Genomic DNA, 241,912 nt, shown 5'->3' with positions numbered 1-241,912 from the left:
GTTTTCTTTGTTCCAGTAAACATGATTTTGGGAATCTTAACTTTCATGTTAGAGAAACGTTTATCCTCACATAATCGACTAAACACTATTAGAATTTTTTTCGCGTCTCCGTTCCAAATATACAATATTGATAAATTTTTGCGGAAAGGTCGAAGGTCCGTGTCAAAATTTAAAAAGCTCCGCTTAATTTATTACGAATGAACGGTGAAAGCCGACGCCTTCAGAAGATTTATTAATACGTCCACGCCTGAATGGTCCTCTTCAACTTCCAGGTTAGCGTATGTGAAAATCGAACCGGTTGAGTTTATCAACTCTTATGCAGACCCGGTTTCTACCCCCTCATCATATTGTGTGCCTCTTTCACTTCATTTTCGCACCAGTTTTACAGGGCAACGTGTGACCTGCTTGACCTGAATATTTGTCTTGGTATATTTTTGTGTTTGTTCCCAAGATTATGAGTTTTTTTAATTGGCTACGAATATCTCCGAAGATGGCAATTCTATAATAATTTATTACTGGTACAAATAATAATAAACAATGTTTGTTATTCCAATTAGAGAAAGTCGTAAACGCCTTAATTTAATTAATTTCAGTGTGAAAGGTTTTATTTGTTATTTTCTTAAATCGATTATAAAATACTGTCAAAACACTTACAGAATCCAGGCTTAAATTAAAGCATCTCCCATCATCCACTTTAAAATTAGGACAATCTCCCGGTTTCTGAACGGAAGTGGATTTGAAATCCCCAATAGGAATAACCATCTATCTGGGCATTATCTTATGTGCGGTATAGAAAGTCAATTAGAAATTTCAATTTGCAATAAACGCAGATCTGAAATGAAGTAAAAGAAAATACGATTCGTTTTTTTTTTTTTTTTTTAATTTGAGTAAAGTGGAATGAATTGGATAAATGTACTTCATTAAATTAATCAACAAATTTATTTATTATATTTAAATTAGATTCTGCGATTCCACGAGGTATTATATTAACTTAGTTTATTTTGGTGTACACTATGAAACTAAAAATTGTGGATTTTGTAGAGATTAGTGACATTTAGTAAAAAGTTGCTGTACTTTTTTCCAGCCGAATATTTAGTTTTTTGATTTGTATCTAACAGAATTATTTTTAATACAAGAAATATTCACCGAAATATTTGTATACAGTGTGTTCATAATTGGTATAAATTATATTAGATTTGCTTATACAGGTAGGTAGCAATTTATGTATATTTAAAGTTGCTCTACTTTCTGCCAATACTGTAAATATAAAAATTCTCATTTCATCATATTCTAAAGTTTAATAATAATTTTTTTTTTAATAAAAAATAAAAACATGTTTTTATATTGCATCCACTGAGTGAAATGAAGCACAACGTGAAAATTGACACTTTTTGAATCAGATGTTTTACTGCAATAAAAATAATTGCACTTATAATTAGTTTTCAAGTTATATAAGAATATGAACACTGCCTAGCTTAAGTTTCTCCTGAATATCACAATTTATTTCTATCGCGATACTTGTGGTATGTACTTGCGCAATTGATTTGGAGACGGTACATTTTATGTAATAATAAGATAAAATAATTAATTTTCACCATTTCAGCTTCCTTGTCACGTTTCATTTCTCGAATATATTGAATTTCACTCCAAGACCTCAATAATTGAATTTATAGACAGTGTACCGTAAAGAGAGACGTGCATGTCACAACACTCTAAAAATACATTACACAGACTTATTTTAACTTTAATTAAATAGACCATCATTTTCTTATAGATTGAATAATGGAGTTAGTAAATCACAGATTTACGATCAAAAGGCTGAGTGAAAAATATATGTGTTGTCTAACACGCAATTCATCCATATTTAACGGATTTTATGCGGGCTGGGTGCAAAGTACGTTTATTGATTATTCCACCCCCATGATTGTTTTGATTATAAATTATTTATAGTTTATTTTCAATTAACAAATGATTTAAATTTCCCATTAGTAAATATTGTATATGTTGAGCTCACTGAACGAAAAGAGGTAAATAATTTTTGATGCACGTTTAAAAAATTATTATCAATTAATGAGGGAAAATTAACAAATCAATCTTGATTTGTTGTTTGGTAGTTTGGAGTCTTTTGAATATTTTTAATTAAATTTAAAAGTATTTTATTTGAAAGTTTGCACTATAATATGCATCTTAAGAAAAATAAAATTGTTAGTTATCTGAAATCCCCTTAATGTATATTATAACAAAATACATCATTTTTTTTAAGAACTATATACAACAAATATACAAATACAAATATAACAAAACTTAACCCATTGATATTAGAAGAATTTAAAGTACTTTAGAAAGGAATATCATAATGTAAATTAATTGAATGACTGTCATAGTGATCAACTGATCTATTGGAATTGTGAAAGTGATTACTTAGCAGAAGGGAATTCAATTTTTTCAACAAAATAATTGAGTGAATTATAATATTCTGATTAGAAATAGAAGCACTCGATTTAGAAATAGAGGAAAGACTACAAAAGTTAACCTACTAACATAATCTTCAACAGTGGAAAAGAGGGATTATAATGGAACTGTTTTGGTTTAACATTATGAATTTTTCTTGTTATAAAGAAATCTGATGGAAATGTCAGACATTAAATGTTTTTATAGAAGGATTACAAACTGAACGCCATACTAAATTTAATTTAAATCAGAAGGTGGCTTAAAAAAATTATTTTTAAAATTAGGATTGTGAACATCGCTATAGTATGTATGGAAACATAAAGGATTGCTACAAATTTTGACACAATAACCTGATAGAGGCTGAGGCTGAGAACTCTTGGTTGAATTTTATGAAATTATAAAATAAAATCACAGAAAAAATATTATAAATAATAAATCTACCTTACTCCCATTGATCATATGTTTTGAATTGTAGTTAGTTGGAATCTAAAATGTCTACCTTTAATAATATATTTATAATAAGACATACCTAAAAAGTAGTTTATTTTGGTTAAATAAATGGTCCGGGAGCCTGTTTAACCTACAAAATAACTTTAATTTACTCCACAGTTAAGATAAATATTAATTATGAACAATCTTTTTCAAATTTTAGATTATTTTATATCTTATATGTTTGTAATTTAAAATAAACATATATGAACTGAATCATTAAATTACAAAGCATAAAATTCATCTACGATTTTAGTTAGTAAATTATTATAAGAAATAACTTACCTAAAACTAAAAGTTCAAACCATTTTAATTGGTCAAAAAATGCACCAACCGATCTAGTTAAATAACTATTACCAACAACGAGTATAGCTTCGGGAACATTCTGGTGTTTTCATTTGGTCCCATTCACTTGCACCCCCCCTGGGTTTGGTCGCTTACGGTATGACCACGATTCACAAAATAGAAGACAAAAAAGATCGTTTTGTGTATCGAAACATATAAGAAGATATCATGTTACACTATTATGAATGGAAAATGTGGCTAAAATTTATATTTCAGCATGACAGTGACTTCAAACACTGCTAATCTTTTTAAAGAATGGTTTGTTCAACAAAAAATCAAAGTTTTAAAGTGGCCAGCTCAATCTCCCGATCTTAATCCAGTAGAAAACTTTTGGGTGATGTATTTAAGAAGATTAGAGCAAATTGCATCACAAATAAAGCAAATTTGTTTGATCAAATCAAAAATGTTTGGACAATATAGACGAGGAAATAATTTCTAATCTAATCTTGTCTATGCCAAAAAGAATTTGGGGTGATAACACCATAGCCAATAAGGGATACTGGCCGAAACCTTAAATATTAGGCTATTTACATTGGATTTACTTTTTTTTCAACAGACGCTCTAATTTTGCCCCGATACTGTATGTTTAAAAAATTAGACCAAATTATTATGAAATAATCAGAACAAATTAATACTTCATTACCTGTGGTTGGTAATTTTCAGAACAATATTTTAAAATTAAATGTAAAAGAACATTATATGAAAGTTTGTAATTGTATATTCATCTCAAACAGATATGCAAATGAAAAAATAAAATTGTCTCAGATTACGTAGTCTGAAAATCCCTACCTGTCTGTCTTCGTTATTAGCACATGACATCCTTAATAAATAATGTTCTTTTAGTTTTCGTAATTTTCTACTTGGTATATTTAGAATAGGATAAAATTATTATATATATCAGAGTAATTTAACATCTCAATCTCCATTTAATGCTTGTATTTTTTGGAGTTTTATGAACATTTTAAAATGAAATTCAAAAGCATTTCATTCAACAATTCCCAGTAATATTCTCGTGTTGTGCATCTCACACTGATTGGTTGACGAAATGATAAAATTGTCACAGGTTCAGTCGTTCGAAATGCCCCACCTGTCTGTCTTCGTTATTAGCACGTGACACGCTTAAATGTTTTAATTAAATTTTTTTACGCCGACAAATCAATCAATATGTTGAAAATCCGCCTGACAAGATTTGATCAATAAGCGCCATACCGAACGGCAGAGAAAAAAAAAATTGAAACGAGCTAATATGATCCGGTATTGTCGTTACGGGCGCAGAAATGATAAATCTAATAATGGCTAAAAAAGTAGCAAATCCGATTTGATCGCAGCCCGTCTGTTTGATATATTAAAAAGAAATACCGCGCGACACTCGGCTCCGCTGTCCCATCTCCCCTGCGATGCGAAATGTCGCGTTTTCCAACCGATCCGAAATAATATGTATGTAAAAAAACAAACCTCCGAGAAGGATTACTTTTATACAACTGGATTTAATTAAATTTTATTTTGTAATTTACCACAAAGTTTTTTTTAATATACTTATTAGTATATAGTAGTAAATATATTACATATTCTATTACAATTAATTACTCAATTATTAGATAAAAAACATGTTCTTTTTTATGTACTAGATCTCTTAAATTGTTTGATATTGGTAGTCACGAGTATATCCAGAATAGATGAACTGATCTAAGTGACAATGAAACGCCTAATGAAATAAGGATACCAATGGAGTTCTTCAGGGATCGGTCCTTGGACCGCTACTATTTTTAATTTTCAATAACTTATGTTCTTAAATGAGTTGAACGTTCATCAATCACCATCACTTAGGGATGTGATATGTTCTAGCCATCATTAATATGAATAAACTGTATTTACATGATAGTATGTTAAATCGGTGAACGTGCTGTTTACTCTTAACACTGAGAAACTGATCCAGGTCTAACACATTTCTGGATGTTACTTTGGACTCCTCACTGCTTTGGGATAAGCATGTGGAATCGGTTGCTGGTAAACTCTGTAGGAATATATACCTGGTGAGATATTTGGCCCGCTCGCTGTCTCAGTCGGTTTTGAGGTCTGTCTATAACGTACTGGTCAGTTCATTGTTTTTTTGGCTTGCATATTCTTACTTTGCCAAGTCTGTATATTTTTAGGTGTCTTTGATTTGTACACAAGCGCAGGCAAGTTATCACACCACCACATTAGGTCAACTGAGAATCTTGACTTATCGAGACTAAGACTGTCTTGGTCACGATTAAGTAACAATTTTTTTGGAAAAAAGTTAATAATAAATTACCTTCTCCAGTTAAATGCCTGACTGTTGAGAAATTTGCTAGTGTAGGATTATTTGTTGAATAAGTGTTCTTACTCAATAGAGGAATATTTTTGTAGTAATTTTAATGATTCGATTGTAACCTAGTTTTAAGATAATTAGTTTTATACATTGTAATCTGAATTTTAACTGTATCCAACTGTCTGATGTGTGTAAACTATTTGTATCTAACACTAATAAATTTACTTACTTACTTACATACTTGAACTCAAATTTTTGTAAAACTAGGCATTGTTTACAAATAGACATAGTAGATAGTATTTTCCTCAATGACAATATATCTCCTTAAAATTACAAAATTTCAACATATTGCACACAACATCAAAACTCGTTATAAATATAACGTTTCTATAGAGATGGGCACATGCAAATTGCAGTTTTTATGGATGATAATGCACAGGAAATATAGAAAATGCGTTAGAAGAACGAAATGTGTAAAGATTGAATTGGCCAGCGAAATTGCCAGATATGAATCCGATCGAGCACGTGCGGGATATGGTAGGTAAAGCAATTTTAAGGAGACTAAATCCATCCACATCTCCTTAGGAGCTAATTGTAGTAATTCAAGACCAATGGGCCAACATTTCGCAACAGGACATCAATAATTTAATTCTTTGAATGCTTCAGAATATAGGAAGACATACAGAATACTAGAGTATCTATTTATTTATTTAAAGTACATTATTTTGCAATTTATTTTTTTTTTTTGAAGATTAATTTTAGTAAACTAGTTGTTTGGTTCTAGTCTCTTTTTAATTTTCTTTCTATCAGTGTTAGATCAAATTAGACAAATAAATATGCTAAAAATCTTTGTAACAAAACAACAAATTGTATTTTTCACAGATACAATTAAGAGTTTAGTGAATGTAAAATTTGATTTCTAAATTGAAACTTACCTTTGTAGCTTTGTAGTATTGGATACTAACCTTAAAAAACTTGTGTACTTAAAGTTTGGAGGTAATATATGTTAATTTATATGAAAAAAAATCTTGTTCTACAAAAAAATACAATTTGTGACATATTATCTCTAGCAAAGACACAATAATGTTTCTTATAAATTTCTAGTATTTATATAAAGTTAATGACTGATGATTTATTTTATTTATGTATTTGGAAACTAAATTTTTTATTCTCTAAAGAGACAAATACTGCTGAAATAATTTCTAACAAATTGTTAATAGTTAATATTATTTTTTTTTGGAAATGATATTTGGTATTTTCAATATAGTAGAAAAATACAATTTTCCATCTGTTTCATAAACGGCAATATTAAATATTTATGTATTATTATATTTTATCCAAATATAATAATACATAATATAATATAAAAATAAAATAACAAGTGACTGTACTTTTTTAAATTTACTAAATGTTACGTGGTTTATGAAAATATTTCAAATATAGTTTGTGCAATCAACATAAGAAAGTGAACTTTGGTTGTCTGGAAATTCTAGTAAAATAAACTAATTTGGGACAGCCTCTATATTAATTTAATTCTTGATTAATAAATAATAAATAATTCTTGATAAATAAACTGTAATAAGTGGTTTAGTGGATTATTTACTAGACAAAAGAATGAAAAACTGTGAAACATACAAAATTTTTAAAGTAATTCCAAATATTTGTACCAAATCTATTTTTTAAGATGCATTATTAGACATGATTAACGGTCCAGGACACGTAAATTTCCTTATTTTTAACTGGTCTTCAAATACTTATAATAATCAAAATTAACTATTGGGTACACTCTGTATTTTTGATAGTAAAATTAATTTAAAAAAAGGCAAAAGTTGTATATTTTTATCATTTTTTAATAATACTAGTGAATATTAAGTAATAAATATTTATTCTTTAGAATCTTATTAAATTTGATATTACAGATGATTTTTCAAATGGAAACTATTGCCTTTTTTCGTAGCTGTAATAATACTATTTATATTATCGTGTTGGCAGTTTTTATGACGTGCGACATTATTGTCATTATTGAAGGCCAGATTGTCCTTTGTAGGGAATGTCGTGCGTTATGGCGATGGTCTGCAGTGTCACCTTTCAGTGGAACATAGAAAATTGTGACACGCGATGCGTCTAATAGAGTCGTTTAATAATAGATATAAAACACACGTAAATGTATAATAAATATAAAAAAATATTTATATTATGTGGTATTCAAAATTTGTTTATAAACGTGTAAATTTCCGATTATTAAATGTTATGTGCACGTTTTAATAATTATTATTATACAATTTGGAAATAAAATTGAGGCTTAATTTTATATGCAATGGTGTGTTAAATTTTAACAGGTTGTTAATTTAAATGATAATTAAAGCAATAAAAATATTTATTATTTAATCACGTATTTTATGTTAATAAACGTTGAAACAATAAATAATATAGATATTTAATCAATATTATGACTAATCTGCTATAATTTATTTTATTTAAAAGGAATAAGTTTTAACTACCTTTCAGCTTACTTAATGCTACCATGCTTTGACAATTGGTTAATAATATAATTGCAAGTCTGTGTGCATGTAAACAATTTCACCGCCGGCTCAACCTCAAATTTTTGTTGAATTTACTTCGTTTTCCTATCAGCCTTTTTTGTTATGCAGTATTTTGAAAAAGAAAATATTCGAATAATGCGTTTCAGACTGTTTTCATTGCAGAACAATTTTAATGCCTTGGGTTTGGTCATGTGAAAACTGCATTGGTAATGGAGTGATAAGGGGATACGTTAAAACGAGGATTAACGGCGTTACTAGACAAATTGGAACGGTGCTTTTGAACTCATCAATCGAACGCCGCCGAAAAAATGTATTGCAACGTTACCATTTTCCTAGTTTAATTCGGATTTTGATGAATAGTAGTTTTGTCAGATTCTTTCGTTGATTAAAACTTAATTCATTCTGAATTAATCAATTAAACCTGATTATTTTTGTAGCCCTAAAAATTAAGCAAGACTTTTTTATTGTCATAATTGAAATTTATATCACGTCCGTGTCAGAAATGGAACATCATCTACAGAAAGTTTCGGTTCCCATTCTACAATCCATCCCGACAAAGCTTTATATTTGTAATCCATCCTGTTAATTTCAATTCGCGTCTGGCTTTGCTGTTAGTTTAATCAAGAAGTGTTGAGGGAGGCGAATCATAATGCTGGAAGCGAACCTTTTATTACGTCCAAAATGAGGATACAATGAGGTTCGATTACTTCGCCAAGAATTATGTTGGTTGTGGAGGGGAATTCCAAGTTTTACTCTTGCTAGTTTTCGGTCTCGGTTGTTGGTCACATTGATTTCTGGCATTGTGCTGGCTGAACATTTCAGTTTGTGCTCCTTTCTGATGCTGTTTCAACAGACAACGTCGAAAGTACCTATTTTATGTTAAAAGCTGTACATAACATTGGAAAAGATGTAAAAATGCCACAATGATAAATAACATGTGTCTTGTAATTAAGCTTGGTCGCATATTTCAGTTTTAGACTTTTTAGAATTCTTTGACGAATATTATCAGTATAAAAAAATGTATATATACCAGAAAAACAAATATAAATATTTGTTTTTCTGGTATTAATCATGAAATAGTAACTGTAATATTATATGTAAATATGTAAAGTATATGTATTATTGTTTGAACATTTTCATCCTAATTTTACAATCCAATATATAATCCGATTTTTCAATATTCAATTGAATTGGAAATTGGGCCGTGTAATAATGAGAATTGTAAGAAACCTTGTTGAATTGTATTTGATGAGATCTTGTTTCATAAAGGAGAAACTGCGGATGAATTATTTGTCACAGGATCGGCAGACAATGAATAAGATCTTTTACAATTCAAAAGAGAATTTTGTTTTAAAAATAATACTTTTTTAATTATTTTTAATTAGAAACAATAATGAAGAAAATCTACATAATTTTTTTTGTAAAGATCTTCTGTAGAAAATACAGTTCCTCAAATTTAAATTTCAAAAATTATTTTCTTCCCATGTTTCGGATCCTTTAATTTTGTATCATACTAAAATAAAACACAGTCAAAGTGTGTCACCTACATATTTTTAAATGTTAAAATAAAACCAAAAAACTAATGTGAAAATATAGGAAAAAAATATTTACAATTTCTTCATTATTAAACGTATTCTAATTCCCAAATTTTGACCACACATTTGAGAAAACCCTTCGCATAATATATAAATAAAATTTAATAAGATTTAGACTGCAATATTAAAATAAAATTGTTCTTTTGATTGTTATTCATTAAAAGAAAACGTGATCGTAACGTGATGTAATATTTTAAATAAAATATATGTGTAAAATAACAAGTTAAAATTAAATACCAAAAATCAACTAAAAAATTTATTATATTTTTAAAAACATTAAAATAAATTTAACCGATGAAATAAATAATACATTGTGTTAATTTATCGTTAAAATAATATGGGAGCTGGAACTGAAAAATAAAAAGGTATTTTAATATTTATTTATTTACACCACACAAAACAATAAAATTAATCGTCTCTCATAAAACACTACAAACAAGACTGGTACGTTTCGTCGTGTGAACATAAATATTAAAGTTTTGGTTCCGTTAATTAAAATTAACCGAAATAATTGTTTTGTCATTTACCGCAAATTGCCCAGAGGAACACTCCGAGTAAAATATCGTCGCAATTAGACGAAACGAAATTTATGACGTTAAGCCTCAGTTTTATAGTCCTGTAATTAAGCGGCATTTAGAAAAAAAAAATCTTTGAAGCGGTTCACCACAAATTGCATTATAAAACGCGTTTCCTAACAATAAGAGAAAAGACCGATGCGTCGTTCAGTTTGACGGAGTTTGACGGAACGGGTATATTAATCTTGGCAGTTAATTACGGGGATTTTCTCTCAATTTCCAATAATTTGAATTGAGCTGGCGTTTACTCCGCATTAAGGATTCCATAAGGATAAGGAGTCGCAGTTTCGCCTTTTGACGGCTCCATGTACTTAATCGCAATAATAAATCATTTTGGGGGTAATATTAACTAGACAGTCGGCTTCAGGGGAGATGTTAATGTAGAAGTTTCGAATAAGTTATTGTTTCTTTTTCGTAACTATTAAAATATTATAATAAAGTAAATATTTTTTAATTAAAAATGAAAGAAACTAGGTAGGTTTGTGTTCCCCTCGGGAAATAAAGTTTACAACCAAAAAATAATTATATCTAAGGCGAAATTGTATGTATTTTCTGTTTCGAAGCGTGCCCTTTCGTGCACCGGAATATAAACAAGGATCCGGAGCAGCAGAGCAGCGTCTTGAAGTGGGGATGGTGGGGTCGAAACGGCGAATGACTGGCATTCAGGCCAATTCGAATCGAAAGCGATTTAACTTATTGATGAAATAAGTTTGGTGAAAGTTTAAATGTAATTTATTTCGCGGTAATATGTAAACTAATCGAAACAACCAAATTGCTTTTAGTGGGTAAATCTGAAACTTAGTTAGACGTAAGGACCAGAATAAGTTAGTGCGGTTCATTAAGATTTTGCACAACTTCATTTCAGTTCGTATCATAAAACAGCTCATCTGTAAAGACAGTCCCGTCTTAGATACTGATACAATAGAACTGAGATGGACTTTGGGGAAGTTTTCAGCAACACTTTTTTCGAGCAATTTATTTTGGACAGTTCAGTTGATTTAGGTCCGGTTCTCGGTCAAGTTGTACATATTAGAATAAGCTGTTCTGGCAGATGTTGGCAAATATTAATCGGCTTTGTAGAAAATTAACTACTATAAGGATTTTAATACCAATTTCTGACGAATGTGTATACATATACACTAAAGAATATTCTAACCTGTCGAAAAGTTTACAGTTCCTTTGTAAGTTGATTTAATATAAAAAATATTAAATATTTAAAATATTAAATATTTTAAATTTCTTTAAAAATAATAAATTTAAAATCTCGTTAAAGGAACGGAATTAAAAATATGATCACTGAAAATTTTTGTGAAATAATCCTGAGAAAAATGTCCTTGAATCATGGAAATGTTCAATGGTTGATAAAACAACGATAACCTTCATACATATTAAAGCTTTACTGCCAATTAACATCAAAATACCATATAGTAATTTCAAAGAGAAAATTAAAAAAATAGATGTTTATTTTTCATTTAGAATTTACTTCAATAATCATTTATAAATGTAAAATATTAACATTTTCAGTCACTTTCGCCATTTGAGTAATTTATATGCAGTAGTGGTCATAATTTTAGCAATTTATTAAAATATGATGAAAATATGAGCTGTACAATGACCATGTAATTGCTATTTTTGGATTTAAATTTAATCTTTATTGCCGACGTTTTGCTTATTATAATTATTTAATCATTAGCCGAAGTGACACTTTAAGAAGAGGATGATTCAGCGTTGCCAAGAAACAGGAAGGGAGGCTAAGAGTTTAATGAATAAATCGTTTCCTGTATTATTTAAAAATTAAAAAAATAAACCAAAAATGTGAAAGTCCAATTTTTATACCAAATTTTAGAGTTTTGTCTTACCCGTCCCAATCTTGAGACACTAGTTCTATAGAAAATATGGAAGATCACGTTTATAACCAAATTCAAAATAAAAGTTTTGCAAATTTAAATGGATTCAAAACAACACTTGAAGGAATATAGACTAGATGGGCCAAAATTATAAATCAAAAGGGATATTATACAAAGTGTTAATGTTAAATTAAATAACACAGATTACAACATCTCTTTCAACTACAAGAATTTTGGGTTTTCTAGGTCAAGAAAATGAAAATGTTATGATAGGGGGAAACATTTAAATTTAACACTATATTTCTATGTTTCGACTTGACTTGACTTTTTTTCCATTTATCGGATGTTCTCGTATAAGAGGATGTTTATCATAATGAAAATATAGTTTAAAAATACGTACAGTTGAAATTACAGGTGATTTCAAATATCTTTTTCCATTGGTTTATACAGTTTATGTGAATGAAAAATATCGAGATTTCGCAGCAAACTATTAAAATTTCTTAACCAGTGTAATGTTCACTTTCAGTCGTTTTTTGATATAAATACAACACTAATGTCTAAATATGACAGAATAATAATCTAAATAAAAAATCGTCTGTAAAATATAATGTTCAAATTTAAAAAATGATAAATGATACATAGTTAGACTTAATTTCTTCCAAAATAGGTGGTGACTTAAGACCTTTAAGTAACATAATGTGAAGTTTTCCTTCAATAAACATTATTCAATTTCTGATATTATTAACATTTGCATAAGAAAAAAACATTGTACTTAGAAATACTCTTCAACTCGCTTAAAAATCAATTCATTAATTCAAGTTTACTAATATTGAAAACCATAAATAAATAGAATAGAGTTACAATTCTCTAAAATTCTAAGTAGTGCTAATTTAATCTTTTAACTAATTAATTTACGAATATTTTATTAATTATGGTAATATTCGTAAAACATGCAGAATCCCAACTATTTAAACTTCGAATCCACTGTGCGACCACATTCTGACACTTGATAAGGATTCGAAAAGAAATCACATGTGTTAAAAATCGACTTAACCTAAAGATTACGTTAAGTATATTTCGAAATAAATGTTGAACGATTTTACGACTATTTTACAATTAACATATGCGAGAACTAATTTAAGAAAACCCATAAAAAATCAGAAAAAAGTCACGGGAACATGAAATGGTGGTCTAAAAATTTATCCCACAAAGAATAACCGTTTTCTAGCTCTGTTACCCAATACACTTAATTTTATTTCTTTGTTTGATGTCGTTTGCTAAAAATACCTAGAGGTATCCATTTATCAATATATATTATATCCATTTAAATTTAAACAAATCAAACATTTCTAGATCAATTTCCAATTTTAACAGAAGGAATACACTGGAAGGATATTTTTCTGGGTTTGGCATGAGCCTACTGGTTAACACAGATGGTATAATGGATCATTTCGTTTATCGTGACATTTTGGAGAATTATATGCTTTGATTTGTCGAAGAAAACATGAATTTAAAGTCTACTTTCCAGCACGATGACGATCGAAAACACATGTCTAAGTTTGTTAAAGAATAGGTCGATTCTCAAAGAGTACGTATAATGTCTTGGCCACCACTAAGCCTAGACCTAAATATAATTGAAACCTATTGGGATGAAATTTATCTGAAAATCCATGGAAAAAGTCAAATTTGAATAAACTCTACGAAGAAGTTCAAAATCAGTGGACAGAAATATCGAACGATTAACGAAGTTACTACTAATAATGGTTATGCTACTAGACATTAAATAAAGGAAGTCTAAATGTACTTATGTACTCTAATCAACGCAGTAAGTAAAAAGTAAATAATTTTAGTTTCCATACAATTTAAATAAAAAATATAATATTATTAATACTTTGTTGAAACATTGTGGAGAAAACAAAGAAGGAATTTTATAGATAAAAATATAGTGGAACATCAGAAATTCGACACTAAAATCTGAACACAACAGGGAAAAATGTTTTGTTCCATCTTCATAAGGCTAAACAAACAGATTGTTGATGTTATATGATTCGTTAATAAAACTGGCAAATCGGAAAACAGAACCGAAGCCCGAAGATATAATCGAATAATTTCGGGGTCAGACGCTGTAGAAAATTGATACCGTAACAGTTTTATTAGACCCGACATCGGTTAAATCGTTTATTTATGCCGTAAACATATGCCCGGACGAAGCGGGGCGCTAAGGAACAACCGGGTAACACGACGGAGGCGCGGAAAGAATCAAGCGAGAGAGATGCCGGCAAGGAAGTAAATTTTATAATGCAAATTGTAAATTGGTAGGAGGTTGTCGGTCCGGACGGCCGTATCGTTGAATTATTTATGCGGCGAAACACATTTTTCCGTTCGGGTCTCACATGCTATTGTCTCCGGGGAACATTTCGAATACGGTTGATTCTAGTCTACTGCTTGCCCATGCAATTGAACTCCTAGATCGCCCCGGCTCCACCCCTGCCTCGTCGGCCGCCCCACCGAAACCTGTACAACCGAAACTACCACCACTATGCCCGCCATGTTGATGAACATTATTATTGTGATTCCGGTTACGGTTGTTGAATCAATATTTATGGGCCCTCGAATGGATAATTTGTTTGGAGTAGGCTTCACCGCAAGCCTGGAGATGTTTGGGTAAACACTGATGTATTGTTTGAAAAAGTTACACGTATTATTTATAGCAAAACAAGTAACAAGTAGAGAGGTTAATGATGTTGTTAAACACAATGACCACATTGTTAGGCATTTATATGTTGTAGTTAATCTCCATTTCATGATATGTCTGGATCAGGGTTGAAGACTATATTATTAAATAAATACATTCCTACAAAATGAGTGTCAAACAATTGTTTTTATTTATCTTTGTGCATAAAAACTCTACAGTAATTGTTTAAAAGGACGATCTTGACGTTGAATGTAGTCCAGTTTCTTGGCTTTCTACATCACCATTAATATTAAGTCTCTGGATGTCAATTACCAGTGGAAACAGCAAAATCTGATTTCACGAATAACCATAGATGATGTCCCTACAGAAAATATCTAAAGGCATTAGATGAGATGAACTAAGGAGTTACAAAATTGGACCACCTCTGGATGCAACATCATCTGAACAAATACTACAGAGATTTACCCGGTATACGTTTTATACGCAGTATACGTACGATAAAATTAATTTTTAAGCTTACAAAACCCTTCGATGTAACGTCGAAGTTATGTAAACCAATTCGCCTATGAGATTCCATTCATCTACATTCAAACTAGACTGATTCGAATAGTTTCAAGTGCATTCCTGGCGGTTAATGTGACAGCCCCTTTTACTGTGCCCGCAAGCCAATTATTCATATTGCGATAAGCCAGTCACCGTTGCAATTAAGTGACTAAATGAGGCCCGTCAAAGGCTCAATACACAATTCGCTTGGCCGTCTGTCCCTATCAGTTGGGAAAACGAACCGCTTAACGAAGCCATCCAACGATGTACACCCTCTTGGACCATACTTAATTAGTCGGACACTCGAAAGCGACAATTTGAGTGTCTTCAATAGTGTTTGTGTTGTTTGATGTGCGATGAATTTGAAACTGCAGCATTCGTGATCAATGAAGTTGGGTACTTGTGTGTGAAACATCAAACTTGCATCAACTACACATAATGCTGTAATATTTATAATATTTTTTCTGTGATTTTGTTTTATAATTTTATAAAATTCAACCAACAGTTCTTAGCCTCAGCCTCTATCAGGTCATTATGTCAAAATTTGTAGCTATCCCTCATGTTTCAATGTGATGTTCACAATCCTAATTTTAAAAATAATATTTTAAACCATTTTCTGATTCTAAATTAAATTTAATATGGTGTTCAGTTTGTAATATTAATCCTTCTATCAAAACATTTAATGTCTGGGAAAATCACTTTTCTGCTGTGCTTCTATTTCTAATCAGAATATTATAATTCACTCAAATATTAGTAATCACTCTCATATTTCCAATAGTTCATTCAGTTTTGTATTTGTATTTGTATTTATTTTTGTTGTATAATGTTCTCAACAAAAATGATGAATTTTGTTATAATGTTCAATAAATAATTTATAATACTGTACAAAACAACAATAATAAATTAATATTATTTTAACAGGTCACATCAAATAAAAGTTATACACTACCTCTGCACTACCACTATTATTATTATTATTATTATTATTATTATTATTATTATTATTATTATTATTAATATTAATATTATTTTGCTAGAAATTAATAATTGTTTTATAATAATGACAATTTTTTAAATTATCATATAAGGTTTTCAATATTCCAAAAACTTTGGTATAGGTGAGACTGATATGCAGCATATTTGTCTATTTGTGTATAATTCTAATCATAATTTTAACAGTATTTAAAATCCCTTTCGAAATTATTTGTTACTATATTTATGTCCAACTCAATTCAGAGAAATATACAGTGCTAAAAATGCTCTCCGTGTCTGGATATTGTAAGAGATGGATGCACGACAAAGAGAGTAAAATTATGCCCGGTAATAGGAATCCCCACTCTCAGAGAAAATGCGCAGTGCTAATGCGCGTTAGCGCACAATATAAATTAATCTTTGCGAATACATTTAGTAGCTCCCATATGCGTAGGGGTGTAGTTCGTGTTCTTCGGATGTTTCATTTAATTTCCGTAACTTTGTATAAATTTCAATCTGTAAAAAGAAATATTTTTTGAGGGTACATCAAAAATTAAAATAAGTATTCTAAAAATAAACTTCTTTTTTCAAAATAAAAATGTATTCCAAAAATTAAATAAAATAAATAAATGCATAAATAAAAAAAACTAAAAACAATTAAATAAGGTGTTCAAAAACTCAATATACCGACTCGTCTGCGGAGACGAACCGCATGCTAAACGCAGCAAAACCGAATGATCCCCTCCAGTCAGTCCGGCCCGCCCACATAATTGCATCTTTCTTTTTTGATTACAAAGGGGTATTGATGTTCCGCCTCAATACGCGAGTAGATACGTTCGTCATTTTTGACACTGTATATTAATTTTATACAAATTTGAAATTAGTCCCGCCAATGTTGTCAAATGTAAAATACAGGAGACTATAAAACTGACATCTATTGAATAAATTAAACACTACAAATCAAATTTTTAATCCAGTGTTGTTACCCATTATTAGTAGGAGGTTGACATTTCTTGGTTGTTCCGTGCATCACACTTAAATAAATATGTTTCAATAAGTGACTCATTTATTTTATTTATTGATTATGTATTTAATTAAGATCGATAGCCTTTATCTTAGGTAGTATAAACCATTGTTATGTTACTAATTAACGTTGTCACGAGATTAAAAAACTAATTGATTGATGTTCCATTCGGCAATCCCCATTGGAAAATAAACTACAGATACAAAGTATCGGCCACGTGGCCGGTGAGACGTTACCCGCCCACGATAACCATGTTTTCCCATTAAAACTCGATCCGACCGGCGGGAAAGAAAAATCGAGCAGTGAAATCGGTTAATTAAAAATAAATGTGTTTCCGGATATCCGAGGAAGAGAGCGGGCCGCACTCGAGCCGGCGTCAACTTTATGTAGCCAAGATCTCACCTAAATTGCTTTTATAGTTTTAAAACCCCACCGCTAATTTATAGACTGGTATTTCCGCGTAATTTAGACCGAGATGATGCACTGAGTCAGCAGCTCGTCTTCGCCCTGACTGACTAACGGCGTTAACAAATTGGGGATCAGCTCGAAAGAAAATTGTGTTGTTGATTAATCAGCTTCGTATAATATGGAGCAACTATTTTGGGATTTTCAGTTCATTTTAACATGTTTTATTTCTGACTTATATACTGCTTTAAATAAAAAATGTATCTCTTAGAAATTGTTGAGAAATTTTTATTTATACATTTTCTGACAAGTACAACTTAGTAAGATATACTAACGATTACGTTTTTTTGTTAGCTTAACAGATTGTAATCATTTGTATATTTTACTAAGTTCTACTTATTTTGAAAAAAAAAACACATTCTAAGTGTCTCATTTTTTATTAAAACCAGTATATTTAAATTAGTATTAGTATAATTGAAATTTAGTACGTGTTTATAATTGGATATTAATAATCCTATCATTAATATTTAACACAATAATAATCTATCCGGAACTGATTTAAATTAGTCAATTGTTATTAATATTTAACGTCCATTACTCTATATTAATTAATACTTGATTATTATCAATCTAGGTTTTAATGGATAAAATATATTTGTGTAAAATGTGTCAAGAGTAATTATGTTGCGCAATCAAACGAATAAAACATACATACATACAAGATGGACTATATAAAAAATAATTAATTTGGGGTAAGTATTGAATAAAACTGGTACCTAGTTCTTGTTAGAATTTATAGATGGTTCATTACAATTAAATTTTTAATATTATATAGGAAATATTTTTAGAAAGTTGTAATTAATAATTTGCTTAAGTATCAATAATTATTTATTTTTACGTAGACTGATTTTATTTAGTATATTAAATTGCTTAAAACACAAAACAGTGAAGTAAATAATGCTTCACATATTCTATTACCATAATAGGTAATAAACAATTGAAACTGACACTGCTAAAGGACATGTTCCGGAAGTTATGGCAGACGTGTTCCACGAGAAACGTTTCCGCATTTGGATAACAACCGAAAATCAAATTGACGAAGGTTCTATCAAACATTGTTTATGCCCACTTGTGATTAATAGGATTCATTTGATTTAATTTTTTGACATTGTAACACTGTAATGTTAAATAAAATTTTACATAGTTTAGGTAGATATTATAGACGAAGCGAAAAACAGCAAATTTCCATATTTTCTTTCCCGTAATTTTTCGACAATTTACTTCATAAGCGGATACGAATGTCCGTATTTCACTTATCTGGCGATGAATGCGATAATTTCCGGGTGGAGAATCCACCCGAGTTTTAATGGAAAAAATTCAGTGCACCTGTCCACATCCATCACTTGATAATTCTGCTTTTCACTTGCCTCCGCACGTTTCTGTCTCAGTGACCCTCTTATCGGAATCCGCGTCTGCATGATTCGTTCCGGCCGGAAGCTGTACGTTTATCCGGTTTTATTTTTCAGACATATCTAATTTGCATATGTAAAAATGAAAGAAATATAAAAAATAACATCCTGGTTATTATATTTTTAACTAGTTATTGATTGATGTGATAAATATAATAGTATATTATTTGTATTAATTAAAAAAAAATTAATAATTCCTCTACAAATAATCATTTTTTAATTTAAATTATGGTGGATGCAACAATATGCACATTATACAAAATAAATAAATTTTTGTTATGAAAAAGGAATAACGCAAATAACAATATTTAACATACCAACAAAAATATTTTAGATTTTTTTAGAATAATATTTCCCTATTTTTTTCATATTTAATGAAATTTAAATAATGTTGTTCTTGAAATTTAAATAATGGTGGAGGAGCCTCACAACGATTAAAATTATAAAATGAATATTTAATAAATATATCTTAAAAAAACTCAAAAATGTTTAAATTAATATTTCTGAACAATATATTATATTTTAATTTTATTCCTTCATTTGTTTTATCATATTCATTTATCATCATTTTAAATAATGATAGATGCGACTAAATTTATAAACGGTTAGTTATAAAATGAGAGTTCAATAAATAGATGTTACTAAAAGGTAATAATATAAGAACAATCTTTGATGTAAATATGTAAAAATTATTCATGCTCATTGTAAAAGTTTTAAATTTTTATAAACATTCTATATTTTTATTATAAAATAAAAGAATTTTATTAAAAATAAATTTAAAATATTTGTTTTTTGTATTTATAAATTCCTATAGTAGAGAAATATTTGACATTTTTGACTTATATATTAAAAATTTGGCGAATGCGTGGAAATATATACCGATACATAAATATACTAAATATACTGATTTTAATAAAAAATGCAACAGTTAGAATTTATTGAGCAATTTTTATGAAATTTTCAAAATAACTACAATTTAGTAAGATATATCGTTAGAACGTTAATGTAAAGGTTAAGGCTTTCGTGACCATAGGTATGGTTAGAACGTTAACAAAAAACTTACATTAATTTGGTTTTTTCTATCAATACCAATGTCTATCTGTAAACTGATGGACATTAAGTAGGCAACACGTTAAAAATGCCCAAAATTCGTCGGCATGAGCATTTTCGTTAGTTAAGTAACTTTGAACGAGGCCGCATTATTTGTATGCGGTATGCCTGACTATGAGGCGATATAGCTCGTCGCATAGGCCATGGTAGATCAACGGTGTTCAGATGTTGTTCCAGACGGTCAGATCCAGAAGAACGTCATTTTCGAATGTTTCCTCTCAGAGACACATTTCGTTCTGTAGGAAACGCTTTGATGGAAGCTGTAGGTCGAAGAATGTCAATGATGTCAATATATTGGCGTATCGGGCGTCTTGGTTGCAGTTCATACCGACCATTTTTGAGTCCACCTCTAAACCGTCTTCATTGACCTTGCAGGTTGTGATGGTGTAATGGATGAGTTAACTGGGTACAAGAATGGTATCAGGTGGTGCTTAGCGATGAATATTACTTTTGTCTATGAGACCATGATGGCTGTATGCGAATTACATCGAAATTTAAATGTGGGAATTGAAAGCCATACTGCATTATAGTTTGGGAGTTATAGTTTGGGTGCAACAGTTGTTTGGAGTAAATTATCTCTAGTTTTTCTCCCAGACAATATGAATGTTGCTGGTTACATTAACAATATGCTAGAACCATCACAGTACCATACCTTCAACGTCTGAATGATACAATATTCCAAAAAGATAATGTCCGCCTCCACACGATGAGGATTACAAAAAGCTAATGTAGTGGTACTCCCATATCCTGTAATATTATGAGATTTAAATCCCACCGAATGTTATCGGTATACGACTTGGTTCCTTGTCCCATCCTCCGGACAATTTAGCCGACTTTCAGAAAGCTAATCAGAAAGCTTGGGATGAGATAACGCAGGCGAAAATTGATCTCCTCATTCAAAACATGCCTAATTCAATACAAGAGTGTGTTTGAAATGATGGTGGAACTACACGTTATTAAATCTGACGAACAGTTTTCATTTTAATGTAATCAAATTCTAATTATTTGTATGGATACTAAGTTCCACTTATTCTAAAAATTTCTTTGAAATTGCTAAAAAAATTGGAAATGTCGAATTTTTTATTAAAACTAGCATATATTGTATTATATTGTATCTGCACGTCAATTTACATAAATATACACATCATTTCAGTTTTCTGTTAGTTACAAATGTTCAAAGACACGCAGTAAATTTGATTTCATTGAAATTGATGCAACCTGATTCTTCCTTGTGGATTTGTAAAGGTATTTCATTACCGACACGTAGCGATAAGCGATGCAAAATGATAATGCAATTTGGATGATGGGACGAACGGGGGAAGTTCGCGACATAAACACCGGGACCGTCACCTTCTCTTCCACTTGCAGTGATTGATTTGGCCGTATTGTTAACCGGAATTGGATGCTGCACGGAATTGCGTCCCATCTTTCCAACTCAATACCTACATACTTTAATGCCGTAAATAGAACGTCCCTTTCTTGACAAAATGAAGCTCATATATATTTTGCCGTCTGCGGAACGGGTCGGTGCAGTTTATTTTTTTTTCTAGGATGAATGCCGCACGTAATTCTCACTGTATAAATATCCAAACGCTCGTTTCTAGTTTCTTTTTTTATTTATTTTATCTAGTGATGCCGTTAGGTATTTTTTGAAAAAGCCGGTTGCCAGAACCAAATGCAGAGTTGTTGGTCGGACGCCGGATAGGAACCGGATTCTCAACAGAAAAAAAAAATATATATTTTTTTCTTTCCCAGTAGTCAACTGATTTATTCATATCGATAAAATATTAATAATTACCTTCACTTCATTAAAATATTAATAATTGCATTCACATTTTAAGCTTAATATTGACTTCAATTGACAAAATTATAGTAACTTATACAAAAAAATATCCTAGAATAAATTTTCTTAATTATAAAACATCTCTTTCTCTTGACATCAAACATTCATGTAAAGAAGTAAAACTACAAATTGGGGTCCAAGAACAGCTGCAAATGAGGAGAATATCTTGAATTTAGTTGACGTAAATCCAACTATTAGAACAAGACATTTGGTACAACAAACTATTGTAATGTATCACTTTCGGTAGTTTGAAGAACTATAAAATCAAATTTGAGAATTGAGTGAGAGTCTTTTAGAGGACATGGCTGAATAATAATAATAAATTTAATTTATGTTCACCTGATTTAACTCAATCAAATCACAAGTCATTGATGAATAAAAGGAATAATAGGGGTCCCAAGTTAGACCTCTGTGGTACGCCTGAGGATGTAGTGTAAGTGTGAGACCTAAATCTATTGTTGACGTAACAAGTTCTATTTTGTACATAACTCTCAATTAAATTAATCTATCACTAAGACTAAAAGTATCAAGTTTGTTCAACAACATAGCATGATCACTTGTAATTAAATTACCTATCTCTAGGTCAGTAACAGATAAGTCTAATATTAATAATTACTTATTCTATTATAAAGTTTTTAGTTGTGGGTATTTTAAACTTAAAAATATAAATAATAATAAACTAAACACAAATAGAGAACTATTAAAACGATTATTTAAACAAAACTAGATAATAATAAAATAATTCTAGATAACTATACTCTATTTAAACTAGCTACGGGTAACAGTAACAAGTAAGGACAATATTCCAAAAACAATATATTAGTGATTATTTGTTCTGGTCGAATTTGGTAGAAAATCCAGCCAAAACTGGATACCGGATTCAGTTGCGGTTCCGGCGGTAACCCCAATTATACCCTTTGATGTGTATTAATGTATAAAAATTTATGACTGCGCAACGTGAATAATATTTTTCAGGAAACCGGTCCTATAAATTATAAATTATTGCTGGCAGATTGTTTACATTAACTTATATACGTTCCCGGTTCTCCCCGGCGAACCCCATAACACACGGCAAATAAATATTGCATATAAATAATTTAGTTGAAGCCATTTTCGTTACCCACGAACGTACAAACGCAATGCGAATCGGAAAACGAATGTCAAACGGGCGACACAGACTGGCAAATTCGGAATGCACAATAAATTACGGCCAGTAAGTATTTTATAAAGTAGACCGTATTTCCATTAAATGTCACGCCATTTCGAGCTTCGCCTCAATCCAGTCGCTCCAAATAATGTTAACGCAAATATTTAATTTGTTAAATAATAGATTTTAAAATCCATTTGGCAGGCCCGAACATCTTTCCGATGCGGGGTGGGGGTTTAATTACGAAATAATTCGATTATAAATTAATTCCCGAAATTGCTTTACATCGTGGAAACTTACGGTATTGCCGTTTCGCATAAACGGAAGAATGACCTCTCAGACAATATACAGCGCAAATGCTCAGATGAATAACCACGTTTTTAATATTTTTTAAGATTTATGGTCTCAATAAACAAGCAGAGGAATGCTGACTATTAAGCGTTTCCTAGACCATTACGCCGCCGCATTGTTATTTTATCTGGATGCACGACTTGGTGCAATCGTTCAGACGGTGGCTGGTTTTAAGAATGAACTATAAAAATTACAAGGCGAATTTGTTGTTTTTGTTCTGGAACGTTTCGGGATGCGAGATGAATATGTGTCAACTGAACCGGATTTATTCCAAAGTCGCATCGATGCACCCTCATATAATCACATGGTTCAAATCTGATATGTACATAAATATAGGATGTATACTTCGATGGACTCGCAGAACATTTTATAAAGTAAGTTACGTTTATCAGTGCGTGTATATTCGCATCGATTTGACAATAGTTGTTTATTTGCTATCAACTGCAACAAATGCAATCAACTGGAATTGTAGTTTATTGTATCTCTTTATCTTGAGCAACGGTCATAATTTTATTTTAAATTTTGCTAAGCCCCTAATAACTATTTGAACTCGGTATTTGGAAGCTGTATTAATTGGAATATTAACAGAATAGTCAGTGAGACGGTAAATGAGTCGATGCGTACTTGATACAATATTCAGCCGGTATTAGAATAGGTGTCGGTGATGTTATTGTCAGCTTAGCAGGCATTTCCATTTCGACGAATTATTTACGATGACTTGAACTACTATGTTTATTAACTGTCCATGATGATAATATGCATTTGGTATATGTGCACACTATAATTATAAATAAGTCAACCTAATAACTTAATAACAATTAACAATTAGTTAAATTCAACAAAACGTATAAGTTCAATTTTGAGTGTTACATACATTTATCAAATAATTTGAGCAAGCAAATTAATGCGTTAAGTCAGTAGTTGATATTTTCAACTATTTTGGTATTATACTATAATTTACTTCACTATTTATTTATTTCAGTTGATTAAAAACCATTAGAAAAATGAAATTCTTATTTCTGTTATATGTTTATTAATGTGTAATAATATTTAATGAGCTTTCATTTACTCCCATATTAAAAAATATCAAATCTAATGATTTACTAATTTTATACTACAATTAACCAATAATAAAAAGCAAAATGGAAGTAATTCATTAATTTAGTTTCATCTAGAATAATAGTTGTAATCCTCAAATTTTTAGTAAGGACAAACCACTCATAATTCTCTATTAAAAATAGTAATTACGAAAAATGGTGTTAAATTGAGAAAAAAGTATTTTTAAAATTAAAAGCCGTTTATCCAAACTAATTTTAATATAATACAAAACTATAGACAAAATCATTAAAACAAATTTTATATAGAGTAAATAACAAAAATGTGAATTTCTCAAAAAATAAATTTTACTTAATTATATTTAATTTTATTTAAAAATTTATACATAAATAATTATAGGGTATTATAATATATTATAAGCTTTGTTTGATTAATAAATATTTAAATATCATATTAATAAAAATATCCAAATATTTAATATAATTTATATAACAGTCCATAATCGATTTACGGTTTAATTTTTATTAAATTAATTCAAATATTTATAAATTATTGTTCAAAAATAATTATTTTTTTATACGAATTAAACTTTTAAACAAAGTTTTTCATATTAGAATTAAAAATTCGTGGTAAAAGTGGCAAAATTCATAATTAAGTTAATTGTTTCAAAATACTTTTAATAATTTAAGGCAACACTTGATTAATCACCATTAGAAAAGTTTATTACTTGTTTTATGTTATTAAAAACAAATATTAGTAAAAGATGTCTGACTCGAACATCTCACAACTAGTTTTACATGATTTCATAACGTATATTTATTGGATTTTAAGAAAAAATAAAATGTTTTTACTAATTTAATATTCAGTGTTGCTGCTCCTAGCAGCAATGCAAGTACGAATTCCATTAACTTATTAATGTCTTCTTGAAGAACATTTTCCCATTCTACTAAAGCTGCCGGTATAAATTGTTTAGTGTTGCCAGTGATATTTTGACCTTCTTTTAACATTATCCCATCCAGTACTCAATAGAATTAAGATTTGACGAAAAAGAAGGCTACTCTAGTTTGGTCACACCATCCATTTTCGAACAATTTTTGACAACTCTGGGATGTGGAGAAGCATTATCATGCATAAATAGCAAAGAATTCCCGAAAGCACCTCTGCAGAAGATTACTACAGGTTGTTGTACTTAATCCACACATCTTTGACTAGTTAGTGATTGTCTAATTGCCTAAAGATTATAGATTGGGGACAAATCAGACAGGACGGAGCATAGTTTGTCTCCCACGATTTCTTTTAAAATCAATTTTGGTCTCATTCGAAAATAACACATTTTTCACATCTTCTATTGTCTAGTTTTGATGCTGCAAACACCAACTTAAAGGACCAACTCTATTTTGCTTTGACAGTTGTGGAACCCTTAACTGTCTTCTGCTAAATAATTTTCGAGCGTGAAATCTTTTCCTAACAGTTTCGACTGACACCTGTAACTTGCACAAGTAGCCTTTGAAACTCTGAATGGGATATTCATTTACTTTTTCAATTTGAGCTAAAAACTGTATTGTTTTTTTTTGTGGTGGGTCTTCGATGACTTCTTCTGGGCTTATTTTTTAGGGTTTCCAACTTCAGACACCTTGAATTAACACGCCTTGTACTGACAGAGCAATAATCCTTCCCCTCTGGACTTCTGATAATCCCACATAAGGCATTTTAAATAAAATTTGCGGAAATAATTAAGTTCAGTTGACTATTACTATACATTTTTTTATCAAAAAAATATTCGTTTTTTAATGATAACTATTTTTTTTTTATTGAAAAATAATCCTTTTTTGTGAATACCAGGTGATTCCATATAAGCTTGGTTGTGTGTATATTAAAAATGCTACTAGGTATAGTACCTTAATTGGCTGCCAATACCTACAATGTTTATTGTTTTTTCTGCTATTACAACTGATCAATCTAATTTTATTCTTTAAAAATTTGCCTATTTTTTTATTTTTTAATGAACAAAATTAAAGCAACTATTTTACAAATTTAAACTCATCACAGCAATTCAAGACACTTGATGGAATGTAGACTTGTCCCCCTCGCTATTTATAATTATTTTTTTAGTGAATTTTTGTAAAAAAGAATATTTCAAAAAAGTCTGAATAGTAGTAGGTTACAGTAAAAAGTTAGAACTTTCCATATTGAAGATTTATGCTTATTTTACGTAGTTAAAAAGCATTTGCGTGCATTTTTATCTTTTTTACACATCGTAAAAATGAGTTTCAACAGAAAATTGTAATTGCAATAAACAGAGATCCCACTTGAAATGTGCGCCTGAACAAAAATGAATCGAATGAACAAATAAACATAAGGAAATAGATGTTTTCTTTGTGTTCCACCATTCATATTTACAATAGATCCCTATCATCAGGAGTTTTATAAAACAAACAAAACCGTACCCATTCAGTTTACCTCGCTAGTTTTCTGGTATGAGTTTTATCGACGCCCAACTAGGCGCATTAATTTTTCAGAGATCAAACGCCACAGCGCGGTGGCGTATACATACATACGTTGTATATTGCACATTACGCGACGCAGTAAACTTTTATTTTAATGTCTGGGATTCGTATTAGAAACGGCGTAATGTTGGGTGCGGCGTCCCAATACCTGGGTGACATGTGCGGATTTATTGCCGCATAAAACAAACAAAATTTTTTAGCCCAACTCCGCATCCGCATCCGATTCAAATGAATCGGAAAATATTGTGTAAGTTTATAGATTGACTCTATCGGAAATCTGTCTTTCGACATAATAAACGGCGGCGCATTATTACGATCGGAAAAACATTTATTCAATTCGTGCGTTGTCACGGATTATTTCGACTAACTTGTGTCATCAAAATTAAATGTTGACAACGCAAATACCGCCAGTTCAATTTAAAAAATAGTGGGAATTATTCCTGTACCTCATATGACAACGTTTGGTTATATAATGAAGATAAAATCATCAATGATGGTGCATCATGATTAAGTCAAAATCCTTCTAATTTTTCGGCAATAATCCGATACGTCAACATGTGTTACATCCAGCTTAAGGTATTAACATATTTAATATTCATCTGGGAGAATTTCAAATTGTTTGTGACAAACTAATGGATGCCATCTCGTAACTTTGGGGTCGTAATATAAATTATTCAGTTTTCGTAGAACGATGGTGGACCAAAGTGCTGGACGTAACAATTATAACTGGCGTTTACTAACTTTGTTTCATTGAAAATCACGGAAATCATAAATTTAAGAAAGATGTGGTTTCATAAATTGATCCAGTTGAGCTGAGGTAAGTCTTTAGTAAAAAGCCTAATAATATATTTGAAGTAGAAGAATGAACAAACGAAAGCTGGGCTATAAAAGAACTTAGCTAGGTAGGGAAAGTATTAAAGATAAGACGAAGAAACGGAATTTCATTTATTTGAGATACTTGTGGAATTCAACATGAATGATTACGGATGAATTTTTTGCCGATGAAGGTAGGTCAATTGATATTCGATCTGTTTATCTCCGTATAAGGTCTTTTGGCATACAGATTTGTCGTCGTTGTTACTGGTACCAGCAAACTATAGGCGTCAACGTAGTGACTGGTGTATGGTACGTCAATGGTGGGATGAGAAATGGAATCACAATGTGTTTAATGATGAATCATGCTTTTGTTTGGAGAATGCACGATGGTCATGTGTTAGTAAGATGGCGACGTGGAGAAAGACGTGATCCTCCCTTTGCTGTGGTGAGTCATATTAATAACACTATGGGTTTAATGGTATGGGGTTCTATTGCTGATGGCAGTAGATACCTTTAGTTTTTATTAGTAGTAATATGACCTCCCAGCGATATGTGTATGACTTTTAGAGCCTTATTTTCATCCCCACATAAAAAAAAATCCTGGACTAATTTTTCATCAAGATAATGCCCGTCCACGTATTGCCAAGAATACATTACAACTTTCTAGAATCCTCCCATGTAAATTACTGCCTTGGCTAGCCACATATTCAAACCTTTTCCTAATTGAACATATTGGGATATGATGGGGCGACGCTTAAAGAATTTACTGCGCCATCCACGGACTCTTAATGAATTAAGACTTCAGATACAGTTCGTGTGGGATGAGATAACACAAGAAAATGTCGATAATCTCACGACGCGTCAATGAGTGTCTTAATCAAAGAGGGGGTCCTATTATTAGCATCTGACAATTTATACTTTAAGATTTTTGTTTAATTTTTTATTTACAGTATTATAAAGACATGTAACTTAAAAACTGAAGAAAATAATACGTTATGTCTAATGGAAAAATTTTATGAACATTATTTTAAACTGGTGAATTATTTTCATGGATATATTGTACTAGCACTTCCCACTGGCCGATTGTAAATTTATCTCTTAGGTAGCGGCTTCATGCAACATTAAAACCTAATCTAATTTACTATCTCAAACAGAACAGGGTAAATTCTATTTCCAAAGACCTGCCCAACTTTGTCCCCGTTAATATTAACAAATTTGATTTAACCATAAAATCTATGTTAAAGTTAGAAGTAACCAGTACTCTATAATAGCCACTGTATAATTTACGGTCAAGTATCCGTTTTCAATTGCCGGCTGATGTTTTACAAGGGGTTTTTACGAGAACTTCCATTATGCCCTCTTTTCATTTGTAATTCAGGAGGTGTTATGTCAAGCTCGAGTATTACGAATTATGGGACCAATAAAAGTTTTACACCTATCTCGATACATCTAGGTGTCGGTACACATTCGGGGTGTAAAACTTTTACGTTCCATAATTTCATTCTTATTTGTTTCTATTAATACATAGTACAAATATGTATGTTTGATATGGAATGATTAATTTACATTGTAACTTATTTTATATTCCACGCTTTTATCATCGATTATATTATTAAAACTGCTCAAATTTATTTTATTATATATTTTAAATGTTTCACTGTTGCCAAATCTAATAATTACTTGTATACAAAATAATTGACTTAGTATTTTATTTTATGTTTCATATTTTTGCCTTTGGGTATATTATTATCCTTTATTTTATTATATGTCATTTATATTTTAAATAGAAAATATTTTGTATGTTTAAACGCTTGTGAAAATAATATTTATTCAGTTATAAATTATATGAACCATTTTAATTTTATGTTGATTTGTCATCAATTTTTATATTTTATATAGTACATGCAACTTTATATTTAATTCAAAAGAAACAAGAAAATTAGGTTAGGTCATATGGTAATCAACAACAATGGTATTTATACCGAAAATATATATAAATTCAAATAATCTTGTTATTAATAATATTTACATAATATAATTGAATAGAAATTAAATTATCATCGAATAAGTAAATTTAATTTCAATTCACAATTCTGACATGTTTATATTAATTAATAAATGCACCTCATAATGCTTTGCCCACACTTAAAAATGAAAACCAAATAAACTTTGGACATTATTAATTGTTCACTATTGTCTCCTTAAATGATAAATAATTGTTCCCCTATTAATTCCAAAACTACTTCTAAAAAATGTACAATATGAATGAGTGCAGCCGGAGACTAAAATTCACAACGAATGACATTTTAATAATCGTCGCAATCGAATATTCATCTAGAAATGTTCAGTCATGTTCCGCCAAAGCGACACGTACAATGGATATGTATTCATTTCTAGTCGATTGAAAGCAATTCTCACATGAAAAATAGTTTAATCTCAGAGACATTTACATATACGGGTAGGTAGTGTTGGGTTAACGTATACTTGGCGCACGGGAGGAAATTGTGTTGTCAACATTAAATCCCGTCCGTGAACGGTTTTGCGGCAACGTGGATGATATGTGACCGAAATAAACACAAAAGTGTGTCTTCGTGCTGTGTAGTGATGGTGGTGACGCGCTTTCTCATCCCGTCGCGGATCCCGATGGCCGGGGATGTGGTGATTGTTGATTCCATTTTACGTGTGATAAATCACCGATCCGACGAATAATCTCGAGGACCGACTGCGAAGCTATTCGAATCGGAGGTAATTGATGATGTGAAAAGGAAATTTGACTTTGAGGCATCTTAAGTGTTTAGTTATCTGCTCATATAACCCAGCAATTTCAATATTCGCATATAAACTGATTGAAAAAAGTTAAGCATATTAACATGTTTCGACCTAAATATAAATTAAACCGTATATTTTTATACGCCCTGTGTACGTTGATTATTTGTGAATAAAAAAGAGGTCGAACAATCAGTCCATATTTACATATTCAGTTTGATTTTTAATAATTATTAACCAATTTCTTCTGTTTTTTCTTAAAATCATGTAGAGACGTCATTTATCAGAAGCTGAATTGGTCGATGCATTTAATGTTGACCAATCTGTAATGTGCAGACTCTATCTACGTTTTCTAGAGACTGGACAATTGCGAATTCAGCTTAGAGAAAGTCGACCAAGAGTTAAATCTGGCCGGAAAGATTTAATCAGAGGAGCACGAGCAGATCCAGTAAGAAACTGCATACTTCTCAGACAAGACCTGATTTTGGCTACTGAATGTTATATAGGACCAAGGACAGTTTTAAATCGGTTAAATGATGCAGGACTCCACTGCAGGAGACCCATAAGGTGACTACCCCACCAGCCTGCCCATCGTGCAACGAGATTAGCTTGATGTCAGGAAAGAGACTTGTGACATGAGGAGTAGAATATTGTGATGTCTACAGATGAAAGCAGACTTCCAGAATTTACTGATAGAAGGCCAATACGAGTCTGAAGACCTTCATGTCAAAGAATCAATTGACGTTATGTACAGGATGTTCATGCATATCAAGGTGGGTTCATTATGGTATGGGGTGGTATTTTTCTAAGAAGTACCACAGGACTCTACATCTGCAACGGTAGTATGACCGATAAAATTTATGCAACAGACATTATCAATTATATTGTTGAATATTATCAAGGGAATTACTTACCTGGGAAATGCTTGGAAGGCCAGATCTGTGCTCATACTGCCAGAGAATTATAACTTCTTCCAGAATTATGAAACCCTTTGTATCAAAATAATCTGGATGATCTGATAAAAAGTGTGCCACATTGGGTACAAGCTGTGATAGGAAACAGAGGCAGATATTATATATGATTTATATATTATATATTATATATTCTTCCACATAGTCGGTTCTAGAACCAAGGTCACCCATAATATGACCTTGAAGTCTGGGTGATCTCATATTCTTTTTAACCTTAAGATTCTTTATTTTTTTACTTATAACTTTTATTAGAACTAAAGGCCATGGGACGATAAGAATTTCAAATTGACCGCAGAAAGGTATCGGGCGTGATGTGACGTATCGTTTTAAAAAATTCTCGAAGCTCATAATTTCATCGAAAAATGAAGAAGGAATTCAATCTCATATTTTTATCGTTATCGTAACATGGTTAAAAATCAAAATTAAGAAAATAACCTCATTTTGCGTTCTTATGAACAGCTATAGCTCTTACTTTTTTTCCTAGAAGCTACTATCATTCACCAAAACGGATCCGGTATTTAGATCAATCGATTCACGAGGTGCTGATATATCAATTTTTTCTGATTTTCAGTATTTTTGGATTTATTCAGAAACAGTAACAGATAAAGATGTGAAACTTGCAGCATTGAGGTATTTTATGAGTACCAACTTTTTTTGAAATTATGAGCCCGATACCTTTCTGTGGCCAATTCGGTATTCTTATCGAGCCATGACCTTTAATTAACAGAAAAATTCAAGCTGAATCGAATCTAAATTAAAATTAAAAAAGTAATAAACCATTTATTTTATGAACTTATATTAAGGAGTTTAATTAAATTTATTTTCAACTAATGCTTATTTTGATAAAGAATACTGCATAGTTTAAATTATGTATAAATTTAAATAATATTATGTTTAATACCGACACGTAATATTTTATTAAACACAAATAAATATACTTTAACCGCATAACATGAATTACTCGTGTACCTAGTTCTTTTTATAAAAATACACTTCACATAAATTCGCATTATCCAATGGCATTTTTCAACAATTACACGCCGAGTCAACATATTTATGAATAATAAATAGCTTATTTATTATATATTATATATTATATATTATATATTATATATTATATATTATATATTATATATTATATATTATATATTATATATTATATATTATATATTATATATTATATATTATATATTATATATTATATATTATATATTATATATTATATATTATATATTATATATTATATATTATATATTATATATTATATATTATATATTATATATTATATATTATATATTATATATTATATATTATATATTATATATTATATATTATATATTATATATTATATATTATATATTATATATTATATATTATATATTATATATTATATATTATATATTATATATTATATATTATATATTATATATTATATATTATATATTATATATTATATATTATATATTATATATTATATATTATATATTATATATTATATATTATATATTATATATTATATATTATATATTATATATTATATATTATATATTATATATTATATATTATATATTATATATTATATATTATATATTATATATTATATATTATATATTATATATTATATATTATATATTATATATTATATATTATATATTATATATTATATATTATATATTATATATTATATATTATATATTATATATTATATATTATATATTATATATTATATATTATATATTATATATTATATATTATATATTATATATTATATATTATATATTATATATTATATATTATATATTATATATTATATATTATATATTATATATTATATATTATATATTATATATTATATATTATATATTATATATTATATATTATATATTATATATTATATATTATATATTATATATTATATATTATATATTATATATTATATATTATATATTATATATTATATATTATATATTATATATTATATATTATATATTATATATTATATATTATATATATGTTCCTATTTTCTCTGTAAATTTAATGTTTTGTTGTTTTTTCTTATAGCATTGTTTACGATTCTGGAGTGCTGTGGTATTCAAAATTACGATTTTGATTCGTAGAGGTCAGTGGCTATTGTTTCTAAAACATTTTTTATAACAAAGGTTCCCGCTGAAAATATGTTTAAGTTTGTATTTGGGGGAAATTATTTTCTGTTGTTTAATATTGAAAATTGAATTATTTTACAACTGAATTTCTATTTGTATACGTTGAAGCTGGTGGAACCACCTCCACATTTATATAAAAAACAATAAAATAAATACACGAAACGTAACGTCAAAAAGGCGTCGCCTAATTAAAACATAATTTGAACTAACAATTATTACATCGTTTTTGCCGCTCCCTCGAAAAATTCCCTTTTCCCTGAAGGGACACGTGAAAGCGTGTCGCAATCGTGGTCGGCCCACCGCGGCGATATTTATTCTCTCAAGTGCACTCTGCGGGATATCCGATATCGCACATAAAGAAAACCGTGGCAAAAATTACAAACATTTGTTACGTTGATGGCACACTTATGTGTCGGTTTACGCAACGCGTCTACCCGCAAATGATGAAATATCGCGCCCTGGACGGGGCTTCGCCACCCCGTCCCACTAAATAAAGCCATGATGTTTGTTTAATGACTGATAAAACTTACACACTGACGCGGGGAACCAATTATTTTCTTTGTGTGGACCACAACGTCTTTGTTACCGTTTTGTTGTTTGGTTATTTGCTGATATTGGACGCATTTCTAGAAATTTTGACGTAGAATTCAATAAAATAATTTTAAATTTTTGTAATCAAAATTTATTATGTTGAATTATTGAAAAGCAAGCTTGTGTTAAATTAAAATCCCAACGTTCCTAAGGAATAATCAAAGGCCCGGATACAAAGAACTATTGGGAATAGTTTATTCGTCCCCATTCACAGCATCTTTGTATTTTACAATTTCTGTGCTCTCAAAAGCAACTACTTCCCGAGGTAATAGTTTTCCGCACTCCTTTAAGGATTTGTTTTTATGATTATTTTCTTTTGCATCATTTCGTAGTTCATTCATGGAGCAAAGCTTTTTCATGAATTTTAAACTAGTCAACAAATGAACTCGTTAATCTGTAAACATGTAACGATTTCCTTACTCAGAAGAATAAAATTGTTGAAATTGAATTTTTGAATGATTTTATAAAAATATGTTTGTTAATAATATACAAACTATAAAGGATAATAATGTAGAATATATATTAAAAAGATTAAAATATCAACACTGGACACATATCTTCCACATGAAGTCGAAAGGGAGGATAAAACTAATTTTTTACTCTATAAAAACTGACTTCAATAATAATATTAGGACTTTGAAAGTCATCATTAAAAAGCAGTTTAGTTATAGAAAGTATAAGCTCAGGACAATATTCAGGCGACGTTTGCATCGTTGATAAATTTATTCATAGTTCTAGAAACTGATTCTCTATCTGGAAATACAATCTCCCTGACAGTGCACAAAACAAAGGGTAATTTCATTTCGGACAACCAGCTACACAAGCTCTATTTGTTTACCGTAACCCACATACAACTGAAGGACATTTCATCCACCAAAAGGAACTTGCTTCGATTCGATACGAGAAAAAAAAAACGTAATTTTCAATCAAGGAGTTGAACTTTTTCAAGAATATAGGAATTAATGATATTATTATTGATTTTTAAACGATTTATTTGGCTGAAAATGGCGCATGGAGACTTACCAAATCCTCTATAGAGGAAAATGATTGGTTAAGGAATAATTCAAAATATTTTTCTGTATGTAAAAATAATTTTAAACATACATTCCATTAAATTAAATGTTCACAATTGTTTATGATTCATTTCAGTCAGTCCCTTAATTTCACTTAAATCCGAATTAGATTCGCTTACGAAATCCTAAGATCGATCCGAAGAATCAGACAGATTATTTGAAAACACATTAGTTTTTGTCAGTGGCAAAAATAATATCCAACCGGCAAAAGAATATAAATCGTTTGGCAGAGAACGTAGAACATGATCAATTATTCAACAACCGACACAGAAAACACAGAAATCGCTCCGCTTCCACAAACGGGATTTTCGGGAAGACACTTCCGTGCTAACCTCGTCCGGATCGTCGGGCGAAATCATAATAATGCTTCACATCCGGAACTTTCCTAATAACATAGAGATCAAAGAGATGTGTTCGGAGTGTTGATCACTTTAAAAAGTACGTCGCGCGTCTCCTGTTTTCTTGCACCCCTTCCATTTTCCCTTCTGCTATAACCATCGACTTTTACGATCTCTTCGTCGTATATTTGTGGCGGTTGTTATCCCTGCACTTTTTCGATGGGGATGACTTAAAAGGTTATGTCAGTGTGTTTCAGTAATTCTCCACTGATAATTATTTAAATATTTAATTTAATAACTAAAACTTTAAATTCTACAATATTGTGAAATTATCAGAGGACTTCATAATAATATTTTCTCATTATAAAAAATAATAAATTTCCAATATTGTTAGATTATTTCAATGAATTTTTTCACTTAAATAATTTCTGTTATTTGAAGACTTCTCTTGATTCTTCTCTTAAATTTATATATTTTACATATTTTTTTTTTGTATGTAGATATATAACAAAAAATGTTGAATGAATCACCCAAAATATGACTTTGAAATCTAGGTTATCTTGTTATTATTATTATTATTATTATTATTATTATTATTATTATTATATACCCAGTTCTAGAACCAAGGTCTCTTAGAATATGACCTTGAATTCAGAGGTGCTTTATCTCTTCCACATAGTCGGTTCTAGAACCAAGGTCACCCATAATATGACCTTGAAGTCTGGGTGATCTTATATTCTTTTTAACCTTAAGATTCTTTATTTTTTTACTTATAACTTTTATTAGAACTAAAGGCCATGCGACGATAAGAATTCCAAATTGACCGCAGAAAGGTATCGGGCGTGATGTGACGTATCGTTTTAAAAAATTCTCGAAGCTCATAATTTCATCGAAAAATGAAGAAGAAATTCAATCTCATATTTTTATCGTTATCGTAACATGGTTAAAAATCAAAATTAAGAAAATAACCTCATTTTGCGTTCTTATGAACAGCTATAGCTCTTACTTTTTTTCCTAGAAGCTACTATCATTCACCAAAACGGATCCGGTATCTAGATCAATCGATTCACGAGGTGCTGATATATCAATTTTTTCTGATTTTCAATATTTTTAGATTTATTCAGAAACAGTAACAGATAAAGATGTGAAACTTGCAGCATTGAGGTATTTTATGAGTACCAACTTTTTTTGAAATTATGAGCCCGGTACCTTTCTGGGGCCAATTCGGTATTCTTATCGACCCGTGACCTTTAGTCGAATCTAAATTAAAATTAAAAAAGTAATAAACCATTTATTTTATGAACTTATATTAAGGAGTTTAATTAAATTTATTTTCAACTAATGCTTATTTTGATAAAGAATACTGCATAGTTTAAATTATGTATAAATTTAAATAATATTATGTTTAATACCGACACGTAATATTTTGTTAAACACAAATAAATATACTTTAACCGCATAACATGAATTACTCGTGTACCTAGTTCTTTTTATAAAAATACACTTCACATAAATTCGCATTATCCAATGGCATTTTTCAACAATTACACGCCGAGTCAACATATTTATGAATAATAAATAGCTTATTTCAGTGTGCAATATTGTACGTATATTCGAAGAATTTTCTGCGCACATACGTTATACTAATTTGTTTTTCAAGCAAATTTACATACTTTATTATTATGACAGTCTGGAGAGAAAAATTAAATTAACTACTGGGGCAAGGGATTTAATTACGCAATATATTTTACAAATGCGACTTTTAAATGTTAGTTACGTTACAAAGTGGTTTGTATTTATGTATAAATCAATTTAAACTTTATGTTTTATAAGTGAAGATAAGGTTTGTGTGAATGGTAGAAATTTTTATTTATATTAATTTAGATTAAGCTTTTAATTCACATAATTATACATAATTATGTCATTATCATATTTATATATTTTAATAAAAAGTATATTTTATAATAATTGCTAATATATTGTTTATTATATAACAAAATGGATTGTACTAATTTGATATTTCATTATTAATAAATTTTATTGAAAACAAATTAATATTGAATTAAATTTTAGAAAAACTATTAAAATGAATAACTAATTAATATAAATGATATAAATTGTATTATATTAACAATGGCCAAATCAGTAAGAGATGTAAAATCAATATAAACTTACAATATATTATAGAATATACGTTCTTATTATTTTATAATTTGGCATAGCTTTGTCCTATTCACAAACATTTGATGAGATCGTAAGTCGAGATGGAGAATATGGGAATGTCGGTCGCATTGATCCCGTCAGCCTGTTGACAATCATCCCCGTGCTTCGTCTTATTTCACCCCTCCGAACTTGCTGCACGCAAACAATGTCGCAACTACTCGTAATGACTTTGGAAATTTAGATTAGTTTCGTTGAACAATCCGAACAACAGAACGACAACATTTTAAAGTAAATATCAACGAAATACCATCAAAATAAATAGGAAGTTTCCGTTTTGGGGATGCCACCGAAATATCTTCAGTCGAGTTATGGCCTGTCAGAAGTTTACAAGCGTATACAGATTAGATTTTGCGATTGATGTTTTTGGAAATACGCTTAGGATGAGTATTCTTTGACAACAGAATCATTAATGCACATTTTAGTTATATTTATCATATAAATACACATAATTTTTAAATGCGCATTCGCCATTTTTTAAAGTGGATATTCGCATTCACCAATTTTTAAAGATGAATAAGCGCATCCGCCAATTTTAAGTGTTTATATGCGCATTCACCAATTTTTTAAATGTGTATGTGCGCATTCACCAATTCTGTATCATAAACTGACATACATACCAAAACATACATTTAACCATACATTTTTATAAGTTAATTATGTGTGAATAAAAACGTGAAAATGAAAACAATAATACCTTAGACAAAAGAAAACACACAAGGTTAAATTGCCATCCATAGGTATAAACAATCATACAAGCATACAATTTAAAAGTGACAAATTTTTATTTTAAATTAAAGACACGTTAACCCCAAAAGTAATGAAGGAAGTCACATCTGCTTAGGAAATTGAATATACGGAGCGTGGCACAATAATTAAGAATGATGTACAGAATAATGCATCGAACGGTACCAATTTGGCGGTGGTAATCAATTATTCAACTCGCATAATTTCTCAGATACGACACGCAATAATTTAGACAAATCTACACGCCCAATAATCAATTACAATTAGCAAATATGCGAAGGGATTTGAAAATTAATGTGCAGTTCTAAATAGAAATTGGGTAACGGCAATCTGTCAAGACAATCAGGAACGTATCACTATTAATAACTGCTGGAAATGGAACAATGGCAATTTATTAATTTATCCTGATGCAATTCAAATTATCCTGTTGTCGGTGTAACGTGAGACCTGTTGTTTTTTATTCTGTGTACTAGTTAATTTTGTAATTACATTCTTGACACGTGTAAGAAGTGACTTTGTGATTAATTGGGGGATTTACACTAAAATTAATTTTGACATTTCTCATTTTGGATGGTTTATTGTCGTTTTAATTCTAATCTGGAAATTAAGCTTTGCAGCAAAATAGTATTTTCAAAGGTGGTGTAGGGCACGATGTGTTGTTCAAAAATATTATACCAGTCTTTTAAATATATATTTGAATATGGGATAATTTAATTAATATTGTTTCGAGAAAAGGATACCAGTCACATACGAGGGAAAGAAATTAGTTTTTGTAATTTCTTCTCCAATTGAAATATGGAAGAGGCATACAACTCAAAAAGATATTCAGAAGCGGAAAAGCTCTGTTTGTCTGAACCAAAACCGATTAAGAATCAGAATGAAAGCACAGAAGAAATTATAAATATTAAATGAAGAAACCATACATAAGTACTCGATTCGAAGTAAATTATTCAGTGGAAAAGAATACGAGGATCAAATTTGGTAATGTTTTATATGAAATATAAAAAGATCAATACAAATTAGAGAAGGCAGACACTGAAATAGAATCCCAGCAATTAGTGCTAACTTATAAGTTAGTTCAGAAATTTCAGCAGCATAAAATAAAATAAATTTATAAATGTTATTGTACTAAATTAAAGTTAAAAATGCTAAATTTAACATTAATTAAAATAATTTGAATACTGTAATTTTAGTACAAATTTATACACATTAACATATGAAACAGTCATATTTTTAATTAATTTTTAGAATGTTTAAATTAGAATTGTGAATGAGTGAAAGTTTATATTAATATTTTCATAAAATATAATAGTAGTAGGTTTAAGTTTTGAATGAAAAGTTTCTAAAGTATTTTCTTTGTAACACAAAACATTATTACGACTTCAATATTTATGGTAAAATAATTAAACATTTACGAGTATATTTCGAGTTAAAATTTTACGTTAATAATTTTACAAATAGATAGTACATTAATTTCCATAAAAAATGTAATTAAATTATTTTTTATAAATGTTTATGAAATGTTTTAAATATTTATTTAATTTATTTATAACTGAAGTAAAATATAGCAATTTTTCCACTATACTGTTCAATACACGACGTCCTAATCAGATTTAAAATCATTTAAAAACAATAATCCCCTAATTCCCTGCATTTACGTGTACATTTCCAAAACCAGTAACAATCATCCCCGACTTAATGGCTAACAATGCATTTTTGGACGTGCGCTCCGAAAAACTGCAATCAACTCGTTCAATTAACAAATAAATAGCACTTGCATCCAGCACATATTTTCCCCCCTACAACCGTTACGTGACTGAAAACGCAGAATTTACATCGAGGAAAATCGGACCACCGACCACAAACAACTTTTGTTTGTCAGCAGTTCCGATTATTGTGTTTGACCGTGCCCGATCTTTTCGATTAATCTGGCCCCGGATAACGACGTGATGACTGTCCTGCCACCCCGGAGGCATTAAATTCCGGCACGGTTCCGCGGTGCACCGCGATAATTCGTAGGAAGTGATTTGCATTTCGTTTTGCTTTCGGTACGATATAAATTTATCCTTTAATTCCATTGTTTCCTTAAAAGCTTTCGAACTAAATTAAACGATGTTTTCGTGCGGGGTTGAGGAACGTGTCAATTTAGAAATACTACAACTGTTTTAGTGGTACAACGTCCGGAAGTGCGCCACAAAGGGAATATTATATTTGATAGGGATTGGTTTGGAAATCAAATAGGTACGTATTGCATTGGTTGACCGGAAATAAAACAAAAATACGGCTATATATTTCAACATGTATGAGACTAATATAGCTCTTCTATTTTATTTTGAAATTGGAATTGATCACTGAAATTGTACGTACATATGAAAAGCTAATTTAATATGTAGATAGGTAGGTACCATAAAAAAATAATTTATCTTTTTGTTTCTGATACATTTGATTAATTTTAACATTTTTTATTTTTAATCCATATAAATAAACTTATATTCAAAAGCTGGGGATATCGAAAATAGTATGTAAAAATAGCCTATAAGTCAATCCATAAAAGATAAAAAAGCTTATTTATAGTGGTGGAATAAAACTTTGGGGTTCTACAAGCGACGATGTCGATGAAGGCGTTTTGTGCGTCACTGTTAATTTTTATGCATTTCTAGGAAATTATAGAAATATTTGTAAAATTGTTAATCAGTTGATGAAACGTTTGGTGAATATGGCGGATGAGACGGACTTTCGTACTCCACTTCGATCAACTTTTGCAGTGAAGAATTTGTCCCTTTCTGTTGACCAATGCTGGACACATACGCTACAATTTCTGGTGTATTTCGTCGATTTGTTCACTGCCAAAATTGTTTCAGGAAGCAGTAATAATAATGTAATACCAAGCAGGAATCATAGCCTTCTTTTAGTGCAATTTTGATTTTTGGAAGCATGGTTACAGTCCAATCATTGTACTGAACATCCCCGTATTCACCTTTCGTCACCAGTAACAATTCAATCGACAAACAACTTGTTCACTGTGTTTAAAAGAAGACTAAACGACACTTCATAACGTCGGTTTTTCTTTCGTTCAGTTCGTGCGGCATCCATTTATTGGGTTTTTGTTCTTTCTAAATTGTTTTAGATGGTTGGGAATAGTATACGTTACGTTTAATTTAGCAGTTAGTTCTCGAACAGCGGAGAGTGAATTGCTGAATTTTTGGAACCATCATTGTGTTTTACGATTGTCAGTTGTTCCTGGACCAAACGCATCGTTAATATCACTAGCAGATTTGGTCGCTTTTTGGCTTTGCTTAAAATGGAAGAAGAAAATTGTATGAATTTCATTCTTAACCATACTTTATTTAAAGTACATTAAATATTTGACTGAGTATTCATTTCCAAGAAGTCATTGTTATTTGAATACATACATAAAATTTAGTATATTCTCCACACAGAACCTTCTTACTAAAAATGGTAAACAATACTGGATGATAACTTGATTTGTAGTGTTTAATTTATTCAATAGACGTCAGCTTTACAGTTTCCTGTATTTGAAATTTGACAAAAATGGCGGGAATAAATTCAAATTCAAATTAACTTGTATATAATTACTAGATGTTCTGAGTACTACCAGAAATAAAACAAACTATTAAATTGAAACATTTTTATTATAAATTATTTATTATACATTATAACAAAATACATCATTTTTCTTAAGAACAATATACAACATAAATACAAAATTTATCCCCAGTTGGTTAAATAACAGTTTATTATTAGAAGATTTTAAACCACTTTAGAAAGGAAGATCATAATGTAAATTGTGATTAACTGAACCATTGGAATTGTGAGAGTGATTATTTAGTAGAACGGAATTCAAACTTTTCAACAATATATTTTAGTGAATTATAATATTCTGATTAGAAATAGATAAAACTATCTACAAACTACAAAATTTAACGTACTAATATAATCTTCAACAGTGGAATTATTAGAAGATGGATTATAATGGAACCGTTTTGGTTTAACATTATGAATTTTTCTTTTTATAAAGAAATCTGATGGAAAAAAATGGTCTTCGCAGACATTAAATAATTTGATAGAAGGATTAATATTACAAACTGAACGCTATACTAAATTTAATTTAGAATAAAAAGGTGGCTTAAAAAATACTTTTAAAATTTGAATTGTGAACATCACTATAGTATATATTGAAACATGAAGGATAGCTATAAATTTTGATACAATAACCTGATAGAGCCTGAGGCTGAGAACTCTTGGTTGAATTTTATAAAAAAAAAAAAATAAAATCACAGAAAAATTATTAAAAATATTACAGAAAAAAATTGTCTTTTATAATAAAACTACATTACTCTCATTGATCAAATATTTTGAATTGTAATTAGTTGGAATCTAAAATGTGTATTTTTAACAATATGTATGTAATAAGATTAATATACCTAAAATGTACCGTGTTTATTCTGGTTAAATAAATGGTTCGAGAGCCTGTTTAACCTACAAAATAACTTTAATTTACTCAACAGTTAAGGTAAAGCATATTAATATATAAACAATCTTATTCAAATTTTAGGTTATTGTATTTCTAATATGATTGTAATATAAAATAAACATATATAAACGGAATTAATAAATTACAAAGCATAAAATACATATACGGTTTTAGTTAGTAAAGCAGAAAATAAACGTTCAATATTTAAAATATTCTTCATATCCATCAACTGATGGACAACTTCTCCGATCTAATCAATTATAGGGTAAATGCATATTGTATGATTTATACATAAAATCTTTTTGAAAAAAATTCAAGGGTCAAAAGTAGAGCTACTATAAAAATAAAAATAAATAAAACAATCTTAAAACGTACATTTAGCATTTCATTATTTAGTATCCATTAGTTTTAATAATTTCTAGATACATTTTTTTAATGATTTCAGCTTTTCATATAATCGTCTGTTATTTCTTTTCTCTAGTTTTGAACTTCTTCGTAGAGTTCATTCAAGTATCGCTCGATTGTAACGTGTGTTTTACAAGATTTGGTAATGTGGAAGGAAGAAATAAAACTGGAAGAAAAATCAATATGTTTCAGGATATAGAAATTTTCTCCTATTCCAAAAAAGATCTTTTCTTGACTTATAAAATAAAAATAAAAGGTGCACTTTTTTCTTCAAGAACCCTAAGAGATAGATTTCTACAAGGGAGTCTTCATGCGAGAAGGCCAGACAAAAAAAACAATCTTTTTGGTTTTTTCGATCAGTTTCATCCCAAAACTTTTCAATTGGATTGAGGTCTGGGTTTTGTGCTGGCCAAGACATTACAAGTGCTCCTTGAAAAGCTAACCCTTTTTTAAATAACTTAGGCTCCTTAAATTCATGTTATCTTGTCTTAGACGTATGTACGAAATAATTATTAAAATAATTTAAATTAAAAAGAATCGTTTGTTTTTTTAATAAAATTATTATGTTTTTTAATTTGGTGCTCTACATTTTATTTCATAAAAGTTAGTTTTGGAGGTACTCATTTGAAATTTAATAAGCTAGAAAAATATTTTAATAAGTTTCCTCTAAATCTAGTCATCAAGGCTTTAATAAAAATGCAATGGGAATTGGCAATAGAAACAGAGCGTTGCCATACGAGACGGAGAAAATTGTTAATAGACCGCATCTGTCTAATAGCGTTCTCCGGAACGAAATTGTCCGTAAAATTAAGTTCTCCGTCATCAGTCGCATATTGCAGTTATGCCGTGTTCTAAATCAAACAGTCGCGAATTTAGAAATGGAAAATTGAAATAGTAAATCAGGGATAAAAGATAAAGTCGTCGGAGATTCGGGGATGAGTGCGGACCGAGATTGCGGGACCCCGTCGAACCTTATCTCCTAGCCAGATGTACTTAATCGAAGTGTAATTTTCAATATTCCGGCGTGCCGAAGACGACGCCGTTACCGTGATTTTGGCCCACGCGCGACCTGATTGGAAAATTGCGAATGCAGTCTACGGCGGACATTCTGCCAATTATTCACGCCGACTGACGGCAATATGCAAATATTCAATTAAAACATCCGTTGCCTTTCGACGGCCGAGCTCTGCGATTAACCGGTTTTACTTAATTAAGTTTGCTCTATCGCAGTTTTTGCCACTCCATCCAGAAAATTATAGATTGTCGGATGTGAAAATTGTACGATGGAGTTAAGCGAATTTCAAGTAATGATACGCTCACTGTTTGATTATGCCCTTAATTGGTATTTACCTAGCAATATTCTAGTTCGAATAAAAATTATAGGAATTTCATGTTACCTAAATAATAAATTAATTAATAAATAATAATCTCATATTTATTTAAAATAAAACACCGATATACAGTCGTGGCCATTATTACAGCAACTTGTTATTTAATGTTACATGTTTACAATTATGTGCATTACTATATACATTTCCTATAAAATGTTACATATTTTTCTCAATTGAGTTGAACATAGATTATTGGGCATAAATTAAAAATATATAAATTGCTACCGCCCTGTATACGCAAATCTAATATAATTTATTCGACTGGCAAAAGGTAGACCAACTTTTTAATAAATGTTACTAATCTCTACAAAATCCAAATTTTTTTTTTTAGTTTTACAGAATGCATCAAGGTAAACAGAGTTAATATAGTACCTCGTGGAAAAAAATTAGTTCCTAATTAAAATCATGGATTGTATCGTTCTTTCAAGACGATGAGAGAAAAATCAATATCGCTCGATTGTAACGTGTGGTTTACAACACTTTTCAAAATTTGGTGATGTGAAAAAAAAAAAAAAATAAAACTGGAAGATCAAGAAAAACCAATATGTTTCAGGATAAAAAAATTTTCTCCTACTCCAAAAAGGATCCTTTCCTGAGTACCAGCAAATTAAGAGGTCTACTTAAGACACAAGTTAGAATTAATGCTTCTTCAAGATCTGTAAGAGATATATACAACATGGGGGACTTCATGCGAGAACGCCTGACTAAAAAACCACTACTATCAGAGAAGAACTGGTCAGCCAGAGTTGAGTTTACCAGGTATCTTTTACACTGGACTTGATTGGAAACGAGCGATCTGGTGTGATGAAATCAAGTTTAATCTGGTTAGCAGTGATGGGATTTTATATGTAAGGCGACCTACTCATGAAAAATTTAACCCCATATCCACTGTTAAACAAGGTGACAGGTCGGTAATGGTATGGGGCTGCTTTTCGGGATTTGGAATGGGTCCTCTCTTTTGAATAAAGGGTATCATGGATTGTTTTATGAATAAAGAAATATTGTGGAATAACACGGTGTTATTTTCATCACTCGAAGCACAAGAACTGGCCATGTCAATTTCCAAATCTAAACACCATTATAAACTTATGGGAGATAGTGAACAACAAAATAAGACACAAAGAGTATAGTAATCAGTAAGATTTATTTACGGTTCTGCAAGAGTTCTGGCAAAATATGGATCCAAATATTATTGAACATCTGTTGCTTTCCATGAAAAAAAAGGTGTTTAGAAGTGCATAAGAATGGGAATTTTACAATATATGTATAATTAATTAAAATACTAATTACAAATTATTTGTAGTAATATAACTTTAAACAGTATAAGTTGCTCTACTTTTTGCCAACCAAAAAAAAAAAAATAATATTCAGTAAAATAAAACACTTTATTTTTTTTATTATTTAATTACGTAATTGTTAAATTTATAACCAGGACAGAATTATTTGAATTTTAAAAAAGTTGCTCTACTTTCTGCCAATACTGTAAATACACTATTTAAAGAAATTAATGTACTACTGCTATAATGTGCACAATTGACATAACAGTATCAGAAAAAACAATAAACTGGCATTCAATTCAAATAGTAGTTCATATTTTTAATATATTTTATTACATTGCTATAATTATGGCCACTATTGTATATTTGAAATCTTGTTAGAAAAGCAATAAGATAACCCATCCCTTAAAATTTAATAAAAATAAACCTGAAAATTTTAACCAATATTTTGCTATTGTCAAAACATCTTATAATGAGAGAAAATGTAGAAAAATTTCCTGTTTTACAAAATAAAAATAATAGAAATATTGTAATGTAATAGTATGCATATTTAGGTACTTTTTAACTACCAAAGTTTTAGATTTAAATAAAATATCCATATTAATTATAATATGTTTCCGTTCATGAATCTCAATTAAATATTTATAAAATTTTTATCAAGCAAAATATTTTATATGGAAATAACCAATCAAACTTAAGGTGGACTGGATTAAAATCGACATAAATATTGTAAAGTTTATTTTAAACAGATATATTTTCTATCTAATTTACTAAATCCTAATAAACTTTGTCTTTTTATTAAAGTCATAGTTTAGTCTTTAAGTTGCTTTAATTTGGATTAAAAATATGTTCTGAAACATAACATTTTCTTAATAAATTAAAAACAGTGCAACCTGTTTAAAAATTACTGAATCCTATTTCCTTATTTTATGGGACAAAAGCGGGATTATTAGTAATAAAATAACATAAAAATAAAAATTTAAAATTTTACTCGATCATTATCAAAACATCTTTCTCATTCATATTATCTTTTTCTTGATCCTTTGTTGCAGTTTCTTCAAACCCAGTTCATGCAATTAATGGACAGGATCCAAGCTTTTTTATTGGTATAATAACGAAAATTACATTTACAAATGCTACATAAATTTTCATTTACTTTAGAAGAAGAAATAGTTATTTCTTGGTGCTTTTATCAGGAAACAATCGCAACTTAGTTTCTTCTGAAGTTGTAACTTTCGCTGCTTTTGCAACTGTTTTCTTCTTTTTAACAATTTTCATGAAATTACAAAACCATATTTTCACAATCCAAAATCCATATTTTTCCAAGGATAACAATCCCCTGAAAGACGTAAATTCACTTTTCTCTCCACTTTTTCCTCGAATTCGGTCATCAGCTTGAATTTAAGCCAATGCTTCAGCCAACATTTCCCTTGTATAGTGTGGTGTTGTTTTCTTTAGATAATTTCTGACCGTCGTGGGATTCAAAAAGCCTACCAAGAAAGGAATTTAATGAGACAGTTGAGAAAGTAAAAATTAAAATTTAACATGGTATAAATTCGTACTATATTGTAGTGTAGCCCTGATGGACAGTCCGGATTTGCCCCCTTCTCAAATATTTACTATTTGAGGTTAGATAATTATTTTATCAAAAACTATAAAAAATGATACTAATTTATTACAGCAAACTAAACTTGCTTTACTATACGTACATAGGTGGAGTACGTTACTAGAGTACATAGATTTGTAAACTATTGTTTAAATTATCGTTTTATAATGTTCACCTCGACTTGGACACACAATGCAATTGGTCGAACGAGTTAAACGAGTAATTTGCAGATTACATGACAGACATCTATTTTGATCATTGAATACCAACTAAAGGAATATTTCTACCTTATTGTTGTAGCAATGGAACGTTTATTCGAATAGATAACGGCCTGGTGCGGATTTGTCCCGTGTACGGATTTACCCCAATCCATCTTATAATCGTTTGAATATGTTTTTATAATATGGTATTATAATTTAAACGAAATTGCCAATAACATGTCATACATCAGCTCCACTACCGACGTTTGTGTCGTACGACGGGTATAGTGAAAACCAACTTTAACACCCCGACCCTCGACGTATCGAAACATCGTGCTCGCGTACCACTAAATCTAAATGTAAATCCCAATGCCAGACTTTATTTACACCGACAGTAATGCTGAAGAGATGTGTAAAATGCAAGTTGGCTTAATTGCGCAACGAGCTGTCAGATTTGCGGAACGGAGTTTGCGGGCAATGCATTTCAGTCGTCGGCCGCGACGTACATGCAAATGTGTAATGAGACCGCCGCCCGTTTATACAAACTGCACGTGGCTAGTTGCCGCCGACAACTTGTCGGTGGCCGCGTCCATTTTAAATGATCACGCAGTTAGCTAGATAGTTCGTCAGCGGCGTATCGCAACCCATGTGATTCGTTTACGGCTACGGTCTGTCATCCGTCTCTGAATCGCGTTATCTTTAATGCAAACATGTCAACCACTTAATTGCTTGAACATTTACTGTTCACCTATTTTCTAGCTTTATTATTTAATCGGATTTTAGTATTATCATTCTCAAAAATAAGTTCAGATTTATCTGTTTTCTAGAGTAAATAATTAAATACATTTTTAGTCTTGCCACATACTTGGACATCTACTTTTTTCTCTTATTCACGATTTAGGTTTTAGACCAGTTTTGATAATGGGCTTGGTAAGTTATCAGCATCCAAAATAAGTTTTGTCTTAACAGCTTATTACGCCAAAATAAATAAATCCTATTTTAATTCGATATCATTTTTGCACATTTTTATTTTTAGCATTTTTCTAATTTAGTTCAGTTTTTATAAAAATACTAATTCTGATTTTTTTTACCCTCATAAGTATCAAAAATAAGTTATCGGTTTACTATGCCAAAATAACTAAAAGTCATTTTAATCTGGTACCATTTTTGAACATTTGATATTTTTCTACTTTATTTTTGTACTCATTATTTAAGTTTTGACAAAAATATTTACTACTTCTGATTTTAGCATTATAAGTATCAAAAATAAGTTCTGTCTTATCGGTTTACTACACAAAAATAGAATACCTTTTCAATCTGATAACATTTTTTAACATTTGATATTTTCCTACTTCATTCTTGTACTCAAGATTAAGGTTTAGTTCAGTTTTCATTTTAGCATCTTAATTATAAAAAATAAGTTTTGTCTTATCGGTTTACAACGCCAAAATAACTAAAAACCATTTTAATGTGGTACCATTTTTGAACATTTGGTATTTTCCTACTTCATTTTTGTACTCACGATATAGGATTTAGTTAAGTTTTGATAAAATGATATGATGATACCTTTCAGCCTGATAACATTTTTGAATATTCAATATTTTCCTACCTCATTCTTGTACTCAAGGTTTAGGTTTAGTTCAGTTTTCATAAAAATACTCAGTAATTCTCACTTTAGTATCATAAATATCAAAAATAAATTCTGTCTTACAGTTTACTACGAAAAAAAAAAACTAAAAACTATTTTATTCTGTTATCATTTTTGAACTTTTGACATAAAAATACTTCCTAAATCTGATTTTAGCATCATAAGTATCTTGTTTTTCATAAAAATACTCAATACTTCTCATTTTAGTACCATATGTATCAAAAATAGGTTCTGTCTTCTCAGTTTACTATGCCAAAATAACTAAAAACTATTTTATTCTGATATCATTTTTGAACTTTTGACATTTTCCTACTTCATTTTTGTATTTACGATTTAAGGTTTAGTTAAGTTTTGATAAAAATACTTACTAATTCTAATTTTAGCCTTATAAGTATCAAAAATAAGTTATGTTTTATCGGTTTACTAAGCCAAAATAAGTAAACACAATTTTTATATGGTACCATTTTTGAACAGTTGATGTTTCGCTACTCCAATTTTTATACTCATGATTTAGGATTTAGTTAAGTTTTGATAAAAATACTTTCTAATTCTGATTTTAGCATTAAACATAAGTTCTGTCTTATCGGTTTACTATGCCAAAATAAGTAAATACAATTTTTATATGGTACCATTTTTGAACATTTGATGTTTCGCTACTCCATTTTTTATACTCATGATTTAGGATTTAGTTAAGTTTTGATAAAAATACTTTCTAATTCTGATTTTAGCATCAAAAATAAGTTCTGTCTTATCGGTTTACTATGCCAAAATAAATAAATACCTTTTTAATTTTATGACACTTATGAACACCATTTCAGATTTAATCCAATAAATCTATGTAGTATTATTAGTTTCACAAATTAATTTTAATTTTAACATCATCAGTCTTATTATGTCAAAATAAATAAATATGTTAAACTAACTACATATTTGGACATTTCTATTTTATTTATTTCGGTACAATTTTTTTTTGAATATTGTAGCAAACATTAGAATATTATATATGGATAATTCAACACTAAAATATGCTTTAAAAATGGTGCATGTTAACAAGCATGTGTAACGCCAGATGTTCGAAACGCCTCCCATTTAATCTTAACGTTGTGCTTCACGCGATGATGAATGGCCCACAGGATAAGGGTTTCCACGCGATTTTTTTTTAAACCGGATTATAAAACCAAACATTAAATATTTATAGTGCGAGTTCCGAGCCAATACGTTTTCGCTTTCGGGTTAGATTGAGTTCGACGCGTCGAAAAGTAAGTGTGTAAGTGGTGTGCATATAAAAAGCAATCAATCAACACGGCGAGTCTGACCTCGGGGATAAACGCACACAAAGGACTGATCAGAAATTGAGTCGCACATTCACCGGAGCCCGGTGATTAATCGTTGTTATTGAATTAAACACATCTCGGGGGGATGGTTTTCATTTTTTTTCCAAGCCTGAAGTGCCACTCTCCGGACCCAACACGTTCTCATCCCGTATTGTCAACAAAAAAATGAAGATTCTCGAAATAATTATTTTTGGCTGTATAATAAGAGAAATGTCCGCTCGGATAAACAACGCGTCTGACGATTTTTTCCGATTAGGCTTCCTCTTTATTTTCTTGGGTATTATTAGAATGTGTCTTCTGGCGTTGAACCGAAACGACAACAGTCTGGCACTGAAATTAAATAATGTCGATTATATAAAAATCGCCGGACCGATCGTTTTCAGTTCCCTTGCGGAGTTAGAAGCAGCAGTGAAATTACAAGGCTGGTCTGAAAAGTTACCGACCTCTACCAAAGAAGCCGCCACTCGTCAATAAAAGCTAGTGAACGTAGTTGTGCATCTTTTGACAGTTACTCACCAAAGTTTCAGCTATTTTGTACGTACAGTTTTATGTTGAAAATCGTTGTAGTGAGTGTTTTAGTGAAAATGGAAAAAATTGAGTATCGGGCTGTTTTTAAATTGTTTTTGAAAGGCAATACGCCTACACAAATCAAAGATGAGTTGGACTCTGTGTATGGGGAATGAATTTTGGGCAGCTGTATTTAAACGAGCTTGGTAGACGATGAATGTTCGGGATGTCCAAAAAACTGCAACTACTGACGATAACATTGCTAAAGTTTACCAAATAGTGTTAAACGACCGCTGAATTAAAGTGAGAGAAATGGCAAAGGTAGACGTTAGACTAAAAACGTGTCTAAAGTTTGGCATAGTTTAGGCGCAATAAATCCGAGTTTTGGCGTGATTAATTACTGTAGATGAAACTTGAATACACCAAGCCTTACTCACCAGATGTAGCCCCAAGCGACTTCTTTTTATTTTCTCATCTAAAAACTGCACTCGAAGGATAGTGATTTTTGTCAAAGCAGGAGGCAATGATCTTTGTGAAGAATTATTTAGCAAAGAAAAACGCCAAGTACTATTTGAACGGGTTAGAGAGCTGGGATCACCGCTGGGAGTACCGTGTAGAGTTATAAGAAGACTATGTAAATAAAAAATTTAAGAAAAAAATTATTGTTTCATTCTTAGGTTGGAAACTTTTCAGACAACCCTCGTATATAATAATTTTTTTATTTTAGTTTTTTGTTTATTAAATATTGTTATTTACATTTTTTGGTTAGTTTTTTGCGGGTTTTTTGACCTAATTTATTTTGAATTTTTTGATTATTCAAATGTTTCGGTCATTTTGTGCGGCAATTTTAATTTAGTAATTGTTTACATCGAACAAACGTCTAGAGTTTATTCCAAATTCAGGGAGAACCAATTGGATTGAATAATGTGCATTTACCATCACTACACGACAACGTTTTCAATCACAGTTGAACAATATTGAATCCTGCAAATAAGAAGCAAACACTGGAAAATCTTACTTTAAAACTCAGTGAAGTGAAGGGAGTTTTCTTGTCCACTAAATTTCTATTCACCATTTTCCCAGCTATAATATTATATAATATATAAGAAAATTATTATTTAACATATGATTGTCTAATTTTACCAAGAAAGAATAAATTTTTAGTTGCAAAAGAGCATTTAATAATAATGTATGTAATATGATATCTTATCCCTCATGTAATACTGGAAAAACTAATTTATGTTATTAACGTTTAACTTTTATTCAACTGATTAATCACCATTATGATGTAGAGTAACAAATTAAAAAGCATACATTTTTTTATTAAAAGAGCGATTTTTTTTAATTTAATTAAGTGTTTAAATATTGAGGCTCTGTAATTGCCTCTGATCCCAAGTCTTTCTGGAATTTCGTTCACCAAAAGCAATGCATTACTAGAATACCTCCAGTAATGAGGGATGTTAGCGTTACTTATCTAGTCCTCAAGATATCGAGGATCAATTTGCTCATGAATTTGGTAGGGTATTTATTGACTCGTCTGACCGTCGCGCTGAATCAGCGTTTTATAATCATCAATGTGTTCAGCTTAAAGAAATGAATGAGTCTGACTTACTAAATAGTATGGCCAACAAAAAAACTGCAGGGGATGATCAGATACCAGCATTTTTGATCAAGGATTGTACATTTAAATTTTTGAAACCATCCTCATAATCAGCACGGTTTTATGTTAGGCAGATCCACCACTAATTTAATATATATGACTTGATACTTTTGGTCTTAGTGACAGTCTTATTAATTTAATTACGTGCGAAACAGAACTTGTTGCGTCAACTACAATGGATTTAGATCTTGGGACCCCTATTATTCCTTTTATTCATCAAAGACTTTATTTATGCTTTATTTTTTTGTTATAGTCTAACCTATGCTAATGATCTGAAGTTCTATTATCAAGTCGACAGTATTGTATAAGCCTTTACTCTATAAAATGATTTATATATTCTATATTATATTCATTTCAATCAAGTATGTATTTTAAGTTATGGTATTCCTAAGTATTATAAACATTCCCATATAGTTGATACATAATTTTATTGTGAGAGGACATACACCGATTGACTTATTTCAAAATGTTATCAAATATTACTTAAGTAACCAATCGAAGAGTTTTACTATTAATTTAATTGTTTTAATAATTTGTGAACAATCATAAAATGAAAAATACAAATTACCCAGATAAATATTCAATATGTCAATCAATAATCATTTGGGTTTGATTATGTTGTGTTCAATGGACACTGTCCATCCTATTTAAAATAATTGAATTGAATTAAACATTAGAATATTACAATGATTTAATTAAATTAAGTTTAAATAAAACCCACTTCGTTATAAAACAATGAAGTTAAATAATTTCGATTGGTGGAATCATCCAAACCAATTTATTAATTAAATTTGCTTTCCTCACATTTATTTATTAAATTCGTTTATACATTGTAATTAAAACAGTTCATTTTTTTATTTCTCGTTTTGCATATTTGTTGTTTGAATAAATTGGTGTATTTTATAATTAAACTGTTATTTGAATAAAGAACGCAGGAAAAATAGTTTTGGTACGCTCACAACCGAAATAAATTCCGTGCCGGCGAACATTAAAAGCAGATAACTCCGAAAAACATCCGACCAAAAACGAGGAAAAGTTGCAAGCGCACCCGACATTTTTATCAAAACGACCGAACAATTATCCGCGGCCGTTCCAAAAACAATCGGAATTATGAAAAAGCGAAGGAAGTGAGTCCCGGTCGTCGGGCGTCCCCGAAGAATAATAATTTACAAACAATTACATTACATGTAAATGCAAAACGGCCCCGTTTCTGCGGCAGATTTCGCAACGACAAAAGGAACGAGCAGACAGTGACAATGCCCCAAAGTCCCAGAGTGTTAACCGAACTTTTTGCTCGTGGCCGCGTATAATAAAAGGGCGTAAATGCATGTGATCCTTTCCGCTGCGCCGCGGCGCCACCAATTCGGACTCTTCGGTGGGTTTCCCCAATTTTGCCCGTAATACGGTGCCTTCGGTGGATTTTTATTTGGCGTTGAGGGACGCAGTTTCATTAATGCAGTTAAATTCTTTCTGCGTAATTGTTGTTTGTGGCGATGAATTCGGTTTATGTCGTTGTTTTCCTCTCCTATTTCTTTTGTTTTACGTTTTGAATAAAACAATTGTTATCACATACGATATGTTTCGTCCGTCCAATAATGAAGAAAAGTTCCATTTTAAAAGTTTTTCCTGAAAAAAAATATGGCCCTCAAATATAATTTCAAAAATTATTCTTTTCTCATATATCCATGACGTTTGGTCTAATCTTGTTCAAATTTAATATATATTATCTATTCAATGTAGTAATTTTTTTTTCCATAATGACTGTAACGTAGATTCTGGGAGGTGCTTCCCTTTTTTAGCCTATTTTCTGTGCCACTGAATATATCCATGAAGTTTGGTATATTTTTTGCATTTAGGCATTTTTTTTTAGGAAAAAAAAAATGCCTTTGATTAACTTTGATTATTACAGTTGTTTTTGAGATATTTCAATTTTAGTGACTGATAAAATTTAAAAAGAAACTAACACATATTTTGCCCCACAAAATTAGTTTTGTTGGATTTAGGTAAATCCAGATCTGTTAAAAATTGTTACAAAAGTTAATTAAAACAATAATTTTGTTATTACATAATAATAAATGGTTAATAATTTGTCCAATAATAAAGAAAATCTAATAAATATATAGTTTCTCTTCAAGATTATAATAATAAATTGATTTTTTTTCCATGTTTCCATAACCTTTCTTCCAATCGTGTTTAATTTCGGTATATTTTACTCTAATAAACTTTCTACAATTCAGTATTATAAACTATTTTCATAACAATTCAGTAGCATAGACTATGGGGGTTTTCGTTTTTTTACCCTATTTTCTACGTCACTGAATATATCTTAAATCTAATTAGTTTTACATCATAGTCTTTGCACAATTTGATTAATTTTGATTAATATATTTCAATTTTGATAAATTAAATTTATTCCATTATTAGTCTCAAATTTTTACCTTATTGATTATTTTTGTTAGATTTAGGTAATATCTGTTAAAAATTGTTACAAAAGTTAATTAAAGTAACAATTCAATTTTGATTTTACATAATAATTAATCATAAACAAATTAGGTTCAATAATAAAGAAAATCTAAAAAAGAATAAAGTTTCTCTTTGCCTTTGATTAATTTTGATTAACAGTGGTTTTTGAGATATTTCAATTCTAATGTTGGATGATAATTAAAGAGAATCTAGAAAAAAAATTTTAATTTATTAGTATTTGTCCCAGATTTTGACCAACTATCTTAGAATCACCTTATTGATTATTTTTCATAATAATTTAACATATTTTGTCCCACAGTGTAAAATTAATCTTGTTTTATTTAAGCAACATCTGTTAAAAATTATTACAAAAGTTAATTAAAATAACAATTCAATTTTGCTCTTACATAGTAATTAATGATGAACAATTTATGTCCAATAAAAAAGAAAATTAAAAAAAAATAAATTTTTTCTAAAAGATTATAAAAATAATTTATTTTTTTTCTCTCCTATTTACGTACTCTTTTTTCCAATCTTGTTTAAATTTGGTATACCGTACGAAAAATACTCTTCGTGTCTGGATGTTGTAAGAGATGGATGCACGACAAAGAGAGAAAAGTTTTGCCCGGTAGTAAGAATCCCTACTCTCAGAGACAATGCGCCGTGCTGGTGCGCGCCGGCGCACAATGTAAATTAATCTTTGCGAATGCATTTAGTAACTCTCCGTATGCGTAGGGATGTAGTTCGAGTTCTTCGGATGCTCCATTTAAATTCAGTAACTTTGTATAATTTTCAATCTGTAAAATGAAATATTTTTTGAGGGTATATCAAAAACAAAAATAAGTATTCTAAAAATAAACTACTTTTTTCAAAATAAAAATGTATCCCAAAAATTAAATAAAATATACTAAAAACAACGTCTGCGGAGACGAACCGCATGCTAAACGCAGCAAAACCAAATGATCCCCTCCAGTCAGTTCGGCCCGCCCACATAATTGCATGTATATCTTTCCTTTTTGTTTACAAAGGGGTATTGATGTTCCGTCTCAATATGCGAGTAGACACGCTCATCATTTTTGATACGGTATATTATCCTAATATATAGTCGGCGTCAGATCTGCAGTTACACTTCGAATTCAGAATCGCTTGCGGTGCATTGTTGGCCCCCCACCACATACTCCCCGCTCACTCCGTGTGTTTATGATAACAGATTAAAAACAATTAATCTACCTTGTACTGTCGAAAGGTAAAGATGCCTTGCAACATTTCTGATGAAACGCGAATGCGAATTATCTTTTTACACGAACAAGAGATCAATAATACAGAGATATGTCTAAATTTAAAACTGTTATTAAATTTAAAATTCTAATTATCACTAATAATTACTATTTTGTTTTTCATTTTTTGAGAATCTTGTATATGAGAAACTGCTCATAATTATTTGATCGAATTCAATTTAAGTTTTAATATGGATCATAATATTTATAACATGAATTTTTGGGTGGTATTTAAACTTTTAAACAATAGTATATTTGAATTATTTATTAAATTAATTAATTTACAATATATTTCGTGTATCTTGATGAACAAAAATAAAAACGATATAAAATAAAAAATATAACTAAACCAATAATGAAAAATCAACATTACTTATTTCAAAATATTTTCAAAACTTCTATGGCTTTTAAGACTGTAGTTTTTTAATTCAAAATAGCTTATCCTAATGGGACATTTTATTTAGTATATCCAACATCCAACGTCACTAAAATGTAAGATTCCCCCTTTTAATATTATACAATACCAATTATAATTTATAATTTTGTATTTATATATCTTGTTTCATTTTAGTTGTTATTTAAAGAATTATTTTATATTCTGTTACATTTAAGTTGTTATTTATAGAATTATTATACAATATATTTTGTTCAAATAGACATTTAATACTAATATTTTATTTTGTTTAATATATTCTTATTTATCTGTTTACTTTAATTATACATTTAACTTTTAATACGAATACGATATGTAAAAACTTTCGTATGATGTATAATTCTCAATTACCAACATATTATATGATAATTGAGTAAAATACTTTTAGAATAAATATATTTCAATTAGGACAATAATTATTATACGAATTAAACAATAAGAACTGTAACTATAAAAAAGTTGTAGATATTAATATTCGACTTTTTTCATAATGATGCAGTAGCGTAGGTTCTGGGCTTTTTTTTTAACCTATTTTCTACGCCACTGAATATTTCTTAAATCTATTAAGCTTTATATATTCATTACAATTTAGGAAACAAGGTACCTTAGATTAATTTTGATTAGCACAGTCGTTTTTGAGATATTTCAATTTTAATGTTAGATAAAAGTGAAAAATATAATAAACTCTTTTTTTTCATATTTGTGTAACCTTTCTTCGTGTTTAAATTTGGTATGTATTATCCTAATATCTACAATTTTTTACCCTTTTGTCTACGTCACTGGATATTACGTAAATCAGTCTAAAATATATAAAATTTGATTTATTTTCGTAAACTGTTTTTTTTTTTTTTTTATATTATAGATAGATAGATATAAAAATATATCAGCCAGTTTCTCTTTCTGGTCTGAAAATAATCTTAACAGCCAAGACACCTTTCATTTTAAAATTCCAGATTTCAATTTATTTTCATGTTCCAACGAAATCGGTTCCTTTTACAAAAAACATGTATTTTTGCTCAAAGCCCGAGAAGTTTTAAATACTAATCACGAAAACATCGCAAGTAAAAAAAGCAATTTATATGAACCTTATGCTGTTGTCAGTTGTCATCGTTTCATAAACTTTCTTTGTATACCGACGCGACAAAATTTTAATACGCGAAACATCATAAACATTGAAACGGAAACATGTTACCATGTTTAACAACATGGGCATTATCGTTATCCCTTTGCACGAAAGTTGTTTTCTCGTTACGTTATGTTTATCTGTGTCGTATTTTCTCAATAATTTAAATCGCATTTGATAGCATCTACTGCGCGATGCAACTTTATTGCGACTGCATGTGCTGTTTTCCCAGCATTGACAAGGGATGCGGGTCCTTTTGTTTCTACGTAACCAAGCTTTCCGAAGTTTCCGCCGTAAATTTTGTTATTTCAGTTATTTTAGTAAAAGGTCATGCGGTGCAGTATGGATACATATTGTCGACGAATACCAACTAGTCCTAGCCAACGATACGTAAATTAAACAACGCTCGATCAAAAATTCTTCGGCGCAAAGTCGACAATGTTGGCAACATGAAGGCGGTGGTTCGTTTTGCACCGACCTGGATAATTTAGCCGTTATCATATGCAGGCGTTAAAACAGTCCGTCCCGAGATAAAAGCTGCTGTTAACAAGGTGCGCTGGTCGTTCCCTCTAATCCGCCGATCCTGTTTCACGATAATTCTTGCTTCTGCATCCCAGATAAACCGCTAATTAAGGGAACTACACTCAATAACAAGTGATTGAGTGTTCGATAATGTTCAAAATCCTTCCCTTGTTGTCGCCCCGGAACTGAGTGTCTGGACCTTAAATAACGGTGACTAATAATTACTTTGGAAACTGCAAATTTCTAAATATAAAGAGGGTGGTTCGTGGTTCTTCCTTTATAAAACTAACTATAATTTATTTCGAATTATTAAAAATAATTTGATAATGAAAAACCTTTCGATTAACATAAGAATTCTCACATAAAATGAATATTAAAAGAGATATTTATTCAGCAGAACATTTTTTTAAAATGATATTGAATAATATTTTAGAACTTTAATTAATTTAATCATTTTTATTCATCAATATAATCTCCTTTTAGAGTGATACAATCGTTCCAACGTTTCTATACCATGTTTATAAAAGGATTTATCCTATGCTTCAAAATAGGATTCAGTTTCGGCAATGACCTCCTGATTCGAGCCAAATTTTTTTCCCTGGAGTATTTTTTTGAAATCAGTAAAGAGCCAGTAGTCGGTGGGGGCTAAATCTGGCGAATACGGGGGGTGGGGATGCAAATCAAAGCCCAACTCGTTCAATTTTGCCTTTGTTTTCATGGACTTGTGGCTTGCTGTTTTGTTCCACTGAAAGCAATCGCGGCACCTACTTGGAAAAAACCTTTTTTATGCTCAATATTTCATGAAGGATTGTAAATACGCTTCCAGAAGATATCTGTGTCATTTCTGCAATCTCACTGACCTTCACTTTGCGATTTTTCATTATGATTTTTAACATTTCATTCACATTTTCCGGTGTAAGTACGTACGACCACGTTTAAACTCAGCATACCACCGACAAATCGTTGGTTTGAATGGAGAGGAGTCCAGGTAATGTTTTTCAAGCCATTGCTGGGCTTCTACGGTGTTATTACCCATTAAAAATCAATGTTTTATCAACACGCGAGACTCACTTTTCTCCATTTTTCAAATAAATTACAAAGTGAGGGAAAACGTGGCCAGTTTGGTACTACTAGGACCATTTCTGGATTAGTCTCGGGACTTATTGAACGATGTGTTAGTAACCTTAATTTTGAAGGAAATTTTTAATGATTAAATCTGTGTTATTTAATTTATAATAACCCTTTGTTTAATATCCATTTTATTTTATTATACGACAAGTCCATATTGCTTCAAGCTTATTAAATTGTTGTTATTAGTTCATTTAAAGTTGTACAATTTTTATATCGAATTTAATTATAAACTTAAACCATCACGTCAAGATATTCGAAAGCGAACCGATGCTTTGGTCTTTAATCATTCCCTCTTAATTTTGGATTTATGTTTGGGATCGTTTTCATATTGAAACACAATATTAAGAACATCATTTTACCATCATTATCATCAAATCATTTATTTCCTCCAGATTAATTTTAATTAACGATAAGATGGAATTGTTTTTGACACTCATTTATTGATTTTGTTTTTCGAATTCAAACAAATTTGAAGTTGCTACTTGGCCAGTTTCACTAAATTTTTATTAATAAAGGAAACGATTGACATTTAATCGTACACTTCTTATTTTCCTCGGTCTTGGTAACGCTGAATTATATTTTTTCTTACAGTTTTACTTAACACTTGTTTCATCAGTAATTAATTATTTTATATTGAGGAAATATTATGAAGTTTATCTATAGAAACTAAATCTATCTAAAATTTCATGTAATACTTCAAATTTTTATGAACTTTTTTGGTCCAGGTTATGTTAAGTCTTGGTTATGTAGAAGTCTGCAAATTTGCTTTCTAGTGTTTTATTGTCTCTGACATGCATGATGTCTCTCAAAATTCAGTAGCGTTAAAGGCTTTCCAATCGGTTTATAATAAATAATAATAAATGCAATACTAAATTGTACTTATTCTGAAAATTTTATTTAACAAAGTTTAAAATCAGTATATACAGGGTATTTAATAAATTTTCCGAATTTTTTTTCCCAGTTATGCATTTCTAAATTACAAGTCGATTTCTTAAAACAAAAACTCTAATAAATGTTTTACAGAAAAGAAGATAAAAATTGTTAATGTTTGTAACAAACTTTGTTTTTGAACTTTTTTATGCACTATCTGCTTTTTAATATATTCAATTATTGTAACCTAAACAATTTTTATCTGGTTTTTTCTTGTTCCAACCGAAGTATACCATACGGAAGTACAAAATGTCGGTGAATTGGATGAAGAGATCACAACGGCTGTCTATAATCTGCGTCTCCAGGAACAGCAGCAAGGAGGAACGTTGGAACTAGTATGAAGAAATTGGATAAGACGGGCCCAAGTTTGCTTGAAGGTCAGTAGACAAAATTTTGAACAGATTTTGTAGACTAATTTTGTTCAATAATCATTTTTTAACTCGTTTCCTGTTGGACTTTTATTAGAGTTTTTTAATGCAAAATCAAAAAATTTTGGATAAGTTATGAACCACCCTGTATATCACTTTTTAAAATAATATAAATATGCACATGAGGTGCACAAACTACATTTGTTTACAGTTTTAAAGTCAACAAGAATAAAGTTAACTTAGTTGTCATCCGTAAGGCTAGATCAATAAGAATGGAAAATTGCGTTGTTCCTTGTTATGAGAAACTTCCTTGTTAACTAATAAGGGAACAAAGCATTCAAGTGTAAGGTTCTTAACCACCTTTCGTATCTAATACGATGTGAACACTACGCTAAGACAAGCAATTTAATACCTTTACATCAAAGCAAATATAACTTCACATCATATCTCATTATAAATTTTAATTGTCGCTAACTTTGCCATGGATAATAGTGAACCAACTGTTATCCGATATGTCGTAGTTTTGCAATTTGTAACGTAAAGTTTAAAACAAAAATATTTTAACAACGTCTGCATCAATTTAACAATAAGTGCCTCTAAGTTGGAAGTGTAAAAGACAGATCTAGGGTTCGAACATATTTAACACTTGTTTTACTGCGGGTCTCGGTTTTATTGTCCGGACCACCGGTATGCACTTGAAAATAGAAGAGATTTTATTTCAAATTTTATCATCTACATTACTAAATTCGTTTAATATCCTCCTAGATTCTCATTTTGAAGCGTTATTAATACTATGGAAAAAGTTGAGCTAAGTGTTTTTTGAAGTAATTTTCTGCGGTTAAAATGAATAAAAGTTTGCTAAGATAATTTAAGGCAATAAAAGATATATTTGATGTAAAGGTTGAGGCTTTTATGATCATTGTTTTCATATCTACGGTGCTCAAAAACATCAGAATCTCTATGTAGATAAGAACGGCCAACTAACAGAACGAAATTTCTAAGTTGCCATTTAGTTTTCAATCAGATGACACGTGACACGAACCAAAAAAGAAAAATTTATTTATTATAAATAAATTATTTTTTATATAAAGGGTGAAAACTTACTTCTTTCAGAATTTATAATATTTACATAATAAATATTAGATCTCCTTAAAATTTCGAGATATTTAATATTGACATTATAAAATATGGAAAATAGTATTTTTGTAGGTCATGTTAAAGCTATCAATATGATATAATATTATATTATTAAAAGGAAAAGAACTAGTACAATAAAAATTTACGGTTTCACTATGATAAATAAGATATTTAAAGTGATAATTATTTTAAAGAAAACACCGTATTTGCCAGTTTAGATGTATAAATACTGTTATATTACCCCATTTTATTTTTATAGGTTTTCTCTGCATTAATCTGCTAATAGAACTTTTTAAACGCCAAATCCCTCCATTAGTGCATCCATTAGCGAGTATCATCACAAAACGTGAATCCTATCAAGATAAAAACAGAATAATTTTACGTAGCAAATCAATAAATACCGGGTGTGTATTATTTTACTTTCGTGAGGTAACTTATTAGTGGATGGCTTTGAGTGTTTCCCCAATCATTAACATCCTTACCCGGTTCAATTTAATTTAAAATCAGGTTGACGCCTACAAACAAAAAAAAAAAACAATCGCCACAGTAGTTTGAATAAATTTTTTTCTGATACTAGCTATTATTTTTTTTTTTAAATAATGTACCTCAGTTTAGTTAATTAATGTAAGTAAAACGATGTTATTCAAATGTGAATGGTTCCTCAAATATTTTGTTTACGTCATTTTGAGAACTGTGAATGGACCAATTTTGGAAGCAATCGTGCAGTGGCCATTTTTATGCAAATCCAAATTCAAACGACAGTCTAACTAAATGTCTACAAAAGTCGCAAACAAATTTGTTTGCATGCAGGCGCTAGCGACAATTTTCTTCCTGTGTTTTCGTTATTTACTTCTGTGTGACTCGTGATTCCCGGTCTTATGTGAATGGCTCAGATCTGGTTCTGACATGGGACTATGTAGTTTAATTTGCCCGTAGTTTGTGTATCAATGGTAATTTATTCGAGTTTTCTGTTTGGATGGATGTAAATTATGTATTTTAATAAGCACTCAATTTACTGAGAGCGTTTGGATAATGTGTTGAAGTTTGATTGGTTGTTATAAAATGCATGGAAATTTATTCACAATTTTAGTATTTGAATTAGTGACTGTTCTAAACAAAATGGAGAAAACAAACTGAAGTGAATAATTTCAATTTCCTACATTAAATAGTTTTAAAAATATTCTAGGTATGTTTCATTTTATTTGAATATGTTCAAATTTCAGTATTTTAAATTTATTTTACTATATATATATATATAGTAAAATAATAATCTTTATCGACAAAAACAGGTAATGTTAATATTCGACATTCTGTGACCGTTTTCTGATTATTTCTGCTAGACTAAATCCCACATTCTTTACATCTAAGTTTCGTGCTGATGTTGGAATCAGGGAGCATTGTTTCCTCATAGATGTGTCATATGGAGTGACATTTCTGTACTGATTGGTAAAATGTATCGGTTAATATTCTGTTCATTTATTTTATTATTTTCCCAATGAATTTGGTCATATTAGTTTGATTGCAGTTTAAAAGTGTGTATTATTAAAACTTATTGTGATAAAATATTTGCACTAGAATGCAACGTAATAAAACAAACTATGAAATTGACATTTTTATTATAATTAATTATTGTGGATTATAACAAAATACTTAATTTTTCTTAAGAACTATATACAATAAAAATAAATACAAATACAACAAAATAAATACAAATGCAAATATAACAAAATTTAACCCATTGTTATTATTCGAAGATTTAAACTACTTTAGAAAAGAGAATCATAATGTAAATTAACTGAATGAATTGTAATAGTGATTAACTGAACCATTGGAATTGTGAGAGTGATTATTTAGTAGAACGGAATTCAAACTTTTCAACAATATATTTTAGTGAATTATAATATTCTGATTAGAAATAGATAAAACTATCTACAAACTACAAAATTTAACGTACTAACATAATCTTCAACAGTGGAATTATTAGAAGATGGATTATAACGGAACAGTTTTGGTTTAACATTATGAATTTTTCTTGTTATAAAGAAATCTGATGGAGAAAATGGTCTTCGCAGACATTAAATGTTTTGATAGAAGGATTAATATTATAAACCGAACACTAAATTTAATTTAGAATCAGAAGGTGGCATAAAAAAATTATTTTTAAAATTAGGATTGTGAACATCATTATAAAATATATTGAAACATGAAGGATAGCTATACTATTTGACACAATAACCTGATAGAGGTTGAGGCTGAGAACTATTGGTTCAGTTTTATAAAATGATAAAATAAAATAACAGAAAAATTATTGAAAATATTACAGAAAAAAATTGTCTATTCTAATAAAACTACCTTAGTCGCATTGATCAAATGTTTTGGATTGTAATTAATTGGAATCTAAAATGTCTACTTTCAATAATGTATATGTAATAAGATTAACGTACCTAAGAAGTACCGAGTTTATTCTGGTTAAATAAATGGTCCGGGAGCTTGTTTAACCTACAAAATAATTTACTTAATAGTTATTATTAATATACAGTACCAAAAGTTCTCCAACTACGAGGATGACTTCTGCTGTCTCTGTCGAGGATGATGTTTCTTTCTAGATTCAGATGGGTCAAACGCCTTTCCTACTGTATGATCTTATTCAAATTTTAGGTTATTTTATTTCTAATATGATAGTAATTTAAAATAAGCATATATGAACTGAAATTATAATTTTAATTCGCGCAATATTTAAAATACTGCGCTGCGATTGGTCAAAAAATGCACCAACAGATTTTACAATTTTACAAAACGAGTGTATATTTAAATTGATACATGAAATTGAAAACAATTTTACGAATTAGCAATTAGTTGTTTAAATTCCTAAAAAGCAGTGATTGTGTGTTTTACATTAAACAAATATATTATATTAATTTAATTTATTTTTTAATTAAGGAGAAAAGTTTAATCACTGAAAATTATAATGAGTTTCGAAAATTAATTTATTTGAATATACAGAAATTAATTTAGTTGCTAAAAGTGAAATAAATAATACAAGGTTAAACTTTTTTTTACATAACTTTGACCTATACGGAGAATTTATAAGCTTATTTAATTTAATTAAAATTATTTTCGAGAATAACCTCTACGTAAACAGCAAATGTTGAATAAAATCGTATCAAATTATTCAGCCACTCCTAAAAAATAGATTCATTCACGTCAATTACAGAGGACCGATTTAGTGAAAAATCACCCCGAAACAGTGTATCTACAAACCTGCGTACATTGTACAATGTGGGAAGGGCCATTCTGTTGATCAAACCGAGGTCGGGGTAACAAAGACCAAACACAGCAACAATGAAACATTTATGCGGCCGTATTTCACGCAGAAGTAAGCCGTAATTTACACGGAATTAATTCCTCCTAATGTAACCGTAATTATTATGTACACGGTGGCTTGTGGTGTGGTGTGTGTGCGCCCTGGGTGCGAACCCATTTTCTTGGAGTCGTCGACTTCGTCGGCCGAAAGAAAACTAATTACCATAAATTCATCAAAACAATTGCGTGCACGGGATCTTCGTGTTGCATTATATGGACAAGCCACACTGGTCTGGAAATAAAACTTTCCCGGAACATGTTGAAAATTCTTACCTCAGTTACAACTTCTGTTAGTTATCCGTTTTATATCAGCGCCGCTTTAAGATTTTTTAATCCCTTTTCTTCATTAATGGATCGAGTATAATGCGAATCTGATTCGTATGAGACAAAATATGCAACCGCTCCCCGTTGAAAGGCACAGTCAGGAAACGAACCGACACGCAAGCCTTATCGTCTAAACATTTATACCGTTTTAATTCGTCCGCCTCCCGCTTAATTCACCACCGGCAATTCCGATCGTCCTGAAAGAGAGATCGTCATTTGAAAATATAAATAGTTCTGGCGGCGGTAAACTGTAACTAACCGACTGAATATTTATTTAAACCGGATTCGTATTCTTTTAGTATCCATCTGTAAAAAATCCGGAGTCTCTCTTTATTTTTAGGAGTTTAAGCTTAAATATAAATGAGTGGCTAAAATAAACGAAATAAACTGGACGAAAGTGATGAGCAATTAATTTAATTTTGAACCAAAATGTAACTTGCGAAACACAATTTTAATACTAAGTTTGAACGAATAAAATAAACCATGACAATGTGAATAGACCGACGCACAAATTAATATCGAACACATAAACATAAAAACCGATAATGACGGTGCTAAATCAATCAAGACAAATTGTATCGTAATAATTTAGTGGAGGCACGCCAGCAAATCGTGGCAAGTATTATGGCGGTAATCGGCTTTTCCTATCGCGACACTTTGCAGCTTTTAAAGACGCTCAGCCGATAAATCTTTTTAGAAGAACGAATTGATCTACGATGATTTAAACTTTTACAAATTATTGTCATTGAATATTGAATCATTTAAAAAACAACATAAGAAATTACGGAATCTCACTCTCCGGCTTAAATTAAAATTAAAAAAAAAATAAAATTAAATTAAATAAAAAAATAATAAATCTTTGTTGAGATAGAAGAAAAATAATAAATAACTGTGTTCATAATCATCAGTTTCATTACATCCTCATTATTTTATACTTTATTCAAATAGAGCTGGGTAATTTGTGTAACAGTTATCCCAAATATTTTATTTAGATGTTTCTCCTGATTAAAATTATGTTTATTAATTATTATTAATAAAATATTCCTTTTGTTTACCAAATGGGGTATGTTCAGTTTTAAGTTTATTACAGTATAATTTTGATATAAATGGAGAAATTTAATTTAAATTAATTAGTTTTTTAGTAATGTATGTACCTATGTGCATGAAGTTTCAAGTTATTACTTTTGCTTTCATTTAATAATTGTATAATATTATAAATATTAAATTAAATTTTTTCGAAAATATGTTATTTAAGCATTCTGTCAGCGTATTAAATATAATCGGATTTTGTGAACAAGCTTTATAAATTTACTATATTTAAAATTTAATTAATTAACATTCTATAATTAAATTACATAATAATACATTTAATCCTTTATATGGATAATAAAATTTAAAAAAATATTTAATCTTCAATATTAACATCACATTTATTAATTTTAAATAATAAATAAGCTTTATTATTATATTTTTCATTAATAAACTTGATTTCAATGATGTGAATGTAAATTAAATTAATTAAGCTACTTTTTATGTTTTACTAATACCTGCCTATATAATTTATTACACAGGGAGAATGATGTATCTGATTCATTAGAAATTTATCGAGAGTTTAATGATATTAATCTGATAATTAGGTTGCAGTTATCTTATTTATTTTTCCAAAATTATTTCTATTCAATAAATGAAACACTGTAAACATTCTTGTACTGTTTATTTCCACAAAAACATTCTCAACTTATTGCAATTTTAATGTTTCTTCCACTCATCTGTATTTAAGATTTGATTCTAAAATAATTTGCATACAGTTGCATTACATACCAACTTAACAAAAATGTCCGAAGCCTTTAAACGCATTACAAAATATTAAATATTATATGGAAATACCATTAATATTCACAATATTGGACTTATATTGCTAAAAATATGAAAAATCGAATATAAGTCGTAGTTTAGACTGGTTTCAAATATCATATTTGACAAATAAAAAGAATATCACAAAAATTAACATTGAACGAACGTATTACATTTTTTACATTTAACTCAAAAATTTTATTTATTTATTTATTTTTAAATTTTGTAAATTTAAATTATTAATTACGACTTATTAATTTCACTTATGTAATAATAATATTTTAAACGTTTAATTTATTAATTTAAAGTTAAAGTAAAATAATTATATTTTTTTATATATCAATTAATAAATTTACTCTTAAAAATTTCAATTTGTTAATTTTAATTTTATAGATTTAAAAATTTAAATTATTAATTTTATTTTTTTGTATATTTAACTGAATATTATTATTTAAATTATTTAAATTATTATGAACTAGCTTTAAATTTTTGAATTTAAATTACTAATTTTAATTTTTTATATTTAATTTAATAAATTTATTTCCTTAAATTTTTATTTTTTAATTTTAATTTCATACATTTTGTAAATTTAAATTATAAATTTTATTTTTTTTTATTTAACTTCTTGATATTATTATTTTAATTTTGTAAATAATTTAAATCAAATTTATTAATTATAGGAATTTAATCGTTACGGCAAAATTGTATTTAATTGTGCTGCACCGACAATGCTCATTACATTTTAGTCAGTAATCCAATAGCTTACATAATTTGTAACCGGACACTACTTACGTGAGACCAGCAGGTTGCGAACGGATATAATGTGCTCACTAGCAAACCGGGTTTCGATGACTTGAAATGCATGAGAAATAATTAAGCCACTATTGGATATTGACCACAAATAAACAAACATACATATGTACATATGTATATGTGTATTTACGTACGCACATAAACAGTTGTCGTAGACAAACAGTTATTCGGGTCCTACAAGATCTAAATTAAGTTTGTGCGCAAACACGCACATGTCGAAATATTTGCCTATACCTTTAATATAAATGTGACCCAATATTTTCTTGGTATGGTCATTGTAGGCTTGATAAAAAGAAAGTCATGTTTTCATAAAATGCTCAATCACGAATTATATTATTATTCACTTAAACAATGTCACGATTATTCGAAATTGTGTGTCATAAATAGGATTCAGTTTCTAATTTATTAAGTTTAGTAGCAATAAAATGTTGTAATTTATTTAGAAATCTCATTAAAACTTTTTTATGAAATGTTAATTCCTGTATTGTTATTTGTTTATAAATACGAATCAAATTTATTGTAGTTTTATATTTTTCATTATTGCAAATTTGCGTATATATTACAGATATTGTTATGTAAATTATTATTATTGTTTGTTTAATAATGAATTAATGTTTATATTAAAATACAGAAAAACTTTATTTTATTAAAAATAAATATACAAACATTTATATATATTTATTATCCAATGAATACAAATTAATAAGAGAATTTAATAAAGTTAAAACTATCCGCATTTAAAAATGGGAACGAATGTGTGAAACAAACTGTCACGTAAAATGTTAATTTCACACGCGCCCGAAATTTGTGTTAATTTAAATCCAGATGTGGAGCCAAAGCTTTTTAAAATATTGACCAAAATATTCAAATTCCGCGCGGCTCATTTTAATTCGCAAAAAAAAAGAAAAAAATGAGTGTAGTGCGTGACAAAATCCAATTTTATCCATTGTGTGTTATATTTTGAACAGGTGTAAATAACAACTGGGTTTGTTTTTTAATTTGCTGTTTTCACGACTATAATTATCTGGATATTTTTGATCTAGTCATTGCTTTCAAATTTTTGCTTTGCAAAATGAAACGGAATTTGCTATCATGCATTTTGTTGTTGAGGTGTAGTTAGAATTGCACATTCATAAATTTTTGGATTTTTTTAAATAATTTTATACACAGTACATTTAATTAATATATATATATATATATATATATATATATATATATATATATATATATATATATATATATATATTAATTAATATAATTAATTAATTTTATAAATTTAAATTACTTAAATTTAATTAATTTATTTTAATTTTTATTATTATTTTAATTTGACGTATTAATTTTAATATTTTTAATTTTTATTTTATAAATCTTATAAATTTAGACTACTAATTTTATTTTTTATTTTATATTTAGCTTATTCATTTTCTTTTTTTTAAATATTTAAAATTATTTAAATTTAATTCGTTGATAATAATTTTTTTTAAACAATAATTAGACCCTTCAATTAATTGACTATGAATATTTTTTTGGTAAATTTGGCTTATTAATCGAAGTCACCATAAACAAACAAAAAATGTAGCCTCAAATACAAAAGAGCTACGGAATAAAGAAATTAGACAAGTAAACTTCGCTTTCAAATCTGAGATTTTTTGATATTCTATAATTTATCAGTACAAATTTCTATTCTATTAAATAACTATCAATGATGATAATTTTGTTGACAGATCAAGAGTTTAAAAGTCTCTAGCTCTTCTGTAGGACCACTGTATTTATTAAAATTTATTAAGTTATAATAAAACAATACTATTTTTTAAATTTTCTACATTTGATATTAAAATTAATTTGAAATAAAATGATCGAAACAAGTTAAGTATATTAACATATTTCGACCAAAATACATGGTGTTTCATGTTTCAACTGAATTTTTTGACCAGATATGCACTTCTAAATAATAAGTCGATTTCTAGTTTCTAATTCTAGAAAAATTAATAGATTTTTTTAAAGAAATTGACTTATTATTTAGAAGTGCATATCTGGTTAAAAAATTTCGGATAGGGATGTGAAATATACCAATCGACTAACTGTCTGCAAATTTGTTTTATAGTGAGAATATTTTACTGTCTTTGTCATGCTTGCATGATGTTTCTCTCAAAATTCAGTAGGATCAAAGGCTTTCCAATCGGCATAAGTAAACTAAATATAAAATGTCCAAATTATAATACTGATAAAATTAAAATATTTTTAAATCCGAGGAAGATTTCAAAAGAAACACGGCGTATATAAAAACTCGCAAAATTCTCAGTTTTAGAAAATATCATGTATTTTATTTAATATTATTATTTATTTATAAGTACTCTTAAAAGTAGGATTTCCTAATAAGTATAATTTGATTATTTCAGAAGCAATCCACGATCGGCAACTCGACGTCGGAAATTCGATGCAGTCTCGCAATTAGCTCGCTTCGGATTTTGCTTCATTTTAAATTTTTTTCGTGTGGTCTCAAGCCCTCATACTTGGAAAATCATTAATTACTCACCAGCCCCGTGGTCATACTGTCAGAAAATTAAGACAATTTCTTCCAGAATAATGGTATGCTTTGGATCAAAATTAAAATACTTGTACCCTATAGGTCATCCAGATACCTATAGGGTACAAATATGCCATATAGGGTACAAGATGTAATTTATCAATATTTCTTATTTATTTTGTAAAATAAATAAAGTTTTTATTACAATATTACAAAATAATTATTTAGTTCTAAAATAAGTTTAATTTATTTTATGAAAGCATTTTATTTAAATTTTAATATAATTAGAATGGTTAGGAAAAACAATGGTATTACTGTGGTGTACAAGCGGATGGAATGTTACTATACATACGTGTAGTATTATACTATATATTATGTCCACAAAAGCCGATAGTAATTCTGATAATTCATCTGCTATACATTAATCAATTACTCAATTATGTAAACAATTGCATAATTAATATCAGTCCTCTATTCATGAACATTTTGTTGACAGATATATTAAATTTTTAGTAAAATATTGTTTTATTGTTTATTATTGAAATTTACTGGTATATTATTGAAAATTAAGCTTTTAAATAACAGCGTAGCAAAGCAAACTTTAGTTTAAAAAATGTACTTTGGAGTTGCAAATACAAACAAAACTCTTGAATATTAATCAGCATGCGTTCGTACGCCAGTAACTTTATTTAAGAGCTAATCGAGTAAGCAAAGTTGCGAAAGCGTTTTACTCCCTGGTACAGTGTATCCTTCCTGACTTCCTTCCGAGGAAAGCCCGGTTTTGCTCCCCTATTTTGTAGTAATACACCCATTTTAATAATCGGATCCGACGTTCGCATTTGTTTCGTTCCACTCGACATATGCCTAGATGGGTAAAGCAGGTACATTTTGTTGGAGTAAAATTTCAATTTCATTCTTCGAATTGGGACGTGCATTTAGTAATAAAGGGTTTGACGTTTGAGAGTGTGATAAATTTTATGTTAAATACACTGGGTGTTTAGATATTCATTGACCAACTTGAAGAGTCGGTCATATTTCTGATGTAAACGTATACTCCATTCAAAGAAGGTACGACACATAACATCAACAAATTTGTTTGTGTGATATCACGTGACATTTCAAGGTATCGTGTTCAATATTAATCCCGTCGACGTCCTTAAAAATGAACACTAACTTTATGACAATAAATCTCTCGTATTAAAAGTATCACACTGTTTTCATTTTTTTAGTTTAAATTTATCTCAACATGTTCTAAAATTTTATATCAATTAAAAACCATTTTTAAACATGTCCTGTATTTGAATATCCCGTTCAGTGTTTTTGAAAGCTTGAATCGCATACACAGATAGCACATGTATCCGCGGTCTTTAATTAAAGCGAATTTCAAACGAACGTCAAATTTACATTTTTTGCAAAAATTTATTTTGCACCAGCATTGATATTTTTTAATGTGCCATGTTCTGGCACAGGCTCAAATATTGTTCTAGCTTTGCGTTCGTTTCCATTAACGAATGTATTTTACAATGTGAGGTGACTAAAGAACCTTTTTCTTTTGTCTTTTATATCACTCGTTTGATAGAAATTCATTTTTCGTTTCAACTAGTATAAAAACTAAATAAAAGTATCTTTACTTTAGACGTTTTAAAAATATATTTCGAACATAAAATAATAAATATTATATAAAAAATATTTAGTTTAGTTTTATTTGAACAACAAAAAGTTTCTAATTAAAATTACGAAGTACATAAATATTTCGCAGTTGATTAGTCTATCAACACATTGTTGCAATTCATGAAACACATTCGTAAACTGTAATGTTACATTAAATGCATGCCGTTTAATGTTAATAGTTGCGTTGACATTTCCATATAATGCTTATCAATTAATATTGTTAATAAATGTCTGAAATTAATAATTTTAATTGTTAACGGCAGTTTGATACGTCGAGAGGCATTAGTCAAAATAGAGAAACTGATCCATTCACAACAAAGTCACGCCTTTATCACCTAGAGTTTGTTAACTTTTTAATTAATTATTTGAACTTCCACATTATTAATAATTATGTGACCGAACCATGTTAATATACCTGCGACCACAAAACATACAGAAACACGGATTAATGTTGCGTAAAACCAACTGCTTAATTAAATAGACAAAACTTACTGAACAACCAAAACTTACCGGGACATCCTCCACAGATCTTCCCAGTTCTCAACGATAACTTTTTGCCTTCGTTCATGTTTGTGTGTGTGTATGTGTATTATCACCGGATTTATGAGATGAAAACTTTTCGTCGGATTTATAAACGGCAAACCAAATTCAATTACGAAATTGGATCCGTGGATGTTGACCAAAAATTACGTATTACCCTTATTTATAGACCCGCGGTTGTAATTTAAGTTTCCGGGTCGACAACAAATATTCATTTCTATTGTAATTAGCGCCCCTAATTGGATACTGATTTGCAAATAGATAATATAAATGTGTAGCTGAAATTTCAGGGTCCCACTAATTTATTGCGTCCAGTCATAGGAAAATCTAAATGCCTACAATGTTTTTTCTGGTTCATGGAATATGTTATGTTAGTCTGAAGTTCTTACTTTTAAGAATAAGCATTAACATTTAAATTATTATTATATTATTTACTAATAATTAATTGTATATACAGTAATGGCCATAATTATAGCAAGGGCAAGTTAATACGACCAAATGGACAAAGTACATTCGTTTTCTAAAATTGATATGTTGTTTATAACGTTGGTATGACAGTTAGTTATTAGAAATAAAATAACCTAAAATTTGAATAAGATTGTTTATATATTAATATGATTAATCTTAACTGATGAGTAAATTAAAGTTATTTTGTAGGTTAAACAGGCTCCCGGACCATTTATTTAATCAGAATAAACTCGGTACTTTTTACGTATTTTAATCTATTTTTTAATTTTAAACAATTTTTTTCTGTATATTTATAATAATTTTTCTGTGATTTTATTTTATAATTTTATAAAATTCAACCAAGAGTTCTCAGCTTCACTCTTTATCAGGTTATTGTGTCAAAATTTGTAGCTGTCCTTCATGTTTTGAATTCATACTATAGTGATGATCACAATCCTATTTTTAAAAATAATTTTTTTAAGTCACCTTCTGATTTCAATTCAAATTTAGTATGGTGTTCAGTCTGCGAAGACCTTTTTGCTCCGTCATCTTTACAACAAAAAAAAAAAAAAATTCATAATGTTAAACCAAAACAGTTCCATTATAATCCCTCTTCCTCTAATAATTCCACTGTTGAAGATTAAGTTAGTAGGTTAAATTTTGTATCTTTTCCCTATCTCCAAATCGAGTGCTTCTATTTCTATTCAGGATATTATAATTCACTCAAATATTTTGTTGAAAAGTTTGAATTCCCTTCTACTAAATAACCACTCTCAATAGTTCAGATAATCAATATTACAGTCATTCAGTTAATTTACATTATGATAATATGTCATCAATACAAGTACAATATTGTTTCATATCAGAAATTAGCATTATTAACCGAAAAACAGACAATGAATACAGGAAATTGTATTCCGATTTGCTTATCTTATATATCTAAAATGTCCTGTTTACCGTTAATAAATCTCTGCAAGTTTACAACTTCCTTCAAACGTGACATCGTAACAGGCGACAGGAATTACTCCTGAATTATCCGACTTAATTTATCAGGAACTTTTAAAATTTACCGCACCCTAAAGGGGCACACATAATGGCATATCTCGTTCTTGTGTACACTCCAAATGAGGAAGTCTTGTTAAAAGCGGCGAACATGTCTGTTGTTAATTGCGATTCCACGTACATGACTCCATTAGAAACCATCAAGATCCTATAAAGGGAAGCCTTGGGACGTGCATGGGATTTTTAACATGCAGAAAGAATCACTTTTTCGCGCCCCCTTTTTCTTTGCTTCTTTTTTTTCTTTTTCTCCCACTCTAAGTGCATACGCTGCATCTTAATTTGGGAGAACAAGAAATTTTGTTTTATGTCCAAGTGAAAATTGTAAATAATGTATTATCTTTTAGTTTTGTTTAAGAGCTCAACGTTCGACTCTTTCGGCGCGACGGCGGTTGGAGAGATCAAACGATAATGGGATCGTTATGTTTCTCTCCAGGCAATAGAAATTCAAATTATGTCTGTTATATAATATATTACACAATCTACTTGCTGCTAAAACAGTACCGACGTTATTCATAATGCATAAGTTGAAGCACCTTTGCATCTATAATGGAAGTTATTAGATGTGCGTTGGAATTTTTAACAAGGTCTTTTTTCTCCCGTTTCTTGTATTTGAGCAAAATTACTTAATTTGAATTTCTTTTGAATATTTTGGGTAAATAAATTTATGATATTTAAGCCAATTATTTGTTCATATACCTTGTGTAGGTGTATGTCCAAATTGATTATTTAAATATTTAAATAACAACTCATTTACATTTTAAAATAAAAAATAACGTTAATAACGAATCTACCAATTAATATAATATTTAATTAAATTATGGTATGCTGATATAATTAATATAAAACTACAAAACTAAAATTGTGTTAAATTAAATAAGAACATAAAATCAAGTTTTTTTTATTTTATATATTTATTTATTTAAATTAAAATTAATTTTGAACATTTTATAGTTAATTTTAGATGCCCTTCTTAAATACTACCATATTGTTGATTCCTAAAACAATTTCCTGCAAAACGCCCAAATTCCCCGCAAAACTAATCCCCCTAATTACGGGCAATTAACGTTGCATCATCAGGGATTAGGTGGAAGCATCAAGAGCCGAGTCTTATTTTTACGAAAGCTCACCGCAACCACGGGACCCTCCACGTAACCAGGTAAAGGGAATAAATAATTCGAAAGCAGAACTGATGCAGTTCGTAGCGAAGTGCCTGAACTAATGGTTAACCACTTAATTCGGCCGCATGAAGTCAAATAGGGCCTAACGTCGGGAAGGTAAACGGGACTAGTTTGAACGTATTTAAAAGGATAATCAAGGAGAATGTAAATTTATAAAAATTTGAAATAAAAAAATAAGGTTGCGAAGAGAAACGAACGTTTTTTATCCTGTTTATTTTCCCCTGCACTGGCGTATTTGGAGAAGATTGTGTAAGTGATGAAGTTGTGGCCAGATATTTTGCAATGCGACTACTATTTATTTTTCACATTGTCTAAGTGTACGTATACGTCTACGTGTACGTAAATGAAGAGTAGGTCAATAATGAGATTGATATTTTTTCTTTACTTTCAAGGACTCAATTTTTTTCTTCGTGGCATGAATATTTTCCAAGAAGGTTGTCAAAAAAGAGTATAATGACAACTATTTTTTTTGTAATTCTTTTCTAAACTGTGAACATAACAATATCAAATTCACAATGGAATTGGAAAAGGAGAACCAAGTACCTTTTTGGATGTCCTAGTAAAAAGGGTGGGTGAACATTTAGACCATACAGTATATCGATAGCGATCGGTATCTACATAAACTATCTAAGCATCATCCTAGACAAATATATTGGGTTGTTCGGAAAGTAATTTCGTTTTTTTTTTGTGGAAATGAAAGACAGTTTTCGTATAATAAAAACAAATACTTTATTAAATTATATATTGGCCGTTCTGGTCCAACACCTTTTGCCACCTTTCTGGTAGTAGCATAATTCCACGCTCATAAAATTTTTGGTATTTGCTGGCAAAAAACTGATCGAGGTGGTTTTTGACCTCCTCATTTGAAGTGAAGGTTTTACTGTCTAAAAAATTTTGAAGTGACCGGAACAAATAATAATCCGATGGTGCCAGGTCTGGAGAATATGGTGGGTGTGGCATTGTATCCCGTTCAAGCTGTAAAAACTTTTGGCGAGTGGCCAAACTTGTGTGAAGCCTCGCGTTGTCTTGGTGAAACACTACACCTTTCCTGTTTATTACTTCTGGCCTTTTCTGTTGAAGTGCATCATTCAGTTTGTCCAGCTGATGACTTCCGAATTAATCGTTGTGCTATCCGGTAAGAGATCAAAAAAAAAAAAAAAAAACGATTCCTTTAAAATCCCACCAAACAGACAGAATGACCTATTTTGGTGAATACAGGCTTTGGAAATGGTTTGAGCCGGTTCATCTTTTTTGCTCCATGGCCTTTTGCAACCCATATTTCGTCCCCAGTGATGATGCGCTTCAAAAATGGATCATTTTCGTGACGTTTGAGAAGCGAATCGCAGACGACAATGTGGCGACATAAATTTCTCTCTGTAAGAACATGGGGAACTCATACATCGAGCTTCGAGGATAATCCCAGGACTTTCAAGTGGTCATGAACTGTTGAATTTGATAAATTTAACCTCAGTCCGATCTCACGTGTTGTTATTCGCCGCTTCGCATCAACTAATGTCTTTATCACGACTTTATTAGCCTCAACCGGCCTTCCCGAACGTGGTGCTTTTTCGACATCAAAATTGCCGGATCGAAATTTAGCGAACCAGTTCTGGCACTGGAGTACTGCCAACACACCTTCTCCATATACATCGGTCAATTTCTTTCTAGCTTGAATAGCATTTTTACCCTCTCTGTAGCAAAACAGTAAGATACGTCGAAAATGCTGTTTATCGCTCTCCATATTTAAAAGGGTACCAACCAAAATCTACTGCGTAGATTTAATTGGAATTTTTCTTACATAAGCCTTGCTATATGAGCTCTCAATGCATATAAAAATTATACGGCTTATGTGTGAAGTTGGGTGCAAAAAAATACAATTAAATCCTCTGTCGGGAAAAAACGAAATTACTTTCCGAACAACCCAATAAGAGTTCATCAAAATACTAACCGAACAAGCCAAAAGGATATGTACCACATATTACCTCGCTGAAGAACAAGAACACTTGGAGAAAACACTACAGGCCAACGGATACAAACGCTCAGAAATAAGACGTACAATGAGACCTCATACTGATAATATTCACCTAGTGTGCCCACGATTGGTAAAGCTTTTCTCCCATATATATGTAAAGTTACCGATAGAATTGGAAAAATCTTATTAAAACATAACATCGATACTGTTTTTATACCAACAAGGAAGATTCAACACAGCGTCAGACCTGCCAAAATAAGAGTGATCATCAAACAACTGGGATATAACACAAAATGTTCAATAGGGACTAGGATTAAGGAACACAAACGAAACTATATCCTAGGACAATTAGACAAGTCTGCTGTAACTGAACATGCACTGTTAGATGGAAATCATAAGATAAAATTCCAGGATTCCCAATTGCTTGCCTTGACAACAGGATATCACAAGAGAATGATTAAGGAAGCAACTGAAATTTATAAACACGGAAACAACTTCAACAGAAAAGAAGAAGTATTGAAGCTGGATATAATATGGACACCAGTGCTCAAAAATACCAAAATCTCTAAGCAGATAAGAACGGCCAATCAATTGTCTAAGTTTCCATTTAGTTGTCAATCAGATGTTAAAGTGGCACGAACCAAACCAGACCTCTGAAGATGCTAGCCATTCATGCTAGCGAAACGTTAGAAAATAATTCCAACAAACGTCAACCCTTAAACCCGACCGACTATAGATATGAACTTTCTTTATATTTGAAATTCCCCTGGAATGTAATGATGGCTTACTAAAATATTCAGTTTACTTTTGAGCCGTCTCTTTAATTCCATCCCAATAGTCTCCGAAGGTGGGACTGTCATATCCAAGAGGAATCTCTTCTCGGTACATTTATTTACTCTTCTGTAGCGGCGCATACATCAGACTAGACACACACTTAGACTTTTAAATCGCCATTTATTATAAAAGGTACATTTACCTCACGGAGTGCACTCGCGTCCGCATTTCCGCGTGTTACGTTGGCGCGCGGCCAATCCATGATTAATGGCGTTTCGTCAAGATTGCGGATTGTTGATGGCGGTTTATTGGCTGTGCGGTGTTTTAAATCATCGCTTGCCGCCTCAAAAATCTATAATCGTTTCTTCATTTATCTCTATTATCGGTAAGGAGAACGGTTTATCATCCGCAGCTGACCTTCAGCCACTTTCCTGAACTGATTTATGACGTATGGTAACTGGCCAATGTGACTTCAGGCTCCGCTCTACCTTTGCAACGACGACTTTTGTAGTTATTGATTTGCGAGCATTGTCGGTGAATTTTATTATAGATATCTGGGATACTTAATTCATTTCAATGAATTAAATATACCCGTACAATTCATGGAGAAGTAATCGTATGCATGAAGGGCACATTAAACGTTAACGCCAGAGATTTTAATTTGCATCAATTAAACGCAAAGTATTATATGCAATCAGTTAATTCACTTTTATTGTAAAACCGTTAAAGTGTATCCGAGTTGCCGGGAAAAACTTTACCACATACAAATAAATGTGTGTGCGAGTACACTCGAGCCGGGAAATGTGATACTTCAAAGGGCTTGAAACCACACGAAGAAATTTTTGAAATGAAGCAAAATCCGAAGCGAGCTAATTGCGAGCCTGCATCAAATTTCCGGCGTCGAGTTGCCGATCGTGGATTGCTCCTGAAATAACTAAATTATACTTATTAGGGAATCCTATTTTTGAGAGTATTTAATAATAAATAAAAATATTATATAAAAAACTAAGAATTTTGCTGCTCGTTTTTATATACGTGTTTCTTTTGAAATGTTTCCCAGATAATATTTTAATTTGATCAGTAAGTAGTATGTTCAAGTAATAACATTGATGACTGACTCTAGACGTTCAGAATTTTGTATTTAGTTTACTTATACCGATTGGAAAGGCTTTGATCCTCCTGAATTTTGAGAGAGACATCATGCATGACAGAGACAGTAAAATATTGCCACTACGAAACATATTTGCAGACTTTAACTGTCTCTGTCGTGCATGATGTCTCTTTCAAAATTCAGTCTAATCAGACAGTTTTCGATTGGTATATATACCTATACAGGGTGTTTTATCCGGAATTTTTTAACAAGATATGCACCTCTAAATGATAAGTCAATTTCTTAAAAAAAATTAATAAAAGTCTTACAGAAAACGAGATAAAAAATGTTAAATGGGCACGTCTTATCCAATTTTGTCGCACTAGTTCCAACGTCCCTCTTGCTGATGTTCCCGGAGATGCAGATTATAGGCAAACGTTGTGATACGTTTACAAAATTCCCCGACATTTTATACTTCCGCATGGTATACTTCGGTTGAAACAACAAAAAAAAACAGATAAAAATTATTTGGGTTACAGTAATTAAAAATATTGAGAAGTAAACACTACATAAAAAAATACAAAAGTAAGATACACTGTCAACATAATTATCATCATTGACAGTTATTTAATAGAAATATTAGAAATTTGTATTGATAAATTACAGAATACCAAAAGTCTCAGAATTGGAAACGATGTCTACTTTACCTCCGTCCACTTGTCTATTTCTATATTGTAGTTGAGGTTACATTTTTTTGTTTGTTTGATTTGACACAGGGTGATTTCTTAAGCTGAAACTGAAATACCTTGGGTAAGAATCATTTTATGAAAAAATATCCATAGTCAATTTATTGAAGGGTCTAACTAATGTTTCAAACACAAAATTAATATTAATGAATTAAATTTAAATAATTTAAAATATTTAAAAAAAGAAAATGAATAAGCTAAATATAAAATAAAAAATAATAATATATAAAATAAAATAATAATAGTAATTTAAATTTACAAGATTTATAAAATAAAAATTTGAAATAATAAAATTAATACGTTATATTGAAAGAATAATAATAAAAATTAATATAAATTAGAAAAATTTAAAAATAAAAATGAATAAATTAAACTTAAATAATTTAAGTATTTAAAAAATAATTAAAGTTATTTAAATTTATAAAATTTAAAGATATTGAAATTAATATAATAGAATTAAAAAAAAAAAATAATTTTAATAAATACAGTGGTCCTAGTTACAAATGAACTAGAGACTTTTAAACTGCTGACAGTACACTATCGACATAATGATCATCACTGATAGTTATTTAATAAAAATATTAGAAATTTGTACTGATAAATCATAAAGTATCAAAAAATCTCAGATTTGAAAACGAAGCCTACTTTACCTATGTATACTTGTCTAATTTCTATATTCTATAGATCTTTTGTAATTGAGGCTACATTTTTTGTTTGTTGCGATACAGGGTTATTTCTTAAGCTGAAACTGAAATACCTTGAGTAAAAAGCATTTTATGAAAAAATATCTATAGTCAATTTATTGAAGTGTCTAACTAATGTTTCAAATATAAATTTAATTAATTTAAAATATTTGAAAAAATGAATAAGCTAAATATAAAATTAGTAATTTAAATTTACAAGATTTATAAAATAAAAATTTGGAATAATAAAATTAATACGTTAAATTTCAATTTTCAATTGAAAAAAAAAAAAAAAAATAATAAAAATTAATATAAATTAGAAAAATTAATAAATTAAACTTAAATAATTTAAGGATTTAAAAAATAATTTAAGTAATTTAAATTTTTAAAATTAAAATTTAAAGAAATTAAAATTAATTTAATAAAATTAAAAAATTGAAATTAAAATTAATACGTTATATTTGAAAATATACAATAAACTTATCAAATTAGACTTAAGTCAAATTTAAAATTTGAAACCTGAAAGTTTCATCCTAACATAAAGAATAACATATGCCACTATGTATAAAATTAATAAAAAAACACAAAATTTTATGAATGTCTAAATTTAATTATATCTAAACAACAAATTGCATAATAGCAAATTCTATTTCATTTTTATGGACAAGCACCAAATTTGAAAGTATTTTAAAAACAGGTAAAACATTGCTAATGAAGTTGTTTAGTTGGAAGCTTCCAGTTGAACATAAGTTTAAGTTTATTTTGTCTTGAGAGTAAAGGGTTCGCAAAAAATAATGTCGTTTGAACGGAATCTTTAAGTTATATATAAGTAGTGACACAAATTTTTAAAAATGGCTAAATAATTAATTTTTTTCATATTTCAAAAAATTCTCCAGTGGCCGGATTTGATCGAATCGTATTGTATTTTACACAATAAAAATATATGATTATAATAATAAAAAATCTGTTTTTCAGTGAGTCATTTTTCAGAAATTAAAAGCAACATTCTGTAACTATATTAATTTCAGACTATTCTATTCAGAATATAATAGAAAGTTGTTAACAATTATTGTTATAATTATGATTAAACGCGATTAGACCTATTGAAATGGGGTTTAATGTTAACCCAGTTTAAATAATTTGTTGATGATAACAGTAATTAAAAATTAGTTATACTACTCGTACACATATTAAAGCAATTAATTATTAATTGCGTAATATAACACAAATATTAATAATGAACATTATTATAATGGAATTATGAAAATTGCAAATAACTTTAAATTATTCAAAATAAATTAGCGTAAATTTGTCTAACACAAAACCAAATTTCGGGGTGTTTTCTTTAAATTAAAATTGCACCAAACCACCTGCCACCAATGAAACATTTTCGATTCACCTGCATCCCACGGCAAAATATTTGCAAAACGCCGATTGAACAACAAAGAGATGTTTCCATAAGAAGTAAAGGAAACAAAGAGGTCGTGCATTAATATCGGAAATATTTACGGGAAAAAGGGGGCGGCAGCGAAAAAGGGACGTATATATTTAGAAAATGAATAATAGCTTGCGATTGTATGAATGAAACAAAAGCTCGGGCGCTGTCATAATAGAAAATAATTCATTTTAACGAACAAACAAACCGAAGCTGCGCGAGGCCTAATGTGTTCGTCCTTTGCCCGGGATGTTATACCCGCGGCCAAAACACGCCGATATTTGGTGCGAGATACATTTTTCAATTTTGACGCCGGGGATTGCTCCTTTAATGTTTCACGTAATTAATTGTGTCGTATTTTTTATTTTCGAAATATTTAACATGTATGTTATTATGTTATTTGCACTGGATGTGCCAAATTAGTTGACTTTGGATGTTACTGCCAAACCAAAACTGATTTAAATTGAATATTTCAGAAATAGAAACAGCCAGAGAAAAAATTCAATATATTTCAAAAATATAAAAAAATGTGATACTTGATTCATTTATTTAAATTGTTAGTAAATATTATCATATACTGCCTGTAAAAAAACGCAATACCCAGACCGTATTAGACATTTTTATAAAATTTGTTATTCCAGTAAGTACCTAATTATTTTAGACTAAATAAAATAGATCCACAAAACCTCATCAACAATAAATATATCCCGCACAGTTATAAACATAACAGATTGGACTTTGACATCTGAAGAAATGTATGTACTTGGAAAAAGTGGTAACTTTGCCATTACTTCTCGTGAAATACCGTAAAGAATATTATTACCAACACTGAGGCTGCCATTAGAACTTTACCAGGAAATGTAGCCCAAGAAATCCGCATGGAAACATTCTAATGAACGTCAACCCACCGACAATATTAATTTTCGTTAACTTTGTTAAATTTCTTACATATTGATTTTAACGTCAATTGCTCTATTTAACTCTGGAATTGTTTTTCGTTCAGGGGATTAAAACATAATTTATTGAGATTATTTTAATAAAATGATACAATATTTCCTCTCCTCTAATTACTTCGTCTTCCGCCAAGAGGTCCCATCAAACACCTTTAATGGAAATTTAAATATTTAGCTGCTCCTTACAATAGCTTTATGATTTATTCATCGGATCGTCTCATTATATTGTTTATGAGCATCAACGTGTTCCGCCTTCGTTTCACCGAAACTCGGGCAGAAATTATTGATAATGGACGAACGGGATTTCACCTTTAGCCTTTTCCACTAGGTTCTCTATTACGTTAAATTTTAAATACTAACATTTATATAAAGCTTTTAAGTCGCTGTCAATCAAATTAAACAACATAATAAATTTTAATCGCATAATATATATGTTAAACACTTTATATTTAGGGGATAATGCCGTACTCATTGTACACAATTTATATCAAATTTTGAAATTTGCCGGCTTTATTGCCGGATAAGTACATATTAAAATCACCCTGCTCAATAATGAGCTTTGTTGTTTTAAACCTCGTTATATACTCATTTCTTTAATGAAATGTAAAATTTAACAACCTTTTATACATTAAATTAAATTTTTCGATTATTGTCTCGTTCATTATTCGATATTGAATATACTTCATTGTGATTTTGCGACACCTTTCAAAATAATAATGAAAATCAGGACCGTAATCACACGTTACGATGAACGCGGCAAATATAATGTCGGTCTTTATGAAAAAGCGGGGGCGTTTTTGCACCAATAAATGTGAATAGATTCTTCCGTTATGTTTTTTTTATAAAAGAACGAGGTCTGCAGAAATGAATTTGTCTCTGAGTATGAGAGAAAGCTCCCAGTAATAACACAATATCAACTGTGTGCGGACTTTAAAAGCTGCTGGAAACCATTGTGACAGAAAATTTTATTCGTCTATAAAAAATTGAATTAGTCTTTTAAATTACGAGGTTTTCGTAGGATGAACTTGTGTTGAAATAAGTTATTTAATTGATGTTGTTTTAAATAAAGGAAATATTGTGGAACACAAATTCCGCTGAAGATTTATCTTTGTATATTAATGCTGTCTGTTTTGTAAAGAGAGGAGGTTGAAATAAAACCAAAATAAAACACAAAACAATAAATTCCTTTGACAAGAGGATTTATTTTATTTTCAGGATATCTCAAAACAAAAAAAATAATAGTCATTACAAAATTTACATGTTATATTTACGTTTATACACAAAAATCAAGTTTTTCTTTGATATTTATGTGATATATAATTTGACAGCTAAACTGGATGTTATGTGTAGAATACCAATGACAAACACTGCGATGTTCACTTTATGAAAATATAAAACTGATGTGTTTTTCAAATTTTTCAGCATTTATACTTGGTTACACTTTTACAGGGTGATTCAGATAAGTGATTTGTTAAGTTAGGTTTATTGAGATATGAATCTGATATGATATTTATTTATGTGAAATAGATTAAATCTACCAAGTTCAATCAGAGATGACATTAACTTTGTTTTTCAAATGAAACCCTATAAATAACATTTCTAAATTCTACGAACAATTGTGGAACATTTTGAATCATTTTTATTTATTTTTGAGATGTTTAATTATTCTAAAAAAAGACCAAGAATTATAATGTTGAAAAGCTTATTATTGGTATTATAAACAGAAGAATATTTTATTTATATTTGGTATTTTCGTTGACTTTTTTTCAGTTTAAATGTAATAATTTTTTTATTTCAAATAGAATAAAATAAAATTCCACCCTATTCGAAACAGAATTTTAATTTCTATGCTATAACTAAAATGAATATTTATCGAAATATAACAAAAAAAAGGAAATAACTTTCATTCGTTTCATTTAATTTTAAATATATTTTTTACATCAAATATGAAATTTAAAACTATTCAAAACATGTCTATGATAATAAACATTTTTAGATTTTTGATGCAATGTCTCTGTAAATATTTATTATAGAAACAGGATAAACTACAACAAATCAAAAGAGAATAAAAATTTGAGTCGAATGGTTTGAAAATTTTATGCTGTTTCTTTCCATTTGAAATCAGAAAGTTATTTGACATTTGAAGTTTTTTTACCATATATCCTTTATTTACATCTTCGTAAATATTCATTTTAGGTAGACTAGTGTTTCTAAAACCAAACATCCACTTTGATATTTAATAATCAAAATAATTCAATTATTTGGTCCATGTGTCTCGAAACAAAGTTGTTTTTGACTCTTCACACTATTGAAAACAAAACATATGATATTTAGAAATAAATAAACTTTATCTACTATCATGTAGAGAAGGAGAATTTCTCGTAAAGCTTCTTCCCTACAGCTCATCTGTTTCGTGTTATGTAACTTGGAGTCAAATCTTCAAATTTAGTAGGGAGGATAATATACTCCTTAGAATAACTGTAAATGCACCTTGGTATGTAAGGAATACTGACATATAAAGGGATCTCAACTGGATCAAGATTTCTTTAAGAAATGGACTGCGAAGGCTGTATTTCATTGAGAGTGTGGAAATTAAACAACTGAAGAGTATGCACCAGTATTTAAACATCAAAAAAAAAAAAAAAAAATTAAGAATAATTCCAACAACTGGACTCATATTAGTGAAATGAAAACTACTCATGTAATCTTAGTTTTGGAAGACATAAATTCTTAACTACTAGGGTAGATTTAGTGTGCCTGAAAAAAGAAAACAGAACGCAGAATTCAATAGTACAATATTATATAAAGATTACAACTGAAAAAACAAAATTAATATTCATTGAATCTCATTTATTCTTTTAAAACTTTTTTAAATTTTCAAAACTTCTTTATGTCTCAGTTTTTTTTTTTTTTTAATTTATTAATTTATTCATGTATTTATTTTTAATAAAATAAAGCATCCAAAAGTAACTGGTCTTAATGATTTCATTGATTGTATTAAAATATAATAAATTTATTTATTATTAATTAAAGCATACAACAAATATTCAGCAAACATCATAAATGAATTTATTTTATGTGCCTCAAAAAACGTGTGCGATTAAAACAAATAAAATATTTATAAATAGAATAAAATAAATTATTGAACAGTGCGAGTGGAGTCCCATTATTTAATTGGATTCAACCGTATTTGAACTGAAATTTATGTGTCTTGAAACAAAGTTGTTTTTGACTCTTCACGCTATTGGAAACAAATCATATGTTATTTAGAAATAAATAAAGCTGGCTTTGATTAGATCTATAGCATCCATTCTTCTCATCTGTTTCGTGCTATTGTTTGGAATCAAATCTTCAAATTTAGTAAAGAGGAAAATGTACTCCTTAGAATAATTGTAAATGTACGTTGGTATGTAAGGAATACGGACATCTCAAATGGATCATGATTTCTTTAAGAAATGGATTTCTTGCGAAGGCTGTGTTTCATTGAGTATGGAGAAATCAAGTAGCTGAAGAGCATGCACCACTTTTTAAACTAAAAATTGGAGTATAATTCTGACGACTGGAAGCATCACATATTTGTGAAATGAAAATTACTTATGTAATGTAGTGTTGCACCGATCGGACTCATCACTAATGTTCCATAAAGTAGCTAAATGTTTTGGAAGACATAAATTCTGTCCTACCACATAAGGACGTCGCTTGGGGGTAGATTAAGTGTGTCTATAGGATATTAACACTAAAACTTTTTAAAATTTTCAAAACATCTTTATTCCTCAGTTTTTCTTTTTCAGTTTATTAATTTATTAATTGTGTAAAATTATTTCATATCAATTTTTGGACACAAAATTTCTGAGACGGCCCTTCACACCTTCAGTAAACAGCAACAAAGTCACGCGAAATGGTGGGGACAACGCTGGGCTTTTCCTGCTCGAGGTCCGCAGTTACTATCGGCTCCTGCTGGCGCCAACACGTCATAGCGACTTTTGAGCGTAGAGCGGCGCGCGTCGTAACGTCCCGTTTTCGCAAACGCGGCAAACCAACTTTACCGGCTTTCGAATTTTGCCTCAACTTCTTGCAGTGGTAATTTAATTTATTTCTTTATTCTTTTTTTTTTGTGGTGATTTGTTTCGGAGTGTGGTGGATATTTACTAGTTTGTGGCTGGTGTTGAACTCGCAGGAAATGGGAGTACTTTGACACTGCACAGCGAATTTTATTATAAGTCAAGGTAAGTGAATTCTTTTTATAAAAAATATGTTAATGAATTATTTACTATTAAAAATAGCGTAAGGTTAATTGTACAGGGATTATTGTAAAAATCGATAGTTGTATTGCGGAGTTCCTTTTAATGAAAACCAGACTTCAATGCTTTATATATTTGAAAATAAAATGTGTATATACCAAATATTATGAATACTTTTTCAATTACTAGAATAATAAATATTATTATTAAAAAAAGAAGTATCAGAAAGTAATTGGTCTTAATGATTTCATAAACTTTATTAAAATATAATAAATTTATTTATTATTAATTGAAGCATACAACAAATATTCGGCAAACATGATAAATGAATTTATTTTACGTCCCTCAAAAAAGCAGTGTGATTAAAACAAATAAAATATTTATAAATCGAATAAAATAAATTATTGAACAATGCGAGTGAAGTCCCATTATTTAATTGCATTCAACCGTATTTGTACTGAAATAATTTAAATATATTAGTACAATTATTTCATGTAGTAAACCCCATACAGCGTCGCTACTAAAGATAAACAAAATTTATTTTGTTTATATTTATTTAAAACGAATGGCAATAATTCATAATTATTTATTACAAAACTGTTAAATTAAACAAAAGCTCAATGAAGAGGCTTTGTTTTATCAATTACGTATATTTTTTCAGGAGGGATTAAAATACACACAAAAATAGATTTAGTTGTGTTAGAAGTATTTAAAAGCAAAGTGCAAAGCTGTGTAAACACTTTTAAACTCATCTTCATTTTTTAATTGAGAGTTTTGAGATTAAATTGAAGCCGAGATAATTGCCTCTTTTGTTTAAAAAAAATACTCGTATAAATTGAAGTGTAACAGTAAATCACTCTCGTAACTTGCAGGAATTGCTCCTGGGTAAATAATCATTTCTTAATCTTTTTCAAACAAAAAATTGATTAAAAATTATTTACAATTATTTCAATTTGTGAATTTAATTTTCAATTTATATGGCAAACACAAAGTTTAAACTCGCATACTATGGCTAATATTATGTTGTAATGAACATAAAATTATTTTTGAATGAGAATTACATAGAATAAAATTGAATATTTTCTTGAGTATAATCAGGTTAAATTAATTTTATTGAAAACCGAGTTTGTTTTACAAATTTGATAATGTATTGATGTAAATTTTAATTAAAAAAATTAAATATATTCATTATATGATTATTATAATGAATGTTTATCAAGTAGCAAACAAAATTAATTTTAGCTCTATTTATTTAAACATATTACAAATGCATAGCAGTTTATAGGTCATAAACTGTATCTCACAATCGGTATAAATTAGTAATTTTATTTACTTTAATTTAAGTTAAGAAGAAAAATATAGTTAAGAGCTTTAACTTATTTTTGAATTTACATACATACATACGAAATATTCATGAAAATAAAAATTAATAAAAAGATCATAAAAATAAAATTTTAAAATATCTTTTAATATTTTTGAAGCATACTGATACGTATTTACAAATTTCATTGTGTATTTTATTAAGCTTAATCATGCTAATTTAATTTAACTGAAGTAGTTTGTGTTACAAATATATTGATGTAAATTAAATCAATTAAATAAATGCATTTATTTTATTTATTTATTGATAATTTAAAATTAATTAAATTAATTATTAGTTTTAATTAAAATTTAAATTTCCATTAAAAGAAGCAAAGTAGTATAAAGTTGAAACATGTTTTTCAAATTTCAGTCACTTTGAAATAGAATAAAATAGAATAAAATTGATTATTTTATTGGATATAATCATGCTACATGAAGTTTGTTTTACAAATTTGTTAATGTGTTTTTGTAAATTTTAATTAAAAAACTAATTACAATTATTGTAGTTTATGTTCATTAAGTGGCGAACTAAATTAATTTATGAAAACAAATGTTTTAGTTAATAAAATTAACACAAAATTAGTAAGAAATTATTTTGGATAAAATAAAATAGATTATTTGGATTATTGGACATAATTATGCTACATGAAGTTTGTTTTATAAATTTGGTAATGTGTTGATGTAAATTTTAATTACAAAAATTAATAACAATTATTATAATGAATATGTTTTGTTGAATGACAAACAACAAAATTAATTGTACATTTATTTATAAACTTATTACAAATATACAATTGTCTATAGGAACTAAAATATATATGACAATCATATGAATTAACAATTTTATTTATTAACTAACGTTAATTTATAATTAAGAAGAAAAATATAACTAAGAGTTTTCTAATAATTAAATAACTTATACCAAAACAATCATAATAATGAAACATAAAAGCATGTTTTAAATATTTTGATACGTATGTACAAAGTTTCACTTACATTTATTTATTGCATACCATAAAATTAATTTTATTTTAGTTTATTAAGCATGTTAATTGAAAATCGAGTTTGCTTTACAAGTTTGGTAATGTGTTGAGGAAAATTTTAATTAAAAAAAGACTAAATGCATTTATTATAATTATTGTAGTCCATGTTCATTAAGTAGCAAACAAAATTAATTTATGAAAACAATTACAAATGTACAATAATTTGTTTCACAATGAATTTTCAGTTTTATTTAATAAAATTAACACTACATTAGTAAAAAATGTATATGTAAGGAAAAAGGAGAGTTTTAATTAAATTTTAAAATTACATCAAAAGAAGTAAAATTATAAAACATTCTTTTATTTTATCAATCATTCCCACATAAAATTCTTTTGGATAAAATAAAATAGAATAAAATTGATTATTTTATTGAGCATAATTATACAAATTATTTTAATCGAAAACCTAGTTGTGTACTGATGTAAATTTTAATTAAAAAAAATTAAATAAATGAATTTAATATTTTTCCTTTATTTATTTAAACTTGTTACAAATGTACCTCAATTTTATTTTAGCTAGTAAAGGTCACTTGCCCCTCCATGGAAAAAACTGTATTATTTTAATTTTTCAATTTATTGATGAACAAAATTTACTATGGTGGTAAAGCAAAACGAGATATTTTTAAATAAAAATACGTTTAAAGCAGCAGGTTAACAAAATCTTCCATATTCATGTTCCATCCCCCAAATTATTTTCATTTATTTTAATGTAAAACAACGAAATTATAAATCAGTGAAACAACAGCGTACATTTAATCCCTGCAGTGACACGAACATTACATATCTCCAGTTTGTACGCTAACAGTCTCTTATTAAAGCCATCGCAAGATTTATTTTAAAACTATCAAAAACGACGAGTTCCGCACCAGACTAGGATGTGCGGCCATTAATCACACGTGCGCACTTCAAATCCAAACTAATACGAACTGGACTGAATAAAGTTTTCGGGGAGATTTGTGGCATCATAATGTGACACTCAAATGAAATTATCTCCGCACTGGGAAGTAGGGCTTTGAACCCTGCTATTTTTAAATTTATTTGAGCGGTAGTTGTTGAGCGTACATCGCACGCTCCCCCCGCAACTTTCACATGTCCCATCCAAATTGGCATATTTAATTTCTGCTATGTATTAGTATAAACAAGTTTTGTTGTTAGTTTTAATGTAAAATATTAATTAGCACCAAAAAAATATTAAAGATAATAAAAGTACATTAATTCGCATATACTGAATTAAATTATATTATATATTTTTTCAACATAAATATAATACTTTAAAATTTTGCGCAACGTCGGAACGATTTGCATGAAAAATGGATTTTAGGCAAGCAAAACCAGAATTAATTATTTTAATTCCGAATGTGTACGCGAGCTTAATTCTGAATTTACTCGGATTTGTAATGCCATAATTTAAAATTATTGTCTGAAGCAGATGCGATCCTTTATTTTCGGATTAGCATCATTTATTGCAGTTCCATCAGTTATTCAAAACTTATAATAGTTAAGATAAAATTTATATTATAAATTTTATTACGAACTTTTTTGAATGAAATATGGATTTTCCAAGTTTATTTTAATATTATGTTTAGTATTTAGCGGTGTAATAATGTGCCCAATCCCTGATAAAATTTAATGGAGCAAGAAAACCTCGAATACTTTTATACTTATTTAAATTGGAAAGGGTTGTCTTGTGATGCCTACAATAAACAAACGAGGTGTTTATAAAATAGGAGATTAAAATTCCAATAATCTTAATTTTTTTATTTCTAAAGTTTCTTCAAAAAACAATAGTCTCTCAAATTTAGAGGGTTTGTTTAAGAAATTTTTCGTAAAAAACTTTTTCGATTTTATTTTTTATTTTTTTTCAATAGTAAAAGTCAAAATTGATCATTTTTCCAAATTTCCAAAAGTAATAGCCGATTTTTAAGAACAGAGACAAAACTAAAATCAATTATTGACCGTGATTTTAAACCCCTTTACACTCAGGAAATTTAATTTTTTTAGTGATGAAACTTTTTTTTTTCAAAATTATTTAAATGCATGAAAACTTTTGGTAGTAGAGAAATGTCTAAAAAACAATTTTTCAATTATAAATGTATAACTTAATCAAAAAAAAAAAAAATTAAAAAAAGACATTAAAATTTTTTAAATTGATTTTTAAAATATTTTTTAATGCAAAAATTCAATGCAATAAAAAATGTATTATTTTTATGTGTAAGTTCCAGTATATGGAGACACTATTATTAGCTGAGCTAATTCTAACTCTAATGAAAACAATAGAAATCAAAATATTCTGAGTAAATTGTGTATCTTTGTTGAGACAATATTTTCTATATATTTCTCTACCAGCAAAAAAAATTTGGTTTATTTAAACGCAAGATTTCGAAAACAAATAGTTTTTTATTAATTATTCCATCACTTCTATTCAAAATTATAAAAAAATCGTGTGTAAAGGGGTCTAAAAACATTTTTTGACAAAAATTTTGCGATTTTTAATGCTCTGAGATTTAATTTGAAAGCTGTTTAAGATAAAAAGCTGAAATTTCTTTAAAATTTTAAGCTTTCACATTCTTTGTGCAATTTAGAAAAAAGTATTTTTAATTATTATTTATTGTCATAGCTGTTTTTGAAATATTTCAGTTTTAATGTTCAATGTATTTACTACATGCATTTATTCTGTCCTTGAAATTATAATTTTAAATCAAATTTCAGCAATTACGTTCTAAAGGAATAAATATATATTAAACCAACCCTGTGTAATTATATATATTTGGCAAAAAGCACTAAAACTCAATAAAAAAATAAATTCTTTGCATGACAAGTATCGTTTGCCAATATAGATTCGTGCTCGTCGAGCCTATTATTGACGAATCCCTTTGTGGTACACGAATTTAAAAATAGAATCGTGTGTCGGAGTCTATTCTGTAGTGCGGAACGTCTGAAAGTTTTCACTGTTTGTTTTCGATGGATTAAAAGCATTCCACACTTGCTTTCCGTTTTGGCCGGATCAACGCGGAAGGGACACTTAATGTCGTAAATTATTGCCGGATATAGGATTCCAGAGAGTCATTCCACTTTTTATTTAAGTGGGTCGTTTTAATTTGGGGCCCTCTTGATTAAATTATAATTTTGCTGCTCTGATAGCCCTTCAAAGGAAAATATTCGTTTTATTGAAAAATTGCTAAATTATTATCTATTAGCATTTTATTTAATTAAAGACAAAAATACGAGCCATTTATTTTTGACCATTGACACCAATTTCTTATTTTTAGCTTCGAAATTTGAATACAAAATTTACACTACGTATACAATAATATTTTTGTCTTTTATTTTATGGTTTCCGGTTGTGTTAGCAAAATCCGTGAAAGCTTTGAGTAACGAATCCGAAAATAAAACGAAAGAGAAATTGCTGCTTTAGGCACGATAATTCAAAAAGTTGTTTCTAATGTTTTAATAACTGAAATAACTTGAAAGCACTCTCCAATTTATACTTCAAGTATCATTCGTAAAGGCTTTTTGTGCTGTTTTATCCTGACGTGTTTGTTACCATTTAGGGGGTAAATTAAAATGTTGCAATTCATTTAGAATCTACCCGAATTTATCTTGAGATGCTTATACCACTGAGCAAAATTATTACACAAATTTTGCGTCCTTTCCATCAACTGAACACAAATGAAACGACAAAATAATATTTTTTTTTAATTAAAATTAAAGTTCTTTGAATTATTGCAGGAAGCAAATGAATTTGTTAAATTGGCAAACCTGACTTAAGTGACATTAAGACTGGGAACTCCACGTTTTGTTCCCGCTTCTTATCCAATTTTTTATCCGGCCCATTAAAACTTCTAACTGCGAGTAACTCGTCGAACCTTCCGGACACGAAAATGACGATTTTCCGTGGACTCCAGAATCGTTCTTATTACAAAAACTATTGTGATACGGACTGAGCAGTCGGGAAATCGATTGGCTTGCCGAAGTTCAAATAATGCTTACACATAGCCATCAAATCCATCGAGCCTGATTTGTGTGGAAACAAATGAGTGAGGGTGTGGATCGAGTCTTAATCAGAAATTGAACATTTGCAGCTGCTCCAAGAATAATAAGTAGCTTTGGGAAATATAAAAAAAATAATTGCATCTAACCTCATAAATTCTGTTCCATTTAATTAGTTGGATTTTATTAAGATTCCGCATACCGATTAGGAAATTGACTTCCTAATATTTGAACCTTGTAAATTACATTACATTGCACACATTGCATGCATCTTTAAAGCTATATTTGCACAGACACATTCATAAAGTGTATTTCAAAACGTACAGTAGAAAAAACTTCTTTGAAATTTTATACATTTCTAGGGTGCAACATTAAATTTGTAACGTAACACAAACTTTAGTAACCAACTGTAAATTACATCATATTTAAATTTGACACATGTCCGAATTAAGTACATAAAAATAAAGATTTTGCATTAAATCTTGGATGCTTCAGGCTCCTAAGTAATTCCACGTCTGATCAAGTTATAAAATATTGAGAGTGGAAGTCTCTGTTCCATATTACTCACGTTAGGAGATTTAAGATGAGTCTCACATAAAATTTTTAATATAATATATTTTATTTTCATGAATTCCATGTATTTAGGGCAGTAAGAACATTACTGCAAACTTTTAACAGTTTGCGCCAAAGAAACAAAAAAATTCGGGCTATTCTTCTTGCTCAGGAAATTATGCCGCTACATTAGACTTTATTAAAGTCTGCTTATTAATTCTCACTTACAGGGTACTTTTTTTCTGAAGGGGGATTTAAAATCTCTTCTCCGTTTTACGAGGAGGAACGGGACGGCGACGAACAAAAAGAATTCCACAAAAGAATGGGGTGACATGTGTTCAGACGCAGAAAGTCTCTGAAAATTATAAGCAAGTTTTCGGTGCCCGGGAGTTTGTTTTTCCCCTTCACTCTGTTTTGAGCAGGGAGTTTCTTTTGAACTTTATTGCCCGCCGCGAAACATACACACCACTTATGTTTGTGTTAATTTAGCTAGGAAACGCGTATAAATAAACAACTTCCACTTTGGTTTTTGTTTCTTTTGTGGTAAAATTTAACAAATACGAACGACTTTTATTGAGAATAATTATGAAACAGTAAAACTATTGAGTCACATTGGACAAACTTACAATTAGTTTGTCCATATGTGACAACATTCGCCCCTCATCGTTTAAATTAGCAAGTTTTAATCCCAAATTAATGCCCCCGATAATAAAACCGATCTGACGGGCAAATATTATCTGGAACCTTCCCCTTAGAACGATTATAACTGCAAAGAGCTTAGCATCGTCCCGGTTGTCGTACATAGATAATATTAATAGTAATCGTTGTGGCCAATGATGTTCGGACGTGTTCACTAATTTATCTTGCAAACTATAGGCTAATCTTCTGCTTATCGATCACATCGAATTGGGACACAAGAGAATTACACGCACAATCAACTACCGCGCGACATGTGTGTGTGTATCGAGTTTGATGAGACAATACAATTAACGTCATAAACGCCACAAAGGTGGAACAATCTAACTTAATTCTCAATAGCATTGTTTAATGTTTTATATTCAGTTTGTAATTATTACCAAGTCAATTTCGCTATGTTCAAAAACATTTAACTGAACTGTACGTAAATGTAGGCTGAGAATAAAGAAGGAGAGGAGAACATACAACAGTTTCAAAGTTAAATGTGATAACTCAAACGATTTGTCGCTACATTATATATATATATATATATATATATATATATATATATATATATATCACCGGCAAAGTTTTTAATATTTAATTAATATTACTACCAAATAAAAAAAGTGGCAATGCTGTGACTTGTTAGTTTTTCAAAAAGAACAGAATGAGTGACATCCACACAACACTGAGCAGGATTTGATACATTGAAAAAGTAAAAAATGAATCAATATCCAATGTTCTCCACAATAGTTATTTTTTGCTATTAGTTTCACATTACAAAATTAAGCAAAATTTTGTTCAGTGGATGAAAATGAAATATCATATTATGATATTGATAATTCTAGATTGGACTATGTATGAATGAGTGATACCTATACATTACAAAATTAAAGAGCATTTTATACATTGGCTGAACATGAAATATGATATTGATGGCCTTATATTGGAGAGTTTCAATCATTTTTTATATATGAATATTTACAGCAGGTTTTCACTTCATAAACTATTTATTTTGCAAAGTCCACAATATGAAATAAGATATTGATATATGACAATATAAAATTATATTAAACAAAAATATGAGGTTATATTGTTATTTGCTGTGGTTAAAATGTATATAATGATATTGATGATCTTATGTTAGAGAGTGTCTTAATCCTTATTTTACATTATCCACAAATATTTATTTTTAAAGTTTAATGTAAAACTATATTAACCAACGTAAATAAAGCTCCACTATGATTTGTCTTTAGTTTTCTGTAAAGAACCCCATGGATTGTATCAATATACATTATAAATATAAGCAGGATTTTATATATGTCTGGTTGAAATGATATCAACCTATATGTTGGATAGTATTTCAATCATGTATGATCATATGGTATATTTTCAGTAGGCTTTTACATTATGAACTATTAATAATGCATTAACTACAAAATTATATTTAAGATTTAATATAAAATTTAATTAAACAAAAATATGAGGTTATACTGTGAATTTCTGTTAGTTAGAATATTTATAAATTACATCCTTACGTTACAAAATTAAGCAGCACTATGATTAGACAATGATGGAAAATATAATAATATAAAATTATATTAAACAAAAATATGAGGTTATACTGTGATTTGCTGTCCTTTTTCCATAAAGAATACCTATGAACTTACGTCATAAAATTAAGCAGGATTGTATACTGTAGCTAAAAATGTATATTATGATGTTGATGACCTTATGTTGGAGAGTGTTTTAATCCTTATTTTGCATTATTCTATTAAACAACGTAAATAAGGCTGCACTACGATTTGTCGTTAGTTTTCTGTAATAAACTCCATGGGTTAAATCAATACATTATAAATATAAGTAGGATTCATATAATGGCTGGAGATGAAATAATGATATTGATCTTGATATGGTGTATTTTCAGTGGGCTTTTACATTATAAACTATTAATACTGCATTAACAACAAAGTTTATTTTTAAGATTTAATATGAAATTATATTAAACAAAAATATGAGGTTTTACTGTGATTTACTATTCGTTTTCCATAATTAATACTTATGAATTATAATCTTAAATTACAAAATTAAACATGATTTTATACAACAGTTGTAAATGTATATATTATGATGATGAAGAAATTATATTGGAGAGTATTTTGATCCTTATTTTCCATTTTTCACAAAATTTATTTGTAAGATTTAATTTAAAATTATATTAATAACGTAAATAAGGCTACATTATAATTTGTCGATAGATTTCTGTAATAAATCCCATAAGTTATATTAATACATTATAAAAATAAGCAGGATTTTATATAATGGTTGGAGATGAAATTATGATATCGACCTACATATGTTATGAGTATTTCAATCATATGAATTACATCCTTACTTTACAAAATTAAGCACAATTTTATACAATGGTTGAAAATGTATTAAACACAATTTTATACAATGGTTGAAAATATATTATGATATTGATAGAAAGTGTTTTAATCCTTATTTTGCATTATCCATGGGTTATAAATATAATTTTATATAATGACTTGGAATGAAATTATGATATTGATCTATATATGTTGGAGAGTATGTCAATAATTTGTGTTCATAAGGTATATTTTCAACAGGATTTTATTTTATGAACTATTTATTTTGCGTTTATTAAAAGCTTGATCCTTACATTACAAAATTAATCATGGAATATGATATTATGGTACTGATGGAGGACTAATTCTTTATTTTAATTTAACCACAACATTATTTTTAAGATTTAATATAAATTAGATTGAACAAGAAAAATATAGATATACTGTGATACCATATTCAAGAGAGTGTTTTAATCATTTTAGATCGTAATATCTATTTTTACATTATGAAAAAAATTTATATTTAAGATTATATATTCAACTAAAAATATGTCTATATTGTGCTTATTTTTATTTTTAGAAATACACACGCAATCTTATCCGTAATTTTACCATAAATAATGACACAACCACTTTACTGAGCGCCAATCAAATAAAAAAAAACGCTCGAAATAAATTTAACCTAATAAGGAAACGGTAAATCAAAAACATTAGCGTTATTAAGGCCCCGTTTTCGAACGTTTTACGATCGGCCGTGTGGGTTTTTAACGCTCCTGAAAAACATGTGGTGTCAAAAAATTCGACGATAATTTAGGGCAAATTGATAACGCAGTTGAACGTCATAAAAGCGACGTAACCGTAAAAATCCACCCTAATCTTATCTTGGCGTTAGTTAGGAACATAAAGTATATAATTTTACGCTTTAATAAAACGTTTTTTCTTCAAGGGGACTAAAAATTTTCAGGTTTTTATATTAACTCAAGTTGAACTCGTTCGTTAACATCTTTAACAAATAACTAATAATAATAATTTACGAAGCTTACAAACTGTGATGTTCTTTTCCAGCCATTTCACTTAAACATCCGTAGTCAATAATAATTTCTTGTTCACGTGAGAAATGCGGAAAAGCATTTTTCCATAAATGCCCCGAGATTGCATTGAAATTTTATTGACACATCTCTAGAATCGTTTCCTTTAAATAAACCGGGTCAATAGCAAAAGTAATTTATCTTGAAAAGATATGTGAGTCCCAAGAAAATTGGTACCAATTGAACGAACCCGTTTCGTGAAACGAATATTGGATACACCAGATAACAGTTTAAAGTAATTTGTGAATTTATCAGAAGTAATGACGTTGACTAACTAACCAACTAACGTCTAAGTTTTCGCCAATTATCGGTTTTGCAATAACAAAGCTCCAACCACCGGGTATTGTATTAAATAATTGCATAATTCGAAGTTGGTTAGATAAACTATTCACCTAGGTTCGGATTGTTACGTGCACAAATCAATATTCAATGGTGGTCGTCCGTGTTATACGAAATTTAAATGAATTCACTTTGGAGTTATGATACAATGCGGATTACGAATTTATTCATACAGAAATTCATCTTCGCACTCTAACCTAACAACAGTAATGAATGTGCTTTATGTAAAGCAGAAATAAATAAGCTGTTGGAAAACACACCACTTAAAATGCAGTGTCGAGTCGGAACTTTGTGAATAACATCCGTTCAGATGCTTAGAAAACGAATTTATTATTTGCCGAGATTCGACTCAATTACAATTATAAAACTTTGAGCGTGAATTTATTAATTAGATTTAAATATGATCGTGTACACACACCGAATTGAACTGGGGATAAACGGCAAACGGCAAAAAAGGGACAATCGAAATTCCTGTTCAATTAGCCTTAACATTGCTGCCCCGTCGATTATTATAAAAACTGATCCGGCTTTAAGTTATTATTTCCTCGCACGCTCAATTAGCCGCGGCCCTAATTACTCCAGACGAATAACCCGAAACAAAACTGCGTTCATTATTAAACAATAAATCTTTGTGTTAGATGTATTTGCGGGCGAGTCACGCTAATGATTTAGTTTTCGGCCCGTCTGACTTGAATTTGTATTTTGGGCGGTGGCGCGGCGTATCCACGAAACAATTCAATTATTATAATTTGGTCGAGTGCACGGTCCCAGCGAAGGACTCAGTCAAAAAGGTCCTTTGTGCAATTTATCTTTTGTTAAGGGGCGTTTTGCAGACGGTTTATGTACTTGGTCCAAAGAAAATTCAGTTGAGTGTTATTCAAATTGCCGGATCAAGAGGGCAAAACTAAAAAAACATATTTTAAATATGTAAAATGATGTAATGCGATGTATTTTGATTGTGGGTCGACTGAAATAAATATCTTGGCTGACCACGAACAAATGATTAAATAAATTCCTTCTTTTGATCATTACAAATATGTTTTTTATATAAATAATAAAATTTCCACATAAGATACCCTGTTCCGTATTTGGTTTGCTGTTATTTCTACATACAGTTCCTTCAACATCTTATTATTATTGTTTGTTTTTTTAATATAAACAGCATTTCCTTTTACCATAAAATATTCTCTTTTATATAAAAGGGAAATATTCTTAATCCGATTTCATATATTCCATAGAACATACAATTCATAAATCCTCTTTGAATACCAATATTTTTTCTTGAACTGGAGACATTTGAAAAATTGAATAAAATTTGCTGCGTAACAATTTGATAGTTTTCTACATATACTGTTGGTAGAAAATATTTTTATAATCTTTTTTCCACAACTAATAAAGAATAAAATACATTGAATTATGAATATGGTTAGAAAATTAATTATGGGATGATTAATTTGAAATACTACTAAAACTTTATATTTACACTATAATAATATGTCTGTTTCTTCTAATTATTATTTATTGGTGGTCTCACAGAACATCCAAGAAGTTGGTACTCCTACTAAAAACAACACTGGATGAAAAATTGATTTGTAGTGTGAATGAAATTGAAATATTTTCATTATAAATTATTTATTGTACATTATAACATCATTTAATTAATGCATCATTTTTCTTAAAAACTATATACAACAGAAATAAATACAAATACAAATATAACAAAATTTAACCCATTGTTATTATTAGAAGAATTTAAACTTTAGAAAGAAAGATCATAATGTAAATTAACTCAATGACTGTAATAGTGATTAACTGAACCATTGGAATTGTGAGAGTGATTACTTAGTAGAAGGGAATTCAAACTTTTTAACAAAATATTTGAGTGAGTTATAATATTCTGATTAGAAATAGAAGCACTCGATTTAGAGATAGGGGAAAGACTACAAAATTTAACCTACTAAAATAATTTTCAACAGTGGAATTATTGAAAGGGGGTTATACTGGAACTGTTTTGGTTTAACATTATGAATTTTTCTTGTTGTAAAGAAATCTGATGGAGAAAAATGGTCCTCGCAGACATTAAGTGTTTTGATAGAAGGATTAATAGTACAAACTTAACGCCATACTAAATTTAATTTAGAATCAGAAGGTGGCCTTAAAAAAATATTTTTAAAATTAGGGTTGTGAACATCACTATTGTATGTATTGAAACATGAAGGATAGCTACAAATTTTGACACAATAACCTGATAGAGACTAAGGCTAAGAACTCTTGGTTGAATTCTATAAAATGCTAAAATAAAATCACAGAAAAATTATTACAAATATTACAGAAAAAAATTGTCTATTCTAATAAAACTACCTTACTCTCATTGATCAAATGTTTTGGATTGTAGTTGGTTGGAATCTAAAATGTTAATAATATATATATATATATATATATATATATATATATATATATATGTCGGAGGGTTCATGTGAAACGCAAGTAGTACTATGGGTTGCATACTTATAGTACTTGGGTGGAATCAGCGGAAGTGCTAAGCAGGGGATGGTACTCGAACCGAGGGACAGTTAAGCTCCGTCAGGGAAGCTGTGTAGAAGTCTTGGCTTGGCATAACCGTCGGGATCACCGCGTTTCATGCGACTCCTAATTGTTTGACTATTAGTTATAATTAGTTCAATTACATTGTAAGGACTATTTGTGTGTTATTTAATATTCGAAATGGCCGATAATCCTGACAGCGCTGCGACATATATATATATATATATATATATATATATATATATATATATATATATATATAATAAGATTAAAATACCTAAAAAGTACCGAGGTTATTCTGGTTAAATAAATGGTCCGGGAGCCTGTTTAACCTACAAAATAACTTTAATTTACTCCACGCCCCAATCTTCAGACATCAATTCTGTAGAAAACATGCCACGGAGAAAGATGTTATACAAAATATTAATGTTAAATTAAATAACACAGTTTTAATAATTAATTAAAAATTCCTTTCAAAATGAAACTTGCTATATTTATGTCTACTCCAATTCAGAAAAATATGTTATATGTAACAATTTATAGAATAAGAATACAAAAATTTTAAAAAGATTTATTAATGACCACCACTGTATATGCAAATATATTTATCCTAAAAATAGTCTATAAACTATATATGCGGTTTACTGGTGACTTATTCTTTATTTTTATATTCACCCAGGCCCACCTAATAAACCTGGAAACATCTGACAACAAATAAAAGGAATTCCGGAACGTGCTGTTAATATTCCGCAATCAATTGGACATTTCGTGCGACTGGGCACGTAAAAACGTATCCAAATATCTCCCCAAACAAAAAGAAGGAAAACCACAACTGGCTCCTTTTTTATTTGATTCCATTTGTTCGTCGTGTGTGATTGATATCGTCGAAAGGGACGGGCATTAACGGAGACGTCTTCCTAATGACAAGGGTTGCTGATCAAGTGACCTAATTTACTGGATAGTCCTGCTAATTCATCAGTCAGTTCATTGTATTTAATACCAGTCTAAATACTAGTCCAAGTGGGTATTATTTATCATCAGTGTCTTTGAAGGGGCCATTAAATCGTTTGCTATTTCGACTGCATCAATTAATACCTGACGAAATTCATCACATCGCACAAGTTTTAGTTGCCACAAATTTGTAATTGCCAATCGGAATGATGGATTTCGATTAAGGAATTGACCTATTAAACTTTGCATTCCAAAGAGTTCCAAACGAGATGGTGGATTCTCTATTGAGTGTTTTAAGTGAATGTTATAGGTGAGAAAAGCTGCACCCCGCACTTTGCCAAAACGGTATAACAATTACATGGGAATTTCGGGCTCATTTTGGGCTAATTTCGGCCCAAAAGTAAAAATTTTGGGCTCGAAAAATAACCGCTTTTTTTTTCATTTTAAAGTGCGGGGTGTAGCTTTACCGTAAAGCTACACCCCGCACTGAGTTTCAAAGGCTGGGGCTATCGAATCAAAAAAATTTGCATGCAGGAATTTCGGGCTCTTTATGGGCTCACGAATGGTCAAAAGAAAAAAAATGTAGCTCAAAAAATAATGGGTGATTTTTAAAATTTTAAGATTTCTACGTACTTGCACTTTTCTCATTGACATTACACGGTTAATTCTGTCGATTCCGAAGTGTTCTTGGTACTGAAATTTCGGGCTCTTTAAGGGTTAATTTCGGCCCAAAAGAAAAAATTTTGGGCTCGAAAAATAACCGTTTTTTTTTTTTATTTTTAATGTGCGGGGTGCAGCTTTACCGTAAAATTAGACTCCGCGCTGAGTTTCAAGGGGTGGGGTTATCGAATCAAAAAATTTTATATGCAGGAATTTCGGGCTCTTTACGGGCTCACCAATGATCAAAAGAAAAAATATGTAGCTCAAAAAATAATGGGTGATTTTTGAAATTTTAGGATTTCTACGTACTTGCACTTTTCTCATTGACATTACAGGGTTAATTCTGTCGATTTCGAAGTGTTCTTGGTACTGAAATTTCGGGCTCTTTAAGGGTTAATTTCGGCCCAAAAGAAAAAATTTTGGGCTCGAAAAATAACCGTTTTTTTTTTTATTTTTAATGTGCGGGGTGCAGCTTTACCGTAAAATTAGACTCCGCGCTGAGTTTCAAGGGGTGGGGTTATCGAATCAAAAAATTTTATATGCAGGAATTTCGGGCTCTTTATGGGCTCACGAATGGTCAAAAGAAAAAAAATGTAGCTCAAAAAATAATGGGTGATTTTTAAAATTTTAAGATTTCTACGTACTTGCACTTTTCTCATTGACATTACACGGTTAATTCTGTCGATTCCGAAGTGTTCTTGGTACTGAAATTTCGGGCTCTTTAAGGGTTAATTTCGGCCCAAAAGAAAAAATTTTGGGCTCGAAAAATAACCGTTTTTTTTTTATTTTTAATGTGCGGGGTGCAGCTTTACCGTAAAATTAGACTCCGCGCTGAGTTTCAAGGGGTGGGGTTATCGAATCAAAAAATTTTATATGCAGGAATTTCGGGCTCTTTACGGGCTCACCAATGATCAAAAGAAAAAATATGTAGCTCAAAAATTAATGGGTGATTTTTGAAATTTTAGGATTTCTACGTACTTGCACTTTTCTCATTGACATTACAGGGTTAATTCTGTCGATTTCGAAGTGTTCTTGGTACTGAAATTTCGGGCTCTTTAAGGGTTAATTTCGGCCCAAAAGAAAAAATTTTGGGCTCGAAAAATAACCGGTTTTTTTTTTTATTTTTAATGTGCGGGGTGCAGCTTTACCGTAAAATTAGACTCCGCGCTGAGTTTCAAGGGGTGGGGTTATCGAATCAAAAAATTTTATATGCAGGAATTTCGGGCTCTTTACGGGCTCACCAATGATCAAAAGAAAAAATATGTAGCTCAAAAAATAATGGGTGATTTTTGAAATTTTAGGATTTCTACGTACTTGCACTTTTCTCATTGACATTACAGGGTTAATTCTGTCGATTTCGAAGTGTTCTTGGTACTGAAATTTCGGGCTCTTTAAGGGTTAATTTCGGCCCAAAAGAAAAAATTTTGGGCTCGAAAAATAACCGGTTTTTTTTTTATTTTTAATGTGCGGGGTGCAGCTTTACCGTAAAATTAGACTCCGCGCTGAGTTTCAAGGAGTGGGGTTATCGAATCAAAAAATTTTATATGCAGGAATTTGGGGCTCTTTATGGGCTCACGAATGGTCAAAAGAAAAAAAATGTAGCTCAAAAAATAATGGGTGATTTTTAAAATTTTAAGATTTCTACGTACTTGCACTTTTCTCATTGACATTACACGGTTAATTCTGTCGATTCCGAAGTGTTCTTGGTACTGAAATTTCGGGCTCTTTAAGGGTTAATTTCGGCCCAAAAGAAAAAATTTTGGGCTCGAAAAATAACCGTTTTTTTTTTTATTTTTAATGTGCGGGGTGCAGCTTTACCGTAAAATTAGACTCCGCGCTGAGTTTCAAGGGGTGGGGTTATCGAATCAAAAAATTTTATATGCAGGAATTTCGGGCTCTTTACGGGCTCACCAATGATCAAAAGAAAAAATATGTAGCTCAAAAAATAATGGGTGATTTTTGAAATTTTAGGATTTCTACGTACTTGCACTTTTCTCATTGACATTACAGGGTTAATTCTGTCGATTTCGAAGTGTTCTTGGTACTGAAATTTCGGGCTCTTTAAGGGTTAATTTCGGCCCAAAAGAAAAAATTTTGGGCTCGAAAAATAACCGTTTTTTTTTTTTATTTTTAATGTGCGGGGTGCAGCTTTACCGTAAAATTAGACTCCGCGCTGAGTTTCAAGGGGTGGGGTTATCGAATCAAAAAATTTTATATGCAGGAATTTCGGGCTCTTTATGGGCTCACGAATGGTCAAAAGAAAAAAAATGTAGCTCAAAAAATAATGGGTGATTTTTAAAATTTTAAGATTTCTACGTACTTGCACTTTTCTCATTGACATTACACGGTTAATTCTGTCGATTCCGAAGTGTTCTTGGTACTGAAATTTCGGGCTCTTTAAGGGTTAATTTCGGCCCAAAAGAAAAAATTTTGGGCTCGAAAAATAACCGTTTTTTTTTTATTTTTAATGTGCGGGGTGCAGCTTTACCGTAAAATTAGACTCCGTGCTGAGTTTCAAGGGGTGGGGTTATCAAATCAAAAAATTTTATATGCAGGAATTTCGGGCTCTTTACGGGCTCACCAATGATCAAAAGAAAAAATATGTAGCTCAAAAAATAATGGGTGATTTTTGAAATTTTAGGATTTCTACGTACTTGCACTTTTCTCATTGACATTACAGGGTTAATTCTGTCGATTCCGAAGTGTTCTTGGTACTGAAATTTCGGGCTCTTTAAGGGTTAATTTCGGCCCAAAAGAAAAAATTTTGGGCTCGAAAAATAACCGTTTTTTTTTTATTTTTAATGTGCGGGGTGCAGCTTTACCGTAAAATTAGACTCCGCGCTGAGTTTCAAGGGGTGGGGTTATCGAATCAAAAAATTTTATATGCAGGAATTTCGGGCTCTTTACGGGCTCACCAATGATCAAAAGAAAAAATATGTAGCTCAAAAAATAATGGGTGATTTTTGAAATTTTAGGATTTCTACGTACTTGCACTTTTCTCATTGACATTACAGGGTTAATTCTGTCGATTTCGAAGTGTTCTTGGTACTGAAATTTCGGGCTCTTTAAGGGTTAATTTCGGCCCAAAAGAAAAAATTTTGGGCTCGAAAAATAACCGTTTTTTTTTTTTATTTTTAATGTGCGGGGTGCAGCTTTACCGTAAAATTAGACTCCGCGCTGAGTTTCAAGGGGTGGGGTTATCGAATCAAAAAATTTTATATGCAGGAATTTCGGGCTCTTTATGGGCTCACGAATGGTCAAAAGAAAAAAAATGTAGCTCAAAAAATAATGGGTGATTTTTAAAATTTTAAGATTTCTACGTACTTGCACTTTTCTCATTGACATTACACGGTTAATTCTGTCGATTCCGAAGTGTTCTTGGTACTGAAATTTCGGGCTCTTTAAGGGTTAATTTCGGCCCAAAAGAAAAAATTTTGGGCTCGAAAAATAACCGTTTTTTTTTTATTTTTAATGTGCGGGGTGCAGCTTTACCGTAAAATTAGACTCCGTGCTGAGTTTCAAGGGGTGGGGTTATCAAATCAAAAAATTTTATATGCAGGAATTTCGGGCTCTTTACGGGCTCACCAATGATCAAAAGAAAAAATATGTAGCTCAAAAAATAATGGGTGATTTTTGAAATTTTAGGATTTCTACGTACTTGCACTTTTCTCATTGACATTACAGGGTTAATTCTGTCGATTCCGAAGTGTTCTTGGTACTGAAATTTCGGGCTCTTTAAGGGTTAATTTCGGCCCAAAAGAAAAAATTTTGGGCTCGAAAAATAACCGTTTTTTTTTTTATTTTTAATGTGCGGGGTGCAGCTTTACCGTAAAATTAGACTCCGCGCTGAGTTTCAAGGGGTGGGGTTATCGAATCAAAAAATTTTATATGCAGGAATTTCGGGCTCTTTACGGGCTCACCAATGATCAAAAGAAAAAATATGTAGCTCAAAAAATAATGGGTGATTTTTGAAATTTTAGGATTTCTACGTACTTGCACTTTTCTCATTGACATTACAGGGTTAATTCTGTCGATTTCGAAGTGTTCTTGGTACTGAAATTTCTACTCAAAATTAAAAATTTTGGGCTCCAAAAATCGATTTTTTATTTAATTGTTAATTAAGTTTGTGTGTAAGTCCACTTATTGAAAATATGCAGTTGGATACGGTGATTTGGAAATTTCAGGCTTTTTATATACTAAATAATGTTCATAAGTAAAAAATTTAGGCAGTTGTCTTGTATGAATTACCGTTTTGGTAAGGGCTAATTTTTTTATATTTTATATAAATTTATGTTACGCAGTCTCGTTGTTTTAAATTTGTTGTTTAAATAATTGTACCTTTCAGATTAGATGTAAAACGGTTATTTTTCGAGCCCAAAATTTTTTCTTTTGGGCCGAAATTAACCCTTAAAGAGCCCGAAATTTCAGTACCAAGAACACTTCGAAATCGACAGAATTAACCCTGTAATGTCAATGAGAAAAGTGCAAGTACGTAGAAATCCTAAAATTTCAAAAATCACCCATTATTTTTTGAGCTACATATTTTTTCTTTTGATCATTGGTGAGCCCGTAAAGAGCCCGAAATTCCTGCATATAAAATTTTTTGATTCGATAACCCCACCCCTTGAAACTCAGCGCGGAGTCTAATTTTACGGTAAAGCTGCACCCCGCACATTAAAAATAAAAAAAAAACGGTTATTTTTCGAGCCCAAAATTTTTTCTTTTGGGCCGAAATTAACCCTTAAAGAGCCCGAAATTTCAGTACCAAGAACACTTCGAAATCGACAGAATTAACCCTGTAATGTCAATGAGAAAAGTGCAAGTACGTAGAAATCCTAAAATTTCAAAAATCACCCATTATTTTTTGAGCTACATATTTTTTCTTTTGATCATTGGTGAGCCCGTAAAGAGCCCGAAATTCCTGCATATAAAATTTTTTGATTCGATAACCCCACCCCTTGAAACTCAGCGCGGAGTCTAATTTTACGGTAAAGCTGCACCCCGCACATTAAAAATAAAAAAAAAACGGTTATTTTTCGAGCCCAAAATTTTTTCTTTTGGGCCGAAATTAACCCTTAAAGAGCCCGAAATTTCAGTACCAAGAACACTTCGAAATCGACAGAATTAACCCTGTAATGTCAATGAGAAAAGTGCAAGTACGTAGAAATCCTAAAATTTCAAAAATCACCCATTATTTTTTGAGCTACATATTTTTTCTTTTGATCATTGGTGAGCCCGTAAAGAGCCCGAAATTCCTGCATATAAAATTTTTTGATTCGATAACCCCACCCCTTGAAACTCAGCGCGGAGTCTAATTTTACGGTAAAGCTGCACCCCGCACATTAAAAATAAAAAAAAAAAACGGTTATTTTTCGAGCCCAAAATTTTTTCTTTTGGGCCGAAATTAACCCTTAAAGAGCCCGAAATTTCAGTACCAAGAACACTTCGAAATCGACAGAATTAACCCTGTAATGTCAATGAGAAAAGTGCAAGTACGTAGAAATCCTAAAATTTCAAAAATCACCCATTATTTTTTGAGCTACATATTTTTTCTTTTGATCATTGGTGAGCCCATAAAGAGCCCGAAATTCCTGCATATAAAATTTTTTGATTCGATAACCCCACCCCTTGAAACTCAGCGCGGAGTCTAATTTTACGGTAAAGCTGCACCCCGCACATTAAAAATAAAAAAAAAACGGTTATTTTTCGAGCCCAAAATTTTTTCTTTTGGGCCGAAATTAACCCTTAAAGAGCCCGAAATTTCAGTACCAAGAACACTTCGAAATCGACAGAATTAACCCTGTAATGTCAATGAGAAAAGTGCAAGTACGTAGAAATCCTAAAATTTCAAAAATCACCCATTATTTTTTGAGCTACATATTTTTTCTTTTGATCATTGGTGAGCCCGTAAAGAGCCCGAAATTCCTGCATATAAAATTTTTTGATTCGATAACCCCACCCCTTGAAACTCAGCGCGGAGTCTAATTTTACGGTAAAGCTGCACCCCGCACATTAAAAATAAAAAAAAAAAACGGTTATTTTTCGAGCCCAAAATTTTTTCTTTTGGGCCGAAATTAACCCTTAAAGAGCCCGAAATTTCAGTACCAAGAACACTTCGGAATCGACAGAATTAACCGTGTAATGTCAATGAGAAAAGTGCAAGTACGTAGAAATCTTAAAATTTTAAAAATCACCCATTATTTTTTGAGCTACATTTTTTTTCTTTTGACCATTCGTGAGCCCATAAAGAGCCCGAAATTCCTGCATGCAAATTTTTTTGATTCGATAGCCCCAGCCTTTGAAACTCAGTGCGGGGTGTAGCTTTACGGTAAAGCTACACCCCGCACTTTAAAATGAAAAAAAGCGGTTATTTTTCGAGCCCAAAATTTTTACTTTTGGGCCGAAATTAGCCCAAAATGAGCCCGAAATTCCCATGTAATTGTTATACCGTTTTGGCGAAGTGCGGGGTGCAGCTTTTCTCACCTGAATGTTATAATACATAAACTTTTAATAGTTAATACAGATATTCCTGCTAACACCTTGTTTCTGTATCTCATATACTTTTTTACATAAGCTGTTATGGAAACTATAATGACTCTTCTATAAAATTGATGAATTTTCTGATGTTTCTTTTAAAGTCCTTCGATGCTCAAAGAAATTAACGCACCACCTATAATTTTGTAAATTTTAGTGTATTTACTATAATGTAGTAAATAATACATTGTTTAAGACGGTTTGTGACTACAACAAGTTTAGAGTTTCAGTTAGAAAACGGTGTTCGACTATTCGACGAGGATTTAATTTTTTTTAAAAGCACCTACCGACTTGATTGTGATGAATAATGGGAACTTTAATGATGAGCATTACATTTTGAACATTCTATAAGAACATGTCGTGCCATATGCCCCTTTTATAAATTCCAATTATTTTGCTGGTGTTGGGATTAGTGGTCGATCCCAGCCACCTTGCAGTCCAGATCTCAATCCAATAGAATATATCTAGAACATTCTTTGGAGACGTTTAAGCCTGTCCGAATAATTTAGAGGATGTGGAACGTGTTTTACTCTAAATTTTGTAAAATATGGTCATTCGTAATAGAGGTGAAAATATTTCATATTAAGTTTAAATTTATTTTTTTTTAAACAACCAATTATGTTAATTTTTAATTCAATAACAATTATAAATAAAAACCTATTTTTAAATAAATGTACAAAGTGTATGTATATAGGTTTATGTCTATGTTTATTAATAATAATCAATTATTATTGGTGTGGTGTGATAATTTCTTGGAGTAGAATATATATATTTTTTTAAATATAAGATTCTAAATTATCACTTAAATCCAGTGTATGAACAAACAAACATCAAAAAGAAGTTTCTAAGGTCGCTAATACGAAATCTAACACCAAAAATTTACCAGAAAAAATAAGTTTTCCTTCTAATTTATCAATTGAAGATGCATTTAAGATATTTATTTATATATCTAGACAACTTTTGAGCTGTTTTTTATTATAATTATATATACGATATTTTCTCTAAATGATGATGTTTTTTTTCCTTTTAAATATAAATTAACCTAAATTCTCAGAAAAGTACCAACCTCTGAGCAACAGATAAACATAAAAAATAAGAGGGCTTCCAGAAGGTCTAATACCACCGGCTTATCAGAAAAATTTCCCTATTTACCATTAAAGACGTATTTAATACGTTAGATTAATAAAATTCCTGTTACACACACTGAAACCTCTAAACAATAAATATAATATGGCCGCCGATTGCGAAGTGCCAAGTTATAAAGCGCGGGCCTTCACAACGACGGTATCGCGTTACATAAAAATAAATTTGGCATATAAAATTTTAAATTGCACATCGACGACGAAACGACCCGCGGCATCGTCTCATTGCACGCGTCGCCGTATTTTCCTGTCCATATCCGTGAAATGTGTGCGACGGGATCGATGTTCGGACGAGTTCTTATCCTTTTTGTCATACAAATTTACGGCGACGATGACGGTTGCGACGCTTGTCTCGTGAATACGAATGAACTGTCGGATGACGCGTTTTTTTTTCTTTACTTCGACGCCTAGGTGATCAGCAAATGTCCTGTGAAGGGTAATTTAGCGTCGTCGCCCGCTGCAATTTCACCATCGGCGATGTGGATATCCCATGTCGCATGAGCTGTATGAGATATCGGTAAACAGGCACATTTTCCTTCGAGTTTATGCGCGATATTTTTAATATGTCGGCCGTTCGGTCTAGACGATAACGACTACAATTGTTACTGATGCTCAACGGCTCGAGAAATTGACGATTCTTCTGGGAATATTGGCTTGATGAGGTTGAGCCATTTTGTCGCCTTTCTTAATGGATAGATGCCATTGAGTAAATCTTAAATGTGTTATGTTTTGCATGAGGATATTTTCGAATACATGTAGAAACTCGTAATATCTTCCAGATAATTTAAAAACTAATACTAAATTGAGACTAACTTGAATTTTTCTGTAGTAACTTCGTATCTTCTATAATAAAGACACATTTTGTTTTTTACTAAGTTATTATTTAAGATAACTTCCATTGTTTTGAACAAATTTTGAAAGAAAATAAGAGAAAAATGATATTTATTAGTTTTGTGGAATGATCACATTGACATTAGCCTACTTAAATGGGTATATACATATATGTTAACATAAATAATGTAAATATATACAAAGTGTGCAAGGAAAACCTAGAAAAATCGATTTAAATTAAATTAAAAAATAATTTACCTTATATATCTATAGTTGTTAGGGTATTAATCGGCGTTTAATAATTTAAAAATATTTATGTGTCCCGTGGACATTGGCTCTGTTTATATATTGTATCGAAATTTTAATAATCTGAGAAGACAATTTTTATAAATAAATGTAATGTAAACGAATATTTATTTATTTTACATTTATTATGCATATTCATTTACGAATTAATATCGATCTTTTTGAAACAAACGCAAATTTAATTTGTTCATGTCGTCTGTATTTCTATATTTTATTATAATTATAAAATACATCAATTATTGACATATGTAAATTGTAATATGTTTAATTTATATTTTTCCACTGTTTTAACATTGTTATTTAAATTTAATGAAATAAATATGCACCATACACACGTTACATTAGCCAAACAAAATGAATAATCATCATGGCCAGTAACATTATTTACCCTCTACATCGTCATCAATTCACGGGCGTACACCATTTCGAATGTGCAAGGGAAACAAATTTGATAACAAGACTGTTTTTCAGTGCGGCAGTTGGTCCCTTTCAGCACCATATATTTCAGGCTGCTTTAACACTCTTAAAGCTCCCGTAGCTCATTTTTTATGGTGATCTTATGTTGGCTTCGCCAGATGTCGGCCTTTTAAAACGTGTTAATTGGTAGGTAAACGTGATTTAAAGGTGCCTAAAAGATTACGTTCGTTTATCAGTAAACACATTTATAATTAGAGGGCTAATTAGAAGGAAAGTTTATAGTTTTATAAAGCTTTAACTTTTCTGTTAGTTTTTATTTTGACGACGATGTTAAATATAATAAAGAGTACCAGTATTTTTTTGCCCAATTTTTGTCTCAGATCTTTGGTTACTCTTCTCTAAATATGAATATATAACTAATTAGACAAACATTCGACCAAATGTTCATTTAATTAAAATTACAATTCAGAAAGTTCTATGGATTTTTCATTTAATTATATATTCCCGTCTTTTATAAAAATTGAGAGATGTATTTACTATTTCTTCCAACATTTTCCCGGATAAATCCGAGTGCATTTATAAAGTAACAACAACAACGACGACGATTTCATATTGCAACATGTAAGTTTCGATTATAACGAAGCTGCAAGTCTCGTTCACAATGGCCATACCAGTACGAATAATCAAATTTGGCTTTTCGATTGGCTTTGTGGCGAAGTTTTCATTTATTAAATGGCAAAATGCTGCATCCCGTACTTGGTGGTGATGAAGTAATCACGTAGCTTGACAGAGAAAAAATTGCACACTACACTGAAATTAGTCATTGTTTCAGCAATCGATTCGTTTCGAATTGGTTTAAAGGATAATGAAAACAGTCATATGATATTCCATGTTACAATTCCACCGTTTTAATTATCCGTTTATAATTTTCGTGATTTCTAATTAACGGTTTGGAATGAAGTAATCACGAAACATTCGCTAGATTAAATCAATTTCATTCATAACAATTCGCGCATAATCTTGAATCTTTGCCCCACCACTTTCGGGTCCTAAATCTTTGGCGACGGCCCGAAAGACGCATTCCCGAATCTAATCGGGCCCCCATTAAAACGAAATTTCGTGTACCCGAATCGAAATCGTACGCAACCCGTTCGTAATTAAGAAGTCGGCGTCGCGACGCACCGAGGCCCGTTTTTACAGGCGCCAGGTGTGCACCTTCTAAATACGCGTAGGGTTTGGATAGTTTTTTAACAATTTACGACCCCTTAAGATTTTAACGGTTTATATACTCAGTGACAAAGAAACTGCAACTGCAGGGTGTGTTCAAATTTAATATTGTTTTGGTGTTATAACAAAGAGTAAACGATTAAAATTTGAAAACAAAATATCAAAGATTTTAGATTATATATAATAATTTAGTTAATTATTTGTTAGTCTATCGATGTTACCTAAACAGTCCCCAACAGGTCTTAGCATTGATTCTATGAGTTGGGCAATTTGCTCTTGAAGTATAGTACCCCAACCTACCTGGACTTCATATCCTAGAACCTTCCAAAGTCTGTGGAGGTTGAGGTAAATTTCATAGCTTTTACTCATCATATCTCAAAGATGTTCTATGGCTGAAAGGTCGGAGGATCTGGCTAGTCATGGCATCAAATTCACATGGGTTTTTTTCAAAAAAGTTTAAACTAACTCTGGCAACATTGGTTAGAGCATTATATTGATGAAATATTGGTCCGATAAAGGTAAGGAAAAATATTCGGCTTCACTACTTCCTGGAGATAATGTTGCGCTGTCAGTTGCCTTTAATAAAGATGATGATCTACTTTCATGAGCAATAGCACCCCATACCATAGCGCCCATCGTTCGGTGTACATGTCACTCAACATCAAACTGAGGTTGTCGTGTTTCTCCCCGACGTCGTCTGACTCTTTTTCGCGTGTCAAATCCACCCCAACAGAATCGAGATCTATCAGAGAAGACGAGCGGATGTCACTGTAGTTGTCTTCGATGTTCAGCAGTTAGCCCTTGTTCTTCTAACCACTCATCAGTCAAAGATATAGTTGTCGAAAATCGGTTTCTGAACGCCATTTTCAAAATTTATTGTGGTAAAAAATATGTTTACTTACACCAAACATTACCAAATTTTAATCGTTTACTTCTTGCTATACCAAAGGTATATTAAATTTGAACACCCCTTCCTGATGATGTAATTTCTTTGTCATTTAGTATATTTCAAAGACATCGAAAGCGTAACTATACTTTTACAGATTAAGTCTACGTATGCCCGAGTCCCGATATTGCGCAAGGAGACACGCAAGAATCGATGTGAATTATTAAAGATTTTGCGTTGACGTGACTCACATGTTTTATTGGATTTTTTCGGTATATTAGGAATGCTGCTTACCTGTCAACCTGAATGAGACAAGGAATTGGCATACATGTTGTGCTCTCAAATTCTGGTTTCAAACAATCTGAAATTGCATGACTATGTATGTTTTTTATGAAAATGCCAAGAAAGTATTGTTTTTAAACTCGTCTTTTTCTTTTCTTCTTTTATTAAAAATTCATAATGACTTTTTATAACAAAATACTTACTAAAAATTTCTTCTAATTAAAATTTAAGATTAAGATTTAATATGGGGAAGAATCAAATAAAAAATGATTCCTGCAAGTTTCTAAATGTATAACAATTATCTGGTTATAATCCTTTACTTAGTGCAATATACAGTGGGATGATTTAACGATCACACAAGAAATTATACATAGTTTTTTATACATAAAAATTAAAGTTTTCATAATTCGACTTCAAAATTTGAATATCTATAAAATTGAAAGATATACTTCATTTAAACTAGGAAAATAAACAAATTTAGTTGCGTGATAAGCACATGATCCCATGTAATATTTTTAACCGTAATTAAAAGTGTTAGATTATTTTGACTTTATTTTAAAATACTAATTTATTTTATAATTTACATTATTTATCATAATTTTCATAAAATTTGAATATCTGTAAAATTAAAAGATATTTCTCTGAAAAAGGTAATTCTATACTTCATTCAAACTAGGTTCAGAAGAACATAAACAAATTTAGTTGCGTGATAACCACATGATCCTAGGTACGGAGAACATTGTCATCGGAGGTTTTTACAAACACCACAACCAAATGATTAAATATTGCTGTGTCCATAAAAACCCATTTGGAAAAATGAGATCAATTTTGAAACTTTTTATACTATATCTCTATTAAGAAGAAGTGGACATCTTAGTGGTCTTCTAGAAGGTAGATTACAACTACGTTAATTAATGTTAAAATCATGTTTTTTACATTAATTAAAGTACTTGCTTTCAATGGTTAATTTGTCATTAAATGGTTATTTAAAAACTGTGTACCTTATAACTATTGTTGTAAAACTTACAAGAAATTAATATATAATTGTAATCAGAATATAATTTACTTGGTTTTGAAAAAATTATTTGTAATTTTGGCCACAAATTTAGGGTTCTATCCACAGTTCAGTGCTTAATATTGAGTCCAATTAACATCAATTAATGGATGGACAATAAAGAAAGAAAATGTAAACGTTGATTAAAAAATTAAAGAAATACCGTCACTGTTTCCATTTACCTTGTAAGTCCGTTTTATTCTGGCCGTGTCTAAAACACCAACGCGATTCTGCTTATTTTTATAATAAATCCGTTTGTTTTCTCTTCACTTTCCTCCCAGTTTCAATAAACTCCGCATTAATTATCCCAGATTTGCCTTCATAAATCTGATTTATTGCCGACAAAGCCCGTGCCGTAATTTCCAGCCAAAAGGACATATTATATACATTTCGGACTATGTTGAAGCCAAACATCGCACTTGCAACCGTGTTAAATTGTAAATAAAACCGATTAAGTAGGATTATGTGCTTTAAAGTGCTTTATTATGCGACATATGATGATCTTTCCTGCTGTATTTGGGTACGAATTAATAAACATACCGTTCCAAGCTTAGCACTGTTGATAAATTCAAAAAGTGATTGTGCAAGTTGAAAAAGCAACACCATGGTTTCGTTGATTACAGAAGTTAAGCAAGTGGTTTTCCTGTTTTTAACCAGCTGATAATGTATCCAAATGAATATGTATTTGTACCATACGACACGTTATGTTTCGTGGAAAACGACATGGAAAATAAACTATGAATAAACCTATTTTTTGGTTATAATTATTTTTCACAGCTTGGTTGGCAGCAATGAATACTGATTTATAAAATTCGTAATGCAGAAAATTTGTATGACCGGTAAATTAAAAAATTGTGGATCGATAAGTTACACGAACTATAATTTCCAGTGGATAATTTTTGTTAAAAATTGAGTCACTCGACGTATTTTATGTAGATATTTTTATAAATTCTAGGATAATATAGTCTAAATCTATAAATCACGGTATTCATTTTACAAGTGGTTTAAATTTCATGAATTATTTGCATAGATTTTGTAAACGTTGCATAATTTAAAAGTAAATGAAAGTGTTAAATTATTTTGACTTTATATTAAAATTCTAATATATTTCATAGCCTTTGTTTTATTTTATTTAAATTATTATAAATATAAATATTATTATAAGTATAAGTAGTTTAATCAGTATGTTTTAGTTCATTTGTACTTGACATTCATTTTGACAGGCATCTTTGGAAATAAAGCGGTTTGTGTTCCCAAAGCAGCCACCATAATCAAAAGGTTTACATTCATTTTCTGAAATATCGAAATACCATCTGGATACGAAACTTGTACAGGGTCCTTTAGATTTTGGAAGTTTACATTTTTCTGAAAAAAGAAAAATTAGTAACTTTCTTTGGCATTTGTGCTAATGTATAAGAATACCTATAGACATAACATTTTGACACTTGTCTTCACATTCTTCTATTGTCTCAAAACGATTTCCATTTCCTCCACATCCCCCGTACCAGAATGCTGAACATCTTCCTTGAACTTTATCGTAATAATATTTTACACTATGATTGCGGCAGTGTCCTGGATCTGCACTTAATCCACATTGTTCTAAAATTTCAAAAATTAATCTTTCCATCAATAATTTTTGTAAGCTAATCACCTGTGTGTACACAAGCCATACGACACTTATCAATGGATTCAAATCCTTTCTTCTTATCGTCACACCCATAGTATATTTTAGCTGTACACTTATCACCTATATAATAATATCTTCGTTTAGGTTTTCCTTGACATGTGTTGCCGATGTCCGGGGTAATTTTACATTCATCTAAAAATATTCATATGAATGTACTTTGCAGGTTTAAGCTCATTAATTTACCATCAGACTTTGTTATATTCAAAATGCATTCCATTTCACACTCATTTTTAGATTTAAATTTGTTCGGGTTACCCCCACATCCCTTATAAAACATTGTGTTGCATTTTTTTAATTTTTCATCGTAATACCACACCGTTTCTACTTTACTGTTTCCACAGAATATACCACTTGAAGGTGGAATAGTGCACTTATCTGCAAAAAGTCATAACATTAAATCATATTTATATTATTCACTACTTAGTCCAAAAAAAACATAAATAAACAAGTGAAATCTCACCAAAAGCGTCCATCTTAACGCAGGTCTTTTCACAGGCTTCTTTCGAGTTAAACCTGTTGTCATTACCGTAGCAACCACCATAAAGGAATTTTTCACATTCACCGCTTAAAAGATTGTAAGTCCACTTCACAGTGAATTTATCGCATGGCCCAGCCGCAGTTGGAAAATGACAGTCCACTAATATCAGTAATGGTTTAGATCGTTCCTCATTGTATTCTTAGTTACTTACATGGCTTGTGATTTATATCTTCCTTTGGAGTAGTTGTGGTGATCGGTGTTGTAGTAATTGGTGCTGATGTTGTTCTTGGCGTCGTTGTTGTAGGTGTTGTTATAATAGTTTGTTGACTAGTAGTGGTAACTGGAGCTGCAGTTGGGGGATTAGTTGGAGGATCAGTCGGAGGGAACGTAGGAGTATCAGCCTTTTTAGTAGTCGTTGGAATTACAGTGGTTGTTACTGGCGTGGGTGTGGTTGAAGTTGTTGTTGTTGTTGTTGTTGTTGTTGTTGTTGTTGTAGGCGTTGTGGTTGTTTTAGTTGTTGATTTAGTTGTAGATACTGTTGTAGTAGTTGTCTTGGGCGTTGTAGTAAAAAACGTTTTACTTTTTGGAATATTAGAAGGCGTAGGCCATGCTAAAAATATATTTAATGGGTGAGCCTAATATAATTTCACCGATATTTATTTAATACTAACTTATTTTACGGCACATTGGATTTTGCGCAACTGTCGGTCTAGGTCCACTAAATGCAGTCCTTATGTCTATTGAACTTTCTGGTCCAGATGGTTCTCTAACAATCAAGGCTGTAACGTCTGTCACAAGTGAATATGTGAGTGAAATATTAATTGCTTGCTGAGTTATATCTGGGTTATTAGACACAAGACGAGATTTGAGCAATTGCTTAACAGTAAGATAAGCCCAAAGACGATCCAGTTTTGTGGACGGAATTTTCATGGAAGGTTTATATGTTATTGTGCCATTGTTGCCTTTACCAGATATTGTGAAATTTGATTTATTCTTCGTCAATTTCCAAATGGCACCTAAAACAAATTATTACATACATAATTAAATAAATGTCAATAAGCACACCTTTTCCTGCAATTTTAATTTCGGATCCCTTAAAAAATAAGGGAAAATTGGCCTTTGTTATGCCACTGAGTCCACTGAGGTTGGGAAAATTAATTTTTTTTAGAACTGGTGTAGAAATATCTTTATAAAATCCAGACAACTGCATCGCTTTATCTACGCCTTCATAAATATGTTTTTCGTATCCCCCATTACTCACTGCAAGTTTTTCCAGAAAAGTTCTATTTGCTCCATTTCCTAGTGAAATAGTATAAGTTGGAACTTCTAGTGTATTTTGTTGTGTATACTGAAATAGAATAGATTGGACTAAAACAATTCTATAAAATATTATTAAATATTTACAATTGAAACAATTCTTTCAGTATCAGACATAGCTCCTACAGGTAATCCATCGGTAAGAAAAACCACAATTGGTTGAAATTTATCCAAATATTTTTCGTTCGCTTTGCTAATTAAATGTAACCCAACTGTTAGAGCACCAATAATATTTGTATTATCACCATTTGTAAAACTCTTTATAATGTCTATTCCCTTGTTTATATTCTCCGCAGTTCCACTTACTCCTTCGGGTAAAGTGGTAGCCTAAAAAGTAAATGTATATGAACTGTTATTTTAATATTATTTTAAGTTGATTTCTCCTCAGTTTATTTTTATTTTTAATATAAAAATTATTAAATGCTTACTTGAAGAGAAGGTATTAATCCATTGTTGTAGTTATCCCCCGAATATTCAAATGCTTTGGTTGATTTATCTTCTATATTCCATACAGTCACTCTTCTAGCATAAGAAATAATATGAAATATGTCTTCAGTAGATATCATCGGTAATATAATTTCCATTGCATCTTTTAAATGTGTCAGTCTATTTTCTTGTCCCATACTCCAACTGACATCCAATATAAATATAATGTGTTTCCGAAGAGGGGCCAAGTTTGTTGGAGAGAAAAATGTTATAAAATAATAATCGTCGGCCAATATCTAAATAAAAAACACACGTTTCTACATGCAACACCATTAAATTAAGTATTACCCCCGCTTGTGCTGATCTAACAATATCATATTCTACAACGAATTGTCCTGCAAAACTATCAGCGGTCCTGAGTCCGTTGCACGCTAATTCGACTTGTTTCATTATTCCCGCACGTAATTTAATATGTCCAGAATTTTTTGTTAGAATCGTTATATTCGCACCCGAGTCTACTCCAGAGCTGTTGTATATTTCATTTCCAGATCTAAAATATGGTGTATTTATATACGAAATGCCTTCGTCTTCTTTAATAACGATATCAACTTCCAAGTCCTCTACAAATTGTTTCGGAAATATATTTGATATTATTTCATATTTAGAGTTCTTTAGTTCTAGTAGTTCCTCGTAAGATAATTTAAATACTGCTGACGTTCTTGGTTTTAGCTTGACTGTTATGTCGAACTCGTTCGAATCTCTTGTGCTAACTTGTGCCCCTAGATACGGGTGAGACTAAAATAACACACATTTGACATTTTTATTATTTCCTTATTAAATAAATACCTGTGTGTACTGAGTGTTTGCTATTTGTTTGTCCACCACTTTGGATTTATACACATCTCCATTCACTTCCATCACAAAACTAGTTACAAAAGCTGATTCCGGCAATATAACGGAAAAAGTCGCCTGTTTCTCCGCATAATATTTATTGACAACAACACTTTTCACTTCAGTCTCCGCAAATCTATTATTGACTGTAGTACTTATATGTAACGATTCTATGATAGGTAACTGGGTACTAGCTAAATGTTGCTGAAATATTGAGATAATTAAATTAAATTAATAAAAAATCAGGTTTGAACTCACTCGTATTATATCTATTGGTCTCTTACATGAAACAACATTGATAAGAATTAGTATGTAATAAATTTTCATTATGTAGTGGCAACAGCACCTGTAATACAAATCAATGGATTTACAGTTACCCATTTAATAGGTGAATTTATATGTAATTACCTCATTATATTCTAATATTAATACACATTACAATACTTGAAAAATAACTGAGTTTGGTATATAAATGATAAAACGGGGAATAACTGCCATTAAATATAGGTTATCGAAAAGGTTACAATTCGTATTTAACCAAGATATTTGTTTGTCACAATTATTAATAGTCATTAATGTATAAACAAAATAATTATTTTAGTATTTATTTATCTGTATACATATTATATTATAGTAAACCGCTTTACTAAATAACATAATACTACAGTAAATATACAGGATGTTTCATAACTTATCCAAAATCTTTTAACCAGATATGCACTTCTAAATAATTAGAATTTTTTTAAGAACTCGTCTTATTATTTAGAAGTGCATATCTGGTTAAAAAATTTCGGATAAGTTATGAAACACCCTTTATAAAACAAATTATAAGGACAAGATAAAACTTTCATGGTTCATTCGTTTCATAATTAAGTTTTACTTATAAATTCATAAAACACCATCATTTTACTTACTACGAGCGTACAGTATTGGCCATAATTCGTGTAATTTTACCTCTTGAACATTGAAATTGTTTTAGTAGTACAACTTTCGTGCTATTTTATTATTTTTGCTTCAATTATTTTTTATATTAGTTTTAAAAAAATATAACTGGACAAAAATTTGGAATATTTTATTATTATTATTTAACAAATAAAAAACTTATTTTATTATCACAGATCCTCCCCCATGTTTAACAGTTGGCTTTATGCATGTTTTATTCAATCGTTCATCTTTCGGACGTCGAATATGAACAATAGCATCCCTGTTAAACGAATAAACTTGAATTCGTCACACCAAACAATTTTTGTCCAGTCGTTCACTGTCCACCCAATGTGCTCTTAGACAAATTTTAGAGAGGCTGCGATGTTCTTCTTTCGTAGAAGTGTTTTCTTTGCTGACATACAACTTTTTAAGAATCCACAAATCTCAACGTCCAGTCCTAGTAGATATCTCAAATGGTCCAGATTGGTTTATAACAGCGGAATAATAGTAATTCAAATCTATTGTTTTCTTTTTTAACTTGAATAGCTATTAAATAAATTAGTATACCTAGACAACATTTACAATGAATATATATGGGGGATATTAGATGGGTTGGTTCTTAACAGTACAAGTGATATAATCGGGTCGAAGTCGAGTAATAAACAGTTAATTGCCACCGCACCCATTACAACCATCCGACAGTAAATTAACTCGTTAAACTGAATGACCTCCTTGTATGGCACTCCAACAAGGGCGCATTGTAAGTCGCCGAATCCATAAACTGCAATTGTATCGACTTCCGTTCCACGTTGACAGACGACGTCGGAGACGCCATCAGATGTGATTTCATTTATTAATCATATTCGAGAGACATGCCTCGTGACTTACACGAGTTACTTGGAGGGTTTGTCTCCGATTCAGTTAGCATTTCCGGTCTGGGTAATAATTTACTTGAGACATGTCACGGACGTAGCACAATAAACCAGCTCAGCTCATTCTTGCCATGTTATATGGCCCATTATTAATCTGGGGCTTACCACTTTCGGATGGCGCGACAAAAAATACAAACACGCGTGACATGTGTAAAGAAAAAGGGGGACAACAAGTAAAAAAGTTTTAAATCATTTGCCGAAATTTGTCTTTTCGCGCACGCCGTGAAATATGACTGGAGAAAATACGGGAAAAGTTTTATTCAGTCAGCGATATTCGGTCGGATCATATTTCGTATTCCATTTTTTAAATTCAAATAATTTTTCTTGTTTCTTTGCTTTCCTTGTAACTTTATGTAAATTACAATTTTTGACGTTAAATAATTACGAATTGTACAATGTATTTTATACAAAAATTAGTACTAAAAAGTATTGTTTAATTACTACTACTTAAGTTTCATAAATAATATTATAGTGTATTCATATAAGGTACGACTAATAAATTCATTAGAAAAATGAAATTATTAATTCCAAAATAGACAAATAAATACGCATAAATAATTTTTTTAATTATTTTATTAACAGATCTCTGTCGAATTATATAATTTTCCCTGAGCAGTGACTATATATTTAATTTCAAATTATAATTCATTATTTATTAAAATTTATATTTAACTAAAGGTAAAAATTATTTACTATAATAATTACTGTTCATAAACTAGTTTAACAAATTAAAAGAGGAATAAATTGATTAGAAAAATGTATTTTTTGTACTTGTATATGTCTAGAATGTATTCACAAAAGGTACGGCGTGAAATAAATAATAGATAGAGGCGTATTTAATACTGATTATATCCAAATAATCTCCCTTCCAAACTGACCAATAAGAAACATTATCTATCAGTTACGATCACGTGTTAATCATTCAACCAAATTTTGTTTTTTTCTTCGTACCTAGTTTGAATGGAGTTTAGTTTATTAATTATTCCGGTATAATTGAATCATAAAAAATACTTGGAATGATTTAATGATAACATTAAATTAATATAATAATTAATTTAATACGAAACTGCACATCAACAACTTTTTAATTAAATAAATTTACGTTGACTTTGTTTATATGCAGTTTGAAATAACAATCGTTAATAAATGTGGATACACTATCAATTAAAACAAAATGTGCATATTCGTTTATATCAAAAAATTTTATTTTTAAATAATATTTCAATAAATTAATATTTAATTAATAATTAATTAATTGTAATTATATTTATTTTAGACAAACTATAGATTTTGCTTTCAAAATATTTTTTGCATAAATAATACTAGCGAGTATAATATTTAATTTCACATTCACCTAGTGTTAATAAACATATCATCTTACTTAGAATTTTTGTACGATAATTATTTTAGCGGTATGTATTAAAATTGAAAAATCTCAAAAACGACCGCTATAATCAAATTTAATCAAGAATACCTTTTTTTCTAGATTGTGTTAATTACATGAAAAATTCAATTGTTTTTAAAAATATTGAGTGGCACAGAAAATAAGGCGGGAAAGATATGAGAGCTCCCAGAATCTACTCTACGGTATCATTATTCACTACATTGAATTTTAAATATGTATTTTAAAATAATAAATATTAGAACAAAGGTTAAGTGATACAAAATAAATTTTGAGATTTAAATTTATTGTGTTGTGCTATATTTTATACAGGAGAAACGTTAGAAAAAAAAAATATTTCTTTAATGAATAAATTCTACCTCCTCTCAAATTGTGACCACCTATTTTAGAGACACTCATATTTTAATTATTTAAGACGTGGATAATTAAAATTTCTTTGTTAACATACGAAACAATTAAGCTAATTGAATAACTGACAATGAATGATTTGGTAATGACGAATTGCGGTTAACACAACACAAATAGCCTTAATAACTGGATCTCCAGGGCAGCCCGAATTATTATTCAAAACAATAAAAGCAATAGGTCACGGTAAGTCGGTCGACAAATTGCTCTCGGAGAGCTTTATTCATTCAGGGTGGAGTCCTGCCATGGGAGCGAGAAGACAAATATATTGCCCGGTTTTTAATTGTTAATGAGCCCTTTAAATTTCCCACTCGACGTTAACAATACTCAATAGTCGCCATTAAAATCATCATTTAATTACCGCCAATTTCCAAGTACTTTGACGTTTAATTGTAAAGCCATTTTGTCCACTTTATCACTGTGTGTTTGTGTTAATTTAAAAGTTTGCTCAAAAGCACATAAATTATACCTGTTTGTGCCGCTCCTTCAACGTCATTATAACAGGCAAACATTACATAACAATAAATTCGGGAAAACACAGAAATGAGTTATATTACTCAGACAATAAATCAGTTAAGATGCACGGCGAAAGTTCAGCCAAGGGAACAAAGAATAAAATGCATAATGCGAAATAAGAACACGAAAAATTAATAATAAATCAAATGAGCTGGCGGCGAGTTCACGTTTTAAAGAAATTGTTCTTTAAATAAAACTTTCTTGCTTTATTGTCAACTATACTTTATGTGAGACGTTATGGGCACGAGGTAATTTTGAATAGTGCTGAAATTATTCTGTAATTATATTATTTTTATATAAAAAACCTTATGGAGCTTATTTAATTAATAAGAAGAAGTATTTAAGATAATATTAAAATGTGTGCTGTCATTTAAATGTTATTTATTAATTTAAAACAGCAATTTAATGTGGAAAAAATTCTCTCTTTATAATAAAATTTGAGAGAATTCATTAAGTTTCAAGTTCAAAATATAAACAAGTATTAAATGTCACAAAACATTACAAATACTTTTTTGGGGATTTGATGAATTAAAAATGTACTGATACATAATGTCGAAAATATAAAAACCCAATGATATCAACAGTATGGAATAGTTTTAAGAAATTAATTAGTTTTGATAATCTAGATTTATAGAAAATTTGTTACACCAAGATGTAAAGATGGCTAAAAACAAATATTTATAAGAAGTTTTGAGAAATCAAATCGTAAATTTTCATAATGACTAGACTGAATCAATGCAATCAATGCAAAAATACATTTCTGATAAATAGTTATAAAAAGTTAATATCAATCTTTTCAAAAATAATTATCTCTAAATCAATTGATTTATAAACTACAAGAGTTAACTTAATAAAAGTTCTTAAAAACTTATGAAATAAGATGGCTGTCTTTAAACCAATGGAATTAAAAGAGTAAAAACACCAGGTTTATTTTTAAATGTAAGAATTATTATTTGAAATTATGAAAAAAAAAACATTCTCTAGTTAATTTTGAAAAGCTGATTAATAAATAAGGGTTAATATAATAAGAAATAGGTATGCTTGTTGCTTTACTTTTGTTTGGTACTGTATATGGTGGAAGTCTAATGAATTGAAAAATAAATTCAAATTTATTCCATACTTTTGATCACTGTAAATCTTTACTCAGATACTAAAAGTTTTGTAGATTAGTAGAATTCATTTGAGTCTTTTAAATGAAGCTTAACCAAAACCAATTATAAAATCACAAACAGTAAATTTGGAGATGTAAGATTAATTTTCTCGCAAGTGAATTAGTCATCGATGAGTGAACCCATCAAAGACGTGCAATAACGGAGTTAGCGATATGAGAAGCTTTTAGTCAATGGTCAACATTAACAATGGGAAGTTCATTGAAAACTCAACGGTTCAAGAAGTTCAAATGGCTGCATGTGCATGGTCTGGTACAATTGTGCACTTGGAACGATTCAAAATGCGAATAACAATACGGTAACGCAGTAAATGCACCACTTTCTAACAGTTAGATCAATTTCGCAACGTAATAGCTGCACCCTCCTGAAACCAGTCACCCCTTTGCAGTCTCGTGTCACGTCTGAATTTAACTTTCATAATTAACTGGCTGGTCGTGCCGCAGTGTTGACAACTTCCATGTACATACAGTGCCGTGAGGACCGACTGACCCAACCTCTGGTCGTAATTGCACCGTATTATTTCACTTTGTATTTAGTCTTGACCTGAACACATTTATTGCTTTGGGAGTTACTTCCATGTTTGACTTATATTAATATTAGGTACAGGAAAAAGTAATTTACATGATTTAATTAAAAAAAAATTATTATATTTTAATATTTTGTCTTAAACTGCATATATTATTTGATAGCTGTTTAATGCTCCAACTTTATAATTTACGTTTTCCCTTCATACATTTAGAAAATCTTCGTGCAATATGTTATCAAAAAGGTTTTATGCATTGATTTTTATAAAAAAGTTGGACAAAAGGATTCTCCATAAATTAAGGGAGGAAAACAAAATTAGGCGTTTGACAATTACGAATTATATACAATGAAAACTGGATAGGTTATGTCAATTGTCTGGACAATGAGTTGAAGCTGGTCTTAATTCAAGAGATATTTTGATGTCCTTCTTTGTATAATAGAGGAGTTGTGCTTTCTGCATTTCTCATGTTAAATTGGAAGTATTACCCCATTCATTACATAGTTCAGTTACTTTTTCATGTGATTATTATTTATATTTCATTATCAAAATTGAGGTTGATCTTTTCTTTATTTTTAAGATCCCTCGTTGAATGAATTTGTGTGTAAAACATTGTTGATTATATTGAAAAAATAAGGTCATGTTTTGATTGTCTGTACTTTATTAAATATATTATATTATTAAAATACTAATCTGTAAAAGTAACCTAGTAAACTAAATTAGTTAAAAGGTCGTACTTCATTTAGGCGACTAAACGAAACGAGACGTAATTAATTAAAGCAAAATATTTAAAATACCCTCTTTCGTGTTTTCACGTCGCTTGTAAACCTGGAATTTAGCTGACATTTTTCAGCGCAATCGACTTTTTGACGCTCGTTTTTCATATCTTCCTTTGCGATCCATTCCGTAACACTTCATTAATATTAATTACCTTTTGTTGACCACAAAGTTTAAGGCAATTGTGATTTATGAATAACGGACGATCTATCGACCTTATGTTCAATTTGTAACACACTGGGGAAACTCATTCTTTTAATTTTAATCTAAAATAATCTTTTTCCATTTTCTGCAATCGATCAAAAATATTTCAGGGAACGAAATACTGTTTGAAGTCCATAAATAATTATAAGGGTGCAGGAAAAAAGTGAGAAAAATATAAAATGCAAATAAATTACTGGAATTACAAATGCCCGGGAAGAGAAGGGAGACGCTGTTAAGGGCTTTGCATAGAAAATCAGTTTAAAGAGCTTGAGGTAACAATGATCGGTTATCGATTGTTTGTGTAATGACAAAAAGCTCTCGGTTCTTAAATTTGCAATTTGGCGGATATAACCTCTCATGCCTCCGCAGAAAATTGCTCCGCTATCGGAATTAATTGATTAATTAAATCGGGTTCGACTTTAAAACGGTATTTCATGTGAGGTTGATAATTTATTTTCATTTACTTGCTAACTGATTTAATTATAGTTCGGAAAGTTGAAACGAAAACTAATTTGACACGGGCAAAACAGTTTACATTCCATTTTCAAGCATTTGATGTAGGAAAATTGAATTAAAAAAATTGACAGGGCTTTACATTTGATTATAAGTTTTCTGGACGAACTGAATTATGAGCTTATATTAATTACGTGCACAATTATATATTATATTATTGTAATTTAGTCCAAAATAGACTATAATTACATATAAATAATAGTGACTAGCAACTAAATTATTAAACAATTATTATTAAACAATAATGTGAATTCAATTATTAGGGTATTTGTTAATCAGTATTACAATTTTATAAAATTAATAAAGCTGAGATTAAATATCCTTAGAAAGATAATCTGTGAAAGTTACTCTGGTAAGTTGTAAATAATAAAATACCTAAAGTAAAACACAAAAAATTATCAAAACTGTTAATTATTTTTTAAATAAACTGTGATACTTTTACTGAATATTGATTACATAATATAAAATTTAACAAAAATCAAAAACTTAATAATTAATGATATTTTGAAGACATTTAAAACCTATTTAATTATTCATCAGATTTCACGAGATTAATTGCAAGAATCGAGTGCAATGGAGTAAATCGTCCGCATTGTCCTGAAAATGCCTCATAACTGCCAACCCACAATTTCTCGAACAATGCAGCTGCCGCGATCGGATGCATTTAACGAGTGTCGAACCCTTGTGGAGACGAGGCCTCGTCCGGTCCACGTGGTAAATTACACTCTCACCTTTTAGACGCCTTTTACCTTTCGCCATTCACAGTTTTGTCAGACACTTAAAATAAATTCCCTAAGGATGGGACGCTGATTGTATTATGTCGACGCCTTTTTGCGTTATCTTTCGTGTGGGTAGAACATATTTGAAGAATTTAAGTTTTGGTGTAGATTAATCCCTAAGCAACCATACAAATTTTCTTTAAATGGCTGTAACCTAACCTAATACCAAAATGTAACGAAAAATTTATTTTTTTGATAATAAAAAATATGAAAAATATGCGTCAAAATGTCAAATAATTATTGAATTATATACTTGAAATTAAAAATAAAATCTTTTGTTGTTAAATTAAACAGCAATATTTCACAAAAAAATATTAAGAATGTTTTAAAATAAAATATTAAATTCATGTTAGTTTTGTATAATCTTTATATTTAATAATTAACAGCAAAAAATGTTTAATATAAATTTTTGTTAGTGCAATATGATTTAAGACATTCAAATTTAGTTTATTTCAAATAAACAGAAAAATCATAAAATTAATTATATTATTTTAAATATAATTCATTTTTTAATAAAATATTCATCTAAATATTTTTCTGAATATTTTTTTAGATGCGTTTCTTTAATAAATATAAAAGTATAATTCAACTGAAATATACAAAAAAAAACAAAATTGAATATATTATTTTAAATAATTTTGCAGAAAAAATTTTTTAATAATACACTTGTATTAATATTTTAAATAATACAATTTTTTTTTTGAAATTTGATGATTTTTAATAATAAACAGCATAAAAATGTTTAATATAAAAAGTTATTAGCGCAAATGATTTAAGAACACAACAGAAAATATGTAACACAACAGAAAAAAAATATTAAAATTAATAATATAATATTCTAAATAATATTATTTTTATACTATTTTTTTTATCTCAATTTTTCTAAAATATTTTAATTATATATTTGAGATAATTTATTATAAAATTAAATACAAATAATTCTGTAATTTTGGAGCAGAAATTTTATTTCTAATTAAAGTAACTAAATATATTTCAAAATGTTATTTAAAATATTTTCATTAATAAATATTAAAAATTAAAACATAAAATAAAATCGTAAAATTAAACTTAATATTTTAAATTATTATTTGTACTATTCTTATTGAAAATTTTTCAAGGTTTTATTAAAATATTTAATTTATAGATTTGCCAAATTTATTATAAAATTATATACCAGTAGTTCAATAATTTAGAGAAAAACGTTTTTCATTAAAATGTGTAGAAATGATTCTCTAAATACCTTTTTTAGATACGTTTCTTTAGTAAATAATTAAATAATATTCAGAGGGATACAAACAATTATCTGAAGTTTTAAATTTTAAAAATATAATAGTAAATATAAAAGAGAAAAAATAAATAGTTAAATTTATTCTATTTCGAAGTGAGAATTATATTTTGAAATCTCATTATTTTCAATAATCAATAAGATATTGGCAAACATATACATTTAAAATTAGCCTCTAAAATTTTAAAAGATTTTCTTCAAAAATGTTGTATACTAAATCACTTTTGATAGCTTATCTATAATTTAAGGAACACTCTGTATCTGTCGATACTTATAATAATGCACGTAATAAATGTTTTCAAATGGTCTCAAGCTAATGCACAAATTATTGTTTCAGGTATCCGTTCAGTTCTTATGGTTGGCATCTCAGTGAGTGAAATGGGGGATCCATAGGTACATAATCGAAAGCACTTTGCTTCTCCCTTCGTCGCCATAAATAAAATATGTTTTTATTGCCGAAATGCGCATTGAGAATATATGTAACCTATACTTTATTAAACCCCAAAGAAAATCAAATAACGCATTGACAGCCGTATAAAAAAATACACAGGGGATGTATACGACGAATCTTTTTTCAATTCCGCACCAATAAAATGAACTTGTCCCCTTTCTTGCTGTGTCACAACCGTTTTAGCGGGCTGGTAAAAAAAGCTTTTCAGCAACTACGCCGAAATCATTAAATTTACCGAGTATAACGCTTTTATTGGGGTAACCTGTGCACATGAACATGTTAAAACTCTCGACACGTTTTGAAAGTGCGGAGTTAGTTTGGCGTCTTACAAGTAAATATTTAAGTATGTCGCGTGGATACGAGATTGCGAACTTTTGAAATTATGACTGTGAAATATCAATGTTTACAGCTAGGCAAGTCGGCTATACTCCTTTTTCACTGTTAATGTTCCTAGAAGCAATTTTCGTTGCCGACGTACTGGTTTATAAGGCGACGAAATTGGACCGTTTCATGTTCCCGTGTAAATTTATAATGCACTGAAAATTATTTAAAATTGTTTAATTAATAATATATTACTCCATTATTATTCTTTATCGTTAACTAAATTTTTGCATATTTTTACAAGCAGAATAAAGAATATATAAAGTCAATTATTTAGGTTTATAATATTATTTAAATATATAAAAAATTAATAATTATCATTGTATATCAAAATTTGTTTTTATTTCTAATTAACTTGAAATTGCAAATATAAAATAAATACGACTGCTTAAAATAATGAATAAATCGATTATGGTTTGAACTAGTTAAATAATTTATTCAAATAAGCATTCTATTGATTTGTTGTTTTTCTTTTTAAATCGATTATGTTTTTTATCATTCACACTCGTAAATATTTAATATAACATTTTAATAAATTAATTAGACAAAAATTAAAAATACTGTAGTGACTATTATTAAAGCAACTTTTTAAAATGTTAAAATAATATTAATTTAATACTGGTGTTAATAAGGTTTTCAAACTTATGTCTATTCTATTTTACTTTAGTTTTAGTATTTCCATATTTTTATCCAGGAGTGTATTTTATTTTAAAAATAAAAAGGTTTGATTTTTTTTAAGAATAAGAGGTACTGCCATACAATTTAAGTAGTACAGCCGAAATTTTAATAATTTTTTATATCCAAAATTTTGTGAATAAAACATAGTAATTAATAAAGCAGAATACGAAAGACATATTTCAGAACTTAACAATGAAAAATTCATACAAAAGGGGTAATAATTTCCTTCGCTTTGTAAAATAACTTTGAAAGAGTTTAACAAGGAATTTATCGTGTTTAAGACACCGAAAATTGAAATAAAATTTTTTCAACGTCCTCCTCATCCAATCTGAACGGAGCTTTTAAAACTTGATGTTATTGTCATCGGCGTAATCCGCGGCAAACAAAATTCCTCGGCCCTAATCCGTCGTGATAAGTTCGTGAATGCGTGCCGAAGAGAGGATGCGATCCGATGTCGAGTGTCTTTGATCCGCGGAAGAGGTCCCGGCATTAATTCCAACTTTCCTGCGGGAGGGCGGCATGATCCGGCCCGCTCCAGTTGTTCCAGCCGCCGCCGGATGTTCGTGTGAATTAACTGGTGTGTGTGTGTCTGTGTGTGGATGTGTCATCATCACTTGGGGCCATGGCCAGACAATTCAATGACGTTACTACTTTAGTCATTTTTATTTAATTTAGGGACATACATAATATATAAATTTCGAATAATTCGTAATCAATAAATATATAAATATATTTTTTTCCGTTGTATTTATTAAGGTAAATAAATAATTTAGTATTTTAAAATGTTGCCATAGTAATGATCACTTTTTATCATTAATTTCTTCCAATTTTTACCGCATAATTTTTTAATAATATTATTATTTATTCCCTTTTCTGTCAATTATTATTTAGTTCATGCTATGTATTATTTTAAATTTAATTTAGTTCAGTAAGCAAATTTTTGCTGAGCTCGTCCCAATATATTGTAAATATAAATTGCAAACGAATATATAAAATATTCGTCAATAATTACTTTTAAAATTACAATTTATATTTTTTATTTAACTAGATATAAAATAAAAGTATTTATTATTATTTTAACAAATAGCCATTTTTAATAACATGATTTAATTTGAATTTTTTATTAAATAATTTATAATTTCGGTGTTGAATATTAAATTAACCTCAAGTAAAAGAATATATCTATTAACTTCAAAGATCCAACAAGCATCTGGGGGAGCAACAAGATCCCGCTGTTATTGATGGTTTTCGAAAGTTGAAAAGACGTCTCTACAAAGTCAAGAGTATGAAAGAATCAGGTTCCGAGAGCACAGACGACTGGTGTTTATGAATATTTTATCGATATCCGCCACACAAAACTTTTCTTCCACTTCTCAAACTTCCCTCCCTTAAATCTTGAAAATATATATTCACTTGTTATGCGGCAAAATCATTGAGTCTACGCCGATGAAAGTATGTTATTTATTTACACCGTCAACCGTTCCTGATGCCTCGCGATGCAAATAACAATTTCTTTAATAATTAATGCACCCTGCCAACTTCCCAAGCTCGCAACATCAATCTACTTCAAAAATACATTGAATTTTCTTATGCATTTTGTAATTGGTCGAATTGAATTAAGACAATAAATTACCCCGGACCAGTGCCGGATACGAGCAGTTTAATTGAATTAATCACGTTCAACCTAGGAGAGATTAATTAACTCTGGAAGATATTTTTAATGAAGCTGTCAGTTTGTATGCAAGAAATGCGGTTAATATATCAGAGAAGGCCGGGGGAGGAGGCGGACCGAATCTGCACCGAATTCCGTTCAATTAAAAAATAATGAAGACAAATGACCAAACGGCATGAAAGCGCCGTCATTTACTTGCTGGTACCTGCAACTACATTGAATCTGTAAATAAGAGAATAATGAAAGATTTATTGTCGTGGAAAGTTTCGTGAAGTTAAAGAAGTTACGAATGTCTGGGCAATGTAAAAAATTGTTGCCGATTAAATCGAAAACTTTTACGTCGGATGAACATGTGATTTATAATCTTGTATCCTACTAAATAAACATAAAATTTGATTCGTTTGTGAACAAACATCCTGAAATTATTTATCAATAAATTTTAAAAATAAATAAAATAGTGACGATTATTTAAAAGTCTTAGATTTGTTATTTGATTTCTCAGTGGTGAATATCCGGTCAAATTTTTAATGTGTTGATGTGTGGTGATATACAGTTTTAAAGCACGTGTTTTGCTCCATTTAAACTGGTAAACTTGTTTTATTTGAAATCATTTAAACAGGGCTTCGTACAATTTTCTTATTCCACTTAAAGTAAGGTCTAAAAGCGACAATCTGCTCACAACAGCAACAATGCAATTAGCCCATGATCCATTAATAGCACGATGGTGGTTCCAAAAATTCTACGGTGGGGACAAGAGCCTTAAAGGTGATGAGCCAAGCGATCACCCTGTTAATTAATTCACCACTATTTCCAACTATCTAAAACATATTGAAAAGACCCAAAAGCTCCACAAATGGGTACCTTACGAATTGAATGAAATCACAATATTATATGATGTTTAGCATTATAGTTGTAACCTGTAAACAGACTCCCAAACACTTTCCATAAATGAAATTCTGCCGGTGTGATCTATTGTCTTTCCTATACTGTCAAAAAGTCAGTGAAATGTGTCCGGCATTGAACAACAGAAAAAGGACAAATTTATGACAGTGCTTGCCCACACGTCGAACAACTGGCACTGCAGGAGTTGAACAAAGTGGGGTAAGAAGGTCCGCCTCATCCACCATAGTCACCAAACCTTTCGCCAACTAATTATCACTTTTTTAAACATTTGAACAACTTCCTGCGTGAGAAATGCTTTAAAAATCAAAATGACGCCTAAACACCTTCAATGACATCGTTGCTTCAAGTACTCCAGAGTTCTATTCCATCGATATAAGTAAGTTTGTTTCTCGTTGGCAAAAGTGTATTGATTCAACTGGTTCTTATTTCGACTAATAAAGTTCCGTTTAATAATAAAATAACTTTCTTGACAATTTGACAGAAAATATGATAATTGTTGGATGAAAATAAATTTTGTAGATGTAATTTAATATTCATTTTATACAATAATTTCAAATCTGATAAAAAAATTATATTTACTTAAATTTATGTAACCCACAAAATTGGCATCGACCGTGCACACACGCAATAGTGGTCTAGTCACACATTTTGTGTGACCAATTGTTTCAATTTTCACTGATCTGTGACATATTTACACAGGGTTTAATAAATGCAAAATTGCTCATTGTGAAGCCAACAAAATATACTCACTGACAAAGAAATTGCAACACCAAGAAGGGGATGTTCAAATTTAATATTGTTGTTCCTTACCTTAATCGGCCTAGGGATCCAATATTTCAACAATATAGAGAGCACCGCCTCTTGTTGCCAGAGTTAGTTTAAACTTTTTTTAACGAGATCCATGTGAATCTGATGCCATGGCTAGCCAGATCGCCCGACCTTTCACCCATAGAACCTGTTTGAGATATGATGAGTAGAAAGCTAAGTCCCCACGGACTCTGAGGGTTCTAAAACATGAAGTTCAGGTAACTTGGGATACTATACCTCAACAGGGAATTGACCACCTCATTGAATCAGTGTCAAGATGTGTTGTGGAGTATTTAGATAACTTCGATAGACAAGCACATTATCAACTAAATTATTAAAAAAAAAAATCTGAAATATTTCATATTTCGTTTCCAAATTTTAATCGTTTACTCCTTGCTATAACATCTGTGTTTTACCAAATCAATATTAAATTTGAACACTCCTTCTTGGTGTTGCAATTTCTTTGTCACTAAGTATATGTTTACGAATCATAAAAGGTATAAAAATATTTAAAAGTTCATCAAATTTGAAATGATATTAAACGTTCCGCTCCCAAATCTTGAAAGTGGAACGAAGAGAACAATGATCAAAACAACATATATACAATTTTATAATCACATTAAAAACTGGGATGTATAAACTTTACGTTCATTTTAAACGAACGTACAGACACAAAATTTACATTCCCGCATAGAAACTAGATAATGATGTTTCATGAAGCCTAATTACCGTGCCAGTCGAAATGAAGTACTAGTTCAAAACTCCAGGGGCCCCTACTACATTAGAACTACACGAGCTTATACATATCTGCCTTTTGTACGGAATAATTTCGACGCGATGCATTATTACGCACGTATACGTTTAGTGAACCGGAATCCCTTTATTTTATCGCGGTCCCGAACGAAAATTTATGTACATATCCGAGTCTCATTTATATGTATGCGTCGGAGCGACTGATGTATCATGTGCGATTTACAACGTTTAACGTTTTACAGTGGAGAAATCTTCGGATGCCGCATCCGCGAACTGGACGCTTTTGCATCGTTTGATTTATGTGCAACTAGGTGGGCCCTGTGGGAAGTCTTTTCAATTTCAACCGGGATGCGTCAGAGCTCGCGGCAATGGTTCAACGAAAATAGCGTTTGGTGAATGGATATTTCGAACCATTCGTGTTTGTTATGCATTTCGTAAGGCGATGCCCGTAATTATTGTTGTCCGGAACGGCGCTTCGTAAACCGACTCACCTAAATCGTTTTCGATCGAATATAATGAAAAATGATGAATCAATCAACTACAGTTGATGTAATGAATTAAACATAAAATATACTAATTGGAATTTTTTATGCATTATTAAATTAATTTTGAAATAATATTTTATGATTTGTATATATTACATTCTATCTAGTTTGAATGGAGTATAGGTACCAGAAAGAACAATTTACGTCTTTAATATTAAAATCACAGAACATCGCAGAAGTACCAACCTCCTTTCCTCCTATCTGAACTGAAAAAAAGCTATTACTCCAGATTTACCAGGTTGAACACATTGTCCAGACGAATGAAAATTATCTTAACTCATTTTTCATCGCATGTAATAATATATTCGATAAAAATGCGAAACGCCTATACTCCATTCAATATATTTATTGCCACTGCAATTTCATCACTTATAGTATCTCGTGTACGATCTCTGTTCTTAAGCAGTGAATTAATCCACCGTAGCATTGAAAGAATTAAATTATTGATGTCTTCTTGCGAAATGTTGGTCCATTGGTCTTGAATTGATACAATTAGCTCCTGAGGAGTTTTGGGTGGATTTAATCTAGTTAGATGATATAGGTATGGCAAGTGTCGTTGAAATTCGGTGATTTGACCAACCCTGTTGATGTAAGGTGATTATTCATGCTCTATCAGAATCAGAAATTTGATTTCCAGATATTTTCGACAAGTATGTGTGTATAAAGTTTCGATACAAAAATGTTAAAATGTACAATACAAAAATTTATTCAGAAAAATCTTTTTCCGTTAAAAAATTAATTTATTATACATAAAATTAATATGCGAAAGCATATTAAAAATAAAACTGAAATCTCATAAAATTTATTATAAAAAAAAGGTCAACAAGAAGTTGATTAAATCCTCCGCCTGAACTGCCAATCAGCCTGGACCATCTAATAATTTATCAACGTTTAGAGATACTAAGTGGAAGTCAATAAATTTTGGGTCGAACCACCGGAAACGAGAGCGGAACGTTGAAAAGTAGATTTACTATAGGTGAAACAAAAAGGGACACAGAAAGTAGTGGGACGAAAGAGGCATTCTTCATATGGTATTTCGAGCTCTACACAATGGGCGCGACGTCGTTTTATCTCGACGATGAATTGCTGAGTTTTGCAAAAACGATAAAATAAAGCGTCATATTTCTTTCGCTCGCGCTCTAACAATCCGTCCGTCGCTTCCTAGGCTGTCGTTCCCGTTATTAGTGGCTCAATGCGTCGCCGTCGGTTGACTGTTTACTTAACGTAAAATGCAGTCCCGCAACCCCCCCTTGATTTATTTCGTCGTCTTTTTATCTCGTCTCGTTTGTATCTTAAAGACCCTCTTTTTATCTCTTCTCGAACAGGATTTAATGGGTTTACCTGCGACTTTTAATGATAGATGATAATTTTACAGTAATGATGATGAAAGATGTGGAAGGATAAAGCTGACAATTACTCAATTATTTACCCCTGTTGCAGGGAATTTCTTTGATAATTTTTTACAGTTCGATAGTTATCAAATTGTTTTAACGCCTTAAAATTTATGTATTATGTTTTATTACATCATATTTACTTATATTGTCAGTCAAATTGGGGAGTGTCGGGAGAGTGTCTAGATGCTTAAGTAGATATAAAACGTATTAATAAAAAATTATAACTGTAACGATAGAAATGTATTGTCCTAAAATACACATTCAATCTAATAAGCTTTTTTTAAGAATAATTCAGTAGCATAAGTTCTGGGAGTACTCCTCTTTTCCTCACCATAAAATTTATGAAATTTATCATTTAAGCTAACGAAACAATTTTCTATATCTATATTTAATAAAAAGAGAATTTTTGTTAATATACTGATTGCAAAAAGTTAAGCATATTATCTTATTCTTCGATCTAAAAGATTATTTATTAAAAGTTAAATTTGTAAATAGTTGTATTGTTATAAAAGAAATAAATGTCAGTAAGAAATTAAACCAAAAACAAGGCATTACTAGAATACTTTCAGTAATGAGGGACGATAGCGTTACTTATACTAGTCCTCAAGATGTCATGGATCAATTTAGTGGGTATTTGCCTCGTCTGATTGTTACTCTGATTCTGCGTTTTCTGATCAGTTCAATGAAGTGGATGAGTCTGACATACTAAATAGTATCGACAAGTTGGTCAAAAAAGAATCTTCAGGAGTGATAATTATTTTCAATTTGTCCCTGAAAACTAATACTTTCCCATTACTCAAGTTTTCAAATAAGGTGTATAAATTTTATAATTACAGATCTATCTCTAATAAATTAAGTAATTTCTCTAAAATATTTGAGCAGGTGTTATATTCTGTCATTAATCAAAGTGTATATTATACAGTCTTTTTACGTGCATTCGATACCATTGACCATGCCATACTGTTGAACAAACTTCATATTTTTGGTCTGATAGTCTAATTAATTTAATTTAGAGTTATTTGCGAAACAGAACTTGTTACATTAATTACAATGGATTTAGATCTGGCGTACCGTAGGGGTCTAACTTGGGACCACTATTATTACTTTTATTCATCAATGACTTCTCGAATTTGTTTTTATGTTGTAGTGTAGCTTATGCTGATGATCTGAAGCTATATTATTAAGTCGTCAGTAATGTACAAATATTTACTCTACAAAGTGATATTGGAATTTTGGTGGCATGGTGTCAGAATAACAACAATAAATGTAAATCAATGATTTATTTATAAAAATCTGGGCGTTTTATTTGACAACGAATTATCTTTTGTGTCCCAAATAATGGAAGTTTCTACATCAGCTTCCAAGATCTTGGGATTTGTCTTACGAAACTGCAAATTCTGCACTAGTACGAATGTAATTGGAGTATTGCAGTATTGTCTGGAATACCATTTACACTTGCTATCAAATTAGCCTGGAATATATTCATCGACAATACCTTAAGTACTTACGCTTTCGTAAGAGCAATGTATATCCTCCTCGTTACACCGATCACAATCTATTGCTGCAAGGACATATCTATGGATTCACTGCTAGTAAGAAGAGATAAAATGTCTACAAAGTTTCTTATCAATATATTACATGGCAAAATTGATTGTTCTTATTTACCAGTCAACATTGGATTTAATGTGCCAAAACTTAATTCAAGAAGCAGTGTTTGCCTCATCATACCAAGACACAGAACCAATGTTCTACTAAAAAACCCAGTGCAAGAATACAGGGTGTATAAAAATGTATGGTTAAAGTTATATTTTATATTTTTTTTTATATTCGAAATAAATGTGGCTTATTTAACCAATTGACAATTCTTATCAATAAAAATTTTGTAATTATCATAAAACAATATTATTTTAAAGTATCATCAGTAGCAGTAAACATTTTGAGGAATAGTTCACACTCTGACACACTCGATATCTATTTAATTAAATATTTTATATCATTTAAAAATATATATTTATGTAATTAATGTAAATAATAATAAATACTGATAAATGTTTAATATTTAGTATATTTTTTATGTTGTTTTAAGTTTTATTCACATACTATTTTAATTTCTGTGGCCGCACGTAACTCTTATTTACTCAGCAATAACTACCAAACAACGTTCTGAATGTTTCTATTGTTGGCCGATGAATTAATTTATTGCGTTGTCGTGTTGCGCCTTTATCGATCTCCTATTTCATTTTAAGAGTAGGTGGAAACGGCGGTTTCAGTTTTTACGGTCGCGGCTTGCCTTTAATGAATTTACGGCATTTTAATTGAAAAAGAAAACTGAGCTTCGGTTGTAAACGTCTTCGTTGACGAGCGTAAATGTTTTGTTTACGAGCGAACAGTCCATTACAGCTATCCGAAACGTTTTATGTCTTGCACTCTTGAATATTTGTTTTATCGTCGAGCTGAATTTACTTGACCCCCCGATAAAAGCGTCTTTTTTCCGTAACTCAAAATATTTCCCGTCTGAAAACACGAAGAACATGAACACGACAAAGGCCGAGTGTAATTTAACTTCTTAATAATCCAGAATGGTATTCAACGTGAAATCCAACCCGCAAATTACGTAAAACTTACTTTATCCAAAAAGATTAAACCATATAATTAGACTAGAACCCAGACAGTTCTTTGTTGCCGTTTTTACTCAGTTATTAAGGCGAGATAAGTTTTGAAAGTTTTCAGTCGAGGGTGGCAACGTCCTCCGAAAATAGCCGAATTTATAAACAGATTTTTATAATCTGACAGCGAAATCTTTTAGAATCAGATCTGACAACCAGGAGGAAATGGGAAAGGGTCTCCGACGATAAGCGCTAATTCATTAAGAAAGACCTATTTGTAGCGGCAATAAATAAAATCACACAACTCATTCGTCTTGCGGAAATCTAAAATTAAAATGCCATAAATCTATATTTTAATTGGGCATATTTTTAAACACGTAATATGTTGGCGTGTCAAGTTATAAATATCATTGTAAATATAAAACAATATCTATAGTTGTTCGGGATTATTGGTCGAATCAGACCCTTTGAAGATGGAAACAATGGTCTCAACCATTATAATATAAAACAATATTATGTATTTTTTGTAGGCAATCAAATAAATGGTAATACGTATTTGCAAAATTATTATTTTATGAGAGTGCATATCACAGCCGTTATTAACCATGAATCCTGTCAAATTCATTTATGCCGAACAATTAAATTTCGAGTAAACGTTCAAATTAGCAAGTAATTATTTCGTTTAACAAATATGTTTAATCAAAGCTTTACATATTTATCGTAATTAATTATGAAATTTGACTAGTTTTTGACGTTTTGCATGTTTTATGGATTTACTTGATTAACTTATTTGTTTCTCTCGGGTAATTAATCATTAGCTTGAACATTTGATATTAATTAAATAACGTCGGGACGCTTACGGAAAGCACAATTTAATATAATTGCTGTAAGAAAGTTATGTAAACAACTGTTCGTTTGTGTTGTAAGATAAATATATCAAAATGATTTTAACTGTCGTAGTCAATTAATTAAAGAATGCACAAGTCTTACAAAGATCAACTACGAAATGATAATTTCCTTTGATTTGTGCGATTGTTAAGGACACAAAGGAAAATTGTGCACCACTGCTAGAAAGCAGATATTAATTAAAGCTTTTCCTTTTTCTTCACGTACTGATGTTCAGATTTAATGAAAAATGCCATTGATGCCTGCAAAATTTCCTCTTTAATCCGTGCACGTGTATGTGACAACTCGGACCATGTCACTTCTGATTAGTATCAGGAAAATATAATGAAATATTCTTACGAGTTTTCAGGTTTTTGAGTATAACGCATAGAACCTTTCTGAAATATTACATAAAATTTTTAACGTGTTGATGTGATAAACAGTTTTAAAGCACGTGTTTCGTTCCATCTAAATGTGTAAACTCGTTTTAATTGAACTCATTTGATAATTTATTCAAGGCTCTGAATTATGTGTGAATAAGAAGCAAATTCGAGCAATTGTCTTGCTCCATTTCAAGCGAGGTCAACCTATAGCCAAATTATTATTACTTTTTCAAACATTTAGACAACTCCCTAAGCGAAAAAAGCTTTAAAAATCTAAATAAACACCGGTATAAAAAACTTATTTCTTGTTGGCAAATATGTATTCACTCTAATGGTTCCTATTTCGATTAATTAAGTTTTATTTAAGTTGTAATTTGTGCATTTTATTTCTAAAGTTGAAAAACGCAAAAACACTTGACAACCTAATATTTAATTGTAAAATATATTAAACTTAAATTGTTAGAAATGTTCAAATCTACAAAATTAATTATCTTATCTCATTACGTACACAATTATTAGGAAGTGATCCCATTACAAGAAAGTAACTTGGCATTGAATACTACAATATTTTGAGGGTCTATTAATAGTGACTTTTAAGGGAAGAGTTGTAGCAAACACGTTTATTACCGTAAAAGAAATACGACCCATCTACGTCTAATGGACGTTGTGTTTCATGGGTGGCGAGTTTTATTTTTAGAATGTTGCGAGTATTTAAATAATAATAAATCAAAATAATTGATTTTTAAATCACCTTTGAGTTTGGTTCATATCTATCAATTAGGGTATTTTTAGTTTTTCCGATTTCTAAATTTATTTCATGTATTACATTTTGGGAAAACTATATTTATATTTAGTTTAAATTACACTATTCCAAGAAATTAAATAATACCATATTTCTTTAAAAATATTGGTTTAAAAAAAAAATTAACAAAATTTGATGTTAAGAGAAAATAAAAATTTGAACTTATATGAGGTATTCCCACCTCTATTATTAATGACAGCTGTTAATTTTGGACCGAATTCTCTCAAATTTTGAATAGAAGACATTCTCTAAATTATTTGGACGGTTAGGATAGTGCCTTAAACGTCTCCCAAAAATGTCCCAAATCTGTTTTATTGGGTTAAGGGTTTCTTAAATTATTGGTATCTGAGTTAAATTCTTATAATTATTACGCCTTTGTGGTATAATTCTAAAAATGGATGAACTGAATGTTATTTTCCCGTTTCCATATCAACTTAACTACGTAATTTGAGACTTTTTGATAATTGAATCTTGACAAACTCCCACAACAATTGTTTCTTGAATAGTTCTTATTAGTACCTTCGCAGTGTTTGTCCTACTACTGTGTTGCCTGAGTGCATAATGCTCCAGCAATAATGAATCAAGTGCGCAATTTCCTTGTAAAAAAAAAACAACTACACCAATAATAATTGATTATTATTAATATTTTCTGTACATGGGAAAAATAAACGTATATACTCTTTGTATATTTATTTAAAAATAGGTATTTATTTATATTATTGACAAAAAATCTAAAAATTGTTTTTCTAAAAAAAATAAAAATTAACAAAATTTGATGTTTATAAAAAATAAAAATTTTAACGTATATGGGGTACTTCCACCTCAATTATCAATGACAGCCTCACATCTTCTCTTCATTTTGATCCAAATTCCCCCAACTTTCGAGTAGAAGCCCACATCCTTTAAATTATTCGGTCGGTTAGGATAGACCCTTAAACGTCTTCCAAAAATGTCCCAGATCTGTTTTATTAGGTGAAGGGTTTCTTAAATTATTGGTATATGAGTTAAATATTAATTTATTTTTATCTCATATTCTTTGTATTTATAGGTATATATTTTTTTGCATTATTGTATTTTCTAAATTCCTCCAATTATTACACCTTTATGGTATAATTCTAAAAATAGAACTCAATTTTCTAATTTTCCTTAATGCTGCGCCAAGAAATATCTAATTGGAAACAAAATTATTTTATCTTCGTTATTTTCCCGTTTCCCCATCCTGTTAACTACGTAATCTGAGTCCTTTTGATAATTGAATCGGGACAAACTCCCACAACAATTGTTTCTTGATCAGTTCTTATTAGTACCTTCGCAGTGTTTGTCCAATTACTGCGTTGCCAGCGTTACAAGTGCTCCAGCAATAATGAATCAAGTGTGCAATTACCGTGTAAAAGAAACAAGTGGGCGTATTCATTAAATTTTCGTGTAACGAACACCCGGGCTTCGAGTGCCCGCTTAAAAGTTTCCGCGTATCTGGACCCGGTCCAGGATAAAACTAATTAATGAGATTTCATGAGTACCAATTGACTAATGTGAGAGACTGTATGTGCTACGTACATCAATGGAGTGGATTCAATCTGGTTTTCAGAGGGTTTCATTCGATGTGCAACAGAATTTTCACATGTTGGAGCAGTGCAAATCGCATTATCATGTGCTTTTAAATATTTTATCAGTAATTCCAGTGGATGTTCAAGAAAAATAGTCCTAAATGGGTTTTAGTGTCAACATTTAGTTGGAAATCAAATTTTAGATGTATAGACATATAAATAATAAAGCAAAACTAACAAATACAATTACTCACACACAAAAATTAATACTTCGTCCATGTAATAAATATTTGATAGTCATAAAAATCAATTTCATAAAATGATTTATTTTCATCGACCCGAACAAAAAATAATTTCACGCTAATTTACTAGAGTAGAACTCGTAATATAACACATATTTTATTATAAATTTATCAATGTACACATTCGATTATAAATCATTGAAATATGACTAATTCCAGAAATGATTTATTAACGATTTATCATTTTATTTGGACACAATCAGTTAGTAGTTTCCACATAAACACATACATACATGATGTTACATACTCATTTTATGTTAAAATTGAATTTTCTTATTTGATAATTGTGTGTTTACAGTTTAATTACCTAAATTAATAATTTAACGCCACGTTCAAAATACCCATTTTACTTATCTCAAGTTTTCTTTCAAGAAGCGTTTTCTGTTTCATTTCAATTGATGCAGCTCCGCAGGAGTTAAACAAACTTCCTTCAGAGTTTCCCTTCACTTGCAATTCAAATGAACACGACTGTCTTTATTAATGTTTTACTCTATATTTTAATAACTTGAATATATTGCAACATTATAATTAACAAAACGAAACGTTCCACCCTTACCAAAGGTTAATTGAAAATTAATTCTCTCTTCTGTAAAGGTACACAAATTGCTGTTGGGAACTTACTATTTATAAATCGTATTATCAATATGTATGAATGCCAATTTTAATTAGTTTCATTTTAAATTAACTTGCTGCTTTTCAATTGAAAACTGTGTTTCGACACACAAAACTTTGAATTTGTATTTTCTATGTATTCGAAGCTTGTTTAACATTTTTTTATATGGAATTTTGTAGAACTTAATTAAAGTTCAAGTTATACTGTTAGTATTCTTAATTCTTATTCAACGGTGTTGATGTCAAGTTTTATACAAAGCAGTTGTGGGTGTCTTTGTAGTGCATTCATAAAGTTTTTTAAGAATAAATTAACATAATGAATGAAACGGAGCAACAAAATGATAGTAACTTATAGAGATGTAAAGAAAGTATGTTTATTTTCCAGATTGTATGAGGCAACGCTTTGTAATTTATCAACATTCTTTTTGGTATCGAAATTTAAGAGAAAATACCTGTCCAGTCGAGTTTAAATCTTCGAAAAACTTATTGAATATACAAATTCAATATTTACTGAAACAATTTTACACTTTACGATCACGTGATTTCGCAGTAGAAAAATACCAGTACGTTGCAGGTGTGCGAAAACATAGAAAAGCCCAATCCTTCTCTGTGAAATCCCGGATGTATTATTACAGGATTTGTTCTATTTGATAGAATTGCTACATACAAAAGTTTCTGTCGGGGAATGCGTTTAGAATTGAATATATCTAGTCGTTGGATATGAGAACTTAGTAACTAATAATATATATCTCAGTATATAAGGTAGATCAATATTGAAAATATTGAATGTTTATTGTTTTTCCTATTACTGTTGAGAATTGAAAGTACATTTATTTTCAATATATTTATTAAAATCAACTATGCCTAACTAAGACTGCTGACTTATATAATACTCAATTATGCTATATATATATATATATATATATATATATATATATATATATATATATATATAATATATTAATAAATAATTTGCTTCCATATATTGAAGAAATGATGCACCGAATAAATGTGTTTCAACATTCTAAACACAAATCTAATATTATGACGGATTGGTTAAAAGACCACCATCAATGTTTTGCCTTGCCTGTTCCGATCTTCAGACATAGAAAATAAAGAGGATTAGGTTAATAACCAAATTCGACATAAAAATTTTACAAATTTAAATGAAAAATATTCAAGTCTATGCAAGATGGGCCAAAATTCTAAAACAAAAAGGATATTATACAAAGTGTTAATGTTAAATTATGCAACACTGATTTAAAATAAAAAAAAATATACAGTACCAGTCATAAGCTAAGCAAAATATTTATTTTTAAGTAAAGTTTAAGTTCTACGTTTGTATATTTAAATTAGTTCATGAAATTAAAAACAATATTTATTTACCTTTTATCAATTGTATATAATTGATTCAAAAAATAGGATGAGAACTGTAGTGTTATAAAATAAAACAAGTATTCAAAAGTAAGGCAACAATATAAAATATCTAGGTTGAAACGAAGTTGTCAATTTCTTGCTTGGAAATAATATTATTAGGCTGGTCATTTCATAAGATTACATTATTGGAAGCAAAAAAATGTTATACAACTTTTGCTCTATACTTCGGATCATTGTCGTGCTGAAAAATCCACGAAAATGGCATATTTTTCTCAGTTTAAGGCAGCATAAAATTGGTTAGGATGAGTAAATATTGAAACATATTCATTATTCCATTTATTTTTAATAACGGTTCCATTCCCAATCCCAGAACCCAGAAAATGAACTCCACACCATTATTTCTCTATCCCCACGCTTAATTGTTCCCTTGGTGTACTTAGGATTAAACATTTTGTTGACTGGATATCTAATCTAAACTGGAGTTTGGGAGCTCTATTTCTTCTTGAAATGAAGGGTTTTTTGGCGACACTTCTTCCATGTAAATTATTTTGCCTTAGTCTATATCATACGGTACTGACAGACACTCCCAAATGTGAATATTTAGTCTTAAGATCTTCGGAGGTTATATTCGGGTCACTTTTGGATGTTTTTACAATCCTTTGATCGTCAGTATTCTAAATTATTCTCAGACGTCCAGATTTGGGAAGCGCTGCTACAGTTCCTCTGATGTTAGAGGCTCGAATTTTCTTGACACGATACTTTGATATAAATTTAATTGCAACGCAATTAAAATATATTTCAGTTCTGATCTGTACTTGGAAATAATAAAATTCTTAAGATAATTCGACAATGCTCGTCCTAGAGGCATTTTTACCTATATATACTTAGTATTAACTACTGTTTGCATAAACTTCAAACAAACTAAAATACTTTTTAACGGTGTACAACAAATAAAAAAATCAGTTATAAGTTACACTATCTGACGAAAATATGGGCCCTTGACTTTTAACTGGTACTGTATGTAACATTTTATAAAATAAAAGAAAAAGAACAATAGTAAATTAATTTTATTTTAACAGTTCACATTAAATAAAAGAGTTGTGGCATAAATATTTGACATTTCAAAAGGCTGATACAATAATGGCCGCCACTGTATGTATATTATTAATAGACATCTCCATAATCAATAGACATTGACTATGTAAATGATGCACATAATTAATTTCATAATATCTGATAAATATTAATAGTTTATTTTAGAGATAATGCAACACTTATGCAATGTTAATAGTTAATTGTTAATTTAAAAGCTGTAAAGAAAAATATCAACCGAGAAAATTTATTTAGTTACATTGCATTTGCATGATAAAGTAAAACTTAACAGAAACACGTAAAACTATAAATATATTTATGTGCACATCGACTACCTAAGAGTCCATACAGGCGACCATGTAATACAAACTTTAGTCGATGAATTTGAATTTTCAAATCTTCTGTCCCTTTTACGAACACCACTCACATAAACTGTGTAAAGTATCTGCTGCTATTTAAATGTAAATGCAATATCCTGTCTAAAATATATTGGTGTTTAAGATTTTACTAAACCTTTATATAAAAATTGGAAAAGAGCAATTTATGGACATCACTAAATGAAAAGGCATAATTTAAATTTATATCGTTATGCCAATTCAATTTTATTTCTTTGAAATATTTTTAATTGTATCGTCGGTCTAAGTAATAATAAAAATGTGCAGCCACTAAACATTAAGTTATTTCCCTTTCCCTTTCTAAATCTTATTTTCATCCTGCAAACCAAAAACCGAGGACATTCAATCAAGTAAAAGTTTTGAGTTTCCCAGGGCGTCTTCACGTGAGCATAAATATTTCATTATCGGACTAATGGCGTTTCCCAGTTTTTCCGGGAACGAGTACAACTCATCAAAAACTTTTGATTGAAACGGGTGCACAGCAATCCGGTAAACATATTACAATGTAATAAAAAATCGTGCCATAAAACGACTGTACAGCGGTGATATTAAATTTTTACAAATGACAAATCAATATCGTCCGCTCTATTTATTTGTTGCATCATGAAAGCATATGTAGAACTCAGAGATGTACGTCTACAAGGACATGAATTAAGTTTAATGTGCTGTTTTACCGTAAATTAACCCAATTTTCACTCACACTATATTGTGTGAATCAACTAAATTTCCTATCTGTATCAAAGGTAATATCGATAATTAAATTTAGAGAAGTGTAAACAATTAATATAGGCAAGCTAAACAATTGTTGTTTTGCTCTCAAAATTGATATGCAAACAAACAATAAGGATTCTGAATTATGTACATAGGGAAATTATAATGCACAAATTATCCTCAGTAAATGTGACAAATTCTATGAACCATGAATAAATTTCAAGCTAATATTCACTAAATATTGAATATCAGTGATTTCAGTAATCAAATTTGAATGATTTCTGTTGTACGGTTTGAAGGAATAGAGAATAGTAAATATAAAAAATAAAATACATTATATTGATCTGTATAATACTGGTTGGGATGATCTAGACACTCATTGAATGATGTACAGACCTCTCCAAAAAAAAATTGTAGAAATAAACCCAAACACCTCCAAATGATTTGATATTGATAAACATGTCGGCACATAATACAGTAAAAATAACGAAGGCAACATCAGAGTAGATTACAGTAGTCCCCTATTCCATTAAAAAATGGCTATTTGAACTCAAACAGAACGGAATTATAGTGGATAAATTGGATAAAATATTGCTGCACCTCAAAGAAGAAAAAAAAAGAGTAGTGCAAAAGTGCCGGCCGATAAATTACTGACAGTTGCAAATAAGCGGGCATAAGGCCTCGGTCAATAAAAGGTGAAATGTTTACCGGTAGAAATTAAGCACTGTGAGACGACACCAACCGCCACTACTCGATCCTTATTGTCGTCCCACGTTGCCTCCACGTTCGTGTTCCGTCGGCCAATTTAAGTGCTTTCTTTCATGATTTATGTGCGGCTACTTCGCGAATGTTGTTCGGACCTTTTTTTTTTATTTCTGTCCAGGTTGTTCTCTATCGATGTTTGGGGTGTGGGATAAATTAGGTTGGGAAAGCTCTAATTTGTGGTGTATAGTCGGTAACGAATTTCAATCAGTGGGATATAATTTTAATATGTGATATTCGAATATTCCATCAAATATTTAATTGAATTTTAGAATTACTGAAAAATTAAAATTTACATTTATATTTATTTTTATTAATGAATCGATAATGAAATGAAGAATGAAATGAAGAATGAAATTAAGAATGAAATGAAGAATAAAATGAAGAATGAAATGAAGAATGAAATGAAGAATGAAATGAAGAATGAAATGAAGAATGAAATGAAGAATGAAACGAAGTATGAAATGAATGAAATGAATGAAATGAATGAAATGAATGAAATGAATGAAATGAATGAAATGAATGAAATGAATGAAATGAATGAAATGAATGAAATGAATGAAATGAATGAAATGAATGAAATGAATGAAATGAATGAAATGAATGAAATGAATGAAATGAATGAAATGAATGAAATGAATGAAATGAATGAAATGAATGAAATGAATGAAATGAATGAAATGAATGAACTGAATGAAATGAATGAATGAAATGAATGAAATGAATGAAATGAATGAAATGAATGAAATGAATGAAATGAATGAAATGAATTAAATGAATGAAATGAATGAAATGAATGAAATGAATGAAATGAATGAAATGAATGAAATGAATGAAATGAATGAAATGAATGAAATGAATGAAATGAAATGAATGAAATGAATGAATGAAATGAATGAATGAATGAAATAAATTAATGAATAAATGAATGAAATCAATGAAATAATAAATGAGAAGAATGAAATGAAATGAATGATATAAATATATATGAAAATATGAAATATATATTCGAATCAACGAAATTCTCCTTCATAGAACTCGAAAATTTAACATTGAACGCTTGGCACAAAATTGTTATTTTTTGTAATAGTTTTCTACTATTATTTGGTATAATTCACATTTCTTGTAACTAAAATTACCTTTTGAAGACTAAACAATGGAAATTTGACTTTAAAATTTTAAGCCATTAAAACATTCTCCATTGGAAGCTCAAATACTGTACGCGAGAAATGGCAGATTAATTGCGTCTTTGGCGACGGACGATAATGAGACAGACAACCAAAAAAAACGGACTGACTTTTTTGCATACCCCGAACGCTACATTTCAATTAAAAACGAACGTTGCCGCAGAACATTTTTCAATTAGAATTTCGATGGCCCGTAAGTACGAAAACGAATTTTCAATTAAATTTCCCTCACGAGCGCCACAATCCGACCGAACACAATCTATTTCTCGTTCCAAGGAGGAGGCGGTAAGAAAACAAAACCGCCTATAAGAGAAACCGTTCGCTCCACGCTCCACCTGAAACCGAATTCGCAATAATTGATGAGTTTTTTTGGATTGGAATTAAACCGACTGCGATCGAGCTAAACGATATCCACACATTTTCGGTTTGCCAGCGTCACGCCGATCCGCAATTGTTGCTTAATTAAAGGGCGACGCTTTTTTCAACCGGTTCATTATAGCGTTTTTCAATTAAACGATAAATTCGTGTTTTAATAACCTAATTCAGACGTTTTCAAAAGGAATACTTGTATTATCAGTATTTCAGTTTTTATTTAAACAGCTACAAAAGTCTATTGCAGAAATAAATTAAACATAGTGTAGAATTTTTATGGGTTTACCAAAACTATTGGTTACTTCAAAGATGAATTAGTGGCACACCATGTATACCATGAAGCTGAAAGCTCCTGAACATGTGTCTGCAGATTCAGAGAAAAAATGAATTAATGATGATTAAACACTCGAAAAATATTATTCTTTTCCCGGCAACTGTTTTCAATAAATACATTTTTTATCACATATTTCTAATATTTTAAAGAAGTTTTTAGAAAATCGAAATTTAGAATATACGAAAATTTTAAATTATTCTTAAATTTGAAAGACCTTAAATAGTTTAAATTAATATAAATATGATCTCAGTATAAGCATTCATATAAATCTCACATTGTTCACATCAATATTAATTAGTTTTAGTTTATATCTTGATTTGCCACTTTCAGTGGAAGGTTAAAATGAAATTGATGGTCAAAAGCTGAAAGCACTTACGATAAATTTTGACTGACACACGTCTAGGGAATTTGATATTTATTATATCTTCATGTTACACGTCATATATTTGCTCCAGAAATGACCTTGTTTCGAAACAATCTTTTATTAGAAAATTTGCTATTAAATTTTTTATCATTTTTATTATGATATTATTAATTTCAATTAAAAATTAAAAAATAAAGTATTTTATAACAACTTTGTAATAACGTAATGTGCAAAATTCAAATAAAAACTCGTTACTAACTGAGTTAAGTACTAAATAAATAACCCCAGTTTTGTTGCAGTTGTAAACAACACATAAACCCTTAAGTTATATTAGACGTTCATATAAATGAAACGGTTTGCATCACGAAAAACTGTATTTAAATTTATACGTTTCCGTTGAACTTAATGTTAATTATGAATTACGACTGGCAAAAATAGACATGAAACGGTTGTTTGCTGTGGCGGTAAAGAAGTGAGTTACTTATTTGTTGACTTTCGAATTTGTTTCCGTAAATTATTTTTCGAACGAAACACAATCTGTTTGCATTAAAAGTTGAATACGTTTAATTAGTTTTGTGTCTCGGAAATATCAATATTTAACTTTAGATCAAGTAACTTTGATTAATTAAAATGTAGCCGAGTAGAAGTAGGTTTTTGAAGTATTTTATAAAGGCAATATTAAATTAAATATTTAAATATTGTTCTTTGATATTTTTAGATTTTGGATAATCAAAGGTAAGTCTTTATAGCCTGGTTACCGTCGCTAGGGATGAAAATTTGTCTTATCCACTAGAAACGAAAGTACAAAGGGGATGGTGGAGAACATTGCCCTCAAGCTCAAATATATAAATTCATCCAACTCCAAAATTAACCCCACGCTATACTCCATTCAAACTAGGTGTGGAGTAACAAGGAAAATTTAGTTGTGTGATAAGCACGTGATCGCAGGTAACTGATGGATGACATGTTTTTTAATGGTCAGTTGGGAAGAGTTAGCCTGTGTTGATGTCATTCCCGTTACATATTTATTTAATTTATTATTAGTAATATTCATTTAAAATTATCGTAAATAATATAAATTATAATATTCATTTTTATGCTAATTAATTCATTGCGTAAGTTATGCGAATAAACTATAGATTTTCTAGAGAAATGTGTTAATATGTATTAATTTAGTTCAATTAAGCCCACGATTAATTTTCGACAATTGTATTTACCATTAGTATTTTATTGCCTTTGAAGAAAATCGATGCAGCCTTTGTCACATTTTTCGAAGGTTTAATCAATTATTAGCTTCAACCTGGTCCATTAATTTTGCCTGAATTTCGGCGCAGTGACAGTGACCGGCTCAATTAAACTGATGTTACCCACAGCAATACACCGACTTACCCCCCAAACGTTATTTATTATTCATTAACCCTTCCGTTATCGGGTCCCTTTTAATTAAACATACAAGTATTGTGCGTTGCACAAATAAACCGGAAGTGTGTTGGATATCATTTATCGCGATCAGGAAAATTTCATTTGGCCAACGGAAAATCATTAGTTGTTTGCCGTTCAGGTGATTCTCTGTTGACATTAAACTAATTGCTCCGGGACCGCGAGTCTGTAAATTAATTAAATTTTCCACGTTTTTTTTTTTTAAAAAAAAACACGTACCATTTTTATAACTCCCCCGTTTAAACATTTTTCTGCGTGACCGAAACCGATATTTACACGTGCGTTGAATATCGGATTTAAAGACGTGGATTTTCGGGCCAACGGACCCGGTGACCGTCGAAACATCGAGCGGAAAACACACAGTGGACGTCCATTCGGAAGATTTATAAGGCTTTTCACATGCAAAGTGTAGTCATGTAGATGAGTGATTAATCTCCAAAGACATTTGATGTAATTGAATGTTCACAATGGACGAGTATCACATAAATCTTCATTAGATCAACTCGGCCTTCAGGAGATCGGAATGAATCGCAGTGTGATTCAATTTAAATCTGCCCCGACTAAACGAATTTTATCTGAATAGAAATATTTTATAATTATTTTATCAAAATATATTAATTAAAAGGCATATTTAGGTTGTCAAGAATGTTACTGCTTTTCTCAACCTTAAAAATAAAATGTACAAATCTTGGCTTAAACAAAACTTTAATAGTCGAAATGAGAAACATTTGAATTGATATATTTTTGCCAACAAGAAACAATTTTTTTATACCGGTCCAATAAAGCATTTTTTATTTAAGAAGTTGTCGAAATGTTTAAAAAAACATCAGTAGGTGAAAGCTTTGATGAGGGAGACCTTCAAATCTCGTGAATTATGATGATTTTTGTATTCAGCACACTTATTATATTAATAATCTAATTAATTAAACTGAAACCAGCGCATTCGCCATAATTCTAAATGTATAGAAAAATAAAAAAAATTAGCCGTGAATGTTTTTTGATAAAAAATACAAATGCAAGGTAAGATTTGTTCCTCCAGTGCCAATTTCATTGTTCTCATGTATAGTAGTAATGAAGTAACTTCAGACATGTCTTAAAGGTTGTCTCAGAGGTTAAAAACTTTAAAATTTTTTATCTCGTTTTCTGATGAACTTTTATTAGATTTTTTTAAGAAATCGACTGATTATTTAGAAGTGAAACTCTGGTTAAAAAAATTCAGAAAAGTTATGAATCACCCGTATAATAAATATAAAATAAATGAATAAAGCAAGTCCTGCTCTAACAACTGTCGAATTTCGATAATTACTGTTTATATTAAAGTAAATCCTTATCAGCCATTAACTGGACCTTTTTTGGGGTTTCAGCACGTAAACTCGACCTCATAACAATAATTTAAAAGAGGGGCCGTACCCGACTAAACATTTGACAAAGCACCTATTCCCAGTGATTAATTAAAATTAATTATGCAGAAGGGATGGTAATTATAAACTCGACGTTCGTTTTTCACTGTCACATGGCCACTGAAAATAATACAAATCGGCAAAAGTTTTAAAAATCGATTTATTTCGGCCGTGTCAATCGGCCTTTTATTTGCACGTGGAGGCGCATTAATTACAATTTCGTTTTGATTTTTATTATAAAAAAGAGAATAACAACAGTTCAATTGTATAATTTAATTACGTTTTTAAATTATTGTGTGTTTTTGTCAGTAAAAAAAGCGCCTGAAAAATGTTTGCTTTTTACCACAATTTTAATTAAAATTATTTCAAATCAATGTTTTGGAACGTTCTGTTGATTGTGTGTTTAAAATTTGCTTAATCCACAGCATATTTTTTACTTTCGTTGCTCTAAAAATAGGCCCGTAAAAACATGAAAACTAAAGAGTAAAGGAACCCAGTTCGGCACGTTTTTTTTGTTTGCCATCGCCGAAATGGGTCACTTCGGTCAGTTTTTCAGCGGCTAATGGACGCGTGTCACGGTAAATAACACGATACGAACAAGGAACAAACCCCCCGGATTTTATCATCTAAATTAATATTTATTTATTCGCGTAAATCGATGGACATTGACCCCTTTTTTTGTTTTTGTTACCTTGCAAATGTAGATTCGAATAAACAGCTATTAACCATCCACAACAACAAAATATTAAATACGTTATTTATAAAATAAGTTTATAACGTTATGAACTGAAATTGGATTATATTTTGATTGGATTATATTTTGATTGGATTAATTAATCGATCAAGTTGGTATAAAAATCATCAGTCATTTTGTTAAACAAATATGGCACGGATTTAAACAAAGTGTTGCAAACAATTTGGTAACATCAATGAGAATAAATGAATAATAAAATACAATTTCATATGCAATGCTCCTTTTGTGAATTTATTATTGCTTTGCAATTGTTGTTTCATGTATTTTTTATTGAATTTATAGTTCAGTGAACCGGACACATTTTGATTGTTATGTCCTATTTATCCGATGTGTATTATTTCAGTTGTTGGAAATATAGTGTGCTGATCAAAAACTGGATTGAATCCTACTTATCATCATTTTTAAAATTTCTAACTTAAAATTTAAAAAAATGTATGAATAAAAAATAATATAACAAACCCATACGAGGCACTGAGTTCATCCCTATAAATTTGATTTTTGTAAAATTTAGAAAGTTGTCCTCACGTGCAGATTTTTGCCTTTTACAATTCAAGAAACGGGAGATAAAAAGTTGTCTGGGTGCCCCGCTTTCTCACCGTATGCATTTAACAAAAACAAAAAAAACTTCTTCACAAAGATCAATGTTTACATTATTCAAATTTATTGAATTCAATATATTTCGTGGGAGTCACGAATTGGCTGCATACATAGTCGAAGGAGGGCACAATTGCGAACGCCCGAGGTGATTGGTATTCAAACAGTGGAAAGAACTGGAAACAACATAATTCACTGAAATTATATTAAAATATGCTACGTTTAATATTTGTTCTGTGTTCTTTATATAACTTGACGTTTTTCTTTTAATAACATCATAATTTTGTTTTGCCATGATTACACAAGGATCATACGGGGGAGTTTTTCATATAATGGGGAATTAAATGCTTCGAGATTTTTCATATGTAAAATTGCCTCAGGTGGTATACAATTTTTTTCTTAAATATTTTCGAAAAAACGAATCTTAAATTTTCCTTATTTATATTTATTGAATGTTTTTTATTATTATATTTTTAGTAATACGTATTACTAATATTGTAATTATAAATAAATAATTTCATGAATAAGTAAATTAATATGTTTTCTTCACCGAAGTTACCTAAACACTCCCCAACAGGTCTTGGCATTCTATTTCCTCTTGAGGTATAGTATCCCAAACTTCCTTTACATATTTTTATTGATTTAAATTATTGTTTGCTGATTCTAGAAATGTTGCAACTGATAATTAATAATTACTTTAATACAAACCAATATTAAATACTGCGTATTAATTCATGTTTAATATATAAATAAATTGGCAATATACAATTATATTTATATAATAATAAATAAACCGTGATATTGGTTCATTTTTAATCTAAATACTGACTCTTATATTATAATAAAACCATGTAAAATGTCAATCTAACTAAATTTCCCCATAAAGTTGACATGTATCAAAATAGCACCACTACATGACATTTGTATATCACAGGCGAAAGATATTTTTGTTGTCTATTTAATGAAATTTTGTTGGCTAAAAGCATATAGAATTATGAACAATTATTTTAATGAGTTAGATACACTTTCATAATATAGATGTTACAAGTCAATATTCACACAATAGAAGAGGATTTTAGCATTGTGATGTGATTTCTTGGTTATGTTTAAAATTATTTTTAGACGGGAAGGACTTTACAACTGAATATTTTAATATTATTTTCAGAATTTTCTCCAATATTATTTTTTTCAAATTTCAAGTATGAATTCAAGCATCATTAAATCCAACATTTTAAAACAAACGTTATCATTATAAAACAAAATAGACCATTATGACCATATCCATACTTCAGATTCAATTCACAGCATACGTACGCATGGAAACCTTTTCAGTATTTTAATTTCAACCATGTCATGAAACAATTCCCTCGGACTGCAATTGTGCACAAGACTTTTTAATGTTTTGGCATATCGAAGCCGGTTTCAGGCAAAGAACGAAATTAATTTTCCGGGCTTTGTTTTGACTTCGAAGACAAAGGAAACGGTGAGAAGTCAAGGACCAATTTCAGTCGAGTCGGAGGACGTACATGTGAAGACAGTCACGTAACCGTTACACATACTTTATACGCCGGTTACGTTTTATTTTATTTAATTTGCCGTCTGCAAAACGTACGTATTTATTCATTCCGACAAGGGCACTCGAACAAAACACATTTCACTCGTTCGAGTGGAATTAGTTCGAGTCTAGTTCGATAACGGGCTCCTTAAATAAAACAAGCACTCTCGTCGTCGCAAATTTAGCATTTTTTTTTGCCATTACTGGAAACGTATTCACAATATCTTCGATGTGATAATACGTGAATTGTCCCGCTTTGCCTAGTCATGATTATGTTTACCTTGATACAGTTATAAAAGGGAAGTTTTTATGGACAGCGGACGAAATTTAAAGAGCTTGTATTGTCATGGGTAATGAATATATTTGCATTTTTACAGCCTGAACATATTAATTTACTTTTGTCCCGTCTGTTGTAACAAATCTCCAGTGTAGAGTACAACCATTTCAATTATTTCCGTCAGAGTAATTTGTCTACTGACTGCGCCGTTGTAAAGTAGTGCATGCAGTTTTCTATGAATACGGAATTAAATACCTTACTCTATATTAATTAGATAACACCAAAATTCATCCAGAATACTTGCATTTTGAACAATTGTTTAGAGGAATTTTAAATAAAATATTTAGGACAAAACGAAAGTAATTCCTACAAATATATACTGAAAGTATTAAATTTAATTTAATTAAAATTAATTAAAATTATAAATATATTTAAAGTATTGTCAAATAATTCATAGCAGAATAAACACAATTATAACATTTTAAACCGCTTAGAACATTATTTTCCGGTGTATAAGAAAATATTAAACTCAGTCTCCATAATCTAATTACTAAGTTTGCGAATTATTGGCTTAAGTACTACTAATAATGAAGGAAAGAAGTTTGTGTCATTAACTAATTAAAAAACATCTTGGCGAATAACAATTAAAACTTTCGTCCACAATGTCTCGTTACCGGAGACCGGAACTTTTCAATTTTTATTTAAAACAGTCGTTAAAGGCGATAGAATTATAAGTTCGGTGAAGTTTCTTTGTTTTTGGTGGCGGCGGCGGCGAATCGAACATCATTTGAATTATATGGTTGATCACGTAACACTTTCGGGAGTGTGGGATTACACAAATTGGTGATATTTTACAAGGGAAACTTTGTCTGCCAATTGGGTGCACTTCGACGACTTAATTCCCTCCAAAAGCAATTCATGGTCGCACAATAGTCAAAAGTATAAAAAAAATTTAATAAGATTTTAATGGATTAGAACATAATTAATTTAATTCTAGATTAGCTAGAGTTGTTACTTTTACAAAAGAACCTACACTCGAGTTCAACAGGCTTAATCTTTCTATGTGAACCACCAGACGTAAATTGACACAAGAAGACTAGGTCAAGGTAGAACACAGCGCCATAAGTTATAAAAAGTCAAGCAACAGTTAGAAGAAGACTTCCAGAGGACGATATCAGGCCAAGAAAGAAGTTTTTTGCTCACTATGGAACAAGATATTGCGAATATTATTAACAACAATTTTGTTGTCGCAAAATAATAATAAATTCGGTCGTTGACATTTAGTTTTATTTTATATAATTTTGTAGCCCTTGAATAAAATCAACATTTTCTTTTAAAATTAGACGTTCATTTTGAGGCACAATATATATAAAGAAATAGTTGAATCCATGACAACTCGTCTTGAGAAAACAATTTTGCCGGAACTTAAAAAATAGGAAAAGTTAGAATGTGAATATAAATCTGTTGGGAGATTTGTAATGTATGCGTCTACTTTGAAATCACTTTCAAAGATAGTCAATTAACATAAATTACATTATTGTAATAAGCGGGGCTCAGTGTGTCGCAGTGTCTGCAACAACGGACCATCTATTAAATTATGATAATGGGGATTTAAAATTTTCTAAAACTTTTTTAAAAAGAATAGATTATTTTCGGTATTAGCATACTAACCCAGATTCTATAATTGCTACTAAAATATTCATATTGCGAGTAGAAATTTTCATGAACTTAAATTATGTGTCACCGTCACACAGTTATTTTGCATGTCAAATGGAACGTTTCCACGGCGAGATTGGAAAATATTGTCCTTTGCAAAATTAATGCAACTACTACCACACAAAAATGTTCTATATAATTCAGTCATGCCAGTTTTTTTCATCGTAGCTTGTAATAAATAATTACAGCTACAGTTTAAAATGGAAAATAAAATTTTTGCAACACATATTTTGTAAAAATAATAATTAATATATTTCAGACATTATATTCATTCCCTAATTTTTATATATGTTACGTCTAGACCAAATACATGAAATTATAATTGTTTCACTACTGCGTTTTTTACAATAGTAGGGTTTAATAATTGGAATGTCGACTAGTAAGAAACAATGCTCCATCAAGAAAAGAAACAAGACAAATTATACTGAGAGTAAAAACAACACTTATTTTCCTATTATGCTGCGTCCAACGATATTAAATCCTCAGGCCTCAACACGTCCTTTGGAAGAAAACCAGTCAGACTCTTGCGGTGCATTTTAAGAAGGTCCATTCGATCCTCGTTTATAATCTTTTGTTCTTCATCTTTCTCTTTCAAAATGCTTAAGCGATCGAATTTCTGGTATTGCTTCCTTTCCGCGTATCTCTGCCTCTTAGCGTCTATCATTTCTTTATTTTCTCTCTGTATGGCAAGCTGTTTTTCTTTGTACTCTTGTCTGGCGAGCTTCTCCAATGATTCTTCCTCCAAAGCCTTTTTGTTGAACATTTCACTGTACTTAGCTTCTTGCTCGGCTTCCTGCTTTTTTCTATTTTGCTTTTCAATAATTTGGGAATACAAAAATTTTTTTAGCTCGGCCTCTTTGGCTTCTTTCTGCTCCTTATTGTGCTGTACTTTACGATCTTCAGCTAATTGTAGCTCGTCTTCCAGAACCACTTGGCGAATCTCTTGTCCTTTAATGTCAGCCACTTTATCATCATATAATTTGTCAATGAATTTTTGGAACTGGCTACTGATTGTTTTAATCGGTCGTTGTTCTTTTGAGATTCTTTCAACTTCCCTATTTTTTTGGTGGATTTTCAAATTTTCTTCTTCAATTTCTTTAATTTTTCTGTTCTTGAGCTCCTCTCTGGCCAGCAAGATTTTGTCTATTTCTTCATGAGCTGTTTGATGTTCTTGTATTTTTTTGCATAATGCGGCTCTATTTTCTTCATGTAGTCTTTCCAATATGTCATCAATTGATTTCTTATCTTGCAATTTTTGCTCATATTCTCTTCTTTTCATCTTTTCGTGGAAGATCATTTGATTATGTAGTTCGTGTCTATACTCAAGTTGTTTCGCTTTTTTTTCCTGGATTTTTATCTTGTTTCTCTCCATATCGTTCACCCGCATCTTAGTAATTGTCTCTTGTTCTTGTTTAGCTTTTAATTTTTCAAATATACGATTACTTTCCCTTTGTGCTATTTGAGCTGCAAGTTCTTTTTGAACATACCCCTTTTTTAATTTATTTTCCAGGTCCCTTAATTCGTGAGATGTTTCTCTAAGATATTGTTTGTACTTCTTCTCTCTAAGTTCCTTTCTTTGCAATTCTGAAAGTTCTTTGGCAAGATTCTCTTCGCACACATTTTGTTTATATTTATTTTCCTCATTCTGTTGCCTTCTCAAATCATTTTCTATCAATGTAGATTCTCTTCCACAACGATGTAAAAATCTCTTCATGTTTTGAAACCTTGATATATTCATCATGTGCACTTCTTGACGAATGCTTATATCTGATGCATCTTTTGTAAAAGCCATTTTATTATAATACTTATTGTATATAAAATGTATATAAAATTGACATCAACGTATTTGATAACTCCCCCCACCCGGCTAATAAATGCCAAATGTCAACAAACGCTTATATACAGTGTGTCTTACAAATTTTAACAATGCATTACTTTTTTCAGGTTAGGAATTACCCAAATTCAGTAAGTACAATAAACTTTTATTAATTTTTTTTTATTTTACATAAAATCGTGTTATTCCAAGTTAAAAATACCGACACTTAATCGCTTGAAGTATAATTTCGTAAAATCGCGGTTGTGTACAATGAAAACATTAAACTAATTAGTCGGACAAACAGCAAGGTTGCCAATTACAAGTGAATCCGTTTGAGTTTAATTGCCAGCATGTACTGAATTACGTACGTTGTGAAATTTTTATTTGCCCTCATTGCACCACTCGAAACCATTTATGATGTGCATTCTTGTACCGTGTTTTTATTTCTTTTAATTATTAAATAGTTTTTATGAAGCATTTACTAATGCATAACCTGTTGTTTTAATTAATACTAATTAATATTACTGAACTTTAAAATATATATTTAATTGTTCATTTTATTAATTACTGACAACATAAATATATGCTATAAATTTAATATGTGAAATATTAATAAAAATTAAAAAAGCAGATTCAGATGATATGTATTTGATTTCTTTAATATTAAATTTCACATTTTATTATAACATAACTGTCGATATTGAAAAATTCATTTCGCAGTTGAGAAATAAATTTTATAAAATGTAAAGAACGTATATTGAATATGATAAAAAATAATAAACACTTAATACTAATAATAATTAAAATTTATGATATGGAATTCGTAAATATTATATAAATTATTTTGAACAAAGGAAAACAAAATCCAGAGAATTCTATTTGATTTGTTTAATATTAAATTTTATGATTTATTATATCTATATATTTAAATATTTATATTAATAAAATATTTAAATTCAATCACTGTTAAAAAATCAATTTTATTATTAATTTATACTGAAACATAATAAAAAATAAATTCCTTCAACAACATATGTTTATATAACTTATTTTAATTTATATTAGTAAAGTGTTTTATTTATTATTTTGTCACAAATTAAATTATGTAATAATGTCAACATCTATAGTTGTCATTACACAATTGCTTGCTTCGACTACTGAATATCACAAGAAAATTATTAGGAAAATAATTGAAATCAATTTCAACAGAATAGAAAAAGCATTGAAGCTTCATAAAACATGGACGCCAGTGCTCAAAATCACTGAAAGGATTACAACTTGATGTAGAAGATAGACTGGTCAGTTTCGACGTAGTATCAATTTTCACTAAAGTTCCTGTCAATAATTCCTTAAACATGATATCACAAATATTCCCTCCAGATATAGGATATTTTCCATACATGCCTTACTGAAAGCTATTTCGTTTGGAACAACAAATTTTACGAACAGACTGAAGAAGTAACAATGGGCAGTCCTCTTAGTCCAGTGATCGCCAATTTCTTTATGGAAAAGTTTGAACAAAAAGCGATTGAGACTTCCAAACACAAACCTTCTCTTTGGTATCGTTACGTGAACATGAACAAGAAAAACTAAAACAATTTCTAAAAAACCTAAACTATCAACATAACAATATCAAATTCACAATGGAATTGGAGAAGGAGAACCAAATACCTTTTTTTAGATGACTTGGTAAAAAGAATGGGTGAGCACACCGATCGGTATCTACATAAACTATCTAACCATAATCCTAGTCAAAAACAAGGCAGAAGCAATGAAGGTTTACATTATGTTATAGTGTACTATTTTTGTGTGAAAATGGGTGAAAGTTTGTTTGCCAAAGACACCCACATGTTTGTGTTTTCCCATCAGCTAAACTGAAATAAATAGTTCCTCCAATCCCGCATTTTATCATGTCCGCGCCAAATAAGCCGTAATATCCGCAGGAGTGAAAATGTGCGGTTGATTAAATAACGCAACTTTAACCGTTTGATAAATGTTGATAGAGTGCATAGTTGCAGGCGCGGGCGGCAGGAAGATGTTCGGGCGAACTCAATAGGGCGTCGGAGCCGCTGATAAATTATCCAGTCTGGACCGGAGCGAGTTCTGCCACCGGAGCCGCCCCCTCCTTGATGTATTGTAATAGAAACCGCCGCCGCCGATTTTAACATAAATACGGTACATCTGGCGGTACGATAGTTGGCCCAACTATTCCGATGGTCAATGTCAACGGCATTCTACGGCACCCCCAAAATCGCTTTTCGGTCGGCCTTTTCGCCAGTTTCACTGTTTAAATTTAATTAGAAAGGTATTTTGGGGTTTTTGTCTATTTCAAATATTTTCCAATTACATTTTATTAACGTATTATTAACACGCACTATTTGTTAAGAGTTAATTACATATTTGTTAACAAATATTAGACCCGGGAATCTATTTGTTGAACTTAAACCTACTTTTTGTATGTATGTTTAGTATTCTAATAATGTTTTGTTTTGTAATATTACTATTTTTTAATATAGTTTTCATTTTACTTTACAACATTCTTCTCTTCCTCCTTCATTACCGTCATCAGAATCTTCTACATCAGTATCTTGCTTCTTTTTATCATTTCTGGGTCATATTTTTGTTTTTCTTTCAGTTCATTAATTTAGCCTCACTTCTAGTCAGTCATTCATCTTTAATTATCGTCATTTGGAGATAATTCTTTCTTGTTTTTTTTTCTTTTATTCCTCTATTTCAAGGTCATAGTTATGGACGGTTTTGAGTCTCTCGTTCACCATTCGAGAAAAGTAAGAGCTTACCGTACTTAGTAAACTGTTCTTCGGCTTCTTCAGCTGCCAACACTTTGTATTTCTGAATGGGATGGAAACTATACCATACAGTCGTCAAAAAATGTTTGGGCTAAAACTCTTTTTAAAGATTATACCACAAGGTTTATCAGCTTTAACCTCCAGACTAATAAGAGTGTCCATAATCAACCTATTTTTTATTGATTATTATTTAATTTATGTGGAATCTATTTTTACAATATAATTGCTATTTCCATTTTTGAGGTATGCTTGTAATTTTATATATTATTGAAAAGATATATCTATAAATATTATTCAGTGGCCAGTTTTTCTAATAACATATTTATATGTTAAAATTTTTTCATTATTAAAATTATTTCACTATTGTTATTAGTATAGTCTATTTCCCTTTCTTCTTCATTTCCTTCACCAGAAATGCTTCTACATCAATTAGTACCTAGCTTTTTTTTACCATATTTGTGTCATATTTTAATTCTCCTTCCTGTTAATTACTTTAACCTCATCTCAGTCATCTATCTTTAATTATCGTCATTTGATAATAATTCTTTCTTGGCTTTTTTCTTTTCTTCTTCCCATTCAGGTTCATGGTGAGCTTTGAGTCTCTTCGGCTTTTTAAGCTCCCAAGATTTCGTATTTTTGAATGGACTGGAAACTACCATAGAGTCATCAAAAATATCTTGTACCAAGATACCTTTTAAAGAATATTCCACAAGGTTTATCAGCTTAAACCTATCCAGATCAATAAGAATGTCCGTAATCAACCTATTTTTCCATGTTGGTACACCCCAAATTTGATTATTATTATTTAATTATCCATTTGTCCAATTTAATCACTTTTGCCATTGTTAAGTATACTTTAAAAATAGTAATTTTGCATATAAAGGAAGAGAATTTTTTAATTTCATTTTTATTATATTTTACAATATTTTCTTTCGAACTGTTATTGTGGTCATTTGATGATGATTTTTTCTTGTTCAACGCACAAGAAAAGTAAGAACTTAACGTACTTACTGAACTGTTCTTCAGTTTCTTTAATTAAATAGGTTTTGTTTCTCTGTATGGGCTGGAAATTATACCATTCCATCCCATACATCCATCAAAACTTTGGATTAAAGACTATTCCTTCAGGTTTATCAACATCAATCAATCCAGATCAATAAGCATTATTGCAATCAACCCATTTTTCTATGTTGATAAACGATTAAATTGACTATTATTGTTTAATTTAATCCATTTCCTCAACTTTTTGATAAAAATGTTTTGAATAAAAAAGTATAATAATAATAATATAATAAAATATAAACATTTATGAACAAAAAAAAATAAATTATTTTTTCCGGTGCCAAAATATTTCAGATGTCGTAAATAAAGCAACAAGTAATTACCATTCGTGAATGATTTATTAAGTCATAAATTAATTACTGAGAAGGGCCTCTCTGTAAAGATCCCTCGTACAAACCTATCTATTCATCTGATTTAAATTTGCTGTTTACATTACATTTAATGAAACAAAGCCCTTCAGCGGCACAATATATCCGTTTTAAAGGCACACATGTCTATTACAAGTAAACCCTGTTTACATTAAGATCTAAAATGAACTGCCGTTTCGGATACACGGCATCAAGCAAACGTTCAACTACCGATTAATTGTTTAACTCAGTAAAGGGTAGACACGACAAATCCAATTGGCAGTTGGATACGAATCTCCGTATATCCCTTTAAGCGACAGAAAAGTAGCTAACAGAGACTCCATCCGCAGCGGGGGAGGACGAGCTCCTCGAGCAACAGCGCCGGGACGCTAGTAATCCCTGCGTAGACAAAGCAAACACGTAGCGGATGCCGTTCGAGTTCTCCACTCGACAAACACTATTAAAAGCGTCTTAGTTATGGTTTATTGTCTTGAGCATCGGGATTAGAAGCGCCGCGGAGCGTCATGTGCGAGCGACGGACGGCTGGTAACGCGTCGGGACGCCCCGCGTCTTTTCTGCCGTGCTTAACCTGAGCATCCGAGTACGTGGGTATGCGCCATTGCACTGTCTATTATTATACAGGTGATTTTAATAACTGCTTGGTGTTTGCCGAATAAGATTTCTATTTGGATTAATATGAAAATTTTGTTTGCCCTTCCCGTGCGATCGTCGTGAGCGGGAATCTCTGAATTCAATTTAGGTGGTGGTATCGTCATCGGAATTGAATTTAATGGAATTACCCGGCTCTAATCAGCGCCCCTTTTGACTAATTAAATCTCATCACCGGCGAATCTTAAATAAGTTACGACATTATCGTGACAACCGCTGATTAATTTTAATATTTATAATCACGCTAGTAGCTTATAATTGTTCTATAAATATTTTAGACTGGGAGGACATCAGAGTGCAATTAGCCATTAACCCACTTCTGTTAATCTTCGTTCAGTATTGCTGAATATAAATTTTAATTACTTATTTTTATACATTTTGGAATTGTGTTAGAATTCCGGACCCAAACATCGATTTTTGCATTTTTTAAAGTATAATTGAAGTACATATAAAGAGAAAGAAAAATATTTAAATAATATATTGGTTTTTTTAATAACATATTTATAAATAATTTTTTAGGATATATTGTTACCACTTTTTTTATGTTTTTTCATCACTGTCATGAGAATATTCAAATGCTTCCATATCAGCAACATCGACATTTTTGGGTCATATTTTTATTTTCATTCTTCCTGCTAAATTATTTCAATCTCATCCCTCTCTTCTCTATCCATTCTTAATTATCATGGTTGATGACTTTTTCTTGGCATTTTTCTTTATTTCTTACAATTCATCTGTATTGTCAAGGTTTTTAACAGTATTGGTAACTTATAATTGTTCTATATTATATCTAATATATTTGGTGTACATATAATCAATAAAAAACATTTAAATAATATTTAGTCGTTTTTCTGATAACATATTTATAAATTATTTTTTTAGGATATATTGTTACTACTTTTTCTAAATTATTTACTTTTTCTAATTATTTATTTTCTAAATTTTACATGTGTTCTTTGTCCATCACCGTCATGAGAATGTCCAAAAGCTACCATATGAGCATCTTGCCTCTTTTCTTCATTTTTGGGTCATATTTTTATTTCCATTTTTCTTGCTAATTACTTCAATCTCATTGCCCTCTTCTCTCTCCGACTTATTTTCCGTATAATCATATATCTATTCTTAGTTATCGTCATTTGATGATGTCTCCTTCTTGGCCTCTTTCTTTTCTTCTTCCAATTCATCTTCATCGTCAAGTTTTTTAACAGTATTTGTAGACTTTAATTGTTCTGTACATATTTGAAACAGGGGGGACATCGGAGTGCAATTAGCCATGCTAACCCACTTCTGAAAATCCCCGTTCAGAATTGCTAACCTGAAATATAAATTTTAATTACTTATTTTTTACAGTTTGGTATTAGTTCAGAATTCCAGACACAAATATCTATTTTTACTTTGTACTAAGTATATTTAAAATACATATAAACAAGAGAAAATTGAAACATTATTTGAAAATAACATTATATTAATTACTTAATTTTTTGCTCACAAATCACGACCAAATAATCGTTTTCTATATTTTTTTGAAGTAGGTTTTAAGTAATTATACATATTAAACAAACAAAAATTACTATTTTTTCTGTTATATTTCAAATCTTATTTAAGGTAGTCTGATAAATTTTAAAATTATTTTTTATTTTATATTTTATAATATTTTTCTTCAGACTCGAGAGAGACAGCGCCAATATCAAATTCTTTAAATCATTATAAACCCTCTCCAAAATCTTTAAATACTTCTATAGCAATATTTCTTTTCTTTTTATTATTTTTTTTTTGGACTATATCCCTCATACTTCTTTTTCCTGTCAATTATTTCATCATCATCATCTCATCAAAAATTTTTGATTATTAATCATTCTTTTATCATCCCTTCTTCAGCGTGTCCTCTTTTTCTTCGAACTAAATTCCTTCGCCTCCTTGAAGTGTCTGAACTAATATTCGGTTTCTTCAGCTGACGAGGAATAGCTTCAATTGTACAATCTTGACATTGAGTATATCGCTTAGTTTATAGTAACTCCCCCAAAAAAATCTGAAAATCTGAAGCAAAAAAAGTAAGTTTTTTAATCAATATATATTAAATTTTTTTTAACAAATTTTAGCAAAAGTAATAACAAAAATTCAGCGTTACGTCTCATCAAAAAATTTTTATACTTAATTTCTTGTAAAACAAATAAAAGAATCTTCCGTAAAAATTCAAGAAATAAAGAACAATGATGATTCTTTAATTGTATTGTGTTTTATCTGGGTGGCTATTTTTAGAAATTGTTTTATTAATAAAACTTAGGATTGATTTAATTGTTCTGAAAATAAAAGAAAACTAAAAGATATAAGCTTATGTGAGATAAATATAAAAAGGTTTATATATAAGGGTAATATAATTGTAATTGAAAGCATATCATAAATAAAATAAATAAATAAATAAAAATGGTGGTGGTAAAAAGATAAGCCCACAATTAACTAGTAAATATAAAAATAATGAGTTTATTAGATATAAGAGCATATCTAAGAAGATTACGGTAATTCACAAGAAGTATCCACCTCAGAAAGATTTATAGCCTTCTTAAAATATGTCATTATAGATAAAAATGATATATTCCCTGCTTGGAAACTGTAATCTCACTACCTAGATTTAATGGATGAACCGTCTCACTAAATCCCTGTTGATTTTGTAAAAAAACATAAAAATTACAGGGAAAAGTTAAGTAAAACAATTCATTACGAGTGTTTCGAATGAAATTAATTAAACGTCGGTATTCTAAAGAATGACCCGTTTTATCAAAAAGAGGTGAATTTTTACGTTCCACCTTTCACACTCTTTTGTCTGCTTTCGTTTTATTACATTGTTTTTGTATATTTTAGGTCCAAAATTTTTAAAGCAATTTCCTAATGTATATTATTTCGCTTTTAATTACTTTCATTTTCATAGCAGTTCCCCAAAGACATGGTGGAGCAATTCAAAAAATTACTTTTCTTTAATATTAACCGTGGTTGTTTCGGAGAGGCGACATTAACGACGACCGGATGTTGTTTTCTTAGCACCTCGAACTTAATCAAAGCCGCGAGAGCCGTTTTATTTGACGATATTAACCTTTTGTGAGCACCGGGACTCGGGGAATCCGTTGCGTCTAATGTCCGACCGGATCGTTTGGGGATACACAAACGTGGATGTTTCCGCAAACACGAGGCCTGGGAATGTTTGTGTGCAGTCGGCGAAAATTAGTCGAATCTAACGATTCTGGAGGGGTAAATATAAATAAGCGTTTGGATGTCGGGCCCTGGGGTAACCTAAAATAAAATTTTGGTTTATTGACGGCGGAAGCTTTGTTTCTTCACTGTTATCTGAGCATTCTTGATTGCTCATCCAGGAACAAGATTGCTTATAATAAAAAAATGTTATTAAACACTTTGATGAAGTTAAATTCCTCCTCAAGTCCTTGATGGATTTCAACGTAGGTCTACACCTGTTAAAATTAAATGAATTCTGAGTTAGGCATCCACAAAGTATAAAACCTAGTTTGCTTGGAAGTGGAAAACAAGAAAACTCCCCAACCTGCGACATAATAAAAACATATAACACACCTCATAGCACTAGATCAAAATTGAATTTCAAAAAACCGCACGGAGTAAATTAGAATCAATTGCATGTGGGTGGTACGTCATCCCATTACGTATTCCGTTCAGTAAGTGAAAATGTAGCGATTGAGGACGGATGAGGAAGTGCAACGGTGTTAAGCATGCATCTGGAATAGAGTGCAGACGGGACGCGTCGCGACGTGCGCTGACGCCGGAATTTCGTCATCAGCCACCCTCATAAAGGGAACAGTAATTTGTCGTGTCTTACGACACTTGCACCGACAACCCGTATTACCCGGATGAAATGTAAAAACAAGCACGGCAATTTTGCACAAGAGCGGTGTCAGGAGCTGGGAGACCCATCGGTTTTTACTGCGAATTAAAGTTTTATTTAGGTAATTTCAGGGTAATTTTAAAAATAATTTTACTAGGATATACGTATATGTGTGTGTATGTTGCAATTTGCATAAAGTCATAATTAAACAGAAGGAATGAGGGGGTACCATATTCAAGACACTTATATGGAATCACGCAGTAATTACAACAAACGTGTGTTTCAATGAGAAAAAGTATTTTTAAAGTAAAAAGTTTGTTTATACAAACTAATTTTACTACAAAACTATAGACAAAATCATTAAAACAAATTTTATATAGATATAGGTTTTGCTAATCTAATAATCAGTTTTGTCACCCGAAGCAGTTATTCAAGCTTGAATCGAAGTGGCAAGTTTTCTAATAACGAGCTCTAATTCTTCTTTTAACATTATACTATAGGTGGTAAATGGGATTAAGTATCGACGACCAAGAAGGCCACTGTAATTCACCACCTTCCATTCTTCATGTAACAGTTTCAACAGAAATACTAACACCTGTAGCTTGCACAAGATACCTTTAAAGCTCGAGAAGGATTATTGTGGAATTTCTTTTTGCTCTTCACTAATACTATACCGATTGGAAAGTCTTTGATCCTACTTTTACTGATCTCTGTCGTGCATGAGTCTCTCTCCAAGTTCAGTCGGATCAAACACTTTTCGATTGGTATATGGGAAAAATCAGGTTGACTCTGCAGGAACAAATCTTACCAGTTATTTACTTTTTTTGTATCAAAAAAACATTCACGACTAATTTTGTTTCATAAGAAACAATTCTTCTTGTGAATACTAGGTGATTCCATATAAGTTTGGTTGTGTGTATTTAAAGTAGTATAGTCTACCACAGAACACATAAGGAGTACCAACCTCCTATTAAAAATGGGAAACAACACTGAACGATATATTGATATGTAGTGTTAAAATTATGAAATAGATGTCAGCTTTACAGTTTCCTGAATTGGACGAAAATGGCGGGAATAATTTAAACTAGTTTGTAATAGTGGTTAAGTGAATCATTTTAATTGTGAGAGTGATTACTTAGTACAAGGGAATTCAGACTTTTCAACAAAATATTTGAGTGAATTATAATATTCTGATTAGAAATTGAAAATTATAAAATAAAAACACAGAAAAATTATTACAAATGTTACAGAAAAAAGGGACTATTATAAAACTACCTTACTCTCATTGATCAAATGTTTTGGTTTGTAGCTAGTTGGAATCTAAAATGTATAATAAATTAGGATAAAAATGAACATAATTGGTGTTATTTACCATAACAACTTTTTATCCCTGTCATAATTTAAGTGTAAAAGTGTATTAACACGAGCAAACCCTTCCGAACTGACCAATAAGAAACATCTTATCCATCAGTTACCTGGGCTCACCACACAAATAAATTTGTTTATGCTAGTCAGACCTAGTTTGAATGGAGTATAGGTCCTGTTGTTTTAGTACCTAAGTAAACTCAAGAAGTGACTGAATGTTTCATTAGAACAAGATACTGATTACAATTATTGTAGAGTTAAAATGTTGACCTAAAGAGAAAACAGAAGAATCGAAACGTTCGCGTTGATCAAAAAGCGTTGTCTTTTTAATTACAAATATTTTGGCAAGCACTTATTAAGATTAACTCCCTCCGATGCGTCGCAACGCATAATCGAGACAATGCCGAACGAAATTTCCGAAATGCACTCCATCCTAATTGAAACGAAAACTCGGCCTTCACTCAGACAATCTCCGGCACCGGTGTGTTGATTAAGAGCAGTGCAAACTTGGCTTCGTGGATTATTCAGATCACTTGACACATAGCGCCAAGTGCGAACAAAAGGCTGCCCTGGTTGGACACAATAGCTGTCCCTGTTTTCCGTTTCCTGTTTTTCACATCGACACGTGCCTGCTTCGAAATCCTTTGCCGATTTGCAATTTTACAAAACAATGCACAACGAAATATTGTTTTAGGGAAATCGTAAAATATTAGCTTAAATAAATATAGGCAAAATGATGTTGCGGATTAATGTTTAAAAAAATCCTCAGTTTGCGTCATTAAAATTCATGTTATCTATATTCATTATGTACTGTATAATTCCTTGTAATTACTATGTTATTATGTTTATAAACATGCTAAAACAAACTACATTGTTATTGCATTAGTACCCAAAACTTTGGCATATTAATAATCTCCGGAGTGAAACAATGAAGTACGTCAGCGAAATTACACCATCAGTTATGACTAATCCAATAATCGTGGCCAAAAGCAGTTTTGCAAATAACAAATACACCAAAAGTGCAGTTTCAGAGGGCCATAACATGGCACTTCTGCCAGGAAATTGGCCCGAACGACGTCTGCTGAATGTCTAAAACGGCTTAAGCACAATTTGCACATAGTACGTACGTCCCGTAATTAAATATTAATTGGAGTGCAAAAAGCAAATGTGTGTCGGACTCATTACCCGGCGCCGTAAGAAGAAGAAAGGACACGGAACGAGAACAATCTTGTTTGTTCAGTATTTCGTATGCTGAACTCGTGTTGCGTTAAGCCGACTAGTGGAGGTATCTTGTTTAAGAAAGCACTCATTATCAACACGAGAACACTTCTCATTTCATTTACACAACTCTGCTGCACTGCTGTTTTATTGCGTTGTGTCGCAGCGAGCTTTAAACGCGAGGGCGGATCTGAATACTGATAAGTTCCGGGGGGAGGCGAGGACGACCACCCAGTGCAACCACTCCAATCAACACAAAACTTTGAATCGGACGCAATGAATTAATTTTTTGATCTAATAGATTGTCAAGATAATCAATGCTTTTTTGTTAGTTATTTTCCATTACAGCTCCCTGGTAAAACAATTATGGAATCATCTAGTAATTACGAGAAGCTGTGCTTCATCGAGAAATAAGTATTTTTAAAATAAAAATCTGTTTACCCTAACCAACTTTATTACAAAAACATTAAAACAAATTTTATATAGAGCAAATAACAAAAAAGTGAATTTATTAGAAAATAAATTTTACTGTAAATTAGATTTTAAGAAAAAGTAAAAGGTTTTTACTAAGCCAATAATCAGTGTTGCCACCTCTAGCAACAATACAACCACAAATTCGACGTGGGATGCTTTCTATTAAATTATTAATGTCTTCTTGGGAAACATTTCCTGATTCTTCTAAAGCTGACGGTATACGTTGTTCTCTGTTGCCAAGAATATTTTGACGAGCTCTAATTCTTCTTTTTTCCAAACTATTTTTGGCAACTCTACTGGTATATGGAGGAGCATTAAGCTGCATGAATAGGAAATAATCCTCGAAAGCACCTCTCCTGAAGGTTGCTGCAAGTTTTAGCATAAAATCCACATACCTTTGACCTGTTAATGATTGTCCGATGGGGAATCAAAGGAATCTGGTATAAATAATCTTTCTCGTTGGAAAAAAAATATTAATTCAAAAGGTCCTAATTTCAATTAATTATGTTTTGTTTCAGCTGAGATTTGTGCTGAGGTTGAATAACTTTCTTGACAACCTAATACAATATTTTTACGTAAATAATTTGTATTTAAATTAATAATACTCTCAATAAATTAATTTAGTCGGTTATTTGGTTCAATTCATGTTAAATCATGTACTCGTACGTTAAACTTGTTGCCCCCTAAGCTATTCATATTTTGATTATTTAATCATCTGGATTCATTTGTAATCTGTGTAAATGTTTTAGGAAGTTTCTTTGAATAAATTATAACTCTAGAAACTTCCCGTTTTCCAGTTAAGTTAAATTATAGTGATTTATCATCGCAAAACCGTCTAAATCGAAGTTAACACAAAAAATGTAATAACACCAATAAAAATACTAGTAAAGTTAATACTGGTAAAGTTAATTTTTACGGGGATGATATTAAATGTTTTTTTAAAATCAAATAAAGCATTTTCCATGCAATCAGCGATATTCACGATTCGTACTCGTATGTACGGACTGCAGGGTTGCCCCCAGCCAATTTCATAAACCGACAAACATAAATTTCGTCTATGGAAGTCGCCGGCACACACACGAACATCTTTCAGTTCCTTTACTACTGAAAATGGAACATTTCGAAATTTTCCAGGAACAGCAAAGGCATCGGATAAAAAGTAAATAAAATACTGCAGATTTCCTGCATACATGTGTATGTTCTTGTTAAAATACGACTCGGAGACTCTTTTCCCTCGAATTTCGTCGTGTTTTCTTTCGTTCGTTTCGCTGTTCAAACAGACTGTTTGTCTCTATCTTCTCCTCGACAAACAGTTTCACCTCCAATATTTGTCTTATAGATGTAAAGACCACCGGTACAAATGCTTATAAATATAAATTGAGGGAATGTGTTCTGTATTTTTATAGGAACTATTTAACGTTTGTTGTTTTTCTTTTCTCCATTCTTTCTGGGGGGACCCTAAATGTTTCTATTTCGTGTATTTGTAGCAGTATATTTTTATTTTAATTTATAATTGGGTTTTTATTTGTCTTCATTAATTTTTAATATGTAAATAAATAAAATGTATTTATTAATGGACATTTTATTTCATCATCTTCCATTGCTCCCAAGATAACAATTAACTGGTTTCTGAATTAAAATTATTTAATTGTATAATATAATGTAATTAATTAATTAATGTAAACATTTATTTTAATTATTGACTATTAATTAATTTAATTATTAATGTACATTTTATTGTGTTCTAAAACAAAATTTTATTACACAGATAACTTCATCAAATCAGATATTTTTAGAACTAAATGATATTAAAAAATGATTTATTAAAGATTAAAATATTGGTCGAAATATGTCAATATGTTTAACTTTTTAGATGAATTTATTTACCTTTTTATTTCACATTCAAAAATTGAAATATATATAGTGTTTTAAAAGTAATTTAATCACTCAATGTTATGTTTAAAAAAATAATAATATAAACACACACCACTTTCCGCTTATACAATATTAATGTCATTAAATGGCAATTACTAAGTGGTAATTAATTTTATTACAGTCAGCAAATTAATTCGACATATTCGGTCATAAATGAATTTTAATTCAGTATCGTAATACAATTAATATTTCCTGTATCACAATGGATGCACAAACAATTTAATAAACTCCAACACGATATTCTGCAGATACAGCACAGTCAATGAGCATTGCCAAAATTGTATAATATGATAAATATTTATAGACAGAACTGATTTTATTTAATTAAAATGTAAATTAATAATAATTCAATTTGCTTCAAGTTTAAAAAAGTTGAAATTATATTTCTCATCCAATTTCGTACGACTAGGATTAAACATGGTTAAAATTAATGTACAATTTATGAATTTTATCATCCCTCTTCTTAATTACGGCATTTCCAAGGGGATTTTTTAAACATTTCACCACAGGTAATTCATGCTGTGTGATTTTGCCTGCAGGAGAGGCCGCTTCAAAAAGATCCCGACAAGAGATAAATTTATTTGCGGCATTTAAAAAGGCAAACACGAAACGCTACTCCAGTAAAAGTTTAAATCAGCCATCCGATACGGAATGTGGCGCTCTTCTCGACGTTTCTTGGGTTGTTTTATTTTTTGCTTTTCATTTTTTGTTTCGGCTGAAACCGATGCCAAGTTGCAAACAGATGCCGATTATTAACACGACTTTGTTCAGCTTTAAACGAAGTAAAAGTAAGTAATTAACTTTAATCAAAAACTGAAATGTGCTTTCAAGTATTTGCTTTTAAGCTAAAATGACACAGTTTAAAAACAACATCAACGGGGATATGATTGATTGTTGTGGTTATGTTGTTTCTGATAATTTATTAATCAAATAATGAGCAAAACTACTTGCATCAGGTATAATTAAATTTCAAATTAAGCAAGACCCGGTAAAGTAGATTAATGGTGTCCTCATTCGGCGAATTTAATTAAATCCGGAACAATACATTTTGTATGTGTGGAGTTTGCGGTGATCAAGTATCATGTTTGAACGTGAGGCAACGTCTTGCACGAAGTTTTTGTTGCTTTTCAACCGACGTCGAGGCACTACATTTTAATAAGGTACACGAGTTATGTGCCCAAATTAAACTACGGAATCTCTGAATATTCTAATTCTTACCTCAAAACCGTAAATTGTTCAAGTATACCAGAAACTAATTAATTACCGTTTCAAAAATATTTAAATTCAATTAAAAGAAATTTATAATTGTTTCTCCTGTTTTATGGCATACTAGTATATTTTTTCGACATGATATAATTCAATTTCATCAAATTACATTCACAACAAAGAAGCGCTAATTTAACAGGGAATGGTCTGCCTATCGGAGGCGCCAATAGTTATTTTAAATAATAAAAATGCCTCCCCAACTGTTTTATTTCATATCTTGTTCACGTTTCCAGAAATATATTCCCATTCAGGCGCGAGTCGGTTCAATGAGACTATTGTTCTCGCACAATTGCATTGTGCAGGTTTTCTTCCGGTGATACCTGTCCAGAATGCCTACGTATCTCCCTGGAAAATACGATAATATATCTGAATTAAATTCTTTCAAGCCGCGTAATCTTGTAAAGCAAATCTCTTCTGTGCTACTGAATTGGCTACGACTTTGTACAAAAAGATGCTGAATAGAGACTCGTCCACAAATTATTTGTCGACTGCAACGAACTTAACATATATACTCAATGACACAGAAAATAGAATACATATATCTAGTGTCCAATTTTAATAAGAACTAAGGGTCATTTGTTACACTTTTGTGTTTAAAAGATTCTTTTATTTATTTTAAATTAATTAACACAAATTTTAGTTATTTAATTGTTTGATAGTGGACCAATTATTTATTAAGATAAGACTCGTTTGTGGAAATTGCCAATTAGGTGAATAGGAATCGGATGAATAGCTGTCTGGAATTGTTGAAGATAATAATGTTCTACGAGGTCCTTTAGTGAACACTCTTATGATTTCCAACCTATGATTTATAGAAAGGGGAAGGTTTTTTATCCTCCAGTTTGTTTCCTTTCTCACTGTTATATCATGATCAACAAATGAAGTTGTTTATAAGACGACACTTTTAAGACGTAGAATGGAATGAAACCGACTCCAGTGATGAATCCTTTTTATTACGCTATGCATAATGGTTGGACACATGTTAGAAGAAGGTACGGCAGAGAAAATCGAACCTCAGCCCTACCTTTATAGACATAGTGCCACCAGCATCAAGTAGAGGTGATATGGAATCAGATTACTCATCAGAGATTTGACCACTTTATTAATTAATAAATATCTCTATCATTTTGGAAGTCTAACTCATGATCAATTTAAAAAATGTTATTGACGACTATATTATTTGTATCTGGTAATAATTTATTACCCTTTTTTATTACTCCAAACTGTACCTGATCAGATAAATGATTTCTAATCACTGTATTCATTTATTCTATTTGCTAACCAAATTTTTATGGAATCACCTATATTAAGAGAAACGGTGTTTCATTGGCCACTCTAATTCGGTTACACCTTATATTTCCAAACATTTTTTAACAACTCTGCTGGTATGCTGGTATGGAGGGGCATTATCCTGCATAAATAAGAAAGAATCCCCGAAAGCACATACTCAGAGGCTTACTAGAGATTGTAGCTCTAAATCACATATATTAGTTTGGCTGTGCGTACATGTTATGTAGTAGCAACAATTTAACAGTAACTTGAAAACTACTGTTAATTAACAAACACGAAAGCATAAATTCATTTCTATGAATTTTAAACCTCAGTATACTTTCGGTTAAGGACTACAATCGATCCGCGGCAATGAATAAAAAATGTGCATCCTGTTTACTGGTAGCTCGGTTAAGGAACTGTAAAGCGACTGTAAATTAATAAGTATCTGCGCGGCTAAGTTGGGCTTCCTGCACTCTATTGCACTATTCCATTCCCGGAGAATGGGTCGTCTGCGAGATTCCGAGATTAAATTACGATTTGGCGGTATATTTTCCTCCTACATCCTTGTACACGGATCCTCACTTATTTGGTTTAGCGACGCCGTCGGTTTTTCAACCGCACCTATTAACCGAGGTAAATGAATTGCTGTGTTCTGCGACGTTTTGTTCTCACGGTGTGTTTTTTTTTTTGTTTCTTATTTACTTTCTGTTTTGAAACTGGCGATGACAGTGTAAATATTTCTGAAATATACATACTCTAAGTAACTTTCTTTTTGTTCTCCTATCATTTATAATTGAAGTTATTATTGTTATATTGAAGATAAAATTCTATAATTATAGATATTAATTTTTATGTAAAATCATCAAAGAATCTTTCTTGATGGTATAAAAACAATATGGATGTTATGGTTTTAAAATATTTGTCCAATTCTGTCGGTAACTTTACATATATATATATATATGGGAGAAAAATTTTACAAATCGTGGACTCACTAGGACGATCTTTATTATTAGTAAAAGGTCTCATTGTATGTCTTATTTCTGAGCGTTTGTATCCATTCACCTGTAGTGTGTTTTCCAAGTGTTCTTGTTCTAGAGTGAGGTGGTGTGTGGCACTTATCCTTTTGGCTCGTTCGTTTAGTGTATTGATGACTCCTTGTTTTTGACTAGGATGACGGTTAGATAGATTATGTAGATACTGATCGGTGTGTACAGGTTTTCGGTATACTGTTCACCCACTCTTTTTACAAGGACATCCAAAAAAGGTATTTGGTTCTCCTTCTCAAATTTCATTGTGAATTTGATATTGTTATGTTGAGAGTTTAGGTGTTTTAGAAACTGACCTAGTTTTTTTGTCCATGTTTCCATATCATGAAAGTATCATCCACGTATCGATACCAAAGAGAAGGTTTATGTTTGAAAGTCTCAATCGCTTTTTGTTTAAACTTTTCCATAAAGAAATTTGCTGGACTAAGAGGACTGCCAATTGCTAATCCTTCAGTCTGTTCGTAGAATTTGTTGTTCCAAACAAAATAGCTTTCAGTAAGGCACGTACGGAAAAGATCCACTATATCTGGAGGGAATATTTCTGATATCATGTTCAAGGATTCATTGATAGGAACTTTAGTGAAAAGTGACACTACGTCGAAACTGACCAGTTAATCTTCTACATCAAGATGTAATCCTTTCAATATCTCAACAAAATGTGCCGAATCATTAATAAACGTTGGGGTGTTTCCAACATGAGGTTGTAACAATCTGGTAATTTATATGTTGGTGACCCAGAAGTACTAACGATGGGTCGGAGTGGAACATTATCCTTATGTATTTTGGGGAGACCATATAAACGAGGTGGAAACGCTTCTGATTTCACTAACTGTTTTTGGATATCCGTTCGTATGGATGATTTCTATGTTCAGAGTTACGATCGCTCGGCACTTCATACTTGTAAGATTGCTTGTCGGTGGCTTGGCTTTCATTAGAATGTTATAAGTATCCATGCGGATTTTTTGTGCTACATTTTCTGGTAAAGTTCTAATGACAGCCTCTGTGCTGGTAATAATATACTCTACCGGTATTTCACGAAGAGTAATGGCAAAGTTTTCACCTATTGCAAGTACAGACGATTCTTCAGATGTCAAAGTTTTTTTTTGGAACAATGAGGGGAAAATCTTAAAAAGGACGCACTCCTGATGTAATTCGGAGGCAATGTCAGATTCACACCGCTTAAAAACCCCTCTCCAGGCACCGATCTGAAGATCATAGCCAAATGTCTCACATATATGACAATTCATATATGGATGAAACATGCCCTGCATATACGGGTTTGCTGAATCTGAAGAAACAAGACTGGTGAAGATGCCAGCCCCTGTCACCTGAGTTCTGAAGAGCTAGACCAATCTGAGGAAGATCTGGGAAAGGACTGAACTTGCGGGGATGGATCCGTTAACTTCCCACTGCCACTGGTTTGTGGGTGGTACTGAGCCCCAGGACCACGACAAGGTGGATCCATCCTGGGGCAGATGTCAAAGTACGATCTGTCATGACAGTGCGGGATGCATCTATTGTTTGTGAGGTTTTGTGGTTGTCTCATTGTGATTTAGTTTTCTTTTTGTTGTTCAGTTCTTCGTTGAAGCTCATTCCCCATACTTCTATATGTTTTACTTTATCCCACTCCGTGGGGTGAAAGCTGCTGCTTAATTTATAGTAGTGACTATTTTTTTATTTTTCATGTTAATCACATTTTCTCTGTTCATTAAAAACATTAACCAATCTTCAAGAAAGAAGAAAATAGAGTCAAATTAATTTAGAACAAGAGACGCAAATGCAAAAGTTGGTCGTAACTTACAACTTACATGTTGGAACTAAATTAAATATACATATCGGTATCTAATCTTAACCTCTGGGTACATCCAAATGGAATAAATTTAATATTTTAATTATTGGCATGTACCATGGTATATGAAAAATCCTGAAATACGTCAATTTTAGATTATGAAATGAAATGTTGCTTCGAAAGGATTTCATCCCCACATTAAACCCTCTTCGTGTTTAATCCTCCATGTTTTAATGGGAAGTAAAAGCTTGTGATATATCATTTAAAAGGTCTATTCATTCTCCATTAAAAATTATCACTGATTTCAGATTTATTGGAAAAATTAACATAAATAATATTATAATTATTGTTTTAAAAATTATTCCAATACCCAATATATAGTTTTTAGTGCACTGAAGTAAATTATTTTGAATATGATTTTATTTTATTTATCTTAATTTTTTAATTAGATTTAGAAACATAACATTTTTTAATGGAGAATGAAGAAAACTTCTAAACTACAACATACATATGGGTCAATACAACATTTGCCTTAATTTTTTAAATTATATTTAAGTTCTTACAGCAGATACACAAAATAAGATAATAGTCAACAAATTATTATATGTTAAACAATTATTAAACTAAATTACAAAATTTTGATGGCATTCGCCAGAATTTTAAAAAGTAACCAACTACATCATTTTATGTTCAAAAGTTTACTTTGGCTTGAAGAATATAAAAAATGTTTAAATCAAATTTTAACATGCAACAAAGTGATTACATGCTTTAAAAAGTCTCGCAGAATAATAACGTTTCTTCTTAGAATCATTAAAACTTTTTATATTGCAAATTAATAATTTACCAGGTCCTGTGGCGCAACATAAAAGAGTTGAAAAAAGTAAATTCGTCTAGAAAGACGGTTGTCGCAAAGAAACTGTAAAATGTAATACCCCTTTAGCAATATCCTTAAAAACCTTCATAATGTCATCTGCAACTTTACAAGAGTTCCATAGTGTAAAAATTCAAATTATTTAAAAACATTATCTTTCAATAGCCCAAGTCAAAAGCAATATTTGAAATTAATTTCGCAAAGCGTCAATTCGATTTTTTTAATACTTCGTTTGCTTTCGATTTAGTGAATTTTTTCACTGTTCGCATGTTAACTTGTATTTATATTAATAATTAACACAAAACGCACACACGATAAATTTGAATACACAAACACCAATGCCTACGTCAAATAAACATATTCATATTTTATTTGGAAATTAAATCAAATCAATAAAAAAAATAGACGCGACGCAAAACGTGAATCGGATGAAGGGCGAAAATCAAATGAATACCCATTCGGTAATTTGGAAAGATGGATGGCAAATAAACATGAATAAATACATCGAGGGCGGGGCGCATAAAGTGACGGAGTTTACATTATTATTCCCTTTCATTTTCATAATGCTTTGCATAATGTGGGGACGGTTTCGATTTTAAAAATAACGCGACTCGAATCGCTGATGATCCCGCTGACGAAAAGGGGAGGCACGAATGAACCACTGATTATGTTTAATAATGCTCTCTGGGACGTAGGAATGCATAAATTTTAATAATGCTTTCCTGCAGCGCATAATTAAAAGCAGATTTTGGACGAATGTGTGGAATTTCTTAAAAAAATAATTAGTGTTTTTTCAACCTTTTGTGTAGTAAATATTTGTCTAAACAAGTTTTATGACTAAATTGTATGTATTAATTAAGAATTAAATTTGTACACGGGGTGTTCTAAATTGATTGGTAATAACTACTATTTCTAGATAAGGCAGACAAAAACAGAATTCTAATTATTTAGCATTTTTATTTCAAATAGAAACCATTATTGATTTGCCTTTAAAAGGTAGAAAAATGTCAAACTTTCTAAAAATATAAAATTAATAATTTTCTTTTACATACGGTTAAACATTTTACAGATACAGTATTGGCCATAATATCTGGAATTTCTCAATTTTCTATATTTTGAAAATTTGTACGGTAATATCAATTTTATTAACGTTTTAAAATATAATAATCATATTGTATACTCTAATGCTTAGATATTATGCCCATTCTGTATGTACACTAAGAATTGTACGAAATTTTGTATGAGTTGCGTAAGGAGATATTAGATTTTTATAAAAGAGTTGTTAAGCAAGTCAAAACTTCTATGTGTTTGGCCCAACATTATTTCGAGAATAATTCGAAAATATAGAGTCAATGTCACCTAAAAAATCTTCAAACAGACTGACTACGAAAAACCAGCAAACGTCAAAAATTGTGCAAAATATTAATATTATCTAACAATAAAATAAATTTTCTATTTGTTAAAAAATAATAATAAAATATTCCAAATATTTTGTCCCGCTAAAAAAAATAATTGAGTACATTTTAAATTTAAATATAAAATTTTCAAAAATTCCATGTATTATGGCCATAACTGTACCTCAAGATAGCTCCTTAAAATTTTGCGATAATTTCTATAACATTCTTATTTCCAATAGGAACCACAAATGAATGTGAATTTAAATCTTTAAAATGTAAGAAAGATATCAATCTTCCCAAATATATACGATATAATCAATTACATTTAGCTAATAGAAGTAAATTTTGTCGTGTATGAAGCATGTAGAGCATAACTGATAATTTATTGTATTTAATTGTTTTATTTAAACTTTAAACTTTAAAATTTTAATTTTATATCCTAAACTAAAGATAAATTATAATTTTTGAATGGAGCAAGAAGTAAATATCTTTGCTATTGATTTAGATGATTCATTATCCTGTTTCTTTCAAAGGGATATTATGGGAATACATATTTGTACATCAGTGTATATTTTTTTGATTTTTTTCCAATATTTTAATGGCCAATTTAGTTAAAAACTACATATTATCTCGAAATTTTGAGTATACATATATATTTTTGAGTTAGGTGTACTATTCTGCGAAATAATCCTATATCAAAATGTGGTCTGTGGCAAATTATATTTCAAATAAAAATCTCTGTATACTTAAGTTTCCTGTATAACCGTCAAAATCAACCAATATATGGAAAATTAAAGTACATACACACAAAATATTAATATGATATGACAATAAAATAAGTTATTTTTATTTGTTAAAAAATAATAAAATATTCCAAGTATTTTGTCCAGCTATATTTTTTTAAAAAAATATAAAAAAAATAATTGAGTACTTTTTACATTTAAGAATAAAATTTTCAAAAATTCCAAGAATTATGGACAATATTGTACCTCAAGATACCTTCTTAAAATTTTAAGATAATTTCTGCAATATTTTTATTTCAAATAGGAACCATAATTGAATTTAAATTTGAATCTTTAAAATGTATGAAAGAAATCAATCTTCCCAAATAAATACAATATACGACATAAATAAAAATTATATTTAGCTAATACAAAGACATTTTGTCGTCTATGAAGCATCTAGAGGATAACTGATACTTTATTTTATTTGATAATAATTTTATTTAAGCTTTTAAAAACCAAATTTTATATTCTTAACTAAAGATAATTTATAACTTTTGAATAGAGCAAGAAATATCTTAATATATTACAAATTAGATGATTTATTATCCTGTTCCTTGCATAAGGATAATAAGGGGATACATTTTTGGGCATCACTGTATATTTTTTGATTTTTCATTATTTTAAAGGCGATAATGTGGTCTGTAGCAAATTATATTTCAATTAAAAATCTCTGGATAATTAAGTTTTCTGTATAACTGTCAAAATTGACCAGTTTGGGACATTTTTTTAACTGATTACAATACAGATAGAAGTACATTAAAAAAGACATAAGATTTTAGAACGTTCACACAACTAGTGTAGGAATCCCGGCAATAAAAAAATCTATTAGTTGGCCGTAAAAAATAATAAGCCTAATACATATAAGATATAAAGCAATTTAGTTTTCTAAGTCTAGCAATTATTTTCCTGGTTATGGACCATTTGGAGGGCTTCTTTCTCGACACAAACGCTTTATCTCAATGGATATCTGGGGGTAATTTTCGGGGGTGCTTCGTCCGCCCACAGTAAAACCGCCCCGATCTGTGTTTGTTCAGCTGCCACGTCCTCCAGAGCCTTCCGCCCTACCTGCCTATCATGATATATATGCGTTTTTATGTTTTTAACTGCCTTTTTTATTATTTCTCTCTATCTACGCGTCGGTTTACTTAGAGAGCCGGAAAACCGATAAGATTTAGTATACATTTTCGACAGAAATGGTAAATTAAGTATACTAACTCTACAAATGAGTAAACTCGTTTGAAGTGATTGAAAATTCCTTTATTAAGGAAAAAATGATAAAAGATGTGATGAAATCCTAATGAATGACGCAATAATGGTGATGACAGTTCATTATTGCAAAGTCTACTATAGAGAAACAACATTAACTATCTTAAATTACTTATTATTTTGCTCGTGTCACAATATTACTTGATATAAAACTGAGGAAGTGCGAGAGAACTGTTAAATTGAAATGTGATTTATGAATGCTTATAAATTGAACAATCTGATCATTGTTTCCATTTTATCTTATTTCAGTTGAGTTGTTTTAATCCTGCGATTTGTTGCTCATCTACATTCAGAAGTTTAAATTAAAATCGAAAAGGCGAATAAATTCGCAGTTCTCAAAATTTATTATAGGATATGTAAACTTTAAATTAATTAACAATTATTTGTTTGTAGGTGCATAAATCAAATTACACAAATAGTTGTTTACGAAATTCACTAATGTCCTTTATAAATCAGTCTTTAAACAGTGAGTTAATTAAATGATAGTCAAAACGCGCTTTCTCGCACCCAACAATTTCAAATATTCATTAACGCCAAACATTTAGACGTTAATATGACATCGCTAATTTCGCAGCCGACTCTGCAACAAACTTAACAAGCTCTTTGATATGTTCCTGGCGCGTTTCCCATGTAGACAATTTTACCTCATGCATAATAAAAGCCGAAATTCTATGCACGAGATAATGATAAAGTGAAGTAGGTACTTTCTTAATGTGTATTTGGTTCGAGTGTTGCTAATGATGCTCATGTTGTACAAGGGTAAAGGGATGTGCCGTTAAATCAAAACGGCACGATAATTGCTAAAAAGAGGTAGAAAACGGTGTTTAATGTTTGAACAGTCTTTTGCGACGTCATAATTTTGTAATGCCATTAATTGTAGCGCAACGCCATTGCTTCACCTGCGGTACGAGATTTATTTCGTATTAAAATTACTACGCAAGCGGCTTAATTTAGAAATGAATTGCTGAATGCGGATCTGCACGAAATTTAAACAAATGCAAAGCGTATTGCATTCGTGTACGCCGAGTTATCACACGTTAATTTTAATTTCATTTTTTTTATTAGTATTATGAAAAGCTTGTGGTGTTGCTTTTCATATGTATGTTTACATTTGCTTTGTCCTGAAAAAGTAATTACGTTTTTAACGTTTCACTTTTAAATAACATAACTTTCTTTAAATTAACTTCAACAATATTATCGTCATTGAAGTCAACAATTTTTCTACCTCAATTTTGACCTCCTTTTCAGAATTCAGCCATTTATTACGTAAAAAATTGAAAAATGGCAAAAATATACAATAATAATAGTCAAATGGTGAAGTATCTGAATTAAATTCATGTTTAGAGGTTGGAGATACTGAAAAATGTATATAAAATCAGGTTGTTATTGACTTTTTGTTAATTTATCTTTTAAAAGTAAAATCTTATTATATTAACTCATTAGAGTTAATTTAAATTTCTGAAATTTTGATGTCAAATTTGGTTATAAACGTACTCCCCGTGTTTTCTTATAAGATTGATGTCTGGTAAGATGTAAGATGCTTTTTTCTTCTTCTATTACTTAATCCGTCAGAATTTGGGATTTGTGCATCATTCTTCAATAAATAAAAGCAAATTATTGTTTAATATATCCTCGTATCAGTCCAAGGGGGCCTACACTAGAAGAATTGAAGCACCGCCAACAAATCTTTGTGTAGTTTTGTCCCTGTAGGATGTTTAACATAAGCAAAATTATCATTTTTTTTTATAAATTCAATTTAGACTAATCACTAAAAACTACTCGGCTCCATTGTTCTGTAATCCAGTGAATATGATCCTAAATTGAACTTTTTTAGAAACCAGAGTTATTCTTGTAGGTCTGAGTTGAAACGAACCCCCAACCTCAGACACAGTTCTTGAACTAATTTCAGCAAGTCCCACTTTCTTCAAGTTGACTTTAATTTCAATTGTTGATAAGATTGGATTTTTTTTGACATTCATAAACAGTATTTCACAAAACTAAAGCTTAACTTTTTATTTAAATACTATACAATATATACTTACGAGACTGATTTTTATTCATTTAAATAATAAAACACACATATATAAATTATTTATTTATTAACAATTTTATTAATAATTATTTATTTATTAACAATTTTTATCGCGGCAAAATTAGAGCGACTTTTCATAAAAATTAAAAAATAAAAGTAAATCCAACTTAAATGACCTAATATTTAATATAATAATAATATTAATATTATGTTGGCTGTAAGATCCTCATATCTTTTTGGGATATACGAAATTTGATTGGAAATTAATTCCACGTCCATACTGTTACAAACATTTTTGATTTGTTCAAACAAATTTGATTTTTTGGGGTGCAATTTGTTCTAATTTTTTTATCCATAATCTCCCACAAGTTATCTATTGGATTATGATCGGAAACTTGAGCTGGAAACTTGTCAGTAATAGCTGTTTTGGATGAAGACTACTATTTTTAGGGCAATGAACTGTCCACCATCACTTCCGAAAATATTAAACTTTGTCCGATATTGTATACAGTTATTTACAAAGTTTTTCGAGTTCGGACAAATTTTTTCGTAGCTACCCCTTGGCTAGCTTCTCTAAATTTTTTAATAATACTAGAAACGACGGACTTATTTAGTTGTAAACTCTTGTGTCCCTCCGTAACGCTGAATTAAAATTTTGGTTACAATCACTTCGACCTATGATTAAATAATTATAATAATCAAAAGGACGCAAGTAAACAATCGATTTAAATTCTCAGAGAGCAGGGAAAGACCATCAAAATAAAAAGTTTATATAGTTTTATCCATTAAAAAATATACGTAATTTTTTAAAAATAAATTATATTGACCCGTTGTATAATAGAAACAACAATAACAGTAGAAACAATAAACATTTTAAGTACTGGCATCCAATTAAGGTATTATATTTTTTATATATTTTAATAAGTTGGGATAATTATGGCTACTACTGTATATTCATCTGTATATCCATTCAATATTTATAAAACTAAAATATATATAATATTAAAATTTCATTAATTTATGGAACCAACAACACATACAATAATTTATTATCTTGAACTGTTATTAAATTTCATTAAGAAAGAATATTAACAGAGGGCTATTTAATGAACCATTTGTTTGTTCCATAAAAAAACTAATAAAAAATAATTAATATTCTACTTGAAAACTTCTTAACGATGTTGCTTTATGATCGACTGCATTGAGTTATTAAAAGATACGTTAGTTAATCTTAGGAACCGACATCAAATTACTATTCATATAGTTTTTATTGACAAAATGAACTCGGAAATTAATTAACGTTACATAGGATCATGTCTTTAATGGATTTATCATCGTAAAACTTAATATAAAGTTCTGCTTTGATACAGTAATTTATAAAAATCACGATCGGAGATGATCATTAGTTTATAAAAACTTTGTTGCCTAGTAAGGCCACCTTAACATTTTTACGTCAAGCATAAAAAGCGTAACCAAAAACTACAACTACCATGTGATTAATGTTGGAATTTCATGTTGAAGTAATTATTAAAGCTGTCTACAAAACATAGGAGTATAATTAAAAGGACGACACGACGTAGTCGTTAAATTTCATCTAAAAACTTTCGTCGAGGCGCTATCTTGAAGCGTCAGGCAGAATTCTGTGAACCAGAAGATAAAAGTTTTATTAAAAATGGATAAGTGGAAAATGTTTTGATAATTTGTTTTCGTTTGTGTCATGTCCACCGACGTAATTGCCACACCAAATAAAGTTTTTAATTCCATATTCGAACTACAAATTTGCCCGATGCCATATATTAACCATAGTTTAACGGCAATTAATTTAATTATCCGTTGATTAGTAAATCAAATTTGTATCGACATATTGTAAGTAAACACCATTGCGATTTAACTAAATCAAATTTAACCTCTCAATTATAACCATAAATCCATCACTTAATTGAATTTGTCCGTACAAATACGCAAATGTGAACGACATGTGCCCGGTCAAATGATTGACCGACCGAAGATCCAGACAGAATTCAGGCCAGAGTGGGCTCATTATTTTTAAATAAATCATTGAGTACCGAATTTTATTCAACGAACTTCCTGTTATAAATAATACAGAAAAAACAAAATTATGTATTTTGTTTGTGACGTATTTAAAAAATTGATTATTATATACTGGTTTTAATAAAAATGCAACACTTAAAATTTGTTAAGCAATTTTATATTAAAATATATACATTATTTGAAAATGTTCATGCAGGTTCTTCCAATCTAAGTTTTTTTTTTAATACACTGTGCTTAAAATATTATATTATTTTGATTTTCTTCAGTATTTTAGAAATACCTTTATGTTTTTATACATTTTTATACACGTGTAAAAAATTAAATGTTTGTTCAAATCGAAATACCAATATAAATAACAATATGTGTCCTTCAAATGAAGTATCCATAAAGGTTATTTTTGTGGTACAATTTTAAGGGTATTATTTCAAACAATTTAATATGCGACTGAAATTTGTTATCTCCTCTGTGACAGTGTTAGCGTTCGAAATTTCGCTGGATTGCCTTGTTTTCTTTTCTATTATTCATGAAAATAGTATATTGATTTAGGCTATAAATAGATCGTTGATCCATTAATTTTATTTGAACGTATCAGTTTATAATTCTGTGTTCGAAAAACATTCGTGTTACAATAGATTTTCACCGCAACAAACAAATTTTTTATTGAACATGATTGACTTTAATGGATTAAGTGCTTTCGAGGAACGCAACTGTTTAATAAATAAAATCGTCTGAGGAGGAGAACAGAAAGAATTATGCATACTGCGATTATTTACGAAAGTCGATGAAATTACCATTTAAGCAGCAAACGTTAAAAGTTCTGAGAAAAATTCAACAAAGCAGTTTCCAAGGAAAACACTAAAAACCGACATTCCTATTACAATGAGTACGAAGTGCACAGGGGGTTTAGTGTAGCATTTACTTGTGAGCTTCTTCTGAGTGGGGGATTTATTTAATAGGCGGTCGAGTCAGCACTTTATCTTCAATACAATAAAATGTACAAAGCTCTATTGCTCGGGTAGCCCAACTTGCCGCATATCAAAAACTACAATTTACCAACTTCAAGTATTATCATTGAACCAAATCCCACTTACCTACCTAAGACTTATTTACTATTAAAAATTACAAAACTGTTGTTTCTGTGAATCATATTTTCTCAACTCTTTTTTATGAATATTTGTGCTGTTCTTGTGAGGTACATGATAAAAATAAAAATCCAGTCGGCGAAACGGTTTTTCACGTTAGCCACGTTCCATGCGTTTTTTCTTGTTCGAGATTTATTCGATATCCCGTTACATCTGTTTCTCGCGCCACAATAAAGCCGACCGCCCGTAGTATCCTTTGTACTCGTTCAGGCGGCCTATCCGTATTCGAATCTGAACTGCCTATAAATTTAATTCGGGTCCGTACTAATCTACGAACCGCCGCCGAAGCTTAACTAATGTTTGAACATGTCTCCGGAGCCTCAATCGGGAGTCGATAAAATTTAAATATCTCGCGACAGATTTAGACACCACATAATCTTTGAGCTAAGTTTGAATAAAATCGAAATTTGATTGTCCATGGGCAACCAATAGGCGCATCCACAATTTTTATTATGGACACACCTACCATTTTATCAGTATTGGCGCACCCACCATTTTTATTATTGTTGGCGCATTCACCATTTTTAGATATAATTGTATAGCGTATTCACATAAGGGAAGTAACGTAAAAATTTTATATTTATTTTCTGTTTAATGGATATATGTGCAATATATATTTTTATATATTTAGTTAATAAAACTCTGCTTGACTGCTCTTAAACTTAATTATTGTGTGTCACATAAATTATAATTATAAAACTTGACAAACTCCATAAATTAATGTGTTTATGCATATTACCAGGTTAAAGAAAAATGTCTAGCGCAGTTACTTCCCGATATGGCATCTTTAAGAAGGCGCATTCCATATTAATTAAGAGTAAATGAAAACATCAGTAATTGGTATACGTGCACACAATGTGAAATTGCCAGTGCTCTGGCAAATAAGATGAAACTATCACCGCACTGGCTTCAACCTAATTGTGATTGCCAAGATCTAGACGTCAAACAAACCTCGAACTCCTTCAATACTAATAAAACGGTTAAAGCACCAGCTCAGAAATTGTGGCAAGTCAATTGATACCTATTGCTATAAGTTTATATAAAGCGAGGCTCGTTTGCTCACGTGGATTTGCGGAGCTGTCGTTTGCATGCTAGAGCTTTCGGGTTTTATCAATTGATGGAAGCGGAAAGTTAGTGTGGTTATTCAATCTTTAGAACTTTCCTTGTTTATTAAATTATTGTGGTTCAGTTTTTATATCACACTAATTTTTAGTTAAAATCAGTCTAATAATTTATTTGTTTATACAATTGTAAATTTTAAAGTGTAGAAATTTATTTGAGATCAAAATTTATCACATTTATAGAAATACTACAAATGTACAAAGTAATAATCCTAAAGGATAGGTTATAGGAGTATTCCTGATAAAAATATCAATGACATAAAATACTTACATCTTTATACTGTACGTCCACTTTATTTCTTCATCCATTTATACATCTATACTTATAGTGAAGTTATTTTCTCTGAATCTGTATGTTATGATTAAGGAACAGTATATTAATAGTAATAAATTTTATTTATGAAATACTTTATTAAGTTTTTCATATTGTTTGTATATTTTAGGATAAATTTTGAATTTTGAACACCCGTTTTTCACATATTTCAGTTTTAATGCTCTTCGAATAAACACTTCCAAGAATTTGTGGCGATAGCATAACATAAAACGGTTGCAACGTATAATACTAGTTTCAGTACTACTATATTACCCCCATATAAATTCTAGTGTCCATGCGTGGATAAGGAAATGCAATTGTCATGAACGTCCATTAGTTTAATGACGATATCCGAAACACCTCGTCCCGATAATCCAACTAAACTAACACGAGGGGCTAAATGCAACTACAAAATTCACTGTTGTAAATCTTGTCATGCATAGATGGTTAAGTGCGGCTCATTAAGGGCGAAGACGACATCCTGTGAGCGCTTATAGCCTCGTAAATTGCACAAATTCGTGTCCTCGGCGCTGGTCGAAAATAGTGTTACAACAGGGCGGCAGATTTCGATGGTCCAAAGTGCAACCGGCATTTGTATGCACAGGAGGCTATGGCCGGGGTAACCACGACTTTGTTGCGGAGTTTAATTAAAAAGTGTTTAATAGAACAGTTTATGATCCCGGGACACATGATACAGTTATTTATTTTATGGGACGATGCGAGTTCGGAATTCAATTTTAAAAACGACTTCATCGGTAATTTTTGAATAAATTATACTTTATACGAATGTTCAAAACAGATTAAATTGGTTTAAAGATTGTTTTTATAAAAACATAAGAATCACACACAATTGTATTTATTATAGTTTAAATTATTCTGAGTTAATAGAACTTTTTTCAATTTTATGTATTTATCTTTCACAACCTATTATAAACATTACAATTTACCATCAAAACATAAAAACAAAGTTTCAGATTATTACAATGTGAAATTTTCATTTCAAATAGGAACAGTATTGTTTAGGAGTCCAGAACGTGTATATGAAGTATGTAGTAGGAAAATATCCCCGGGCGCGTGTACATTATTTCTACTTTTGACAAACTGCTGTTAAAAATCCCGGTGAGCCGGAGCCATCGATCCATTCCGTAAAAAACACTGACATGTGGAGATTTCGGAGAAACGTGACTGAAAAAAAAAAGTTTCATCTCAAACATTGCCACAAATTTTTATTTCTTTTTTTTTTTAAACTAACGTAGTATGCTTGTTTATATTTCGTTTACAAGAACGTTTACGGTTTGCCCCATGTTTTTCTTGTTTATATGATAAATGGAACCCGCTAAAATTCGTTCAATTTTTAACCAGACGTGAAATTAACTATTACATTTAATAACGCTTTTAAATTAATCGCGGTTCAGACAATGTCGCCTTTGTCACACGTCCTGGATCGTTGACGCGTATTTTTTAATTACCTTTTTTTGCGGAAACCCTTTTGTTCTCTTTTTGGGAAACCTAATTTTCAAACGTGCTATTAACTTTACAATGTTTTTTGCAGCCTTTTTTCCGATTTAATCCCGTAATATTATAATACATATACTAATTTAGTAAAATCTTAATCTGTGATTAATTAATTAATTACATAATTAAAAAAATATATTAAAAAATCACTTTGACATAATTTAAATAATATTTACTTAATAAATATTATGTCTTCCATGGACATATTGGACTATACAGTATTGGCAGAAAGTAAGGCAACTTTTTTTAATTTCGAATAATTTTTATCCCGGTTTTTATGTTCAAAAAAATATATATTGAATATTAACTTCCCTTTATAAATTACAATTACATAGTTAAACATTAAAAAAAATGAAGAATTTAATTTTACTGATGATTATTTGTTTTCGGCTGGCAAAAAGTAGAGCAACTTATGCTGTTAAGTTTTGTTACTACAAATAATTTGTTATTTGTATTTTAATTAATTTTACATTAATATATTGTAAGCTTCCCATTATTATGAATAACTTCCAAACACCTTTTCTTCATGGAAAGCTGTTCTTATCAACAACATATAAATTTGGATCCATAGTTTGCCAGAGCTCTTGCAGAACGATGAATAAATCTTGCTGACCACTATACTCTATGTATCTTATTTTGTTGTTCACTATCTCCCACAAGTTTTCAATGGAGTTTAGATCAATAAATTGGCATGGCCAGTTCAAAACATTAATTTTTTCGCTTAAAAGCCCATGATTCAAATATTTTTAAGTGTCCTTCTGGTCATTATCTTGTTGAAAATAAAGTTTTGGTGGCATATTTTTATCTGAATACGATACCATGTTGTTCCTCAATATTTCTTTACACATATAACGTTCCATAATACCCTCTATTCAAAAGGGAGGATCCATTACAAATTTCGAAAAGCAGCCCCATACCATTACCGACCTGTCGCCGTGTTAACTGTGAGTATGGCAAACTTTCGGTTAAACTTTTCATAAATAAATAGTCTTACATATAAAATACCATCACTGCTAACCAGATTAAACTTGGTTTCATTACTCCAGATCACTCGTTTCCAATCATTTAAAGTCCAGTGTAAAAGGGACTCAACTCTAGCTCGTCTGTTCTTCTCTGATAGTAGTGGTTTTTTAGTCTAGTATTCTCGCATGAAGACCACCTTACAGTTTAATTCTAAGTTGTGTCTCAAGTAGACCTTGCTGGAACTCAGGAAAGAATCTTTTTTGGAGTAAGATAAAATTTGTTTATCCTGAAACCTATTGGTTTTTCTTGGTCGTCCAGTTTTATTTTTTCCTTTTACATTACCAAATATTGAAAATTTTTGTAAAATACGCGTTACATTCAAACGATATTGATTTTTCTCTCATAGGATTGAAAGAACGATAATTTGAATTTGAAATAATTTCTGTTATAGAGGTACTATATTAACTCAGTTTACTTTGCTGTTTTTTACTAAGTTGCTCTACTTTTTGGCAGCCGAATATTTAGTTTTTTGATTTATAGCTAACAAAATTATTTTTAAAACAAGAAATATTCACTAATATGTTTGTATACAGTGTGTTCACAGTGCTAAACACGTCCACTATGTATGTATATTATATAGGAACTTTTTTATTTAATATGAACTATTAAAATAATATTAATTTATTATTGTTGTTTTATACAATATTATAAAAACTGTATTATTCTTATATAAAACATATATTACATATATTTTGCTCATTGAAAGTGAACATAAATATGGCAATTTTAATTTAGAAAGAAATTTTCAAAGATTAAATTTGTGTTATTTATTTCGGGTGGGTTTATTTTCAAATCACGATAAAATTGGATCACTGGCCAATATCTCTAAATTTTTTAATAATACGGGACATATTTAGCGGTAAACTCTCAGCTATTTCTTTTTGTTTCTCCCGACCTTGGTAACATTGAATTACAATTTTTCTTAGCCTTTAATTTTTACCAATGATTAAACAATATAATTTTAATATCTTTTAATAAGTTGTTTTAATTACGGCCACTGCTGTGTTTTTCCTCTATATTTTTGTGACAAATTTAATAACGAATTTAAAATCCCTAGCTTTTCCCACATCAGTTTATTATAAAAGTAGTAAATCAAATAATTACACATTTTTATTACGCCATTATGAAAAATTTTTGGGAATTATTCGAGTTTTTATGGAACCCAGTCGCGCCTTCACAACACAAATTACAGCAATTTACATGTATTTTCATGAAGGTTAATAAGACCTGATAGCAACCAAAACGTGCCCGAAAAAATAAATAATGTTAAAATGCAATTAAAACGCAACCGCATAATATAAGTTTAAATTGTACATTGTACAAAAACATGTAAAATTTTTGGATCCAACCACAAATTCATTTCTCTTTATTAATTCAACCCGAACAAACAACGGTTTTAGTTTTGAATTTGTTATTGAATTTTTTCAAGCATATTACGGATTAATTACTGCGTTTTTCAGTTATTACAATTTTTCAAATTAATAATAAACTGATCGAAAAAAGTTAAGCATTTTAACATATTTCGACCAAAATATTAATTTAAACATACATTTTTATATGTCCTGTGTACGTTGATTATTTGTGAATAGAAACGTTAAAATGAAAACATAAGATACAAACTGCAATAGAAAGCAGTCGCGGAATTACACGATATCAAAAATATTATGTGTTTTTCATTTTATAAGTGGAAAAAATTCTTATTTATTTTGTAAGATATCAGTTTAGTATTATGAACAACGTAAATAATCAAGTTAAATTTAACGTGTTTTAAGTGTGTTTTCGATCATCCTATTACCCAGTTCCTAAGAGTATTGGGTTTGTATTATTAACCCCGATCACAATCTCTGTCCGAAGTTACGTCAGAATTTTCTTCCTCCCCTCTTTAAGTCAATTTAATTGTCCCACAGAGGCGTTCCGAATACCAAAGCCTGCGGATCTAATTTACCCGCCTAATGGGTAATACATCCTAAACATTTTAAGCATACAAAGTTAAAACGTTAAATCTTACTGATAAAATTTATAAAGTGATCGTTTAAATAAATGATATCCAACATAAATAATTGAATATCTTTAATAATCTCAGTGATAGACAGACAATGATATACCAGCAAAATATCACATTAGACTTAGATAAAGAAGGGAATTTAATCCAAGCATCCGGATAGAATAAAGACAAAGTACTTCCAGCTGCAATAAATTCACGCCGGTTTCCTATAAAATCCATATTTGTCCAATAAAATACCTTTAATATTTTACTGTATTAGAACAAAAATACAAGAGCTTTCCAATACAGTCACATGTCCCGTGGCGACACGCCGCAGTCCATAAAAATGCTGGAAATATGTGGGTCTGTTTTCGCGACGGCCGTTTCATATTTTTTCCCTAGCCAGTCCGCCACGACCGAAATAATATATCACGGTGATTTTTTTTTCAGTCGCGGCAGATTTCACACGCGAAGCTACGTAATAAAACGGGCAGCTGTCTCTAGTGAAATAAGATACACGTGAATTATAATGGATGTTTGTACACATTGCTCTATTGCCGTTTGGTTTCACTATCACGTATCCCATTAAGTTTTCGGTTCAAGTTTTTGTTGAGCTATGCAAATTATCTTGTTAACCAATTTTTATGGCTCAAAAATTAATCATGAGGAAATCATTTTGTATTAAATTCAAATATCCCATATGTTACTTTAATATAATATTTTAAACTTATCCAGAACAAAAATCAAATAATAATAATAATAATTATATATATATATATATATATATATATATATATATATATATTTGGAAATTGAATTGAAAATAGAACAACAAATAAAATTTGTACATACAACATAATAAAATATTTAATTATATATTAAATTCAATAAATACAATAATAGAACAATAACTATTCGAGATCAAAAATTTATAACATGTTCAAATATTAGTAATATTAACTTTATATGTGTAAGCTTGTAAAGACTATTTTTATATATTTTATAGAACTATCACATCATAAATTATATAAATTATGTTAATAATAAATAACTTTACCTTTTGCTGGCAGAATGAATTTTATGAGTCGGCACAGAAATCTTTAGTGCAGAAGTGTACGTCAAACTAGGAATAAATCTCGCCTGTATCTCGCAAGAATGCACAAAATGTATGTCACGATTCTTCACGCTGAAACATATTTCAGTATCCAGGTCTTCGAGAATATTGAGAGCAATTTAAATGATAAGATACATATTACAGTCACGTCGATTTAGTTCGGCGTTTGAAAGAAGCCACAGGTCCCCGGTTCGTGTTACTGCCGTGTGAAATATGCTATGAAGGCTTTGAAAAATTTAACGATCACAGAAATAAAAGTAACAAAATGTCACGGGCTCCGGGAAACGACATTTTAGCAAAATTTTCCAAACATTTATGCATCTCTTACAGGATCGACGGCATATACATTTTTGATGTTTCTAACGATAAGAAAAATGTTGCCTCAGCTGAAAACTGGAAATATTTATCTGATCAATGAAATTAGATGTTTGACAACTATTTAATAAATTAATAAAATACAAACTCTTAGAAAAATTTAACATTTATTAATGAAGTTTGGTAGATATTTTAAAAGTAACTGATATTTTATTGAAAATTAAGCTCTGAATTTTTTTTACTAATTTCAGCATGCTCTGGATGATGTTGCTAAAGTTACCACAAGTGTGACTAAGACCCATATTACTCTAATTTCTTGTCCCAGGATCATTCCAGAATCTCAAATCACCTTACATAATAGTCAGTATTACTCCACTCACATCTTATACATGTTCAATCGGCAATAAGTCGGGATAGTCAAGGTTAAACTTATTGAAACAAGCGCCGTATGAGGTTGAGCTTTATCTACCTGGAAGTGATCATCGGGGAACATAAGGTATGGCTAACAAGGAGACACTTGTTTTTATAACAAATAACCCTTCTAAATTCATTCTTCAATCATCTATACCTAAGCAGAAACTGGGATACATCACTGGCAACGACTCTATCTTAATCACCATTCCAATTAATTTTATCATGACACCATCTTTGATCCCGACGTTCGGTGATTTGTCAGAAGAACCAAATGCTTGTGCTTGGAGACCAAAAGACCTGACACGATGGTATATTAACAATGGATTGATCCAGGCCTTTTTACCAAGCAGCTGTTATACTATAAAAGCCAATAGTTCCTTTTCTATAGTAGCTTTTGGTAGTCCAGTGAGTCGGGCATCACATAAAGAACATATAGCCAACACTGGACCACTTATCTGATTTAAAAATCATGTTCTCTAATCCCAATAATTCGTTTTCATTAAAATGGTATTAATTAACAAAGCCCTAAACATCTTACTGGAACATTAAGGAACCACACAAATTGAAATCAATTAATCGTTGCAATATAATTTCATTCAAAATTTAATTAAACGATATACAGAACGTACATATTTTATAATTGAGAAATGGGATTCAAATTATGTGTACATAAATTAATTATTAGGTTAATCTAATTACTTCACTCCGTTTATGTGCTCATGTAATTTCAAACACGTACGAACATGCTTGTTGTTTTTATGCATATTTGTTTCCAGCATAACCGATTTAATTTAAAGTTAGAAACTATAAAAAGAACCACGACGAGAATGGACTTCGCATCAAATAAAACACAACATGACGTTCTGTTTGTATTAGAAACTGAATGAATATTTGTGCACGGCCAAACTCGAGCTAACTCCGAGCACACAGAAATTCATCATGCAATATGTACCGGTCAAACAAGCCGTACCTGTAAGTTGTGGACACAACAACAATTAGGAGGAGTTGAATTTCTGGGAGGATGGCTGATTTATGAGCGGCCTGAACCAATACGGGGTCGCGCAGGATTATTTTCTGTTGACCGGCAACATAAATTTGACCAGGTCAACTACGGTGTTACACGCCCAGGTAAATGTGCACCAATATTTGATTTTCTAATGGGAGCGAAGTTAATTGATGATTATTCAAAGCTTCCTGTTAAAGTAAAAGCTTTTCGACACGATTTGATTATAATTATAATATAATAGAGGTAGCCAACCTGCGGTTCGCGAGCCACATGCGGCAGGATTATTTGTGGCTCTCGATAAATATACCCCAGTTTCCTTTTCATTCCAGAATTATCAAGAGAAGTAAAATAAATGTTTAATTTTAATATTTAAATTCAATACACACATTTTGTACTTGTTTTCAATAAATATAATTTCTGTAAACAAATTTTTTTAATACCTTTTTTGCAGACATTTTAAATACTGCGGCTCGCGAAACATATCAAATTTTGAAAGATGTCTCGGAGTATCAAGGAACTTGGACACCCCTGTGAGAAAAACTGAATTTTCCCTTCAAATTAATGGAAAGATATTCTTTATGCTTGAATGCTACCTTAGTGAAATTTAAGTATGAACTAGTATCATGGATGTTATCCATCAATTACCTGTGTTCACGTACAACTAAGTTTATTTGTGTTACTCCATATCTAGTTTGAATGGAGTATATATATTCTATGAAACAAGGAAAGTAATATATTTCACAGGTGACTTAAAGTTATCAAATTTAAATAACAATAGTTTTATTAACTTAATATGTGATTATTTTGTTTCAATATTGTTAGAAGTTTGGACCTTTATTTTTTGTGAAGTTAAAGTATATTTGTGTAATAATAGACTTCTCATTATTTGGAATCCATGTGACAGACACGGTAAACATGACCTGACCCGTCTGGTTATGGAAGCCGACAGTCACAACTTGTTCAAATTAGGAACTGACAATCTCAATGGCTTCGGACTATGTTAGTTACTTAATTAGAGAATTTAATCAACATGTTTTGTGGCCACATCTCGTATGTAATTGTGAAACTTGCAGTTATTTAATTAATTTAATACCATATGTATTAGTATAAAATTAAATTCATCTGAAACAGAATAAGTGAAATAAATTAAATTCCTTCGTTAATCCCATCCCAAAACGTAAATGACACAATAGACATTTAAAATAGACGGTTGGAGCATGAGTGAAGCACCAGTCATTAAATTTTATAGGAATTCATCGTTCTGCAAAAGAGGACGTGTATAAATTATGCCGGGTGCGCCATGAGAGCAAAATAAATTAGCCCCTAATATAAAAATATATTTCTGTCTCCTTTATGTAACATATCCATTTAAGGGAGGCCCCGATCCTCGGGGAAATATCTGGAGGGGCTTCCAGATTTTTATTTTACGTATTCGCATAAACTTTCGCTATCTACAAAGTGCGTTCGCTTTGCATTCGTCGGTTTACGAGTGTTTTTAAAGTACACACGGAATTTGAATGTCGCTATGTTAACAAAACACATTCGCCCCCGATAAAATTATGAAGAAGGAGGGCACGTAAAAAAAACTTTACGATGGTAGAACCAATAAAATGTTTTAAGTCAATCTGTGACACTTTAAATGGGCGACGACCCAATTTATTCAATGTGAATTGTTCTCGTTCTAAAGATTATTAGAAATAATATTAAAAATAATCCGTAAATATTTTTTAATGTATTAATTGAATTTTCTTCAAAATCATTGTAATATTTTATTATAGTTTTTTCAGTGTGTTTCTTATATTTAGGTAAATTTTGGAAATTGCTCTACTTCAGTCACATCAAGACATTTTATTCACGCCAATACATGCACTTAACACAGGTTAGAAAATTTGAAATGGATGTATATAGAAACATTTCCTAACAATTTTCGTGCTTTTACAAGCAGCTGACGTTAATAATAAGTTTCCATTTGCATATTAAAACCTGGCCCATGTGCACATAAACTAAACATACATAGTAATAATCGATTCGACTGGCAGTATGTTCAGTTACGCGAATCAACTGTAAACACAGTCAGCATTAATCATGGAGGAGAAGTGGCGCAACGCGAAATCTCCTCCGGATCCCGGCTTCTGAACTTCCACTCTATTTACTAAAACTGCTCGAATAGCAACATAAATTTCTAGTGTAGTTTACTTGTAAAATTGGAAATTTCACATAACTCTCCGGCTTATTGTATATTATGTTAGGCGCGAGGTAATGCACTGTGTTCCTTGATATCGCCCCGGTTTTATCGGATTAGGCGGCTTTATTTATGTCGCAAATTAATGAAGTTTTCCCGGATATAATTTGAAATATGTCGGTGCCAAGGAAAACTGTGTCAACAGAAGTGCATAAGGATAAATGGTGGTGGATCTAAAGAACGGCTGCGAATAAATGTGGCAAAATTTTAGCCCGAGTAATTAATTTATTTTGGATTATGTCGCCCGGCTACATTTAATTATGTGTTTACAGTAAAAGCTTTCGTACATACACAGTACACGTGCTTGTTTGTGGTAACGAGACTTTTTGAGAGCGCAGACGAATATTTTCTCAGATTTGGGTGGAAATACATTTTGTGTGAGCTTTTATAAAATAAAAAACTTCTAGTACGGAGACGCACAAATCCTTTTTTAATTAACACATAAATTGATGAACTCCAGCACGTTTTTTCTTCCACCTGATTACACAAGAATAACGACCATGTAAGCTAGGCCCTTTCTTGTTACTCCTTTATTAATATCAAAGAAAATTCTTGAGCAACTCCATAACAATGTGATTACACGTAGACATTTAAACATGTGTTAAAACATTTATTGTCGTTTCGAGTCTTAGGCTCTGTTTCATGAACGTCGACTTTTATCAAAAGTTTTTTTTAATAGAAATGAACTTTTTTTCTAGCGCTTTACTGTTACAAAAGTTATCCGGATTCGGTTCGCTAAAGAATTCGCAATAATGGTTATTCTTGTTCGGCAACTACAATAATTCAAGTTTTTCCAGTGCAAGTTTTATGTTTTTAAGAAATGTAATTTAACTTCTTCTTATAAATTGCAATTATATTCAATTTTAAAAAAATTAACTTACCTACGTGACTTTAAGTTTGCAACTACACTAGTTTAATGTAAAAATATTGAAATTTTCTTTTATTTATACATATTTAGGCTAACTCAGGAGTGTAGAACTTATAAATGATATTATTATACTGACATTTGTATTGTAACAAATTCTAAGTTTTACATTTTTTTTTAAAACAGTATATTTGTTATATTCCATTAAAATATTAAGATGAATAGCTGAAATACAGCTGTAAAAAGATTCAAGTTCTTTTTTTTGTCTATTTTAAGATAATCGATTAAAATTATTAGAGGGTATTGTAAGTTCAGTTTTTAGTAAAAAATGCTGTAATTTTGTCAATTGAAAAAGGAAATGTAATAGTACTATATAGCTCGCAATTATTTAATGAATAAAATTAGTTGGACCAGTTTTATAGTACTATCGGATGCATAAGTGGTTCCAAAGAGCTTGACCTCACATTCTGTTACCGTGCATCGTTTAGGTTCAAAAATTGAATCAGTATAAGTTTTGACACTGCCTGAAGTATATCGAAATTACAGAATAACAGTTTATACTATAAACAGGACTGCAAGGATTGAAATACGGCAAATTATTAACTAATTTTGTAAGCTTTAGTTGTTCAAAGAATATTTTTTATGTTTTGTTGATTTAAATTAGTATTTGAGCTAATGTGATATGTTTTAAAAATATTTAAAATATTACATACAAGAAATAAAAATTAACTATTTTCATAACAAAACCAAGTATTTACGAAACGTAAAATAGTGCATATTAAAACATTTTAAATATTATAAAATAATAATATATGTTATTAAGAAAAATAATAAAAAAGATCGAGTGATTAGAAATTGTTCGTTCAATGATTTGAAATTTCACGATACACGACAATTATTTAAATGTTATTAGTATATAATATTCTATTTAATATTAATGGCAAATTGTTAATTGTGTTTACTCTTGTAACTCTGTTAAATAAATAGTTAACGGTCATGATTCACAACACCCAGTTACTTTTTTAAACTTAATTTTATGGACAATTTTGCTATTAATTTCTTTATGTAGATTAAAATTAAAACAATAAAATAACGTTAATAATATAACATACATTTCGTTGTAATAAGCGACGAAAACAGAATTTGGATCTATGAATTCAAAAATACCACTTTGGTTTGTTCAAAAAAGATCCTCACTCTTGTTTTTCATTTATTATTTCTTTGAACATTATTTGTTATTGTATCGGAAAACTCATTCATCATTTGTAATCTGTTTCTATAAATGGTATTTTATAAATGTTGTTGCATACAGTTTAAAAAGTCTCGAGTGTAAGATATTAAAAAAATGTATACATTAGCTTTTCATGTTATATAATTTTGTAATTACTATTATTTAATTTTTATAATTAAACAAATAAATTAAATATCAATATTGTAAATGAAAATAAAAACATTAAGATTAAGATGTAAGATATTTATTGAGTAAACATATATAATATACTAGTTATAATAATGTTTACTCATTCTATCAGTTACACATATTTTGTACTTTTTTATTTATTTAAATTATTTATGAGATTCTGTACGTAATATTATACAAATATTTAGAAATTTGAGAAAAAATAAATGAATAAATAGAATGTACTAAATTATATGAATTACCTGATATTTAAAATTATTTGATACATTCACTATTTTGACATATTTTTATCAACAATGGATTTTTTAAAAACTATTTACTACTCAATTTAATTATTATTGTAAATGTGTATTTTGTATTCGGAACGTTACTGCTGTTTATATTAGCCGCGAAGTAAACAAGTGTTTCTTTTTGTCTTTTTCATTATTAAAATTGAATATAAGAAACTGGCTGCGAATCTCCAACATTGTTGTTGATACTTAATTTAAAATACTTGATAACAAATGTTATATTATAATGAAAAACCTAAAACAATAAACCATATGTAGAGGTTCTCTTCCTTTTCTACGTATAAAATTCACTTTTTCCCTTGTTCTTTAAGGAAATTCACATTGAATCGACAACACATTTGGGAATCTCATCTTATGATGTGGCGTGGAGTAGGCGTGCATGGTAATGCAGAATGTGACCATATACCGCGGCGGTATTACCGACTGATGTCAATGAACAATAAACATTGGCATCAAATTGAAGTAGTACAGCAACTATACAGTTTTCCAAAAAAAATATCTATCTGAATGGGAGTCTGGACGCTGCTTTATACAAGTGATTTTCGTAATCAGCCCATTTAAATTACCCTAAAAATGTAAATGTAATGTATGTATTTTCAAACTTTCTTTAATAATAAAAACTAGTAGGACTAAACAATTTATTTAATCATGATTGATAAACATTATTATTGGTTTTATTACGCTGCGAATTATAATTTTAATAAATAAATTTTTGTAACTCTATATTCTATTAAAACAGTGTGCATTGCCCAAATTAAAATACACCACACATTCCAATAATAACGGATCTATTTATTAAACCAATGTTTTTTTTTTTTCATAAAAAAATGATCATGCATAAAGTTCCCCAGAAACATCCATACAAAAAAATGCCATCAAAACACAAAACAGCTGCAGTCAAATTACATTTTCCGAACGTTTATGAACTTTTCGAGTGCCGGACGCCTCCGCGGTTAAATGTGCGGTTGCCCCCAAGCCCAGGAGCTCTTTGTATGAAAAAATGCGAGTGAACGAGATCGGGATTATGAAAAATCGACGCATAAAATTACGAAGCCGAGAGTCTCTGGAAAACGTTGTTTACCGCCCACGCTATTCGGGGCGAAATGTCGAAACACTTGATGTATTATTATTGCGGCAATGCACCTTTCTATCCGCTTTACGAGCGGTCTTTTATGTTTTAACGCGAAATCAGGTAAAGTGAACCGCGTCGTGTGTGCGGAATTTTTATGTTTTGCGGATGTGTTTGATGTTGCTTGAGTAGGAAATAGTGCGATGTCGGCAAGAAAATAACTAGATTTGGTTATAAATGTATGCGTGGTATCCTTTTGAAGTGAAGGAAAACAACAAATAAGGTATTACAAAGTACTATTTGCTAAAATAAGTTTTATAAATGGCTAAGGTAATAAACTTCTGATTTTATATATGGAAAAACTTGAAAGAAATTGGATAGTTGAATAATTGAAATGTCAAGGAACAATTCCAATTTTATAGTCAACTGAAATTAAAGCCTATCAGGAGGAAGTGGGACTTGGTGAACACCACAAAGGGGTCTTCATGCGAGGTCAGCCAAAAGCCACTACTATTGAGAAGAACAGGCGAGTCAGAGTTGTTTGCTAGGTCCCTTTTCCACTGGACTTTAAATGATTGGAAACGAGCGATCTGGAGTGATGAAACCAAGTTTAATCTGGTTAGCAGTGATGAGATTTTATATGTAAGTCGACTTATTCGTGAAAGGTTTAATCCAAAGCTTGAAAACTTATGGTAGATATTGAACAACAAAATATGATACAAACACTGATTATTATTTTAGTAAAGACAATTTAATTTTTCTTAAAATCTAATTTATCGTTTCAGAGAAATTCACATTATATATAAAATTTAATATAAATTATAATTTAATATTCAATAAAGTTTTACTGATTTTGTCTATAATTTTGTTGTAAATTTGGTTTAGATAATAACTTTTTATTTTAAAAATACTTTTCTCCCAAAGAAACACCGTTTCTCGTAATTACTAGGTCATTTCGTATAACTTTGGTTGTGTGTAGTGTTGCTTATATTAAACATCTTACAGGGACAAAACTAACAAAAAATTTGTATACCTTCAAACATTATTATGCTAAGAGGATGCTTCAATACTTCTGGCGTAAATCCACTTGTACTAAATTAATGTACTCTTAATAAATGCGTTTCTACATGAAAATGACGTGTTACCAGTCCCAATCTCTAGACATAAATCCTATAGAAAATATGGAGGATCACTTTTATAGCCAAATTCAACATAGAAATTTTACAAATTTTAATGAAGTCATCACAGGAATTCAAAAAAGCTTGAAGGGATTTAGACTCGTATATTCGGAAATGGGTTAGTCTATGCCACGGAGATGGACCAAAATTATAAACTAGAAAGGATATTATACGAAGTGTTAAATTGTTTTTCAAAATTAAAGTAGTATTGTTTTAATAATACTGTTTGAAACACCACTAGTAAATTAATATTATTTTAAAAGTTCAAAATATATAAGAACTATTTAATATTTTAAAAAGTTGCTATGCTAATGACTACCACTGTACATATTAAATATTCATTTAATAATTATTTAAAAATTAAGCACTTTGCATAATTTTCGTAAGGTGCACAAAAATGGAAAAACGATTATGCGCAAGCTACAGATTTAACAAGTAAATTAAGTAAAATTGTTTGCTAAAAACTGTAAAATACAGTCTAATTATATTTGTAAAAGTTTACGAGGCAATTAAAACTTTTTAATTGCCGTTATTTCGCGGGGTTTGCAGCAGCAGCAGCTATGGGCTATGAATTTAAAAAGTTTCTGCCAGGATAAAAAAATTACAGTACCAATGAATTGCTTCCTCGTCGATATCAACAAACAAAAGGCGGCGCTTCTGGCGAGAGAATAAGGCCTCTAAATTAATAAGTACCGGCGCTCCAGAACAATTACACCAAATTAAAAGGGAGTTTAATTTTATGGTCCTATGTTTGTTTTCTCAAAAATAAATATAATTAACAATTTAATAAAAATTATTTATTAACATGAGGAAAGCTGTTAGTTGTGGTGTAATGAGTAATGTTAAAAACTGTAAAGATAAAATAAAACTGGAAGTTTTATATTAAGAAAACTTACTGCATAAAGCATGCAAGAGTCAGCCACTGGATATTGTGCAAAATTGTAAGATGAAAGTAGCAGCTCTAGAGTAAATAGAAGGAATTTCTTAGTAATGAGAACATTTTCTTAAAGTGGAAACTATTTCGATTACTGTCAAAACAAAATTCAAACCTGCATGAGAAGTTGTTTCCAAGTTGAAACTCTAAAGTTTTATCTATCATGTTTGTAGGAAAATTCGGTTTAAATTTTATATTATTGAATGTTGTAGTATTGATTAAAACACAATGTAATATAAACATTCATTATTGTGGATAGCTGCATTGTTAATACATATTTTGGGATTAATATTTTTAAATGGCGTAACAATTCTGTTACGTTCCAGTTAGTTAATAACGCAACAAAATTTTAGCGATATATATTGTATTTTGTAATTATAGAATTTTAATAACATAATATTGCTATTGTAATAATTAGTATAATTAATTGATTATTACTCATTACTTATACTAAAATGTACTAAATCAAGTAATGTAAAAATGGAATCATAAAAAATATATAACAGAAGTGACAAATAGTGCAATATAGTCCATCTATCATAGACCTCTGAAGATGTTAGCCACTGGAGCTAACGAAATATCAGGAAATAATTCCAACAAACGTCAACCTATAAACCCGAACAAATATAGATATGGAAACAATGGTCACAACAAACCTTAACCTTTACATTAGTACAATGTAGTATATGTTAACCGCTAATTTTAAATTTGTTGTTAGTACAATAAAAACTCAAATTGAATAAGTTGATATTTTGAAAGTATAGTTAATTATAGTAAAATACTCAGAAAATATTTTCTTAATTTGGAAAACAGGTTTTTACTGCTGAATAAATAATTTATGAACTACATAAAAATGGATTGTATATACAGCACTGGTCATTATTATAGAACATTTATAAAATGTTAAATTTTTTAGCCATAACTCTTTTATTTAATGTGAACTATTAAAATATTATTAATTTACTATTTTTATTGTATACAGCATTAAAAAAATTATTATTCTATAAATGTTACACATATTTTTCTGAATTGAGCTGCACTTGAATGTAACAACTTTAACTTTTTTTAATGATTATTCTGTGTTGTTTAGTATTAATATATTGTATAATATCATTTTTGTCTTATAAGTTGAAACCACTACTGTGATCAGATAACATAAATTTGTAATAATTTTATTTCGAATTTGGTTATAAACATGATCCCACACGTTTTCTATAGAGGTTATATTTGGAGATTGAGACGGGCATGACAAAACATCAATTCGTTGGTCTTTTAATCAATTCGTCACAATTTTGGGTTTGTGTTTGAGACAGTTTTGATGTTGAAATACATTAATTAGGAGCACCATTTCTTCAAAATATGGAAGCAAATTATTGTTTAATATATCCCTGTACATAAATCAGTATAACAAACTTCTTGTATTGTTTTATCCCTGTAGAATGTTTAACATAAGCAAAACCATCATTTTCCTATAAATTAAATTTAGACTCGTCACTAAAATCTACACACCCTCACTGTTCTGTGGCTTTTAGTAGAAACCAGAGTTTTCTAACAGGTCTGGTGTCAAACGAACCCCCATCCATTAATTATCTTCTCAAAGTCCTTGAACTGATTTCATCCAGGTTAGCTTTAATTTCAGTCGACGACAAAATTGCATTATTTTTTTGAAATTCAAATTATGCAGTTATCGATTTTTTTCTAGTTAAATCAGTATGTAATCCATTTAAATTCATAAAAGGAGAAGAAAGACCATAAAGTAAAAAGTTATAATTTTATCCCTTAAAAAAGATAAAAAAAATTGATTGATTAGAATGCAATTAGATTGACTAGCTACATAGTCAACACAGTAATAACTGAAAAAAAAACAAACATTATATGGTAGGTACTCGTATCCAATTCAAATACATTTTTAATAACTGAATCTTGTGATTGTCTGTTATAACTTGGGAAAGAATATATTCATTCATTTATGGATAACTAATTATCCCATCGACATTTAAGAAAAACTGGTTTGTTCAATATTTTATAATATTTTTTAGAATGTAAAACATTTTGATTTTGGCGTACCACAAACTCATTTACTAACCATACTTATTGTTTTGGTTGTTTAAGTCATGTATTACATTAATATATTTTTGACATTCTGCGCAACTCGGGCTTTCAGAGAGGGAGAACAATCTCAGTGAATAGAAATTTCAATGAGCTATAAAAGACACACAGATAAAAACGTTGAAGTCAATGTTGGGACAGACGTATATCCATGATAGCATGGGATATCAGTTTCTATACTTATCAAATCTTTGCATTTATACAATTAAAATGTGCAATCAATTTCAATGACATCAATTTATTATTTAAAATTGTCTTGCCAGAAATTAAATTTTTATAATTAATTTTCCTATATTATAATTATTATAAAGGTATAACTAAGGGATAAAAACTTGACTAAATTAATAAGTAATAAATAATAGCGTGTGTATTAACTTTGTCGAGTTTTGTGTTTAATTTATAATTAAGAAGTTCAATGTGAATCTGATGAACGTTGTTAATTGAGCTTACAACATTCTGATCTCGTGCCAAGTGTGTTGGAATGGTTGAAATTAATTAAAACTTAAAAACGATTTTAATATTGCAATAAGAGGAAATTACATTCAGTATCAATAATACTTAGGAGCAAAAAGTTTCGAAACACATTACTTCTTATTAAAATCTTCCAAAAGTATATTCCACCAACTTTTATACCAACACAATAAGCAAGTATAAGGAATGCGGCGCAGTTTTGATTGTGTTAATAAATAGAAATGAAATCTGCGACGAAATTTAACTCGTAACAAAACGAAACTTGTATGTCACATAACTTTGTACAGGACGAGGCCTTGTTTTACGCCTCTTTGAAAAGTCCATAAATGCGATTCATCGAGTTTAGAAAAATCTCGAATTCAATTTACGAAGTTTCGCAAGACCTCTTGCAACCGTTTTTCACAGCTTACACTTTGAATCCCACATCGAATGGCGATCATTAGGCGGGAGTTTGGAATATTGACAATGCTGATTGAAATTCAATGGGTTCGTAACGATCAGATAAACACATTTATCGTATATATTTAAAGGTTGTTACATTCGATAATAGAATTGTGTCACAATCAATTGTGCATCGTAAAACCCGTCAATTTTTACGAGTCAACTAGTTATAACTGACTGGTAACTGTAGTTAGTTACGCTGGTTTTTTTTTTTTTGTTAATTTTAAAATGGAAATTAAATTTATGTAATTCGCGCCGAATACGGGTCATAAACAAGAGTCGAAATGGCGCGTTGCGCGTTACTTGTCGATTCGGATCGGTGGCTAATTGAAAAAGTGACTCTTTTACTGGAATTTATAGATCCGACGCGACATTACATTATAATTCTATAAATTCCGGCGTAGCAGTAAACGAGCTTCCAAATATATCAATTTCATATTATATTAAGTTACGAGGCTTTCAAAAATGCAGGCGACCGAATTTATATAGCGTCGGACCAATGCCGTTCAACGAAATTGCACCCGTGCATTTCTATAAATTACAAAGTATGACTTTTACGAGTCTGTGTGTATATTTTAGGACCCGTTCGATTTATACTGTTTTTAAAACGGTCGTGTCGATGTGCATTTCCATTACTTTATTGATCATTGCATTAATAAGGACGATTTTTATCGTTCTGTGTTAGATTATTTAAAGCTGTGTCTGTTTGGAATAAATAAGGTGTTTCTAAAATAGGTGGGCAAAATTTGGGAACAGATTCTAAATAAATGTTTTACCAACTCAATCTGAAAACGTATTGTCGGTTTTGGGTTTTTTTTTCTTCATTTCTTTAAGGTATCGCAAACAATGTTTGTCCATATGTTGTCAGGAATACATTAACCTTCCTTTGGGCCTCACATGTGAATTTACTACCTTGGTCACCCAGATCTCCAGAACTTTCCCCAATCGAACATGTGTGGGATATGGAGCAACGCTTAACGAATTTACAGTGCCCTTAACAGACTTAATGAATCAAGACGTCAGATTCAGTTCGTTTGTGTTGAAATACTACAAGAAAATATCAATAATCTTATTAGATCGATGCCATTAAGTGTTTTAATCAGAGAGTGTGTCCGACCCATTATTACTTTCTGACACTTTATGCTTTAAGATTTTTGTTTAATATTTTTTACAAATTATTATTTTGCAATAGGTTAATAGTTTTTTGAAAAAAATATAAATCTTTTTTTATACACAGTTTTTTACATTATGTATTTTTCTGTTATGGTTGTGTGTGGTTACAAAATATGTATTTTTAATATTAATTTAACAAAACATTTTTAAAAATGCTTTTAAACACCAGTCGAATGATTTGTTGTCATTTAGTTACAAATAAAACAACAAATAGAACGACAAACTGAAGAGATAATAAACATAAGTATGTAGTTTAAAAAAAACCAATTAACAAATATTATTAATGACAACTCATTTCACTGGCAAAATAATTTAAATATATTTTTCTATCAATGAAAACAAATCGAATAAATTTACAATTATTTTACCTGATATTATGATAATTACAAAAACAATTCAAATATAGAGAAAAAAGGAGTACTGAATAAAATTTGTCTTTATTAATTTAATATCTGATAAATATAATTAGGTATTACTAAAATAGACGGACAAAATTTGTTATAACAGGATCAATAATGTGAAAAATTCAAGTAAAATTTTTTTCAAAAGTTTGTTCTGAAGAAAATACAATCCCTTATATATAAATTTCCTCATGTTTCCGTTACGTTTAGTCCAATCGTGTTTAGATATGGTAATTTTTTCATAATGACACAGATTCTTCTTTTTCTCTCCTTATTTTCTACGCCAGTAAAACTATTAAGCTTTTCATATTCTTTGTTCAATTTAAATGAAAAATGAAACTCTTAATTAATATGACTACCACAGCCATTTTTGTTTTGTACTTCAGTTTTAATGTTAAAATTTTCGTACAATACAACATTAATTATTATAGATACGATTATATTTATGTTTTGTATGTTATTCCTGCTTAATTATCTGAGAGACTTCTGAGTATGGATCGATATTAAAGGGAGGTTTATATGTAATTTGCCAGTCAATAACATAGAACAATTACATTAAAGAATTTAAAATACATTTAATGAAATTACCGATGAAAAAAGACTAACCCAAATATCATTTTTGAAATATAAATGAAATTAATAGAATTATCAATTCTTTTGATTTTGTATTGTACGAAAATCATTTTAACTTTCTTCAAACATTGTGTGTTGGACAAAATCTAATGCAAGACTCACAAGCTTTAAAAGGATTTTATACGGACTAAAATATAACAGAAATAGCATGTTTTAAATTAAACATTTGTATAATTTTTGATAAAATTTTTATCTAGACATTTTTCATTTAATAACTACACTTCAGTAAGTAATAAGAAGAAGGCGAATGATTTTTAATAAAATTTTGGAACGTTATAGATTGATTAGGTTATAGACTAATTATCATCAATTAATTCGACCATTTAACAATACAAATTTGATACCCTCCCTCAGGCATCTAACACCGGATTCCTAAAACAAAATTGTTTAGTCCGGTCATTTTGCAAATTGTTTTAACATATGAATTCGCAGCGATAAAGTTTATCTTGGGTGAATTTTTGGAGTGGCCAATAAAACGTTATGATAGGTGGAACGGTGGCATTGTTCTGGTCGCGGTGCGCCACTTAATCTCGTGTCCGGATTGTTGGTTAAAACGTCTACAGTGACCTGGCCAGGCTTAAGCTTACGGGCACTTAAGCACGCACGTTTCCACTACACAACCGCTCCGGACGTTCAATAGGCGGTTATCGCTTCCCGTCATCTACACCCCCTTACACCCCCTTACACCCCCCGATACCACTCGACCCACTTTCATCTGGGTTGTCTCAGTTTTTTTTTATTTTTGGAATAACACTTCAGGTACCCATATCCATCATACTTAACGGTGTTTTTATAAATTTATTATTTAATTTTATTCGTTAATGGCGTGATAAATAATATCCTTGTATATTTAGTGCGTAAGTGAATAAACAAGGTAATATTTATGGAGTTTAAAATAAGGTGAATGAGCCCCATAAATATAAATCTAAAAGTATTTTCATTTCATTTCATTCATCATTTATACATTTATTTATTATTTTTTATTAGTTAATAGCGTGATAAATAATACCCTTGTATATTTAATTCGTAAGTGTGAAATGTATAAACAAGGTAATATTTATGGAGTTTAAAATATGGCGAATGCTCTCCATAAATATAAATCTAAAGGTGTTTTCATTTCATTTCATTCATTCATACCATGATAAATAATACCCTTGTTTATTTAGTAAGTAAGTGTGAAGTGTATAAACAAGGTAATATTTATGGGATTTAAAATATGGCGAATGCGCTCCATAAATATAAACCTAAAAGGTATTTTCATTTCAATATTTATATGTATTTCAATATTTATATACGATTTAATTTATAAAATATTGAATCCATATATTTAATAAATGATATACAAACAGTGTTTTTATATAAATTAAATTTGAATAATGCTATTTTGAAATTAATTAACTGGCATTCATGAATGTGCACATTATATAATTAAATTAATTAAATAGCGCTTGGACACAAGAACATCTTGTTACAGGTTACCGATGATAATTCAATTAAATAGATGTTAAATCGGTAGAACCGAAGTCTTTTTGAAAGACTCGTTACAACAGTTTAAAGGGAGCCCAAGATCAATATCACTAATCTTTGTTTTCGTTAAACGAATCTTCTTCAACTAATGTGATGTATCACACTTAATACTCACATTTTGCACCAAACCGAAATATTAGATAATTTCTACTCACTGTTTTACTGTATTGTATTTACTGTATACAGGACTGATTAAAACTCAGGTTAAACTAACTAAAATTATATTAACAAATAAATATAAGAAATTCAATAACAAAACAAATAAAAATATGAAATTGAATGATTTAAAATTAACTTAAACACCTTAAGAAACAGAATGTCTCCAACAACGATCCTACTTTCACACTTCAGATGAACTAAATAAATGTTCCTTTTCTCAACATTGTTGCCAAACAAATTTAAGAGTTTTTCTATAAGAAACCCTAATCTAAATAATAATATACTTGGTCTAGAAAACTTTATTGCAATTCAAAATAAAATACAATACATTATTTCAATACAATTACAATTCCAATGTTGTTTTCATAAAAAAACCATTGAACTTACAAATATTTTCAATAATTTAAAAATCAATTCATTGACTTAAGTTTACTAATTTTGAAAGACAAAAAATAAAAGAACAGAGTTACAATTCTCTAAAATTTCATGATGGAATAAATTATTAAATCTTCCATTAATTAATTTAATTTAATTTCTGAATATTTCATCAATTAGTTCTACAAGACACGTAGAAATCCAACCATTTAAACTTCGTACCCACTGTGCGACCACACCCTGACACTTGATAAGGGTTCGAAAAAAAATCACACATGTTAAAAATCAACTAACGTATAGATTAAGACAAGTATATTTTAAAATAAATTTTGTACGATTTTGCGATTATTTTACGATTAACATATGCAAGATTAATTTTAAGAAAAAATTCGTGAGAATCTAAACAAAGTGGTGATCTAAAAATTCTTCCACGAATCCATTAAATAAGAGTTTTCTAGCTCTGTTACAATCTTGTGCCCAAGTCCTGATGATTGGAGCCCAATTTCTGATGAGTCAAGTTTTTACTACCACCTAGATTCTGGAAGAATACGTATCTGGAGAGAACCTCGAAATCAAGCACTGCTACAAAATGCTCGAAAGGTGGTGAATTTTGGAGGACGTTCATTAATGTTTTGGTGGAGAACCACCACCAGCTAATTTTGGCGGTATAGGTGGTATGGCAAAATCTGGACCAAAAACTCAATAGAACATATTGAGTATGCCAAATCGATATAGGGTGGTCGTAAATAACCGAGGAGCTCCGTCCGAATATTAATTTTTAATAAAAAAAATAAATATGGCATAATTATTATAAATAACACAATAATAAATATTTGGGTGTTATTATTTTAATTTTGAAGGTTTTGTAACATCATTTTACAATTTTTATTTATTAAATCATTATATTTTCACATTAGTTTTTTTGGTTTCATTGCAATAATTTAAAAATATTTAGGTATTCCCTAGACACTTTGTGTTTATTTAGTGAGTCACAATAATACTGGTAACACAGAATATTCTTCAAAATAAATATTGTTTAATAAAACATAGAAATTGTATAAGAGATAAAAACTAAATGAAGTATAATTAAATATTTAGGAACAAAATTATTTCATCTTTATTTTTTTTTTGTTCCCTCAAACAGCACTCACACATACTTTTCTTTTTCCACCTTGTTGATCGTGGCGGTCGAAACACTTCTAGACCACTGGGTCAGACACATTCGTACATTTTAGTATCCGCCATCCCAACCACTACATAAGCGTTGACCCTTAAAGTTAGCCATGTCTCGTAATTCCTGCAGCACAAAATTTACCTCGCAATAAAATCACACTGAAATCGCATACGAAATGGTCCTTGGCTGTTTATTTAAAATTTAGCAATTACGACAAATCTTAACAAGTCGAAAAAAACATACACAATGTATGTAACGTAATTACAAAGGAAAAAATGAATGCACGTAAATTGAAACGACTTTGATACAGACACGCACAATAACATCGAGCTAATTTATCCAAATCCGTTAATTAAAGTCCACCTGCGTGATGGCGACGTATTTTTAGTGGCGGTCGCCGAAATCCCGTGGCCGTTCGGGCCGGTTAATTCGTTAATAAATTGGAACGCGTCAAATATTTGCATTGGCTTCGGAATCGAGTGACGGGCCGACCACACTAGGTACTAACTTAATTAATAACGGGTACGGTCGAACAGATGTGGAAAATTGAGTCAATATGTTATTTCGTTCGTTTATTCCGAGGAAACCGTTTATTCATATCACGTAGAGAACGGGGGAGATTCGGTCGTAGACGGGTGCGCCACGATTTGGGCGGACGCCCACTGTTTGCTCCATTAATTTAGGGGATAATAGATAATGCCGGCGGTATTAGGCCGACACCCGACGGAATTATGGTTTTTACGGTTGTGTCCGATGAAAAGCGGGCACTGTAAACTCATCGTTCTGTGGACTTTCGTACCGATGTTTAATCCAATATTAGTTTTGCATACTGAATTTTCACGTTTACTGTATGTAAATGTCTTATTTGTGTTACGATTTATACACTAGGTTAAATTGCCGACTTTCGTTTATTTTGTTTATACTATATATTTTTGTAAATTCTGCCTTGACCTAGATATTTGAATTAAAATTATTATATTACCCATTTTTTTAGAAGTATTTTTAAGAAATATTATGTATGTTGTTAATGCCTTTTTATATTTTAAGTTACTTATCCAATTTTAGAATATTTTATAGGATGAAGGGAAATTTTGGAACAAAAATTAAACTCAACGCTACCAAATACTTATTATTTCAAATAGTTGTAACAGCTTTTTTTAATTCGATCGTTACGATACACTCACATAAGATTATCCTTAGCTCTTGACACAGATATAAAAACATGTTTTTTCTGCAGAAAACTAAATAAACTCTCTATAAAAAGGAGCAAACTAGAAAATAATAGAGCCATGAAAATTGTCTGAAATGAACATAACTCAAAATTATTGCCTAGACTCTATGTCACAAGAGATAGACGAGATAGACATCAATATGCAAAATATGCTATCATCAAATACAAGTACAACAAATTTGTCACGTGATGGTGTTAAAGATTAGGACTTTCAAATGCATCAAGTTGTCATCAAATACCTATTTAAACACAAAATAGACTTTAGTTTATGATAACACTGTAAAACGAAACGTTGCAAATGAAGTATCACAAAACTATCCTCTTTTCAATGAAATGGTACTGGGCAATTTGGGACATATTAACTTCTTGATAAAATTTAGTTAGATTGAGGTTTGACGCTCATTCTTTTTATTCAAGGTCGACATTTTGTTCCATTCATAGGTTAATATAAATAGTGTACTATTTCTTTCCTCCTTTTAATAGTTTAAATAAATGTTTTTTATGAAACCATAGATTTCTTATTATATCAATATAAAAATAAAATGATTTATGGCATGTACAAGGCAAGAACTCCTAAATGATGCAAAAAATTAATTGGGAAAACTAAACTAATACAGTGATAAGTACGATATCTTTACGTTAACAAAGATTAAAAAAATATATAAAAAACACAAGAAATAAAATAATAAAACTGATAAAAATATTAAAATCTATAGAATATCAAATTTTTTGATAGAAAGTAAAAAAAAGTACTAAAGTTTTATAGAAATTAGATTATCTTATTTGTAATTAAGAATTAAATAGCATATTGTTTTAAATATATAGATTCTTAAGAAGTAAAAAACCCCAAACAATCTATAGAATTGAGAAAGGGATTCTCGAAATTTTTGATTATCTAATTTTGGCAATAAAATGAATTCTAAAGAATATCAAGGTTTAAAATAAATAATAAAAACTTCAACTGAAGGTTTTATATACATTAAACATAATTTTAATGTCTAATTAAAGAAGATAGATGATTAAAAAGAGCTGAAGAATATAAAGCATAATTCTTTAAATCTCTAGGTTCTTTCAAATATAAAAATCTGTACAAAGAGATTTGAAATTTTAAATAATTTAAATAATTACTAGTACTTTAATAAAGAATTTAATTTTTTTTTCGAGGTAAACTTGGGTATTAAAAACATAATTATGCATAGAATACTTTCTGAATTCTAAAAAATAAGGACAAAATTTGAGAAAAATAAAAAAAAATACATTTTTTAAGTTAGAAATATAAAAATCTATACAATTTGTGTATAAGGAGACTGAATTTCTAAATAATTTAAATTATTTTAATAAAGAATCTAATACTTGGAGGATTTCTTAAAAATAAAAACAGAATTTGAGAAAAATCAAAAATTAACATTTTTAAAGCTAAAATAATTATTTTTGTAATATTAAATGTTTGTAACATTTTTGATAAATAACTATATAACTTATTGAAAGTGTTTTTTGAAAGTTTATTTTTTGTTTTTTTCCAGTTTAGTAAAAAATATGAAAGATAAGACTACTATGTTATTTATTAGGATACAATATACAGGGTGATTCACCCAATTTATTCATTTGACGTTTATGGGTAATGTTTTTTTTTCCTCTACAATAATAATATGAAAAAACTAAAATTTATTAACTGGGTGAATTTCCCAAAGACAGAAATTCTTTTTCATATTTAGCCTAAGCAATATTGTAATATAAAATATTTGTAATATTTTTGAAAAAATATGATAATTGGTCAATTTTTGACATAACTCACAACTAATTAGTTGTGTTTTTTGTTTAGTAAAAAAAGTTGGAACATAAACTAGTGTCGTATTTAGTAGGGCACAATATTCAGGGTGATCATCTAATTTTTTCATTAGATGCTTATGGATAAAGCATTTTTTAGAAATTTGTATAGAAATTATAACTATAATAATTAATAAAATATTTTTTTAATTTAATTTAAACAAAATTTCACTTCCGATGAAACCGAATATCAACATTGTATTTTCAATAAAATACAATGAATATTTTTGAAATTTTAAAATCTCTATGTAATGACAAAGAAAATAGTTTAACTAACGTATTAATTTTAGTGCAAGTTCATTTTTGTCAAACACGTTAACCATTATAAGGAGACATTATTTTATTCATTATTTTTCATACACATGTATGTTTTAGCAAAATGAAATTCTCTATACATAAAATGAATAGTAATAAAGATTTTACCAAATTGTAAATTTACCAAGTTGTAATTACTATAAAAATTTTCAAATCAATATCTCTCCCTTCCCTATAAACTTCTAATGGATAAGTTAGGTGGTCCTGGATAAAAATTTCAACGAAATACAAGATCTACTGCAAAAGTGCACTCTTTGTAAACCTGAACTTTTAATAGAAACATGTAGAAATAAATACACTGTTAATTAGAATTACAAAAAATTTGACGGGTGCTCCTGCAGGAGTGACGCATAATTACCAACCACCTTGAACAAACTAAGGCGGCGACAAGAAGCACGCTAATCTATTACGCCGTCAAACTGCACTGATCCGATCCCCGGCCTCCTGAGGGGGGCGCGCAAATAGTTGGGGGTAATTACGGGTAAACGGGGTAAACCGCATCTTCCCTTCAGGCGACTAGTTTCCAAGAAGCCGGCTTGTACCGGATTCAATTACTCGACATTAATCAGAGGACGCGCGTCTTTTGCGCGACCGACCGCAGCTGCTTACGCCCGTGTTTTGCGGCCTGCTGATTTACGGCGTGGAAGTTGAAGGAACAGCGGTCGGACAACATTCGTATCGAACGGGTTTTGCACGCGATGCAATTCGTTTGGCGCCGTGATGGATCGTACGAAATTTTTAACTAATCTGCTTAAGTTGGTGGGTGAGGGCGTTAGAATTTTTCAGTTCTACGGAGTGCACTTACTTTATAAAGGTGTGTCCTTCCTTGTAAGGCAGTTTTTGTTTTAAAAGAATGTTCGTACAAGACCATTTTACTTAAATGAATTTATACGATTTCAGTTCAACTGAGTATTTTCGTTTCAGTATTTGCTCTGCGTTGCGGACCTGTCAACGAGGGGCCTTCTGGGGATCTAAATAAATAAAACTTTTAAAGTTTAAAGTTGCATTATTGTTATTGACGAACTATTGTTTATTATCTATATTTTATAGATATTACGTTTGATTGAGAAAAGATCCAATATTTTAACCTTTTATGAACATATGATAAATAGTAAATAATTTTCGTTAATACATAATAATGGTCATTAATCAATTAATAAGTAAAATTAATGTGTATAATAATATGCAGATCAATTATTATGAATTAAAACATTACTAGCAATCTCAGCTTAGTGCAATTTAATTGAAACAAACGAGCTTAATTATTATTCTATTAAACTTAAGAACAAACTCGCTAATGGTATTAACCAATTGGTTAAATGCTGTTCTCCACTCGAATTCGTTTCAAAATAGTAAACTTTTATAAATTGCTAACAACTATCGGGGAAACAGTTTAAACTTTTCGAGTAATTTGATGAAAATTTTCGTCATATACACATTACAATTATATTAATTCGTAATAGTAATACAAGGTATTTAAAAAATTTGGGAAAAAATTAGAACACATCCAGTAATGAGGAAAATCTATCTTGCTATAAAAAATGGAATTAGAAAACAATCAATATACTAAAAAAAAATAATTTTAAACTTGACCAGGATTGATTTTTGTCTATTTTTTACAAAAACAGAATTTTCAAATAAAAAAAAAAATAAATAAATAAAACCTAACCAAACTTTCAAAAAGTTGATCAAAAATAGAATATTTTCAAAAAAAAAAAAAATATCAATAACGTAATTTTTCAATTATTTATGATTTTTTGAAAATTTTATAACTTAATATTTAATATAAAAATACATTTCTTTTTTTATATATTCTCATATATTAAATACTCTATTTTTAAAATACTCCATTCATCTATTATTAATAGATAGTATTAAAAATAAAAAATTAATAATAGAGTATTCATCTATTATTAATTTTTAATAATATACGAAAAATTCATAAAATATTGAAAAATTACACCATTGATTTTTTTTAATATTCAATTTTTGATAAACTTAAATAAAAAATAAAAAAATAAGTTAGGTTAGGTTAGGCTTTCTTCTTTGAAGATTTTCTATTTTTTGTTTACTTTTCATAAAAATTTCAATCAAAAAATGCAGAAATAAACATTTTTTCAAATATAAAATAATTTTTTTTTTCAAAGAAATATACATTTTTTTACTCGATCAAAACATACTACCGAAGAGTAGAATATTTAATACTGAATATTAAAACATTACAATATTGATATTTTTTTTTTTTTTTTGAAAATATTCTAGTTTTGATATACTTTCTGAAAAAAGAAATAGGTTAGGTTAAGTTTTTATTTATTTATTTATTTATTTATTTATTTATTTATTTATTTATTTATTTATTTATTTATTTATTTATTTATTTATTTATTTATTTATTTATTTATTTATTTATTTATTTATTTATTTATTTATTTATTTATTTATTTATTTATTTATTTATTTATTTATTTATTTATTTATTTATTTATTTATTTATTTATTTTGAAAATATTTTATTTTTGATGAACTATTTCTTAAAAAATAGGCATAAAGTATAAAAAAAATTATCCATAAAAATTTCAAGAATCAGTCTCAAACAAACAGTATTTTTCAAATTCAAAATTAATTTTTCTCTAAGATTTTTTTAATTGCCCAAGATAAGTTCTTCATTCTACCTAAAAATAGAACATTTTGAAAAAAAAAAATGTTTACTCGATCAGAACATACTATTTAATGTACCGAAAAGTAGAATATTTAATATTGAATATTAATTTTTTTAAAAAAGTAGGTTAGGTTATGTTTTTATTTATTTATTTATTTATTTATTTTTGATGAACTTGAAAATTCAGTACTTTTCAAAATAAAAAAAGTTTTTAATTGACCAAGACAAGTTCTTCATTACACCTTAAAACAGAACATTTTGAGAAAAAATATATTGATTTTTTTCAATTGTTTATGATTTCCGAAAATTCATAACAATTTTTTTTTTTCATAAAATGCAAAAATAAACATTTTTTATGACTGAAAATAGGTGGAGACGTAATTTAATTTAACAATAACCAAATTAAGTTTGATCCCTCAAATTTAAATTGGTTTTACATATATTTCTGTAACCTTGTTCAATGACTTACGACTCTTCAAAGTTGATGCTAAAAATAATGTATAATAACACTATGATAATTCTTAAATTACTAAATTATTATACTGGTTAGGTAAGCTAATGTTGATTATTTTACTTCTTTAAGAGTGTCATTAAAACATGAAACGAATATATCAATTGAGTTACTTAAAACAGAATTTGTGATTATACTAAGGATCCCAAGCACAGAAACAGTGTATTTGTTATTAATTATCCTGTTTCCAGTTCGGGCGCTTTTGATGTAAATCAGATTAACCTGCTAAAAGAAAAAAGATTTTTGATAATGGATTTTTAATGGTCCTGCGAGACGGCAATATTTATGACAAAGCTCCAATGAATTAGAGATATAATTTGATTATATTGGATAACCGAAGGACTGTATCTAAAAGAATAATAAGCTAAAGTTTTTTAAAAACTAATGCAATTTTTCCTTTACGCGTACTCTTTGATTTTTTTATTGCAACCCTCCAAAATTATGAGGGGAAAACGTTTCATGGGAAATTTATTCCGTTCGTTTTTCAGTTATTGTTGGCCGTAAGCTTATTTACAGCGTTTAATAATTCTTTTGAAAATCCTACAAACACCCGCCGTAAACTTAAATGATGTGAAATATTCCTACTCAGCTGACGAAAATCTTGAGTTAAGGCCAATAGATTCCAACTGGCGAGCAATAAAAAGAAATAATATTTCGGGGAAGGGACCCAAGGATCGGAGCTCACAAAGAAATTGTTATTCATTGCACACTATTACTCACTTTTTACGGCCACGGTAACTTTATATGCAAATTTTTAGGAGGTATATTTAATTAACTCCACCACTTTAGCCATAAATAACTGCTTCAATAAAAAATATTCATTAAATGTTTCATCATGGATTCGATCCCTCATCCCTCTTCGTCTTCATTTAGATTTTTTTCTTAAAGTGTTATATTTTTTCCAGGTTGTAGTTTGGGTGGGTAGCAATGATTTCGATGGGCATGGCGCCGAGGAAACGTCGATGATGGCGCGCTATGGCGCCACCTTGCTCCTGCTGGCGTGTTGCGTCAGGCCGCAAACGTTCGCCGACCAGACGAAGTGTCCAAGTCTGGCCGCCAACCCCTCCTGTCATTGCTTCAACTTCGAGAATGGCATCTTCCTCGAGTGTCCAGCCGCCACCGCTTCATCCCTCAAGTCCGTGCTTCAGATCATCCAAGGTCCCGTACAGGTAAAAACATCGAAGAGTATTCTACGTCCAAGAGCAATTTTAAGCTAATTTTTTGTTTCAGTCACTTAGCGTCTACGATCCGGATAAAATGTTGACCAAACTACCCAAGGATTTCTTCCCTGAATCCACAATAATCAAACATCTCATCATTTCCCAATCGAACATACAAGAGTTGCACGATGACTGTTTGCTGCCACTTAAACCTCAACTGGAATCGTTTGGTCTGGTTTCCGGGAAACTACGCGAAATCCCACAGAAATCCTTTAAGGGATTGTTGAAACTGATTTCGCTAGATCTGGAGTCCAACCAGATCAATGATCTGCCCAGCTATAGTTTTTATGGACTGCATCTCATCAAGCTCAATATGAAAGGGAACAAAGTGGAGAAGGTAAGAAATTGATATCCTTTAATTTCTTCTGTAATAAAGAATATTCGATTTAATATTTATTGAAGAGGTTGAGATTTTCGTGACCATTGTTTCCAGATCTATAATTGTTCGGATTTATTAGTCGACCCATAAATCCAAACAACTATAGATATTAATATTTAATTTTTTTATCATACAAATTATCTATTATAATAATAAAAATCAACGAATTTATGGCGTTTAAGTATTTTGAAATTTTAATTTCGATATGTTACAAATAACTAATTAATTATAATATCACAGTTGTAAAAAATTTTAATACTACTAGATGTTACAGTAACTATAATTAATAACAAGGAATTTGACAGAAACTATTAGCTTTAATATGTAATCATTTGATTAGAAAGTAAAAATTGGGTACAGAACCAATATAAGGAGAATAATCGAAACGAATCGTTGTTTCAGGTGTCGGAATACGCATTTGCTGGCTTGGAGGATTCTTTAGCTGAATTGGACATGGCCGAAAACAAACTTCAGCATTTTCCAATTAAAGCCCTAAGACGTCTCGAGCGTCTTCGACATTTGCGCCTTGCCTGGAACGAAATTAATGCCATACACGACGACACCTACTCCAGACTTGATTCCCTTTTATTTCTGGACCTCAGCTCGAACAATTTTGAAAACTTGGGCGAGGACTGCTTTCGACCTTGTCCCGCCGTTCGCACTCTTTCGTTGTATTACAACGTAATAGAGACTGTGCATCAGGATGCATTCGCTTCACTTAAGGACCTGCAATCCTTGGATTTGAGTCACAACAAAATCGTCTATTTGGATTCGGTTACGTTTCAGAATAACAAGAGACTAAAATCCATAGATCTAAGTCACAATCACGTACACTATATTAGTGGGGTATTTGCTTTCTTGCCGGATTTGAAGGAACTATTTTTATCTGAGAACAACATTCTGGAAATACCTTCCGATGCGTTCACAGATTCGCTTAATCTATCCGTAATTTATCTGCAGCAGAATGCCATCAGACGCGTGGATGTGGAAGCACTGTCAACACTCTACAATCTGGCTCAGTTACATCTTAGTTCGAACTTCGTGCCACACATTCCTAGGGACTTCTTTCAACAAAACCGCAATCTTACTTCTCTAAGTTTGGATAGCAACTGGTTGTCCGACTTGGAACCGGGCACGTTCGACAAATGCACGAGCCTGCGGGAAATCCGACTGCACAACAACCGGTTACAGAACGTGCACCGAGGCGTTTTCGATCCTCTGCCCTCTTTGCTCGAGCTGCATCTGCAAAACAATCAAATCGGCACCATCGACTCCGGTGCGTTCCGTAGCCTGCAGAGTCTCCAGCACGTGAACCTCCAAGGAAATGTGATTTCCGAATTGGGAGACGTGTTCATGCACGAATCGCCGTCGCTTGTCTCTATTCAATTAGACTCGAACAGTATCACTACGCTGCATAACGACTCGTTGCGGGGCCAATCCAGCGTGCAAATTATGTGGCTGGGACACAATCGGCTCAAGCGCTTGGATCGGGCACTTTTCCGAGACCTACTGCTCATTCAAAGAGTTTACTTGACGAACAATAGTATCTCGTTTATCGAGGATAAGTCCTTTGAGCCGATGCAAGCCCTGAAGTTTCTCGATCTGAGCATGAACCAGCTGACGGAAATTACGACGCGGACGTTCGCCGAGCTACACGAACTGGAGGAGCTGTACATGTCGCACAATTTGCTGGAGAAAATAGAACCGCACGCTTTGACCAACTTAAAGAAGCTTAGAATTCTAGACTTGTCTAACAATCCCATAAAAGTGTTGCACGACGATATCTTTCAGGAGGGATTGCCCATAAGGATGTTAAATCTTTTTAACTCCTCGATATCAAAGATAGAAGTCGGCGCTTTTAGGGGGCTTAACAACCTCAACGAATTAAACTTAGCTGCTAACGAGTTAATGTCCCAAGATTTAAAGCACTTAGACATACCCGGCCTGAGAGTCCTTAAGCTTTCAAATAACAACTTCAGTGATTTAGCAGGCGAATGTTTAAACGGTCTGCCCTCTTTGCAAATAATTTCGCTAGATCAGTGCGGTATTCTCAAACTGCCAAACAATATTTTCTCCAAAAACAAAAACTTACTAAAAATAGATGTGAGCCAGAACAATTTAGTTGAACTGAAACACGGCGTGTTCTTCAGCTTAAACGTGCTTAAGGAACTGAAACTATCCGGCAACGCTTTCACCGAACTGCCATACACTGCCCTCCTGAATATTTCCACGATGGAAACGCTGTCCCTTGCCCACAATCAGTTGACCAGCATCGAAATATCCCGGCTGAACGGTCTGCCAAATCTTAGAGAATTAGACTTAAAAAATAACATAATCTCATCGTTATCCGGCTTCGCCTCGGCCAATTTAACTCAGCTTCAATCCGTCGACCTGAGCGGTAACGCTTTGTCTGCGTTGCCTGCAAATTTTTTCCATCATTCACCGCAACTGCGTGTCATTGATCTTTCGTGCAATCGTTTCCGACAAATACCCAACTCCGCATTATCCGAGAACACTTTGCCGGGACTGGGGTGGTTGAATTTGACTGGAAATCCGTTGGTGAGGATCCACGATATCGCATCGGCGCATCGATATCCTTCACTGGAGGAAGTGCATATAAGTTTAACAAATTTAAGTATTGTAACGAGTAAAGATTTCGAATCGTTTCCTTCATTATTGCATGTGTATTTGGGACAGAACCGTATCTCAAGGATTTCTCCTGGAGCCTTTGGAAGTCTGCCGCACCTATTAACTTTGGACTTAGGTAAGTTAAATTGTTTAGTAGAAATACATATTTATATAAAGTTGAAAATTTAATATTTACAAATAGTTGTTTACATTATAAATAAAATATTTATATATACACAGTGGTCAAAATTTGGGACCAATAATGAAGAAAATCTAAATATCAGAGTAAAAAGCAATATTTAAAATTTAAATTTAAGGGCCTGTATTTTCTTCAGGAGAAACTTTTATCTAGATCTTCTTCACTACCCAACGTATTTGAAAATAAGCTAAAATTGTAAAATAATTGACACTGACATACGCTGACTTATAAAAAGTATAAACTTATTAATCAATAAAACCTCACCTGTTACAACTATCACGGTCATTGATAGAAGTCCTCATATATGCTTGGTGCAATTCGAAGCTAACCAGGAATAGGTGAATTTTGAAGACAAAATAAAAATCGAAAAGAGTATGTCTCTGCAAACTTGGAGCAGTAAAAATGACTATCAGGAAGAAGAGGACTACATTACACAAGTGAAAAGAGAAAATTATTTAAAAAAGCTGAAATACAGAAGAGAGCTTCAAAATCAAATGATTTATCAAGAAAAAATAAAAAGGCAATCATTTGAAAATCAACTTAAAGATACTGAGTTAGTGAATGATATTTTACTTCGAATTGAACAAGAGGACCAAAGAGAGACACTTCAACAAAAAGAGAAATGTAAGGCCATCCAAAAAGATATCAAAAACTATGAATTAATGCAAGACTTCTGGAAAAAGAAATATTTAGAAAGACTGGGAGAAGAAGAAATAAAGAGAATGGATTACTTCTCTGCGAAACAAAAGGAACGATTAATTAGGGAAAAAATAAAAACTGAACGCGAAATTAATAGAGAAAAATATTTAATTAGAATATCCAATAAACTTGAAATGAAAAAGTTAATAGCGGTTTTTATAGAGGAGACTAAGCATTTGATATCAAATGCAAATATCGCTCAGAATGAAGATTATCAAATTAAAAAAGCTAGGGAAGACAAGCTGAAAAATAAACAAGCACTATATGCGGTATTAATGGAACAAATGCGAGAAAAAAAGGAACGAAATGCAAAGGAAAAAGAAATAGAAAGAGTTCAGCATGAAAAATATTTTCAAGAAGTAAATAACAGAGAAATATTGAGACGTAATGCCGAAAACGAAAGATGGCAAAATGCTATACTTGTTCGTAAAGAAAACGAGAGATTGATGTTAGAAAAGCGTCAACAATATGCTGAAGCAAAGCTAGCAAATATAAAGTTAAAAGAAAATATTAACAAAAATCATCAAGAATTTCAAGTATTGTTAAACGAAAACAAAACAGAAATGCTTCAAAAACATTTTCTTGAACTAACTGCATTTTTGCCTAAAAAAACATTGACTAATGAAATAAGCTCTCTCCCTCAATTTTAGATTTTCCAATGAGATACATTAGGATACTAAGATTTATATTATATATTTATATCTGTACAATTTATTTATAAATTTAATAAACTATTATACAATTAGAATAGAGATAAATAATTTTCAACTACAAAAATTCTTTTTTGTATATACAGTACCGGGTAAAAGTAGAGAAATACAATTCCCAAATTTTTCAACCGATTCATAATTTTATTATTATTACAAACACCACCCTCTATACTTACATGTATGCCTTTAAAAGAAACACACTGTACTTAAAAAACAAAGTTTTTTTTAATTTTAAATCAGTATATAACGAATATCTATGAAAAATAGATGCTGAAAGGTTATAAAAAAATAGATATATGCCACCAAATATTAACATAATTATAAAAATAAATAAATTTGTTTCTTTACTTTTGCTCCCCCATAGTATGCTTTCTTTCAAATTTATATTTGTTGATGAATGAAATTATTAATATATATAATAAACTATGAACTTTGTGTGTTATATTGTTGACATAAAATTAATAATTTTCTTATATTTTTTCTATATTTGCTCGGTACTGTACTTGTATACCATATTTCTTATTCCAATTATATTTAGAATTAAATCATTAATATGCTTATAGGTATTAACGAGTTAGAGCTGATGCCACAGGAACGTCTTCAAGGTTTGAGCCACTTGCGCATATTAAATATGACTCATAATAAGCTTAAAGAGCTGGAGGAGTTCCCGTCTGATATGAAATCATTGCAAATACTAGACATCTCCTTCAATCAGATTGCACGCATCACCAAGACCACCTTCCAACATTTGGAGAACTTGGCGGAACTGTATTTATACGGTAATTGGATTTCTCAAGTATCTGGAGATGCTTTTAAACCTCTGAAGAAGCTGCGTACTCTGGATTTGAGTAAAAACTATCTCGAACATATACCCTTGAACGCGTTCAGACCTTTGGAAACACAAATCAGAAGTTTAAGGACTGAAGGTGGGTTTTTTTATTCCACTTGAAAGTGATTTAATAAATTTGGGTATTTCTTTCAGAAAATCCGTTATCGTGCAGCTGTGACTCTCAAGAACTGTGGGAGTGGCTTAGGGACCACCAAAAACTGGTCGAAAGAACCAACACGTTGGAACTGCGATGCGAACACCCTCCTGAATTGAGAGGTAGAGTTTTTTTGGATCTCGATCCGGAACAATTTTGCGATCAGCCGATGGTTGTGAAGCTGGGCATCCAAGATATCCAACCTTTTTCCGTCTTGGTATCCTGGCAGAGTCGCAATCACTCCGGGCTACACGGGTACCAAGTGGCGTACTACTCAATGGATACTGTTGATGAGGTATGTGTTTTGTATTCTAAATTTATGTATCTAACTAACTCTATAACAATGTTACGAAGTAACATACAACACTGTAATTGTGCCCCCAAACAGAATTATAACTTTATCACGAACAATTAGCGAAAGAATGGTCGCAGAATCCAGATAATCAGACTGGATTCATTTCAATAATAAAATATCATTAGGAGGGGCTCCAAGAACATCATTACAGTTAGAAATAACTCCGTCTGACACAGTCGCGTAAAATTTTATTAGGTTACGGCTCAAAGTTGTTACTTTGAATTGAACGTTATTGTCGTACTTACGTTCGTTACTGATGTTAATTGTTCTGCGCTAATCTCTCACAATTAGCAGCTTATCTTTTCCGCTCTGTTTGCGCCCGATGAATCTGCTGCACTTATATCTATCACCGAGAATTTAGGGTGGAGCAATAGTTTTAGCTCGTAATTACATTTAATTTGTTGGGAAATTTATGCGAACACTTTGATTTAATTAGTCTGCATGCAATTTTTATTAAAACCTCAAGAATATTAATTACGGATATTTTTAATAATTCTGATACGAGTGTCACACTTTTTCATTTCGTTTAAAGTGGGTTTATCCACGCAACGGCAGCAACTTAGAATGCACGGGAAAAATAATAAATCAAGCCTTATCGACTAATCTCTGAACAACTACACGGTAAAGTAGCAGGTGTGGTTTTGTTAATGCAAATATACTGACACGAACAACAGCTAAACGCTGTCGGAGATAACGAATCAATAAAATCCTTTGATTTACAATTATTTTTGAAAAAGGACTCTCAATTGTAAATCAGTTTTAACTTTTTGCTCATTAATTTTTATATTTTTGTACAAATACATACACTAACTACACCGGATTATACCATTTGCATATTTTGCCTAATTAATCCGGTTATTGCATATTTTGACTGAAATCTTGGAATAATGCAATCACTATTGATGTTTTTACATCACTGCATCAATTTCTCCAAAGTATTTATGTTGTCACCACTCATCATCATACTATATTTAGTAGTCTATTGACTAAAATATATAAATAAAGTACCGGAACTTCGTTTCTACGCAAGCTCCATCATCGTCAATTTTACTAGAGGGCTATAATTTAGGGCCATTATTATTCCTCATTTTTATTAATGATATTGTAACACCTGTGACTTATTGGGGGTTGGAGAGTAATTCACATAAACACAAAATCTAAATATATATAAATTACTTTATTAACAAAAAGGAAAAAAACAATAATTATTATTATTATTATTGTAACTTAGCCTATGAGCCATCTTTAATGATATGGGTGTTACTAAACCCACCCCACATGATTGTACCTACTCCACCTTCTATCTCCCTGTTCTCACAAGTAGTCAACTATTATACTTTTGTATTTTATTAAATTAAACAATACACTATTGTTTATTAAAACATGACTCTAGCGATTACCTTATTAAACATACAGAAATGCCTTATTGTCCATATGTGACAATTTTGTTGATTCTCTCTCATGTCAGACTCATTTATTGAGCTAATGGGTCATGATGATCCTTTGAAATTATATCATGACATACAAAATATTGTGCTCTGATGAAAAGCAACATCGATAACTTCGTAATAGTCGAATGTATTTAATTTCCTTACTTTCGATAAAATCACGCCTTTATTAAATTCAAAATAAAGGTCTTATTTTCGACTCAAAACATTATTTTCGTAAGCATATTAATTCGACTCTATCTAATGCATTCAAAACCTATGAATTCATAGATATATAACATAACATGTTCCTGAAATGGATAATTAAAATTTGGGAGCAGTTAGAACACGTCCTAAAATATGAAGAATCTAAAATATTTTGTTTTTAAAGTGTCTTCTAGAAAATATACAACCTTTAAAATTTTAATTTCAAATTGATTTTCCTCATATTTCTATATAACTTTTAATTCAATCGTGTTTAAAAATTAAAATACAGGCATGTAATTCAGTGTAATAAACTTTTTTTATATTGTTACAATAACGTAGCTTCTGGGGGATTCTTTTCTTTTTCTCTATTATTTACACCACTGAATCTTTTTTAAAACAGTTAAGCCGTTTTTAAGATATTTTAATTTTAATGTTTGAACAAACTTAAAGTGAACATTAAATCAAAAATATCTCTTAAACTGCTGTGATAATCAAAATTAATCAAGAGTACCTTTTATCTCCCAAATTGTGCAAAAAATATAAAAACCTTAATTATTTTAAAAATTATTCAGTAGGGTGTTAAAAAGAGGTGAATAAAAATCCTAGAACCCAAAAAATGTAACAATACTAAAGAAAATTATTATATTGAATTGTAAATATGTATTTTAGTATAATACCCGATTGGACCAAAGGTTACAGAAATATGAGCAAAATACATTTTTTGGAATTTAGTGTATTTTTTTCTGGAAAAACTTCAGCAAAACATAATTTAGGTTTTCTTCATTACATGACGTGTTCTAACTACTTCCAAATTTTGACCATCTATTTTAAAAACATCTTGTATAACTTGTGTAGCTATTTCTGATAATTTAAGCCTTTTTGAGAAAATTAATTGGGAGTTAAGAATACCTATATTAGCTACTATTAAGTAGTATTTTATTTACCACATAAATATATTTTAAATTGACATTGATACTAGTTCAAGTTCAAATTTTCCTATTTCACATTGTTAGTTAGTTGAATTAGAAAATAGTATATGTATTTCGTAAAGTTAGTTAAAGTTAAAATATAGTAAATTATTTCAATAACGTTATCAAATCAAAAAGCATTTAACGATTCCAAAACTTAAAAAAATAAAAATGTGATAAGTATTAATTGTTCCCCTAGATCCACAAGTAAAATTTTTGAATGTCAACATTCGGCGCTAACTGAATGTAGTTATTTAGTAAATAAAATCTGTCAAATGAACTCTCCCATTGCCAAAAGTATTTTCTCGGAAAATTGAAGAAAAGTTTAAAATCATTTTGAACAATAACTTTTGTTTCAAACTGGTTTTATTAATGGACTGAACTTTTGCTCGAAACAATAACTGCCAACATAATATCTAAAATAAATACTGCTCAGTTACTTCAGTGAATATCGAACCATCATTTTTAACTTATGAAAATATTATGTTTATGTTTACAAAAGTTAAATGTTACATGTTGAAAACTTCTGGATATTTTCATTTTGACGAATTTCCAGACAAGTATAACTCCCTGAATTATTAAAAAACCCAAAAATAACCCCAGTACTGACTGCAGAGCTTTGTTGCAAGATCGTTACGGTTCAGTCTTTCTGCGGTCCACACCTTTCGTTTAAAAGGGGTTGCAGTCGGTGGCCCGAGCGGTTTTGGAACCGGATACACTTTCGGCTGTTCGGCGGGCTCTAAATTAATTTATGCCGTCCGTCTTTTGTGCTGTGTTTCCACCGAGTACCGAAATTACCGCCCCCCATTTGTGCCCTCCCGCATTCACACAATGAAGTTTTCGTTCCGATCGAACGTAGCATGAATTAATAGGATGAATTAAATTACGAGAGACGAAACGGGAATTATTTTCGAAACCGATTCGTTTCATCGCTTACGAAAATATTTGTGCAATTCATTGTGAAATTACATCCCGAGGCTACGCGAGGTATCTGCCTAAGAACGATCGATTTCAGTTATTAAATTTCGCAGTCATAAAAAGGTGGTTTCCGTGTTTTCAGATAAGAGGAAAGATGCTGGATCGCAGCTCGCGTTCGATGAAGCTGTCCAAATTGTACCCCGGTACCAGATATCTAATTTGCGTGTTGGCTTTGGGCAACTGGGCCTCGCATCGTCGAGAAACTGCCGAGTCTCGTCTGGCGACTCGTCGACCTGAAAACGACACTGGGCGGGATCTGCTTGAAATCTTCAGCGACAACATACTGCCCCTGCTCGTCGACTCGCCCACCAGTCGGTGCACCGAGGTCAGCACTTTGGGGGCACCGGATATGCAGCTTGGCCTTGGTGAGGTTCCTCCATCCTTCCACCAAAAGCATGTTACTAACACGTTATTTTAGGAATTCTTCCAGATCATTCGATGGGTGTACAGTCGATTCTGACGCGTCGTCTCGGGCTGATAATCGGCTGTTGCATGGGTTTTATTGTGTTCATCGTGCTGGTGTCGGTGCTCGGCTATTTGAAGGTGAAAAAACAACGGCAAGCGGTGAAACGGGAACAACCCATACCCCCGGAGTACATCTCCTACAGACACTTCTCGATCCAGAGTGGCGAGGCGGGTGCACACGGTGGACATCCGCACTTCATCACCAGCATGAACACGACGAATTTAAATTAAATATTGAGGTAAGCGGTGTTTCAGACGATCTCGGAAGTGAGTGCGGTTTTAATTGACTAGTAGACATTATACAACAGTTTTACTTAACGAAAAAACAGTATATGACCAATATTTAGTAGTTTAAGTGGTTGTTTAACCATGTGTAGTTGATTTTACAGACACACACTGTGTACGATTTTGGCAAAAATAAGTTTGATTCGTTCGAAATGAAGTACTTGATGTTGCTACCCTTCCCCCCATCCCAATCAAGAGAATTAGTATTAAACATTAATGAAATTTAGACAGGCAAAACTATAGCCTTAATTATAATGTTGTTGTCGTCGTTGTACCAAACTTCTAATTACAGATTAATAACTTGTGAACGAAACAAATTTAATTATGCTGAACTTTAATAAATTCAGAATTGTTTCTGATATTTATCGCTAAATTATACAACATTTTTACACATGATTAATTCAGAGTGTAGTTTTACGCGGAAACTAAATTACTTGTGACTAATATGATGAAATCGAACTTTGACTATGCGGTGCTATTAAATGAATTTCTTAATATTATAGTGTGAACCCAAATTTTATTTACATTATGTATTTTTCTATTTTGGTTGTGTGTAATCACAGAAATATGTGTTTTTAATATAATTTAACTCAAAATGCTTCTAAACTCCAAGTAAAGTAGTTATTTTACTAAGTATTGTAAGTAACAAACTAACGTGTTAATAAACATAAATATGTTACTTTAAAAAACAAATAATTTTTATTAACGACTCGTCATGGGAAAAATAATTTAATTAATTATAATTAACTCACCTGACATTATGATGATTACAAAAATAATTCAAATAATGATGATAAAGAAGTACTTGAATAAAAATTTAATCAAATTAAATTAAAGTAATTAATTATTAGTATAAGAATATTTTTTTTAATAAATGCAACCCCCTTTAAATTATCAAAATTGTTTCTTTCTTATATTACTGTAACCTTTGGTTCAATTGTGTTTAAATTTGCGAAATATTATCCTAAAATTCATGCCTACAATTCAATGTAATAAACTTTTCTTTATTGTTAGATTCTGGTGAGTTTTTATTTTCTATACCACTGAATATTTTTTAAAACTATATAAAGTTTTTTATATTCTTTGCACCTTTTTAAAGAAAAAAGGTCCCCTTGATTAATCGTCATTATCGCAGCTGTTTTTGAGATATTTCAGTTTTAATGTTTAGTTTAACTTTCTTCAAACATTAAAACTGGAATATCTTAAAAACAGCTGTAATAATCGATATTAATCAACAGTACTTTTTATCTTCTAAATAGTACAAAGAATATAAAAACTTAATAGTTTAAAAAAAAAATCAGTGTGCGAAGAAAATAGGCCACTATAATCTACTCTATTGTGTCATTATGGAAAAAGTTTATATATATATATATATATATATATATATATATATATATATATATATATATACATATATATATATATATTGTAGTCATGTGTTTTAGGATAATAGATAATAGATAATTAGATCAAAGATTTATCGAAATATGAGGAACAAACAATTTCTTTTAAATTTAAATTTGTGGGCCTGTATTTCCTTCAGAAAAAAAATATATACATTTTCTTCATTATTGGTTTCAAATTTTGACCACCCATTTTAGAATTACCTTGTATATAAACCCAATTATTAACAATTTGACAATTAATTTAATGATTTTAACAATTATAAACACATATTTTTGTTTTCCAAAGTTACTTGTATAAATTGTATCCCCAATGTAAATAAATAGTGAACACACATCCAAAATAGAAATTTTTAGTGTTTGACTCGATGGTTGTTAAAAAAATACAACGTGAATCGAATTGTAAACCCGTTAGTGTTTAATTAACGTGGACTAATCGCTGAATTAATAAGGCGTAATTGTAGATAGGAAGATAACGGTTGTTAATAAGAAAAAAAAATAAGTTTTTACGTGCGCATTACCATATCATTATTGCCGACATCAAAAGGGACAAGAGCTTGATCACACGGAATGGCAAATAGTAATCTTCATAAGAAAAACCTATATGTATTGTCAATTAGACATCCTGTAATGCGAAGGATTTTGCACAGGACACCAATATTCTTCAACTTTATTTAAATTTTACTAATTAATTTCACATATTTTTCAATTATATATTTTTTACTGCCCCCGTAGATATAAATATGTGATATTTAATAGTATAATTGATAAACATTAAAAATGACTAATCATAAATCAAATGAAATTTATGCTTATAGTATAGGTTAATTTTAATTTTATATTTATATTTTGATAAAATGATTATACAATAAAACACTAAAATGTTTCAAACACTTGTTCATCAAAAATCGATTTTAATATAATACTATTACATTTGATTTGAATTTTTCTCCAGTTTAAATACAAATTCATTACGTTGATACGAATTTATACCGTCCAAGGAAATCGATTTTGCTCTCTTACCGTATTATTTACTCAAAAGAAACCACTTAGATTAAGATTGTGACAATCAAAATTTCTTTTATGTGCAAAATTGTTCGCAATATTTTAGCGATACCATCAGATTACTGCAGTAATATGTAAAACATTCAATATGTTGTTCTAGTCAGATGGCAAACCCCTATTACATTTTTATAGTATAATATATTGTTATAGGTTTAAAAACAGGTGTTATAATTTCATTTTTATATGTATATACGATATACTGAATTGTAATTAAAAATATAAAACGTATTATTAAACGACCTGTGTTTTAATGGACGTCGTACTTTTGTGCATCTGATATTTATGGTTCATAAAATGAATTTATAAAACTGGAAATTTAAATTATGTTGAGCACAATAAGGTGAGTAGAGCATATTATAATTATGTAATTTAATAACTGTAATATTTAATATGAAAGTAAATATGTCGTTTCAATAAATTCATTAAATACAAATCGATAACAATCAATTTTAATTGTAAATACCACTGCGGAATAAATTAAATTTATAAAAATATCTAATTAAAATGGTAAACTATAAAACACAGAAAACGATATCAATTTATGGGTGCTTCAGAGTTAAATGAAATGTATTCATGTCGAATTTATGTGCGTTGTTTAACTTAATGTTCACAAGTCAATAAAAGTTCGATATGGCACAAACCATGTTATTGTTTTATAAGCCGTAAAGAATAATAAATTTACACATAAACTGCATTGTAAAATATAGTAATATATGGAAGCTACTTAATTACTTAATCTACATTTATACAGATAGAAGTATGTGAGTACTTGGTTTAATTTTGATTGTCATAGCCGTTTTTCAGATATTTAAATTTTAATGTTCGGAGGAAGCTATAGTCCATTCAAACTTGGTAGAGTAGCATACAAATTTAGGTGCGTGATAAGCTTCTGACCACCAGAAACTGATGGACAACATGTTTCTCACTTATCAATTCGATGTATTTGTCTACTCAATACCTAAATTTTACCAGGGCAGCTTCAGGCACAAAGACTATCTGGTTACAAATTTACTTAATTTATTATTATTATTATTATTATTATTATTCAGAATTACTGTAAATAATCCCGAGTACACACAACCTAACTTATATGGAATCACTCAGTATTCACAAGAAATAATTATTTTTCATGAAAAAAATTAGTCGTGAATAAAAAACAAATATTTTCGCATATTTTATTTAACATGTCTTGTGTGGGGTTATCAGAGGTTCTGGGTGAAATAATTATTGCTCTGTCAAAATATTTTTTTAATATTTGTCTATTATCCGGATATTTTTAGATCTAAATACTCCACTCCACACCTTATGTGAATACACTATTGTATATTTTATTATAATTAAAAATTTGTTCGAACACTGCTAATTAACAAGTTTCCAATAAACAAAAGAAATAAACAATTTATAGTTATAATATATTTTTAATTATATACTATGTTTTTTTTTATATGAATATATATTATACTTTCTTATAAATTCCTAAATAAATGAATTATTATTCAAATCGAGGAATTTGAATACAAAAAATGTCAGAATACTTGTTCCATTTCAGCTTAATCCATTTTTTTAAATATTTTAATGAGCTTAGATGCACGTCTCCGATTTAAATTCCAGTTTATTTAGAGAAAAATTGAAAACGTCCCCGATAAAATCCCATCGATTGTGGATTTTGAAAAGAACACTCGCCTATTTTTAATCGTTAACCCAAATCGAATCGCACCCACATTCGACGGTCCTTTCCCGGTCGGACCCTCCGTGTTCCATTACAAATAACGGCGGCGGTCGCCCAGTAAACACGAGTTCCTTTTCAACTGAACACGAGCCCAAACAAAGGACCGTAAAGAGGACTCAACTCAGATTTTCGACTCGGGGTCAGATAAACACCTCATCAAGTCACATTTTTGTCCGTGTTCACGAACAATTCACACAAATGTTGGCCCTTTTCTAAATAAACTACTGAATTTTCATGTTTATGTATATGAAGACGAAAGTGTAATAAAAAGTAAATAGGAAACAATTATGGTAATAATTGATATGAATATTACACAAAATCTAAATTATAGAGAGCCCGGAACATTATTTGAAATTTCATTGAATATGTAAAATGAAATTTAAAAGCAGAAGCATGTAATTCTAAATGGTGGGTTCTAAATTAAATTAACTAAAAATAATTAATAAAACTATACTACATTCAAACTAAGTAAGAAGATTAATACAAAAATTGCATAAACATAAAATGTTGTTAAATTTCATAAAAAATTTCACATAAATATGACGCATCACCATATTTGAAAAAATATAGACTACAAATAACAAATAGTTTTAATTTATAACTTGAACGAAAATTAAATTTCATTTATTTAATACAAAGCTCCCATGGGGAAAACTTTTTAATTAGTGTGAATCTAGCAAAGTTTAAACTCACGTAATATAATAATGATACGTAATCATTCATGTAACTATTACCGCGTCACATTCCTCCTGGCATTTACTTTGTATATTTCGTAGTAAATTTTCCCCAACATGGAACCACATAATTTGATATCATTTCATATGTTGTATCAAAGCTGAGCCGAAATTTGAATTGAAGAGAAATCCCTTTTAAGCTGCTTTTAAAAGATTAAAACGATATCTGACGGATTTTCAATTTTCCGGTAGAAAAATCCCCAAATATTCCTATAATTCCATATAAAACAAAATGACGTTCCTAAATTTGCTTTTTTTTAGCAAACCTGAAGTTATTTAAGACCGTTTAAATTTTCAATGTTGACGTTGAACTGGACGAATATTTTTGGAATTGATTTATTTTTGTATTACTTAAACTAAACTAACATTTATCTTGAGTTGTGTAAATGCACAGATCGTTTTTGAAGTTAAATGAGACGAACTATTTCTGTTAGAAATTGCAAAGTCCCAAGTTTCTGCCAAATTTAACCGTTGCCTTGACATCAGATAGCATATTTTATTGCAGTCATCGAATAGAGGAAATTACCAAGAGACATTTTTAAATTATTGAATATATTTTCGAAGGTAACTATCATAAATGTCATTTAATATAAATAATATCTAAGTACTAAAGTTAATTTTATTAAAAGCTTCAGTGATTTTATAAATACAGTTTCATTTATTTGTCCAGTACATATTTGAATATAATTCAGCTGTTTTTAAGTTTTGTCTATTTAATACAAGGTGTTTCTAAAGTAGGTGGAGAAGTGGGAACACGTCCAATAATTAACAGTTTTTTTTAAATTTCTCCTGTAGAAATACAGCCCCCAAATTTGAATTTCAAAAATTATTTTTTTTTCTTTTTTTCATAACCTTTGATCCAATTGTGTTTTAATTTGGTATATATTATCCTAAAATACATACACTCAATGTAATAAACTTTTTTCCATAATAATACAGTAGCGTAGATATTGGGGTTTCTTTTCTTTTTTTTTTTCGTCTTATATTCTACGCCAGTAAATATTTTCTAAAACTATAAAGCTTTTCATATTCTTTACACAATTATCAAGAAAAGTTTCCTTAATTTGATTAATATTGAATCTCACAGCCGTTTTTGAATTATTTCAAATGTAATATTCACTTCAATTTTTTTTTAAATAATAAAGCTGAAATATCTCAAAAACGGCTGTGTTATTCAAAATTAGTTAAACGCAAAAAATATAAAAAGATTAGTAGTTTTAAGCAATATTCAGTGACGTAGAAAATAGGATCAGAAGAGAAGGTGAAAGCCCTTGAATCTATGCTACTGTATCATTATGGATGAAGTTTATTACATTAAATTGTGAAATATGAGAAAAATTTGTTTTTAATATTTAAATTTGAAAGGCTGTATTCTCTTCAGGTGAAACTTTAGGGACATGTATAATACAGATTTATTTTTATTTAAATATATTTGTATTAAAAATAATGGAAATAATTCTCTAAACACTAAAGAAAGTTATAGAAATATATTGATATCATAAATAAAATATGTGATATTATTACATTTTAATGTACTTATGGAAAATTTATGTTATTTGAACAACAGGTAACAGTAACATTTAGAAACTTGACGTGCAAATGCAAATGACTAAATTATTCAAACAAATACTGATTTATTCCTCCAACATTTCTATGCAAACTGACAAGTCAGATTGTTGGCCCTTTTCTATATAACTTACAAATTTTTTATGTTTATGTATGTGAAGACGAAAGTATAATAAAAAGTAAATAAGAAACAATTATGGTAGTAATTGATATAAATATTACACAAAATATAAATTATAGAAAACCCGGAACATTATTTGAAAATTCGTTGAATATGTAAAATGAAATTTAAGAGAATGGTGGGTTCTAAATTAAGTTAACTAAAAAATAGTTAATAAAACTATACTATATTCAAACTTCTTAAATTTCATAAAAAATTACACAGAATTATGGCGCATTCACCATATTTGAAAAATATGTACTTGGAACAGATATATTTTTTGATCAGTAAGTAACATTTAGAAACATGACGTGCTAATGCAAATGGCTAAATTATTCAAACAAATAGTAGTCCTGAAAGACATCATGTACAATAGAGACAGTAAGTCTCCCACTATAGGACAGACTTCTACTGTCTCTGTCATGCATGATGTCTCTCTCTAAATTCAGACGGGTCAAATGCTTTTCCTACTGTATATATAACCGTATTGATTTCGTTAACGTGATTTAGAAAATCAAACAACAGCCTAACAAAAGCCACATGTTTATTTCATCCAGTGCCATTAGATTCGAATATAAACGTCATATTTCCTATCAAAATAAATAAAACTCGTTTATCCGAAATGCCCATCTTTAAGCTCCGCCGTATCATAATTCAGCTGCGAACGTTTCATATCGGTCCCCCCGAGTTCAGGAAATTTTCGGTAAAAGTAACAGCATCGAGCTAGCCCAGATAAGATCTTAATCTTCTGGGAATGTTGTAAACCGGTCTATTTTGTGTGGCACGATGCAAAAACATATCAACGCGGACCTTGAAAGTTAGCGGATATTGTCCAATGGAAGTTATGGCGCAAAGGAAAACTGGGACATGCAGAAAAGTTTTGCTGGATTAACCAGGAATTACGATTACTAAGTCCGGCCAAACAGTTATTGTTTTACTTTGGGGAGACGTTTTGTAGCCGAGACACAAGTTTGATAACGACTACAAAAATTCACCGGCACACCAAAATAAAATGTTCAGTGGTCCAATCTACGTTTTTTAATTAATGCATTACTTTAAACACCGTTAATGTTTCAATATAAATAATGCGCTTTTAGCTGGCGCCCAAGAAATACTTCGAAAAGAAAATGTGCAGCAATTTACTCTTTTAATCGTCTTTAAACGAAACATAATTAAAAACGTTGTAGTAAGTTTTAAAGAAAAGATTGGAAAGTTAATTACGAAAGAGTGTAGTTTATAAGTCGAAGCTTCACAATCAAAAAGCAAATAGCTTAAAAAGTCACGAAGGGTGTTAAAGTTGAGAACGTATTGTTTTCAATTATGTTGCGCGTTTCCGGGCTTAATTAACGTTTCTGGCTGTTTTTAAATAGTGATAAAAAACGTTGTTTTAGTAAAAATTTTAAAATTAAAATTATGAGAATAAC

General features: G+C 30.1%; 5 protein-coding genes across 5 annotated transcripts; 2 read left to right on the top strand and 3 right to left on the bottom strand.

The window, feature by feature from the left end:
• Positions 1–78,026: 78,026 nt before the first annotated feature.
• LOC126264916 (histone-lysine N-methyltransferase SETMAR-like) lies at positions 78,027–78,374 on the bottom strand. Its single transcript, XM_049964643.1, has one exon. It carries the CDS (start codon positions 78,372–78,374, stop codon positions 78,027–78,029), a length of 348 nt encoding a protein of 115 aa, XP_049820600.1.
• Positions 78,375–88,423: 10,049 nt separating this feature from the next.
• LOC109595755 (protein artichoke) lies at positions 88,424–234,379 on the top strand. Its single transcript, XM_020011175.2, has 8 exons — positions 88,424–88,512; positions 223,234–223,497; positions 223,559–223,885; positions 224,330–226,691; positions 228,727–229,089; positions 229,146–229,441; positions 233,164–233,446; positions 233,500–234,379. Exons 2-8 carry the CDS (start codon positions 223,291–223,293, stop codon positions 233,775–233,777), a joined length of 4,116 nt encoding a protein of 1,371 aa, XP_019866734.2. The 5' UTR covers positions 88,424–88,512; positions 223,234–223,290; the 3' UTR covers positions 233,778–234,379.
• On the bottom strand, positions 117,899–122,009 carry LOC109595756 (inter-alpha-trypsin inhibitor heavy chain H3). Its single transcript, XM_020011176.2, has 14 exons — positions 121,990–122,009; positions 121,840–121,927; positions 121,537–121,785; positions 121,039–121,485; positions 120,693–120,986; positions 120,352–120,591; positions 120,013–120,295; positions 119,619–119,963; positions 119,159–119,557; positions 118,930–119,106; positions 118,653–118,844; positions 118,434–118,601; positions 118,205–118,381; positions 117,899–118,147 (listed from the first exon to the last, which is right to left on the bottom strand). The coding sequence occupies exons 1-14, from the start codon at positions 121,992–121,994 to the stop codon at positions 117,972–117,974; spliced, it is 3,240 nt and encodes a 1,079-aa protein (XP_019866735.2). The 5' UTR covers positions 121,995–122,009; the 3' UTR covers positions 117,899–117,971.
• Positions 160,311–161,897, bottom strand: LOC109606899 (meiosis-specific nuclear structural protein 1-like). Its single transcript, XM_049964049.1, has one exon. The coding sequence runs from the start codon at positions 161,851–161,853 to the stop codon at positions 160,516–160,518; it is 1,338 nt and encodes a 445-aa protein (XP_049820006.1). The 5' UTR covers positions 161,854–161,897; the 3' UTR covers positions 160,311–160,515.
• Positions 227,031–228,201, top strand: LOC109595754 (meiosis-specific nuclear structural protein 1-like). The gene has a single exon (XM_020011174.2). It carries the CDS (start codon positions 227,129–227,131, stop codon positions 228,101–228,103), a length of 975 nt encoding a protein of 324 aa, XP_019866733.2. The 5' UTR covers positions 227,031–227,128; the 3' UTR covers positions 228,104–228,201.
• Positions 234,380–241,912: the final 7,533 nt, after the last annotated feature.

The sequence above is a fragment of the Aethina tumida genome, chromosome 3 (assembly GCF_024364675.1).
Source record: "Aethina tumida isolate Nest 87 chromosome 3, icAetTumi1.1, whole genome shotgun sequence".
NCBI classification, from domain to species: Eukaryota; Metazoa; Arthropoda; class Insecta; order Coleoptera; family Nitidulidae; genus Aethina; species Aethina tumida.
The sequence above is the reverse complement of the archived record's forward strand: the minus strand, read 5'-3'. Positions and strand labels throughout refer to the sequence as shown.

Excerpts from the sequence above, each read along its gene's own strand:
- LOC109606899 (XM_049964049.1), bottom strand. The coding sequence starts at position 161,853 with ATGGCTTTTACAAAAGATGCATCAGATATAAGCATTCGTCAAGAAGTG.
- LOC126264916 (XM_049964643.1), bottom strand. The coding sequence starts at position 78,374 with ATGGAGAGCGATAAACAGCATTTTCGACGTATCTTACTGTTTTGCTAC.
- LOC109595754 (XM_020011174.2), top strand. The coding sequence starts at position 227,129 with ATGTCTCTGCAAACTTGGAGCAGTAAAAATGACTATCAGGAAGAAGAG.
- LOC109595756 (XM_020011176.2), bottom strand. Across the intron at positions 118,382-118,433 it reads TATGGCTTGTGTACACACAG|AACAATGTGGATTAAGTGCA; the intron begins GTGATTAGCTTA and ends TTGAAATTTTAG. Across the intron at positions 118,148-118,204 it reads TCAAAATGTTATGTCTATAG|AAAAATGTAAACTTCCAAAA; the intron begins GTATTCTTATAC and ends TTCTTTTTTCAG.
- LOC109595755 (XM_020011175.2), top strand. The coding sequence starts at position 223,291 with ATGATGGCGCGCTATGGCGCCACCTTGCTCCTGCTGGCGTGTTGCGTC. Across the intron at positions 223,498-223,558 it reads TCATCCAAGGTCCCGTACAG|TCACTTAGCGTCTACGATCC; the intron begins GTAAAAACATCG and ends TTTTTGTTTCAG. Across the intron at positions 229,442-233,163 it reads CAATGGATACTGTTGATGAG|ATAAGAGGAAAGATGCTGGA; the intron begins GTATGTGTTTTG and ends CCGTGTTTTCAG.